This window comes from Aquarana catesbeiana, linkage group LG03 (assembly GCF_042186555.1).
Source record: "Aquarana catesbeiana isolate 2022-GZ linkage group LG03, ASM4218655v1, whole genome shotgun sequence".
NCBI classification, from domain to species: domain Eukaryota; kingdom Metazoa; phylum Chordata; class Amphibia; order Anura; family Ranidae; genus Aquarana; species Aquarana catesbeiana.
The window spans coordinates 20,529,871-20,818,228 of record NC_133326.1 but is presented as its reverse complement, the minus strand read 5'-3'; the positions used below and the strand labels follow the sequence as shown (position 1 = coordinate 20,818,228).

At 44.3% G+C, this 288,358-nt stretch overlaps 3 protein-coding genes across 10 annotated transcripts in view; 2 read left to right on the top strand and 1 right to left on the bottom strand.

Moving 5' to 3' along the window:
* Window positions 1-47,135, top strand: part of CERS3 (ceramide synthase 3) — a 237,151-nt gene extending 190,016 nt beyond the window's left edge. For all 5 annotated transcript variants that reach the window (XM_073618371.1, XM_073618374.1, XM_073618372.1 and 2 more), the window contains 7 exons: window positions 6,935-6,992; window positions 7,462-7,512; window positions 17,013-17,105; window positions 19,941-20,069; window positions 24,951-25,057; window positions 28,315-28,468; window positions 42,689-47,135. In XM_073618371.1, the coding sequence (XP_073474472.1) occupies window positions 6,935-6,992; window positions 7,462-7,512; window positions 17,013-17,105; window positions 19,941-20,069; window positions 24,951-25,057; window positions 28,315-28,468; window positions 42,689-42,805 (709 nt within the window). In that variant the 3' untranslated portion in view covers window positions 42,806-47,135. The remainder of the gene's footprint in view (window positions 1-6,934; window positions 6,993-7,461; window positions 7,513-17,012; window positions 17,106-19,940; window positions 20,070-24,950; window positions 25,058-28,314; window positions 28,469-42,688) is intronic.
* A 20,678-nt stretch (window positions 47,136-67,813) lies between these two features.
* LINS1 (lines homolog 1) lies at window positions 67,814-127,654 on the bottom strand. Its single transcript, XM_073618368.1, has 8 exons — window positions 127,493-127,654; window positions 106,502-106,666; window positions 105,290-105,480; window positions 102,139-102,228; window positions 98,699-98,840; window positions 95,963-96,541; window positions 78,156-78,339; window positions 67,814-74,683 (listed from the first exon to the last, which is right to left on the bottom strand). Exons 2-8 carry the CDS (start codon window positions 106,632-106,634, stop codon window positions 73,852-73,854), a joined length of 2,151 nt encoding a protein of 716 aa, XP_073474469.1. The 5' UTR covers window positions 106,635-106,666; window positions 127,493-127,654; the 3' UTR covers window positions 67,814-73,851.
* Window positions 127,655-127,821: 167 nt separating this feature from the next.
* ASB7 (ankyrin repeat and SOCS box containing 7) lies at window positions 127,822-206,119 on the top strand. 4 transcript variants are annotated; one of them, XM_073618366.1, is made up of 7 exons: window positions 127,822-128,168; window positions 148,829-148,873; window positions 155,000-155,101; window positions 155,228-155,256; window positions 160,595-160,853; window positions 171,012-171,617; window positions 204,748-206,119. In XM_073618366.1, the coding sequence occupies exons 5-7, from the start codon at window positions 160,643-160,645 to the stop codon at window positions 204,885-204,887; spliced, it is 957 nt and encodes a 318-aa protein (XP_073474467.1). In that variant the 5' UTR covers window positions 127,822-128,168; window positions 148,829-148,873; window positions 155,000-155,101; window positions 155,228-155,256; window positions 160,595-160,642; the 3' UTR covers window positions 204,888-206,119. The 4 variants fall into 4 exon arrangements, with proteins under 4 accessions (XP_073474467.1, XP_073474468.1, XP_073474466.1 ...); XM_073618367.1 differs by having other exon boundaries at window positions 155,228-155,329; XM_073618365.1 differs by lacking the exon at window positions 155,228-155,256 and having other exon boundaries at window positions 127,822-127,960.
* Window positions 206,120-288,358: the final 82,239 nt, after the last annotated feature.

Here is a 288,358-nt window from a genome sequence, read left to right as displayed (position 1 = left end):
TGATCACATGTGATAACCAAAGAAGTTGTATTTCTTGCAAATATTGGGTCTCCTGGGGCAGTTGCTTACCTTTTTTTATTTTATGTTATTAAAGAGGAACTGCAGTCTGCTCACTTCATTTGTAATAAAAACACCTCTGCCATTCTGAAGCTTCCCTCCGGCCACTTTGCATATTATTTTATATATACTGCGATTCTGTACTTGCCAAATATGCTGCAGGAATCTCCCTCCACTGAGTCTGGCTGCAGCCATTTTAACTGTGGGCAGCTGAAGCTGCTGCCTGTTCACTTCCTGGATTAACACACAGAGGCACACCTCCAGCTCTGCAGCTCTCATTGGCCCTCTTATGACTCACTCCTCCTGGCAAACTCTCATAAGAGTGAGAGAGAGCTGTGCATTATGTCATAAGCCTAGGCTTTTTATCAGACAAGAAACAGGAAGTGGGCTGTATAAGGTATTTACTGGCAGAAAAAAAAAATGTTTTACTATCCAAAGTTAAAACAACAACAAGGGCAAAAGATTTAATAGATGGAAATATGAAAATAATGACTGAAGGTCCACTTTAAAGTGATATTGAATACTTAAAGTGATTGTTACATGGTTACATAGTAGGTGAGGTTGAAAAAAGACACAAGTCCAACCTGTGCATTGCACTGCAGGAGGCAGCACTGATAGGTGGCAACCTATTGTAAAGGTTAATTTTTTTTTTTCTTAAATAACAAACATGTCATACTTACCTGCTCTGTGCAAGGGTTTTGCACAGAGCGGCCTCCGATCCCCCTTTTCTGGGGTCCCCCGGCGGCGCTCCTGGCTCCTCCTCTTCGAGTGCCCCCGCGGAGAGCCGCTTTCCATGGGGCACACTCCCGAGTCCTGCAGCTGTGTCCATTGATGCAGACAGCAGGACTCGGCCCCGGTTCCCGCTTCACTGGGAATGATTGACAGCAGCAGGAGCCAATGGCTCCTGCTGTTTTCAATCTGTCCAATGAGGACCCGAGACAGCGGCTAGAGCTGCTGGGCTCATTCTCGTCACTGGAACAATCTGGTTCAGGTAAGAAGGGGGGGGGGGGTCTGGGGGTGGCAGCTGCAGCTCAGAAGGTGTTTTACCTTCATGCATAAAGCAATACATGCAACTGCTTTAAAGTATAACTAAGGGCAAAACTTTTTTCTTCGTTTCCGATAAAGTGGAGGGGGATTAAAACGCTTGTCTGGATTTTATTGCTGTCTGTGCCCCCGTTTGCTTTATATCGGGAGGTACCAAACTGCTTTATATCGGGAGGTACCATATTGCTTTATAGCGGGAGGTACCATACTGCTTTATATCGGGAGGTACTGCTTTATATCGGGAGGTACCATACTGCTTTATATCTGGAGGTACCATACTGCTTTATATCGGGAGGTTCCATACTGCTTTATATCGGAGGGTACCATACTGCTTTATATCGGGAGGTTCCATACGGCTTTATATCGGGAGGTACCATACTGCTTTATATCAGGAGGTTCCATACTGCTTTATATCGGGAGGTGCCATACTGCTTTATACCGGGAGGTACCATACTGCTTTATATTGGAGGGTACCATACTGCTTTATATCGGAGGGTACCATACTGCTTTATATCGGGAGGTACCATACTGCTTTATATCGGGAGGTACCATACTGCTTTATATCGGGAGGTACCATACTGCTTCATATCGGGAGGTACCATACTGCTTTATATCGGGAGGTACCATACTGCTTTATATCGGGAGGTACCATACTGCTTTATACCGGGAGGTACCATACTGCTTTATACTGGGAGGTACCATACTGCTTTATATCAAGGGGGACCATACTGCTTTATATCGGGAGGTACCATACTGCTTTATATCGGGAGGTACCATACTGCTTTATATCGGAGGGTACCATACTGCTTTATATCGGGAGGTACCATACTGCTTTATATCGGGAGGTACCATACTGCTTTATATCGGGAGGTACCATACTGCTTTATATCGGGAGGTACCATACTGCTTTATATCGGGAGGTACCATATTGCTTTATAGCGGGAGGTACCATACTGCTTTATAGCGGGAGGTACTGCTTTATATCGGGAGGTTCCATACTGCTTTATATCGGAGGGTACCATACTGCTTTATATCGGAGGGTACCATACTGCTTTATATCTGGAGGAACCATACTGCTTTATATCGGGAGGTACCATACTGCTTTATATCAGGAGGTTCCATACTGCTTTATATCGGGAGGTGCCATACTGCTTTATACCGGGAGGTACCATACTGCTTTATATCGGAGGGTACCATACTGCTTTATATCGGGAGGTACCATACTGCTTTATATCGGGAGGTACCATACTGCTTTATATCGGGAGGTACCATACTGCTTTATACCGGGAGGTACCATACTGCTTTATACCGGGAGGTACCATACTGCTTTATACCGGGAGGTACCATACTGCTTTATATCAAGGGGTACCATACTGCTTTATATCGGGAGGTACCATACTGCTTTATATCGGGAGGTACCATACTGCTTTATATCGGGAGGTACCATACTGCTTTATATCGGGAGGTACCACACTGCTTTATATCGGGAGGTACCACACTGCTTTATATCGGGAGGTACCACACTGCTTTATATCGGGAGGTACCACACTGCTTTATATCTGGAGGTACCATACTGCTTTATACCGGGAAGTGCCATACTGCTTTATACCGAGAGGTGCCATACTGCTTTATATCGGGAGGTGCCATACTGCTTTATATCGGGAGGTGCCATACTGCTTTATATCGGGAGGTGCCATACTGCTTTATATCGGGAGGTGCCATACTGCTTTATATCGGGAGGTGCCATACTGCTTTATATCGGGGGTGCCATACTGCTTTATACCGGGAGGTGCCATACTGCTTTATACCGGGAGGTGCCATACTGCTTTATACCGGGAGGTGCCATACTGCTTTATACCGGGAGGTGCCATACTGCTTTATACCGGGAGGTGCCATACTGCTTTATACCGGGAGGTGCCATACTGCTTTATATCAGAGGGTACCATAAGGCTAAAACAGGAAACTTTTCCCCTTCATTCCAAAAGAGGACAAAGCGGCAGTAGTTGGAACTATCATTAACTCCCGACTCGACTACACAAACTCCCTCTACACCGGACTACCTAAACACCAGATTGCACGCCTTCAACTCATCCAAAACACCGCAGCAAGACTGATAACAGGAAAAAAACCCTGGGAATCCATTTCCCCATCCCTGAGGAGCCTACATTGGCTAACCATAAAGGATCGGATCACATTCAAGACCCTCTGCCTCACCCACAAATGCCTACATGGAAACGTGCCTCAATACCTATGCGAGAAAATAAAACGCTACGTACCTAATCGCAGTCTTCAATCAACCTACCAAAACCTCCCCCACGTTCCCGAATCCTGCTACAAATCAAAGGGAGAACGAAGATTCGCATTCCAAGGACCACGGCTATGGAACACTCTACCGACCAACATCCGTATGGAAGAAAACCATCAGGCCTTCAGGAAAAAACTCGAAACCTACCTCTTGATGGACCAAGTGCCTTGAGGCAATTCAGTTCATTCATTCATTCATTCATTTACTGTGGCACTTTTATTTGTGAAGTAGCCAAAATATAAACTGCCGTCTGGCCGTTCCATAGATCCGCAGCCTGCGGAGGGGTCTCAAAGGGAAGTTTTCCATTACGCTAACTGACTTTAAGGGCCTCAGATTTAATGTAGTGTAATTAGAGACAGCATGAGCCCTCTGGGGGCTGTAATTACCGATCACCAGGAGAGCAATCCAATGTAATTTCTCCATGCAATGCTACACTTGCCAAGAGCCACTTTAATCTCCTTCCATAGACAATGGGCACATGGGGGTGAAGCCCCCCCCCCCATCCCCCCCCCCCCCCAAATCTGCTTGTGTAAGGTTTAATCATGAAATAATTATATAGGTGGAATGAGAACTCAGCAATGGAAGACATTAAGGACGATGTTGCTGAGTGATCTGTATTACAGGAGACTGCTGCATAAATGATCCAAGATTATTACTGATTGGAATGGAGCGTGTAATGATCCTTCAACAATCTGTGGTTTTTCATTCTATATCTTTTGAAATACTAGACGAGATTGCATATGATTGACAACTTAATTTCCTCCGCTTTTCATACACAGCCTCCTGCCCTCTTTGATATTGGAAGAATTTTCGGGATGCAATATATCTAATTTTTTTCTTTTCAGGACTTTGCCAAGTACACAAGACTGTATTGTACATTGAGACTCACATTATCCTTCTATACAGCCTAAAGCAAGTATCTGAGCACCACAAACTGAGAACGCTATTTCATTCATTTTTAATATTCAAAGCAAACTCCCCCACCCATCCATATCTTCATGCTTTATTTTGCTGAGAAACTTCTTTGAAAAACACCCCCCCCCCCCCCCCCCCCTAGCATTTTTAGCTGCAGCCATCTTGAGTAAGGGCAGATGATTCTGTTTCAATAGTATTTATTAAGATACTTGATGTGATTGTAGCCGTATAGATCACCAAGAAGATACAAGAAGATAACATGCAAAGATTCCGGGGGCTAGCTTTGGCAGTTGTAACAAGGGGGTTACTTTTCAAAAGAAGGCAAAGAACACGAGATAAAAAAAAAAAAAACCTCCTTAGAGCGGATATACCGGCAAGGTCCAGAGGCCGTCATGGCCAGAGGTTCCCAACAATAACGGGCCTCCCCTGGGCCCTGCAATATCCATATAATGGTATAGTATACATCCTATATAAGTTCAAATAAGGAGGGGCCAAGTAGAAACCTAGGGGTGGTTGGGTAGGAGGGTGGCGCAAACAGAAAAGAGGTCACACACCCAGCAGATGGAGATGTAAAGAAAAGCCAGGATATACTAGGGGGTAAAGGGGGTAAAGAGGTTAGAGGCCAAGAGATGGGGAAGGGGAGGAAATAAGGCCTCAGGAGCATTGAGGCCACCCGTCTTAAAGTGGTTGTAAACCCTTACCAGTTTCTTAAATCTGGTTGTTGCCCTTCCATTTAACCCCGCTTTTCTTTTCCCCACCTGTTTGGGATACTTTTTTTATTGTAAACCCTTACCAACCAGTTTTCCCTACAGGTAAGCTTATAATGAGGTTTACCTGTAGGTACTGGAAATATCTCCTAAACCTGCATGGTTTAGGAGATATTTACCATATACACTTGCGCTGACGTCATTGGTGCAAGCACACTTTAGAAAGGGCACAATCGTGCCGTTTCTATAGGGCCTGTGCCGTGACCGTCGGCTCCCACGCGCATGCGCGGGAGTGACGTCGCGTAACCCCGGCCAGTCACAGAGCCGGAGTCCGTGGCCCCCGGAAGGAAGAGGGGTGAAGATGGATGCTTCCACCAGCGGGGACATCGCGGGCTTCGTTTGCGGGTAAGTGCAACATAATGGGCTAGTAGCCCATTATGCTTTTACTTTGCAGGGGAATAAAGAGGAAGTAAAACCCATCAGGGTTTACTTGCTTTTTAAGCCGCTGGCTGGAGGGGGAGTCGGGAAGGCATATGACAGCCACGGTTCCCAGATCTTGAGGAACTTCGCATGGGAGTTGTTGCAAAGGGCGGTTGATTAATGTAGCAGTTACTCACTGGAATCCATTTGCCCTTAGCTCAGGCATGCAGGCAGGAGGGTGTGCTTAGCTTAGAAAGCCCCTCCTCTCCTCCTTCAGATGAAAGAAAAAAAAAAAGCCCCTGTGAAGACTCCTGGGATGTATGATATCATTTTGGCCTAGGTCAGAAAGCAGGAAGCAACTGAAGAAATGTGTAACAAAAAAAATTTAAATAAATAAATAAAGTTTCAAACAAGTAAATGCAACAGGCTTGGTTCACATTAGCATGTCTCCGAAATCGCAGGATTTCCAGTGTGACTTTGGAGCGTGACTGATGCGACCTTATGGTGCAATTTTGATCCGACTTTATGTTCTGTGGATCAAAGTGGCATCAAAAATTGCACCAAAGTAGTGCAGGAACCTTTTCAAAGTCTTTAAAGTCAAACTTTGAAGTCGCACCAATTTTACCATTGAAAAGAATGGGGTCTTGTCATGCGACTTTGATGAAAGTCACATAAGTGTGAATGGAGCCTAATGCTAGCGGCGTAAGGTTTTAAATATTTCTTGTGGGGTTTTTTTCAATGACAATGGGCCCTGGAGCCACGGTCGCTGTCTGACATTTCAGCATGTTCTGGTAATTATGATGTCATGCTGACCTGGACATTTTATAAATGGGCAACTCCTATCATCATATTGATTAGTGGTTCCAAATTATTAGTAATTACTGCAGTAGGGAACAGACACAAAAGATACACTCCGCATCTTTCCGAATAACTGTTCTGCTTTATTATGACGCAGTTGAATGTTTTTATACACAGGATTACGTAGGTATCACATTAATATTACAATTGTACGTTTATGGTAACAAGGGGCGTAACATAGGCAGGCTAATTCTAATCAGGGCTCGAAAGAATGTAAACACATACTGAAAACATTATTAGTGCCGTGTGCACAGTGAGGGCAGTGTACAATACATACAAAATACAATACAGTTATATACAGAACTTACAAATTTCCTTCACAATACTAACCCACACGCAGTGACCACGTCACCCACCACGTGCCCACTGGAAGATTCACCGTCTTGCATAACGTGTATTTTCCCTTGTGTTTGTCTCGCTTGTATGGAGCGTGATTTCATTTTACTGTAATTTTTTTCTGAAAAATGTTAAAGAATTGAAATAATAAAAATAAAAAATTTAAATTCATGTTGACTGAGAGAGTTTATATCCGCCCCAATACAAGAGGTTGGCTAAATCTGGAAGCTCAAGTATAATGGCAGCAATAGAGATTTCCCTCTGAACTCACACAGATCTGTTCTCTTTGCAGCTGGAGGTTCGGCTTCTACCTGTGCGCTTTGATTGGAGGAGTCGCCGTCCTGTATGATGTAAGTCACATGTTGTGTCTCTCATGTTTGCTGTCCCAGACAGTACTTCATTGGTGGAAGATAAAACCTGTATATGATATGTATGGGAACTTGGTAGAAACTGTCCCACTTAGGCCGGCCATAGAAGGTTCGAGTCTTGGCTGGTTCTGCAGGAACCGGCCGAGATTTGGACCGGTAATGGGCAGGCTATTTGTACCCAAGTTAATTCATCAATCAGTTTGGGTACAACAAGCCTGCCAGAGTCTCCTGCGATTATCACTAGTGGCTGCTGTAGCCCCGCTAGCAATATTCTGACAACTGGAACGGCTTCCCCTGCCCCCCCGCTGTCAGGAGAAGACAGTGGCAAAGAGCAATAGGATCTGGGACCCAAACAATTTTGGATTGCCCCTGGCCATAACTATACCTGTATTGAGAGATATAATCTGGACACTGTGCTAAACCGCTTATTTCCATTCTCTTTCTTTTACAGAAACCCTGGTTTTATGACGTGTGGGAAGTGTGGGTAGGCTACCCGAAACAGGTAAGACACCGAAACACTGACACCGTGTCTAGAAGTAAAGCGATGTGCCTGGCAAAGATACCGAACACATTGCATCAAAAGTCTAAAGTTAACCAATAAAGTTATTAAACTTTAGGAGGCTGCGCTTATTGCACCGCGGCTGGTGTGCGCTGGGGGAAACACGGTGCTGATATGCCAATCTCGGCACATCACGCTGTTTACTTTTTTTTTTTTCTCAGAACTTTATTGAGATGTCACAAGTGACATTTCAATAGAGTTTTATTCACTGTAGCGGCGTAGTATAGTGGTGATTTGCATCACAACATGCTGCATGAAAAAAAAAAAAAAAGGGACTGCATGTAGTACACGGCATTGCTGTGGTGGGAACTGACAGCATAGGAAACAAAGGCATTTTGTGCTGTCTGTGCCGGCCATTCTCAACTAAGGTTCCTTCAGAGGCTGCTAGGGGTTCCTTGGGCTGTGGCTGATTGACCTCCTCCTTGATTGTATGTGTACAAAGTTTATATAATGAGAAAACAACACAGGGTAGGCTGTACAGTAACTGATCGTTGTGATAGCCAATCAAAGTGTTCAACTGATCGGTCCTCCCGGTTCCCGATCATTATTACAGGGCCCAGAGCTGTCTGTGACAGATCAGTCTCTGTACTGGGAGTGCAATGTGCAGCGCACTTTCAGCACAAACACAGAAGTGCATATATGCGGCCCCACGGATAAAGACGCCCTTCAGTGAGGCCGTATGTATGCATACACTCAACAGAAAGGCGTAAAAGCAACCTGACAAGTAAAAAACAAGTTTGTAATTTAAATTTGCCTTTGTATAACACCTTGTTAACCCTTAGTTTACCCTAATCATCCCTAATTAACTCCTTACTATTTTTTCCTGATGTTTTTATTTGTTAATTTTTATTTTATTTTATTAATCATTACTATTTAAACATGATTACGTGAATCTTGGTTGCGCTGCCCATATCATAACATATACAGTAGATATCTATCACAAGATTCAATCAACAATACAAAAGATATACAGGAAATAACATATTGAAGTGCTACATAAAAAAAAACAAAAAACAAGACAGCGGTGTAATTTAATTTAGACCTTTCACACTGGGGCCGCCCGTGCGTTAGCGGTAAAGCGTTGCTTGTTTTAGGGGCGCTATACCGCTGTTTAAGCGTCACTTTTTGGCCGCTAGCAGGGCGCTTTTAACCACAAAAAAGCGCTTCCGAAGCGCTGCCGATTCATTGCAATGGGCAGGGGCGTTTCAGGAGCGATGTATACAGCGCACCCAAACCACCCCAAATATGCTGCTTGCAGGACTTTTCCGAACATCCCGCAAGTGCACCGCCCCAATGTGAAAGCACTCAGGCTTTCACATTCGGACGGCATGGGAGGCAGTGATCAGGCGCTTTACAGGCGCTATTTCTAGTGCTAAAACGCCTGAAAATTACCTCCAGTGTGAAAGGGGTCTTAAGTGACTAACCCCCATTCACTCCGACCGTACGCAAATATGCCGCCCCCTACTGGACTAGGCTTTTTTTCAGTGGGGCTGCAAATGTGTGTACTTCCCTTTTTGTGCTTGGAGCTGGCCGAGAGACCCCCCGGGCCCAGTTCTAAAGATCGTGACCTGGAACATCTGATTTCTGGTCACCTGATCGCTGTACTAGCCTCTGATTGGCCCGCCCCCGTGTTTTCTATCTCTGTGAATGGACGAGTCAGATGCATTGTATCATTCTCTGTCCTTGCAGAGATAGAAAAAAAAAATAATCAAAAATTAAAAAAAAAAATACCTAGATCAACATTTGATCTAGGTCAGCCCCAGGGTTAGTGTTTGAGTCAAGGTCAGGGACAAAAGTTAGGTCGTTATTTTTTTTGGACAGGATTTTTTTTTTTTTTTTTATTTAATTAGTGTCAGTGTGTTTTAGGCAGGATAAAAAAAGAGCAAAGTGTGCTCTTATTGTTTCTAGGCTGTACTACGGGTACAAAAAACTATTAACATACACATATGTGGGATCGCTGCGATCGGCAGAATTTATTTTGGGTCGTTCTTTGGTGGTAGGTTATGGTAGTAGAAAGAAATATACAGTTACATTTTTTTTTAAAGTATTTTTTACTATTTTGGGCCAGTTTTCCTTAGATAATAATAATAAAAAAAAAAAAATCAGGAGATATCCATTACCATTTACCACCAAATGAAAGCCCAATGTGTCCTGAAAAATAAAACGCGGTATAATCCACCTGGATACACAAAGTAGTTGTGATGATATGTACAGGTTTAATAACACATGTTAAAGTTGCAAAATTGGGCTTAGGCCAATAAGATTTGTTTTACTTAGCCCCTTAGTACCTTAGGCACGAAGGGGTTAAACATGTAAAGTCCCAATATTGCAGTCCACATAATATTCGTGTCTATCACTGTGACTTCTTAATAGTGTTTCAATTTCACCCAAAAGAATGTGCTCTACCACCGTCCATCTGCTCACCTCAAGAAGAGACCATTAAAACACATCGGTCATAAGTGCTTAAAAATCCAGCCTTGGATTAAAGGGTGATGGGCCTCGGCATGATGTGTGTATATCCCTTTAAGAGGCTGAGGGACATCCACTTGGATAGTCCAATTAAATCTCAAAAGGAGAAAAAGGTTAAATGTGCAAAAAATGTCATTTTTGGTGAGATAGTCCCAAGGGGAAATCACGTCTAAAGAGATGCAGACCCTGCCACTTCCCTCATCTTCTCCTCCATGGGTGAAAGGGTGATGGTCCTCGGCACAGTGTGTGTATATCCCTTGAAGAGGTCCAGAGACATCCACTGGAATAGCCCAATAGAATTTCAAACGGAGAAAAGGTTCAAATATAGTGTAACTTTTATTAAAATGAGGTAAAATACAAGAAAAATGCACCCGCAAATCAAGAGAGTCAAAACAATTCTAACAGAGAATAGTGTTCTGCCGCAACTTCTGGTCTCCATCTCAACCTGGAAGTGACGTCACCCAGCGCTGCGAAAGTAGCGGCAGAACGCTATTCTCTGAAGAGATGTTAGAGTCCTTTTGACTCTCTTTATTTGTGGGTGGATTTTTCTTGTATTTTAACTTATTTTAATAAAAATTACTAGACTATATTTGGACCTTTTCTCCTTTTGAAATTTTATTGGGCTAAGTGGATGTCTCTGGACCTCTTAAAGGGATATACACACACTATGCCGAGGACCATCACCCTTTCATCGATGGAGGATTTTGAGCGCTAGATGTTTTTTTTACTTTCTGTTACCTTTTTTTGGCTAAGGATTGGTAAAAAAAAAAAATTTGCAAGACAATACTTCTACTACTACTACTACTACTACTACTACTACTACTACTACTACTACTAAAAGAAAGCCTTGTGTTTGTCCTTAAACTGTTACTAAACCCACAACAGTAAAATCTGTCTGTATATGCAGAAAAGCATGCTTGATATACCCACTGTGGATTTTAAGGGGTTAAAGGATATGTAATACTTACCTTACAAACATATCATACTTGCACAGAGTGGCCCAGATCCTCCTCTTCTGTGGTCCCTCAGCAGAGCTCCTGGCTCCTCCTCTTCTTGAGTGCCCCGTTAGAGAGCCGCTCTCCCTCAGGGCACTCGTGCGAGCGTGCACCCGTGTCCTGCTGCGTCCATTGATAGACAGCAGGACTCGGCCCCGCCCCGGCTCCTGCGTCATTGGATTTGATTGACAGCAGCTGGAGCCAATGGATGCACTGCTATCAATCTTTCCAATCAGGACCCGAGACACATGCTGGAGCTGGTGTGCTCATCCCCGTCGCTGGAAAGACCGGTCTCAGGTAAGTAAAAGGGGGGCTCTGGAGGGCAGCTGCTGTTTACAACCCCTTTAATCCTCTGTATTGTGTAAAAAGGCTTTTTGATCCTGTATGGACAGATCCTCCCCCTCCTGCAGGGTCACTCTGGGCAAGGCCAGATAACACACAGAGTGGTCCCCCCCCCTGCACATGCTCAGTTTGGTCTCTTGCTGGAGAGAATGATTCCTTGTTGAGCTGAGCTTTTCCAGTCACATGACATAGACATCACACATAGTTACATAGTTAGTCAGTTAGTTAGTCCTATACCCACAGTTGATCCAGAGGAAGGCAAAAAAAACAGCAAAGCATGATCCAATTTACTCCAGCAGGGAAAAAAATTCCTTCCTGATCCCCCCGAGAGGCAATCGGATTTTCCCTGGATCAACTTTACCTATAAATATTAGTATCCGGTTATATTCTGTACATTTAGGAAAGAATCCAGGCCTTTTTTTAAAGCAATCTACTGAGCTGGCCAGAACCACCTCTGGAGGGAGTCTATTCCATATTTTCACAACTCTTACTGTGAAGAAACCTTTCCGTATTTGGAGATTAAATCTTTTTTCCTCTAGACATAAAGAGTGCCCCCTTGTCCTCTGTGATGACCTTAAAGTGAATAACTCAACACCAAGTTCACTATATTGACCCCTTATGTATTTATACATGTTGATCATATCTCCCCCTAATCTCCTTTTCTCAAGAGAGAATAAATTCAGTTCCTCTAATCCCTCCTCATAGCTGAGCTTCTCCATGCCTCTTATCAGTTTGGTTGCCCTTCTCTGCACTTTCTCCAGTTCCCTGATATCCTTTTTGAGAACTGGAGCCCAAAACTGAACTGCAAATTCCAGATGAGGTCTTACTAATGATTTGTACAGGGGGGCAAAATGATATCTCTCTCTCTGGAGTCCATACCTCTCCTAATACAAGAAAGGACTTTGCTCGCTTTGGAAACTGCAGCTTGGCATTGCATGTTATTATTGAGCTTATGATCTACAGAAACCCCCCCCCCCCCAGATCCTTCTCCACCATTGATTCCCCCAGATCCTTCTCCACCATTGATTCCCCCAGATCCTTCTCCACCATTGATTCCCCCAGTTGTACTCCTCCTAGTATGTATGATGCATATTCTCAGCCCCCAAGTGGATAACTTTACATTTATCAACATTAAACCTCATTTACCACTTAGTTGTCCAATTAGACAGTGCATTGAGGTCGGCTTGTAAGTTGGAGACGTCCTGTAAGGACGTTATTCCACTGCATAGCTTGGTGTCATCTACAAAGACAGAAATGGTACTTTTAATCCCAGACCCAATATCGATTATAAAGGTATTAAAAAGTAAGGGTCCCAACACTGAACCTTGGGGTACACCACTGATGACCTTAGACCATTCAGAGTAAGAATCCTTAACCATAACTCTCTGAGTTCGTTTTTTTTAGCCAGTTTTCTATCCATTTACAAATTGATCTTTCCAAGCCTGTAGACTTTACCTTACACATGAGCCGTGTGTGGGGAACTGTATCGAACGCTTTTGCAAAATCCAAGCATGCCACGTCCACAGCAACCCCTCTGTCCAAGGTTTTACTTACCTCATAAAAAGAAATCAGATTTGTTTGACAACTTCTGTCTTTCATGAATCCATGCGGTCTGTTGCTTAAAATATTTTTTTCCAGCAAGAACTCATCTATGTGGTCTTTTATTAAACTCTCCAGTATCTTCCCGACTATAGAAGTTAAACTAACAGGTCTTTAATTACTTGGCAAAGACTTTAATCCCTTTGTAAATATGGGCGCCAATCCAGTGGTACTTGTCCAGTCATTGAGTCCCTAAATATTAGAAACAATGGCTTTGAAATGACAGAGGTCAATTATTTTAGGATCCATGGGTGGATGCCATTGGTCCAGGTGCTTTATCCACCTTTATTCTGTCTAAATATTTCTGGACCATATCCCTTTTGAGCCATTGTGTGTCAATACCACCCCCATTATGGACATGAGCTCCCCCATGCTCTTTTGTATACACATAGCTGAAGAAATTATTTAATACATTTGCCTTCTCTTTATCCCCAGTCACCCACTCTAGATTATTTTGTAAAGGGCCTACATGCTCAGAACTGACCTTTTTTACTATTAATATATTTTAAGAATTTTTGGGGGTTTGTCCTACTATTTTTTGCAGTCTGTCGTTTGTTTTGAATTTTTGCATCCTTGATTTCCTTTTTACATATTCTGTTATGTTCTTTGTAGCATTTAAACGATGATAGTGTTCCTTCATTTTTATATTTTTTTAAAAGTTCTTTTCTTATTATTTATAGCCATCTTAACTTTGGCCGTGAGCCACATAGGTTTTATTTTTAGCCTTTTACACTTATTGCCCATGGGAATATACTTTGCAGTGAGTTTGCGTGTAGTCAGTTTTTGAAAAATTCCCATTTCTGTTCTGTGTCCATTGTGGGTGTGTATACAGATCCTAAATGACAGCCCAATCCCTCCCTCCCTCCCTCCTTCCCTCCCTCCTTCCCTCCCTCCCTCCCTCCTTCCCTCCCTCCCTCCCTCCCTCCTTCCCTCCCTCCCTCCTTCCTTCCCTCCCACCCTCCTCCATGCCCAGTAACTAAAAAAGAACACAGTGGATGGGATGTCACATCTTGATTGATGGATGATCCGCCTCCCATAACAGCATGAGGAGACAGGCTGTAGTGGAAATCTCCTCCTACCTGAACACTCAGGACTCGGGCGGACCCTGCAGTTTATCAAGTGACCATGGTATACAGATCAACCAAAAAGGTATATAGTGGCAGCAATTTAATGTAAAAGGAAAATTTATAAGCTGTGGGCACTGCGGGGGGCGGGGGGGGGCTCATGAACTATTTTAGTAGCACTTTAAAAAAACAATATATGTATTACTTAAAAGGGAATTATGGGTTAAGGGGTTATTGCACATTTATACTTACCTAGGTGGATCGGTCCATTGCTGCATCTGTCCCCCACCGGCTCTAACACTGAGGACCGAGTAATTTAATACCGCAGATCGCTCGGTTCTCGCAGCTTTCCGAGCAGAGAGCTGCTGACGGTCGCTGCTCTCTGCTCTGCCCTCTCCTCGCTCACTTTCGTCATTTCCTGCTTGTGTGATTGGTTTACTGAGTTTCCTAGAAGTCTGCACTAAGATGCAAGTCAGATTTTCTTCCTGTGCAAAAATGTCATTTTTGGTGAGATGCTCCCAATGGGAAATGAAGTCTAAAGAGATGCAGACCATGCCACTTTCCTCATTAGAACCCTGCAAGTGCAGCAGCTGATTTATAATTCTAAAATTGCTCCCATTCACGTTCATTTTGTACACAGACACAGAGAAACAAACAGCTATTTCTTCGGAGCAAAAACAGGTAGGAATCTGCAACAAAGTTTGTTCAACTCCTTGCAGTGTGGATCACCCAGATCGGAATTTTTTTCCCCCAACAAAAGTGGAGTTACTCTTTAAGTAATGATGACTTTTTTACAGAACAAACAGGTCAGAGAAGAAAATCAAAATATTACTCTGTTTTATATACAGATATATATATATATATATATATATATATATCTGTTACTCTATTACCCTTAAAGGATGTACAGGTGTGAGAAGTGAAGTGGTTAAATTGAATGTCTGGCCAAAATATTTTCTTTCTTTCTTTTGAATAAAGTAGGGATAGGTTGGACCTCCTGTCACATTCTCCTACCCCCCACCATCTCCCCCCGGGCTCTGATAGAGTGATTTATCCTCGTTTCCTGTCCTCCATGTGTTTTACCAGACAGGAAGTGGGCTAAACTCTTAGACTGCAACATGGAAATAAAAATGCTTTTCTTTAGTAGAGTTTGGGAAAGGCTAGGACCCCTGTCAGACTTTTATTTTTGTCTATGTCCCTGTTGTAGATTTACCCTTGCTTCCCTGACTGGTGAAACAGCAGGACAGGAAGTGAAGATAAATCATTCTAATGGAGTCCAGATAACTAAAAAAAAGCCCAGCCAGAGTTGTATTCCTTCCTACTTTATCCAAAACTATTAGCTTGACATACACTTTACCTTTGTTGTCTTTTTTTAATATTTTTTATTTAAAGCGGAGTTCCACCCATTTAAAAGTCAGCAGCTACAAAAAGTGTAGCTACTGATTTTTAATAATCATACACTCACCTGTCCCACGGTCCAGCGATGCGGGCACCCAAAGACTCGCTCCTCTCTGCGGGGCCGGCATTGAAACTGTAACTTCACAGCCGGACGCGCACTGCGCATGTGCAAGCCACTCTGCGCGTTGTGAATGGCCAGGCAATGTGACCTGTGACGTGTTCCAGAAGATTGCAGGGAGGGAGGAGGGAGAGGTGAACTTCCTTCCGGCACCAGGGGAGGAAGTGGGAGCTGAGTGCCTGTCAAAACTGGGTACCAGCTCCCCCCCCCCCCCCCCCCCCAAAAAAAAATGACATGCCAAATGTGGCATGTCAGGAGGTCACCAGCACTTAAAGAGGAAGTTCCATTTTTGGGTGGAACTCCACCTTAAAGTGGTTGTAAAGGAAATAAAAAAAAAAAAAAAAAAAACACAAACCTGTCAATACTTACCTTCTCAGTGCAATAGAATTGCACAGAGTGGGCCCAATCCTCCTCTTCTCGGGTCCCCCACCAGTGCTCCTGACTCCTCCTCTCTTGCTGGTTTCGGGCTCACTCCCGAGCAGCGCTGCTGCATTTTTTTGACACAGACCGCATGATTCGGCTACTCCCTCGTCACTGGAGTTGATTGACAGAAGCAGGAGCCACTGGCTTCTGCTGCTATTGACCTGCCCAGGGAGGAGGGACAAAGCCAGGAGAGCCGCAGCTAGATCGCGATGGGGTTCAGGTAAGTATAAGAGGGGTGAGGAGGCGAGTCTGTGATGCAGAAGGTTTTTATTTTTAACCTTAAAGTGGTAATAAACCCACAACAATAAAATCAGTCTGTATATGCAGTGCAGCATGCTTGTTATACTCACTGTGGGGTTAATCCTCTGCATTATGTAAAAAGGCTGTTTGATCTTGTCTTCTCTGATCCTCCCCCTCTTACACAGTCCCCAAAACCATCTCCCGATAGTACAGAGCCTTGGAGGCACTCTGCACATGCTCAGTTTGGTGTGTATTGCTAGAATTTTTAATTCCTTGGTAGAGTGTATGTAATCAGCACAGGGCCAATCGGCACTGTCCAGACAGAGGGTCAGGGGTCCTGCATTTTCATAGGACAATCAGAGGAGAATAAAAACTCCTCCCACAAGCTTTAACCAAACACTGATAGAAGTCACAAGACTGCTATATACTGCCGATGATATTTAGCAGTTTATATTTACTAAAACAATTGCATTTCCATGTTCTGTGTACTGTGGGAGACCAGATATAGTGAATGCAGAGTCCTGGGTTTAGTAACACTTTAATGCATAGAATGCATTAAGGTTAAAAAAAAAAACCTTGAGGCTTTAGAACCACTGTAAGTTTGTATTCTCCGATTTTTTTTTTTCTTTTCTTCAGTACAGACACTTTCTTCTTTGGTATGTCCCAGTTTGCTAAAATATAGGGTGGTTCAACCTTATGTGCAATTTGGCTTCCCCAGTGTATGCGTAACATGTTTGCTTAGATGATTTTGGTTGACACGTATTATTTACCTTTTGTCTTTTGCTTTTTTGGCAGGAAGTGCTATCATCCCAGTACTGGTACTATGTGTTAGAGCTGAGCTTTTATTGGTCCCTGCTGTTCAGCGTCGCCTTTGATGTCAGAAGAAAGGTGAGACAATGTTTCCATACTAAATAAGGTTCTCCTGTTTAAAATGTTTCTGTGGCTTTAGTATTGCACTAAACAGTCATCCGATCAGCAAATACCGTTCCAGCATATAGCATAGTAAATGTTTCCATCCTCCTATCCAGCAGCTTGTTGAGTGAAGACAGACAGGGAATCAGAATGCGACCAGAGACTCCGAATGTAAATCCTGCAATGCTCCTTGTACACACAGAAAGCTGGAGGAAATTGGAAGCTTTTCTTTTTTTGACCTTGCTTAAAATTCAGACTGGCTGATGCCAGAAGAAATGTATAATAAAAAAAAAAAAAACATCAAAATGTCTTCTTCTATCGTGTATGTGTATATATGTGTGTATATATATATATATATATATATATATATATATGTATGTATGTGTGTGTGTGTGTGTGTGTGTGTGTGTGTGTGTATATAGTGTGTGTGTGTGTGTGTATATGTATATATGTATATATGTATATATATATATATATATATATATATATATATATATATATATATATATATATATATATATATATATATATATATATATATATATATATATATATATATATATAAATAAATAAATAAAGATGCCTCACTATCTTAATACTGTGAACAATACATATGTAATATTGGGTGTATAAAGTGACAATAGTGAAATAAAGTGCTATAGTGCATAAAGATAATACACTAATAATAAATCTCGTGAATCAAAGCAAAATCATTAGATCATAAAGTCCATTTCAAATATAATAAAATCATATCATGATAATCCAAATATAATAAAATCATATCATGATAATCCAAACATAAAATGAATAAAGTGACAAATGGTGAAGTAAAGTGCTATAGTGTGTGAGTATAATACACTGGCAATGAATATCATTAATCAGTGTAACATGATTAAACCATAAAGTCCATTTCAAACAATTGATTCTCGATCCCCCTGAGGAAGATACGTCATATCCCTGTATAATACACTGACAATGAATCTCATGAATCAGTGCATTTCAAACATAATTGATTCTTGTTATGATCCAAACGTGATTACGTGTCCACACATTGGTGCCCCCCATGTGAATCCGCTCACCTGAGAGCGTGTGACCTCACAATTAAGTTCAGTCAAACACTCATGTGAACCACCTCTGGGTTCTGTCTGTGAATGCTGTGAGATCCTGGGCTGCCCAATAGCACTGTCTCCACATACATATAAGATGTATAAAAAGGCTGGATAGTGTGATACCATTTAATATATAACATTTAATTTAAACAGAAGCCCCTCTCCAGGGTACTCACACGATACAGGTGCTTTAGTGCACCACTCTACAGAAAGCGGAAAAACACCGAGATATGTCCCTCCGCCTTGAGACAGACCAGCTGTCTCCTGCACTGTCCTGTCCCCCTCCCCAACGTGTGTCGATACAGGGATATTTTTATTTTATTTTTATTATTTATTTCAGGCACTTATATAGCGCCGTCAATTTATGCAGCGCTTTACATATACATTGTACATTCACATCAGTCTCTACCCTCAAGGAGCTTACAATCTAAGGTCCCTAACTCTCATTCATACATACTAGGGACAATTTAGACAGGATTCAATTAACTTACCAGCATGTCTTTGGAGTGTGGGAGGAAACCGGAGTACCCGGAGGAAACCCACGCAGGCACAGGGAGAACATGCAAACTCCAGGCAGGTAGTGTCGTGGTCGGGATTCTAACCAGCGACCCTTCTTACTGCTAGGTGAAAGTGCTAACCACTACACCACTGTGTCGCCCAGGATATGACGTATCTTCCTCAGGGGGATCAAGAATCAATTGTTTGAAATGGACTTTATGGTTTAATCATGTTGCATTGATTAATGATATTCATTGTCAGTGTATTATACTCACGCACTATAGCACTTTACTTCACCATTTGTCACTTTAGTTATTCATTTTGTGTTTGTATTATTATTAGTTTTTCAGAACGGCTCTGAACCGTTCCGAGTGTCACCGGTGCCCCCGGTTTGACCTCTGGCCAAATGCAGTACTGCACACCCCATTAGCTTGAATTCTGCTCGTTATGCGAGACAACACTGTAATTGCCTAATAGGGGAGCCACCAGCTTAATTAATGAAAGTTCCCAGTCCTATAACGCTCAAAAAATTAGAACCTGTCAATTTTCTGTTGAAGTGATTTGCCTTCCTATGTGGGCTCCTGGACAGGTAGTGAAGAGCGCCCCTAGTGGTGACACAGACAGATATAAGATCATTCTTATGTAGAGCAGGAAAGAGTTGAAAAAATCTCCCCCCCCCCCCACCCAAGTCTGTGAGATTCTCCCTCGCCTCTGTGACAAGTAATAAAAGTACAAACAAATGGCAATTGTCCCTACCTATAACTGGCCTTTACAGCAAGGAGAACATGGAAGGGCAACGTCTGTCAAACAAAGATTCCCAGCTCACTTGCCAGCCTGCAACAAACCGAATCAACCCCCCCAGTGCACCGGGGTGCTGTGATGTCGCCGCTCCAGCTTACGCATCTATTTGCAAATGTGTGCAAAACTAAACCCCTTGTTTTTGATGTGAACTGTTAGACGGGGTCGATTTGATTTTGTTGCAGGCTGGCTGGTAAGTGAGCTAGGAATATTTGTTTGTTGTTTTTTTTTTTTTACAAGTAATAAAAGCCTGACAGAGGTTCTAACATTTCCCCACATAAACACATTTGTTTTCTGGTGCTCCTGTCTTTAAATGGAGACACAACCCAAATTAGAATGCAAAACTTTGTAAAAACTGTTTATTTTAAAATATACCTACAAGCTTAGAGTTATTTTGTTATTGCAGGACTTCAATGTACAAGTTGTTCATCACTGTGCAACCATCTTTTTGCTGAACTTTTCCTGGAGTGTCAAGTATATCCGAGTGGGAACGCTGACTATGTTGGTGCATGATGTCTCTGACGTCTTGCTGGAGGTACAGTACAGAATGGCACTTAATGAGCAATTAAAGGCTTTTTTTTTTTCACGTAACAAACCTGTTATACTTACCTGCTCTGTGCAGTGGTCTTGCACGAGGCAGCCCCCGATCCTCCTCTTCTTGGGCCCCTTGCTGGCGCTCTTTGCCCCTCCCTCCTGCTGAGTGTCCCTATAGCAGGGGTCTCAAACTGGCAGCCCTCCAGCTGTTGCGAAACTACAAGTCCCATCATGCCTCTGCCTCTGGGAGTCATGTTTGTAACTGTCAGCCTTGCAATGCCTCATGGGACTTGTAGTTTTGCAACAGCTGGAGGGCCGTCAGTTTGAGACCCCTGCCCTATAGCAAGCAGCTTGCAAAGGGGGCACCCAATCAGGCTTGCTCACAAGCCACGGCTCTGCATGTTCATTTACACACACAGCCCGCGGCTCGGCCCCACCCCCTCTCTCCTCACTGGCTCCCTCAGTGGACTTAAATAAAAGTATTTTACAATCAGTATAAATAAGGCACGTGAGAAGCCTTAAACCTTTGGGATTTCCAAATGCAGTCGAAAAAGGGGGGGGGGGGGGGGTGTTAACAAAGCACACACCAACAAGCCCATGAAAACAACAGAAAACTGGGGACTGCCTGCAGCTCCCTACATCCAAAGCTGGCATCAGATGAGGCAGAGATGTCCACCTGGTAGAACTTGGAGAATGTGGAAACAGAAGACCAAGTGGTAGCCTTGCATATCTGAGAAACAGTTGCTTGATTCCGTAAAAGCCCAAGAAAGACTCAGGTCTAGTAGACTGCACCTCGACAGAGTAAAACCTGATCCTTAGGACTAGGGTTGCACCGATACTAGTATCAGTATCGGTGCCAATACCGAGCATTTGCACGAGTACTTGTAAATGCTCCGATGCCTAATCCGATACATGGGCAGTCAGGAATGACCGGTGAGGTGATTGGGACGTTACAAGCACCGATCTCCCTGTATAGATTTCAGTAAAGCAGCTGACAATTGCTTTGCCTCCTCTCTGTCCCGCGGCTTTCAGCTGCTTTATTCTATAATTATAGAATGGCTTTAATCTATACAGGGAGATCGGTGCTTGTAACGGCCCCCACCGCCACACCGATCACTCCCCACTGTCCCCTGTGTCCTCCTCCGTGCTCCTAAGGTCCCCCACCATGTCCTCCTCTGCTCCCCCTCCGTGTCCTTCTCTGTTCCTTCTCCACTCCCCCTCCGTCTCCTCCCCCCGCTCCCCCTCTGTCTCCTCCCCCCACTCCCCCTCCTCCCTCCGCTCCCCCTCTGTCTCCTCCCTCCGCTCCCCCTCCGTCTCCTCCCTCCGCTCCCCCTCCGTCTCCTCCCTCCGCTCCCCCTCCGTGTCCTCCCCCGCTCCCCCTCCGTGTCCTCCCCCGCTCCCCCCTCCGAGTCCTCCCCCGCTCCCCCTCCGAGTCCTCCTCCGCTCGCCCTCCGTGTCCTCCTCCGCTCGCCCTCCGAGTCCTCCCCCGCTCGCTCTCCGTGTCCTCCCCCGCTCGCCCTCCGTGTCCTCCCCCGCTTCAGTTTATAAATGGAGAGGAGCCTCTGTCTCCTCTCCATTCATCTTCAGTGCAGCTGAGGCTACAGAGAAAGGGAGTGGGGAATATCTGTCCTCTTTGTCCTCCGTCCCTTTCTCTGTCTCAAAGGGGAGATGTCAGGGGTCTATTTAGACCCCTGACATCTTACCAAAACCCCCCTAACAGGGTTGATTAAAAAAAAAAAAAAAAAAAAGGAAAAATTGTAATAAATATTTAAAAGTAAAATTGTAAAAATAATTAAAAAAAAAAAACACTGACCCTGTCAACACCCCCCCTTTCCCCCAAACAAAGAAAGCATTGTAAAAAAAACAAAAAATATATAAATTGTAAAAAAAAGTTCTGATTCGGCTACAGAAAGAAGAGGCTGATGATAGACCTTGTGGGAAGTAGCCTTCCTAGCTTTTAGCATCGTGGAAAGCACAGATGAAGAGATGCCCCCCTGTTCTTCATAACCTGGGCTCTAGTAACCATGCTGTTATCCACTTGCTGACAGCAATACGTATATATACAACGTGGTTTGCAAGTGGTTTATCGGGGTTATGGCTGAATAGATTTTTTTTTCATGTTTTTCAAAAAAAATGGGGTATTTATTGTGGGGCTTTTTTTTTTTAAAATCATTAAAATGTATTTTTTCCCCAAAAAAATGCATTTAAAAAAAACGCTGCGCGAAGACCGTGTGACATAATTTGTGCCTTTTTATTCCACAGGGTCTCTGCTAAAAATATATATAATGTTTTGGGGTTATAAGTAATTTTCTAGCAAAAAATACTGATTTAAACTTGTAAACAAAAAGTGCCAGAAAAAGCCTGGTCTACAAGAAGTTAAAGGGGTTGTAAACCTTTGTATGCATCCTATCTCTGAGACCAGTGTACTAATGTTACAAATTTCTGTAAAATTCTTTTACATAATGCCAGCATTAAAGGAGTTCTAAAAATCTCAAGGTTTTTCATCCTAAGGCATCCTACACATTAGGGTGAAAAGCCTTCTGTGTTGCAGCACCCCCCCCCCCCAGAGCCCCCCTTTTTTTTACCTGAACCCATTCGTCATTCATTCCAGCGACATCCACGAGCCCAGCGGCTGCAGCCGCTGTCTCTGTGCTCATTGGATAGATAGCAGCAGGAGCCATTGGCTCCCGCTGCTGTCAATCAAATCCAGTGACATGGAAGCAGGGGCGGGGCCGAGTCTTGCTGTCTGTGTCAATGGATGCACCAGTGGGACTCGGGAGCACGCCCGCATGGGTGCCCCCATGGAAAGCGACTCTCTGTGGGGGTTCCCAATGAAGAGAAGCACCGCTGGGGCACCCCAGAAGAGGAGGATCAGGGCTGCTCTGTGTAAAACCCTTGCACAGAGCAGGTAAGTATAACATGTTTGTTATTTTTATTTTTTAAAAATTGAGGCTTTACAGTGACTTTAAGGCACTGAGTGGGAAAGGAAAAATTTGCTTTTACACGGTGCCCTGCTAATGACAGCCTCAGATGGATACAATTAAGGTAGGAATCTCCAAAACTACATACATTTGCTAAAGTGAGTGCTCAGAGGACTTAGAGAAGAACTCCATCTTTGCACACACTTTACATAGTTCGCTTGGGCCAAGCTGGCCCAAACAAACTATGTCCCTCACTAACCTGTGAGGCCTTTGGATGTGCGGTAAAAAACTGTACAGTATGTAGCTTCGGCCACATACAGTATACCGCACTGTGTTCCGGGTGCGAGCCGAGACTTCCTGCCTCATACACGGAACACGGAAGAGTCTACCGCAGCGGCGCTCAGCCGCTCAAAGCAAGCTATGCATTCCATCAATGAATACAACGCTTCTTGTGATTGGCTGAGTCAGATAGTCGTGCTGATAATGTCATAACCTGTCAGCCAATCAGGGGAAGCTTTGTAGTCATTGAGAGAATACATTGCCTGCTCTGAGTGGCTGAGCACTGCTGCAGTAGACCTTTCTGTGTTCCAGGTATGAGACAGTAATGCCCCGTACACACGGTCGGATTTTCCGACGGAAAATGTGTGATAGGACCTTGTTGTCGGAAAGTCCGACCGTGTGTGGGCTCAATCACACATTTTCCATCGGATTTTCCGACACACAAAGTTTGAGAGCAGGATATAAAATTTTCCGACAACAAAATCCGTTGTCGAAAATTCCGATCGTGTATACACAAATCCGACGCACAAAGTGCCACGCATGCTCAGAATAAATAAAGAGATGAAAGCTATTGGCTACTGCCCCGTTTATAGTCCCGACGTACGTGTTTTACGTCACCGCGTTCAGAATGATCGGATTTTCCTACAACTTTGTTCGACAGTGTGTATGCAAGACAAGTTTGAGCCAACATCCGTCGGAAAAAATCCATGGATTTTGTTGTCGGAATGTCCGATCAATGTCCGACCGTGTGTACGGGGCATTAGTCTCGTCTCGCACCCGGAACACAGTGCGGTGTACTGTATGTAGTTTCAGCTACATACAGTTTATGCCGCACATCCAGCAGCCTCACAGGTTAGTGAAGGACATAGTTCGTTTGGGCCAAGCTGAAGTGTGTGGAAAAATGGAGTTCTTCTTTAAAGTGAAACTAAAGCATCAATTTAAAAAATTTGCAAGCGGGCAGGCTCTTTACTGCAGAAGAGGCATGCAATGTCTCTTGTGCAATAAAAATAACCTACCCGCCAGCACGCCGTCATCTTTGGAATGTACACTGAGCTGCGCAAGCACAGCTTGGTATACATTTCGGCACTGCGGCTGTGTGCCGGGATGACTGCTCTTCTGCACATGCGCAGGGGCGATGTCATCCTGCGCTGGCCAATAAAGACAGCCGCAGCCTGGCACCCAGAGGAAGAAAGATGCCAGCTCCAGAGAGGGACATTGGACCTTTGAAGCAGAGGTAAGTGTTGCAGACTTTAGTTTTGCTTTAAGTGAGTCCGGTGCAAAGTGCCTCAGCTTTGGACCAATAATTCCATAAGGAATCCGCAGGAATAATGACCTGACCTGGAGCACTGCCGACTGCAGGACTGCAACACCGAGAACACGAATCTAGCCACTTGCCACCAAACCATGTACATGTACGTCGATTGACTTCAAGTGGTTATACCGGTATGATACCTGTAGCAACCGGCATCGTCCCGGTATTGGTTTTTTTCAGCTGGCGGTTGATTTTCTTGTAAAAGCCATCCTATCGGCTAATTAGCTGCTGGATGGCCTTTACAAGTAGCAGGAGTTTGTGTCTTTTGTACCTGCATGAAGTTTCGTTCTATTGCCTTTCCGTGAGCACTGACAAATTGTTTCTGTATCAGTAATACACTTCATGTGTGAATTTCCTTTTTTTTTTCTAGGCTGCGAAAATGTGCAGTTATGCTCAGTGGAAGAAGTCGTGCAATGTGCTGTTCGGCGTATTCGCCCTGGTGTTCGCGGTCAGCCGACTCGTTGTCTTCCCTTTTTGGTAAGTTGGGCAAAAAAAAATACACAACTTTTTTTTTTTTTTTTCCTTTTTAGCCATTAATGTAAATGATTCAAAAGCTTTAAAGCTAAACTCCAGGAAATCAGCACTTTGTGCAATGTGCTGAATTATTAGGGGTTAAAAGAGAACTTTTGGATTTAGAAAAAAAAAAAAAAATGATACTCATCTATAGGTGGATGCAGCATTGGTCTGATGCTGCATCTGTCCCCCACTGGCTCTACACTGAGAACTGAGCAATCAAAGACTGGTGATCGCTCAGCTCTCAGCATTCTGTGAGAAGAGAGCCAGGGACTGTCAGTTTCTGGCTCTCCGCTCTATTCCCCCCACATGCGTTCACTGAGAGGCTGAGCCATCTTCTGGTCCAGAGTTCTCAGTGCTCTCTGTTTTCACTGAGAGTGGTTGGCCTGTGGGTTGTCCTGTGTTGATGTGTGCCTTTTTGCTGCTAGTTACTGATTGACAGACTTATAGCAGCATTTTGCGAAAGAATCACTAGCTTCAGTTGCTGCCTATTATTTAGTATAGCTGCCAAAATCACAGTAATGAATATAAAATTCTTATACTTATGTTGGCTGCTACAGATCACCAAAGAAAAGGGTGATATTCATTACTGGCACATACTACTGAATCAGGTATGTGACATGGCGGTTCACAGCCTAACCACATTACATGGGCTCTACACACAAAAGAGTAGACATTAACAGTAATAAAGGACATTCCTCAACTAGTACAGGAGTCCTTGTTGGCAGAACATTTTCCTCCAAGACTACAGGTGCACTTTAACCACTTGCCCACCACGCTATAGCCAAAAGACGGCTACAAGAGCGGTCGTCACAGTTCTGGGAGGGTGTCTATTGATGTCCTCCCAAAACCCCGCCCCCCTGTGCACCCCTGGGGTGCGCATCGGGTGCACTGTGTGATTACTGTGTCTTTTGGACACAGCTGATCACAGATCAAGGTAAAGGACCAATCACAGTGGTCCTTTACCATGTGATCAGCTGTGTCCAATCACAGCTGATCCCATGTAAACAAATACCAGTTATCGGCATTTCCTTTCCTCAGCGCTGTCACAGTGGGAGGAAAGGAAAGGCAATAACCGACTATCCTGAGGCAGCACACATTTACACCATCAGTGCAGCATATCAGTGTCCATCAGTAAAGCAGAAAAATGACTTATTTGCAAAACATAACTTTTTATTAAAGCGGAGTTCTGCCAAAATTGTTTTCCTTTTAAAGTCAGCAACTACAAATACTGCAGCTGCTGACTTTTAAAGTATGGACACTTACCTGTCTAGGGCGCCCGTGATGTCCTCACCCGAAGCCGATCTGTCCCTCGGCTCTCGGGAGGAGGCACCGCCATCTTTGGTAAGGGAATCAGGAAGTGAAGCCTTGTGGCTTCACAGCCTGGTTATCTACTGCGCATGCGCAAGTCGTGCTGCGCATCCTCAATGGTCCCTGCTGTCTTCTGGGACCTGTGTGTCTCCCAGAAGGGGGTGGGGGGGGTGGGGGGACTGATCAGCGGAAGTTCCACTTTTGGGTGGAACTCCGCTTTGATTACATTTTTTTTAATATATTGCTTTATAACAATTTTTTCTAAATTTTCAGCCTTTTTTCGTTTATCAGCACATACAAATCCCAGTGGTGATTATATACCACCAAAAGAAAGCCCTATCTGTCTCAAAAAAATGCTAAAAATTTCATTTGGGTACAGTGTTGCATGACCGCGCAGGTGTCATTCAAAGTGTGACCACGCCGAAATCTGAAAATCGGCTTGGGCAGGAAGGGGGTGAAAGTGCCCGGTAGGCAAGTGGTTAAACACAATAGTTTGTGTCTGACACACTTAACATGGTACCAGCTGAGAACACATTCTCAATGAAGGGCAGAGATACTTTTGAGTAGATAGCTTTTATTAGTCTAGATATTTTTTCCTTTGTTTATATGGGACATTTTGAATTAAAACTAATTGGTCACTTGGCCAATTTAAGCAAAGTGACAGGTTCTTGTAGCAGGCCACGTTCTCTCCATTGACCCACTGATGATCCCTGTTCAACTGTTGGAGCCCGTCGCTTACTTCTTAGGCCTCTTTCAGACGAACGATCCGTTCAGGTCCGCCTGTCAGCTTTTTAGGCGGACCTGAATGGACCCTCCATAGACCTTTATGGAGCGTCGGATGTCAGCGGTGACATGTCCGCTGACATCTGACCCGCTCCGATCCGAAAAAGTGTAACGGAGGAAAAACCTACTTTTCCATCCGTTATCGGATCGGGTGACGACGGACTCTACGGTCCGTCGTCATCCGATCCCCCATAGGGGAGAGCGGCACTGTGACGACGGACCTGTCATCTGCCTGTTCAGCGGGGATCGGCGGAGCGATCCCCGCTGAGCAAGCGGATGTTCAAGGGGCGGATCATCTCGGATCCGTCCCGTGTGAAGGAGCCCTTATACTTCCAGGTATAAGGGAATGTGGTGACCTCACCTTACTCCCAGGTTGCAGTCATTAAGCAAGAGCAGCCAATTGCCAGGCCCAAACACAGTCATGTATGGAGGGGTGGAAGGTCATTAACTCTGTGTGAGGTCCAACATGGAGCTTACACTGGAATTACACCCAGTGTTCTGACTGCTAGTGACTGGGGAGCATGGTCAAGATGACTATCTGTGTGGTGGGGGAGCCCTAAATGGGTAAAGTGTGAGCTTCCTTTTAAAGTATTCCTAAAGGATACCTTTTTTTGTTTTGCTTAAAATAGAATGGGGGTAATACTTGTGCAACCATATTGCACAGAAAGGTCCCTTAATTCCTCCTCTAGCAGTCCACGCCAGCATCGTCCACTCTTTCGGGTGCCTCCTTAGCAAGCCAGATGCTAAGGAGGCACCCCTGCGTGTGCTCTCCCGAGCGGGGCTGCGTGCATCAATAGATGCACACAGCACTGGTAAGCCATGCCTACACTCCCTCCTCACAGAAAATTTTACTGACCCAGTGGCTCCTACTGCCCCCAGTGTCTCCTGTGAAAGTAAGAAGTGTGAGGAGCGGTGCTGCAGTGGAGGCAGCGCTGGAGTGGTGACGGGGCTCAGTTAAGTGTTTAGGGCTGGCGGAGGGGCTAAGACAGGTAGCGGGGCGTTTGTTGCCTTAATGCAGAGAATGCATTAGGGTTAAAAAAAAAAAAAAAAAAATGAAGCAGTGATATTGTAATGTCCTCCATTGTTTTAGCAGCTGTTTAATAATTGACGGTCTCCTTATTTTGCAGGATTATTTATGCCACAACGGTCTATCCTTTGTATTACTGCCCACGATTTTTCCTCTACTACTTCTTCAACATGGTCATGTTTGTGCTGCAGTTCCTTCATATATACTGGGCATATCTCATCTTCAAGATGGTGCAAAAGATGCTTTCTGGAAATGTAAGTTTTTTTTACAACAGTCATTTTTAGTTGAGATAAGATGTAGTGAAGTACATAAAATAGAAGTCTGCAACAAGCTAGATAAAGCGCCTCATTGAGCATTGTAACGGAAAACTGTAGCAACCATGAGTTTCCTAGTCAGTTGCTTGAATAGCATAGCAAGCGGCTATTAAATAGGTTTTAAATTATGAAATAGATGTGCAATGCGTGAAATGAATTATTCAACCAAGAACCTTTCAACACAAACCCACCTCCACCATTTACGTTTTAAGAGTCCATAAACCCTCACGATTTTGTCAGAGTAACATCAGTTAGTTGCAAAACTCTTAATGTGCTATTGCCATGTCAAGGACTAGGCCCTGATACACCAGCTGTTACGACAGTTCCAGGGTTGACCTTTGGAGATTTAGGACCCAGCCAAAATTCTGTCGGCTTTTCACCGTCTGTTGCCAATTGGCCTTGAGGCCATCCTCTGATGATATTCCAGAATGGGAATTCCCATTTTTCCAGGAAAAGCTTTGGACCCTTTGGTCCAGGGTGCAGGAATGGCATTCTTCGGAGTGGCCCTCTGTGCTGGGTTTGATGGTCAATGTCCTAAAGCTCAGGGTGATTCGACTTCAGGACTGGACCCTCTTAGTCTGGTCCAGGTCCAATCCAAAAAAATGATAATGAAATTCAGCGCTGACTAATAAATGGACTTATCACAATAAATGCAAGCAGGCACTAAGGTCAATTCAAAGAAATACCTCAAAAGCATAAAACATATAAAAAGTGCTGCGCAAATAAAAGTCCTTAAATAAAATAAATGTATAAAAATGGAGTGACAAAATCAGAAGACAAAGACCACCAGTGACAATTAAGCTGAGATCAATATCTGGATGGTGACAAATCCCTCCACCGGGCATGGATGGCCCCTCACCTCAGACATTCGACCTGAAACAGGTCACACCGCTTATAACCATAGATGGATCAATCTGTGTGGTTGTTGGTTCCTCCTTTACTTCACAGCACACGGTACAACAGCGGATGTTACATAAAAAACAAAGGGCAGACCATAGTGCACTCCGTGGCTACTTTATTAAATATATAAGGAAGGCAAATAAAACAGACACTTACAAAGACCGGCACTCCGATCCGAGTGCCGGCTGATAGGCGTGTGATCGTGTCTGCGACTGACCGCGGGTGACGTCATACGCTCCTTCCCCCGTTCCAGGTCCAATCCAACAATGGCACGGTGGCAGAGAACATAAGGCAGAACCAGGGGGTCAGGCAACTCTTCGAGAAGTGGAGCTCATTATGAATTGGACAAAATTTCACATTCCAGCCAAGGTCTGCAATGCATATTCCAGGAGTGGAAAATTGGTGAGTGGGCTTCTTATGCCACCAACAGCCCCAGAGAAGTGTTCTACTTACTCAGTCTTCAGTGGTAGTGCCATAAAACTACTGGCATTCAGACTCGCCAACAAACTGGACAAAGTCGTGTCCAGTTCCAGGGATCTGTTAGGAGTGGTTGCTGTTGTCATTCTATGGAATCACTCCAGGCTGATTTTTGCTTTCCACCCCCCCCCCCCCCCCCTCCCAACTCCTACCTTATCTGCATACCAGTGAATTCTCATTGCACCGAACTGGCCCAGGAGGGCATGAAACTTGGACATAGTCAGACTTCTAGCAGACTCTCTGTGAGTCCTATTGGATCTCCTTGACCTTCATTCTCAATGACCTGTGTGCTGTCCTGCTTCATGGTTGCTGGCTTTTACAGCTTGGCTGTTGAAGCCCAGATCTTGAGGGATTAGGGGTCTTTTGGACTTTGTGATTCCAACCATGCTAAAGGCCAGAAAGTCTTCATCCTATAGGGTTTACCACTGCAAATGGAAATAATACTTTGCTTGGTGCGAAAAAGGGAAGTTTCATCCCAGGAAATACTTCATGGCACGGGTTTTATCCTTCTGTCAGGATTGGATAAGTCCTTGACCCTGAGGACTTTTAAAGGTGAGGTTTGTGCCTTGACAATGCTCCTTCAGAGACTACTAGCTTCCAATTCCCTGGTTGTAACTTTTGTACAAGGGGTGACTCGCATTGTACCACCTGTACGCTCTCCCTTGACTCCTTAGTATCTATACCTGGTGTTGTCAGGCAAGCTTTTTTTGAGCTTTTGAGCTTTTCTGTAAGGTTGCCTTGCTTGTGGCAATCACTACAATTAGGAGAGTGTTTGAACTTGCAGCCTTATCCTGTAAGACCCCTTTCACACTGAGGCGCTTTATAGGGGTTTTGGCGCTAAAAATAGCACCTGAAAAGCGCCTCTCATGTCTCCCCAGTGTGAAAGCCTGAGTGCTTTCACACTGGGGCGGTGCGCTTGCGGGACGTTATGAAAAGTCCTGCAAGCAGCATCTTTGGGGCGGTGGAGGAGCGGTGTATAGGTGTATCCACCGGCCCAAAGATGCTGCCCATTGAAATGAATGAGCAGCACTGCCGAAGCACAGGCGCTTTTAACCCTTTCTTCAGCCGCTAGCGGGAGTTAAACACCCCCCCCCCCCCCCCCGCGCGCGCGACGAAAAGTGCTGCTATAACTACGCTAAAACTAGTGGCGCTTTACCGCTAATGCCGGTCGCTTTCAGTGTGAAAGTAGCCAAAGGAACAGTTTCTTCTTCACAAGGTTGTTTTGATACCTTGGACCTCCTAGAACTCTCTGCCTAAGGTGGTCCCGGGACTTCATTTAAACATTTAAACCAAGAAATAGGGGGTTATTTACGAAAGGCAAATCCACTTTGCACTGCAAGTGCACTTGAAAGTGCAGTCGCTCTGAATCTAAGGGGTAGATCTGAAATGAGTGGAAGCTCTGCTGATTTTATCATCCAATCATGTGCAAGCTAAAATGCTGTTTTTTATTTTCCTTGCATGTCCCCCTCAGATCTACAGCGACTTTACTTCCAAGTGCACTTGCAGTGCAAAGTGGATTTTCCTTTAGTAAATAACCCCCATAGTGTAGCTTTCCTTTTGTCTGACTCCTAAGCATCCTAAGGAGATTACTCTCCACTGCCTGAATGTAGTTTGGGGTGTGCGAGTCTACCTCACAGCCACTGTCTGGATTTGTCAAATCTGACACTCTGTGAAACCTGAGAGTTCCCGGACGGGACAAGCTGCCTCTCGATCTTCAATTGCTAGGTGTATTCGGCAGATCATTACTCAGGCATACGCCCTGAAGGGGAAGGTTCCCCCTTTTCCCTGTGAAGACTCGCTCCACCAGAAGTGTAATGTACACTCTTGTGTAATGTACGATTAAAACTTTCTTTTTAAAATCCTTTTCTTGGAGTAGAACACAGGTCCCTCCCCTTTTGTTTTGCTCTGATGTTGCTTGCTGGAAAGACTAAAGCCTGGTACATACTATCATTTTTTTTTTTTCTGAACGAAAAAAAAAGAAAAACTAAAGAGCTCAGGAGGAGATCCTGTACTAACAATCTGATGTTAATATAGCAATCTCCACACTGAGCTATTGTGTTCTCACAGGGGGACAGCCCCCCCTGCCAGAACACACTGGTGAGCGCTCTCAGCCATTGGCTGAGAGCAGCGATCAGATGCCAATCAGCAGACATTTTTCGGTCATACCCCTTCAACAGAAGCCAGACGTTCATCTGGCTTCCGTCAGGCCGGCTGTCATAATCATGAGCTGAATGTCGGCCGTTTCTATTGAACCGGCTGATGCCACCCAATATTTGGCCCGTGTGACAAAGTCATTTACTCTTTGTAATAAATTTGTAATTCCCACTCTTTGAGGAATCCGGTTTTTACATAGTTCCAGGTTAGGCGCCACAATACACGACCAGTACATCCTTTAGTACCCTGTTTCCCCAAAAATAAGAAGTAGCGTAATTGTCGGTGATGGCTGCAATATAAGCCCTACCCCCCAAATAAGCCCTAGTAAAAGTCCTTGAAGGTCTTATTTTCAGGGTAGGGCTTATTTTCAGGGAAACGGGGGTAGGGCTTATATAGCAGCCATCACCGACAATCATGCTAGGTCTTATTTTCGGGAAAACAGGGTAGTTCTCTAATGCCGTGTACACACGGGCGGACTTTTCGGCATCAAAGGTCCGACGGACTTTCGAACGAACGGACTTGCCTACACACGATCACACCAAAGTCCGACGGATTCGTACGTGATGACATACGACCGGACTAAAATTAGGAAGTGGATAGCCAGTAGCCAATAGCTGCCCTAGCGTCTGTTTTCGCCCGTCGGACTAGCATACAGACGAGCGGATTTTTCGACCGGACTCGAATCTGTCGAAAAGATTTGAAACATGTTCCAAATCTAAAGTCCGTCTGATTTTCGACCGAAAAAGTCCGCTGCAAGCCCACACGCGGTCGAATTGTCTGCCGGACTCGGTCCGTCGGACAAGTTTGGTCGAAAAGTCCGGCCGTGTGTACACGGCGTTAGATGTTGGCCAGTTGACAGATAATTTAGCATTTACGATGCAGCTAATTTCACATTTTATGCTACTCCAATGAACTGGAGTTTTGTTTCCAGCTTCGCATTATTCGCTCAATTACAAAAACATTACATTTTCCATTTCTTTTTTTTCAGCACTTATTGTATGCATTTAACACGGGAGGAAAAAAGGAGAAAAGACACACAATATAGTTACAAATACCCTTTAAATGAGCAAGTCAGAAGATACGCAATACCATCTAATCCATTTCAAATCAATTTATGTTAACACCATTCCTTTTCAACAGTGTGACATTTCACTCTGTGTATGATAAAAGACATTTTACACTAATTGCAGGCACTGAAATGGTATATTTAGCCGCTTGCCTTCCCCTCCCTGTTGGGGCCAATTTTCAGCGCCGATGGAAGAAAAGCCCCCCTGCATGTTCAGGCATCCACAGGCTTATCCTGTTGCTCTTTGTGTGTGTGCCAAGTGAGGATTTACAAGCAGAGTTTTGCAGTAAGCCACAAAAGCTCACACAAGCCAGGGGCAGTGCCTGCAGGAAACTTACAAGCGCAACAGACAGGAACAAAGGAATGTTCTGCACTAAGCAGAATGCTTTATGGAAATGTGCTGCTCATGTGCAGAAGCCAAATATTAGAAAACAACGTTATTTGTGCTGTGAAATACACGTCAGCTCTCAAGCTATAACCTATAATAAGGATCGCCCCTAAACTAGGTAAAAAGTAGATTTGATGGCGCTGATGTGCTAACACATTGTTATGTTTTTCTGGGATTCAACTTGTGTACACTCTCTAAAGTGGGGGCTGGCCCCTTCTGCAGATACAGTTATGTAAAACCTTAATTACTTGCTTACCGGGCACTTAAACCCCCTTCCTGCCCAGACCAATTTTCAGCTTTCAGCGCTGTCACACTTTGAATGACAATTGCGCGGTCATGCTACACTGTATGCTTTTCATTTTTTTCACACAAATAGAGCTTTCTTTTGGTGGTATTTAATTACTGATGGGGTATTTATTTTTTGCAAAACAAACAAAAAAACACTGAAAATTTTGAGAATTTTTTTTTGCAAACAGGTAATTTTTCTCCTTCATTGATGTTCGCTGATGAGGCGGCACTGATAGGCGGCACTGATAGGCGGCACTGGTGGGCACTGATAGGCGGCACTGGAGGGCACTGATAGGCGGCACTGATAGAAGGGCACTGATAGAAGGGCACTGATAGAAGGGCACTGATAGAAGGGCACTGATAGGTGGCACTGATAGGCGGCACTGATAGGCGGCACTGGAGGGCACCGATAGGCGGCACTGATGAGGCAACACTGGTGGTCGCCCAAGAATGCTGCACTGATGGGCACTGATAGGTGGCACTGATAGGTGACACTAAAAGGCAGCACTGATGATGAGGCACTGGCTTTTTTTTGGCTGACAGCTGATCACGTGGTAAAGGGCAGGGATCAACCCCTTACTCTGATGTTTGATCAGCCGAGTCTCATTGACTCGCTGATCACAGAGCGGGCCACGTGCCCCGCAGGGGGTGCGCAAGCAGCTCATACACGGGAGGACATACATGGGCACCCTCCCGGCAATTTAGGCAAAAGACAGCTACAGTGTGGGTGGCAACAGGTTAAAAATGAGTGTCTGTACTATTTTTACAATCCAGTAATAAGCTGTCTCACTCTGCTCTGCACATGCTCAGTTGCTCTCCAGAGGCCGATCTGCTGAGAGCGGAATTAAACCCTCCTATCCTTAAGGCTCTTTTCACACTGGGGCGGTTTGCAGGCGCTATTGCGCTAAAAATAGCGCCTGCAAACCGACCTGAAACTGCCCATGCTGTTTCTGCAGTGTGAAAGCCCCGAGGGCTTTCACACTGGAGCGGTGCGCTGGCAGGAGAGAAAAAAAACTCCAAAGGATCTTTGGAGCGGTGAAGGAGCAGTGTATTCACCGCTCCTGCCCATTGAAATCAATGGGGCAGCGCGGCTAGACCGCCGCCATAGCAGCGCTTTGCAAGCGGTTTTAACCCTTTTTCGGCCGCTAGCGGGGGGTTAAAACTGCCCCGCTAGCGGCCGAATACCGCCGCTAAAACGACAGTAAAGCGGCGCTAAAAATAGCGCCGTTTTACCGCCGACGCCCATACCGCCCCAGTGTGAAAGGGGCCTTACAGCCAAGGAAGCTGCTTCTGTTTGAACTGCAACTGTCATGGTGCTGCACATGTGATCAGTTATGACTCCAGCAATTTCATGGTTTGACAGTTTGGTTGAGGACACAAGTAAATCAAACTGTTTTTTTTTTTTTAAACCGGTTAATCGATAGGTTTCGTCTCGCTTTATGATTTACTGCTGGGGCTCTGGGATTCAGCAAAACGGCAGCCTCCAGCAAGAAGAAACAGGAACAATGCTGGAGGCAATTTACTGCACACACTGGTTTGGCAGCATAATTATTAATGTAGACTGTATGTTCCTTACTAAAGAACATTTTTTTTATGAAGTTGTTGTTATGGGTAAAGCTCTGCTTTAACCACTTTCCTACCGTCCACTTTCACCCCCTTCTTGCCCGGGCCAGTTTTCACCTTTCAGCGCTGTCGCACTTTGAATGACAATTGCGCGGTTATGCAACACTGCACCTATATGACATTTTTAAAAATTTCTTCACACAAATAGAGCTTTCTTTTGGTGTTATTTAATCACCACTGGGTTTTTTATTTTTTGTTAAATAAACAAAAAAAATACCGAAAATTTTGAAAAAAATAAACCGTTTTTCATAGTTTGTTTATAACATTTTGCAAACAGTTAATGTTTCTCCTTTACTGACGAGGCGGCATTGATAGGCTGCACTGGTGGGCACTGATGAGGTGGCACTGGTCGGTGACACTGATGAGGAGGCACTGATGGGCACGGATTGGCAGCACTAGTGGGCACTGTTAGGGCTGCACCGATAATCAGGACACTGATAATCAGTGCAGATGTCCCTTTCACACAAGCTGGTTATCGGCTCTCTTCTCCTCTCCTCATTCTGTCAGCGTGAGGAAGGGAATGCCGATAACCAGCTTGTGTTTTCATTGCCAAATGACAACTACAGCGCGGCCAGCTAGTCCTGGGAGGGTGTCACACGAAGACCTCCCGTGATCGCGCCTGCTGCTTCGCGCTCTGTGAACGCCGTGTCCTTAGGACACAGCTGATCACAGATCGGGGTAAAGGGGAAAACACAGTGGCCTTTTACCACGTGATCAGGGCTGGAACCGTTTCTCTTCTCCACCTAGACAAAAGAAGCTATTAACCCTTGCAGTGTGGGCACAGCCCTACTGCAAGGGATCATTTTTAATTTGCTGGAGTTGAGATTTAAATCTCCCAAATCGAATTCAGAGGAGTAGAAGGCACCTAAAAGTTTTTGTGCATATTGTTACTTACCTTGTAGAGCTCCTCAGGAGCCCTGAGGCATGGAGAGCTCCCCTATACAAATAGTGTCTTCAGTTTCTGATTCTTCACTCTCACCTCCTCTACTATTGGTTTACCCCTATAATGGACTGTCTGAATGACCAGTAATGAGGTAGGAGGAGCAGGGCCCAGAGAATCTTCACTCCCCACTTTAATGTTTTTATTGCTCCTCTTACCATCACAGCCAAGTTTTTCTTAACCACTTGACCTCCCAGAAGGTTTACCCCCCCTTCATGACCAGGCCATTTATTTGCGATGCGGCACTGCGTTACTTTAACTGACAACTGCGCGGTCGTGCAACGCTGTACCCAAATAAAATGTATGTCATTTTCCCCACAAATAGAGCTTTTTTTTGGTGGTATTTGATCACCTCTGTACAGGCAGTCCCCGAGTTATGAACGACTCCTACTTACAAACGGCCTCAAATGCCGGCCACTTGTGCTCCACGCTGGTCCTGGATACCTCCGGACACATCCCATACTGTAGTACTACATGTACTGGATGGCCAGAAGAGCCCCAGATGACATAACAAGCGCCCGGAACAGCCCACATCCATGCACAGGCGGACGTTACACTTACAAATGCAGTGTTGCCACTTACGAACAACTTCGACTTACGAACAAACCTACAGGCCCTATTGTGTTCGTAACTCGGGGACTTGCTGTATTTACTTTTGCCGCTATAAACAAGAAAAAGACCAACAATTTTTTCTGCTATAAAACATATCCAATAAAAAATTTTAAAAACAAATTTCTTCATCAATAGGCCAATATGGATTGCACTACATATTTTTGGTAAAAAAAATACAAAACAATAAGCGTATATTGATTGGTTTGCGCAAAAAGTTATATCGTCTACAAACTATGGGATATATACTGGATTTTTTTTTTTATACTAGTTATGGCAGCGATCAGCGACTTATAGCGGGACTGAAATATTGCAGCGGACAATCGGACACTGACACTTTGTGGGAACCAGTGACACTAATACAGTAATCAGTGCTAAAAATATTCACGGTCACTGTACTAATGATGCTGGCTGGGAAGGGGTAAATAGGGCAATCAAAGGGTTAAATGCGTGCCTAACCAGTGTTTATGTGTACTTTGTGTGGTGTTTATAGAGGGATGTGATGGATTTTCTTTCCCCGCTGTACAGGGAAAGGAAATCTATCACATACCTGCTGTCAGGATGGAGCTCTGCCGTGTTTCCATAGGCAGAGAGCTCTGTTCATCCTCTCTTTCTGACGATCGGCGTGTGCTGGAGGATATCCATTGGCCGGCAACCGATGGGAATAATCACAGCAGAAGTGGCACGCCCCCTAGGCAGAAGTGCGAAATCACGTATATATACGCGATTCTGCACAGGACAGCCACCCTGTAGCAGTAAATCTGTTATAGAGCGCTCGTTAAGTCTCTTAAGTTAAGATCTTCAATCCCCACTTTCATGTTTTTATTGCCCCTCTTACCATCACAGCCAAGATGTTCTTAAAAACATCTAGTACAGGTGTCTCCTGCCACCTGTACTCGCCTTGTTCCACGGATCCGCTTCTGTCTCCTGCCATCTGTACTCGGCTTGTTCCACGGATCCGCTTCTGTCTCCTGCCATCTGTACTCGGCTTGTTCCACGGATCCGCTTCTGTCTCCTGCCATCTGTATTTGGCTTGTTCCACGGATCCGCTTCTGTCTCCTGCCATCTGTACTCGGGCCTGTTCCCCTGATCCGCTTCTGTCTCCCGCCATATGTACTTGGCTTGTTCACCGGATCCGCTTCTGTCTCCTGCCACCTGTACTCGGCTTGTTCCACGGATCCGGTTCCGTCTCCTGCCACCTGTACTCCGATTGTTCCCTGGACCTGCTTCTATCTCACTCCATCTGTACTCGGCTTGTTCCCCAGGCCCGGCTTCTGTCTCCTGTCATCTGTACTCAGGCTTGTTCTCCTGATCCGCTTCTGTCCCCTGTACTCTGTACTTGGCTTGTTCCCCGGATCCGCTTCTGTCTCCCGCCATCTGTACTCGGCTTGTTCCCCGGAATCCGCTTCTGTCTCCTGCCATCTGTACTCGGATTGTTCCCCGGCCCCGCTTCTGTCTCCTGCCATCTGTACTCAGGCTTGTTCTCCTGATCCGCTTCTGTCTCCTGTACTCTGTACTTGGCTTGTTCCCTGGATCTGCTTCTGTCACCTGCCATCTGCACTAGGCTTGTTCCCCGGAATCCGCTTCTGTCTCCCGCCATCTGTAATCGGCTTGTTACCCAGACCCGTTTCTGTCTCCAGCCATCTGTACTCGGATTGTTCCCCAGATCCGCTTCTGTCTCCTGCCATCTGTACTCGGATTGTTCCCAGGATCTGCTTCTGTCTCCCGCCATCTGTACTCTGCTTGTTACCCAGACCCGTTTCTGTCTCCTGCCATCTGTACTCGGATTGTTCCCCAGATCCGCTTCTGTCTCCCGCCATCTGTAATCGGCTTGTTACCCAGACCCGTTTCTGTCTCCTGCCATCTGTACTCGGATTGTTCCCTAGATCCGCTTCTGTCTCCTGCCATCTGTACTTGGCTTGTTCCCAGGATCTGCTTCTGTCTCCTGCCATCTGTACTCTGCATACGTGAGTGGTCTCTGCATCATCATTTGGGCGTACCTGGGGGACGCGGCTTGGTTCCAGCTTGCTGCCAGTCCATCCCCTCAATCAGGGGCCCTGGTGAAGAAGCAGGCTGAGGCTTAGATTTCATGCCCTGGAAAACCCTGAGTTGGCATCCTACAATGGCTCACCACTACAGAAACCTGACAGTCGTTTTCAGGTTCTTTGAGCCGGCTCCCTGATGATGTGTGGTGGCAGTGCATAAACAGTGCAGTAGAGATTGACCTAAAGCCTCCTAAGATGCGTGAGATCAGTATCTAAGGGGGGTGCAGGAAGGAGTTGATGTCATCCTTGCCTAGGCAAGAAACCTGGAAGTGTGGGGACAGGACCCATGTTAAAGTAACAAACACACACAAACACCCACAAAGTAATATCGCATTCTGTAAGGTGGGTGGGAGAGGGAGGCAGGAGGAAAATAATAGAGAGACCTAGATGGCAGTGAAGATCTGCTTCAAGAGCTGAAGTCTTCATTAGATGCCTGCTATACATATTTGCCTTTGCAGTGAAGTGATATATGATGCCTCTGATATTTTTGCAGAATTCTATTTTGCATGTTTAGTCTGATTGTATTTCATACACAAATCTGAAGATTCGGTATATCAGGCAGTACAGCCATCAATCATGCAAATGACTCCTGAAATAAGATCTGTTAGCTGCATATTCCAAACAGACTGGTAGACTTGCACGAATACAGAGGAGCAAAGCTCATAGAGGTAACAAGCAAATATGGTTGCCCCATATCTATATACCACCGATCTGCCATAACATTATTACCACCCACCATAACCCATTGACTCCACTTGACCTCTGAAGGTATGCTGTGGTATCTGGCACCAAGCCGTCATTGGCAGATCCTTTGTTTTGTTCCTCAACCATTCTTAAGTTTATCAGACCAGGCCACCTTCTTCCATTGCTCCGTTGTCCAGTTCTGATGCTCACATGCCCATTGTAGGTGCTTTTGGCTGTGGACACGTGTCAGACCTGGTACCCTGACCAGTTTGTGGCTACACAGCCCCATACACAGCAAACTGCGAGGCTCTGTGTGTTTTGAAACCTTTCTATCAGAACCAGCATTAACTTTTTCAGCAATTTGATCTACAGTAGCTCTTCTATTGGATCGAGACAGGCCGTGAACACAAGAGTCTTTGCCGCCCGTGACCCGGTCGCCGGTTGGCCATTTTTTCCTTCCTTGTACCACTTTTGGTCGGTCCAGACCACTGCAGACCGGGAACATCCCACAAGAGCTGCAGTTTTGGAGTTGCTTTGACCCAGTTGTCTAGCCATTACTGAAGAATATTATTAATATCTAATATTCTTGTATCTCAGAGGCATTTCCGGATAAATAGCATTGATAGTCAAACTGACTTAAAACAAAGTGTGAGTTTATTGTCACACAATTGGCATCATAAATACAATGTAAAAAATATAATAGTTCAGTTCAGTGTGGGTAAAAATATATGAAATAGAATAAAAAGTTATAAAGCTGTAACAAGCTTATGAAAGCATGTGTGCTTCATGGCTGCTGTCTGTCTCCATGCTGTCTTGTGTGTCGTTCCAAGAAAAAGCAGGAAATGACGTTCTTAGTCTTCTGGCAGAATTGACAGCTGTCCCAACTTGTCAAAGTGTCTTGTAAACATGTCAGTATCATCTATCCTAGTGACTGTGAGTGTGTGTCTGTGTGTCTGACTGTGTGACCTTCAATATGGAAGCATTGGCTTTATATGTTACATGTGAACGTCATAACCTCACACCAACTTAGAACCTTGTATGGCACATATTCATTTCTGCTAACTTCAGCAATATGCTATCCAAGAAAAGATTCTAACTCAGAATCATATATGGCATAGGATTGACAAGCCCACATGTAGCACTCCATACTTGAAGTAATATGCTGATCATGTAATGTCATATAACCAAACATCTATATAATATGAACACATTTTACCAACTTTACATTAAGTAACTATATACTAGTACTTATTAATATGACTGGAACTACAAACTAACTTAACAGTATATAATCCACAATGTATATTCCTTTAGCTATGTGGACACGTGTCTATTTTTGTCTTCTCATGACATTCTATACCAAGATACCTTAAATGTCATACTCAAATTGGCTACACCAGAAAAATCCAGCAAAGCTCAGCTTTAGATGAAGAATCATGTCAAATCAATTGATCAAGGTCATTCACACATACTCTATTTATTATGATTAATCATAAAACCAAATATGTTTTGCAAGCTTGCCATGAATATAATATAACACCTATAAGTGCAGAATTATGAATTTGGAATAATATTCTAACAATTACAATTTGGCCATTGTCATAGTCGCTCAAATCATTACGCTTGCCCATTTTTTCTGCTTTTAACACATTCACTTCAGGGACAACGCGTTAACATACGGAGCTGCAGCTTGGCTCGGTGGCCCTCATAGTAAGCTGCTTGCTGTGGGGGCACTTAACAGGAGGGAGGGGCCAGGAGCAGCGAAGAGGGACCCGAGAAGAGGAGGATCTGGGCTGCTCTGTGCAAAACCACTGCAACAGAGCAGGTAAGTATAACAGGTTTGTTTTCTTGTTTTTTAAAACAAGACTTTACAATCACTTTAAACAGTGTGTCACCAAAACTGAAATTCCTATTGCAGAGGATGTCTAATATACGTCTAATTGTATCAGGAAAATCAGTGAGCCAATCGCATAAGCAGGAAATGGCATTTCTGGGGGCTTTCCGTACATCAACTCTGTACGGAACATCTCCAGGTTGCCATATTGCAAAGGCAAGTGGTTAACAGACATTTAATGCTTGCAGTTCGGGGGAAGGGGACTTTGGTGTTGTTCCCTCTAGTTGAGCTTTAACCCCCTTCTGCTCTGCCTGTAGCAAAATGCCGGGCAGTGGTTCCGTTACTCCGACTGGACATCATTCAGGATAACAGCTGGCGCGTGCCGATCGGTGATGCGGCGTGTCAGTCTGACACAATGCAACACCGATCTCGGTAAAGAGTCTGACAGGGACTCTTTACCATGTGATCAGCTGTGTCCAATCAGAGCTGATCACTGTGCAAACAGGAAGAGCCGTGTATCAGCTTTTCCTCACTCGCCTGACTACCTGACAGACGCGAGTAGAGGAGAGCCGATCGGCTGCTCTGCTGACGGGGGGGCTGTGCTGATTATCAGTGCAGCCCCCCCCCCCCGATGATGACCACCAGGTATGCCACCTATGGTCATCAGGGATGCCAATCTGTGCCCAAAAATGATGCAAATCAGTGCCCATCCGTAATGCCTGCCAGTGCCTCCTTTACAGTGATGCCCATCAGTTTCACCCATCAGTGCTGCATATTAGTGCCCATCATCAGTGCTGCCTTATCAGTGCCCATCAGTGAAGGGGAAAACTTACTTATTTACAAATTTTTATAACAAACAAAGAAAAACTTTTTTGTTTTCAAAAATTTTGGTCTTTTTATTTGTTTAGCAAAAAATAAAAACCCCAAAGGCGAAATCAAATGCCACCAAAAGAAAGCTCTATTTGTGGGAACAAAATGATAAAAATTCTGTTTGGGTACAGTGTTGCATGACTGCGAAATTGTCATTAACAAAGCGACGGCGCTGAAATTTGCATATTTGGAAGGGGAAGGAAAGTGCCCGGTATTGAAGGGGTTAACTTATATATCCAGTTGGTGTTTGAATAGCTAACCAAGTGTCTGTTCTTTCCGTAGATGTCTGGCGACGATCGCAGCGATAACGAAGAAGATGACAGCGAGGAGAACGAGGACCAGCCATTGTCCAACGGGGACGGCAAGAAGCCCATAGTAAATGGCCAACACGATCGTTAATTGCCAACGTCGCTGTGCGCAGACGTGCAGAGAAAGGGTTAAAATGAGAACTTGATTATCTGCATTCGGTTTTTCCAGACAGACACTAAAGCAGGGAAAGAGGGGGCGGGGGGGGGGGGGGGGGGGGCTTGCAGCTGGAGAAGCACATTCATCAGGAGGTGTATGGTCCTGATGGGACCAACTGCGTTCCAGAGGCGACACAGCCAAAGTTCCAGTCCCAACCATAAACTAACACAAGAAAAAAAAAAAAAAAATAGAATGAAGACCTTGTTCTGTGTGCATGAAGCAGCAAATAAGAAAAAAAAAACAAAAAAAAAATCTTTTGTCCTGCTACAGAGAAAGAAGAACAAATTACGGCCTCCTCTGGAAGTACAAAGGACACTTAAAGAGTGTGTGAGAGGGATGATAGCCGAGTTCCTTACTGCTTTCCAGGCTGTTCTGATTACATCTGGTGACAACCAAAGAAGTTTTTGGGGTTTGGCTCAGAACAAGGTTGTCCCAAAATGCACCAGGGACACGGCGACCGCCACCGCCCCCCCATAACGAGTCACAGTGTTTTCTTCCCCGCCTGAAGGGGTTAACTTCCGCAGCGTTCCAAAAAAAAAAAAAACGAAGAAACAAACTCCGCCTCCTCCTTGGCTTTATTTATACCACATCCAGGAACACAAGAGGAGCTCTGTATAGAATACACACAAGATTAGCTGTGTGCCTGCTGTGACTTCATCCTGGAGGTGTGTGGGTGGGGAGGAGGGGGGGGGGGGGTTAGCCGCATGACTTTCTGCCAAACTTGCTTCAGAGATGACCACAGAAAGAGCGGGCTGCGGAGCTCGCCATTAACACACATCACACCCCCCGAGCCTGCTTTTAAAATGAAAAAGCAGCCATTGCATTTTGGAACATGCTTCTTACAAAACACGAAAAACTTCCGTAAGCCAAGTGTGCACACTCATAGGGGGTTGGTTTACTAAAGGCAAATAGGCCTGTTCACTTTGCAGGGGAACGTGGTAAAAATCCACGTTTGAAGAAATTCCCCCAATCACGTAATATTAATATTTTTTTTGCTTGCACGTGATTTGATGATCTTCAAGTCAGCACAGCTTCCCAGTATTCCCTAACTAATAGTAAATGACCAAAAAATTGTCTTTTATTTTATATGCAGATGGGTGTTCTGTGCAAAGTGAATTTTCACCATTTTCACTTTCACATAATACCCTCACAAATTGCAGACTCCTCCTTTGCCTTTAGTAAATCAACCCCTTAGTGTCTCACAGGGACTATGCAAAGAATACCCAATCTCATGCAAGCAAGAAATAATAAAATGGTATTTTTTGCTTGCATATGATTACATAATTTAAGTCAGTTGACCACTTTGCAAGCGCATTTTCCCTTCGCTTAGTGAATGTGGGGAAGCTGTGCTGACTCCCATCATCCATTCATATATGCAAGCAAAAAATGTGTTGTTTTTTTTTTCTTTTTCTTCTTTGTATGTAGTTGGGTGTTCTTTGCAAAGTGAATTTTCACCATTGTAACTAAGCTAAAGGATGATGCCCTTACTAAGTGCAGACTTCTTTGCCTTTAGTAAATCAGCCTCATTGTGTTTCAAAGAGACTTTGCAAAAAAAAAACAATCTCGTGCAAGCAAAAAAAAAAAAAATAGCATTTTTGCTGGCATATGATTGGATGATGGTAGTCAGCTGATCACTTCACTTTTTGCTTGCACATGATTGGATGATGAAAGTCAGGTGATCATTTTGCAAGCGCATTTTCCTTTAGCTTTGTGAATGTGGGGAAGCTGTGCTGACTTCCATCATCCATTCAAATGCAAGCAAAAATGTTGGGTTTTTGTTTTATTTTTTTTTTCTTCTTTGTATGCAGTTGGGTGTTCTGCGTTCTTTGCAAAGTGTATTTTCACCATTTTCACTAAGCTAAAGGGACGATGCCCTTGCAAAGTGCAGACTCCCTTGCCTTTAGTAAATGAACCCTTTAGTGTCTCACAGGGATTTTTCCATCGTGAATGTGGGGAAGCTGTGCTGACTTCCATCATCCATTCACATCCAAGCAAAATTATATATTTTTTTCCCTCTTTGTATGTAGTTAGGTGTTCTTTGCAAAGTGAATTTTCACCACTTTCACAAAGCTAAAGAACAATGCCCTTTGCAAATTGAAGAGCTCATTTAATGCCTTTAGTAAATCATCCCCCATTGATTTTCATTGCTGTTGTGCTGGTGTAGGAATCTGGCACAGGCACTGGATTCGGAGTCCAGGCCCATGTAACCTCCGCCTTCAATGGAAACCTGTCATGAGAGTAACAAAGTGCTGACTTCTGAAAATGCTAATGTTACTGGCAGTCATACTGACCTTTGTACTCAGATAAGGAGGTCTGGCTTGCAAATCTGCATATTTGCTTGAGAGTGGTTACTCGAAAAGCAAAAAAAAAGTAATTGGGATGACATAAGACCTCGTCGTTCACACAGGGGTACCAATGCGTACGCTGGTGCAAAGGACAGGCTTTGCCCACCCGGGATGCACATGTGTTCCATGCATCCCCGTGCAGGCAGTCTCATTCATCTCTTTTGGGATTCAGCAGGCGGCACGGGCACAGCCACTGTTCCCAGTTTGAAAGCTGTGCGAGTGCACAGCCCCGGGCACAGTCAGTGTGCGTTTGGAGCCCTACACTGCTGTCAGATTGGGAGCAGCCATGTGGGTGCGCAGCCCGGAGCGCAGACAATGTGTGTTTAGGACCGTGCATGTGAACTGCTGTCAGATTGGGAGCGGCCGTGTGGTGGTGGGTGCACAGCCTGGAGCGCAGACAGTGTGCGTTTGGGGCCATGCACGGCTGTCAGATTGGGAGCAGCGGCTGTGTCCATGCAACCGCTGAATCCCAATAGACATGAATGGGACTGCCTGCACGGAAAACCGCCTGTGCATCCCCATGTGGGCAAGCACAGCCCTTGCGTGGGTGTAAGCTGTAGTACGCCCCCATGTGAACAAGGCCTAAAAAGCAACCCATGACTGGTGCACAGCCCCGAGTGCTGACAGTGTGCGTTTGGGGCCGTGCACGGCTGTCAGATTGGGAGCAGCGGCTGTGTCAGTGCAGCCAATGCGTCCCAATATACATGAATGGGACTGCCTGCGTGGAAAACACCTGTGTATCCCCATGCAGGCAAGCACGTCCCTCGCACAGGGTGTAGGCTGCAGTACGCCCCATGTGAACGAGGCCTAAAAGGCAACACATGACTGGTGCACAGCCCCGAGCACCGACACCATGTGTGTTTGGGGCCGTGCATGGCTGTCAAATTGGGAGCAGCAGCTGTGTCCATGCAGCCACTGAATCCCAATAGACGTGAATGGGACTGCCTGCACGGAAAACACCTGTGCATCCCCATGCGGGCAAGCACGTCCCTCGCGCGGGTGAACGAGGCCTAAAAGGCAAACCCAGGACAGGCCTAGTTTCATAAGGCAAAGGGCAGTGTGCACATTGTAGTGGGCAGTCATTAGTTATGGGTCAGGTCACTGTACATCACTTCTCTCTGCACCGCCTGTTCCACAGACCCCCCTTGTTGGTGCCGAGAGACACCCCCGAAATGTCTAATGGGAAAAGACGGCATTGTAAACACGGCTTTATCGCGTACATATAACCTAGATGTATTTTCATTTTGAGTTCATTTCTAATACCCCTGAAATCAGTTTCTATATTTTTTTTTTTTTTTTTTTTTTTTTTACTTTTGCTAAATGCTGCAACCTAAACCAGCATAATCCAAGCCTGTGCCTTCCCCTTCCGCTGAACCTCCAGATCTTCATTTCATTCAGTGCTGCCTTAATGTACATCGGGCTGCTGGTCAATGCGAATAGACCCGCAGCCTTTGTATAGGTCATTGGGCCTGCTAAGTGCTCTATGAGGCCGGCTTCATATATGTCCGGCTGCGGTTCGCAGCCCAGGGTTGCGGTGCGTTGCTGTTCACTGGTTCAGGTGCGAATCCGTTACAAATTTTTTTTTTTTTTTTTTTTGCCTGAATTCGCACCTGAATCAGATCCAAACACGCAAAGGGCCCTTTTGGAATGCGGAGCGCCGCCGCTGCCCCCAGACCTGTGAGACCCGGCTCCATTGAGAGCCGGTCACACTTGCATGTCATGCGAATTGGATGCGGAGGGAAAACCTGCATTTCATTCGCACATATGTGAACCCGGCCTTCAAGTTTTGTTAACCTGTTTGGCTTAAGAGCCAAGAGACTTTATTTTTTTTTCTATTAATACTTAATAGAGTGGCAATTTGGGTTTATCCCCCCCAAAAAAAAAACAAATTAAAAAAAAAAAAAAAAAAAAAAAAACAACATATAAAGACCAAAGCTTTGTGGATTGGAATAAAAAAAAAAAAAATAACATTTCAGTTCAGTATTGTCTGCTGCAGACTGATTAGGAGATAGCTGTTTTATGTCAGTGCTAAATAGTCTTTTACACACTAATTTTCTATTTGTAATTCTGTCCACTTGTAAATAAAAACGCCAATTGTGTTGAAGCCGCATACAGTACTGGTTTTTTTTTTTTTTTTTTTTTTTATAATCTATTTCTTATTAATGTTTTAATATAAAGTGTCTTACTGTGAAGTATGAGCCACATGTATGAAATGGTCTTCCTTCTGTCAGTTTATACAGTCATGGCCAAAAATATTGGCACCCCTCCATTTCTGTTAGACATGTGCACTGCCAAAAAAATTTGTTCCTTTTCGTTTTTGTTTCATTCGTTTTTTTTTTTTTTTTTTGTTTGTTTTTCTTTTCTGGTCATTCGTTATGATCGAAATTCGTAAATTTGTAAATTTTGTAAATTCGATAACCCAAAAATTCGTAAATTCCAAAATCCGTAAATTTGAAAATTTATAGTCGGAAATGTGAAAATTCATAAATTTGGAAATTCGAAAATCCTAAATCCGTAGATTAAAAATAACTAACTAATAATAACTATTAGATTATAGGTATTGGAATTTCCTTTCAAATTTGGCTGTTAGTGCCAGTAAAGAGTAAAGAATATGAATTTATCCGAAGTTACGTATTACCCGAAAATAACGAATGTCACGTCTAAACAAATGGAACGGAACAAATTAATATTAATAAAAAGGTTTTATTTTTTGTTATTTATTATTAATTCATTACGTTCCATTCATTTAGATACGGCATTCTTTATTTCTGAAAATTTTTAACTTTGGATAAATTCCTATTCGTTACGGTCACTAACAGCCAACTTTGAAAGGAAATTCCAATACCTATAATTTAATAGTTAAGTTATTAGTTATTTTCGAATTTCCGGATTTTCACATTTCAGGTTTTCCAATTTTGAATTTCCGGATTTTCCAATTTTCGATTTGGTAAATTCGAAAGTTTGAAATCTGTAAATTCATAAATTTGGAATTTATGAATTGTCAGGTCACCTGAGACCAGGTGACAGATGCACTCCGTAGGAGTTGGAATTGCACCGCTAAGGTAGTGGACCCTAGGACTAAGTTCTGCGGATAGTACCCAGGGAGGTTCAGGAAGCAGGTCTACTGGATCACTAACACAGATCCCACTGGGAGCTAGAGCATAGATTCCCCAGGGTGCGGAGTCTAAGAGGCAGCAGGTGTTCACCAGAGCCTCTAGTGGTGAGGATGGACTGCGCTGCAGTCTGGCTCCAGGTTGCGGCCCCCAGGTTCTCACAGCTCACGCTCACGGTAGACTACAGAAGAAGGAAGCAGCAGGCTGGAACAAGGATAGTAAAGGGATAAGGCAGAGGTCAGGGCGACTAGCAGACAGGAACAACAGAGTACATGCCAAAGGTTCAGGGTCACAGGCAAGCAGGGGTAGTCGAGAACATACCATGGTCGATAACAGAGACAAACGAAGAGCACATGGCAAGCAGGAAGCCAAACACACAATGAATACACAATGGTTGATCAGCACCGCTGGCTTGCAGTGCACAGGTTAATATACGGTTCCCTGATAGGGCCTGGGGTCGAGCCATGCTTAGAGGAGAGGTTATAAAAACCAGCAGGTGAGAATGGCTGGCCTCTTAGTCTGAACACATGAGATGAGGTAAGCTGACAGATTATTGCATAACCCTGACACGAATATTCAGGAATTATTCGGCACTGTAGCTAATCTCCTTGGACGTGGATGAAAAAGAGAAAAATTGATCAAAGATTGCTATGAAGGATTGTTCGAATGGTGGATAAAGATTGCGATGAAGGATTGTTCGAATGGTGGATAAAGATTGCGATGAAGGATTGTTCGAATGGTGGATAAAGATTGCGATGAAGGATTGTTCGAATGGTGGATAAAGATTGCGATGAAGGATTGTTCGAATGGTAGATAAAGAACCTCGATCAGCTTCCAGACAAATTCAAGCTGACCTTCAGGCACAGGGTACAACTGTGTCAGCTCACACTATACGGCGCCATCTGAATGAACAGGGACACTGTGGTAGAATGACCAAAGAGGACCCCACTGCTGACACACAAACATAAAAAAGCCAGATTGGAGTTTGCCAAAATTCTTTTAGAAGAATGTGCCGTGGACAGACGTAACAAAATTACAGTTTTTTTTGGTAAAGCCCCTTTTCGGAAAAAGAAATTAGGCCTTTAAAGGAGAATTATGGGAATGCAAAAATAGGTAGTTCGTGCTACCCTCATACCTGCATTGCATTCCTTTCTTTCCCCAGTCCTTTAGTTTTTGCAGAATAGTCTTTTGAAGATCCTAGAATCAGCCTCTAACGGTTCTTTCTCAGTTCAAAAGTTTCCAGGGGGTGGAAACATCTCCACAATCCAGCCCCTCCTTCACTCCGTCCCTCTTGAGGACATGTGGGTGTGTTTGGTGAAGAGGTGCACACCCAGGCTGCTATCTAGAACGAGCACGTTCTTCACATGCCTCTGTCCCCATGGCAGCGTGTCCCCAGCTAAAACCCGGAAGCAGAGACAGTGTGATACAAACAGTGAAGTCTCCTCACCTTTCTCTGGCTGTTATCTGCAAGCTCTACAACACCCCCCCCCCCCCCCCAGGCTTTGATGTTCCTTCCTGTGTCCTCCAAATTCCCTCCCCCCTCTCCCCTCACTCATTCAAAGTCTGTATCGGCGTCTCCTCCAGCCGATGGGGGGAGGGGGGGAGTTACTTGTAAAATAATCTCTCTACACATAGCACTGTGTTATATCAGAAGAGGAGACATGGTGAGGAGCATAGTGACCTGTGCCCTGTTATCTGAAATGTACACAGTGCTATGTGTATAGAGCATACCTGTGTACAGTATATAGGAGAGGAGACTGACAACTCCCCCACTTCTAAAGTGACCCCCGATATGTCCCCAGAGTCTCCTTTATTGTACATACAAATCATCCCTCTGTCACTGTACTCCTATACAACACATGATGACTCTGTGCAGCATGTGATGATACTTTATGACATGCAATGGCACTGTATGGCATGTGATGGCACTGTACAAACATACAAAGAAAAAGAGAGCGCACAGCTACCCTAGTGTATTACCGTTTTAATGGTTAAAAATTAACATATAAAAGTAGAGGTGTTGCACTCACAGACGTAGGACATAAATCGCATTTACAGCTGAATAGATGCCTCTTTTCCTGGTCTGTGTCACTGGGTGGAATTCCAAGAGCGAGTGGTGGTGGTGAGGGAATTTATCTACAGATGGTAGAAAGGCAACTGAAACTTAACCACTCGTTACATCCAAGGTATGCAGAATACCATCTCTGAAAGCACAACACATCGAAGCAGATGGGCTGCAGCAGCAGAAGACCACACTGGGTACCACTCCTGTCAGCTAAGAACAGGAAACTGAGGCTACAATTGGCACCAAAATTGTACAATAGAAGATTGGAAAAATGTTGCCTGGTCTGATGAGTCTCGATTTCAGCTGCGACATTCAGATGGTGGGGTCAGAATTTGGTGTAAACAACATGAAAGCATGGATCCATCCTGCCTTGTATCACCGGTTCAGGCTGGTGGTGTAATGGTGGGGGGGGATATTTTCTTGGCACACTTTGGGCCCCTTAGTACCAATTGAGCATCATTGCAACCCCACGGACTACCTGAGTATTGTTGCTGACCATGCCCATCCCTTTATGACTACAGTGTCCCCATCTTCTGATGGCTCCTTCCAGCAGGATAATGCACCATGTCACAAAGCTCCAATCATCTCACCACTGGACAATGAGGTCCCTGTACTCCAATGTCCTCCACACTCACCACATCTCATCCAATAGAGCACCTTTGGGATGTGGTGGAAAGGGAGATTCACATGGATGTGCAGCCGACAAATCTGCAGCAACTGTTATCATGTCACTATGGAGCAAAATCTCTGAGGAACGTTTCCAACACCTTGTTGTATCTATGCCCCCCCCCCAATTTGCTACAGTAAGCTTAATTTATTGCCTGGTATCTAGGAGGCAGCGGTGATTTGTAGTTTTGATTTTTTTTTTTAGTTTTTTGCTTCCCATGGGGTTTTTTGGATTGTTTTGTTCTGGTTACCCACCCTTGGAGAGTCACTGCTTTAGGGCGTCACTACAGTCCAGATTCTTGCCAGTCTGTCATTCAATGAAAACTGGATTTTTTTAATTTTTCCATTCACTTTCTCTTAGTTTATTGAAGGATGCGACTCTCACCCCTTTGGTTTTTGTTTATTTACTGCTTTGTATGTAACTGAGCTACCTGCAGATGGGTTTGTACCTAGCCCTAGGCGGGGTTTTGTTGTTTTGTTTTGTTTTTTATTTTGTTTTTTTATTTTGTTTTTTGTTTTTGTTTTTTTTTTTTTTTCTGTCTACAAAAAAAAAAATGAAAAAAACCGAATCACTGAGTTGAAAAAAGGATCCACCCATCTCCTAAAAAATGACATGTAAACTCAATCAGTGAATGTAGCTGATCACCACCTCAATGGCACACAAAGCCATTTGACTTTCAACTGTGATCAGCTAAGATCATTTTGATTAGCGCAGCAATAAAAGAGCTTTCCTGGAGCATTTCAGTCACTGGTAGTGCAAATGAAGCAAACAATGAACTATGGGTGGCAATGAACTGTCACTGGGATCAAGTTGTGGACAGGCACAAGTCAGACAATAGATACAGAAAGAATGTCAAAGGCTTTATCAATTCCTAGAAGCAGAGTGAAGACTAATATTAAGAAGTGGAAGGTATTTGGTACAACACAGACCCTCCCTGGATCAGGACGTTGCTCCAAACTGGATGAAAGAGCCAGGAGGACACTGGTCAGAGAGGCCACCAAGAGGCCTACAGAAACTCTGAAGCAGTTGCAGGAATTTATGACAAATTGTTGTCACATGGTGTCCATGTGACAACATTATCACAAATTCTCCACCAATGTGGCTTGTATGGGAAAGAAGAAAGCCAATCCACAAGAAAGGCCACATGGAGTCACCACTGAGCTTTGCCAAAACGCACCTTGAAGATTCTGAGGCCACACGGAAAAAAGGTGTTCTAGTCAGATAAGACTAAAATTGAATTACAGTGCCTTGAAAAAGTATTCATACCCCTTGAAATTTTCTACAGTTTTTCATGTTACAACCAAAAAACCTAAATGTATTTTTGATTTTGATTTTATGTGATAGACCAACACAAAGTGGCACATAATTGTGAAGTGGAAGGAAAATGATAAATGGTTTTCAACATTTTTTTTTACAAATAAACATCTGAAAAGTGTAGCGTGCATTTGTATTCGGCCCCCTTTACTCTGGTACCCCTAACTAAAATCTAGTGGAACCAATTGCCTTCAGAAGTCACTTAATTAGTAAATAGAGTCCACCTGTGTGCAGGGCCGTCTTTAATATTGACTGGACACTTGGTAAACATTCCCCCCCCCCCCCCCCCCATTCTGAGACGTGCAAAAAAATAGCAGGTAGACTTCAAATCAGTTTACTGCAGCAGATCACGCACGCAGCGATTGCAATTGGTTGCCAGAGTTTACAGACTATCATTACCGCTCACTGACTGGTTGCTAGAGGTTACAACACATCATTTCTACTTGCCGATTGGTTGCTAGAGGTTACTGCACATTCTTACTGCTCACTGATTGCTAGAGATTACAGCACAGCATTACCGCTCACTAATTGGTTGCTAGAGGTTCCAGCACATCATTACCACTTATTGAGCAGTGGAGCAATCCAAAATAATTGAGCAATTAAAGCGGCACATTAATACACATACTACAGGAGAGGGTCAGGGACTGCAGACATACTACAGGAGAGGGTCAGAGACTGCGGACATAATGGAGGAGATGACCAGAGACTGCGGACATAATGGAGGAGATGACCAGAGACTGCGGACATAATGCAGGAGATAACCAGAGACTGTGGACATAATTCAGGAGATAACCAGAGACTGCGGACATGTTGCAAGAGATGACCAGAGGGCTTTCAAGCAATGCACAGCTTTACAGTTGAATAACACAGCTCAGAGTTTAGGATAGCAGTCCGGCATTCTCTTGGGGGTAAGAATATACCTGGCCAGCCGGGCTCACCATACACTTTCAGAGGTCCCGGGGGCTCCCACTCCGATTCCTGCTCTCACTACAGCCACTCTCTCCCGAGCATGCAGGCTGCATGGGGCGGGGTCAGAGTGTAAGTTGAGCTCCCTGCCCCCTCTCTGCTGGCTGGCTATGAAATACAGAGCTGCCTCCCGTGTCCTCTGTGCGACTTGTGTTCTGCAATGCCATCATCGGGGCCCCAATTCACGGGCAGCATGGTGTCAATCGGCAGCTGCTTTGGGGCCCCCCCCCCCCAACAAAGATTGGGCCTGGGGCAGTTTACCTGTTTTGCCCCGCGTTAAAGACGGCCTTGCCTGTGTGTAATTTAATCTCAGTATAAATACAGCTGTTCTGTGAAGCCCTCAGAGGTTTGTTAGAGAACCTTAGTGAACAAACAGCATCATGAAGGCCAAGAAACACACCAGAAAGGTCGGAGATAAAGTTGTGGAGAAGTTTAAAGCAGGGTCAGGTTATAAAAAAAATATCCCAAGCTTTGAACATCTCACGGAGCTCTGTTCAATCCATCATCTGACAATGGAAAGAGTATGGCACAACTGCAAACCTACCAAGACATGGCCGTCCACCTAAACTGACAGGCCGGGCAAGGAGAACATTAATCAGAGAAGCAGCCAAGAGGCCCATGGTAACTCTGGAGGAGCTGCAGAGATCCACAGCTCAGGTGGGAGAATCTGTCCACAGGACAACTATTAGTCGTGTTCTCCACAAATCTGACCTTTATGGAAGAGTGACAAGAAGAAAGTCATTGTTGAGAGAAAGCCATAAGAAGTCCTGTTTGCAGTTTGTGAGAAGCCATGTGGGGGACACAGCAAACATGTGGAAGAAGGTGCTCTGGTCAGATGAGACCAAAATTTAACTTTTTGGCCTAAAAGCAAAATGCTATGTGTGGCAGAAAACGAACACTGAAATACAAGGTGGGATTGGGACTTTATATCAAAGCATATTCATGTGTTAGAATGGCCCAGTCAAAGTCCAGACCTAAATCAATTGAGAATCTGTGGCAAGACTTGAAAATTGCTGTTCACAGACGCTCTCCATCCAATCTGACAGAGCTTGAGATATTTTGCAAAGAAGAATGGGCAAAAATGTCCCTCTCTAGATGTGCAAAGCTGGTAGAGACATCCCCAAAAAGACTTGCAGCTGTAATTGCAGTGAAAGGCGGTTCTACAAAGTATTGACTCCGGGGGGCGCCATACAAATGTACCCCGCACTTTTCACATATTTATTTGTAAAAAAATGTTGAAAACCATTTATCATTTTTCCTTCCACTTCACAATTATGTGACACTTTGTGTTGGTCTATCACATAAAATCCCAATAAAATACATTTACGTTTTTGGTTGTAACATGACCAAGTGTGGAAAATTTCAAGGGGTATGAATACTTTCTCAAGGCACTGTATTTGCCCTCAACACCAAACACCACCATTCCTACAGTAAAGCATGGAGGTGGTAATATTCTGTTATGGGGGTTTCTTTGCCACAGGAACTTGTCAGGATTGAAGGAAAAATGGATGGGGCAAAATACCAAATTTTTGCGGAAAATCTGCTGCCCTCTGCCAGAAAGTTGTCAATAGGAAGAAGGTTCCAACATGACAATGACCCAAAGCACACAGTGATTGATGGGAGAAAAAGGCGAATGTCTTTGCATGGCATAGTCAGAGCCCAGACTTAAACCCCATTGAAAATCTGTGGAATGACTTGAGGAATGGAGTCCACAAACGCTCACCTTCAAATATAACTGAACTTGAGCATTTCTGCAAAGGAGAGTGGGCAAACATTGCAAAGTCTAGACCAGCCATTTTCAACCAGGGTGTGCCCAGGGGTGCCTTGAGGGTCCTTAAGGGGTGCCTTGGCAAAACGGCTAAAAATTGCCCAAAAATGTATAAAAGCCAGCAGGTGGATCAAGCCTGCCTTTTAGTTACAAAAAAGCCACAGGTTTTTATTGTGCCCCATTTCAACCTTCCAGGAGAGGAAACGGAGGGAGAGGAGAAACACTGGAATACTAGTCGGTACCAGTGTGCAAAAGTGTATTTACTTTGTAATAATAAATCACCACTAATGTTGGGTGTCCTATGTGTGTGGATGTTGCTGCATTATGTAAAACTATCAGAATGGTTTTTTACATTTTAGAATGGGGTGCCTTGAGATGGTCCATAATTGTAAAGGTGCCTTGACTGAAAAAAAAGGTCGAGAAACGCTGATCTAGATGTGCAAAGTTACTATAGAAAAATCCCAAAAGACTAAAGGATGTAATTAAAAGCAAAAGGCGGTTCAACAAAATACTGACACAAGGGGGGGAGATCCTTTTTCAGTGAATTTGTTTTATTTTTTTCTGACATGTTGGTGTTTTTTACTTGGATGTTATAAGCTGAACTGAGTAAAACAAAAAAAAAAAAACAAAACTGCGTCTGTCTTCATTTCAGGCTGCAAAGCAACAAAATGTTTTTATTTTATCCACTTGAACTCCGGAAGATTTACCCCCATTCATCACCAGGCCATTTTTTGTTGCGTTACTTTAACTGACAATTGCGTGGTCGTGTGATGCTGTACCCAAATAAAATTTGTCATTCTCTCTCTCTCTCCCCCCCCCCCGCCCCCACAACTAGAGCTTTATTTTGGTGGTATTTGATCACATATGCATTTTTTATTTTTTGCACTATAAACAAAAAAAAAAAAAAAAAAACTAACATTTTTGAAAAAAATATTTTTTACTTTCTGCTATAAAACATATCCAATAAAAAAAAATCAAACATTTCCTTATCAATTTAGGCCAATTCGTATTCTGCTACATATTTTTGGTAAAAAAAAAAAATAATAATAATATCCTAATAAGCGTATATGGATTGGTTTGCACAAAAGCTACAGCGTCTACAAACTACGGGACATATTTATGGAATTTTTATTCTTTTATACTAGTAATGACGATCAGCGACTTATAGCAGGACTGCGATATTGCGGAGTACAAATCAGACACTAACTGACATTTTGCAGGAAACAGGGACATTAATACAGTGATCAGAGCTAAAAATATGCACTGTCACTGTACTAGTGACACTGGTATGGGAAGGGGGTTAAACCTCTAGGGCGATCAAAGGGTTAACTGTGCGCCTGACCTGTGCTTTACTGTACTGTGTGCGCTGTTTTCACTAAGGGAAAAGATGGATTTTAGTCCCTACTTTGCAGGAACACAGAATCCATCCTTTGCCCCCAGTCAGAATGGATATCCGCCTTGTTTCTATAGGCAGATCCCCGTTCTGTGTAGTTTACAGACAATTGGTTTCTGCTGTGAATTATAATAGCAGAAGTGGCCCGAGCGCCCCCTGCAGGCAGGAGTGCAGGATTACTTCTATATAGGTGATTCTGCACAGAGCACAGAACAAGTTGCTGCCCACCCCGCCGTGGTGCGGCTCTCATTCTGAGACGTCATATGACGACGTCCCAGAACAGCCGCTCTCGCGACCCCAATCTCTGTAAAGAGCCGCATCCCTATAACCATGCGATTGGCTGCGTCCAATCACAGCCGGTCACATATAAACATGGAGATCCCGGTAAACTGCGGTCCTCGTCTCAAACTGACAGAGTGTGAGGGGAGGAGAGCCGATCAGCGGCATTTCCTCACAGGAGACATCTACACATGTAATCAGGGCACTGATCATCAGTGCCCTGATTACAATAGCGACACCAGTGCCACAAATCAGTGCCAGCGATGAGTGCCCATCAGTGTCGGCAATCAGTGCCCACCACGGCCCACAAGTGCCACCAATCAGTGCCCATTAGTGATGCCAGTCCGTGCTGGCTATCAGTCCCGCCTATCAGTGCTGCCCATCAATGCCCATCAGTACCGCCTATCCGTGCCACCTGTTAGTGCCCACCAGTGCCACCTAACAGTGCCCATAAGTGCGGCATATCAGTGCCACCTAATCGGTGCCCATAAGTGTCATCTCATCAGTGCCCACCAGTTCAGCCTATCAGTGCCGCCTCATCAGCGCACATCAGTGAAGGAGAAAAATTACTTAATTACAAAATTTACTGACAGAAACTAAAAGTTTAAAAAAAAAAGTCCACATTTTTTGGCCTTTTTTTTTTTTTTTTTTGTAGAAAATAAAAAACCCAGCAGTGATTGAATACCACCAAAAGAAAGCTCTATTTATGTGAAGAAAATGATAAAAATGTAATTTGGGTACAGTGTTGTATGACCGCGCAATTGTCATTCAAAATGCGACAGCGCTGAAAGCTGAAAAATGGCCTGGGCATGAAGGGGGTATAAGTGCCCAGTAGGCGAGTGGTTAAGGAATAGGGGACATTAACGCTGTGCTGATCAGATGGGTGAAATATGTGACACTTTAGCGTCTTTCTTATCGGAGACCTTAGTGAAGGCCACTTCAGGTTTCCTGAAACTTGGAAAATCCCTGTGAACTGGTCAGCTAAACGTTTTGCATTTCTTTAAAATTGGTCTCCCAAATCTTTTCACATGCCAGTGCTGCTGGAAATGAAGATGTTTTTTTTTTTGTTTTTTTTCTTCAAGGGACTGGCAGGCCAGGAATTTCAAGATACTGCATTGAAATTCGCCTGAAAGTATTTGTACTGGAATTTTTTTTTTTAGAATACCATGGGGCGGATGTAGTAATAGCAAATAGACTGTGCACTCTGCAAGTGCAGTTGCACAAATTTTCCTTAAAAAATACCCAATCAGGTGCAAAAAAAAAAAAAAAAAAAAAAAATTAATAATAATAATAATAAAAAAGAAATAATAATAATAAAAATAAAAACAAAAAACACCATTTTTGTTCATACATGATTGGATTATGGAAATCAGCAGAGCTTCTTCTCATTTACCAAGTGAAAAATGTAATAAACTGCGCACCTTATTTCTTTAACGAAACATATATGGATAAAGTGCAGTTAAAGCGCAGTTCCACCCATTTAAAAGTTAGCAGCTACAAAAAGTGTAATAATCGGACACTCCGATTGGCCACCATTGGCTCCCGCTGCTGTCAATCAAATCCAGTGACACGGGAGCCAGGGGGGCGGGGCCGAGTCCTGTAGGAAGAATGATCAAACATTCCCATAGACACACTCCTAAACCTTGTGGACGGCCTTCCCAGAAGAGTTGAAGCCCTTATAGCTGCAAAGGGCGGGGCCAACTCAATATTGAACACTACGGACTAAAGCCCCATACACACTATTAGATTTTCTGCAGGATTTTTGTCTTCTGATTTACCAAAACCATGTAGTGCAAGGGCCTGCCTGATTGCATACAATTTGAAACTCTTAAGGTGTGACCTCATATTATATGGTTTTGGTAAATCTGAAGAAAATCTAATAGTGTGTATGGGGGCTTTAGACAGGGATGTGATTAAAATACTTTTGACAATATAGTGTATCTACACCCCAGCCTAAGGCAACTGGATACCAAAAAAAATAATAAGAACCCAACCGTCATTTAAGAGGGCCAGGAGAGTGGCAGGGAACACCAGGTGCCATGGAGCTCCTCTTCGATTAGGTCCCGAGATCCTAATGCGCATATTAAAAAAAAAAAAAAAAAATTATAAAAGACAAAAATGCACTCACTAGCTAAAAGGGGATCAAGGCTTGTCATAGACCTCCATAGGATCACTGTGAGGCTGCAGAGCTCAGCAGGCATGTGGCTCGTTGAAGCAAAATTCTTGATGGAAGTACAGCTGTTAGGCTTCAGGCTGCACCATAAGCAACAGCAGCTTCCAGAAGTAGCAAGATGGCTGCGGCATCAAGCAGCACCTCTCTCGGCTGGGTAATGATGACAGGAAGTGGGGTGGGCGTGGCTACATGTTTCGGGGCAGACAGGAGTACCCCTTTATCAAGCATCACAGTGATCCTATAGAGGTCCTAATGGGTTTATGACAAGCCTCAATCCACTTTTAACTAGGGAGTGTATTTTTATTGTTTTTTATACCTTTGTAATAAAATCGCTACACCTAGATGGAGGCGCCCTCTTGTGTTTGCTTTTTTTTTCTATGGCAACTGGATAACCATTTTGTTTCAGGTGCTTGAAATTCAGATCCTAAACTCTTATTAAAAAGAAAGTGCCAAAAAATATATCGTTAATAGAGGATATACAGTTATGCTCATAAGTTTACATACCCTGGCAGAATTTATGATTTTGTCGCCATTTTTCAGAGAATATGAATGATAAACACAAATATTTTTCACTCATGGTTAGCGTTTGGCTGAAACCATTTATTATTAATCAACTGTGTTTACTTTTTTTTTTAAAGCATATAGACAACAGAAACTACCCAAATGACCCTGATCAAAAGGTTACATACCCTGGCGATTTTGGCCTGATAACATGCACACAAGTTGACACAAAGGGGGTTGAATGGCTATTAAAGGGAACCACCCTCACCTGTGATCTGTTAGCTTGTAATGTGTGTGTGTATAAAAGGTCAATGAGTTTCTGGACTCCTGACAGACCCCTGTATCTTTCATCCAGTGCTGCACTGAGGTTTCTGGATTCTGAGTCATGGGGAAAGCAAAAGAATTGTCAAAAGGATCTGTGGGAAAAGGTAGTTGAACTGTATAAAACAGGAAAGGAATATAAAAATGTATCTAAGGAATTGAGAATGCCAATCAGCAGTGTTCAAACACTAATTAAGAAGTGGAAAATGAGGGGTTCTGTTGAAACCAAACCATGGTCAGGTAGACCAACTAAAATTTCAGCCACAACTGCCAGGAAAAAAAAAAAAACAACACCTGTTGGGGATGCAAAGAAAAACCCACAAATAACTTCAGGTGAAATACAGGACTCTCTGAAAACATGTGGTGTGGCTGTTGCAAGATGCACAAATAAGGAGGCACTTGAAGAAAGATGGGCTGCATGGTGGAGTCGCCAGAAGAAAGCTATTACTACGCAAATGCCACAAAGTATCCTGCTTACAATACACCAAACAGCACAGAGACAAGACTCAAACCTTCTGGCACAAAGTAATATGGAGGGACGAGACCAAAATTGAGCTTTTTGGCCACAACCATTAACGCTACATTTGGAGAGGAGTCAACAAGGCCTATGATGAAAGGTACACCATTCCTACTGTGAAACACGGAGGTGGATCGCTGATGTTTTGGGGATATGTGAGCTACAAAAAGCACAGGAAATTTGGTCAAAATTGTTGGCAAGATGAATGCAATACATTATCAAAAAATACTGGAGGAACATTTGCATTCATCAGCCAGGAAGCTGCGCATGGGACGTACTTGAACATTCCAACATGACAATGATCCAAAACACAAGGCCAAATCCACCTGTCATTGGCTACAGCAGAATAAAGTGAAAGTTCTGGAGTGGCCATCTCAGTCTCCTGACCTCAATATCATTGAAGCCACTCTGGGGAGATCTCAAACGTGCCGTTCATACAAGACAGCCTAAGGATTTACTGGAAGTGGAGGCTTTTTGCCAAGAAGAATGGGCAGCTTTACCATCTGAGAAGATAAAGAGCCTCATCCACAAAAGACTTCAAGCTGTCATTGATGTTAAAGGGGGCAATACATGGTATTAAGAACTGGGGTATGTAAACTTTTGATCAGGTTCATTTGGGTAGTGTCTGTTGTGATTCAGGATTTAATCAGTTCAGATCCACGCTATAGCTCGATCCCGTCCCCTTACCACGTGATCAGCTGTCAGCCAATGACAGCTGATCATGTGATGTCAACAGAGCCGGTAATCGGCTATTTTTTCTCCTCGCACTGACAGCGAGAGAAAAAAAAAAAAAAAAAAAAAAAAGCCGATCACCGGCGGCTGTGAGAGGGACATCAGGGCAAGCTGCTGCCAGATCATCAGTGCCCACCTGTGCCCCCCTGCCTGTGCCACCTAGCAATAGGCAACAGTGCTGCCTACCAGTGCCCACCAGCGCCACCCATCAGTGCCCACAATCAGTGCCTCAACAGTGCTGCACATCAGTGCCACCCATCAGTGCCACCTCATCTGTCCCCACCAGTGCCGCCCCATCAGCGCATATCAATGAAGGAGAAAAACTACCTGTTTGCAAAATTTTATAACAAACTATGAAACTTAAAAAAAAAAAAAAAAAAGTTTCATAGTTTGTTATAAAATTTTGCAAACAGGTAGTTTTTCTCCTTCATTGATATGCGCTGATGGGGCGGCACTGGTGGGGACAGATGAGGTGGCACTGATGGGTGGCACTGATGTGCAGCACTGTTGAGGCACTGATTGTGGGCACTGATGGGTGGCGCTGGTGGGCACTGGTAGGCAGCACTGTTGCCTATTGCTAGGTGGCACAGGCAGGGGGGCACAGGTGGGCACTGATGATCTGGCAGCAGCTTGCCCTGATGTCCCTCTCACAGCCGCCGGTGATCGGCTTTTTTTTTTTTTTTTTTTTTAATTTTCCATTTTTTTTGTTTTTTTTAGCAAAAAATAAAAACCCAAGTGGTGATGAAATACCACCAAAAGAAAGCTCTATTTGTGGGGGAAAAAAAAAAATGATAAAAATTTCATTTGGGTACAGTGTTGTATGATTGCGCAATTGTCATTCAAAGTGCGTCAGCGCTGAAAACTGGTCTGGGCAGGAAGGGGAGGGGGGGTTTAAGTGCCCAGTAAGCAAGAGGTTAAAAAGAGTAAACACAGTTGATTGATAATAAATGGCTTCAGCCAAACACTAACCATGAGTGAAAGAAATGTTTTTGTGTTATTATTCATATTCTCTGAAAAATGGACAAGAAATCATAAATTCTGCCAGGGTATGTAAACTTATGACCACAACTGTATATCACCTATACTTGAGCTACTAGAAATCACAGCAATAGTAATGGATCCCATTATAGGTTTCAAATACACTATATTGTCAAAAGTATTGGGACACCTGCCTTTACACACACATGAACTTTAATGGCATCCCAGTCTTAGTCCGTAGGGTCCAATATTGAGCTGGCCCACCCTTTGCAACTATAACAGCTTCAACTCTTCTGGGAAGGCCGTGCACAAGGTTTAGGAGTGTGTCTATGGGAATGTTTGACCATTCTTCCAGAAGCGCATTTGTGAGGTCAGGCACCGATGTTGGACGAGAAGGCCTGGAACGCAGTCTCCACTCCAATTCTTCCCAAAGCTGTTCTATTGGGTTGAGGTCAGGACTCTGCAGGGTCCATAAGGACCTCAACCCCATAGAACACCTTTGGGATGAATTAGAGCGGAGACTGTGAGCCAGGCCTCCTCATCCAACATCAGTGCCTGACCTCACAAATGCGCTTCTGGAAGAATGGTCAAACATTCCCATAGACACACTCCTAAACCTTGTGGACAGCCTTTCCAGAAGAGTTGAAGCTGTTATAGCTGCAAAGGGTGGGCCAACTCAATATTGGACCCTACGGACTAAGACTGGGATGCCATTAAAGTTAATCTGCAGGCGTCCCAATACATTTGACAATAGAGTGCATGTTTCTAGGTTTGGTGGCCCATTGGGAACAACTTTTATCCAAATAAAGCTAGCACCAGGTACCTTGTGAAGAGCACCTGCTGTTAAGGACACAGTTTAGAAGTCAGAAACAAACGGCACTGTAATGCTGTCCGCAGGAGGATTTGGACACTGCCAAACACAAAAAAAATCCATTAGTCAGTCAGGTATACCCCCTCCCCTTCTGATCATGCTTCAGTTTTGCACAAAAGCAAGAAGACATTGATCACAAACCTAATTGGGGACCTGTGCCCCTTAATGAACCCCAAGAACTGGGTTTTTTGGCAAGTACAAAAATCTTGTTTTCTTTGTCATTCATTAAAGCGGAAGTAAACCCATCCATAAAATGGTTTAATTTCCGGCACGTGCCAGAAACATAACACTCCCATTGGCTGTGCTCTCAACCAAACTGTTGAACCATCCAATGGCTGGTGTCATAACAGATCACATGTGCAGCATCATGGCAGTGGTAGATTATACAGAGGCAAAGGTGGCAGCATCCTTGGCTGAAAACAATAGGGGGGTTACTTACACTTGAAGGGACAGCAAGTCAAAGACAACTGGGATGTCCACAAGCAGTCCAAACTATGCAACGGGCAACAGCAACAAATCATTAAGAAGCCCACATAAGTGTAAAAACTGGGGGAAGCCTGGAGCTCAGAGAGCTGCCCAATGACTTTATATCATATGACTTCATATCCACAGCTTGCATTAGCTGAGGCCAAAACATCCTGCTGGGAAAAAGCGTTGAAAACGTATGTACAGAAGACCAGGTGGTGGCCATACAAGAAACATGCCTTATGCCGAAAAGTCCAAGAAGCACTTAAAGTGGTTGCAAACCCTTTCGTATTCCAAGTGAAGTGACTGGCCTCAGGTGATAGTCAGAGATTAAACAAATCCTCCTACATAGGTTGTACCTGTTTATCCATCACCATCTTTCCCCTACATTTATTCAAAGCGCAGAATTTACACAAGATCTCTCAGCTCTGAAAAGCAGGGGGTGGGGAACTGAAGTTACACCAGTGAGGAGAGCTCTGAGAGCTGATTGAAGGGAAGGGGCACACCCTCCTTCACAACAGTTGAGGCTCTTCTCAATCAGCAGAAGTTCCCTGCCCTGTCACCATTTTTCTCTTGGTGTCAGGAAAACTTGTCAGAAGTGACTCGTGCTGATAGCAGAGGAAGGAAGCAGCAGACAGAAATTACACTTAGTGCTATTGATTGAGACAAGCACACGCTAGAGGGATATGCTTTGTTCAGATTTCACTTCAGCCCCGGAAGATTTGGCTGCTCAATGACCGGGCCATTTTTTGCGATACAGCACTGCGTCGCTTTAACTGACAATTGCGCGGTCGTGCGACGATGTACCCAAACAAAAATTGACATCCTTTTTTCCCCCCACAATTAGAACTTTCTTTGGGTGGTATTTGATCACCTTTGCGGTTTTAATTTTTTGCGCTATAAACAAAAGCAACAATTTTGGGAAAAAAAAAAAAACCAAAAAAAAAAAAAAAAAACCCCACAATCTTTTACTTTTTGTTATAATAAATATCCCAAATTAAAGAAAACATTTCTTTTTCCCCAGTTTAGGCAGATATGTATTCTACATACTTTTGGTAAAAAAAAAAAATTGCAATAAGCGTATATTGGTTTGCGCAAAAGTTATAGTGTCTACAAACTAGGTGATAGATTTATGGCATTATTATTTATTTAGTTTTTTTACTAGTAATGGCGGTGATCTGTGATTTTTTTATGGGGACTGCGATATTGCGGCGGACAAATTGGACACTTGACACATTTTTGAGACCATTGACAATTATACAGCGATCAGTGCTATAAAAATGCACAGATTACTGTGTAAATGTCACTGGCAGGGAAGGGGTTAACACTAGGGGGCGATCAAGGGGTTAACTGTGTTCCCTAGTGTGTGTTCTAACTGTAGGGGGGATGGGACTGACTAGGGGAGGAGAGAGATCGGTGTTCATATGCAGTATGAACACACGACCTGTCTTCTCTCCCCTGAGTGAACCAGGATTTGTGTGTTTACATACACAGATCCCGGTTCTCGCTCCATCACGAGCGATCGCGGGTGCCCGGCGGTCATCGCGCCCACCAGGTACTCACATCGGCTCCGGGCACACGCACCTCCTACAGCATCTTAAAGGGCCGATGTACAGTTACGGCGGTTCGCCCAGGGGTGCCAACTTGCCACAGTACAGCTGCAGCGGCTGGTCCGGAACTGGTTAAGAGACCTAGTAGAGTATGCCTTGACAAGAAAAAAAAAAAAAAAAAAAGTTGAATTCTGTAGGTCTGAGGCCCCAAGAGATGGTGGCGCAAGAAATTGGTTACCCTGTATGGGGGACCATCGAGAAGAACAAAAGAGAATTAGTCTTTCTAATTGAAGGAGTGGCTGTAAAATAGACATGCACAGCACAAACCACATCCAAACAACTAGCCACTGTAAGGCAGGGTGGTATACCGATCCCTGGTACAGAAGATCTGGTCGATCTGAAGAACCCACTGGGTGTCCACCAAAACTCTGATGTTTGTTTGAGTACTACATTCATCTGGGCAATTTGGTACTACGAGAAATCGCCGGCATGCCCTCCATTTTAATCCAGCTAAATCAAAGGGTTTTGGGGGAGCTTAGATCAGGTCCTGCTAGCCACTAGTGGGCATCTGTGTCTGGAGATAAAAACTATGGCAGTTTGTTGGCTGAACTTAGAAGCCAGGATTTGCACATCCAGTGTCCCCCCCACCTGTGACAGAAGCCCTGAAAACACTTCCAGGTGAAGGCACCATTCTTCCAGGTTTAGATGTTGCAAACTGAGGAAGTCAGCTTGCCAATTGTGCAGGGCCATGATGTGAACGGTGGACAAAAAGGTCCCATGAGCATCTTCTTCATTTTAAGCAAATGGTGGAAAAAGCTGGAATATGGGAGGTACTGCCCAAGACAAAATGTATTCAGCTTATCTTTCCACCACAAGACTTGGATGGCCTGGTAGTCAATATGTCCAGCATTGAAGGGCTCAGTACGCTTATTGGCAGATGAGCAGCAATAGGATTTCCAGCACTCCTTCACAGCCTCTCAGGCCGGTGTCCATGGTGAGATTCTTCCAGGATAGCAGAAGGAAAAAGGGAAGGATTTCTCCGACTCCGTTCCTGAGCCACCAGACTAGCGATAACTTGGCTTTGGGTATCAGACACATTGGTTGGTTGAGATTGCACCTTCTTGTCCCACACTACCAAACTGTTTAACAATTTAACAACCTGGAGTGGAATTCAGCAAATGGGACTGCCTTGCAAGAGGCGAATATCAAGAACTCTCATGCAAAAGCAGATTGAAACTCAAATGTGAAAGTTTGGAGTTTGTGTTGAAGAAAAACTCTGGACTGAGCAGTATCAAGGATTAAATCTAGATAACTCCAAGTTATGAGTTGATTCCAGCGCTGATTTTTTGGGAAATATTTGTGAAGCAAATAGACATTCTAAGGCTTTTATATCCAATACAGGGCGAATGGAATGCCCCGATTTGGTTTGGGAACAATGAACAGTTTGAATAAAAATCTTGAAACATTTCTACTTTCAGAGCAATGGTTAAGACTCCCTGACTCAAGAAAGCTTGGAGAGTAGCATAGAGTTCTGCTAACCTGTGCAGACACAGTAAGGTTGGAAAAACAGAACCCCTACATATCACCTTTTTCACCCATACATTTGAGATTCTTTCTAACCAGGTGTTCACAGATTGAGGCCAGGAGGTGCATATCAAACAGATGCCCTCCACTTTGGAGAAGGGGGGGCCTTAATTGTGAGGATTTGTTTGAAGGTTTGGAAGCCTGGGACTTGCTGTGGAACCGAGTCCCAGGTCTAGATCTGGCTTTGGAATGGGAGGCTTGGGAGAAACAAATGGAACTCTGTTTATAATGAGAGGCTGGAAAATGATTACCAGGTTGAGGCTTACTGGAGGTAAAAAAAAAAAAAAAAAAAAAAAAAAAGAAGGGTACTCTTACTGCCAGTGACAGCTTTACCAAAAGGTATCTAAGGGAGACCCAAAGTGATGTCCTGTCAAAAAGTATAGGCAGTAAGTTTTTTGCACTGGTGTTCAGAAGACCCACATTTTATCAACATGTCAACGGACAGGAGATTCATACGGACAATATCCACACAATAGTGTCATGCGTCAGGCATAAGCAGAGAGCAACTAATCCAGCGATCGGTCTCCGCTCCCTGAGGAGAGGAACTGCAAGCCACCCAGGGCTGTTCAATAGCTGAGAAAGCCTGCAGAAGTTCTCCATTTGCTTTTGGGATCTAACATGTTGCACTGTAATTAAAGTGAAACTTCACTCCGATGTGAAAGGGGAACTCTTATGGAAGGGGGGCTGTGATGTGATGGAGGAGCTTCTGGTGTAATGAGGGGGACTTTATTAATTTACAGGATCACAGTCCGTTCTGCAGTCCTGTAACCCGTTGTCAGCAGACTGAAGTCACATAGTCGGTCTGCAGGCTGGGACTGAGAGCCTGAGCCAGCTGCTGCTCCCACCCCCTCCACAGCCCAGCGCTCCAGTGATATGGGGCCGTACTGGGGGGTCAGAGCAGAGAGGCGGTTCAGGCTGGGGCAAGATCGCAACAATATGGTTGGGATCCATCCAAGAGCCTGGATCATCACCTGGCTCAGCCTCTCAGCGAGCTGCTAAGAGCCTGAGCCAGCTGTTCCCGCCCCCTCCACAGCTCAGCGCTCACGCAGGGGCAGAGCAGAGAGCCAGTGACCGAGAACTAAGCGATCAGCGGTCTTTGATCGCTCGGTTCTCAGCCTTAGAGATGGTGGGGGACAGATGTAGCATCAGACCGATGCTGCATCCACCTACGAAAGTATGATTCTTGGAACAAACAAACAAAACACTCTTTTAAAAAAACTGCTTTTTTGGCCCAAGGAGAATTGTAAAATATACATTGTGGCCCTTATACTGAAAAGATTGTTGACCCCTGTTGTAGAACATCACTATTCATGATCTGTAGTCAAAGGCTGAAAAAAATGCACAAATACATTACTCAGAACTGCTTGGTGCTTCTTTAGTAATAGTTTCTTTATTTTCTTTCACATATTGACATGTTTCATTATAATAAATACCCAACATGCATTTGTCATGTTGAAGAAAACATGGAGGCCATCATGCCGAACCTTTTCCCTAAAAAAAACGTTGGTGGCCTGGCTGCTACGGCAGTCCGAGGGCTTTAGTATTTCAAAGTCACTGACCAGGAACAAGTATGGAGACAAGAAGTTGTGACTTCATTTTCTGCATACTAACTCTGGGTCTGGGGCTCAAAAAGAAACAAAGCTAGAGAGTGACAGGCAATTTCCTATGGGGTTAAGCATCGGCAGCCCCCATATTTCACATCATATTTTCCATCAGGACAGGTTCCCTTTAAAATAAGAATACAGAGAGAGGTCAAATACATGCACATAATCCAAGATGGTGTTGTCGGTCTTTCTGGACCTGCCATGGTAAAGGGTTTGTAGTCACGTCAGGCCATGAGAACTTCGCAGCACCAAGTCTCCATTTCTCAGGGTAACTCTTTCAATTTTCATTAGTCCCAACAGACTCGTGGCTCAGAACATCAATGGAGCAGTACATCAGATAAATATATTTATATAAAAATAGTGTTTAGCACCCATGGAGTAATTACATTTACCACATTACATATTGATGTCATAAAACACTCCTAGGAGGCTGATCCCATTTAGATCTGAATAAAGTGAACTGTTGATGACTGGGGGGGGGGGGGGGGGTCACCATGAAAGGCAGTGGCACCTGATATCAATCGGACTCCAATGTAAAATACAAGCCACGGCCCCTGAGGTTCAAATGTACCCCTAAACCTATCATCCCCAACCACGCTGACTCCCTCTGCAGCCAACACGCAAACCCTATTACTTGCTGTGCCCCCCCCCCCCCCCCCAAATCCTTATTATACCTCCTTCACACCCAACTTCCTCCCACTCCTATAACACCACCCGTATTGCACAATATATGCTCCCCTTTTCGAGAGGAAACGAATTAGCTCCACAATTACTATGTATCACAATCCAGGACAATCCTTGGCGCTGTAGTACATCCATCCAAAAGAGTGTGGCTTACATGTTTCAAGGGTTCTGCCCTCTTTAGCGAGCTCTGGAGGAAGAGGGCACAGCCCTTGAAACATGTAAGCCATGCTCTTTTGGATGGACGTGCTACAGCACCAAGGATTGGACTCGATGGCAATATATGCGTACGTTGGAATTTGGTTTATTAATAAAAGGTTTTATGCACCGCCTTCTTTCTTTGCTCTTGTTCCAGTTTGGTTTGCCCCAATCTGAAGTGGCATTTTGGCTCCATGAGGCGATTCTTCATATTCAGTTCCACAATAGAGAAGAGGAGCTTATTTTGGGCAAAATTTTGGACTCCTAGCATTGAGTGTTCTTCCATCTGTAGCGTTGACCTGAACATTACCTATGTTTCTAACAGTGGCGGCCCATCCATAAGGGGCGCAGGAACACAGCCCCCCTAATTTAGATGCAGGATGCCAGACGCATGGATTCCAATAGGGTTTTGTTTTTGTATGAAGCACATGATTAGAGCCTGAGGCTCCAATTGGCTTAAAAAAAGGGTGGGCTCAGGGCGCAGTACACTGCGCCCCAAGCACACCCAGTTGTGTAACAACAACAAATTAATATTCGCTATGGTCTTCCTGATTTTCTTCCTGGCCAATCAGGAAGCGGACCAGGGAGTCTCAGGACCCACTTCTGCTTGGCCGAGAGGAGAAGCCCGTCTGTTCTGCCAGGAGGAGAAGCCCCGGCTCCCCTTGGCTGGAGCAAGGAGCAGCAGCCTTACCCCCTTCTCATCTCCAAAGGTAAGGCTGCCTTCCTACCAGTCACCCGCGGGGGGGGGGGGTTGGCAGCAGTGCGAGTGAGAGGGGTAGGTTTGTTTGCTGACCCCCCATTTTTAAAATATTGAGCACCAGCCGCCACTGTATACCGACTAGCCTTAAAATTCTCCCTCATCCCTCCTAACACCTAAGCTGACTAACCTGTGTAAGAAAGATGTATATACTTACCCAATTTCAGCCCGCTCCCATCTGGTCATGTGATCCCTTGTGTCAGCCAGCAGTGGCTGCAGGGGAGAGAAGAGAGCAATCAATGATGGCTGGTATGCCTGGGAGCATTGACATCACCCACAGGACCACAGCTCCCATGGACCACCCATTGTCAGCACCCCCTCCCATACCCTGCGGCCACCGCTGACTGATTCAGGGAAGCCAGATCACATGACTGGACCAAAGCAGCCAGAAAATAAGTACAAGCAAGTCATTTGCATATAGTTAGGTGGGCCTCATGGGCCTTGAAGAAACTCTGCCACAAACTCTTCAAAACCTGTTCTCACCATTCATGCTGAATGCATGTGGTTCATTCCTACTACAAAAATACAGTAACTATTGCATTGTGATATCACAGGTTAAACTCCGCTATAAAGGAGCAGCCATTGCTCCAATGGGACCAGCAAACCAAACTTCCTACACCTGTAGGATCTCCATGTCTCTGTGCTTAACATATGACAGAACTTGTACAGTACATTTAAGAACACTGACACAGCAAAAATATATAACCTTGTATGTTCTGAAAACCTTACAGTAGTCAAAAATATTTTAATCAAAATCCCCATATCTAGTGCAAAATAAATTCTTAAAGTGGAACTGAACTCACAATTTGCTATTGTTAATTGTGCCTAAGCTTTACATTTGTTTTACAGGCAGTCCCCGAGTTACGAACGATTCCTATTTACGGCCTCCGAGCACCTCCGGACACATCCCATACTGCAGTACTGAACGTACTGCATGGCCAGAAGAGCCCCAGATAACATAACAAGCGCCCGGAACATCTCACATCCATGTACAGGCGGAAGTTACTCTTACAAATGCAGTGTTCTGACTTACAAATTCCACTTATGAACAAACCTACAGTCCTTATTGTGTTCGTAAGTCGGGGACTGTCTGTATTTGGAATTCCTCCTTAAAAATAGCAGTGCACTTTGTTTTGTGCATCTGGATCTCTCTGTGCCTATATGCTCATAGATGTACACTATATTACCAAAAGTTTTGCGACGCCTGCCTTTACACACACAAATTGGCATCCCAGTCTTAGTCCGTAGGGTTCAAGTTCCACCCCAAACTCACACATCCATGTCTTTAGAACACCCAAAGGTGTTCCATCAGGTTGAGGTCAGTCCAGTAAAGTTCCTCCACCCCAAACTCGCTCATCCATGTCTTTATGGACCTTGCTTTGTGCACTGGTCCAAATCATTTGGTGGAGGGGGGATTATGGTGTGGGGTCGTTTCTCAGGGGTTGGGTTGGCCCCTTAGTTCCAGTGAAAATAACTCTTAAGGCATCAGCATACCAAGATATTTTGCACAAGTTTCATGCGCCCAACTTTGTGGGAACAGTTTGGGGATGGCTCCTTCCTGTTCCAACAGTACTGCACCAGTGCACAAAGCAAGGTCCATAAAACACATGGACGAGCGAGTTTGGGGTGGAGGAACTTGACTGGCCTGCACAGAGTCCTGACCTCAACCTGATAGAACACCTTTGGGATGAATTAGAGCGAAGACCGCGAGCCAGACCTTCTTGTCCAACATCAGTGCCTGACCTCACAAATGTGCTTCAGGAAGAATGGTCAAACATTCCCATAGACACACTCCTAAACCTTGTGGCCAGCCTTCCCAGAAGAGCTGAAGCTGTTATAGCTGCAAATGGTAGGCCAACTCAATATTGAACCCTACGGACTAAGACTGGGATGCCAATAAAGTTCATGTGCGTGTAAAGGCATGCGTCCCAAACTTCCAATACTTTTGGTACTATAGTGTAAATCTGCAGTATAAGACTAAAGCACCGCTGCCTCAGAGTGCTAATATCAAGACGTCTGGAATGAGGCGAGAATGTCACTACTGTGCTGATCACAGTTCTCCTTGCTGGAGGCTCTGACATGAGGAAGCAAAGCCCTGCCTGTACAAAGATGGCCACCTCTACACAGACACTGTGCAGAACAAGGCATGGTATGTCATTAATATGGGGGGGGGGGAAATCAGCTGCAGGGAGACCACAGTCCACAGTGACAAGTCCTTTGCCCTCCATCTTCCATTTTCTGGGCACATAATCAAGAGTTCAGTTCTTCTTTAAGCAGACAATAATTATTCTCAGGGATTTAGCACCATCAGGTTAAGATTTTGTAACAAGTTTTAGACTTGGTCCAGTGACTTAGAACAAGCGTTCATGATCTACTGCAAATATACTCAATGTAAACTGAGCAAGTCATATTTACATCTAATAGTACAATTTAAAGCTTAACTCCAGGTTTTAGTGAAGCTTAAATAGTTCATTCCAAATGAACCTTTTACTTCACCAACAGATGTGGCGGCTGTGTGCACTGTATAAACTCCATGTAGATCCAGCTACATACAATATACAGTATACAGAGCTGTGTTGTGGCAGGTGGAGGATGAGAACTTCCCAAAACAAAATCAAGTCGGGCTGAGCGCTGTTAGCCATTCACATGGGGCTTTGTATTCTATGAATACAAAGCTTCCTCTGACTTGCTGAGGGGGTAGGAAGGGAGGGAGTGCCCAATATCCAATGAATTGCACAGAGGGTATCATTTGTAAACGTTTAATGAAAGTTCCAAAAATGGTCAAGCCAACGTGTTTCAGGGGAAGAGACCACCCCTTCCTCAGGGCTGCTGCTGTTTGTGAATGGTGAGCTGAGAAAATCCCATACGGGTGTATCTAATATCAGAATTGCTCAATGAATGCTGCGTTTTCAGCGGCAGCATTGAGAACACAGCGATCAGTCTCTTCCCCCGAAACGCATTGGTTTTACCAACCTTGGAACTTCCATTAAACGTTTACAAATTATATCCTCTGTGCATTTCATTGGATATTGGGCTCTCTCCTTTCCTACCCCCTCTAGTACATGCGGAAGCGACCTTTAAGGCGATACCCAAAAGGCAGCAGCACAGGCCTTCAAATAAGGGCTCACCGCCATTTTCTTCAAGCTGTAGTGGGGCAGAAAGCATCGGAAGAGAACTCTTCCATCACCAAACAATCGATTTACGGTCAACTGAGTCAGTCCAGCGCAATCTCCAACCCCTACAGAAGGTACCTCCAATTGGCCGAGGCAGAGAGGATGATATCACGATCTCTGCCTCAGCCAGAGGAAGCTTTGTATTCATTCCAAGAATACAAAGCTCCCTGTGAATGGCTAACAGAACTCAGCCCAAATCAAATTTTATTGCAGGAGTCGGACGGGAAGTCTCCTTCCCACTGCCAGGACACAGCGCTGTATACTGTATGTAGCTGATGCCACAAAACAGCTTAGAGAGCGCACATAGCCGCTACATCCATTAGTGAAGGAAGTAATTTGATTAGAACCACTTTGAACCAGTTGGTCTAGAGGCTGAAGTTTAACTTTAACGCATTCTCTGCATGGAGTTCTTCTGGGTGCAGCTCTCAGCCCCCCACCCTTCTACTGACCTGGGCCTGATCTCGATCCAGAGCTGTGCGTTAATGGACACACAGAGCAAGGCTTGGGTGCGAGCCCACACGAGTGCCCCCATAGCATGGTGGGCAAGCCAGGAACGCTCGTGGGGGACCTAAGGAGGATCAGGGTTGATCTGTGCAAAACCATTACACACAGAGCAGGTAAGTATGACCTTTTTTTTTTTTTTAACAAATGAGGTTACAATCACTTTATACTTAGTTTGTTTAGTGAGTTGTGTAATAAAGTCTAACTATTAACTTTCAAAGAATTAAAGAGCCGGCAATCGCAGAGGTGAGATCTGATATAGCCACAGCTGTGTACATGGCCATTTTTTTCCCTTTATATTCTCACTTGCTTTGGCCAATAAACAGTTTAAATCGGGCACTTACTAGGTTATAGCACCATAATTTTCATATCCGATGACATCTATAACAATAAACAGTGTTACAGAAGTCATCCATGACAGTGATCAAGTTTATAGAATAACCCAGTTATATTTTGGTGGTGGGTTATTCTGGCAGAATGTGCGTTGCCCCGTATTCTGCGCTTAGACTACTGACATGCGAAAGCAGCCTTAGCAATGCAGAAGGATTATATGGAAAGAGCTTCTTTCCGTGCATCCTATGAATGGCTTCTTGAAGGTCTTCCAAGCACTGGACTGCCCTCTGCTGGGTGCCCTGGCCATGACACGTGTTGCCTCCAGCTTGTGCACTAGGTTGTGAAGGATTGGATATTGAACTGTGGGCTTTCAGCTCCAAATTTTTCATGTGTTTATCTATATCTGTGCTGTCAGCCCCTGCAGAGTGTGCAATGACAGGACCCTGCTTACTGTCTGCAGATTCTGATTCGGAATCTGAGCTGTCATAGTCTACAAGGCGTTGCAGGGCACCCAGAGAGGAATTTACACATCCAGATGAGGAGGGAGGTGTTGAATGCTTGGTATGGCCGACTAGTGAAGAGGCAGGCCTGCCAATGTCCATAGGAGTGAGTGAAAGATTAGGAAAACGAATGCAGTCGCTCTGAATTGGTGTTGCTTTCACCGATTGCTCTTGCTGTGGATGGAAAGAGACACTGGACGGGGGGAAATTTCTAGACTTATCGAATAAACAACATGTGAGACAGAACCGAGGCCAGTCGGAGTTCAGCAGCTTCAGGTACCTGACCAAGTATTCCAGGAAGCAGGTCTCCGAGGAGATCAGAAAATCCAGCAGCACCGATGAATCGAACGAAATATTGCCGAGTAGGAAGAGGAAAATGCAGTGAGGGTCGCTGCCGGACTGGTGCGAGGATCCGCTCCATATCGAATTCTCCGACTCACAGCTCGTAGATTGAGAGCAAAGGCTGAAACAGGAGACCAAATAATATATGAAAAGCAAGGTCTTCTTCTCCACTTTAAAATAGAGAACAGTAAAACTAGAGAGCAGTGAGGGCCGGTTCACACTAGAGGCGGTGCAAATTCAAAGCGAATTCGTAAGCCTGTGTGCAGAGTATGTTAAATTAACCACTTCAGCCCCGGAAGGATTTACCCACTTCATGACCAGGCCATATTTTGCAATACGGCACTGCGTCGCTTTAACTGACAATTGCATGGTCTGGCGACGCTGTACCCAAACAATTGATGTCCTTCCCTCCCCCACAAATAGAGATTTGTGGTGGTATTTGATCACTTCTGCGGTTTTTATTTTTTGCGCTATAAACAAAAAAAAAAAAAAAAATAATAATTTTTTTAAAACTCTTTATGCATCGTTTAGGCCGATATGTATTCTACATATTTTTGGTGAAAAAACAAAACAAAAACAAAACCTCGCAATAAGCATATATTGGTTTGCGCAAAAGTTATGGCATCTACAAAATAGGGGATAGATTTATGGCATTTTACATTTTTTTTCTTGTACTAGTAATGGCAGCAATCAGCGGGCAATTGTGGCAGACAGATCGGTCACCTAACTGACATTTTTGAAAGTTAGGAATCAGTGACCTTAGTGATCAGTGCTAAAAATATACACCATTATTGTACCAACGACACTGGCAGGAAAGGGGTTAACATCAGGGGCGATCAAAGGGTTAAACGTGTTCCCTGCAGGTGTTTTCTAATTGTATGGGGGACTGTGTGACCAGGGAAACACACAGATACATCTTCCTGCTTAGCAGAAAGACAGGATCTGTGTGATCTCTGTCAGAACGAGGATCTGCCTTGTTTACACAGGCAGATCCCAGTTCTGTCACTGCCGGGATCGATCGGGGAAGGTCGGGGGGACATCGCGTGTGCCCACAAAAGCGTGTACCGGAGCAGACGTACACCTACGGCAATTTGCGGGATCGCACCACCTTGCTGCAGTGCAATGATGGCGGCTGGTCGGCAAGCGGTTAACGACACTCCACAATCAGTTTGCAGAATCGGATCGCATGGGTGTGAACCACCACGAGATCCGATTCTGGTGCCGACAAAAAAAAAAAAAAAATTATCCTGCACAAGTTTGGTCTGAATGCGAAGCAAATTCAGTCAGTTTGTAAGGCTGAATTCGCATCGCACAGACATCGCATGTGATCTGCAATGCGGTGCGAATCACATGCAATGTCTGCCATCGGTATTGTTGGATTTTTTTTCACCTTAATGCATAGGATGCATTAAGGTGAAAACACGTGAACCTTTACAAGCTTTGACAACAAAACTTGGAAACCGATTGCAAAATCTGGTGCAGATCTGCAGAGAAACCACTCTCCAGTTTTAGTAAATCAACCTCACTTAGTGTTTAGCCTCGGTGCATGGGGGGCGACGGCATTCAGGTGCAAACAGAGGGTTCGGGTGCACTGTCCATCTCCGGCAGCCTTCCAAACTGTATGAGAAAATGACAGATACTGCGACTGGATGGTGCACCTAGCGGTACTCACATTTAAAGCAGTATGCAACCAGGGATGAAAGCCCGGAAAACAAGCAATCTGCGTTCTGGACATTTGTCCCTGGGCGAGTACTGCCTTAAATGTTAGTAGCACTCAGCGCACCGTCCAGCAACAGCAGCTTTCGGTTTTACAGGCTGCTAACAGGAGGGGCTGGATAGTGGGCCTGTGCCCTCCACCTGCATCTAAATGCCATAGCCTCATGCCCCGGGGCGAAAAAAAAACAGTGTGCATGGGGTCTTAAAGTACTACGATTAAATGGAAAACTGAAGCTTAAAAAGAGTCATGGGATTTTTATTTCTCAGCGCCCCCCCCACCCCCCAAGAATCATACTTGCCTAGGTGGATGCAGCATCTGTCCCCCACCAGGGGAGAACTGAGCTATTAAACACAGGGCACTTCATGCAGCCCTTGCACTCTGGGCTTTTTTTCAGCTAGACCAGTGGTCTCCAAACTGCAGCCCTTTGCTTGCCTTTGTCCAGCCCTTAGGGCACTACTCCATCCACTGACAAAAACAATGGGGCAATAATTTCTGCACTGACACCACCAATGGGGCACCATTCCTCCCACTGGCACCAATTCCTCTAATACCAAAAGATGGGACATGGTTTCCTCCCACTGGCCATAGTCTGGCCCCCCTCAAGTCTGAAGCACAGTAAACTGACCCTTTGTTTAGAAAGTTTGGAGACCCCTGAGCTAGACCATGGCGGAATTTTGTTCCGCCACCTCCAGCTCTCGCCCTCCGCTCCTCACTGGCACTTGTAAACACAGAAGCCTTCTGAGGCTTTTGAAAGATGAGGGCTGTGGAGGAAGATATGTGCGGAGGTGGGGGATGGGGGAGAGATCAGAGCCGAGGAGTGGTGGAAGTTAGATGTGGACAGCTTGTAAAAAAGAGCTGAACCCTGCATAACACACCCTGAACCCTGCACACAGAGCACCCCTCAATGCTGCACCTAGCACACTCCTGAACCCTGCACTCTACACAGCGCACTCCTGAACCCCGCACCCTGTATGCGGAGTACCCCCGAAATCTGCACTTTGTACATGGTACACAGTGCACCCCTGAACTCTGCATGTAGTGCACTCCTGAAATCTGCAAGCCGCGTACTCCTGAACTCTGCAGTTTGTACATGGCACACTCCTGAACCCTGCACTCTGTGCATAGCGAACTACTGAACTCTGCATACACAGTCTTACAGATACAACCAGCCCTTTCAGATGCCTTTCACATTGGGGAGCTTTTCAGGCATTTTAGCGCAAAAATATAGCACCTGAAAAGCGCCTCTCATGCCTTCCCAGTGTGAAAACCCGGAAAAAAAAAAAAAAAAAAAAAGGAGGGTCCTGCAAGCAGCATCTTTGGGGCAGTGCAGAAGCAGTGTAGACACAGCTCCCAAAACATCCTGCCCATGGAAATGAATAGGCAGTGCTGCCGAAGTGCTTGCAAAGCTCTTTGGCAGCACTGCAACAAGGGCGCCTTTAACCCCTTTCCTTGGCCGCTAGCGGGGGCTAAAAATGCCTCGCCAGCGGCCTAACAGCAATAAAAGGTGCTGCTAAAACTAGCGCCAATTTACTGCCAACGCCGGCAACCCCCCCCGGGGTGAAAGGGGCCTCAGGGCAACCATAATGCAGATACGGTCCACAATGAAATTTAGTTAAACACCCCTGTTTTTTTTTAGGCTTTCCCAGATGGGCGCAGGAACACAGAGAAACATCACTGGTGCCAAAGCAAGCACGCCAGAAGCCTGGGCCTTTGGTAAGTATCTTACCTTTCATTGCTTTATTTATTTATTTTTTTAAACGTTTAGATAGCATTTTTACATCAGAAGTGGGGGTTAAAAAAAAAAAAAAATAGGGGTTGCATCAATTTTAGAGCAAGGTCCGCCATTGTATTCTGTGGTCATATTCAATACACTTACCTAGAATTGTGCTGGTACATCTTGAGTAAACACTTGGCAACCTCCAACATGTCATCATCCTGCTCTATGAAGGTGAGAGACACCCACTCACAAGGGTGCAACGGCTCCTTCCACTCAATATGGTGCTTTAGGAATTTCAGGAGGTGAGCCATCAGAAGGTCCAGAGCCAGAACCTCGGTCTGCCCTGAAATACAGAACACAAGTCTGATCAGCCTCTGGTCATCACAGCAGACGAGACTGCCCTCTCCTGGTACCTGAAGTGTTTGCACACTGGGCATAGCTGCCCCATTAAGGTTTACCCGATTTTGCAATGACTCACTGAATAATTCTGATATCTGAGATATAAGTGTTTTTGAAATTCAACAAGTAACACATTCCAGACATGTCACGATGTACAGCAACAGTAAATTTTTTTTTTTTTTTTTAAAAATCAGCTCTGGCGAGGATACTCCGTCTAGGCCGGGGTGAGGTCATCAGGCTGTTGTGCACAAGAGGAAGCATTTCTTAAAGTGTAAGCTACCCCTAAAATTATTTTTCCCTTCTAGGTATGTATAACTAGCCTAGTGTGTGCAACAAATTGTTATTTTTTTCACTTAACTTCATTGCTGTCAAAAGGTGCTAACACCAACCCCCCCCCCATCTGATAGCTTTGGGCACTGACAGGGGCGCTCTATGGAGAGATCAGGGCTCCATTAGACCCCCAATGTCTCCCCTGCCCTCCAAAGTAGCTAAACAAGCACAAATTGTGCTTGATTAGCTGCTACACTTGCTCAATTACAGCTCTGAAATATTTGTTGCTTCTGGCTTCAATAGTCACAGAGAAGATCGGGGAATTGCTGTTTCTCCATCTACTATGTGCGAAGACATCCGGGCTGTTTGTGGTCCTGAGCTCCCCAGGGGAATGGGAGAGCCTCTGAACCACCATGGGTGGTGGCAGGATGGGGGGGGGTTCACAGCCGTTCTTGGTACCGTAAAAGTGATCAGGCAGCTGAAAAAAAAAAAAAAAAAAAAAAAAAAACTATAGCAAGACCATGGCTGAAGAGCCATTAGCTTGGTATAGCCACTTACTGACAGGCTGTATATACAGGTACACAGGGGCGGACTGACCATTCGGGCACTGCCCGAGGGCCCCATCAGGGTTGCCAGCCTCAATAAAACCAGGGACAGTATGTAAAAATCTGTGTTTTTTGTAAAAATCCCAAGATTATAGCTGCCCCGCCTCTCTAGTACCTTTTCAGTGTGTATATATAGAGTGTGTGGCCCCATAATCTATTGCCTGGGGGCCCAATAATCTTCTCCTATTGCCCGGGGCCCCCATGAGTTGTCAGTCCGCCCCTGCAGGTACATTACATATAACCGTCAGCAATTGATTAAAGTGGTTCTAAAAGGCAGAATGCAGCTCCCCCAGCCCCCTCGGGGCTGGGCGTCTACTGAGCCACATTCATTGTGTCATTGGACACACAGTGTGGTTTGGGAGCACCGATGAGTGCCCCCATTGCAAGTGGCTTGCTATGTGGGGCAGAGGAAAGGGGTCAGGAGTGCTGAAAGGGGACCCGAGAGGAGGCAGCAAGTGTGACATGTTTGTTATTGTAACAACTTCAATACCGGCCACTTTCACCCCCTTCCTGCCTAGACCAATTTTTAGCACTGTCGAAGAAGAAAGAAGAAAGAAGAAAGAAGAAGAAAGAAGAAAGAAGAAGAAAGAAGAAAGAAGAAGAAAGAAGAAAGAAGAAGAAAGAAGAAAGAAGAAGAAAGAAGAAAGAAGAAGAAAGAAGAAGAAAGAAGAAAGAAGAAGGAAGAAGAAGAAGATTTTTTTTTTTTAAAAAGGCTTCTTTGTTTGTTACAAAACTTTGTAAAAAGCCAAGTTTTCTTCTTCACTGATGGGCACTTATATGCAGCACTGATGGGGGCAGATAGATGGCACTGGCAGGCATCACTGATGGGCAGAGAGTGCCATCCCTAATAGTCACTGATTGGCATCCCTGGTGGTCTCCAGTGAACATCCTTGATGGGTCTGCACTGATAATCAATGCGCCGATTATAAGTGCAGACCCCCCCACCCCGTCTGGAGAACCGCTGATCAGCTCTCCTCTACTCGCGACTGGCAGGCACGAGCAGAAGAAAAGCCAAGTAAAAAAAAAAAATTGCACTTCCCGGTTACCATGTGATGAGCTGTGGCACAGCACATCATAGGCTCTTTACCTAGATCGGAGATGCGTTATGTCAGACTGACATCACCGATCACCGCGCTACGTGCCCCCGCGGGAGCGCACTAGTGGCTTATCCTGGTGGATGTTATATGACGCCCAGTCAGGGTAACTTAACCACTTTGTGCACGTCATTTTGCTATATGGTGGGCAGGAAGTGGTTAATTTAAACATTTAGAAATCACTTTAACCACTTACTGACCGCATCATGGCAGATTTACTGCTACAGGGCATTATCGGTCCGTTGCCAGTCGAGAGCATCTCCAGCTCAGTGCCTGCTACAGTGTGTTTGGGCAGTGCTGGCAGGGGAGCGGGTCTGGTGGAGGCGGTGCCTGAGCATGTGTTGACTGATGTCATGATGCAAGGGAGCCGAGCAGAGTGGCTGGAGCCTCGTGTGCGGGGTCCGCGGGACGGGAGCAAGGCAGCCGTGAGTGGGACTGTCAGTGCTGTTTGGACTGAAGGGACCACCTGGCATGGAGAGAGACTGTCACTGTGACTCAGCAGGGGGCGTGTCAGTGATCTTTGCCGCTGCACCCTGCAGTCAGTGTCACTGTGAGAGTCAATTTCATGTATGTCGGGGCCGCCCATTCAAAAGTCCTGTCCCTGAGCTACTTACTATATTCAAAATAATAAATTTATATGTTTTTTTGCCTTAATATCTTCTTTACATAATAATGCTAATTGAATTTTGTACTGGTTTGTAGCCTAGGTACTGAATATTGCACTAAAAACTTTTGTAACTTTTGGAAATTTCAGTAAAAACGTAGTGGTGCCAGTAAATTTCAATATGGTAGGTTGGCAAAAAATGCTAATGTCTCACTCACCCACATACATAGCTAGCCCATAACTGTAGCCCAAAACAATGAAAATAGTACAAAATGCCCACCAAACCTGTGTCAGTGGGATCAACAGGTGAAAAGACTGGTGCAAGACAGCCGCAAAGAGTAAAACGCATCTGAGGAGTTCTCTACAGGTGGAGAACAAGCCATCTATTACCCATTACATTCACATTCATGCAACAGGGAGTCTGTGTCTGTGTGTAGACGGCCACCATTTTGTTGTAGCCCATAATTGTAACACAACTTGCGAACCTTGAATAATATTGGTGAAATTGTGGACAAAATTTCCAATCTGACCGATCGTTGTTTTTCGGTCTGCTGGTGTCCTGGTATTACCTTTGTATATCAGAATTCCTATACCGACCCATTTAATTTCTAAGCAATCATGGTCTTTACTTTTACTTTGCATTATTTCAAAGCCAATTCCAGTATGACAGGAGGAATTTTGAACTTGGAAACAGCAATACAAACAAAGGACAAGAACTGAGGAGAAGATTTCACTTCTCTCGCGTTTACTTTTATTGATAACGTTCATAACACTTGGGAGGCTTTTAAGCTCCCATCATCCAAATGAACCTCTTCATACCTGATGTTCATCCAGCTTACTGCACTATACAAGTGTGCAAAGGTTCATCTAAGGACCAGGGGGAAGAAAATTACACAGGAAACCTGTTTATCTTGGCCCTTAACCATTTCAGCTCCGGAAGGACCAGGCCATTTTTTTGCGATACGGCACTGCATTACTTTTACTGATAATTGCGCGGACGTGCGACGTTGTACCCAAATAAAATGTATGTCCTTTTTTCCCCACAAATAGAGCTTTCTTTTGGTGGCATTTGATCACCTCTGCGGTTTTTACCATATATACTCGAGTATAAGCCGAGTTTTTCAGCATTTTTTTTGTGCTGAAAATGCCCCCCTCTGCTTATACTCGAGTCAAGCACTTTTCTGCAGCAGAGAATTACATTTTCCGAACTGACTTTGGGGCCCCGTATCTCTGGGCCACTTGGTGCTAGGAACCCCAGCTTTGGATATGTTCTAGTGCTAGTTCCACTGGGTTTGCACACGAAATTTGGGGTTCTTAGCACCAAGTGGCCCAGAGATAGGGGGCCCCAAAGTCGGTCAACTGTGTCCATCTGCAGCAATCTCATTTCAGGATCCTTTGGGTCCAGAGACCCCAAATTTTGGCTGCAGCTAGGGGGCATCTAGGAACCCTTAACTACCGAGTTTGAAGTTCAGGGGACCTATGGCTGCAAATGGGCATTGTTGACCCTCTTTTCCACTTACAGTAGCTGCGCATTTCTCACCCTAGGCTTATACTCGAGTCAATAAGTTTTCCCAGTTTTTTTTGGTAAAATTAGGTGCCTCGGCTTATACTAGAGTATATATGGTAATTTTTTGCGCAAAAAAAAAAAATAAAAAAAAAAAAAATTTAAAATAAAAAATAATAGAATCAATTTAGGCCAATTTGTATTCTTCTACATACTTTTGGTAAAAATATAAATAAATAAAAATCCCACTTGATTGTAAACGCTATAACTTTTGCGCAAACCAAACTATGGGATAGATTTATGGACTTAACCGGTTCCCGACTGGTGCACGCCGATGTACATCGGCAGAATGGCACGGCTGGGCAAATGGGCGTACCTGTACGTCCATTTGAATTCGCCGCCGTGCCATTGCGTGTGCGCCGGCCGGGAGCTCCGTGAGTCGGGTTGCGGGTCCCGCGGACTCGATTGCCGCGGGGATACCCGCGATCGCCTCATGGAGAGGACGAACGGGGAGATGCTGATGTAAACAGCATCTCCCCAGTCTGCCTAGTGACAAGTGTCACTAATCAGAGTAATGAGTAATCGCCGCTATTACTAGTAAAAAAAAAAAAAATAATTTTATAAAATATATATATATATATATATATATATATATATATATATATATATATATATATATATATATATATATATATATATATATATATATATATATAATAAAAATGCCATAAAACTATCCCCTATTTAGTAAACGCTAAAACTTTTGCGCAAACCAATCAATAAACACTTATTGCGATTTTTTTTTTTTTTTTACCAAAAATATGTAGAAGAATACGATCGGCCTAAACTGAGGAAAAAAATGTTTTATATATTTTTGGGGGATATTATAGCAAAATGTAAAAAATAATGCGTTTTTTTCAAAATTGATGCTCTTATTTTGTTTATAGCGCAAAAAATAAAAAAAATTGCAGAGGCGATGAAATACCACCAAAAGAAAGCTCTATTTGTGGGAAAAAAAGGACGTCAATTTTGTTTGGGAGCCACATCGCACAACCGCGCAATTGTCAGTTAAAGCGACGCAGTGCCGAATCGCAAAAAACGCTCTGGTCAGGAAGGGGGTAAAATCTTCCGGGGCTTAATTTGTTTTATTGTTTTCACTAGTAATGGCGGCGATATGCGATTTAAAAATCAGGACTGCGACATTGCGGTGGATAAATCTGATACTAAGTGACACTTTTTGGGGACCAGTGACACCAATACAGTGATCAGTGCTACAAAAAACAAACACCCAACTGTCACTGTATAAATGACACTGGTAGGGAAGGGGTTAACATCAGGGGCGATCAAAGGTTAAGTGTACTCCTAGGGAGTGCTTACTAACTGTGTGGGGAATTCTATGACTTGGGGTAAAAAAAAAAAAAAAAAAAATACCCCACAGATCTTTGCTATTGCTTAGCAGAAGCACAAAATCTCAATTGTCCTCCCTCACAGAAAGGCAGTCTGCCTTGTTTACATAGGCAGACCACCGTTCTGCCCCTCCTGTGATTTATCGCGGGTGGCCGGCAGCCATCGCGGCCACCGGACCTGCTGATTGGCTCCTGCTGTGTCTAAATCACAGCGGGAGTTGTTCTCCAGCAGCGCTGCATACCTGGTGCACAAAATCAATAACAGGTACGCGAATTCACGCAGTCGGGCCGCAGTATACATGTGGTATGTGGTCCGGAAGTGGTTAAAGCCCAACTACTTAATGTACATGTAAATAGTGTTTGTTTGGGCCAAGCTGGCTCAACCCATTTTCCTGAGCCAATAAGTGAACGTGGTGGGCACACTGTATAAACTGTATGTAGCTAAGGCCACATAGAGTGTACAGGGCTGTGATCCTGGCAGTGGGATGAGAACTTCCCGTCCAGTTCCCGGAACAAAATGGAGTTGGACGGAGCCCTGCTCAGTCATTCACAGGAAGCTTTGTATTCCATCAAAGAATGCAAAGCTCCCTCTGATTGACTGAGGTGGAGATAGTAACGTCATCCACCCACCTCAGCCAAACAGAGGGAGCTTTCCATTAAATTTACAGAATACAAAGCTTCCAGTGAATGGCTGAGCAGTGCTCAGTCCAACTAATTTCTTTCTCGAACATCACGGGACACAGAGCCACAGTAATTACTGATGGGTTATATAGGTATCACTGGTGATTGGACACTGGCACACCCTATCAGGAAGTTCAACCCCCTATATAATCCCTCCCCCTTGCAGGGATACCTCAGTTTTTACGCCAGTGTCTTAGGTGATGGACGTGTAAAGATGTCCTGTGCTGAGCTCCAAAGGGAATATCCTAAGATCCTATACTGGGGCAAGCCAGGCGAACCGGATCCATTCAAAGTGTCTTTTCATGGCCGAATTGAATGGTACCCGGGCCTCGTGTCCGAAGAAACGAGGTTTTACCCGTAATGTTTCTCTTTTTAGAGAGCTGGACCCCGCAGATCAGAAAATGGCTTTAAACTTCCTAATTTCTGGCGAGGTGCTTTACGGTCCCAGAACTGTTGGATCCCCCTACTGATGGGGGCCCCAGTCTCTGACAGTTTTTTCAAACGGAGCCCACCGTGAGAGGTGAAGATTGGGTCTGTGTAAACAGCACCCTGCGGCTGGATAAGGTAAGAGGAGATTCCACAGAATTTTTGAGTTCTAGTGGCTTTTCTCCTTTAAGGTAAATGCATGCTATGCCTATTGTGACCACCGGGGGCTGCCAAGAGCACAAACCTACACATGCTGACTGTCTCAGGTGTTCAGTGCTAATTATTCCCAGCATCTCAAAGCAGGCTGCAAGCAGGTAAGGTGGAAAGGGGGGGGGATTTCTCATGTTTGAATGTTCCCCCCAGGCTAGAGAGGGGCCATAGGGGTCTAGAAAGTGGTTATACCACCCGGGCTCTGTGGCCTAATGGCCACCATCTCTGAAGATAGCCGTTCAGGCAGATCTTGTTACCAGTCTCCCTCCCTCCCCCCCCATCCCCAGCCTTTCTCCACAAGCATGACAGGAGAGTCGGCAGTGCGGGAAGCGCTCGTTTTTTTCAAAACTCGAGGGGGGGGGGGGGGGCGGTAGAGGAGGGGGCGGGATGTCAGCACAGAGTGTTTAGACTCCCACTCAGGCCAGCTGCAGCCTATTAGAGGCACTCTGTACAGGTGCACTCAGCCTTCTGAGAGACACAGAGCTGACGGTCGCATGTAAGGTGGGACACAGGCATTCTCCTAGGCAGCATTTACTGAAGTAACACCAGACTGAGCATTGGGTAGCAAGGCTTTTAGCCAGACTACATCGCTCAGCGGGCAGTGTTCATTTGTATACCTCACACCTTGTTGCTTTGCACTATGGGTAGAAGAGGTTCAAGCACCCCAGGAACCAGAGACACTAGGGGATCTCGTTCAGGTTCTGAGGGCCCCCTGTCGGCAGCACCCTCCCCCCTAAAGATGGGCCAGGGACGGCTAGCCAGGGAGAGCCATCGGGGTCAGGGGCTACACCTGCTTCTGGCACTTCAGCCCCTGTATATATTACACAAGAGGTTTTTTCCTCAACTATTAATGGTCTAGAGGAAAGATTAATGGCCGTGATTACGTCTTCACTCAGTGGAAGAAAACGCACTAGGCTTTCCTCTGTTCCCCAAGACCCTCAGACAGAGGAGCTCTGGGATAAAGGAGATGAATCCCTTTCAGAGGATCGGGATGGGATGGATGATTCCTCTTCGGAGGATTCAGGTGGAGAGGGATCCTCTGCGACTTCCCAAGAGGAGAAAGTCTTAGTGCAGATCCTCACTGGATTGGTCCGCTCCACATTTAAGTTGCCCATACCTGAAACTGCTAAAGAATCCTCTTCTGCTTTGGGGTCACTGAAACCTTTCCGAGCAGCACATGCTTTTCCTGTTCATACTTTACTTGAAAAGCTTATTTATTCTGAGTGGGATCACCCAGACAAACGTTTTTTTCCGCCGAGAAAGTTTTCAACACTTTATCCGATGGAAGAAAAGTTTATTAAAATGTGGGGAATTCCGGCTATTGATGCCGCCATTTCCTCAATAAATAATAGCCTGACTTGTCCTGTAGACAATGCTCAGATGCTCAGGGATCCTGTAGATAAAAGGATGGAATCCCTATTGAAGGATGTTTTCTCCTTAGCAGGATCAGTGGCCCAACCTGCAATAGCAGCGATTGGAGTCTGTCAATACTTAAGAGACCATGTTAAGCAGGTCATCAAAGTATTACCTGAACAGCAGGCCCAGGGGTTTGCTAACCTTCCAGCGGCCTTATGCTTTGTGGTTGACGCCATTAGAGATTCTATCGTGCAAACCTCCCGTCTTTCACTGGGGTTGGTGCATATACGTAGAATCCTATGGTTGAAAAATTGGTCAGCCGAAGCACCATGTAAGAAGCTACTGGCTGGGTTTCCATTTCGTGGTGCAAGGTTGTTTGGAGAGGACTTGGATAACTATATCAAGAGAATCTCTTGTGGGAAAAGCACTCTTACCTGTCAAGAAGAAGAGTAAGCGTCCCTCTTTCAAACGGACTCTTTCCCCAGCGCCGGGGGCTTCAGCCTCCAGGCAGTCTCGACGGCCGCCTCCATCGGGGTCCAGAGACAAGAGTCAACCCCAGGGACAAAAGAAGTCCTGGGGAAAGAAGCCTACTAGGCAAAACACTAAGACCTCTGCATGAGGGGGCGCCCCCGCTCACTCGAGTGGGGGGAAGACTGCAACAGTTCTCAGAGCTCTGGCACGAGGACTTCCAGGACAGATGGGTAGTCTCCACGGTAACCTTAGGGTACAAGCTGGAGTTTCAGGAATTCCCTTCTCCTCGGTTCCTCAGATCAAATGTTCCCAGAGACCCAGAGAAGAAGCAGTCGCCCCTTCTAGCGTTAGAGCGACTTTTGTCGCAGGAGGTCATTATGATAGTTCCCGCAAAGGACCAGGGATTGGGCTTCTATTCCAACCTTTTTACGGTCCAAAAGCCAAATGGGGATGTCAGGCCCATTTTGGACTTAAGGGATCTGAACCGATTCCTAAGGATTCAATCCTTCCGCATGGAATCAATTCGAACAGTAGTTCCCACCCTGCAGGGAGGAGAATTTCTGGCATCAATAGACATCAGAGATGCATATCTGCATGTGCCCATTTTTCCTGCTCATCAGAAGTTTCTGCGCTTCGAGGTAGGAGGGCGCCATTTCCAGTTTGTGGCTCTGCCTTTCGGGATAGCCACTGCACCTCGAGTGTTCACAAAGATCTTGGCTCCTCCTCTGGCCAGATTAAGGGCTCAGGGTATAGCTGTCATAGCATACCTAGACGACCTGCTCTTGATAGACCGGTCGGTAGCCTCTTTGAATGGAAACTTGAGGACCACGGTCAGGTATCTAGAACACCTGGGTTGGATCTTTAACCTAGAAAAGTCTTTCCTAAAACCAGTAAGAAGACTGGAGTATTTAGGTCTGATTATAGATACAAGCCAGGAGAAAATATTTCTACCCCAGGCAAAGATCACTGCTTTGAGAGAGCTGATTCTGACAGTAAGGACCAAGAAGGGTCCCTCAGTCCGCCTTTGTATGAGGCTACTAGGGAAGATGGTGTCTTCATTCGAAGCAGTTCCCTATGCTCAGTTTCACTCAAGAATGCTGCAACACAGTATTCTGTCGACCTGGAACAAGAAGGTTCAGGCATTAGACTTTCCGATGCACCTGTCGCATGCGGTGCATCAGAGCCTCAATTGGTGGCTCATACCCGAAAACCTGCAGAAGGGGAAATCCTTTCTACCGGTTACCTGGACGGTGGTAACAACAGATGCCAGTCTGTCAGGTTGGGGAGCAGTTCTGGAACAGGCTGCGGTCCAAGGGGTATGGTCCAAGACAGAGAGGACCTTACCCATCAACATTCTGGAGATCCGGGCGATACATCTAGCTCTAAAAGCCTGGACTATCAGGCTACAGGGATGTCCGGTCAGGATCCAGTCCGACAATGCCACAGCAGTGGCTTATGTCAATCATCAGGGAGGCACCCGGAGCCGAGCTGCTCAAAAAGAGGTGAACCAGATCTTAGTCTGGGCAGAGATGCATGTGCCATGCATATAGGCAGTTTTCATCCCGGGAATAGAGAATTGGCAGGCGGACTATCTAAGTCGCCAGCAGTTACTTCCAGGGGAATGGTCTCTGCATCCCGACGTCTTTTGGGCCATATGCCAAAGATGGGGGGTTCCAGATGTAGATCTCTTTGCATCCCGATTCAACAAAAAGATAGACAGATTTGTGGCAAGGACAAAAGATCCTCTTGCATGCGGGACGGATGCGTTGGTGATTCCGTGGCATCGGTTCTCACTGATTTACGCATTCCCGCCTATTCTGCTACTACCACGACTCCTTCGCAGGATCAGGCAGGAAAGGAAGTCGGTACTTCTGGTGGCCCCCGCTTGGCCCAGAAGGACTTGGTATGCAGAAATAGTAAGGATGACGGTAGGTTCCCCGTGGACACTACCGGAACGCCCAGACCTGTTATCTCAAGGTCCAGTGTTCCATCCTGCCTTACAAACGCTAAATTTGACGGTTTGGCTATTGAGACCCACGTTCTGAAGAGTCGTGGGCTCTCAGGTCCTGTCATATCTACCTTGATTAATGCAAGGAAGCCAGCTTCCAGGATGATTTATCATAGAGTCTGGAAGGCTTATATAACCTGGTGTGAATCCAGAGGTTGGCATCCCAGGAAATATGTCATAGGTAGAATCCTTGATTTTCTACAGATGGGATTAGAGATGAAGCTGGCCTTGAGTACCATCAAGGGCCAGGTTTCTGCTTTATCAGTATTATTTCAGCGGCCACTTGCTTCGCATTCTTTGGTACGAAACTTTATGCAGGGGGTGATGCGTCTTAATCCTCCGGTTAAAGCGCCCCTAAACCCCTGGGACTTGAATTTGGTCCTGGCTGTGTTACAGAAACAGCCTTTTGAACCAATAAGTCAGATTCCTTTGGTCTTGTTGACAAGGAAATTAATTTTTCTGGTGGCCATCTCTTCTGCTAGAAGAGTATCAGAATTAGCAGCTCTTTCCTGTAAGGAGCCTTATTTGATTATACACAAGGATAGAGTGGTACTACGCCCTCATCTTAGTTTTTTCCAGATCCCTGTTCTCCGGAAGAGAGATCTCTACATTCGTTGGATGTAGTAAGAGCAGTTAAGGCCTATCTAGGGGCAACTACTCAGATCCGCAAGACGGATGTTTTGTTTGTGCTGCCAGAGGGTCCCAATAGAGGACAGGCAGCGTCAAAAGCTACCATTTCTAAATGGATTCGACAATTGATCATTCAAGCTTACGGTCTGAAACAGAAGATTCCTCCGTTTCAGATCAGGGCACATTCCACAAGGGCTATTGGTGCTTCTTGGGCAGTGCATCACCGGGCCTCTATGGCTCAAATCTGCAAGGCCGCAACCTGGTCTTCAGTCCATACATTCACCAGATTCTATCAGGTGGATGTGAGAAGGCATGAGGATATCGCCTTTGGGCGTAGTGTGCTGCAGGCAGCGGTACAGGGTCCTCAGGTCTGATTGCACCCTACTTGGTCGTGGTTCCCCCCCCCTCAGGTAGCATTGCTCTGGGACATCCCATCAGTAATTACTGTGGCTCTGTGTCCCGTGATGTTCGAGAAAGAAAATAGGATTTTTTTAAAACAGCTTACCTGTAAAATCCTTTTCTTTCGAAGGACATCACGGGACACAGAGGTCCCGCCCCTCTTCTAATACACTATATTGCTTGGCTACAAAACTGAGGTATCCCTGCAAGGGGGAGGGATTATATAGGGGGTTGAACTTCCTGATAGGGTGTGCCAGTGTCCAATCACCAGTGATACCTATATAACCCATCAGTAATTACTGTGGCTCTGTGTCCCGTGATGTCCTTCGAAAGAAAAGGATTTTACAGGTAAGCTGTTTTAAAAAATCCTATTTTTGTTCTGGAAACAGGACAGGAAGTTCTCATCCCATTGCCATGTAGCGGAGGCTACATACATTACCATGCGCCAGGCAAGCCCACCTGTTAATGCAGTAAGCAGTTTGTTTGGGCCAGCTTGGCAAAAACCACCATTTAAAAAAAAAAAAAAAAAAAAAGGGCCATAAAATGTGGCGTTAAAGCCCAACGAGGACAATGGCTTAGACAATTACTTTATATAAACTAGGCATATAACAAACATGCTACCTACACAAAAAAAAAAAAAAAAAAAAAAAAAAAAACACACACCATACACACGTACCATCTAAAAACCACAAACAGCATTCAGGGTTATACAGCAGTGACCAAAAATCTTGGCACCTCTGCATTTGTCAGATAATGCACCACTTCACCCAGAAAATTGTTACAATTACAAATGTCTAAGAAATATTTATTTTTGTTTGTATTGGTGTGACACAAAAACGTGGAGAGACAAAAAGCCAAATCAAAAAGACACATTCCTCACAAAATTATTGGCACCTTCTCAATCCTAAAAAAAAAATTTGTAATGAAACTCACCTGTATCAATTAACAGGTGCTGACAATATAGAAATCACACTGGCAACCAGTTAAAAATGGTACAAAATTGACTCAACCTTTCTGTTGTGAGTTTTTCGTGCCACACAGAGCATGGAGAAAAGAAAGGAGCAGCAACAAACTGAGGGAGTAGAGAACAAAAATTGTGGAAAATCATGGACAATCTGAAGGTTAAAAAAGTCCATCTCCAGATATCTTCATGTTCCTGTGCTCACCATTGCCAAGAAGTTTACAGCCCATGGCACTGTATCTATAATCTCCCTTGGACGTGGATGAAAGAGAAAAAAAAAAAGACTAAAGATTGCAACAAAGTATTGTTTTGAATAGTGGATAAAGAACCTCGGTCAACTTCCAGACAAATTCAAGCTGACGGTACAACTGTCAGCTCGCACTATATGTTGCCATCTGAATGAAAAGGGGACGCTATGGCTGGAGACCCAGGAGGACCCCACTGCTGACAAACAAAAAGGCCAAATTAGAGTTTTCCAAAACTTAACTGAGGAAGTCAAAATCCTTTTGGGAGAATGTGCTGTGGACAGACTAAACTAAATGACAGATATTTGGTAAAGCCCATCATTCTACTGTTTTCAGAAAAAGAAATGAGGTATTTAAAGAATACGTTCCCTACAGTCACACATGGTGGAGGTTCACTGATGTTTTGGAGTTGCTTTTCTGCTTCAGGCACTGGGATGTCTTGACCCGATTCATGCCATAATGAACTCTGAAGACTACCAAAGAATTCTGGGGTGCAATGTAGGGCCCAATGTCAGAAAACTGGGTTTTCAGAAGAAGAAATTAGGTCTTTAAAGAATACAGATCTTACAATCACATGGTGGAGGTTCACTGATGTTTTGGGGGTTGCTTTGCTGCTTCAGGCACAGGATGGCAATATGAAATCTTAAGGCTACCAAAGAATTCTGGGGTGCAATGTAGGGCCCAATGTCAGAAAGTTGGGTCTCCGTCAGAGCTCATGGGTCTTACAGCAGGACAACAACCCAAAGCATGCATCAAAAAGCACCCAGAAATAGTTTAAGACGAAAGCGTTGGAGAGTACTAAACTGGCCAGCAATGAGTCTAGATCTAAATTTCATTGAGCACCTGTGGGTGGGGGGGGGGGGATCTCAATAGAGGAGTTGGGAAAAGGAACCCTTCCAATCAGATAACTGGAGCAGTTGGCAAAAGAAGAAAAAGAGCGGTCCACAATTCCAGTAGAGATGTACAAGAAACTCATTAATGGTTACAGGAAGACATTGATTTCAGCTTTGTCCACAATATTTTGTGCTACCAAATATTACTACATTTTGAAGATGCTAATCATTTTGTCCAGTCCATTTTTGGAGTTTTGCGTGGAATGTGTTAGATTTGGCTTTTTGTGTCCTACCAATGCAAACAAAAGAAATAAACATTTGTATTTGCAACAATTTTCTGGGCGAAGTGGTGCAGTATCTGACAAAAACGCAGGCAGGGGTGCCAAAATTTTTGGCCATGACTGAACCTAAAGACATGAAAATTCATTATGAGAAATTTTTTATATGGATAGAATTACGAAAAAGATATATTTTTTATCCAGAAAACAAAACCAAAAAAAAAAAAAAAAAATGGCCCACGCTACCTTGGCGTCAATTTGACTCCTAGTTATTCATTCCTTTTTACCACCAATTACTATCCCTTGCTATGATCACTTATGTCCCTTAAGTTCCCTGCAATCCTGAAGGTTCCCCTCTTTGTCCTGGATAAGCCGCATCTACGCGGTCAAGATGACCATCATTCCCAAAGTCCTTTATTATTTTCCACCCTTTACAGAGACTGCGAGGAGGCCTAGGGGTACCCAATTTAGCCAAGCACTGTCAGGCTGCCCAGACCTCCAGATTAACCCTGCTCCATGCTACCCGATATCCAGTTGTGGGGGCTCTTCGAACTCCAACAGCGCCCCTATTCCCCTTTCGGCTCCACTGTGGTTACCTCACAAGCTACGCCCCCCTCGCTCAGCCCGCTTATGTGTCATAGCCTTAAACTTTGGGACACTGTTCGCTACTCGTGTAACCTCATCTTCCCCTTTCTACAACTCCTCCCTATTTTTAAATAACCCCTTGTTCCTACCAGGCCATAATCAACTGAGCTCATACTCTTGGTGGTCTAACCATGGTTTCACAGAGGGTCAACATTTTCTCTCATCCCGTATTCTTCCCTCCTGGTCTTCCTTCCAGGACACCCATGAGGCGCCCTCGTCGGAATTCTATCGCTACGCTCAACTAAGCCACTGGGTCTCTTCACTGAGACGCAACTCCGTTTATCCTTTCCAAAAAACATTTTTCGCACGCCTTTGCCTGCATTCCCCTGGTGCCACAGGAGCAATCTTGAAAATCTACTCTTCTCTAAACGCTATAGACTTGCCGGGGGCCGCTTCTTATAAGTTGTGGTGGGAACAGGACTTAGACCTCTAGCGAATCCGGAGGACTGGAACAAGACTTGGTCCTCTGTGGCTAAATGCTCCCTCAACACGGCTACATTAGAAGCTGCATACAAAGTCCTTCTACAGTGGTACTGGGTCCCGGCCCGGCTAGCGAGCATGAACCCATCCTATAATGACTGGTGCTTTAGAGGATGTGGCCAATGGGGCAATATTGTACACATTTGGTGGGCCTGTCCTCATCTCATAGGGTTTTGGTCCAGGGCATTTGGACTCCTCATTTCATCTACCCATACGTAGAGATGCTAAATCTGCCTTGTTACACAGCCCGACTCAGGGCTTGTTTTCTTACCAACAGAAATTGGCAACTACCTTGTTTATTGCGTGCGGCCAAACAGGTTATAGCCAGAGCTTGGAAGTAGGCCCGCCGTCCCCTTTGCTATGGTGAAGAGAACTCTAAATGATCTCATGATCAGTGATAAAATGTTGAGCATTTTAAATGACTCTCACTCTAAATTACTTAAAGTATGGTCACCTTGGTGGACCCATGCTCTTCCCTACTTTGCACCCGAGCAGTCTGGGCCTCTCCTGAGAAAAGTTTTGTCACTGTTCCCTCCGGCAGAACCCCCCTCCCCCCCTTTACTTTCTCTTTTCTGGTCTGTACTTCCTTGTCTCTTCTCTCGCTCCTTCTTTTGCAATGGAGACCATACCTATGGCCGCCCTTGGCCTCTTGTTCTAGGGTGGCCCTGGATCCTCGGATTTGTACCACACCTCTTATTGGCTAGTGACCACCGTTGCTATATTTCAAACCCTTTTTTCTTAGTACCTCTCTAATGAAAGATCACCCTGACTTGTGAAAGGGGTATTCATTGGACCAGTATACGCATTTTCCTCTGCTGTGATCCAGTGCACCTGCATCTTGGGGCTCTAGCTAGTCGGCCCTTATGCTCTGGTGCTTTATACGAACCTATGGGGTGCCCCAAAAGGTCGCCCACTTGACAGCCAATACCTATTAAAGTTATTTGATTGTTATGCTCACTGAACTACACCCCAGCGTGGGTGAACGTTTGTCAAGATATTATACTTATTTCAATAAAAATTATTGTACCAGAAAATGGTTCATGGAGATCACAGCACCAATAAAATTCCTTTTGCTGCACAATAGCTAGTAAATTAGAACTATTACGCTTAAGGGCGGTTTCACATTTGCACGAAAACTGCGGGTTAGCTACGCTTTTACATAGACTTCCCAGGAGGTCCTGTGGTTTTGGTGCGGTTTCAGAAAGGGCACCAAAACTCCTGCATGCTTCTCCAGCTTTTTGAAACCGCACCAAAGCTGCAGGACCTCCTGAGAAGTGCATGGGAAAGCCCAGGTAACTCGTAGGAACAACGCAGGTTATCTGCACTTTGCCCAAATTGCAGGGGGACCAGCCCAGGGGCAGTGTGAAGCCAACCTTTAGGTGAACTCCAGGTATGATTTGTATTGTATAGTTACATTGGTCCAGCTTGGCACAACTTAAAGTGGAGTTCCACCCACTTTTACAACTCTTCAGCATCCCTCACTAAACTGTGCACTGTAAACGAATTGGATATTTTTACATTTTTTTCTCAGCACCTACTGTATATCTGCTGTATTCATTTTTCACTTCCTCCTCCCTGGCCGTGGCTCATCGCATCATTTCCTGTTTGCAATGCCTTCTGGGAAGGGGCGGCAACTTCCTCTCTCACTGCTGTTGCTATGGAAACCTGACCTGAAACCTATTACACTGCTTGTGCTGCACTGAGCATGTGCGAGATCTGCAAGGATGAGATGCAGGAAGAAATACGGTCTGGCTTCAGATGCCCACACTTAAGATGGCCACGGCCTGCTGTAAGTTTATAAAATAAACTACTGGTATAAGCTAACAAAACAGACCTTAGTTTACAGACCAACTTTACTAGAATACATTAAGCTTGTGTATTATTGGGGTATTTTTATTTAAAAAGTATAATTTCGGCCAGGACACCACTTAAAGAATGTATATCTTATACCTGAGGACCATTTGGGAAGCTAACAATCTCTGTAGTAGTTGGCACTACTAAAGTGATCACTGTAGTCTTCTGGGTCCTGTGCCAAGTGGCTGCCCCCATTCACAGAACACCTTGTAATTTTTTTGCAATGAATACAAGGTGTTCCCTAATTGGATGAAGGGGAGAGGAGGAGCTGTGATGTCACAATCTCCACCTCACCCAATCAGAGTATGCCTTGTATTCACTGAAACAAATACAAGGTGTTCTGTGAATGGCAGCAGTGTGCAGTGGGGCAGCCACTCAGCACAGGATGCGAAAGGTCGCAGCAATCACCGTAGCAGCGCCAACTACTACAGTGATTGTCAGCTTCCCCGGCGACCCCTCGGGTGCGAGATGTACATACTTACATTAGTCCCAGATAATATGCAATTAAGACCATATCTGCAGTTCAGATTTAACATCAAATGTCCTATACTACACTAAAATAACTATATGGCAGTACATGGATGATTTTTGTGGTTGATTGCATTACCTGATTCTCCATTATGGACCTGGATTTCCAGGGCTCTAAGAACAGACAGACAGGTGGCTCCCAGGATGACTAGGTCAGGACCACGCTCTGATCCATCATTAACACCTCCAAAGCTGCTTGATCTGTCACTAACAGGGACCTGCAGGAGCCAACCCTCCTGCACAGCACCCAGCAGTGTCCCAGCCAGGGCAGCCATGTCCTCGTCCAACATCGCATCTTGCTGGTTTGACAGAATGCGGTGAGAAGGCAGGAAATCCTCCCCAGCTTTACAGAGCAGGCATCTTTTTAGCACCAGTATAACCTGTTTCTTCATAAAGTATGGAACAGGAGAGGAAATGATGTTCAAAGTCTGAGGCAGGAAGGCCGACAGAACTTGTTTGCAAAGGGAGACATTTAATTTCAGTTGTGTTCTTAAGGCAACCAAGGTTTCTATAAAATCCAGCAGACGGGAGAGGTGGCCGCTGGGCTCTTCAACTAGTGCAAGTGGCTGGCACAGGGGGTTTGACAGGAAAGTGATGACGGTAGAAAAGTGTCGTTCAAAGACATTCTCAAGAGGAACCAAGATCATCAGTAGACGGTCTGGAAAACATAAGAGTACGTATTACTATTCCGGTCAATTTTTGACCATTCATAGAATCACCAGATTTAGCATCTTATGTACCCTTTATTCATTTACATAGTTCACATTTAATACATTGTCATGTGGACATACATGTTCAGTATGGGTTATAAGTCATAGTTACATTTATGTGAGTGAGGTGGATGTATGTTTTTAGGTGTGTGTAGATGGGTGTTAGTGCCATTTTAAAAGTTCTAAGTTTTTATTTGATCTATGCAATAAAATGTTTATTCTACTTAGCCCAGTGATTTGATTCTTTTTCCATAGAACACACCCATTTCATTTTTTTTTTCCTTTAAGGAGGTGGTTGTGCCAAATCTGTTTAGTGAATTCAGTTTTTCAATATTGCTCTCACTGGAGAGCTCCCACCTCTTTTGAATTATTATTCATTTTTAGACGTTGGCTCCTGTTGTGTACATATATGATGTTACGAATTAGGATGATGTGGAGGGTCAAAAGTTTGTGTTTAGGCATCTAGTGGTGCCTATAAAATTATAAAGCTCAACACTTCCAATCAAGAGATGGTCTACTCACCGTCACCTCCACACCCTTCTATTGGGCAGAAAAGCCACCCCAAAATAGAAAGATACTCTCATTGCAAAAGGAGCCAGCAAGGTGGGCAATTGTTAATGCCAAAGGTGAGTGGGTCTTACGCCCAAAGTGAAGGCCTCTAATAAAGAAAAAAAAAATATATATATATATATATATATATATATATATATATATATATATATATATATATATATATATATATATATATATATATATATATATATATATATATATATATATATATATATATATATATATATATATATATATATATATATATATATATATATATATATATATAATCTGATGGGACACAGAAGGTGATATCTAGTGGTGCTGGGTTCACTTTAAGCTTGGGTTCACACTGAAGGCATTCAGCTGAACTCCCACGATTTCAAACCCGCATTTCAGAGACATCTGTGCGGGTTCATGCACAGGATGTCTATTGAAATTGCCAAAAGTATTGCAGGAACTTTTGGGAATCGGTGCGGCACTGCAAAGTCAGCATTGCACCGATTCGGACGGTGCCGTTGTGAGAAATAGGTAGGAGTTTGACATGTCAAAATGGCCCGATGTGAACGTGGGCTAAAAAGGAGGTCATCTTTAAAAAAAAATAAATAAATACACATTTTTTTTTATTTTTTTTATTCCCCCCCTGCAAAAAGAACCACCAACAACAACAACACACTTTTTATTTATTTTTTTACTTGTAGTCTGGAAAGCATTGCACCTGCAATTATCAGATCGCAGATGCCATGCAGGACTCCTGCTGACGTCAGTGTATCTGTTTGCTCCTACCTTGCATGGGCAGGCAGATACACCGACAGGAAGAGAATGAACTACCAGAGCGCTTAATAGGCGCCATGATAGTTCATTGAAACTGCAAGCAGATAGCCGCAAAGGCTGCTGTTACTTGTAGTTCGCCATTCACAGAACTCTAAATTAATGATGCGGTCAGGCAGGCATGGCCCAACATGGCAGTTTCTTTTTCTTAACTAGTGACAGCAAGCGGGGGGACAAGATCCCCCACTTGCTGTCACTACAGGCAGCGGCTGCAGGGGGGTAAACATATTACATGTTCCACCTTCAGAACGGATGTAACATGTTCCCAAAGGTGAACTTATCCTTTAAAAGTAAACAGGCAAGGGAGAAAATTACCAGGCTAGGAAGGTTTTTACATATATATAAAAAAAAAAAAAAAAGTGGACAGAATGCTTTTGATACCAGTAATGGAAAAACAAAAATTTTCGGTGTATGTATAGCCACAACTTTTTTGTTGATCGAGTATGATAAAGGAGACTGAAATAAGGAAATTCCCATCTCAGAGAGACATCACCTCATTTTCTGTCTAGGTGACAACGGTCACTAGGACAAATAGTGATGTGAATCTCCCCAGCAATAACATGGCAGAGGGTCTAAACACTTCCCCCAATCTACCAAGCACAAAAAAGAAAAAAAAAAAAAAAAAAAAAAAAGAAGGGGGGGGGGGGCAGATAAGGGAAGGACAGGTTTGCATTTACATAAATCACTGATATTAGCAAACATCTACATGTAATTCCTCTTACCTGCCTTCTGTAGCTTTTCATCTGTCAGGAATCCTTTACAAACATATACCAGAGATGTCAGGCATGGGATGAATGTTTGTGATCCAGGATCCTGGCAAAGAGTATACAGACAGAACTGCAGCCAGTGGGCATTTACCTCATTCTAGAAAGATGTACACAAAAAAAAAAAAAACATGTGCTTAACATTTACAATGCTTACAGTGGTTAAGTCTAAAAAGGTCATTTCACCTTAAAAGCATTCTCTGCAAGGGAAAAAAACCCTCATGTTTTGCTTCTCCCCGCCCCACCAGTCCCCCCTAAATATTACTACCTACCTGAGCCTGATCTCGATCCGCCGTTGTACCAGAGAGCAGCGGAGATGCTGCTCACTCTTTTCACTGGCTCAGAGACAACAGCAGGAGCCATTTGCTCTTCCTGCTGTCAGAGCCCGTTAGGAGAGAGTGAAGGTGGGGGGGGGGGGGGGGGGTGGCTATAGAAACAAGCAGCATTGCCTGGGGATTGAGCCCACAGGTGTGCCACAACGGGAAGTGGCTTCAGGTGGTAACACACCAAGACTAGGAGGAGCCAGGAGCACTGACGGGGGACCCCAGAAGAGGAGGATCGGTGCTGCTCTGTGCAAAACCATTACACAGAGCAGGCAAGAACATCATGTTTGTTATTTAACCACTTGCTTACCGATACCCCCTTCGTGACCAGGCCGATTTTCAGCTTTCAGTGCTGTCGCACTTTGGAGCGGCGATCATGCAACATTAACCATATGACATTTTTATAATTTTTTGGGGGACAAATAGAGCTCTCTTTTGGTGGTATTTAATCACCACTGAGTTTTTTGTTTTTTTGTTTCGCAAAAAATAAATAAAATAAAAAAAATTATTATATGGAAATTTTTTTTTTTTTTTTTTTTTTAGTTCGTTATAAAATTTTGCAAACATTACATTTTTCTCCTTCACTGATGCGCGCTGATGAGGTGGCACCAATGGGCACTGATGGGGCTGCACTGATAATCAAGGCACTGATGGTCAGTGCCCTCATTATCTGTGTACATGTTCCCTGTCAGGATTGCTGGGTATCGGCTCTCCTCACGCTGTGACAGCGCATGAGGAAAGGACTGCCGATAACCAGCAATTCTGTTTACATTGTGATCAGCCCTTTTCCACTATCTGTGATCCTTTGGACACAGCGATCACAGAGTGTGCCAGATGCACGCAAGGGGCATGGTACCAGGGGGACATCCATGGACGCCCCTCCGGAAAGAGCAGAGCTGTAATGGTCCTTCGGCTATAGCATGGTTAAAATATAAATAAATTGGCGCTTACGATTGCTTTATTTATTTCAGGTACTTATATAGCGCCGTCAATTTACGCAGAGCTTTTACATATACTGTATATTGTACATTCACATCAGTCCCCAATCTTAAAAAGGAGCTTACAATCTAAGGTCCCTAACACACATTCATACAGTGGGGACGGAAAGTATTCAGACCCCCTTACATTTTTCACTCTTTGTTATATTGCAGCCATTTGCTAAAATCATTTAAGTTCATTTTTTTCCTCATTAAATGTACACACAGCACCCCATATTGGCAGAAAAACACAGAATTGTTGACATTTTTGCAGATTAAAAAAAGAAAAAAACTGAAATATCACATGGTCCTAAGTATTCAGACCCTTTGCTCAGTATTTAGTAGAAGCCCCCTTTTGATCTAAAGCCGCCATGAGTCTTTTTGGGAAAGATGCAACAAGTTTTTCACACCTGGATTTGGGGATCCTCTGCCATTCCTCCTTGCAGATCCTCTCCAGTTCTGTCAGGTTGGATGGTAAACGTTGGTGGACGGCCATTTTTAGGTCTCTCTAGAGATGCTCCATTGGGTTTAAGTCAGGCCTCTGGCTGGGCCATTCAAGAACAGTCACGGAGTTGTTGTGAAGCCACTCCTTCGTTATTTTAGCTGTGTGTTTAGGGTCATTGTCTTGTTGGAAGGTAAACCTTCGGCCCAGTCTGAGGTACTGAGCACTCTGGAGAAGGTTTTCGTCCAGGATATCCCTGTACTTGGCTGCATTCATCTTTCCCTTAATTGCAACCAGTCATCCTGTCCCTGCAGCTGAAAAACACCCCCACAGCATGATGCTGCCACCACCATGCTTCACTGTTGGGACTGTATTGGACAGGTGATGAGCAGTGCCTGGTTTTCTCCACACATACCGCTTAGAATTAAGGCCAAAAAGTTCTATCTTGGTCTCAGACCAGAGAATCTTATTTCTCACCATCTTGGAGTCCTTCAGGTGTTTTTTTAGCAAACTCCACGCAGGCTTTCATGTGTCTTGCACTGAGGAGAGGCTTCCGTCGGGCCACTCTGCCATAAAGCCCCGACTGGTGGAGGGCTGCAGTGATGGTTGACTTTATACAACTTTCTCCCATCTCCCGACTGCATCTCTGGAGCTCAGCCACAGTGATCTTTGGGTTCTTCTTTACCTCTCTCACCAAGGCTCTTCTCCCCCGATAGCTCAGTTTGGCCGGACGGCCAGCTCTAGGAAGGGTTCTGGTCATCCCAAACGTCTTCCATTTAAGGATTATGGAAACCACTGTGTTCTTAGGAACCTTCAGTGCAGTAGAAATTGTTTTGCAACCTTGGCCAGATCTGTGCCTTGCCACAATTCTGTCTGAGCTCTTCAGGCAGTTCCTTTGACCTCATGATTCTCATTTGCTCTGACATGCACTGTGAGCTGTAAGGTCTTATATAGACAGGTGTGTGGCTTTCCTAATAAAGTCCAATCAGTATAATCAAACACGGCTGGACTCAAATGAAGGTGTAGAACCATCTCAAGGATGATCAGAAGAAATGGACAGCACCTGAGTTAAATATATGAGTGTCACAGCAAAGGGTCTGAATACTTAGGACCATGTGATATTTCAGTTTTTCTTTTTTAATAAATCTGCAAAAATGTCAACAATTCTGTGTTTTTCTGTCAATATGGGGTGCTGTGTGTACATTAATGAGGGAAAAAAAATGAACTTAAATGATTTTAGCAAATGGCTGCAATATAACAAAGAGTGAAAAATTTAAGGGGGTCGGAATACTTTCCGTCCCCACTGTACATACACATACTAGGGACAATTTAGACAGGATCCAATTAACCTAGCAGCATGTCTTTGAAGTATGGGAGGAAACCGGAGTACCCAGAGGAAACCCATGCAGGCACAGGGAGAACATGGAAACTCCAGGCAGGTGGTGTTGTGGTTGGGATTCGAACCAGCGACCATTCTTACTACTAAAAGTGCTACCCACTACACCATGGGCATAGTTTTAAACCTCGGAAATGAGAAATAAATGCTTCATACTACTAAAGATGAGAGAATATATGATCAAATACAGACAAAAGGATAAATATAAAAAAACATCACTGTACAGGTAAAGAGTACATGTCAGAGAGCAGATTAGATACCTGATATTTTAGTTGATATAGCACCAAAAAAGAGAGGCACTTGGAGGAGATATGTGACAGCACCTTATCAGAAGTATTTGATAGTTTGACCTTTAAAGAAAATTAATATCATTAAACACAAAATACTGTAATATAATTAGCTCATATGTAAAACAGGCAAAAAAATAAATAAATAAAAAAAAACTGGTCAGGAGGACCACAAAACAATTCATGGATACATCCCCCTTGTAGATGCCAAAACAAACATTTTATTTTTTCTATTCAACTTTCACTCTGTCCCTTTGCACGGTGTTAATTTGGACTTCAAAATTTCAATTTAGTTTTAATCCTAGTCTTTACTAAAATGCAATTTTAGTCATCTGAATTGGTTTTAGTCATATTTTAGTCAACTAAAATCTAATGGGTTCAGGAAAATTGTAATGGATTATTTAAAAATTTTTCTAGACTTTCCAAACTCATATACTCCTGGAGCAAAAATCTATTAGTTTTTATTTATGGTATGAGGGATTGAAAACCAAGTTTCATAAACAAAAATATTGCTTTTTGACAAACAGCAGTGCAACTTTAACCACTTCCGGACCGCCTTCTGCACATTTACTGCAACAAGGCGGCCCGGCTGCTCAAAACGACGTAGCTGTACGTCACTTCGTGCAGTAGTGCCTGGGGACGCGTGGGCTGATTGGACAGAGGGGGAGCCAATCCACGGGTCCGGTGGACGTGATGTCTGCTGACCACCTGCAATCGTTCCCCAGAGAGGCAGAACAGCGATCTGCCTATGTAAACAAGGCAGAGCGCCGTTCTGACAAGGGGGGACACAGATCTTCTGTTCCTGCTAAGCAGGAACACGGATCTCTGTCTTCACCCAGACCATCCCCCACACAGTTAGCAAGCACCCCCTAGGGCAGTGATGGTGAACCTTGGCACCCCAGATGTTTTAGAACTACATTTCCCATAATGCTCACCTACACTGCAGAGTGCATGAGCATCATGGGAAATTTAGTCCCAACACATCTGGGGTGCCAAGGTTCACCATCACTGCCCTAGGGACACACACCTAACCCTTTGATTGCCCCTGGTGTTAACCCCTTACCTGACAGTGTCATCAGTACAGCAACAGTGCATATTTTTAGCACTGATCACTGTATTAGTGTCACTTGCCCCCGAAAAAGTTTCAGTTAGGTGTTCTGTCCACTGCAATGTCGCAGTCCTGGGAAAAAAAACAAAAAAAAAAAAAAACAAAACTTTCCCACCACAAAAAGGACATCAAGTTTTGTTTGGGTACAACATCACAAGACCGCATAATTGTCAGTTAAAATAACAGTGCCTGGTCATGAAGGGGGGGGGGGGGAGAGAGAGAGAGAATGTAAATCTTCCAGGGCTGAAGTGGTTAAAAATACAAAAAAAAATAAGTAATGCCATTGAACATATTACCAACATTAAATATTATGAAAAAAAAAAAAATTATATATATATATATATATATATATATATATATATATATATATATATATATATATAGCGCCATTTTTCTTCATTTTTGCTCTTTCAGCAGCTTAGTAACTAAGTAATGTGTGGAAAAAAGGGTGAAAATACTGCGCTAAACCCAAATAAACCGTGAATGAAAAAGCTGCTAACACACAAACAAACCAAGTCTAATCAGAAGTGCAAACAAAAAGAAGTGTAGCGCTAAAAATTAATAGATGAGTGAAAACATAAATAAAATACAAAAACCTGTATGTATCCAGAACGTCTCAATCACGAGAGCGGGATGGGTGCAAAAAATAGGTAAACAATAAATGTATTATACAACTAAATGGACTCTAAAAAGTTGTGAGGTAATGATAAAGAAAGGCAAAAATAAGTCCACAAGTGAAGTGTAAAGTGTCCAATAGTGGGGAGACTTGCCCCTGTGAATGACTTGTTAGACGAAACGCGTCGGACCAGCACCTCCCGCTTCCCACATTGCCATTTTATACTTTTTGTGATCACCTTTTTAATATGGCATTTTACCTTCAATAAACCTATCTTGGTTGACCTACGCCATGTGGAGTCCCTTTTTCTTTTGTTTCCTCATGCTGGAACACGGATAACCACCTTCACTTTTGGACTGGTTTGGCGGCCGTTAAGCTTTGGAAACCTTTGTTTCAACCATTACCCAACCTCGTGCAAAATTGGAGTTTGCGGCCTATAGGAGACCATCCAGTTTGGCATCACCACTGGGGATCTAGTATCCCAAAGCCTTAGACGCACTGCCGTATGGCAAGTTGGTCCAACTGATCCGGTAAGAGTACCCATTCTACTATCTGAAGGTCTTCCCCTGTTTATTAGTGCATTTTTCACTTCGGTTGAAGTATGAGGAGAAAGTCTCCCCAGTATTGGACACTTTACACTTCACTTGTGGACTTTTTTCGCCCTTCTTTATCATTACCTAACAACTTTTTAGAGTCCATTTAGTTGTAGAATACATTATCTACCTAATTTTTGCACCCATCCCGCTCTCGTGATTGAGACATTCTGGATGCATACAGGTTTTTGTATATTTATAGGTTTTCACTCAATTTTTGTTTGCGCTAGTAACTAAGCAAGTTTAAAATTTGAATGTGCCATCATTATAGGCTCTGGATGGAATTGCGTTGCCGATTTAGAAAATGACCAGCAAAGTAGTGTTCAATTTAGTTCTAGTCTTGACTAAAATGCCATTTTAGCTTTAGTCGTATTTTAGCTGACTAAACTAGTGTTAATTTAGTAGGCGAAAATATTTTACCCAACGTCCTCGCATTTATTAAGGCTCCCGGGTCTTAATCTGTCAATAAATCTGTACAACTGGCACTGTGTTCAACAAGAAAACATGTTATTACCCAATGAAGTGTTTGGAAGTTGCTGTCTTTCTGCTAATGTTACCATCTTTAACGGCTGACCACCTAACTGTAAATGTGCGTTATTAGTTGGACGTTAAATACCGGGGTTATGGCTGCAACTAGATGCTATAGCTCAAGTATCTTTTTTTTCCCCCTTAGGCTTTCTAAAAAAAGGGATCTCCATTTTTAGTAAATCAACCCTATGGTGTGGAAGCTGAGATCTCCAGGGCTGTAAAGGTAGAAAACGCTTGTCGGTTATACTGTAATAAAGTGAGGTTACGGCCATTGCTTACTATTATTGCCTCTATTCCAGCTTGTTGCAGCAGATCCAGTAAACGGGCATACTGACATCTGATGTGACGTTTAGTGCACAGATTGTCTGTCTTGATGATTAAAATCTGAATAAGTGAAAGCTTCAGCAAGGTCACATCCCGGGGAACCCAAGGAACGGGTGCATTTTCCTCACACACTACAAGTTCAGACCCTGAAAAAATAAATACGTCAATTAAAATTTATATTATATAATATTTACACACATACAGTATCTCACTCACTTTTGTTGCCAGCGGTTTAGACATTAATGGCTGTGTGTGAGATACTGACTCACAGTATCTCACAAAATAGACTTTTGTGAATATATATATACACACACACACACACACACACACACACACACACACACACACTAATATATATATACACACACACACACTAATATATATATACACACACATATACACTATATATCTCTTGTCATGGTGTCAGGAGTACAGGTTGAGGGGCACCAGGATGGCTATTCCGAGTGGGGGGAAAAAAAAAAAAAAAAGTTTTGCAGTTTGAGGAATGGTAACTCTTGGATTTGGGTCTGGGGGCTTTCGAGAGTCTTGGAAGGGAAGAAGCCTCTAACCCCGTGTTCATATATATTTTACAGGAGGCCAGCAGCCTGGCTGTCTGTGATTCAGTGTGCCTTTTCCCCTGGACACTCCCATTGGCTGCTGTGGGGGAAATTTCTCAGGATGGAGATTTGGGAAGGGGGTGACACCAGGAGCGGCCACGGACTGACCATTCGGTGGCAGTGCAGCAAAGCGGAAGCAGGAGGCAGCGGTGGCTGCAGCTTCTAATCCTGGAAGTAGCTCACTTGGCAGAACATGTTGGAGTCACGGGCTGTGATCCTCGCTACATACAGCTGGTAAAAAAAAGAGCCGGCGGGCTGCGGGAAACCAGTGGGTTTTTTTTGGGGGGGGGGGGGGGGGGGGGGGAAGATACGAGAACCTCATGGTGTAGCATAAGCAGAAGGTCTCCTTTAAACCCCCCCCTTCTCACCCCACCTCTAAGGTGGAGCTCTAGTAGGAAGAGGTGGGGCCTAAAGAGGAAGTGGGTGGGACAAATTTATATTGTGGGGGAGAGCGATTTTAGTCTTGCCTAGGGTAGCACAAAACCAAAATACAGCACTGCATACACACAAACAAAAGCATTACACACTATACCATTTAACCCAGAATTACCTGAGTCTTTGGCTGGTTCACCCGGGAGGCATGGTGCCAACAGTGCTGCATAAGTATGTAGATCTTCATGTAGGGGGGCAGCTTGCAGCAGCTTCTCGTGCAGCTCCCTCAGGTTTGGGATCATATCCTCCATCTCCAACAAACGCTTCACCCACAGAACGTGACCTGAAAAATCATTGGTAAGACAATCTTTTTCAAACAAAAAGAAAGTTACAGTATATTGTACTGATCTGACTTACACTTTAAAGGCTCTATGTTTGTTGTGTGGCTGTTTAAAAGTCCAACCCTGGCCATTTTTTTTTTCTCTCTACAGACTAGACAGGTTAGATCTTCTGTAAAGGTTATTATCACTCCCTCTCTAGTCTATTACCATCCCAGTGACAACAGCTCCCTTATTTGTTGTCCCGTTGTCATAGGGACAGGAAGCGAGGTGAAATCTCCTGAACGGGGTCATGGATAGAAATAAAAAAAAAAAAAAAAAAAAAAAAAAAAAAAAAAACACACTTTTCTTCCCCATGTTCTGAGCCCTGCAGGTTAGTAGAATTCTGACACTTCCGGGAGTGTCAGATCGCTGTCTAATGCTGCTGGCTCTGCTTGAAGCATGGAAAGTATTTATTGGGCTCTACTGGTAAAAAGGCTTTTCATTAAAAAGCAAGGTTCAGTGACAGGCTCTCTTTAACCACCTGCTGACTGCCGCACTTATAAAAAACGTCCTGTCAGCAAGTGCTTGTTATAAGATAATGGCTGCAGCCACGATCTTGGAACCATTGTTTACATCAAGCAATCAGTTGTCTTGTACAAAGTGATCCGTGAGGTTCTATAGCCACCCAATCACTTTTACGGTACAGAGAAGGGCTCCCCCCTCCCCAGTAAACAGCCAGGATTCCTTTACACAGAGGGGGATGGAGGAACATCTTGGATCCCTCGGTCACTGTGATGAATACAGTCGAGAGTGATGTTGATTTAGTCACTTCCATTTTCAGAGCGGTCATCCCCTGGCTGTGAAAGCAAGGGAAGCAGCTGGTCAAGCGTTATCTGTGCTTGATCAGCTGCTTTGGGGTGGCAGGGGAGACATTGGACCCCCTGATTTTTACGTAGACAGTACTCCTCACTGGCCAAAGCCATCACAAAAAGGGGCTTGTTGGCAAACGTATGAAAGCAATAAAATGTAAAAATTTGAGGCACGGAAGATGTCACTTATGACAGAAACGCGTAGGGTGGAGCTGAGTGCAGACTAGGAAAAAAAAAAAAAAAAAAAAAATGTTCATTAGGGAACGTGTTTGCGCTATGCCCTCATATGAATACTGCTGGAATGGTGATGTGTGGACCATCTCTATAAGGATCCCAGCCATCTTGGGATTGTGCCAAGGGAAGTGTGGTGACCCCAACACAGTTTGAATAGGCTCCTTGTGACCTTTTGGTCATTGCCGGCTGGTAAGCTTGTATTTCTACCATTGTGGTGGCGGTTTCTTAAGCACGGATTTCTGAACATTTCCATGGCAGAGAACCAGCTTTAACATGAACTTCAAACAAGAGGACTTTTTTTCGCACAGTCTTTTTTTTTTTAGTGTTAAGTTTTATATGCAATTTAGTTCACATGTGTATAGTCACATGCGGGTAAGTATATAGTGTTTTAGCGCAGCTCAGCGTATTGAATATTATTTACTAAACGTCTGAAGTTTTCCCTAATGAACATCTGAATGATTCAGAGGAGAACTGGGTGAAAGTGTTGTGATCAGATGAGACCAAAATTAAGATCTTTGGCATCAACTCAACTTGCCGTGTTTGGAGGAGAGGGAGGAATGCTGCCTATGACCCAAAGAACACCATCCCTACCGTCTAGCATGGAGGTGGTATCCATTTACTCCACACAACCTCATCCTTTATATTTTATCAGTTAAGTATTATATTGCCCTTGTGCATTAAAATTATTTTGAGTGCATTTTTTTCCCTGAGAATTTGCGTTTGATAAATGGCTGTGCAATATGTGTTTTTTGGGTGTGGGTGTAAGTAAATTTCCTAGCAAAAGGAATTCCTAAATGTTTGTGAAAAATTTCACAATTGCCCCGGACAGCAAGTGTTTACATTGGAAGCATTCTAGTTGCAAGCACTCATTCATCTAACAAATGCGATCCAGTACTCGGCAAGAATGCCAAGGTCAGAAGATTCACTCAGTTAACCTTAAACTGAGGTCTGTGCATATCATTGCTAAACAAGAGAACACCTCTATACAGGGTCAGTAGGGGCATGGTAGATCTGATTGTGCTTCCTGAATCCTGTGAAGTTTATTTTGTATTTAGAGAAGACAGCAGTTTGGCTCAGAGCAACCTATCCGTTAAATACATTCATTCTCCGTTCTGTGCCCGACAGCTGGAATCTGGATCCTATGAGTCTATAAGTAACATTGACACTTCCAGTTTTTATATATCAAGATCTTTTTTTTTTTTTTTTTTTATATACACAAAAAGTATACACTATATAAAATCATACATACATACATACATAGCCTTGCAAAAGTATTCACCCCCCCCCCCTGGCTTTTTACCTATTTTGTTACATTACAGCCTTTAGTTCAATGTTTTTTTAATCTGAATTATATGTGATGGATCAGAACACAATAGTCTAAGTTGGTGAAGCAAAATTTGAAAAATATATACATAACTATTTTTCAGAAATAAAAAAACATAATTGGCATGTTATGAAGCCCATAAAAAGCTCCGGTGCAACCAATTACCTTTAGAAGTCACATAATTAGTGAATGATGTCCACCTGTGTGCAATCTAAGTGTCACATAATCTGTCATTACATATACACACCTTTTTGAAAGGTCCCAGAGGCTGCAACACCTAAGCAAGAGGCACCACTAACCAAACACTGCCGTGAAGACCAAGGAACTCTCCAAACAAGTAAGGGACAATGTTGTTGAGAAGTACAAGTCAGGGTTAGGTTATAAAAAAAATATCCAAATCATTGATGATCCCTAGGAGCACCATCAAATCTATCATAACCAAATGGAAAGAACACAGAACAGCAAACCTGCCAAGAGACGGCCGCACATCAAAACTCACGGACCGGGCAAGGAGGGCATTAATCAGAGAGGCAGCACAGAGACCTAAGGTAACCCTGGAGGAGCTGCAGAGTTCCACAGCAGAGACTGGAGTATCTGTACATAGGACGACAATAAGCCGTACGCTCCATAGAGTTGGGCTTTATGGCAAAGTGGCCAGAAGAAAGCCATTACTTTCAGCAAAAAACAAAATGGCACGTTTTGAGTTTGCGAAAAGGCATGTGGGAGACTCCCAAAATGTATGGAGGAAGGTGCTCTGGTCTGATGAGACTAAAAATGACCAGTTACACTTACCGGTAACGGTGTTTCTGGGAAGTCTTCCAGGACGGCACCCTGAGAGATGACTGGTCCTCCTGACAGGAAACACAATCAAGATAGAGGTTAAAAACCCCGCCCCTCCCTGAACTCCTCAGTTGTGCCAAAGTATTGAACCACAATAGTGCATGCAAGTGAAACAACAACACCCCAAATGTACCAATATATAATGATACAAACCGGGTGGGAAGTAGGCCTGCCATCCTGGAAGACTTCCCAGAAACACTGTTACCGGTAAGTGTAACTGGTCATTTTCTCAAGTCGTCTTCCAGGACGGCACCCTGAGAGAGGAGCAAGTAGCTCAGGCCTACCTTAGGGCGGGACAACAGCCTGCAGGACCTTTCTGCCGAAGGCCAGGTCCTGGGGTGACAGAAGTTCCACTCTGTAATGTTTCAGGAACGTGTTCTGACTTGACCAAGTTGCTGCTTTACAAATTTGATCTACCGATGCGCCGGCTCTTTCTGCCCAAGAGGTTGCCAGAGACCTTGTAGAGTGAGCCTTAAGATTAGTTGGAGCCGTCTGACCTGAATGCTCGTAAGCTATGGCAATAGCCTGTCTAATCCATCTAGCAATAGTGGTTCTAGAGGCCTGTTCGCCTCTTTGAGCGCCAGAAAAACTGACTAACAGATGCTGAGATTTCCTGAACTCTTTAACCTATTCTAGGTAAAGCAACAGACATCTGACATCTAACGTATGGAAGGCCCTTTCCTTCTCGTTCTGTGGATTGAGACAGAAGGAGGGTAAAATAATCTCGTGACCTATGGAAGCGTGAAGCCACCTTAGGAAGGTACAAAGGGCCTTTCTGAGAATAATTCTGTCTTCTAACAGACAGAAAAAGGGCGCCTTCTTAGAAAGAGCATGCAAATCGCCCACCCTTCTGGCTGTGGTAACCGCCAGAAGTAAGGCGGTTTTAAAAGAAATCAATCAATCTAACTGAAGATTGAGCCAGTGGCTCAAAAGGTGCCCTGGTCAGGGCTTCCAAGACAAAAGATAAATCCCACGGTGGAAATTCCTTAATTTGCACCGGGGAAAGTCTCTCTCTAGCCGACAGGAATCTCTTAAAGGATCTAGAGCTAATTTAATATCCAGAAAACTAGACAAAGCTGCCACCTGAACCCTCAGAGTCTTGGTAGCTAAGCCTCGGTCTACTCCCTCCTGTAGGAAGTCTAAGATTACCGGAATCTCTTTCTGGGGAACCCCTCTCGCTTCACACCAACGGGAGAAGACACCCCAGACCCTAGCATAAATGCGCCTCGTTACAGGCTTTCTACTCAGCAACAGGGTGTCAATCACTCTCTCTGAACATCCCTTGTTGTGCAGGCTCTCTCTCTCTCTCTCTCAACAGCCAGGCTGTTAATCTGAAGAAACTGGGGTTCGGGTGGTAAAGAGGGCCTTGAAGCAGAAGATCCTGACGCTCTGGAAGCTGAACCGGAGGAGAAACCGCCCAGTTCCACAACGTGGGAAACCAGGACCTCTTGGGCCACCAGGGAGCAATCAAGATCAAATTGCCCCTGGTCCGACTCAGTCTTTGAAGGATTCTTGGAATCAGGGCTAAGGGAGGAAAGGCATAAGCTAGACTAAAATCCCATTCCTGAGCTAATGCGTCCACCCCCTCGGACCCCTGTTCTCTGCAGAGGGAAAAGTATCTTTTGACTCTTCCGTTTTCCCTGCGGGCAAAGAGATCTATCTCCGGTGTGCCTAGCTGTTGACAGACCAGGGAGAAAACCTCGGGATTCAGTTCCCATTCCCCCTGTTGTACTGTCTGACGACTGAGGAAATCCGCTTTTACATTGAAAACTCCCCTTATGTGCACCGCAGAGATGGAGGGTATCCTTTGTTCCGCCCATTCCAGAATCTCCTGGGCCAATCTCATTAGAGAAAGCGACCGTGTACCCCCCTGACGGTTCAGGAAAGCCACTGTGGTAGAATTGTCAGAGAGGATCTGAACCCCTCTCCCCCTGATCCTGCTCTCGAAGGCTATTAGAGCCTCCGACAGCTAGCAATTCCCTAAAATTGGATGACGCAGTTCTTTGTAGTCTGTCCCACACACCCTGAGCTTGGAGTTCTTCTAGATGGGCCCCCCCATCCCCACGAGCTCGCATCGGTTGTTAATCTGACAGGCTGGAGCTGGGACCAAAGATGACCTGCCCCCAACCTTTGAGGGTTGAGCCACCAAAGTAAGGACTTTCTTACCTCTTGAGGGATGGCAACCGGAATATCCAGGGATTCCTTCTTTCCATCCCATGAGGATAGCAGGAAGTTCTGCAGGGGTCTTGAGTGGAGCTGGGCCCAAGGTACTGCCGGAATGCATGAAGTCATGAGACCTAGAATCCTCATGATCACTCTTCTGGGCACTACCTCCTGACGCCGGATTGAAGACACTGAAGAAATCAGTGCTTCTATTTTCTCCTGTGGGAGGATCAGCTTCCGCCCTACCGAGTCCACCCACAGGCCCTAGTAGAGCTTGGTCTGAGAAGGAGTCAGGGAGGACTTCTCAACCATCACAGGGACTCCAAGGTGGATATTACCTTGTGGAGATCCAGGAGAAGGGACTCCCTGGAAAGGTTGTAGACCAACAGGTTGTCTAAATACGGCATCAGAGAGATCCCCTGAAGGTGCAGGTAGGAGATGACCTCTGCAAAGATCTTTGTAAATACCCTTGGGCTGGCCCCCAGCCCGAAGGGTAGGGCCTGGAACTGCCAGTGCTGGGTACCCTGATCTGTGCAAATAGCAAAGCGAAGGAATGCCTGGTGTTCCGGTAGGATGGGAATATGCAGATATGCATCCTTCAGGTCTATGGTGGCCATGAAAACTTCCCTCAACAAAAGTTTTCTGACCATGTACACTGATTCCATGCGAAACCTCTTGTATCGCAGGAAAGTGTTTAATCTCTTTAGATTCAGGATTAACCGGAATTTCCCGGACGGTTTGGGAACTACAAAGATGTGGGAATAAAAACCCCTTCCTTGCTGATCCGCCGGAACTGGGAGAATGACTCTTTGATTCGCCAACTGCCCGATATTTTCCATGAGGCCTATGGCCTTTGGCTTTTCTCTGGGCAGAAAGGTCAGTAGAAACGACTGCGGAGGCCTGGAAGCAAACTCTAGCCTGTAGCCCTCTCTTATCCACTGAAGGACCAGAGGGCTCCGGGCTACCCGCTCCCACTGTGGGATAAATTGTGCCAGCCTCCCTCCCACCTTGGTGCTGGCGTCACTTGGGATCCTTGTCTGCGACCTTTGGGCCGGAGAAAAAGGAGAGCTCCTTTCTGTTTGGCTTTTCCAACACCCCATTTCTTTCCTTCCTTACGATCCTTAAACCGGTTGTTGACCTGGGGGCCTCGAAAAAAAATCTTTTGACCTTTTTAGGCTTTACCGGAAATTTCTTTCCTTTCTCCGTAGATCTGGAGAGGGTTTGGTCCAACCCTGTACCAAAACAGGAGACCCCTCAAAAGGTAGGCCGCATTACCTAGTTTTAGAGGTGTGGTCCCCATCCCAGGTCTCAACCATATGGCTCTTCTGGCTGAATTAAGAAGAGCTGCCTTTTTTGCCGAAGTCCGCACGGACTCCACTGCAGCATCCGCAAGAAAGGCTACCGCCTTACCAATTACCTCCAGGGAATCCAAAAGATCTTTGGACTTGGAAGTACTTGTCACATGATCTGTCAGTTTATTAAGCCACATTTTAGCATTTCTAGCTATACATGCTGAAGCTAAAGCTGGACTTAATGTCGCTGCATTGGCCTCCCAGGCTCTGCGTAAAAGGGTTTCGGACCTGCGGTCCATTTGGTCCCGAATGTTACCTGAGTCTTCAAAAGACAGGTCAGATTGTTTAGACACCTGAGCCAGAGATGCGTCCAGTTTGGGAAGTTTAAAAAACTTCTCCTGCTCCTCTTCCTTAAACGGACACCTGCGTTTCCAGGTCTTAAACTTCTGAAGTTTATTTTCTGGCTCTTTCCATTCTCTTAAAACAATGTCTTTCAGAGACTGGTGGATAGGAAACACCCTGGACTGAGCTTTAGACAACCCCTGATAAAACCTATCCAGAAATCTGTGCCTCTGGCTCCTGGATCTCCTCAGAAGCATAAATAGCCCCTAGGAGGCCCTCCATATCATCTGTAGAGAAGATATGTCGGCCTGGTCTGGAGAGTGTCCCTCTTCCTCCTGGCTATCCTCTGCGTCTTCCCCTTCTTCAAGGAGACTACGACAGGGGTCTTCCACTTCCTCCGCCTCCTCCTCCGAATCCTGAGAAGATAGCGGTTTCTGCGGAGCGGTGCTCACCTGTCTAACATTAGAAAAAGCACTCTTGCGAGGATGAGCCTTCTCTGCTATCCTGCCTAGTATTGAGGCTAGCCTGAAAAGGCTTTAAGTGTGGACAGCATTTCAGATTGCACTGAGAGAAAATCTCTCATAACTTCTGAAGTCTCCTTCCCTGACAACTTGTGAATGCACTTATAACAAAACGGCTTGGTGTGTTCTGCTGCTAATTTGTCATTGCAGTACCCACACCTTTTGGATCGGGAAGGATTTTTGGGTCTCGGTCTACTAGCAACACTCTGGGTTTCTGTGTCTGCAAAAACAAGAAGCCCGTTTAGCTAGTAATAAAAATGAACTGACCCAGAGATCCCTTGTGAGGGTAAGGCTAGGGGGCCACCCCCTCCCTTATCTCCTCCAGCCTGGTAGACTCACCCCCAGTGGCCTCCAAAACGGCTGTAGACTCCTCTTGCTCCATTGCAGCAAGCGAGTAGTGGACGCCTGCTCCTTGCCCAGCGATACTGCCTCTGCTGCCCGGAACTACCCCCTTTTTAAAAGCTGGTACCTGTAGTCCATGTGCAGGCTGCTGTCTCCTCATGGCGTTCCGAACGCCGCCGCCATCTTGCCGAGGTCTGCGGGACCAGCGCGCTCTAGCATCCGGAGCGCCGTGACGTCATTTCCTCCCAGGAATGATCCACCGCAAAATGGCGCGGAAACACACAGCCGCCGTCGCCGAGGCGGCCAGGAGACCCAGCACACCCCTGCATACAGCGCAGGAGAAAGACAGATCTGTGGCAAAATCACCTGATACAGTCAGGTAAGGAGAGGGGGGGGAGCAGGAACATGGTCCCTGGAGTTCTGGAGACTCAGTGCCTAGGGTCCTCCAGTTCTCATGGGGAGCTCTTCACTTGCCCCCCCTAAGAAATAGGGGAAACGAACCCCCCGGGAAGGGCAAGCCCTACCAGACTGAGAGGCTTTCCAAAAACCTGCAGTCTGGCGCCCAGGGGGAGACTTCCAGCCCACGGCCTTAGGTCTATTAGAAAAAAACAAACTGTTTGGCTGTGGGGAAACACAATCAAAAACTGAGGAATGCAGGGAGGGGCGGGGTTTTTAACCTCTATCTTGATTGTGTTTCCTGTCAGGAGGACCAGTCATCTCTCAGGGTGCCGACCTGGAAGACGACTTGAGAAATTACATTTTTTGGCCATCAAAGAAAACGCTATGTCTGACGCAAACCCAACACATCACCCAAAGAACATCATCCCCACTGTGAAACATGGTGGTGGCAGCATCATGCTGTGGGGATGTTTTTCAGCAGTCGGGACTGGGAAACTGGTCAGAGTTGAGGGAAAGATGGATGGTGCTAAATACAGGGATATTCCTGAGCAAAACCTGTAGCACTCTGTGTGTGATTTGAGGCTAGGACGGAGGTTCACCTTCCAGCAGGACAATGACCCCAAACACACTGCTAAACAACACTTGAGTGGTTTAAGGGGAAACATGGAAATGTGTTGGAATGGCCTAGTCAAAGCCCAGACCTCAATCCAATAGAAAATCTGTGATCAGACTTAAAGATTGCTGTTCACAAGCGCAAACCATCCAACTTGAAGGAGCTGGAGCAGTTTTGCAAGGGGGAATGGGCAAAAATCCCAGTGGTAAGATGTGGCAAGATCATAGAGACTTATCCAAAGTGACTTGGAGCTGTGATAGCCGCAAAAGTTGGCTCTACAAAGTACTGACTTTAGGGGGGTGAATAGTTATGCACATTGACTTTTTCTGTTATTTTGTCCTATTTGTTGTTTGCTTCACAGTAAAAAAGAAGAAAAAAAAAAAATCTTCAAAGTTGTGGGCATGTTCTGTAAATTAAATGATGCAAATCCTCAAACAATCCATGTTAATTCCAGGCTGTGAGGCAACAAAACACGAAAAATGCCAAGGGGGTGAATACTTTTGCAAGACACTGTGTGTGGGGTGTGGATAGAGATAGAAATATATATAATCATACATAATTTTACTAAAAGTATTGGGACACCTGCCTTTACACACACACGAACTTTAATGGCATCCCAGTCTTAGTCCGTAGGGTTCAATATTGGGTTGGCCCTCCCTTTGCAGCTATAACAGCTTCAACTCTTCTGGGAAGGCTGTCCACAAGGTTTAGGAGTGTGTCTATGGGAATGTTTGACCATTCTTCCCGAATGTGCATTTGTGAGGTCAGGCACTGATGTTGGACGAGAAGGCCTGGTTCACAGTCTCCGCTTGAATTCATCCCAAAGGTGTTCTATCGGGTTGAGGTCAGGACTCTGTGCAGGCCAGTCAAGTTCCTCCAACCCAAACTCCATGTCTTTTTGGACCTTGCCTTGTGCACTGGTGCAAGAGTTGAAGCTGTTTAAGAGAGTTGAAGGGTGGGCCAACTCACTATTGAACCCTACGGACTAAGACTGGGATGCCACTAAAGTTCATGTGGGTGTAATGGCAGGCGTCCCAATACTTATGGTAATATATGGTTTTTCCACTAACAAAGCTTTTTTTTCAGCGAAAAAAAAAAAAAAAAAAAAAAAAACCCACACACACCTCTTATGTAGCCCTGATGTGTATCTTTACAGATGCATGATACAAGTTTACACAGGAGGTGCTGGTATGCGAAGAAGAAAAAAAATTAAAAATAAATATCGGTAAACAACTCTAGCTCTGCTGCGGGTAAGCAGTAGAGCTAAAGATTTTTTTTTTTTTGTTTGTTTTTAGATGTTAACCATTTGCCTACCGAACACTTTTACCCCCTTCCTGCCCAGGCTAAATTTCAGCTTTCAGCGCTGTCACTTTGAATGACAATTGCGCGGTCATACAACATTTTGAGACAGATGGAACTTTCTTTGGGTGGCATTTAATCACCACTGGTGTTTTTATTATATTTAATTTTTTTTTTTTTTTAATTTAGCAAAAAAAAAAAAAAAAAAAAAAAAAAAACAAAAAAAAAAAAAAAAAAAAAAAAAAAACACTTGTTTGCTAAAATTTCTTTCTTCACTGATGGGTGGTTCATCTAGCTATCCCCACTCACCTTGTCTAGCTTCCCCACCCTCATCTTGTGAACGCCGTCATCCCCCCCCACCTTCTCCTCCAACCTCACTTTTTGCACTTTCCCTCCCCCACCCCACTCTGGTTATAATGAGTGCAAAGTTTTTTTTTTTTTTAAGCTCGCCATAAAACACCTTGCCTTCTTTATTTCTTCACCAGTCTAGAGTTCCACGTACATGAGCTTTGCATCCTTATGTACACGGCATACCACCCGAACCCTTGTTTAACCACTTGACCTCCGGAAGACTTAACCCCCCCTCCCTGACCAGACCATTTTTTTGCGATACGGCACTGCGTTATTTCAACTGACAATTGTACGGCCGTGCAACGCTGTACCCAAATACAATTTATGTCCTTTTTGGTGATATTTGATCACCTCTGCATTTTATTTTTTGCGTTATAAAACAAAACAAAAATTATTATATTTGTACTTTCTGCTATAAAATAAGCAATAAATATAAATACATTCAGTCCAATATGTATTCTGCTACATATTTCTGGTAAAAAAAAAAAAAAATCAATAAGTGTATACTGATTTGCGCAAAAAAATTATAGTGTCTGCAAACTAAAAAATATAATATATACACACACACACTTTTATTTTATTTTTATGCTAGTAATGGCAGCGATCGGAGACTTCTAGCAGGACTGCAACATTGAGATTTGTTTGCGCAAAAGTTATAGCGTCTACAGACTATGCAATATTTTTATTTATTATACTAGTAACGACGGCAACTTCGATATTGCGGTGGAAGATCGGACACAGACACTTTTTGGGGACCAGTGACACTAATATAGTGATCAGTGCTAAAAAATATGCACTGTCACTGTACTGACACTGGCTGGGAAGGGGTTAAACTCAAAGGCGATCAAAGGGTTAAATGTGTGCCTAGTCTGTTTTTGTACAGTGTGTGGGAAGTTCTTTTACTAAGAGAAGACATGGATCCATACCAGGGTGGATTTGAATCACACATTTTTTAAAGAGCAATTGTCATCTGTCAATCAGCGGCTCCTCCTCTGACCCGCTGTTGGCTCCTCCTCTGACCCGCTGTTGGCTCACCGACAGTCCCATTCACTTTAATGGGATGGCTGGTGATACCTCAGTGACACAACAAGGTGAGGGACGTGGCGGCAGCAGATGAGTGGATGTCCGCTAACAGGCGCTACCATGATGGATCTGAAATGACAGGTGCTCTTTAAATGTAAGGAATTATTCTTGCTGGTAGTTAGAATCTTTAATATTTGCAAACAAAATGAAGGTTTCCTATTTAGAATAATAAGCTGTCAAGTTAGTAAAACCGCGATATCCGAAGCGATTCAATCATACAGTTTGTAGTGTACATAGATTTGCAAAACAATGGGATAAAGGAATATTCCTGAAGGTTTATCTCATGGTTACTGTGAAATTGTGTGAATGCATCAATGCAGAGCATGTTATCTCAGCTTGCATTCAATGAGTTTACCAGAAATGGAAATACTGCAAAATATACAGCCTCATGCTACAAAACTAAAGCTCCATTTCATGCTGAATAAACTAAATTATTAAGATATCTTAAATAGAAAACTATAGTAGGATTTTTACTCCAAAAGCATTTTATGAAAATAAAATTTGAAAAAAAAAAAAAAAAAAAATTGTAATTTATATCCACACCTTTCCTACCGACAGAACGACGATCTGCCTTGTTTACACAGAATACACTGAGAAGGGGGAAAGCAGACATCTTGTTACACCCACCGGAGTTTTGCATTTTACACTTATTTTTAAACAGTAAAGCGATTTTATATAGTGGAATACAGTACTTAGAACTCCGTTTGAATGTTTAGATGTTTACATTTTAAAAGCAGTGATCTTCTGTCAGATTAGCAAACCTGTGAGAGGAGCAGGCTTGCCGCTGCTTTTAAAATTCATAATCCAACCAGTCAGACGGCGCTCTAACTACTGTATTTCACTATATAAACTCACTGTACTGTTAAAAATAAGTGTAAAATGCAAAACTCCAGTGGGTGTAACAAGATGTCCGCTTTCCCCCTTCTCAGTGTATTCTTACTCTGGAGGAGTGCAGGGTGTAGCAAGATGGCGGCGACGGAACGTCACTTGCGTTACACATTCTGACGGGTCGCCGAATCTGATGAAACATTAAATATCCTGACAGGTGTTATGACGCTCCCTTTAGTTCTACTTTATGAAAAACCCAGAGAGTTTTACATTATCAACCATATGAACAATTCAGTAATAAAATGACTAATAATGAATGAAGAGAAAACCAGCCTAATATCAGAGAAGCAGCTAAATGGTATTATTGTTATTATTATTATTAGTTTATATAGCGCCAATAGTTTGCACATAGCTTTACAACATGAGGGCAGACAGTACAGTTACAATACAGAATGTAGCAAAGTAACAAAAAATTTCCTGGTGCCTGTAAACAGCACCATCTTGTGGCCAACAATTAAAATTGCATTTACAGTGAAAATAGCCCTATGAGCAGCCACTTCCATACCAAGCCAAATTTTGGCACTCCTCTCCTACATGTAAAAATCTTTTTTTTTTTGGCTAGAAATTTGCTCAGAACTCCCAAACATTATATATGTATTTTTTTTTTTTTTTAGCAGAGACCCTAGGGAATAAAATGGCGGTTGTTGCGACATTTTATGTCAAACGGTATTTGCGCAGCAAATTTTCAAATGTGTGGTTTGAACGCCGTCTACCTATGTGGGCGCGACGTATGTATGCGGTTGCTTCTGCGTGCGACCAGGTAGGGATGGGGGCGTTTAGAATTTTTTTTTTTTCCCTTTTTTTTTTATTGATTTTTACACTTTCCCTTAAAATTTTTTTTTTTTTTTTAATCACTTTTATTCCTATTACAAGGAATGTAAACATCCCTTCTAATAGGAATTGGCCATTCCAGGTCCTCTTTATGTAGAGATTTTGAGTCAATAAGACCCCACATCTCTCCTTTAGGCTGGAAAGACCGAGATCAAATAAAATAAAAAAAAAAAAAAAGACGATCTCGACCTTCCCAACTGAACACCCGGCAGTGTTTAAAACTGCTGGGGCCAGACGTGACGGTCATAGAGACTGCTGGGGACCCTCTGGTCCACGCTTTTTTCTATGGTGAACTTCCGCCACCGTCAGATTCCTTCTCCGGCTCGCTGATCACGCGGCAAATATTCATTCGCTATTCTAACACACCTGGGTAGGCTCCGAGCGCAATGCTCTGCGTCAGGAGCCCACCCTATTTTGAAGCCTATTAGAGCCTCTTGCACTAATCAGGTGCTTAAACAATAAAAAAATAAATAAATCAAACATTGTTGTAATTCATGCTCCCGGCATCCTGAAAGGGATCAGACACATGAATAGGGGGAGGCATGTGCCCTTAATGGACGGGCAGCCCCTGGTGGCAACCCTAGATGTCCACCGGAACCTGCCAATCGTTCCCAAACAGAGTCAGAGTGGCGATCTGCCCATGTAAAAACAAGGCAGATCGCCGTTCTGTTAGTAGAGAAGACAGGGATCCTGTGTTTTCTGCCAAGCAGGAACACGGATCTCTGCCTTACCACAGTTAAAGCATCTCCCTCGGCACACATTTGACCCTTTAATCACACCCTGTTAACCCCTTCCGTGCCAGGGTCATTAGTTAGTACATATATACACACACAAAAAAAAAAAAAAAAAAAAAACGCAGAGGTGATCAAATACCACCAAAAGAGAGCTCAGTTTTCTGATTACACTGATCAGCTGTAATTGGACACAGCTGATCACATGGTAAAGGGCCGCTGTGATTGGCCTTTTACCACAACCTGTAACCGGCTGTGTCCGAAGGACACAACGATCATGGGGCGCGCTGGATGCACACGAGAGGCCTCAACAGAGTAACAGAGCAGCGCGGTAGCTGTCTATTGGCTATGGTACTGTTAGAATGGTTAAGTTAGTGGTTAAAGAGATATTAAAGGTTTTGTTTTTTTAAACAAATACGTTATACTTGCCTGCTCTGTAAAGTGGTTTTGCACAGAGCAGCCTGGATCATCTTCTTGGATCCCTCTTCAGAGCTCCTGGCCCCTCCCTCCTGCCCCCACAGCAAGCAGCTTGCCATGGGGGCACCCGAGCCAAGCCGCTGCTCCGTGTGGCCAATTAGACACAGAGTCGCAGTTAGGTCCCATCTCTTTCTACTCACTGGCTCACTGACCGACAGCAGCGGGAGTCAATAACGCCCTGCTGCTGTCTCAGCCAATGAGGAGGGAGAGTCCCGGGTAGCCAAGTCTCTCGTACAACATTGCTGGATCGAGAAGGGCTCAGGTAAGTATTGGGGGGGGGGGGGGGGGGGATGGGGCCTGCTGGACACAGACATTTTTTTTTTTTTTTTAATCTTAATTCTTATACCCTGTACACACGATAGGATTTTCCGATGGAAAATGTGTGATAGGACCTTGTTGTTGGAAATTCCGACCGTGTGTGGGCTCCATCACACATTTTCCATAGGAATTTCCGACACACAAAGTTTGAGTGATTGCTATAAAATTTTCCGACAACAAAATCCGTTGTCGGAAATTCCGATCGTGTGTACACAAATCCGACACACAAAGTGCCACGCATGCTCAGAATAAATAAAGAGATGAAAGCTATTGGCCACTGCCCCGTTTATAGCCCCGACATACGTGTTTTACGTCACCACGTTCAGGACGATCGGATTTTCTGACAACTTTGTGTGACTGTGTGTATGCAAGACAAGTTTGAGCCAACATCCGTCGGGAAAAAATCCATGGATTTTGTTGTCGGAATGTCCGACCGTGTGTACAGGGCATTAGAATGCAATAAGATAAAAAAAAAAAAAAAAAAAACTTCTGACTTTAGAACCACTTTAAGGGAATTCACTAGGACCCCCCAGGTCACCAGAACTAGTGTCCCCATTGGAAGATTTCTCGTCTATTACTTTTCTGGGGACAACCCAAAATGTGAGTTTTTTTTTCCCTTTTCCCTGCTGCTCCTGGACTGCTGGCAGTGTGGGGGGGCGGGGTTCTGCCCCTAAACAGCTATGTGTGCATGGACGCATAGGCTAACATGCAGAGGGGGTTTAGAGGCAGGAGGGGAAAAAAAAAAAAAGCCAGACGCCCCTAGGAGCATGAGGCCCAAAGCATTGCCATTTCACAGGCACACTTTTTTTAGGTTTGACATGTTGGGTATCCGTTTACCCGCCACAACCTCACCCTTTATATTTTTACCAAACAAAATGGCCAATATATTGCATTTGTGTGCCCTAAAAATTACCTTCAAAGTGGTTGTAAACATCAGAGATAAAATATGAACAAAGTCACTTCTGACACCAAGAGAAAAATGGTGACGGGGGACCTCCAGCTGATTGACAGTTTCAGCTGTTCCTGGGTGAAGAGGCATATTGGGTATCTATTTACTTGGTGCAACCTCGTCTTTTATAATTTTACAAAAAATTAAAAAAATAAAAATTGGATATCATATTGCATTTGTGTGCCCTAAAATTTACTTTAATGTGCATTTTACTGAAATTTAGCGTTTCCAAAACCGCTGCGATAATATCATGTGACGTAGAGAATTAGAACTACAGCCATTTTATTTTCCACAGTGTCTGCTTTCGGGTAATGCATCATGTTTGGGGGTTTTAAACTAATCTTCAGGCCTAAAAAAATTTTTTAAATCGGCTTTGGCAGCAAAAAGGTTAGAGATGTTTAAATTCCTTGTAATAGGAATACAATTATTTTAGATCTCCCTCAGATTCCTCCTGTTTTGTATTGTAACTTTACTGTTTGCCCCATTGTTGCTATGCAAACTTTTGGCACTAAATAAATCCTGTATAAGTTTTTTTTTTTTTTTTTTTTTTTAAAAAAGGGGGGACAGTGTGAAAAACAAAAAAACAAAAAAAAATGTTTAAAATGTTGAAGCGCCCCCATGCCTTTGTGCTTACGTTGTGCACACATATGTAAAATGCTGTTCACACCACGCGAACGTTATAGCAAGAGCTAGCCCAAGTTAAGTTAAAAAAAAAGGCAAGTTAAAAAAAAAAAAAAATTTGAGCTCAAGACCTCTTCTGTAACTCTGAACAGGTAACCTGTAAATATTTTGAAGGCATCACCTTTGAAGATTTTAATGTAGTTTGTCCCCATTCCACAAGCATGCGCAATTTCAAAGCGTGACAGGTTAAAGTGATTGTAAAGTCTCGATTTAAAAAAAAACAAAAAACAAAAAACCCACATACATGTGTACTTACCTCCTCTATGTAATGGTATTGCACAGAGCAGCCCTGATCCTCCTCTTCTCGGGTCCCTCTTTGCTGCTCCTGGCCCCTCCCTCCTTGAGTGCCCCCTCAGCCAACAGCTTGCTACAGGGGGCACCCAAGCCGAGTCAAAGCTCTGTGTATCCATTCAGACACTAAGCCCCGACCTGGCCCCGCCCCCTCTACCCTGATTGGCTGACTGACAGCTGCGAGAGCCAATGGCACCGCTGCTCTGTCTCAGCCAATCAGGAGGAGTGTTCTGGTTGGCTGAGGGGAATCGAGGACATCGCTGGAGAGAGATGGGGCTCAAGTAGGTAACTAGGGGGGCTGCTACACACAGATTTTTTTCTTCATCTTAATACATAGAATGCATTTAGATAAAAAAAAAAACAAAAAAAAAAAACCTTCTGCCTTTACAACTCTTTTAAGAGGACAGTGAAAATAAATTGAAGTGACACCACCCCTCCGTGCTCGCGCGCAGAAGCAAACGCATACTTAATTTGCGCACGCATATGTAAAAAGCCGTTCACACCACGCGAAACGTTATAGCAAAAGCAATAATTCTCGTGCAAGACCTCTTCTGTACCTCTGAACAGGTAACCTGTAAATATTTTTAAAGCGTCGCCTATGGAGATTTTACCGTAGTTTGTCCCCATTCCACGAGCGTGCGCAATTTTAAAGCGCGACATGTTAAAGTGATTGTAAAGTCTTGTTTAAAAAAAAAAAAAAAAAAAAAACGAACAAAAATGAAACCCCACATGTTATATTTACCTCCTCTGCAGTTGGTTTTGCACAGAGCAGCCCGGATCCTCCTCTTCTCAGGTCGCTCTTCGGTGCTCCTGGCCCCTCCCTCCTGTGGAGTGCCCCCACAGTAAGCAGCTTGCTATGGGGGCCCCCTGAGCCGAGTCACAGCTCCCCATGTCCATTCAGGCAAAAAGCCCTGACCCAGCCCCCTTCTTCTGATTGGCTAGCTGATTGACAGCCGCAGGAGCCAATGGCGCTGCTGCTGTGTCACAACCAATCAGGAGGGAGAGTCCCGGACGGCTAAGATACTCGTGGACATCGCTGGAGAGACATGGGGCTCAGGTAAGCGTTAGGGAGGCTGCTACACAGAGAAGGTTTTTTTTTTTTTTTTTTTTTTTTTTTTTATCTTAAAGTGGATGTAAACCCGATTCATGAAATTTGAGCTGGGCACATATATATCTGCAGCGTTTTCTTATATCTCTTCAAAGCACTACGTCCCATGGCTTTCTCCTACTCCGTTCTTCTGTTATCAGCCTGATAACTTCTGACATGTTCTCGGAGACGGCAGCCTGAAGTGTGTCGGGGGGGGGGGGGTGTTGCTATAAACAGATCAGCAGTCAGCTTTCCGCCTAACGCCCGGTACACACGATCAGAAAATCATACGGAAAATACCGCTTTCGGAGCGATCGTACGATAATCTGATCGTTAGTACAGCGCTTTCGAGAGCCAATCAGGACAGTTCATCCGATATTATTTGATCGGACATGCATGACATTTTTTTTTTTCTGGGCGATGCCAGATCATACGATTTTCATTCAAATCAGTACAGATGACGTTTGAAAAATCACTTCTGAATTTTACGAGTCGTACGGGAATTTGTGACTTTAGTAAACTCTTCAGATTCGATCTGAGATTTGCATGAAAAATAAATAAAAAATAATATTTTGTCCAATAATCTCGTGTGTACCGGGCTTAAGAGTAGAGCTCTGCACATTCCGTCCTTCCTTTGCCTATGAGGAGGGGGGGGGGGGCGCCTTTCCTCCAATCAGCTGTCTTGGCTGTATGCCAATAATCCACTCCCAGTGCTGACCAGGAAGAGAGAAACTCTGAAACAAAGATCACTTTCTACAGAAAATATAAAGCTGAAGACAGCAGATACACAGGTAAAAAACTTATGTAGGGAGATTTGTTTCATCTCCGTATATCATCTGAGGCTGTTCACTTCACTGGGTATAGGAGAGGGTTTACATCCACTTTAATGCATATACTGCAAAAAAAAAAAAAAAATGCTGCCTTATTTACTTAAATAACATCTTTCATATTTTACAAAACTAAAAACAGGGTGTATATTGTTTTTTTTCCCCCAAAAAAATTTTTTGAAAAACTGCTGTGCAAATACCATGTGGCATACAAAATTGCAACAATCGCCATTTTATTCCCTAGGGCAGGGATATGCAATTAGCGGACCTCCAGCTGTTGCGAAACTACAATTCCCATCATGCCTCTGCCTCTGGGTGTCATGCTTGTGGCTATCAGAGTCTTGCTATGCCTCATGGGACTTGTAGTTCTGCAACAGCTGGAGGTCCGCTAATTGCCTATCCCTGTCCTAGGGTCTCTGTCAGGTGTTATAAGTAATTTTCTAGCAAAAAATAAATAAAATACTGGATTTAAAATTTGTGAAAAAAATAAATAAAAAATAAAAAGTGCCAGAAAAGGCCTGGTCCAATTTTCAGGCCTAATTTTTTTTTTTTTTTTTTTTAAATGTGTGTAAAAAAAAAAAAAAAAAAAAAAAAAACCCAAACAAAAACAAAAAACACACACACAGGGAAACCGTTAAAGCAGCAACTTTAAGGGCAACTTTAAGGGAAAAAAAAAAAAAAAGGTTGCGGAATCTTGTCACCGTTTCCCGAGTGTGTGCGCAATTTTGAGTCTTGGCACGTTTGGTATCTATTTGCTCGGTGCAGCCTCAGCTCTTATATTTTACCAGAAACCTGGGCGAGATATTGTGTGGCTGCCCTAAAACTGTTCTTTACTGAGAATTTGCGTTTGATGAAAAATAATAATTTTTTTAAAAAACACAAATGGGGGTGTATTTTGTGTTTTTTTTTTTTTTTGTCAAAAATTCATGATCAAAAAAAAAAAAAAAAAAAAAAAAAAGTTTAAACAACTGTTGCCCAAATACATAAAAAAAAAACAACAATAACTATATATATATATATATATATATATATATATATATATATATATGCGCAACGACCGCCATTTTATTCCCTAGGGTGTCTGATATCGAGATTTTTTTTAAGTACCATAGTCTGTCGCCATTCCACAAGCGTGCAAAATTTGAAAGCGTGACATGTTGGGTATCCATCAACTTGGCATAACATCTGTCACATTTTACCAAAAATTGGGTTAAAAATGGTGTTTTGCTCCCCCTCCCCCATGAAAGTGTATTTCCCCCCCCCCCCCAAAAAAAAAAAATAGTTTGAAACACTGCTGCGCAAATACCGCGTGACATAAAAAAAGTTGCAACAATCGCCACTTAATTCCCTATGGTATCTTTTTTTTTTTTTCCCAGCAAAAAAAATACTGGATTTAAATTTGTGAACAAAAAGTGCCAGAAAAGGCCTGCTCTAATCTTCAGAAATAATATTATTATTATTTTTTTTTTTTTTTAAAACGTGCAAAAACATGAAACTCTGGCAGGGAAACGATTAAAGAAAACGCCTCTAGGAAATAAAGGGTGCAGAATCGCCTCCCCCCCCCCCCCCCCCGAGTGTGTGCAATTTTGAGCCTTGGCATGTTTGGTATCTAGTTGCTCGGTGCAGCCTCATCTCTCATATTTTACCAGAAAAACTGGGCGATATGTTGCGTGTGAGCGCCCTAAAGCTGGGTTCTTTACTGAGCATTTGCGCCAATTCTGTGCGTCAGGAAAAAAAATCAAAAATAAAAATTTGGAACAACCGCCATTTTATTCTCCGGGGTCTCTGCGTTCAGGAAGTAGATGTTTTAGGAGTTTGAACTAAGGGTCAGGCCTAAAAAAAGGTGCAAAAAAAACAAACAAACACGTCTCCCGCAGTGAAAGGGTTAAAGGGCCCCGTGTACAGACTGAGCAGAATCTCCTTGAAATGAGGCCCCGGGTCAGACTTCACTTGCTGCATGCTTGCTCTTGTAGGGTAATCCCAGTCTTTTTTTTTTTCCTGTCACGACCTTGTGTCTTGGCCTCAGTCTGAGCCCTGCTGTACCCTCAGGATAACAGACACAGCAATTACAAAGCATGCATATACACATCCCCCCACCTCAGACGGCGCTCCCGCATCCTATCAGCTCCTCGGGCAATCTCCTTCTCATCTTCCAACCGCTTGACAAGAAAAGACAAGAGAGGAGGGGGTGCTAAAAAGACAGCGCACACGGCACTTCCGGCAACACAGCGCCTGCGCGACGCTCTGGCAGCGCATCGCCTAGCAACCGGGGGGGAGTGTGGAAACTTTGCGTGGAGGGAGGAGCTCCGGGGAAGCCGCCTCCGCCAATCAGCGCGCCGAACGTCCCGCGCCGCGCAGGCGCGCTGCCGACCCTCTGTTGTACTTTGCAGCCTTCGGGGCTTCGCTTTGCGGCGCCGCTCTCTGATTGGTCGCGGCTGAGAGAGAAGGGGTGGGGGGGTTGGTGGGAGTTTTGTCTGCCTGTTTCCCGTGATCGCGGAGGGTTATGGGGCAGGCCCCGGGAAGTACGGAGCGGTGTGAGGCGCTGGGCGGTGGTGTGTCTCGGGGGTGAGTGTGTCTCTGTCATAGTAACCTCCCCCCTTCCTCCACGGCGGCTCACCACCTGCCAGGCCGGTACCCGCTCCCTGCACCCACTACTCCGCAAAACAATGGCAGCCAGTGTTCAATAAACAGCCGTGACTGGGGAGGCCATGATCCCTCCATCGTCCCTATACCCCCTCCCCTCCCCCACACAGCTGTGTTCTGTCTATGGAAGGTGTGTATGGGCCTCAGGCCTGCTCTGCACTCTAATCTACACCTACATCTATATCACTCTATAGGGGCACCCCCTACACACCTCATCACTGGGCTTTGTTTACACCAAGCTGGATTGTGCTGCACAGGGAAGCTTTGTTTACATTGGGCTGTGCCCCTGCCATGCCCTATATAGATTGGCTTTGTTTACACAGGGCTGAGCTGTGCCCCACAAATTGGCTTTGTTTACACCAAGCTTAATGGTGCCCCGCAGCTTGGCCTTGTTTACAGGAAGCTTAATTGTGCTGCACACATTGGCTTTGTTTACACAGGGCTGAGCTGTGTCCCACAGAGATCGGCTATTGTTTACGTTGGGCCGTGCCATGGCAGCCTAATTGTGCCCCAACTAGGCTTTGTTTACACAGGGCTGAGCGGTGCCCCACAGCTTGGCTTTGTTTACACGAAGCTGAATTGTGCCCCACAACTTGGCTTTGTTTACATGAAGCCGAGCGGTGTCCCACAGCTTGGCTTTGTTTACACGAAGCTGAATTGTGCCCCACAGCTTGGCTTTGTTTACATGAAGCCGAGCGGTGTCCCACAGCTTGGCTTTGTTTACACGAAGCTGAATTGTGCCCCACAGCTTGGCTTTGTTTACATGAAGCTGATCGGTGTCCCACAGCTTGGCCTTGTTTACACGAAGCTTAATTGTGCTGCACAAGTTGGCTTTGTTTACACAGGGCTGCATTGTGCCCACAGAGATCGGCTTTGTTTACATTGGGCTGTGCCTTGCCAGCCAAATTGTGCCCCAGCTAGGCTTTGTTTATACAGGGCTGAGCGGTGTCCCACAGCTTGGCTTTGTTTACATGAAGCTGAGCGGTATCCAACAGCTTGGCTTTGTTTACACGAAGCTGAATTGTGCCCCACAGCTTGGCTTTGTTTACATGAAGCTGAGCGGTGTCCCACAGCTTGGCTTTGTTTACATGAAACTGAGCAGTGCCCCACAGCTTGGCTTTGTTTACACAAAGCTTAATTGTGCTGCACAAATTGGCTTTGTTTACACAAGGCTGCATTGTGCCCACAGAGATCGGCTTTGTTTACATTGGGCTGTGCCTTGCCAGCCTAATTGTGCCCCAACTAGGCTTTGTTTATTGAGGGCTGAGCGGTGTCATACAGCTTGGCTTTGTTTACATGAAGCTTAATTGTGCCCCACAGATTGGCTTTGTTTACATGAAGCTGAGCAATGTCCCACAGCTTGGCTTTGTTTACACAAAGCTTAATTGTGCTGCACAAATTGGCTTTGTTTACACAGGGCTGCATTGTGCCCACAGAGATCCGCTTTGTTTACATTGAGCTGTGCCTTGCCAGCCTAATTCTGCCCAAACAAGGCTGAGCGGTGTCCCACAGCTTGGCTTTGTTTACCCGAAGCTTAATTGTGCCCCACAGCTTGGCTTTGTTTACATGAAGCTGAGCGGTGTCCCATAGCTTGGCCTTGTTTACACAAAGCTTAATTGTGCTGCACAAATTGGCTTTGTTTACACAGGGCTGCATTGTGCCACAGAGATCCGCTTTGTTTACATTAGGCTGTGCCTTGCCAGCCTAATTGTGCCCCAACTAGGCTTTGTTTATACAGGGCTGTCCCACAGCTTGGCTTTGTTTACATGAAGCTGAATTGTGCCCCACAGCTTGGCATTGTTTACACAAAGCTTAATTGTGCTGCACAAATTGGCTTTACACTGGGCTGCATTGTGCCCAGTTGGCTTTGTTTACATTGGTCTGTGCCTTGCCATGCCCTATAGATTGGCTTTGCTTAAACAGGGCTGTTCTGTGTCCCATAGATTGGCTTTGTTTACACGGGACTGCATTGTGGCCCGCAGCTTGTCTTTGTTTACATGAAGCTTAATTGTGCTGCACAAATTGGTTTTGTTTACACAGGGATGCATTGTGCCATAGAGATTGGCTTTGTTTACATTGGGCTATGGCTTGCCATGCCCTTTAGCAGTGATGGTGAACCTTGGAACCCCAGATATTTTGGAACTACATGTCCCATGATGCTCCACTACACTGCAGAGTGGTTGAGCATCATGGGAAATGTAGTTCTAAAACATCTAGGATGCCAAGATTCTCCACCACTGCCCTATAGATTGGCTTTGCTTAAACAGGGCCGTGCTGTGTCCCACAGATTGACTTTGTTTACACAGGACTGCATTGTGCCCCACAGCTTGGCTTTGTTTACATGAAGCTTAGTTGTGCTGCACAATTAGGTTTTGTTTACACAAAGCTTACTTGTGCCGCACAGCATGGCTTTGTTTACATGAAGCTTCATTGTGCTGCACAGCTTGGCTTTGTTTACACAGGGCTGAATTGTGTTCCACAGATCGGCTTTTGTTACATAGAGCTGACATGTGCCACACAGGTTGGCTTTGTTTATATCGAGTTGTGGTGAGCCCTATAGATTGGATTTGTTTACGTGGGGCTGCATTGTGCCTGCAGATTGACCGTGTTTAAACGGGGCTGTGTCCCAGGGATTGGCTTTGTTTACATGGGGCTGTTCAGGGTTCCACACATTGGCTTTGTTTACATGGGGCTGTTCAATGGTTCCACAAATTGGCTTTACATGGGGCTGCACTGAGTTCCGCTGATTGGCTTTGTTTACATGCAACTGTTCCGAGTTCCACAGATTGGCTTTGTTTACACAGAGCTGTGTTGTGCTGCACAGATTGGCTTCCTTACACAGGGTTGCACCGTGCCCCACACATGAACTTTGTTTACATGGGGCTGCACTGTGTCCTACAGACTGGCTTTGTTTACACGGGACTGCCTCGTGCCACATTGGTTTTGTTTACACGGGGCTGCAATGAATTCCACAGATTGGTTTTCTCTACATGAAGCAGTTCTGTGTCCCAACAGAGTGACCTTGTTTACACCGGGCTGCATTGTGCCCCACAGATGAGCTTTGTTTGCTCAGAGCTGTATTGTGCCCTGCAGATTGGCTTTGTTTACACGGGGCTTCGCTGAGTTCCACAGGTTGGCCTTTTGCTTACTTGGGGCTGTATTCTGCTGTACAGGTTACCTTTATTTACACAGGGCTGCATCGTGCTCCACAGATGGGCTTTGTTTACATGGGGCTGCATTATGCTGCACAGATTGGCTTTGTTTACACAAGGATGCCCTGAGTCCCACAGATTAGCTTTGTTTAGATGAGGCTGCATTGTGTCCCACAGATTGGCTTTGTTTACACAGGGCTGCATTATACCCCAATCTGTGGAGCACAATGCAGCCACCCCGTGTAAACAAAACGAATCTGCGCAGCAGAATCCAGCCCCATGTAAACAGATTGGCTTTGTTTACACAGGGCCGCATTGTGCCCCACAGAATGGCCCTGTTAACACGGGGCTGTACTGAGCCATTTTGCTGGGCCAGATCTGCCAGCAGTGCCCCGCCCCCCATTTTTTTACACTTGAGCAATTTTAGGGTGCTGTACGGGAAGGAACGCACGTTTGTGGCCCCCATAGACTTTTCTTATGGGAAACACCTGAAAAAAAACAACAACAAAAAAACAAACACATTTCCTATTGAAGTCCATGGGGGCCCGAGATGCTCCGTTCTGCTTTAGAGGTAGTTTGGGTTTGTTGAACTTCCAGGCACCGGAGTCCTTCTCTGTGAACGGCTCACCGTGGGAATTTGGCTTGTTGAGCGTTTTGGATCTTCAAGCTGAAGAGAACGCTCAGATGGGGGAGGAATGTGTATTTTGAAGTCTTGTAAAAAGCGTTTTCTGTAGATATCTGCAAACTCCTGGTGAGGAGGAGGAGGTGAGGAGGAGGTGAGGAGGAGGAGAGCAGTTGTTTGGGAGCAAAAACGCTTATCACACGTATGCAGGTCTTCCCATTTAGGGCCTGCAACAAACGATTATTTTCATAATCGATTAGTTGGCCGGTTATTGTTTCGATTAATCGGACAATATGGGAACGTGTCCCATAGCAAACCATGTTGAATGAACTGCAGTGCGTTTCTGCAAAAAGCACCAAAAAACACATTAGGTGTGAACCAAGTGTAAGACATTTAGTAGCAGCAGCATGTTTTTTTTTTGTATCACATGTCATCCCGCGGTTAAAAAAAGAAAAAAAAAAAAAACTAAAATTAGCCCTTTATAGCACAAAAAGAGCAGATAATCACTACTATAAGGGGTTCATTTATACTGTGAAACAGTAAAAGTAATAATATATTTGTTATATGATATATATATATATATATATATAACACATCCAGAAGTAGGATATATGGGCATTTTAACCACTTCAGCCCCAGTAGAATCTACCCCCTTCCTGACCAGTGCGTTTTTTTTTTTTTTTTGCGACTCAGCACTGCTTCGCTTTAACTGACAATTGCGCGGTCGTGCGACGTGGCTCCCAAACAAAATTGACGTCCCGTCCCCCCCCCCCCCCCCCACAAATAGAGCTTTCTTTTGGTGGTATTTGATCACCTGTGCGGTTTTTATTTTTTGCGCCATAAACAAAAAAAAAGGCAACGATTTTGAAAAAAACGCATTATTTTTAACTTTTTGCTATAATAAATATCACCAAAAAATATATTAAAAAAAAACTTTTTTTTTCCTCACTTTAGGCCGATACGTATTCTTCTACATATTTTTTGGTAAAAGCGTTTATTGATTGGTTTGCGCAAAAGTTATAGCGTTTACAAAATAGGGGATAGTTTTATGGCATTTTTATTATTAATTTTTTTTTTTTTTTACTAGTAATGGCGGCGATCAGCCATTTTTATCGTGACTGCGACATTATGGCGGACACATCAGAAATTTTTGACACATTTTTGGGACCATATACACTGATTCCTGTGTAAATGACACTGGCGGTGAAGGGGTCAACCACTAGGTGGGCAGTGTAGGGGTTAAGTATGTCCTGGGGAGTGTTTCTAACTGTGGGGGGGGGGCGTGGCTACGTGTGACACGTCACTGATCTCTGCTCCGATTACAGGGAACAGAGATCAGTGACACTGTCACTAGGCAGAACGGGGAGATGCTTGTTTACATTAGCATCTCCCAGTTCGTCCTCTCCGTGAGGCGATCGCGGGTATCCCCGCGGTGATCAAGTCTGCGGGACCCGCGACCCGACTCACGGAGCTCCCGGCCGGCGCGCACGCAATGGCACGGCGGCAAATTCAAAGGGACGTACGGGTACGCCCATTTGCCCAGCCGTGCCATTCTGCCGACGTACATCGGGAACGGGTTAACTAGGGGTCAGACATGAAGGGTGGAAGGGAGATGTAAATCTTTTATATTAAAGTAGTACTAAAGGCTGAGACTTTTTTTTTTTTTTTTTTTTATGGATATGATCATTTTAAATATAATGCAAAATACTGGTAAAAGTTGACTTTAAATGTAATTGTAATGCCTTCTATTACTTCCAGTCTATCAGCCTTCACCTTCTCTGGGTTCAGATGCTGATCTTCTCTGCACGCAGTCTTGAGGGCCGGTTCACAGCGCTGCGAATTCTATTTGCAAATTTGAGCTATTGCGATCGTTCAAATTCGCAAGTCATTCAAATAACATAGTTTTCCATTAGTGCCGTTCACATCAATGCGTTGCGAATCTTAAGCTGCGTACAAAAAGGGTCCTGTGCGAGTTTGATCCCGTGTGCGATGCAAATTCAATGCAATATTTGCCGTTGAATCGCAGTAGATTCGCCAGAACACATAAAAAATTCGCAACGAAAATTCGCAATGCAATCGGATCAAATTTGCGCAAAATTCACACCGCAGCAGTGTGAACCGGCCCTTAAAGTGATTTTTTTTTTTTTTTTTTTGTAAACAAACATGTTACCTGCTCTGTGCAATGGGTTTGCACAGAGCAGCCCTGATTTTCCTTTTCTGGGGTCCTCCTCCTGCCTTCAGAGTTCCCCAATAGCAAGCTGCAAATTATAGTATAGAGCGCCCCCTATAGCAAGGTTAAAACAAAAACGTCTGCCTTTAGAACCACTCACTTCCTGTCCAGGACTACATGTCCCATGAGGCATTGCTCCTCACACCATTTGCTGTATGGACGGTGTACTGAGCTGTATGTGTGCTGCACTGTATTTCCTGATATGTAAACAAATCATGCATTCTGTATGCAGGCCAACTAATTGGCTGGCCGATTAATCGATTATGAAAATAGTTAGCTATTTTCATAGTCGATTAGTTGTTGATTTATCGATTCGTTGTTTCGGCCCTATTCCTATTAAAGCCTATGGAGCAAAAACGGTCATGTACCTTTTTTTTTTTTTTGAGCGTAGAAATGTGAACGGCCTGAATTGAAAAGGATGGGATTCTAACTGCTGAGTGTTGGTGCGTTTCGGCACAAAAATGCTGAGGTGTGCCGGGGGGGGGGGGGGGGGGGGGGCTGAAAGAACGAATGAAAAATATATCCCTTTAATGTGCTGGTTTACTTTTCACCGCGTTTTTCACCTGCTTGTTGTTATAAGGTAGTCTCAGGTCTTTCACAATAAAGGTCATCTAGACCAGTCATTCCCAACCAGAGTCCCTCAAGCTGTGGCCAATCCACCTCCCTGTCTGTTGGTACATATTAATATCATTTTAATGTGCAGGTTTGCTTTTCACCAGCTTCATATTTAAAGGTAGTCTCGGGAACTTTGGCAAAAAAGTCCATTTACAGCCGCCATTCCCAACCAGGGTTCTTCCTGGGGTTCCTTGAACTGGGGCTGGCTGACCTCCCATGTGATGGTTCATGCATAGTTTATATGGTTTTAATGTGCTGGGTTGATTTTCACCAGCTTGATATTTTAAGGCAGTATCAGGCTTTTGACAGCAAAGTCCTTCTAGAACAACAATTCCTAACCAGGGTTCCTCTGGTGCAGTGGTTTCCAAACTGCAGCCCTTTGCTTGCCTTTATCAGGCCCTTGGGACACTATTCCTTCCAGTGACACCAATGATGGGGCACTAATCTTCTCATGACACCAACAATGCAGTACTATTCCTCCCACTGACACAGACGATGGGGCATTATTGCTCCCAGTGACACCAATGATGAAGCACTGTTCCTTTCACTGACACCAACAGTCAGACACTATTCCTCCCAATGACACCAATGATGGGGCACTATTCTTCTCATGACACCAACAATTGGGTACTATTCCTCCCACTGATACAGACAATGGGACACTATTCCTTCCACTGACACCAATGATGGGGCACTATTCCTCCTACTGACACCAACAACAGGGCACTATTCCCCCCTCCACTGATACCGACGATGGGGCACCATTGCTCCCGCTGACATCGACTATGGGGCACCATTGCTCCCGCTGACATCGACGATGGGGCACCATTGCTCCCGCTGACATCGACGATGGGGCACCATTGCTCCCGCTGACACCGACGATGGGGCACCATTGCTCCCGCTGACACCGACGATGGGGCACCATTCCTCCCGCTGACACCGACGATGGGGCACCATTACTCCCGCTGACACCGACGATGGGGCACCATTGCTCCCGCTGACACCGATGATGGGGCACCATTTTACTCCCTACTGATCACAGGCGCTATGTAATTTTTTTACTCCCACTGACATCGGGGCATTTTTTACTTCCACTGGTCACAGTCCGGCCCCCTGAAGGACAGTAAAGTGGCCCTTTGTTTAGAAATTTTGGAGACCCCTGCGGTTCCTTGAGCTGGGGGCCAGCTAGCCTCCCATGTGATGGTTCATTCATAATTGATATGCTTTTAATGTGCTGGATTGCTTTTCACCAGCTTGATATTCTATGGCAGTATCAGGCCCTTAGCAGCAAAGTCCTTCCAGAACAGCCATTCCCAACCAGGGTTCCTTGGCATTCCTTGAGCTGGTTGACCTCCAGTCTGATGGTGCACCCATAGCTACCATTTTAATGTGCCAGTTTACTTTTCCCCAGCTTAATTTTGTAAGGTAGTATCAGACATTTGGCAATAAAATCCATTTAGAGCCGTCGTTCTCTGGAGGAACCAGGGTTCCTCCAGAGGTTGCTAGGGGCTCCTCAAGCTGGGGCCAATTGATGGTGCATGTATAATTAATATGTTTTTACCTAATGCAATATCTAGCTGTTGAAAAGTAAGGTATTAACATGTCTTTGGCAATAAAGTCCATCTAGAGAAGCTGTTTTCAACCCGGGGTTCCCTCAGAGGTTGGCTGTGGCCATCTGACTTCTCCCATCTGATGGTGGAGGTCATCAAACAGCATGACACCATTATCTTTTAGTTGCACATTCTTCCTACTGACTACCAATGTAAGGGGCATATTCCAAAAAATTGGTAAGGGTTCCTCCGAGACCTGAAAATTCTTTTAGGGGTAAAAACGTTGAAGGCTGATCAAGACTCAATCAACTCCTATTTGAGAAGGCTAAGGTCTGTTTTAAAGCCTAACATTTTCCAGCCCTACCTCCCACCCCCTACCCTGCCGGGTATTATGTTTTTCTTGAATGGTGAAGCCGGTTTATACTCACCTGAGTCCTCCCATCCAAGTCCCAGGCTTTCCGCCTGTGGGGACCGCTAAGTTCAGCGCAGCACATTTACAATCGCCGTCTACTCCCCTTGGTCTGACCTTGGTAGTCTTTTGGATCCTGAGAGAACCCCCTCCGCTGGCCAACCAATGGGAATTGTCCACAACCTGCAGCCAGTGATGTGGACACCCGGAAGAAGGATCTTTCCAGGAAGTAAACGGAGAGAAGGACCCTACGCTGGATGATCACATGACTAGTGAAAATGGGGATTTGGAAAGCTTTTTTTTTTTTTTTTTTCTCGATTTGGCAATCAGATAGAGAGGGGTTAATTTTATCCTGGAATTTCACTCTGCAGCTTTCATTAATATAATATCTAGTGATCAGCTCATTAACCACTTCAGCCCCGGAAGGATTTACCCCCTTCCTGACCAGAGCACTTTTTGTTATTCGGCACTGCGTTGCTTTAACTGACAATTGCGCACGCAAGTGCGACGCTGTACCCAAACACAATTGACGTCCTTTTTTCCCCACAAATAGAGCTTTCTTTTGGTGGTATTTGATCACCTCTGCGGTTTTCATTTTTTGTGCTAAAAAAAGAGCGACAATTTTGAAAAAAAAAAAACGCAATATTTTTTACTTTTTTGCTAAATATAATAAAAATATAATAAATAAATACCCCCCAAAAATATATAAAAAAATTTTTTTTTTCCTCAGTTTAGGCCAATATGTATTCTTCTACATATTTTTGGTAAAAGAAAATCGCAATAAGCGTATATTGATTGGTTTGCGCAAAAGTTATAGCGTCTACAAAATAGGGGATAGTTTTATGGCATTTTATTATTATTTTTTTTATTAGTAATGGAGGCGATCTGCGTTTTTTATCATGACATGGCGAACAGATCGGACACTTTTGACACTATTTTGGGACCATTGTCATTTATACAGCGATCAGAGCTATAAAAATGCACTGATTCCTGTGTAAATGACACTGGCAGGGAAGGGGTTAACCACTAGGGGGCGATCAAGGGGTTAAGTGTGTTCTAGGGAGTGATTCTAACTGTGGGGGTGGGGGGGGGTGGGCTACTATCCACATGACAGCGATCACTTCTCCTGATGACAGGGAGCAGTGATCTCTGTCATATCACAAGGCAGAATGGGGAAATGCCTTGTTTACATCTCCCCGTTCTACCTCTCCATGACACAATCGCGGGCACTCGGCAGACATCAAGTCCGCGAAAGACCCGTGGTCATGGAGCACGCGGCGGGCACGCACGTGTCTACAATGCCGCTTCTTAAAGGGGACGTACCTGTACGCCCTCTTACCCACCCGTGCCATTCTGCCGACGTATATGGTCTAGCGGCGGTCGGGAAGGGGTTAATGTCACCCTGTCACATTCGTTGATATGCATCTCTTGCAAAAGACTACAAAGGGTTTCAGAGCAGTGTGAACAGCAAGCTTTGACTAAGACTCGGTTCACACTGCCACGGCCTGCGGTGCGACTTTGCCAGGCAACTTGAGTACTAATTTGATAGAAGTATAGAATAAAACCGTATAGAAGTCGCCTTGAAGTAGCACAGGAACCTTTTCTAAAGTTGGAGCGACTTTAGTAGTGCTTATTAACTGCTTCCCGACCAGCCGCTGACCCTATACTGTGGCAAGGTGGCTCGTTCCCACAAATCGCCGTAGCTGTTTGTCAGCGAGTGAACTCGCTTTTATAGGTGCGCTCCCATTGTCCAGCGGGGGGGAGCCAATCAGCGGGTCCGGCGGACTCGATGTCCGCCGGCCACCCGCGATCGCTCCCCGCAGTGACAGAACGGGGATCTGCTTGCGTAAACGCGGCAAATCTCCGTTCTGACAGGGGAGTTCACACAGATCCGGTCTTTCTGTTATGCAGGAAGACAGATCTGTGTGTTTCCCCAGCCACACCGTCCCCCATACAGTTAGAACACACAGTGAGGGAACACGTTTAAACATTTGATCGCCCCTGATGTTAACCCCTTCCCTTTCAGTGTCAGTACAATAACAGTGCATATTTTTAGCACTGATCACTGTATTAATGTCACTGGTTCCCAAAAAAGTGTCAAAAATGTCAGTTAGGTGTCCGATCTGTCTACCGCAATGTCGCAGTCCTGCTAATAATCACTGATCACCGCCATTACTGGTAAAAAAATAATAAAAATGCCATAAATCTTTCCCCTATTTTGTAGACGCGATAACTTTTGCACAAACCAATCAATATGCGCTTATTGCGATTTTTATTTTTTACCAGAAATATGTAGCAGAATATATATCGGCCTAAACTGATGAAGAAATGTGTTTTTATTCATTTATTTATTTTTTTATAGCAGAAAGTAAAAAAATGTATTTTTTCAAAACTGGCACACTTTTTTGTTCATAGCGCAAAAAAAAAAAAAGAAAGAAAAAAGAAAGCTCTATTTGTGGGGAAATAGCAACATCAATTTTGTTTGGGTACAGCGGTGCACAACCGCGCAATTGTCAGTTAAACTAACGCAGTGCCGAATCGCAAAAAATGGCCTGGTCAGGAAGTGGGTAGATCCTTCCGGGGCTGAAGGGGTTAAGACAGCACTCATTGACTAACATTGAATTTGACATGCCATGCGACTTGGGGGTCTCACAAGTCGGGTCCCAAGTCGCAGGCAGTGTGAGCCGAGCCTTAGCCTTAGCAGGACTTTCAGCAAGCTTTGTTGAACCTTTCAAAGGACCATTCAGCTCCAGTTTGTAAATGTTGAACACAGATCCTAATGGGAGTGCTGATTGCCACTTCAGGCAAGCTGCTTGCAGGCTACAGCAGGCTTTCAACAAGCTTCAAGAAGTGCTGAAGCCTGCTAGTTTGTTTACAGTGGTAAATTACCACACTAAACAAACTAGCAGGCTTCAGCACTTCTGGAAGCTTGTTGAAAGCCTGCTGAAGCCTGCAAGCAGCTTGCCTGAAGTGGCAATCAGCACTCCTATTAGAATCTGTGTTCAACATTTACAAACGGGAGTTGAGAGCTTCAGCAAAGCTTGCTGAAAGTTCTGCAGATGCTTTGTAAAAGCTTGCTGTTCACACCGCTCTGAAGCCCACTTGAAACCGGCCTTAAACCCTTTGTAGTCTTTAGCAAGTGACGCATGGTCCACACATTTAACAGGGTGACATTGCCGTTGGTAGCCAAGTGTGAAAAAGACCTTACGGACACATTGTGCCGGCGCGGTCCAATGCTGTCGCTCAGAAACTAGAGCGATGATGTGCAGCTAATGGTGGAGTGAGCCCATGTGCACAGGACGTGGCTAGAGGAGATCAGGAGTGCAAAGATGCAAAAAAAAATGAATAAAAGTCAAAAAGAATCTTAGAATAAAACCGACAACCAGGGGCGGACTGACCATTGAGCCACTCGGGCACTGCCCAAGGGCCCTGGGTCACTAGGGGTCCCCATCATTCTGTTGTAGATATCAGTATGGGATATTCATTGGCTGCTATGAGCACCAGGAACTCTCCTTCCTTGTAGAATCTTCCGACCATGAAGCCTGGCTTTCTTTTGGTGGTATTTGATCACCTTTGCGGTTTTTATTCTTTGTTAAAAAAATGTAAAGTGACCGAATTTAAAAAAAAAAAAAAAATTTCTTTTTCTTTTTATATTTTGTTATAAAATTTTAAAACAGGTGATTTTTTTGTCTTCATTGATGTATGCTGACAAGGCGGCACTGATGGGTGGCAGTGATGGGTGGCAATAATGGGCACTGATGGGTTACACTGATTGGCACCACTGGTAGGCATTGATAGGTGGCACTTGTGGGCATTGATAGGTGGCACTCGTGGGCATTGATAGGTGGCACTCGTGGGCATTGATAGGTGGCAATGGTGGGCACTGTCAGGTGGCAATGGCAGGTGGCACAGATGAGGCATTATTGCCTCTTCCTCTTCGGGACCGATGTCCCTTGCAGATGAGCCGGTGATCGTGAGGAGAAAAAAAAAACGATCACCGAGCTTTTGTTTTGATCATGTGATCAGCTGTCATTGGCTGACAGCTGATCACATGGTAAGGGAGTGGCCCCTTACTCAGATCGGTGATCACCCGAATCTCAGTGACTCGGTGATCACAGCGCGCTCCACGTGCGCCCTGTAGGGCGCGTGCACAGGGGAGGCCTTCATATGACGGCCTCCCGGAAATTCAGGTCCGCACTGTGGCCGTCATTCGGCTATAGCGCGGATGTCAAGAGGTTAAAGGGGTTGTAAAGTCAGAAGGTTTTTTTTTATCTCAAAGCGAATTTCCACCCATAAAATTAAGTTTGCATTATTCAGCAGCATTAAACCTAATAAACAACATTTGGAAAAAACTTTTTTTTTTTTTTTACTCACGTTTTGATGTCTGTTGCTAAGGGGTGCCTTGGAATCTGCCTCCTCCTCTCCCTGGCGTCATTTCCCAGGAGTCAGTGGGCTTCGTTGCCTTCACAACGGTGGGGCGAGCACTTCCAACGCCGACGCCCTCCGTTGTGATGGCAACGTCAGAAGTGTACGGCACTGCGAGCCGTACATACAGCGCATGCGCGAGAACGGGCAGTGCATGCTGGTCGCTCAGCTGCACCAGAGCCCGGAAGATAGTGCTTGTGGCCTTCACATGCCCACAAGCAAGATGGTAATTGCCAAGAACAAGGAATCAAACAGATCTTGCTCAATAAATCATCAATCGAGCAGCGAATAAAAAGACAAACGTGAGTGCTAGTAATAAATGTGAAGATATTCATCCCCAAAAAAAAAAATTTTTTCACAGTTGGAACTCCTCCTTTAATACATTCTATGCATTGAGATAAAAAAGCCTTCTGTGTACAGCAGCCCCCCCCCCAATACTTACCTAAGATCCCTCTATGTCCAGCGATGTCCACAAGTGTCTCAGTCATCTGAGATTTGGCTGAGACACAGCAGCGGCGCCATTGGCTGCTACTGCTGTCAATCAGAGTCAGCTATCCAATCAGGGAAGAGAGTGGGCGGGGCTCCATGTCTGAAAGGGACACAGGGAGCTGTGACTCAGCTCGGGTGCCCCCCATAGCAAGATGTTTGGGGGGGGCACTGAACAGGAGGGAGGGGCCAGGATCACAGAAGAGGGACCCGAGAAGAGGAGGATCGGGGCTGCTCTGTGCCAATCTACTGCAACAGAGCAGGTAAGTATATAATGTTTGTTATTTTTATAGAAAAAAAAAAAAGCGAGCCTTTACAAATACTTTAAACCGGAGCTATACTCACCTCGGCTCCAGCGATGCGCCGTCCCCAAGCACCCCTGCTCGGCTGCTGACATCTTCAGACAGCCAGCTTCCGGGCCTCGATTGCTGGCCGATGTCATTGGCCATGTGGGGATGATGTCAGTCAGATTTGGCATTGCCTAATGTGTACAGTGAGCTGCTTGGTAACTGTGTAAAACTTTAATGTAAAAATATCCATACCTGGAATTCGTCTTTAACCTCTTCAGCCCCGGAACAATTTACCCCCTTCCTGACCAGAGCACTTTTTGCGATTCGGCACTGCGTCGCTTTAACTGACAATTGCGCGGTCGTGTGACGTTGCTCCCAAACAAAATTAACATCCTTTTTTTCCCACAAATAGAGCTTTCTTTTGGTGGCAATTGATCACCTCTGCGGTTTTTATTTTTTGCGCTATAAACAAAAAAAATAGCGACAATTTTGGAAAAAATGCAATATTTTTAACTTTTTGCTATAATAAATATCCCCAAAAACTTTTTTTTTTCCTTTGTTTAGGCCGATACGTATTCTTCTACATATTTTTGGTAAAAAAAATCGCAATAAGCGTTTGATTGGTTTGCGCAAAAGTTATAGCGTCTACAAAAAAGGGGATAGTTTTATGGCATTTTTATTGATTTTTTTTTTTTTTACTAGTAATGGCGGCGATCAGCGATTTTTATCATGACTGCAACATTATGGCGGACACATCGGACAATTTTGACACATTTTTGGGACCGTTGGCATTCATACAGCGATCAATGCTAAAAAAAATGCATTGATTACTGTAAAAATGACACTGGCAGGGAAGGGGTTAACCCCTAGGTGGCAATGTAGGGGTTAAGTGTGTCCTAGGGAGTGTTTCTAACTGTGGGGGGGAGGGGCTGTGTGTTGCATTACACTGATCTCCGCTCCCGATGACAGGAAGCAGAGATCAGTGACACTGTCACTAGGCAGAACGGGGAGATGCTTGTTTACATTAGCATCTCCCCGTCCTTCCTCTCCGTGAGACGATCACGAGTATCCCCGCGGACATCGGGTCTGCGGGACCCGCGATCGCACGCCCACTAGCCCTTACAGGGCTGTACGTTGCCCGTACAGGGCAACGTACAGGTACGTTAATCTGCCTGTATGTGGCCTTCTGCCGTTGTATATCTGTGTGAGGCGGTCAGGAAGCGGTTAACGTGATGAAAGGTGAACATGCACATTGTAACAATAATTGGCCCAAAAAAAAAGTCATGTCATTTGGTAAATATCCCTTTTATATAAACAATGCAGCCATTTTTTTTCTAAATAAAATCAAATCTATCCATTGAGGTGGTCTGGAGAATGCTGAAGGTGATAAATTAAACTGTAAACCTGGTCATTGGCCTACAGCTACAATTGTAGCAGATTCAGGAATTAATGCAGCCATTCATTTCATTGCAGTTTGCTTTTGATGCATTGTTTTGGTTTGTATCTCTGCATATTCATTATTTTGATATGTTGCACATTGCTATACAGTTTCCTGTGTTTTCCTGTGTTTGTTTCAGTCCTGCAAGTGGGAGGAAAATCAGGATGATTTGCTCCTTCTGCCTTGGAGTGCCCCCCCCCCCCCACACATGCAAGCTGCTTGTTTGGGGGGTAGAGCTGCACAATTCTGGCCAAAATGAGAATCACGATTTTTTTTTTTTTTTGCTTGGAATAAAAAGATCACGATTCTCGCGGCGTAAAATCTTTCACATTATACAAGAAAAATTGGGCTAACTTTACTGGTTAGTTTTTTTTTTTTAATTCGTTAAAATGTAAAATTGTAATTTTTTCCCAAAATACAGTGTGACATAAAATATTGCAACAACCACCATTTTATTCTCTAGTGTCACTACTAAAATATATATAATATATGGGGGTTTTAAAATTAATTTTCTAGCAAAAAAAAAAAGATTTCAACGTGAAACCAACAGATGTCAGAAAAAGGTTTAGTGTTCAAGTGGTTAAACTTCCCTCATTTAGAGCCCTTTCAAACTGAAAGCGCCCGGGCGTCGGCGGTAAAGCGGCGCTATTTTTAGCACCACTTTACTGTCGCTTCAGCGGTGCTCTTCGGCCGCTAGCGGGGCGGTTTTAACCCCTGCTAGTGTTCGAAAAAGGCTTAAAACCGCCCGCAAATCACCGCTGCAGCGGCAGTTTGCCAGCGGTACGGCGGCGCTGCCCATTGATTTCAGTGGGCAGGAGCTGTGTGTTCACCACTCCTATATCGCTGCAAAGAAGCTGCTTGCAGGACTTTTTGTGACGTCCTGCCAGCACAGCGTCCCGCCAGCACAGCGCCCCAGTGTGGAAGCACTCGGGCTTTCACACTGGGTTTGCCGCTGAGGCTTTTTTTCAGGCGTTTTACAGGCACTATTTTTAGCGCTAAAGCGCCTGAAAAACGCCTCCAGTGTGAAAGGGGTCTTACACACCAAAGTGCATTCCTTTGATCTAAAGCACAAATCGTTACAATGTTTATACTCAAGTTCCACTGCAAAAGAATGTTCTGATTCTTGGCAGACTGCCCGGTTTTGGCTTCATCAGAGCAGAGAGAATTCTCTGCATAGAAAGAATCGGGAAATACTTTGTCAAGATCGCAAGGGGGAAAAAAAATTGCAATAACGATTCTTAACGATTAATCGTGCAGCTCTATTTGTGTGTGTGTGGGGGGGGGGGTTTCTGGTTCAGGCTCGCTCCTGAGCCCCTCGCTCTCTCATCACTAGATTTGATTGACAGCAACAGGAGCCAATTGTAAACAGTGTGGCTTGGGCCCGCTCCATCGTCCCTAGATTTTGATTGACAGCAGCATAAGCCAATGGCCCAGTGTGGCTAGGCCCTGTCCCCGGCTCCCTTGTCTCTAGATTTGATTGATTGACAGCAGCAGGAGCCAAAGGCAAACACAGTGTGGCTCGGCCCTTGCGGGATTTGATTGACAGGAGCAAAGGGCAAACTGTTTGGCCTGGCCCTGCTCCCTTGTCACTAGATTTGATTGAGAGAAGCAGGAGCCAATGGCAAACACAGTGCGGCTCGGCCTTGCCTCCGGCACCCTCATCACTAGATTTGATTGACAGCAGAAGCCGATTGCAAACACAGTTCAGCTTGGCCCTGCCTCCTCATCATGGGATTTGTTTGACAGCAATGGGAGCCAATGGCAAACAGTGTTGTCCGGCCCCACCCCCCACACCTTCGTCACTAGATTTGATTGACAGCAATGGGAGCCAATTGCAAGCACAGTGGGGCTCGGCCCCGCACCCCACTCCCTCGTCACTAGATTTTATTGACAGCAGGAGCCAACTGTAAACATAGTGCAGCTCGGCCCCGGCACCCCGACCCCTCGTCATGGGATTTGAGTGACAGCAGCACGAGCCAATGGCTGCTCTTACTGAGCCCACTGAGGAGGGAGAGAGAGCAGTGCTGCTGCTCTTGGGCACAGTGCTGGACTGAGATCGGGCGTCCGGTAAGTATATAAAGGGGGGGGGGGGCAGGGGGGAGCTGCACCTAAAAGGGGGGTAATGCTTTAAAGTGGTTGTAAATAAGGATGAGCTCCGGCGTGTTCGCACACTCCACATGCCGAGCCCGCCAGAAAGTCGGCACGTCGCTGCGCTAATCACAGGCAGTGAGACATTTCCCGATCTCTGCAGCTGCACATCGGGAAAATGTCTCACTGCCTGTGATTAGCGCAGCGCCGTGCCGACTTCCTGGCGGGCTCGGCATGTGGAGTGTGCGAACACGCCGGAGCTCATCCTTAGTGCATTTTATGCATTAAGATAAAAAGCCTTCTGTGTGCAGCCGACCCCCCTTATACTTACCTGAGCCCCATCTCAATCAAGCGATGTTGCACGAGAGACTCGACTGTCCGGGATTCTCCCTCCTCATTGGCTGAGACAGCAGCGAAGCGCCATTGGCTCCCGCTGCTGTCAAAGTCAGTGAACCAATGAGGAGAAAGAGGGGGAATGGACACACGGAGCTGCGGCTCGGCTTGGGTGCCCCAATAGCAAACTGCCTGCTGTGGGGGCACTCAACGGGAGCAGCGAAGAGGGACCCGAGAAGAGGAGGATGGGGGCTGCTCTGTGCAAATCCACTGCAACAGAGCATTTAGGTCTGACATGTTTGTTATTTTGTAAACATAAAACCACAAGACTTCAGTATCGCTTTAAAGTGATTGTATACTAAAGCTTCCTTTTTTTTTTTCTTTTTTTTAAATAACAAACATATTATACTTCCCTCCACTGTGCATTTTGTTTTGCACAGAGTGGCCCAGATACTCCCCTTCTGGGGTCCCCCGCCGGCGCTGTAGCTCCTCCCCGCATTGTATAACCCCCTAGGAGAAGCGATCTCCCGGGGGGGTTACCTTGCGGGTGCGCTCCCGAGTCCAGCATTTGCATCCATAGACGCAGAATGTAGGCCTCGGCCCCGCCCCCCCGCGTCAATGGATTTGATTGACAGCAGCGGGAGCCAATGGCTGCGCTGCAATCAATCTATCCAATCTAGAGCCGAAACAACGGGCAGAGAGGTTGAGCGCGTCTAGCGGCGTGGGAATTACGGGGTTCAGGTGAGTAAAACGGGGGGGCTGGGGGGCCGGTCAGTGACAGAAGTTTTATCACTTTAATGCATAGGATGCATTGAGGTGAAAAAACACAAGGGTTTACAACCCCTTTAAGGCAACAAAAAAAAAAAATAGCTTTAGAGTCTGTTCACACAGGGGCGACTTGTCAGGCGACCTAGCCGCCTGACAAGTCGCCTCCCATTCTGTACAATGGAACCGTTCTAATAGGAGCGACGCAAATCGCTCCGACTTAGAAAAAGGTTCCTGTACTACTTTGGGGGCGACTTGCATAGACTTCTATACAGAAGTCGTTTTGCAAGTCGCCGCGGAAGTCGTTTGCAGGTCGCCTCGCTGAGGCGACCTGCAAGTCGTGCCGCCCCTATGTGAACCGGGGCTTAGCCTTTTACAACCACTTTAACTGATGTGTCACTTAATAATAGAGTTAAAGTCATATTATTAACCAATTGTTTACTGGGTACTTATACCCTATTCCTGCCCAGGCCAATTTTCAGCTTTCAGCCCTGTCACACTTTGAATGACAATTGTGCAGTCATGCGACACTGTACTCGTATGAAATTTTTATCATTTTTTTTTTTGGACAAATAGAGCTTTCTTTTGGTGGTATTTTATCCACTGGGGTTTTTTATTTTTCAGTTTTGCTAAACAAATGAAAAAAGACTGCAAATTTTGAAAAAAAAAATGTTTTCTTAGTTTCTGTTATAAAATTTTGCAAATAAGTCATGTTTCTCCTTGTACGCTGATGAGGCGGCACTGATGGGCAGCATTCATGGGCACTGATGGGGCTGCACTGATAATCAGGGCACTATCTATGCCCTGTGTGCATGTCCCCTGTCAGGATTGCCAGTTACTGCTGATAACTGGCTTAGTTTCTGTTATAAAATTTTGCAAATAAGTAATTTTTCTTCTTCACTGATATGCACTGATAGGCGGCACTGATGATCAGTACCCTAATTATCAGTGTGAACGATGTCCGGACAGACACAGCAAGGGAGGAAAGGAATGCCGACCACCGACAAGTCTGTTTACATGTGATCAGCTGTGATTGGACACAGCTAAACACGTGGTAAAGTCCCGCTATGATTGGCCCTTTACCACGATCTGTGATTGGCTGTGTCCAAAGAACACATTGATCACAGGGCGTGCGAGAGGCGTGGTTCCGGGAGGATGTCCATGGACGCCCGCCCGGAACAACAGAGCCACGCTGTAGCCGTCTTTCGGCTATATCGCGGTAAGGAAGTGGTTAAGTTATATTTTATATTCCTTAAATAAAAAAAGATGGCATACTTTTATGTGTATTGGTATTGCACAGAATGGTCCCTTACCTCCCCTTCTAGAGTCCCCCACCAGCTCCCTGCTCCTTCTGTCAAGTGTCCCCTCGGCAAGCCATGTGTTAAGGGGGCACTGGGAGGGTGCGCCCCCAAGCTGGGTTGTGTGTGTATATAGACACACACAGCACTGCTCGGCCACACCCCCTGTTACCTTCTCACAGGATTTGACTGACTGCAGCAGGAGCCAATGTACTTTTTTTGTTATATATAGTTTTTTATATAGTGGCAAAGGGATAAGAACAAGTGTCAGTGTCTGTGCCCCTGTTAGGGAGATTCACCCTTTTTTATTTGTCATCTTTATTGTTATCACTGAGGCCGGGTTCACACTGTAACCCGCTGCGGATCGCACAGGAGCGCTGTGTGTCCCTGTTCCCCGTTTCAGGGACGAATCAGGAGCCAAAGACGCATAGCGTTTCTGTGCAGTGCGCTCCGCAGCCGCAACAGAGATATGTGAACCGGCCCCGTAGGCAGCCAGTCACATTCTCCTGCTATGCAAATTGGATGCAGGGAAACCCTAATTCACATAGGTGTGAACCCGGCCTAAAAGTGAAGGTAGAAAAAAAAAAATACCAAATTTTGGGTTGTCCCCAGAACAGTAATAGAGGGGAAATCTTCCAATGAGGACACTAGTTCAGAAATCCCCTCACTTTTGAGGGATTTCCTCTCACTTCCTGTTTTAGCCACGGGACAGGAAGTGAAGGCAAATCTCCCCAATGGGACACAGCTGGCAAATATAAACCTGACATGGGTTCTAACCCTCCCTTACTCTATCCAAATTTGGAAAAAAAAAAATGTTTTGCCTTTTAGCTCTACATTTTTAATTTGTCAAATTTAAATGATCTGCTTCACGGCAACTGATTCTGACTGTACTGGAAGAGAACACTGGAGGATGGAAGTTTTGCATATGTATTTTTTGGGGCAATATAGGCAGTTTTTTTTTTTTTTTTTTTTCTTTTTTTTATAAATATCACTTTTACAGTTTTTGCTCAGAGTTGATCATGCTGATTTTGTGGGATTTTTGTGTGGCCGTTATTTCACATTGTATTTCTCTTTTGCATTATGTAATAGGTCTGCCATTCTTGAACTTGTAGAAGTGAAAGGAAAAGACCAGAGGTAAGACATTCATTTTTAACTTGTGGTAAAAAAAAAATAAAATAAAAAAACATTTTGCAAGTCAAAATGATGCCTTGCAGTGGAGCTGGAACTGCACTGCAAGGGTTAACTGCTTGTTTATGTCTAGGAAACAGTCAGATTTTCAGGCGAACCTGATCGGACCCTCCGTTCAGCCCTATGGACCGGCGGGTGTAAACGGACTTTTACACCCGCCTACCTCCAAACCGATCTGCTCCATTAATCCTTTTGCTGCCGGGTCCGTACGTCGTACGCTGCAGCCACCGGGATTGTGTGTGAAACTGTCAGTAGAGATGGGAGATGAAATCCCACGTGCCCGATCCCGCCAGGAAGCCGACACTGCACACCGCTAATCGCAGGCAGTGAGATATTTCCCCATCTGTGCAGCTGCGGACCAGGAAATATCTTACTGCCTCTGATTAGCGCTGTACAGTGTCGGCTTCCTGGCGGGATCGGGCATGTGTGGCCCATCTCTACTGACAGGCAGACTGCCGCCTGCTTGCTCACACACACCCCAGGTACCAGTGCCAGCCCCCCGTGCACGCACCCCGCCATGCTTTTCAAGCTCCGCTTGCCCATTTGGGGGCCCGGGAGTGACATGTCAGGTGCCAGCGGCGGGGGGCATGAAGAGCGGACACATGCTCTCCTCACCTTCTTGCTGTGACATGGAAAGGGACATCCGTGACGTCACTTCAGGGTCAGCAACTAGGTGTCCCCGGCTAGCTATCCTGGGAAGTAATGTTTTGCAATGCGATCTGCTTTGCAAAACCAGTGGAATCCAAAGGAGACATGCAGCATTTTTTAGATCCATAAAGAGAACCTGTCACTAAAAAGTATCATAAGTACCTGAAATAAATAAATAAATAAATAAATCACATAGGGGACAAAAAAAATGTGATTAAAAAAAAAAAAAAAAAAAAAAGTTGGGTAAAATGTTTTTTTAAGTTGCACCCAAGCACATTAAATCCCTCCCCCCCCAATTACGCACGTAAATGCACACGTCAGAGTGAGAGCAATAATTCTAGCACAAGACCACCTCCGTAACCTGATATAGAAAATTTAGGGTACTGAAGTTTATCGCTATTGCACGGGCGCACACAAATTTGAGGTTTGGCATTGTGTTGGGTAACTACCCAGTTTCCCCGAAAATAAGACCTAGCGTGATTGTCGGTGATGGCTGCAATATAAGCCCTACCCCCCAAATAAGCCCTAGTTAAAGTCCTTGTAGGTCTTATTTTCACGGCAGGGCTTATTTTTGGGGAAACAGGTTAGGGCTTATTTGGGGGGTAGGGCTTATATTGCAGCCATCACCGACAATCACGCTAGGTCTTATTTTCGGGGAAACAGGGTATTTACTTGCTGCAACCTCATCCTTTATATTTTACCGCATTTCTCTGCAGATCACATGCGATGTCTGTGTGATGCAAATTCAGCCGTACAAACTGGCTGAAATCGCACCACAGTGCATTTGCACCGAAATGACGCAGGACCCTTCTTTTGGTCCGCACTGGAATCGGATCGCGATTTCACAGTTCGCACTGCAATTTGGGAACCGATCTGGGGGTGTCACTAACTTTACTTTGACATCTGCAGCTGTTCCCAGATCTCAATGTGAACCACCAGCGATTCAGGTGCGTTGTGGGAACCCACACAATCGCAGGGTTTCCCCCGCATCGCACAAGTGTGAACCTGGACTTAGTGCCCGGTTCACACTAGTGCGATGCGAGAACCTTGCGAATCCAGTGCGGGTTCCCGCATTGCACCTGAATCACTGGCGGTTCACACTGAGCTCTGTGAACCGCTGTGGGGTGTCAATATAAAGCAAACGACACCCCCAGATTGGTCAGCAGATCGCAGTGCGAACTGTGAAATGGCGTAGGAATCGGATCGCATAAGTGTGAACACCCATGCGATCCGATTCCAGTGCGAACCAAAAAAAAAAAGGGTCCTGCACCATTTTGGTTGCTAATGTGATTTCAGCCATACAGTTTGTATGGCTGAAATCGCATCGCACAGACATCGCATGTGATCTGAACAGCAATGCGGTGCGAATCACATGTGATGTCTATCATCGCACCAGTGTGAACCGGGCCTCAATCTCCTTCCTTGTCACCCCTCCAACAGCAGAAAGTGATTTACTTTAGTGATTTAGTGTTCAGCCCTTTCTTATCAGGGTTTACATTCCATTCTGTTGTGTCTCCTTCATCTGAGGAGTGTAGCAGGCCAGCTTTTGTGTTCCCCCAATACAGCTGACTTATCAGCATACTGTTCTTCACATGCAAAATCTGCACCTCTTCCCAGAAATAATGTCCTGCTGACCACAGACAGGCACATTTCCATCTACTGTTCAGAAGCAGCCACCACACCATAGATGTGGTGGCTGCATTAGTTTTTTTTTTTTTCTTAGGAATTTGTCAGTAAGTGATATTTTTCACCTCAATTTAACCACTTGCCGACAGTATACTGTATCTGCATCTCCTGTGCACTGCCGGGTGTGGGGCGCGCAGTGCTGAAAAGTCATGAAGGGTGGTAAATCCTTCTGGAGGTCAAGTTAACCAGATGCTGACCGGCCCACATACATTTACTGCGTCTGGACGGCCACTCTGGGGAGAATCGTGTACCCGTATATACTTGTGCACTTCCATGTCTGGGGCGCGCAAGCGTAACGCCGGCGACACGCTCCCGCTGTGATTGGACACAGCAGGTCCAGGAAAGACCCTGCGTCCCCTGGGACCCGTCGATCGCTCCCAAAGGAGACAGAACAGTGGTCTGCCGATGTAAACAAGGCAGATCGCCGTTCTGTGACAGGAGAAGACAGAAATCTTGTGTTTCTGCTAGGGCTGGGAGATTTTCTGAAAAAAAACTCGATTCACAATTCGAATCGAGTTTATTTTATTTTTTTTTTTTTTTCACCGCGCCAGTCCTGAGGAGATGCGGGCAGGAGTTTTTAGGCGAGGCCGCGGCTTCGGCCTAGTCTGCGGCATCCGGCCTCACGGACTAGGCCAAAGCCGCCGCCTCGCCTAAAAACTCCTGCCCGCATCTCCTCAGGTGAAAAAAAAAAAATCTAAAAAAATCGATTTGCTTAAATTTTGAATCAATTTGACCTCTCAACTCGATTCAAGATTTAAATCGTTTTTTTCCTTAGCCCTAGTTTCTGCTAAGCAGGAACAGGGATCTCTGTCTTCCCACAGTAGAAGCACCTCCCCCTCAGTAATCACTCCATAGGAACACATTTAACCCTTTGATCGCCCCTGATGTTAACCCCTTCCCTGACAGTGTCATTAGTACAGTGACAGCGCATATTTTTAGCACTGATGACTGTATTGGTGTCACTTAGTGTCCAGTTTGTCTGCTGCAATATCGCAGTCAGATTTATACCTACTAAATGATTAATTTTATGCTATGTTGAGATTGCGTAAACTGTTGGCGCTCTATAAATCCTGTTTATTGATAATAATTGTATGATTTCTCTGTAAATGTATTCCATTATTTTTATTATTTTTGAACTTTTCTGGATGGGTCAACAGCTTTTTTTAATTTTTTTTATTTAACGTGAGAATTGTTATTTATTTGTATTTTATTATTATTACATTTTAAGGCTTTTTACTATAAGTCACTGATCGCTGCCATTACTAGTAAAAAAATAAAATAAAATAAAGATTCCATAAATCTATCCCATAATTTGTATAACTTTTGCACAAACCAATCAATATACGCTTATTGGGATTTTTTGTTACCAAAAATATGTAGCAGAATACATATTGGCCTAAATTAATGAAGAAATTAGATTTTTTTAAAATTTATTTTATTGGATTTGTTTAAGGGCCCTTTCACACTGGGGTGGTTTGCAGGAGCTATTGCGCTAATAATAGCGCCTGCAAACCGACCCGAAACAGCCGCTGCTGACTCTCCAGTGTGAAAGCCCCGAGGGAGCGGTGTGTATACCGCTACTTTACCACTCGTGCCCATTGAAATCAATGGGACAGCGCGGCTATACCGCCGGCAAAGCGCCTCTGCAGAGGCGCTTTGCGGTGGTTTTTAACCCTTTCTCGGCCACTAGCGGGGGGGGTAACCCCCCCCTCTAGCGGCCAAATACCGACGGTAAAGCGCCGCTTACAAAGCGGCGTTTTACCACCAACGCCGCCCCAGTGTGAAAGGGCCCTTATAGCAGAAAGTAAAAAAATATATATATATATTTTTTTTCAAAATTGTCGGTCTCTTTTTTTTTGTTTATAGCGCAAAAAATAAAAACCGCAGAGGTGATCAAATACCACCACAAGAAAGCTCTATTTGTGGGAAAAAAAAGGACATAAATTTTATCTGGGTACAACGTCGCAAGACTACACAATTGTCAGTTAAAGTAACACAGTATCGCAAAAAATGGCCTGGTCAGGAAGGGGGGGGGTAAATGTTTCGCAGGTCAAGTGATTAAACAAGGCTTTGGGTGGTACGCCCATGTACATAAGGATGCAAAGAACATGTACATGGAACTCTAAAAAGGACATCCATTTTTTTTGGATACAGCGTCGCACGACTGCGCAATTGTCAGTTAAAGTAACGCAGTGCCGTATTGCAAAAAATGGCCTGGTCATGAAGGGGAATAAATCTTCCGGAGCTGAAGTGGTTAACAGGCCAAGCCATCCAGACAAAGTAGCAGTTAGAGGTTTGGGACAAACCATTTACCACTGACAGGGGTGCTTAGAATGGTCAGCGTTTTATGTAAAACCTTTTTCCCGAATGAAAAAAAAAAAAACTGTTACTGTAACTCCTTATAAAGTGTTTGCTGTAGTTTGGCTTTAATTCGTTAGTCAAGTCCATCTACGTTTTTTAGTCCATCTGCATGGTTAATTTTTTTGTTTTTTTGTTCAGCTAGCGGGGCTGAATGAAAAAAACTGAACCTAATCCCCCATCCACACATTTGAGATGGACGAGCGAATCCTCCTTGTTAGTCTACTGGATTCTGACAGCCAGGAGACTCCTACCCCCCTCTGTCAGAATACAAAGATCAGCGCTGCAGCCCTATTGACTGCAGTGCTGATCAAGCAAATTTTTTCTGATAGGGTGGTTAAACAGAATTGGATCGGTAGATCGACTTGATTTTAAATGCAGTGGCCACTCATGGTTTGAAATTTGACTAGTCGGTGCTGAACAGGCAAAATTTCAATTGTCCCCTCTCCCCCCCTATTCTGTGGCTCGACCGGGCTCTCCTGTCCCACTGGGAGGCCCGAGCGGAGAGCCGGTTGGCCCGGAGGCCCAAACAAAACCGGAATCATTTTCGATCGGGTCTCGGATCTAGTAACCCGGATGCGATGTCATGACATCACTTCTGGTTTACAGAAGACTTAAAGGCGCCAAATTTTTCAAAATGACAGCATTCAAAACAGCCAAACTTAGCGTTTTAAATACTTGTAGACCTCGGATCCCTCCATAAAGAGTCACTGTCTATTACTGTCACAAGGGATGTTTACATTCCTTCTGACAGCAATAAAAGTGATCAGAAAAAAACAAATGTAAGGGACAGTGTAAAAAATAAAAATAAATTTAAAGTGCCCCATCCCTCTGTGTTTGTGCGCATACGTAAGTCACGCCCGCAAATGTAAACGGTGTTCAAACCACACATGTGAGGTATCGCCGCGATCGGTAGAGTGAGAGCAATAATTCTAGCCCTAGACCTCCTCTGTAACTCTAAACTGGTAACCTGTAGAAATTTTTAAAGCGTCTCCTATGGAGATTTTTAAGTACCGTTGTTTGTCGCCATTCCACGAGTGTGCGCAATTTTAAATCGTGACATGTTATGTATTTATTTACTCGGCGTAATATCTTCTTTCACATTATACAAAACAACGGGCTTACTTTACTGTTTAGTTTTTTTTTTTTTTTGTTTTTTTTTAAATTCATAAAAGAGTATTTCTTCTAAAAAAATTGCATTTGAAAGACCACTGCGCAAATACAGTGTGACATAAAATATTGCAACGACTGCCATTTTATTCTCTAGGGTCTCTGCTTAAAAAAAAATATATATATAGCGGCCTTTATGAAGGTAGCCTTATACTGGCTGGCAGTGTGTTATTCGAAAATGTAATTTGTCATGTATTTCTTTCTTACAAGGTGAAGATTTTTCTTTCCTGTTGCAATGAAGTGTGCCAGCGAATCAAGCCATATGAGAAGCAATCACAGCATCTCAAAGTCGGTGTGACAAAGTCGTGAGAGGTATTTACTTATGTTTTTGTGAATTACAGCAAGTCTGTTCCCTTTTTTTCCCCTTTCTCCCTATAGTATGGAGCACCTATTCACTTAAACATAATCTCTTTTATTATTTTGTTTTACTCCATCAAGCATCATATCAAAAGCAAGCAAGTTCACAGGTAAAGCTTTTGTTATGGATATTTCTGGTTGAGACACTGAAAACGAAACTAAGCACACAATTGCAGAGAACAGGTAAAAACAGAAAGAGAGCGGGCAGCGGATTCTGTCAAATCATCCGTTCTAAAGTTTATTTGTAACATCTTATTTTATACAGAAGCTAATAAAGTGGGTGATGTGAGATGTTATGAAAGCAGCAAATAGAATAATTTCACATTTCATATGTCAGCAGCTCTCTGGAAAAGTTGCAGAATCAAAACCTTGAGAAGAGAAGGGGAGAGTCTCTTGTGCTTAAATGAACAATACAGTAAAGCTCTATTCACACTTGTGTGATTTGTCATGCGACTTTTGGACATCAAAGTTGCAGGACAAGTCGCACCCCATTCTTTTTCAGTGGCACCCGTTCAAATTGGTACGACTTAAAGTGGTTGTAAATTCGCAAATCGTGGAATCCCCTCTGTTACAGAAAGATATGCTATGCAGTGTCTGTGTTTTTTAAAAGTTATGCAACATAATAACTTATTTCAGAGTACCGCGTTGCGTTCACGTGACCTCCCGCCGCTCTCCTTCCCTGATCTGAGGACCACGGTGGGAGGGGCTGAGATTCCCCAATGACGTCAGCCGGGAGGAGAGTGGTGGGAGGTCACATAAGCGCACAGCTGCGCTCTGAAATAAGGTATTTTGCCGTATAATTTTTAAAACCCAGATACTGCGCAGTATAATTTTCTGTAACGGAGGGGCCTCCAGGATTTGGGATTCCTGATTATACAGCCATAGCGGCGGAGAGGAGATGGCTGACACACAGACTCCTGAGCTGACAGAGAGGGAGGGAGAGACTGCGGGATGACAGAGGCACGTTAACTGACCACGGTATCGTGAATCAGCAGCCATGACTACCGTGGTCTGCACACTAAAGGGGACACAGGAACTGGCAGGATCAACCAGGTATTTTACAGCATAGAGAGGGACAAATAACACGGCACAAGCACTATGCTGTATATCCTGCTGTAAAGGAACAGAATCTTTTTTTTTTTTTTTTTTTTTTTTTAGGGTTACAACCACTTTAACGTCACAGCGACTTTGAAAAGTGGCCTGCACTACTTTGGCGTGACTTTTGATGCGACTTTGATCCATAGAATGTATAGTCGGATCTTAATCGAACCAATGGTTGCATCAAAGTCGCACTGGAAAATCGGGCAACTTTGGAGACATGCTAATGTGAATGGAGCCTAAAAGTCTTTGTCACGTTTAACATGTCAGGAAAATCACATTAGACAGAGTCATAAGTTTTAATGTGTGCGCATTAGCAGTATATAAAGGCAGTGGGAATAAAGTACACAAAACGTGTCCATTCGTTACATATTATAACACATTTATCCTCCCTTGAATGATACTGCCTGTGAACTGGGGTCTAAAGCTGGCCGTAGTCTAATTGAAATTCGGCCGGTTCAGCAGGAACAGGCTTAATTTCGATCCGTACATAGGCAGCCTGGTAGTAGTGAAATCAATTCATCGATAGCCTGTCAGATTTTTTGTGCGATCACCGCCAGCTTCTATACCTGTCGGCAGTGTTGTGTTCATTGAACATAATCATTGTGTTCTGATGGCTGGGAAACCTCCTGCTGTCAGAACACAATAGCACAACAGGAGGGATTGCTTAAGATGTATGGCTTGTTTAAACAGGAAGTAAACCCTGATGGGTTTTACTTCCTCTTTTGTTTCCTGCAAAGTAAATGCATAATGGGCTAGTAGAGCTGCACGATTCTGGCCAAAATGAGAATGACAATTTTTTTGCTTTAGAATAAAAAAAGATCACGATTCTAAAATCTTTCACATTATACAAAAACAATTTGGGTTAACTTTACTAGTTAGTTTTTGGGGGTTTTTTTAATTCATTAAAGTAATTTTTTCAAAAAAAAATTGAATTTGAAATACCACTGAGCAAATACAGTGTGACATAAAATATTGCAACAACCACCATTTTATTCTCTAGGGTCTCTACTAAGAAAATATATATATATATATATATATATAATGTTTGGGGGTTCTAAGTAATTTTCTAGCAAAAAAAAAAATGATTTTAACTTGAAATCAACAAATGTCAGAAAAAGGTTTAGCCCTAAGCCCCGGTTCACACAGGGGCGACTTGTCAGCCGCCTGATAAGTCGCGTCCCGTTCTGTACTACGGAACCGTTCTAATAGGAGCGACTCAAGTTGCTCCAACTTAGAAAAAGGTTCCTGTACTACTTTTGGGGCGACTTCAGGCGACTTGCATTGACTTCTATACAGAAGTCGTTTTGCAAGTCGCCGCTGAAGTCGTGTGCAGGTCGCCTCTGTGAGTCGGCCTGCAAGTCGTGTTGCCCCTGTGTGAACCGGCGGTAAGTCTATTCCATTGACAAATTGTTACAATGTTTATACTTAAGTTGAACTGCTAAAGAATATTGTGATTCTTCCAGTTTTTCTCCTCTTCCTTTCTTTTGACCTGCTGTGGCTTCAGAAGAGCAGAGAGAATTCTTTGCATAGCAAGAATCGTGAAACACTTTTTTCAAGATCGAAACGGGAAAAAATCGTGATAACGATTCTTGACGATTAATCGTGCAGCTCTGTGGGCTAGTATGCATCGCATACTAGCCCATTACATGCCACTCACCTGCAAACGAAGCCCGCCCTGTCCCCAATGTCTCCGCTGGTGGCTGCGTCCATCTTCACCCGTCTTCCTTCTGGGGCTGTGGACTCCGGCTCTGTGACTGGTCGGAGTCGCGTGACGTCACTCCCGCGAGCCGACGGTCACGGCACGCTGCTGAAGAAACGACACGCGAGTGCCGGCCACTGCCCGCTGGCACCTGTTGATCGGCAAAGAGGATGACAGGACAGAACCTTAACCGGGCCTTTCTTCAGTGTGCATGTGCATATGGCAAATATCTCCTAAATTGTGCAGGATTACGAGATATTTCCAGTACCTACAGGCAGACCTTATTATAGGCTTACCTGTAGGGAAAAGTGCTATGTAAGGGTTTACAACCACTTTAAGGCCCCTTTCACACGGGACGGATCCGTGTTGATCCGCCCCGTGTTTATCCGCTGCTCAGCGGGGATCGCTCCGTTTTCCCCAGCTGAGCAGGCAGATGACAGGGCGGGATCCGCACACTGTGCAGGGACCGCCCTGTCAGATCTCCGCTCTTCCCTATGGGGGATCGGAGGAACACGGACCGTCTGTCCGTGTTCATCCGATCCGCTCTGCAGACGGATAGAAAAATAGGATTTTCTTCCGTCCGCAGAATCGGACGAGAGCGGAGCCGGACAACATCGGGTGTTAGCGGATGTACATCCGCTGACACCCGCTATCCCATAGGGATGCATGTATGTCCGTATTTCATCTGAAAACGGATGGATGAAATACGGACATACTGTCCGCATGTGTGAAAGGGGCCTAAGTATTTAGAGAGCCAATGAAGTGTTTTTTTGTTTTTTTACTTCATAGGGGTTATAAGGCTTCATTCACAAGGGCATATATTGATTTGCACACCTGTGCTAAGGGGCTGTCTTTACCTGCGCTGGATGCAGACAGTCTGTTCAAATCAATGACAGGAGGCTGGCTGCACAGACCAGTACAGATCTCCAGGCACACCCTGGAGTGTACATTTATGCGGGTCCAACGCACAGGTCAGAATGCAATGTGTCTGCGTCCGTATCTGTGCATGGGACCCGCGCGGATGTACTCTCTGGGATGTGAGTGGAGATCCGTGCAGCTGGCTGCTTGCCATTAATTTTAACAGGCTATCTGCACGGAGCACAGGTGCATCCTGCACGGGTGAAGAAGGCCCCTTTGCTCAGGTGTACAGATTGGTAAATGAGGCCTAAAAAAAAATAAAAGATAAATAGGGTAAAGAGTAGAGAGTTATGCAATGCATCTGCTCAGTCATTGTATGGAGTCTAGGAAGTTTGATGCGTCTGTATAAATTAGTATTGGGAAGTCGTGTTCTTAGGCCGTGTTTATTACAGAACACGGTGCTGGAAACCCACGTTCTGTGTTTCCCGCACCGCCAGTGGCATCTCCAGCTTTCATATTTATATTTTAACTTTTTTTTTTTTAACAAGAAATATTTAAAATTTTTTAATTGGGGGGGGGCACATGGTGGGGCACAGCATAATGTTGGGGGGGTCATGGCCCCCTCTGGCCCCCCCCTAGTGACACCATTGCGCACCGCTTTCAATATGCACTGTAGTTGTGATCTGCAGCGGGTGGAGAGGATCTTCACCCTGTAAAACAAAATGTAAGAGTGCTAATACTGTAGCTGCTGACTTTTTTAAAAAAAACGCACCCACCTGTCCCAGGATCCAGTAATTTCACCCAACCTGGCTCTTTGCCAGGTCTAGGCACTGGCATCTCAACTGTAGGCAGTCGACTGTGACTCCTTGTGGCTTCACAGCTGGCAGCCCACTGCGCATGCTCGAGCCACCCTTCGCTCCGTGAATGGTCCCACTGTCTCCTGGGACCTGCGTCTTGTCTCAAGAGGCTGCGGAGGAATTAGGGGGGGGGTGAACTCCTGGTCGGATTGCAGCTGCGATCCAACCGGAAGTGGGAGAGGGTACCTGTCAAAATAAGGTACCCCCAAAAAAAAGACATTCTAAATATGGAAGGGGGGGGCGAACTTTCCCATAGTACAGAATACTGTGCGATCCGGTTGCAGTGCGTTTCCAAAAGTAGTGCATGTACTGCTTTTGGTGCAGTGCAATTGGAGCCTATTCAAAAAGAATGGGCTCCAATTGCACTGCACTGAACTGCATGTGAATTGCACAGGAACACGCAGCATGTTCCTATGCGATTCCTAGTGTGAACCGGCCCTTATAATGCGTTACTTGAATCAGAAAAGGGCTGGCGACTCGGATGCTCTTGAATAAAAGTCCTTTATTAGGTTACATGGGTACAGGCTACGCTGACGCGTTTCGGCTAAGAAGCCTTCATCAAAGCGTATAATGAGCTAGGTGCAATAGATATTCTCGTGCGTTAACAAAGTCAGTCCAGGCCAACCATGATCTTCATAATTCATCAGCTGGCTTCTTTAAAACAGGGTTAAATCTTTCATATGCATGTTATAATTGATTTTGGACACCTACTGTTTCATGGAGGGAGGGGGTTGGTTAAATTCCACAGTGTAGGGATAAAGTCATCAGCAACATTCAACAAGAAAGCTTTATAAAAATCACTGTTGATATTGGTGACATCAGGTGATCGTGAACTCTTAAATACCAATAATTCTGGGAATCTAAACAGCTTTTTTTTAAAAATTCACTTTTTTTTTTCTTTTGACGTTGACATCCGTATGTTTCTAATAACAGGCGACTTGCGGCCCCATGACTCTATAGTTAAGAAGAGCAGAGGGGAGGATGTTACATCACCACTGCCGGAGGAATCCTGAGCTACAGGAGGAGCTGCGGATACAGGCAGCTGTGGCTGCGGGAGACGTCCACACCGTGCGCACTATGCTGGAACAGGGCTACTCGCCCAATGGTCGGGATGCCAATGGATGGACTCTGCTTCACTTCTCAGCAGCACGTGGAAAAGAAAGATGCGTGAGAGTATTCCTAGAGCATGGAGGTAAGATACAAATACAAACAAATACTGCACAAGAGGTAAAGTGCAGACACTAAAATCTAAGCGGCAGCAAGCGCGTGTTTCGGATACCATACACAACAGAATCTAATTGTAAAAATCTCGTTGCGCTACTTGTGCATATCAACATAAACATCAATACAACGCATCAATGTGAAATTTATAACTCCATGTGCAAAGACACTAAACAAAAATTAAATGTGTATATATAGACAGTCCATGCACTAGTGAATAAGTCTGTGTCTTTAAATGACGCCATTTGTGACAAAACGTATAGGGCGGGACCGGAAGTCGTGATGTCACCATGCATGCTCGAACACGAGGAGAATTCTGGGTATTGTTTTTTGCGGAATACTGATTTCACGGTTTTCATTTTTAAGTACTTTTAACCTTTTTAACCACATAGCGACCGGCGCACGCCGATGTACGTCGGCAGAATGGCATGGACAGGCAAATAGGCGAGCTCCGTGCGTCCAACCGCAGGTCCCGCCGACTCGATGTCCACGGGGATACCCGTGATCATCTCACGGAGAGGAAGAACAGGGAGATGCTAATGTAAACAAGCATCTCCCCGTTCTGCCTAGTGACACTGTCACTGATCATAGCTCCCTGTGATCGGAACTATGATCAGTGATGTGTCACACACAGCCCCCCCCCCCCCCCACAGTTAGAAACACTCCCTAGGACGCACTTAACCCTTCCCTAGCCCCCTAGTGGTTAACTCCTTCACTGCCAGTGTAATTTTTACAGTAATCAGTGCACTTTTATTGCAGTGATCGCTGTAAAAATGACAATGGTCCCAAAAATTTGTCCGATGTGTCCGCCATAATGTCGCAGTCATGCTAAAAATCGCAGATCGCCGCCATTACTAATAAAAAAAAAATATTTTTAGAAATGCCATAAATCTAACCCCTATTTTGTAGACGCTATAACTTTTGCGCAAACCAATCAATAAACGCTTATTACAATTTTTTTTACCAAAAATATGTAGAAGAATACATATCGGCCTAAACTGAGGAAAACAATGTTTTTTTATATATTTTTTTGGGGATATTTATTATAGCAAAAAGTAAAAAATAATGCGTTTTTTTTCAAAATTGTCGCTCTATTTTTGTTTATAGCGCAAAAAATAAAAAGCGCAGAGGTGATCAAATCCCACCAAAGAAAGCTCTATTTATGGGGAAAAAAGGACATCAATTTTGTTTGGGAGCAACGTCGCACGACCACACTATTGCCAGTTAAAGCGACGCAGTGCCGAATCGCAAAAAGTGCTCTGGTCTTTGGCCAGCGAAATGGTCCGGGGCTGAAGTGGTTAATAAACGCCGTATAAGGGATTTTACACTATGTGAGCTTTGTATTTTACACATGAAAAAAAAACACCCATTGCATGCCCCAAAATTAAATATGCACGCTTCCTAGAGAACGTGTGACTCTCAAAGAATGAGAGGTCAGCACACGATTGTATGTATCTGCCCAACTGTCAGCAGTCAGCCGTGTATTTAAATCTGTCACCTCACCAGCTATTATGCACCATTCAAGGCCAGTACTCCTAGTAAGTCTAAAAAACAAAACTCCTTTATACAGCATTTATTAAAAAGGTTAAAAGCACTTACAAATGTATATGCTGGAATCAGCATCCAGCAAACAACAATACCCAGAGTTCTCCCCTCGATCGCACATGCGTGGTGACGTTTTGGTCCCGCCCTGCACGTTTCGTCGCAAATTACATCATTTAAAGACACAAAACACTCACTGGTGCATGGACTGTCTATATGTAGATAGATAGATAGATAGATATATATATATATATATATATATATATATATATATATAATATAATCTCACAAAAGTGAGTAGACCCCTCACATTTTTGTAAATATTTTTTCTATCTTTTCATGTGACAACACTGAAGAAATGACACTTGTCTACAATGTAAAGTAGTGAGTGTACAGCTTGTATAACAGTGTAAATTTGCTGTCCCCTCAAAATAACTCAACACACAGCCATTAATGTCTAAACCGCTGGCAACAAAAGTGAGTACACCCCTAAGTGAAAATGTCCAAATTGGGCTCAAAGTGTCAATATTTTGTGTGGCCACCATTATTTTCCAGCACTGCCTTAACCCTCTTGGGCATGGAGATCACCAGAGCTTCACAGGTTGGCACTGGAGTCCTCTTCCCCTCCTCCATGACGACATCACAGAGCTGGTGGATGTTGGAGACCTTGCGCTCCTCCACCTTCCGTTTGAAGATGCCCCACAGATGCTCTTTGTTTTTTCTCTTAACCGCCTATCAACCGCCTCACTTAGGAGTATGGCGGCAAACTGGCTCTTCTGCACTGGATCACGTACTAGTTACGTGATCCAGCAATTCCGGGTAGGGGCTGAGCACGTGCGCAGCCCACGCTCTGACTACAATTAATCACAGCACAAGCTGATCAGCGGGTCCCAACCAATGGATGACAGCCGGCACTTGCTGATCGGCGAAGAGGATGACAGGACAGGGTTCTGTGAGTGTAGAAAATACAGAACTGTCTTTTTGTTTTCCTGCAAAGCACATCTCTTAGTAAAAGCAGCACACAGTGAATGCACCAAGGACTGTTAGTCAGACATTTAACCCTTTGATTATTATTTGAGTATTAGTGTGACTGGTTCCCACAAAGCGTCAGTTAGTGTCAGACTCTCCGCCACAATATCGCAGTTCCGCTATAAGTCGCTGAAAAAAAACCCCATAAATATATCCCATAGTTTGCAGACGCTATAACTTTTGCGTAAACCAATCAATATACACTTATTGTAATTTTTTTTTTTTACCAAAAAGGTAGCAGAATACATATTGGCCTAAATTTATAAAGACTTTTTTTTTTGTTTTTTAGTGGATATGTTTTGAAGCAGAAAGTTAAATTTTTTAAATTTTTTTTCAAGGCAGTCTTTTTTTTTTTGTTTATAGTGCAAAAAAAAAAAAATGCAGAGGTGATTTAATATCACCAAAAGAAAGCTCTATTTGTGGGAAATAAACAACATAAATTTTATCTGGGTACGACCGCGCAATTGTCAGTTAAAATAATGCAGTGCCGTATCACAAAAAAAGGCCTGGTCATGAAGGGGGGGTAAACCTCCCGGAGGTCAAGTGGTAAAAGGGACATTAAACATGGAGATCAGCTTTGAGGACCAGTTCACACCACATGCAGTCCAGTGCGTTTTTTTTTCTGCATCAAAAACGCATGGAAAGTAGGTTATATGGTTTCCAATGCCATAGTTCACATCAGTGCGATCAGTTCCAGGGCTGTCCAGTTCCAGAAAAAAAAAGTAGAACATTTTTTCTGCACTGGACTGTACTGGAATGCAGTAAAATGCATCAAAAACGCACTGAACCTAGTATAGTGAAAAATGAAGAAAAAAGCACCTGAAATGCATCTGGAAAAACATCAAAAATGCACCGTAACGCACCAAAAACACACATGCAGAGACGCATCCGGAACTAATTTAGAGTGCGTTTTTTTGTGGTGTGAACCAGCCCTGAGGCCCCTTTCAAACTGAGCCGGTTTTCAGGCGTTTTAGCGCTAGAAATGGCGCCAGAAAGCGCCTGAAAACTGCCTCCCATTCTGTGCAATGAGTGCTTTCACACTCGGGCGGTCCGCTTGCGGGACGTTAGGAAAAGTCCTGCAAGCAGCATCTTTGAGGCGCCTGCCCATTGAAATGAATGGGCAGCCCCTCCAAAGCACCTTAAAAGTGTTTTAAAAGCGCCGCAAAGCAGGACTTTTATCCCTTTTTTTTTTTTTTTTTTTTTTTTGAGGTCACGTTACCACGTGACTTTAAAAAAATCCGCCCCGCTGGGACCCGAGAATCACCGCAAGAACGACCGGCTCTTTAGTGCTGTTTTAGCGGCTCTTCAGTAAGGGTGGGGTCTAATATTCTTCTACTTGATTATATATTTTTTGCAGCCCTCTACTGGTCAGCGTTTGTCCATAGTGGTGCATGACTCTGTAGTTCCACTAGATGGCGGTGGATTCCATACGTTTTTTGTTCAGCAGTGTGGAGAAGTGACTTGCTGGGTGTCCAACTTTTACTGCATATGACTTCCCCTTCCAGATAGCGTGGCTAGTTTTCATTATAAGGCTTTAAAAAGATGCCCTTCATTTAGTCGTGAAATGAAACATATATGCGTGACCTCAGTGATCCAGCATTTAAAATGTCACAGGTACATTCTGCTTATAAGCCATTGTACCACCCCTTTAATGGGATCCATGTTTTGTTGGAGAACTTGTTAAGTGAACATTAAAGTAGATCCATATGTTCAGGAAAGTTACTGTCAGAATGATGTCACCAAATTGATGTCCCCACGTCTCTTGTGTTTGTTGCCAAATAACATGTTTTTCTGTCATGTGGGTTCTAATGTGATGTCCTCATACACATTTATTTCCATCAGTAATCACTAACATCACAATCTCACAGCACTTGCCCACATGTTATGGTGCCCACATTGGACAGCTAGGTCAGCGAGGGTGTCAAAGAACAGCAAGTATCTAGGATGTTTGTAGTGCGGTATGAATATGGATGCTTTATTCTTTTTTTTAAATATTTTTTTTTAATTTGTATTCTAGTATTAAAGAAGGACTTAAAGAGGAAGTAGACCCCCGATGGGTTTTACTTCCTTTTTTTGTTCCCAGCGAAGTAAAAGCATAATGTGCTAGTATGCATCGCATACTAGCACATTATGTGCCACTTACCTGCAAATGAAGCCCGCTAGAGGCCGCATCCATGTCCACCCCTCTTCCTTCCGGGGCTGCACACTCCGGCTCTGTGACTGAGTCGTGTGACGTCTCTCCTGCACATGCGCACGGGAGCTGCCAGTCACGGCACTCGCTAGTGAAGAAACGGCACGGAGGGCCGTTTCTTCACAGTGCATGCTCCGATGACATCATCAGTGCAGTACAAAGTCAATATCTCTTACACAGCACACGTGTGTGTGCTTTATAAATAACGTACCATTCTATACCTGATTTCAGAGCGCCGCTCACGTGACCGGCCGCCTCTCTCCCCCTCTCCTCCTCCCCTCCCGACTGACGTCAACAGGGGATTCTCGGCCCCTCCCGTTCTAGCTGTCAGATCGGGAGAGGGGAGAACTGGCCAGTTACGTGAGCGCCGAGCGGCGCTCTGAAATCAGGTATAGAATGGCACTTTATTGTAAGTTTTTGGAAGAACAACCATCTCTGGAGCTCTGTCAGAGTGATAATCGGGTTCTTGGTCACTTCCCTGACTAAGGCCCTTCTCCCCTGATCGCTCAGTTTGGCCGGGCGGCTCACTCTAGGAAGAGTCCTGGTGGTTCCAAACTTCTCCCATTTATGATGATGGAGGCCACTGTGCTCATTAGGGACCTTCAATGCTGCAGAATTTTTTCTGTACCCTTCACCAGATCTGTGCTTCCATACAATCCTGTCTTGGAGGTCTACAGACAATTCCTTGGACTTCAGGTGTGTGCTTTTCCAAATCACGTCCAATCAACTGAATTTACCACAGGTGGACACCAATCAAGTTGAAGAAACATCTCAATGGATGATCAGTGGAACCAGAAGGCACCTGAGCTTAATTTTGAGTGTCATGGCAAAGGCTGTGATACTTATGTACATGGGATTTTTTTTGTTTTTTATTTTTAATACATTTGCAAAGATTTCAAACAAACTTCTTTCACATTGTCATTATGGGGTATTGTTCATAGAATTTTGAGGAAAATAATGAATTTAATAAATTTTGGAATAAGGCCGTAACATAACAAAATGTGGAAAAAGTGAAGTGCTGTGAATACTTTCCAGATGCATTGTATATTACTATACATTTACATGATATCCACCATTTCAACTGTATTCAGATTTTAACATCTTTTGATTCCTTTCTTCCTGTCCCTCTGTGTTCATTATAATAAGCTGCGGGGACAAGTTCCTTCAAACTGAACACAGTGTACCAGGAGGCCCTTAAATAATGTATGTTGTGTTGCTTGGAAGGGTGACAAAGCCACAGTGGAGCATGTTACCTAAACTCCTTACACCATTCACGCCAGACCACAGGAAATCCACTGATCGGCAGATGTTCTTACACATGCTTTTTCTTAGTGAGGACATGAAGGCAAAGAAAAGAGGGCATGGAGGCAAGAGAGGACACGTCTGGGCTGGAAGTCCCGTGTTAAAATGTGCAATGTAATATATATTTGATTGCACTTTGAGGCTTGCTGAGAACAGTAATATGATACAGGAAGTGAAGGGAAGTCTTACCAACAGGGGCCACAGAGAGCAATAAAAACCTGACAGGGGGAGCTTCCTTTTCCCAACGCTATACAAAACTAAAAGTGTGTTTTTTGCTATGGTACATTTGCCTTGCAGCACTGGGGTCCTCAGTTCAGATCCTGTCTAGGACAACTATATGCGTGGAGTTTGCTTGTTCTCCTGTGCTCTCATGTGTTTCCTCTGGGTACCCTGGATTCCTTACTAGGGGCCGACCGATTATCGGCGCGGCTGATTATTTTCACTTTTTTTTGAAGTATAGATAACAAACTTACCGATATTACTGATATTGCTTCAAGTGGTTGTACTGGGGTGATGCATGCAGCTCCATTATTTAGAGCGAACTGTCGGCTTTCTTGTAATAATAACCGGTGCGCCTAAGCAGCCCGGCCGGCCCTTATCACAAGTGGCAGGAGGGGACGTCGCCACCTTTCGCCGCTCAGCCCGGTTCTCCCGTCCCACCGGGAGGCCTGAGCGACCAGCCGGCACGTCCGCTGGCTGGCCAGAGACCCGAACAAAACCGATTGCTTTGCTCGGGTCTCGGCTCTAGTAACCCGGAAGCGAAGTGTCATCACATCGCTTCCGGATTACTCTCAACCTAAAAGCGCCAGTTTTAAAAAATAGAAAGTATATTGGCGTTTTTAATATTTTAAGTGCAGTGGAGGGGTTTGGGGTCTTATAGACCCACAGATCCCTCCATAAAGAGTAACTGTCACGCCTATTACTGTCGCAAGGGATGTTTACATTCCTTATGACAGCAATAAAAGTGATAAAAACAAATTTTTAAAAAAAAAACGGCTGTGTAAAAATTTAATCTACAGAAAATCGGCACCTTATATCGGCTATCGTCCTTAAAGGGTTTGTAAAGGTTCAGGTTTTAAAAAAAACAAACATGTCAAACTTGCCTCCCCTGTGCAGTTGGTTTTGCACAGAGTGGCCCCGATCCTCCTCTTCCGGGGTCCGTCAGCGGCGCTGATGGCCCCTCCTCTTCTCGAGTGTCCCGTCGGAGAAGCGCTCTCCTTTGGGACACCCGTGTGGGCACGCTCTTGTGTCCTGCTTCTGCGTCTATTGACACAGATAGCAGGACTCGGTCCTGTCCCCCTGCGCCCACATCATTGGATTTGATTGACAGCAGCGGGAGCCAATGGCTGCGCTGCTATCAATCTACCCAATCAGGACCCGAGGCACCGGCCGAAGCTGGTGTGCTCGTTCCCATCGTGGAAAACACAGGCTTCAGGTAAGTATAGTGGGGGCTGGGGGGGGGGGGGCTGCTGAGTGACAGAAGGTCTTTCTCTATCGAATGCGTTAAAGTAAAAAACCTTGAGGGTTAACAACCCCTTTAAAGGCAGCCGAAAAATCAGTATCGGCCCTGAAAAAATGATATTGGTCGACCCCTATTCCTTACACACTCCAAAGACGTGCTGGTAGGTTATTTGGCTCCTGTCTAAAAATTGGCACTAGTATGATATTCTACTGAGCGCAACCAAGTTGGCTGTCTCACCTACTATGTGGCCCAACACCAGTTTGAAAAGTCCCCAGGGCGGAAAGCACTATAGAAATATAAAGAAGGACTCATGCTTACTGGACGTTATAAAAACACAAGTAGTGTGTCTTTTTCCGCGTTTAGTGTTAGCAGCAAGAAAACACAAGCTAAGGGATCCAAAAAAGCTCAAAAACCCTGGTTCGGCGGGTTTTACCGCGTTTACTGGTGTTATGGTGTTTTTACTGCTCCAAAACTCCTCTCAAAACCCACCAGTTCTGGGGTTTATTTTCCAGCCAAACAATGCCTCAGCCAAAAAATGCTGATAACAGCCTATGTGTGGATGGACACACAGGATAACACGCTGGGGAGTTTACTAGCCTTAAAAAAACCCGCCAGAAGCCAAAAACAGCAGCTGTAAAAACGTCCAGTGTGCATGGGGCCCTATACTGCTAGCATTAGTAAATATATAGGAAAGTATATAATATTTGCTTGTTTTAAACCTTGTTTTCACATTTCTTCAGCTACTTCCTGCCTTCCATGCCTAGGAAAATTATTTTGTACATCCCAGGAGTCTTCAAGAGGGGAGGAGGGTTTTCTCAGCTAAGCACACCCTCCTACCTGCATGCCTGAGCTCCCGTTTTTGGGTTGTGGTGCTCAGGTGCACTGTAGTTCCGCTTTAATGAAAATTATTTAAAAGTATCCTTAAAATGGTAGTAAATTGTGCAAAAAAAAATGGTTCCACTGCAGGCCTATGTCATAATGTGCTAGTATGCACCACACACTAGCAAATTATGACAGACTTTCCTAAAAAAACGGATCCCTCCAGGGGCACACTGTCACTGCTGACAAGGATTCCAACTTTACCCGGTCTACCTTCCAGGTTCGCGAGCTATGGCCGTTTGATTGGCCAAGCTGCAATAACGTCACTCCCGCACATGGACGTCACGGTCACTGACTGCACAGTTCACTCAATAGACTGCATACCATCCATTGAGAGCGCAGTGCGCATGCGGCTTCTACGCGTGTAGATATATTCTATACGGTGCACGTTTAGGAGAATTTCAGTGTACCTACAATTAAGCCTCAAAGGGGTTGTAAAGGTACGTGTTTTTTCACCTTAAAAAAAAAGGTGAAAAAACACCTGTCAGGGACCGGCCTCCCAGCCCCCCCCCCCCGTTTTACTTACCTGAAACCCTTGCACTTGACCCACGGGGATGCGCTCTCTCTCTGCCGGGGTTCTCAGCCTCTATGGATGCCAATTGCTGGACTCGGGAGCGCCCGCAAGGTAACCCCCCAGGAGAGCTCTTCTCCTAGGGGGTTACCTGATGTGGGGAGGAGCCGCGAGAGCCGCCAGGGGGACCCCATAAGAAAGGGTTAGGGGCCACTCTGTGCAAAACAATCTGCACATTGGAGGTAAGTATGACATGTTTGTTATTTAAACAAAAAAAAAAAAAGAACCTTTAGTGTCACATTAATTATAAAACAATGAACACCTGACAGAAGCTCTAAACCCTTCCCTGCCATAACAACAAAAAAATAAAATTGGTTTGGATTCCCTGAGAAGTATCTGAGGTCCCCATTGCTGACCTTCTTTTGAAAATGCTAGTTGTCTGGCAATCCCTGGCTCACTGATCCAGGAACAAGCATAAAATCGCTGAAGTCCTAACTCCCAGCCTGCATACTTTGCCTTGACTTCAAGTCATGGCAAAGAACCACTGACGACCACTTACCTGTTTCAAAGGAGAAGTAGGGCCAAAGCTCTTTTGGCCCTACTTCTCCTGTAGGTTACCAGAGGTCAGAACCAAACTCTGCTGTCCGCTGATGTAACTTAGTTGGTCCAGACTCTGGAGAAATCCCGACTTTAATGCCAGGATCCACGTAGATTCCTGACCAGCAACTGGCTCGGCCTCTCAGTGTGTCGCTGAGAGCTTGAGCCAGCTGATCACACCTCTTCTACAGCCTGGTGCTCCAATGTAAAACATGCAGAGCAGCCACAGGCAGCAGGCTGTGCAGGTCAGTGACAGGTTGCCATACACCGCAGCTGTATGTCCAGGGCTGGGACAAGGGGTGGCTGCCCTGGGCGCAATGGTTATTTGCAGGGATGGGGGCGCCCTGTGCCCGTTTCTGTTACAAGGCTGACAGGAGTAGTGACAGTGATATCACTGTTAACCCTAAGCGGGGGTGGGGGTGCAGTTTGGCATATTTGCCCTGGGCACAGGATGACCTTGTCCGGGCACTGGCTACATCCAAGCATTTGCATGCATAAAGGGGTGATAGAACAGTTCTCAGTGCAGTTTTAAATTAAACAAATATTTGCGGAGTGTGTACTAAAGGATATTATCTGTAATAACTTTTTTCTTTGTTGTCTTTTTTTTCCTACTCAGCGGATCCTACAGTAAAGGACTTGATAGGGGGCTTTACAGCGTTACATTATGCTGCCATGCATGGACGGGCTCGGATTGCACGTCTAATGTTGGAATCGGAATATCGCAGTGACATCATTAATGCCAAGAGCAATGATGGTTGGACACCGCTGCACGTGGCTGCCCACTACGGAAGAGATTCTTTTGTCAGGTTACTGTTGGAGTTTAAAGCTGAGGTTGATCCCCTCAGCGACAAGGGCACCACTCCCCTGCAGCTCGCCATCATCCGAGAAAGATCCAGCTGCGTCAAAATTCTCCTGGACCACAACGCCAACATTGATATTCAAAACGGGTTTCTGCTACGCTATGCTGTGATCAAAAGTAACCATTCGTATTGTCGCATGTTTTTGCAAAGGGGGGCTGATACGAACTTGGGGAGGCTAGAAGACGGGCAGACACCTCTTCACCTTTCGGCTCTGCGGGATGATGTCCTTTGTGCTCGTATGTTGTACAATTATGGGGCCGACACAAACACTAGGAACTATGAAGGGCAGACCCCTCTAGCTGTATCACTAAGTATCTCTGGAACTAGCCGACCTTGCCTGGATTTCCTACAAGAAGTACGAAGTAAGTAACTACATCTTATCATAATAGTCTTTTGCGCTTTTACACTTTATACTAAATCTATGACTTGTTCCAGTATTATCAGTTGGCCTCATTACTATTATATTTCCAAAATGTGCCATTAACTGCAAAACACGGGGCCCTCCGCTATGAAGATTGCAGCAAAAGCTTGCATGATTGATCTCTGTGTTTATAAAAGTGTAGCGCTAATGATATAGATATATATATCTATAGATAGATATATATATATATAGATATATATATAGATATATATCTATATATATATCTATATATATATATATATAGATATTTATATCTATAGATATCTATATATATATCTATAGATATATATATTTATATATATATAATTCACAAATGCATATCAGAATATGAGTCTGGATGCGAATTGTGCCTTAAACAATAATGTAACACTTCTGAGGTTCAGAGTGAATATAACAATATATGTGGTGAAAACCATATATCAAATTGCAGCAATGCAACTGTGCCGTATCGTTATAAAAAATGTGAAATGCAAATGTTATAAATATGTACGTGAGTGATATTTAAGAAATAAATGTGTAAGACAGAATGCAACCAAAGTCGCACAAAGTCGCACACATCAAAAAAAGAAAAGCATGTGCTCTAAATGAACATATAAATGCATAGGTGTGATCCACCAGAACAATGTGGGAATCAAATATATAAACAATCGTGAAATACACAAACTCACATAAACCCTAAGGCCCCTTTCACACTGGGGCGGTAGGGGGCGTCGGCGGTAAAACAGCGCTATTTTTAGCGCTGTTTTACCACGGTATTCGGCCGCTAGCGGTGTGGTTTTAACCCCCCGCTGGCGGCCGAAAAAGGGTTAAAACCCCTCGTATAGCGCGGGTATTGCCGCGGTATAGCCACGCTGTCCCATTGATTTCAATGGGCAGGAGCGGTTTAGGAGCGGTGAATACACCGCTCCTACACCGCTCCAAAGATGCGGCTTGCAGGAGATTTTTTTCTTCTCCTGCCAGCGCACCGCTTCAGTGTGAAAGCCCTCGGGCTTTCACACTGAACAAACAGCGGAGGCTGTTTAGGGGCGGTTTGCAGGCGCTATTTTTAGCGCAATAACGCCTGCAAACCGCCCCAGTGTGAAAGGGGCCTAAAGGTTAGTGAAAAGTGTATAAATGAAAAAATAAAAAATAAAAAAACGCTGTGTATCCACAGCCTATATATATGCGAACATAAAAGATCACTTGGTAGCATATAAATAGAGACCTAAATGACATTAGTGATAGTTTAAACAAAGAGTGCCTATAATTTCAAAAATATCAAAGATAGTGATACAAAATTGAAATGTATCATATAAAATCCATATTAGTATGGTGCCTTCATATTTGTAACATAAAGTGAGGAAAGTTGAGGTACTCTTACCAGTGGTGGTGGACTCACAGGCCGTTAGCGGTGAGTCAAACGAGCATATACCGACATGCGGTGAGTGTACCTCGGATCCAAAACAAGGAAATATTCCAACTTGAAGGGAAACGTGGAACTGTACTCACCGAGGAGGATACACTAAGCCTGAGTGCCCAACTCTCCTGTTTGCCGTTTTTAACCAGAGGTATTAAGAGCCTTAATCTACAGTCCTCTCAATAGTTGAAGGTTTTCAAAATATACCGTAAAAAAAGTAAAGCCTCCACATAGTGTGAATCCAACAAACGTCTTCCAACCAATCTTCCAACATCCAAAAAAAACGGTTATTTATAGTAAAAAAGGTTCACTTGAACAGGTAAAAAAAAGCGCAGTTTAAAAGAGTGGCTAAGTTAGCATAACGACACTACGCGTTTCGTCCTCATAGACTTCTGCTGGGGTATGTATGTCACGTACTCCAGCAGAAGTCTATGAGGATGAAATACACCCCTCCCGCATTGCCCTGCCCATTGAAATCAATGGGCAGCGCTGCCGAAGCACCTGCAAAGCGCTTCGGCAGTGGTGCTTTTAACCCCTCCTGCGCCGCTTAAACAGCGGTATAGCATCACTTTACCGCTGGCGCCCGCACCACCCCAGTGTGAAAGTAGCCTAAAGGTGTTTGCATTGGAGTGCGACTGTCCATATCTTAATTTTTTTATTAACTATGTATGCAGAGCCAGCACCCTTGATCTTTTGCGCAAGGATGTAATTATGACTTCACCACCTGGAGCGGTACAAATCTTTTTTTCTTCATGTGCCACTTTGTGTTGGTCTATCACATAAAATCCCAATAAAATACATTTACGTTTTTGGTTGTAACATGACAAAATGTGGAAAATTTCAAGGGGTATGAATACTTTCAAGGCACTGTATATAGCGTCATCAATTTACGCAGCACTTTACATATATATTATACATTCACCTCAGTCCCTACCCTCAGGCAGTTTACAATCTATTTCATACATTTCAAAATTCATACATCAAACATCAATATAAATATATTAAAAAAATTCCCACAATTCATCTTGTGCAAATAAAAAAAAAATCACAATTAAACTTGTGCAAATGAATAAAAGGCCACAAACGATCGCATGCGAATAAAAAATAAAAATAAAAGTCCCACAGTTGTTCTTATAAATAAAAAGTGATTTATAGAAGTTAATTGAGTGAACGCCCACAATATGTAAGAACGTCCACCCAAATCTCTTGAAATAGGTGTCAGCTTAGGTTCAAAGCCTCCACCAAATTGTAGCAAAATGCAGGCACTGCAGATTCAAAAAAACGAGACAATATACATTTGTATAACCCTGTTTTAAATATCTGCAAATACATTGTAGTAAAATTACTGTAGTTTTGTTCCTGCTGGGAACTGCTGAAGTTCTCAAAGTACAAAGGAGGTTCCCCAACAAAATAGTTTGTTGTCAAATTAGATGACGGTAGGGAGTTTTGTGGCTCCCAGCATCCATGCATCTGAAGGATATGTTTATATTGTGTTAATGCTTAATATTGTATACCGTATATACTCGAGTATAGGTCGATCCGAGTATAAGTTGAGGCCCTAATTTACCACAAAAAAATGGGAAAAACTTATTGACCCGAGTATAAGACGAGGGTGAGAAATGCAGCAGCTACTGTAAGTGGAAAAAGAGGATCAACAATGCCCATCTGCAGCTGTATACCTCCCTGTATCCTGTTCATGTGTCCCTGTCCCTGTGTCCTGTGCATGTGTCCTGTGCATGTGTGCATGTGTCCTGTGTATGTGTGCATCCTACCTGTGTCCTGTGCATGCCTCCATGTGCCACTCTGCACCGATCAGCATGTCATAATACAATTCAGCCATTCTACTCTTCAAAAGCCACACCTCCTCCCCGTCCGTGATAGGCAGAACACTCCATTTCTCAGCAGTCAGCCTATCACGGACATTCTCTCATCCTCATACCACGGACGAGGATGAGAGAATGTCCGTGATAGGCTGCACACTGACTGCTGGGAAATGGAGTTTTCTGCCTATCACAGACAAGGAGGAGGCGCGGCTTTTGAACAGTGAATGGCCGCGGAATGGTATGTATCACACGCTGGCCGCCGTCTGTCTACATGACACGCCACACACTGATCATGTAGACAGACGGCAGTGACTCGATTAAGTCGTGGGGGGCACTTTCAGCCCCAAAAAAAGGGCTGAAAATCTCGACTTATACTCGAGTATATATGGTACTTGGTGATGCCCAGAATCACCCAATGGCAGTAGAGATTCTGTAGGTTTTTTTTTTTTTTTATCCTTACACCTACTCATAGCAGCATTAAAGGGTCCTTTCACACGGGGCGGATCCGTGATGATCCGCCCCGTGAACATCCGCTTGCTCAGCGTGGATTGCTCCGTGGATCCCTGCTGCGCAGGCAGATGACAGGTCCGTCGCTGCACACTGTGCAGCGACGGACCTGTCAGAGCGCCGCTCTCCCCTATGGGGGATCGGATGATGACGGACCGTAGAGTCCGTCGTCACTCGATCCGATCTGAAAACGGATGGAAAAGTAGGTTTTTCCTCCGTTACACTTTTTCGGATCGGAGCGGGTCGGATGTCGGCGGACATGTCACCGCATCCGACGCTCCATAGAGGTCTGTGGAGGGTCCGTTCAGGTCCGCCTAAAAAACTGACAGGCGGACCTGAACGGATCGTTCATGTGAAAGAGGCCAAAATGTACCTCAAAAGTACTAGCCTATTTAGAAGGCAGCTAACAATGGCAGTCCCTATCCTTCTATCCTTTTATCCTTTTATCCTTCTATCCTTCTCAGCATGTACTTTACGCAGAGGTTACTGTCAGTGGAAACTGCTTGTCAGTTCCGTCAGTTGATCTAGATTTGTCGGCAGCTGAAGCTGTATGCAAATTTCAACTCTTCCTGGAAGTCTTCACCCTGACCCAATATTTTGAACCTACCTTACAGTCAAATCTGAAACAACCAAGCTAAACAGCCATAATGGAGACCGTTGTACTAGTTTCTCCATATGTGGAAGAAGGTTAACAAAAAGATATAGAGGTTATTTTCATGCTGGGCTTTAACAAAAACCAATGTAAAGAAAAAAATGTGTGCAGCCATCCTTAATGTGTAACCTGTTCCTAACTCTGAAGATGACGCTAAGAATAAACCCTTCACTGACCTCCATCCTAACACTTAATGTCAGCCCTCCAAAATTTCCACTCGCCTGCTCGCATTAGGCGAGTGGAAATAAGCTGAGGGTGAGTGTGGAGCAAGGGATAGACTGGCCGCTCTGATGCCCTGTAAAAAAAAAGGCCGCCCCGCTTCTGCCAGAAGCGATCAGCTGAGAAATTGTCAGGAGGAGAGCCGGGCCGGATCACACAGAGAGAGAAGAGGATGTGACACAGCTTGGATCTAAAATGCTGGCTGCTGTCAAACGAAGTCCCGTCTCTTGGACCAGCTCCTATGCTAGACAGCACACTGGTCCAATGCCGGGAAATTGAATCAGTGTGCTGTCTATCATAGGAGCCGGTCCACTAGGCAGGACAGCGGCCAGCGTTTCAGATCCAAGCTGTGTCTGCCCGCTGCTGCCTCGAGGGAAGAGAGAGAGAGAGGGGCTGAGAAGCAGCCGTGATATAAGGTAGTGGCTGTAGTGTATACAATAATAAGTCAGTACTAGTACATATATTGTGATTTGTGATGGGAGGTTTTAGTGCCCCATCATTGGTGTTCCGGGGGCTGAGTGGAATAATGCCCAATCATTGGTTTTCCTGGGGGGGGGGGAGATAGTGTTCCATTGGTGTTGTTGGGAGGGGGGGTAGTGCCCCATTGGTGTTCCTTGGAGGTGAGGAGAATAGTGCCAAATTGGTGATGCTGAGGGGGGGGGGGGGGGGGGTAGTGCCTCATTGGTGTTCCTTGAAGGTAGGGAGAATAGTGCCCCATTGGTGTTCCTTGGAGGGGGAGCGGGGGACTAGTGCCCCATCATTGGTGTTCCTGAGAGGAATAGTGCCCCATCATTGGTGTTCCTGAGAGGAATAGTGCCCCATCATTGGTGTTCCCTGGAGGAATAGTGCCCCATCATTGGTGTTCCCGGGAGGAATAGTGCCCCATCATTGGTGTTCCCGGGAGGAATAGTGCCCCATCATTGGTGTTCCCGAGAGGAATAGTGCCCCATCATTGGTGTTCCCGAGAGGAATAGCGCCCCATCCTTGGTGTTCCCGAGAGGAATAGTGCCCCATCATTGGTGTTCCCGAGAGGAATAGCGCCCCATCCTTGGTGTTCCCGAGAGGAATAGCGCCCCATCCTTGGTGTTCCCGAGAGGAATAGTGCCCCATCATTGGTGTTCCTGAGAGGAATAGCGCCCCATCATTGGTGTTCCTGAGAGGAATAGTGCCCCATCATTGGTGTTCCTGAGAGCAATAGTGCCCCATCATTGGTGTTCCCGGGAGGAATAGTGCCCCATCATTGGTGTTCCCGAGAGGAATAGCGCCCCATCATTGGTGTTCCCGGGAGGAATAGTGCCCCATAATTTTCATTATTACTTTAAATAAACGAAAAATTTGCATATTACTTTTTTTTTTTTTAATGATTTTATCCGATTAATCGAAACAATAATCCGGCCAACTAATCGATTATGAAAATAATCGTTAGTTGCAGCCCTAGTTGATTATTCAACTTTTGTTGAATGAGCCTGTTGGAAAATTGTTGGTTCTAACAGCATCTGCATCCAGACACAGTATGGGTATTCTGACAACCAGCCCTGGCTGTCTTAAAGCGGAGGTCCTCCCTAAAAAAAAAAAAAAAACACGCTCCTTAAAATACATAAAAAAACATTCGGAAAAAAAAAATATTTTTTTACTTGCCAGAAATGGCTGTTGCTAGGCAGATCGTCCTAATCTGCCACTTCCTCCTCCGCAGTTCTTGTCCTCCCTCGCTTTGTCTCCTGGGAGATGGGGCGTGACGTCTTCTGGGACATGTGTGTTGGTCCCAGTAGACAGGCGTCCATTCACAAAGCGCAGCGCGACTCGCGCATGCGCAGTAGGAAACGGGCAGTGAAGCCGCAGGGCTCCACTGCCTGTTTCCCTTCGTTAGGATGACGGCGCCGGCACCCGATCCGGTGGACGGATCGGCCTGGGGGGGGGGGGGCGCCTCGCTGGACAGGTAAGTGCCCTTATTAAAAGTCAGCAGCTACAGCGTTTGTAGTTGCTGACTTTAAAAAAAAAAAAAATGGTCGGACCTCCGTGTTAAAGCGATAGCCCAGCATGGGGATTTATCCATCTGTGCTATTAGCGTGGATGGAGGAATCTATTAGATTTTTTTTTACGTTTATCTGTACGTGTATCCCAGCTTTATACCTGCTCTGTAGGACTTGTGCTAATACCGTATATACTCGAGTATAAGTCGTTCCGAAGTCGAGGTCCTAATTTACCACAAAAAAATGGGAAAAACTTAGTGACCCGAGTATAAGCCGAGGGTGAGAAATGCACAGCTACTGTAAGTGGAAAAGAGGGTCAACAATGCCCATTTGCAGCCTCACTGTGCCCATTTGCAGCCATAGGTCCCCCGAACTTCAAACTCGGTAGTTAAGGGTTCCTAGATGCCCCCTAGCTGCAGCCAAAATTTGGGGTCTCTGAACCCAAAGGGTCCCGAAATGACATTGCTGCAGATGGACACAGTTGACTGAATTTGGGGCCCCGTATCTTGGGGCCACTTAGTGCTAAGAACCCCAAATTTGGTGTGCAAACCCAGTGGAACTATATATCCAAAGCTGGGGTTTCTAGCACCAAGTGGCCCCGAGATACAGGGCCCCAAACATCGGTTCAGAAAATGTCAAGCACTTTTCTGTAGCAGAGAATGACATTTTCCGAACCGGCTTTGGGGCCCCGTATCTTGGGGCCACTTGGTGCTAGGAACTCCATCTTTGGACATGTTGTGGTACCAGTTCCACTGGGTTTGCACACCAAATTTGGGGTTCCTAGCACTAAGTGGCCCTGAGATAGGGACCCCCTAAGTCGGTTCAGAAAATGTCAAGCACTTTTCTGCAGCAGAGAATGACATTTTCCGAACTGATTTTGGGGCCCCGTATCTCTGGGTCACTTAGTGCTAGGAACTCCATCTTTGGATATGTTATGAAACCAGTTCCACTGGGTTTGCACACCAAATTTGGGGTTCCTAGCACCAAGTGGACCTGAGACAGGGGGCCCCAAAGTCAGTTCGGAAAATAAATTTTTTTGCTGCAGAAAAGTGCTTGACTCGAGTATAAGTCGAGGGGGGGCACTTTCAGCACAAAAAAATGTGCTGAAAAACTCGACTTATACTCGAGTATATACGGTAATGGTTTTTTTTCCCCATAGCTACTAGTGATGTGCTATTCAGATGGTGGCCCTTTTTCTTCGCTTTGCTTTGATGCCTTGATGCAGATTGCAGGTCACTAAGCAGCAATCATTGTATTACTAGGAGACCGAACATACATGTCTCACTGGCAGGAGGGGGATTAAGTTCTTCGGCTTGGGAGTTTCTGGAGGGTTATGCAAGCCATTAAATGAAGAACGTCACTTAGCTTGCAGCACGCCAGCGCCGTTCAAAGGACTGTGCCTTTTTAGCATTACATCTTCATAACTTTGATTTAACGAGGGAATATAAATCTTCCCCTAAGTGTTGGCAAGACACTGGATGTCTCGGTGATGAAGATGGAGTACTGACCAGCGAGATGAGATTCCTTTGAAGAACAGAGAGTCAGGTTCAAAAAAAAAAAAAAAAAGCTGCTTTATATAGAGGCCACAAAAATGATAAACAGCTTAGATAAGATCACAGTGCTGGGAATAACATAGGATAATAAGCCTGGGGTAATTTGTTCTATATAAAAAGGAACGGGCCATTATGAATACATTCCTATGCACTCAGCTGTTTTCTATAGGACCAACAAAAAAATCATTTAACCCTTTTATTGTAGCTTAGCCCATGTCTGTGATCTTACAAGGTTGTCGTTCCGTCTCCAATATGAAAAACGTGAAAAAAAAGGAAAATGAACCACTTAAAGCGGAGTTCCACCCAAAAATGGAACTTCCACTTTTCCAGGTCCCGTCCCCCCCCCACCCCCCACCCCCCCGGTGTCACATTTGGCACCTTTCAGTGGGGGGAGGGGGAAGCATATACCTATCTAATACAGGTATTTTGCTCCCACTTCTGGGCATGGATACCCGAGCCACCCGCGGGTATCTACGCCGAACACAGCGGGGACCAGTGGGATAGCGCAGCGCAAGTCACGCATGCGCAGTAGGGAACCGGGAAGTGAAGCTATTAAAGAAATACAAATGTGTCTGCGCTAGAATTCAAATATCTAATAAGTGATTACAGTGAGTGTTAAGTAGGTAAAGTAATACAAAAAATTAAAAAATTAAAAAAATTTTTTAAATAAAAATTAAAAATTGCACTTAAGCTGATCAATAACAAATCAGAAATATCTCTTGGTGATTCAACCTTATAATACTAAAAGTGCGAAGTGCAATCTAAAATCCACAATATAAGTGCCAAATCAGGAGTGAAATTTTCATAAAAGTCCTTATAGTACAAAGGTGCACATCCAAAGAAATATAAATATAAAGTGCTCAAAAATAGTGTCCATAATCGTGAAGCTCATCCATCTTGTTCCTTCAAAAGTGTACCATAAAGCATGCCTTAGTGTCTTTCCGTGATCCCCCAAAAGCATATGCGCTCACCTTACAGTGTGTGACACAGTAATTAAACTCTGTCAAACACGCTTTGGAGCAACTCCTGTGCTCAAAGGAATCAACTTTGTAGACCTCCAATGCTCCCAGTCATGATATTATATGCAAGAAAAAAGGAAACTCCATAGCGCAATATTGTAAGATAATGAAGGATCTGTTATTGTGAACAGAAACTCTCCCCTCATAGGGGTACTCACATGCAGTGGGTGCGTAGGTGCACCATCCCATACAAGCATAGACAGAAACAGGCCGTCCGTAAGGTATAGCGTGCGGTGCGGTGTATGCCACAATCTCTCTCTCTCTGCTGACAGCTCCGTCCAGGCCCCTCCCCTGGACGGAGCTGTCAGTGAAGCTGCAGGGCTTCACACTTCCTGGTTCCTTCACCGAAGATGGCGGCGGCAGCACCCGACAGCTGAGGGATAGATCGGCTTCGGGTGCCGACATCGCGGGTGCCCTGGACAGGTAAGTGTCCTTATTTTAAAAGTCTTCAGCTGCAGTATTTGTAGCTGCTGACTTTAAAAAAAATATATAAAAAAAATATAAGGACGCTTCCTGTCCCGGGATCCAGCGATGTCGGCACCCCAGATCGATTCTTCAATTGGCTTCTTCACTAAGGGAAACCGGCCTTGTGGCTTCACAGTCGGTTTTCTACTGCGCATGCATGAGTCGCACTTTGCTTTTTGAAGGGTCCTGCCATCTTCTGGGACCTGTGTGTGTCCCAGAAGGCAGCGAGGGAGGGGGGGCGGAGAAGGAGGAGCCGGACATACTCATAGATCGCCGCAGCGATCTTACTTGGCAGTGGGAGCGGGTACCTGTCAGAACTAGGTACTCTCTCCCCCCAAAAAGTACCAAATGTTGGGGGGGGGCGAACAAGTGGAGCTTTCTTTTTTTGGGTGGACCTTTGCTTTAAGCTGTGGAAGGTTTTACTCCCTTCATGACTAGGGCATTTTTTGCTTTTCGGCACTGCATTACTTGCAGCACTGGTTATGCAGCACTGTACCCAAATAAAATTTATATCATTTTTTTTTTTCACACAAATAGAGCACTCTTTTGGCTGTATTTGATCACCATTGGGTTTTTATTTTTTATTATATAAACGAAAAAATAACAAAAATTTTGAAAAAAAAAACAAGATTTTCTACTTTTTGCTATAAAACATATCCAATAAAAAAAAAATCGAATTTCTTTATAAATTTAGGCTAAAATGTATTCTGCTTTGGTAAAAAAAAAAATCCCAATAAGTGTATATTGACTGGTTTGTGTGAAAAGGGCGATTTGCAGTACAAGTGAGATCAATATGACTTGTCCTTTAAGGTAGCTTAGGTTGGGGACTAAGCTTCTGCTTTATATATCTCTTCAATTCTGGATGACGGTACAAATTTTTATATAAAAAAAAAAATCTTCTATTATTACTACTGTTGTAGAGGCCACATCAATATTTTCATGGTTTGTGTGAAAGTTATACAAACTATGGTAAATATATATTGGAATTTTTACCTTTTTTTTTTTTATACTAGTAATTGTGGTGACCAGTGACTTATAGTGGGACTGCGTTAGTGCAGCGGACAATCTGACACGAACTGACATGGGGGGGGGGGGGGGGACTGACAGTGACATCTCCAGTGACACTAATACAGTGATCAGTTTGGGTTGCCACTTTTTCTTCAAGCCAAACCCAAACACTTTAGCGGTGCACAGCAAAAAAAAATATTTTAATATACAATATAGGATTTTAATAGACCTGGGACACCTTTGGAAACTCCAAAAGAGAATAGTAATGCGGCACACATAGTGCTCTCTCACCCTCCTGTCAGGCCCTGTTCTGAGCCACATTCCTGTCTGAATAATGTGTCCGGGTTTCAGGAGGGCTGAAATCTGGACACATGATTCAAACCCCGGACTGTCCAGGTGAATCCTGGACAGGTGGCAACCCTATGATCAGTATATATAGTATGAGACTATACACTGTCACTGTACTAATGAGACTGGCTGGGAAGGGGTTAACATCTAGAGGCAATCAAAGGGTTAACTGTGTGCCTAACAATGTCTAATGTGTGATGCTTATACTCAGAGATGCGGTTGTTTTTTCTCCCTGCTTTGCAGGGGAAAAAAACAGCCAAATCGCTGCTCAGTGTACAGAGCCCTGTGTTGTTAGTAAACACAGGTCTCTGTACTGTCATTCGCTAAGCTGATCAGCAGGTCCCGGCTATAAATCATTGGCTGGGACCTGCTGACCGACTTGTGCTGTACCGAATCACAGCACAGATGGGCGGTGCCACCTACCCGGAAATTCTGTATCACGTACATGTACGTGACCCAGCGCAGAGCCACCGCATTTTGGCGGTCTGCAAGTGGTCAAAGAAGGATTCCAGTGATGGATATTTTACATAGTTACATTGGTCCAGTTCTCCATTAGCTTCCGGGGTGCCATGCTGAGTGGCTGCCCTGCTGCATTGTTACCATAGATGGGCAGCCACTTAACGGGGCGCCATTTAGAGAATGCTTCGCATTTTCTAAATAAATGCAAAGCCTTCTCTGATTGGACGACATGGGAAGTTGACGTCACGCTCCCCACCTCATCCAGTCAAAGAATGCTTTGAATTCATTGAGAAAATGCAACGCATTCTCTGAATGGTGCTCATACCCAGCAGCCAACCCCCTGTATTCACAATGCACACTATCTGCATGGAGTTTGCATTATCTCCCTAGGCTTGTATGGGTGCCCTCTGGGTAAACTGGTTTCCTCCCACATTTGCAGAAGCACTGGGGGCCTTTGATTTGAATCCCATTCAGGACCCTAGTGCTGCCGGAATGTGGGAGGAAATGTGGTCTGCATGACCTCCTTAATCCTGCATGGATTTCCTTCCACATTCACAGCAATGGGGTCCTTGGTTCGACTCCCAGTCTGCACACTGTCTGCATGGAGTTTGCATGGATGTGCTCTGGATACTCTGGTTTTCTCCCACACTCCAGCAGCATTGGGGTCTTTGACACCATCTATATAGAGTTTGCATGATTCCTAGGCTTGCGTAAGCTTCCTTTTTGGTTACTTGGGTTTCCTTCCACAATACAATAGCATTGAGGTCCTTGGTTCAAATCCTGGTCAGGATGCTATTTGCATGGAGTTTGCACGATCTGAATAGGTTTACATGAGTTTCCTGTGGCTACTCTGATTTCCACCCACACTCCAAAGACATGCTTATGGATTATTTGGCTCCTGTCTAAAATTGGCCCTACTATGGTATTGTAGGGAGTGGGTCCAAGATGGATGCCTCACCTCCTACAGCACTTTGAGTCCCCAGGGAGAAAAGCACTACAGAAATATTATACATTAATCATAAAATGAATGTCAGTAAATTCTTGATCTATCACTGGGTCAGCACACAGCTTAGCCTCCGTTCAAATAATGATATTGGCATGGGTGGTGACCAGGCACTGTATGCAATATGTTTGCAGTATGGGTCAGATTTTAAAAGAGTAGTGTGGGAGATGAAAAAACAAATTCATACTCACCTAGATAGCTGCAGCATGCATTCAGCTCTACGCTGAGAACTGACCGATCAAACATCGCTGATCGCTTAGTTCTCGGGTCAGCACTGAGCACAAAGCAGTGACTGTCAGTCATCGCTCAGTGCTCTGCCATTTGGGCGCTTACTGGAGCACCGGGCTGTGGGGGGGGGGGGGGGAGCATCTGGCTCAGGCTCTCTGTGGTGCGTTGTAAAGCTAACCTAGCTGTTGGTCTAGGCATCTGGGAGGATCCCGACATTATTGTCTGACTCCCTGCAGAGCCTGAACTGACTCCGTGATGCCGGCCAACAGCAGACTTTAGCCGCTGTTGGCTGGAAACTGGTCACAGGAGTGCAGAACTAAGTGCACTTCTGTGACCCATAGGAGAAGTATGACCAGAAGAGCTTTGGCCCTACTTCTTCTTTAAACCCCTTGACACCGACCGCACGCAAATATATGGCCCCACTGGACTGGGCTTTTTTTCAGTTGTGCCGCATATTTGCGTATCTCTGCATGTGCTGGGAGCGCGCCTGCATGGAGCTGCACAGAGACTGAGGTCTTAGCGGGAGCCCCAGGCCTCATACTAAGAATTGGGACCTGGATCTCCTGATTCCGGGTCACCTGATTGCTGCGATAGCCTCTGATTGGCTATCAAAGTTATCAGTTACTGTGAAGCCAAGCCCCGTGTTTTCCTTCTCTGTGAATGGAGGAGAAAGATACTTAGTATCTCTCTTTTTGCTTGCAGAGGGGAAAAAAAAGTGTGTGTAAAAATGTAATAATAATAAAAAAATTACAAAAAATACCTACAGTTGTGTGAAATTTTGCCCTCTTTCTGATTTTTATTTTTTTTGCATATTTGTCACACTTAAATGACTCGATCATCAAACAAATTTTATTATTACACAAAGATAACCCGAGTAAATATAAAATGCCGTTTTTAAATGATGGTTTCATTTATTAACCACTTCAATACCGGGCACTTTCGCACCTTCCTGCCCAGGCCAATTTTCAGCTTTCAGCGCTGTCATTTTTTAAATGACAATTGCGCGGTCATGCTACACTGTACTCAAACTAAATTTTTCTCATTTTATTCCCACAAATAGAGCTTTCTTTTGGTGGTTTTTATTTTTTGCTAAACGAATAAAAAAAGACAGAATTTTTTTTTTTTGTTATAAAATAAGAAAGTTGTAAGAATAGTTGACAACTATTTTCATAATCGATTAGTTGTTTCGGCCCTATGTACATTACTTTGTTTCTAACCTGTTCTTGAATTTTTTTAGATTGTGGCATGATGTGTGGCTTTTTGTGATCTGTTAGCGTGCTTCACTTTGTCAGACAGCTTCTATTTATGTGATTTCTTGATTCAACAGGTCTGGCAGTAATCAGGCCTGGGTGCGGCAAGTGAAATTTAACTCGGCTTTCCAAAAAATTGTGGTTAATCACAGTTCATTCATGATTCAGCATGGGAGGGGGTAATTACTTTTTCACATAGGGCCAGGCAGGTTTGAACAGCTTTTTTACCTTAATGAAATAATAATTTAAAAACTACATCTTTGATTTACTCGGGTTATCTTTGTGTAATATTAACATTTTTTTTGATGATCTAAATCATTTAAGTGTGAGAAATATGCAAAAAAAAAATCAGGAAGGGAGCAAATCCTTTTTAACACAACTGTAGATCAAGGTTTGATCTAGGTCAGCGCCAGGGTTAGTGTTTGGGTCAAGGTCAGGGAAAGTATTTATTTTATTTTTTCTAACAGCATTTTTTTTTCTTTTTTAATTAGTGTCAGTGTGTTTTAGGCAGGATATAAAAAAGGAAAATGTGCATTATTGTTTCTGGGCCGTACTACAGGTACATACAACAACTAACATACACGTACGTGGTATCGCTGCAATCGTCAGGAGCAAGAGAATATAATTTGGGTTGTTCTTTGGTGGAAGGTTATGGTAGTAACAAAAAATATACAGCTAAATTTAAAAAAAACCTTTTTTTTTTGTACTATTTTGGGCCAGTTTTCCTTTAATAATAAAAAAATAAATAAATAAGGAGATATCTATTACCATTTACCACCAAAAAATATGTGGTATAATCCACCTGGATGCACAAAGTAGTTGTGATGATATGTACGGCTTTACTAATACATGTCAAAGTTGCAAGATTGTACTTAGGCTTTTAGTAGGGTTGTCCCGATACCACTTTTTTAGGACCGAGTACAAGTACCGATACTTTTTTTCAAGTACTCGCCGATTACCGATACTTTTTTTTTTAATGTCATGTGACAGTGTTTTTTTGTTTTTTTTAACAGTGCTTTCTTTTTTTTTTTGGGGGGGGGGGGGGTGAACGGTGTATGTGTGTGTGTGTGGTTTTTTTTTTTATTTACAATTTTTATTTTTTACAATAATATTTTTTTTTTTCTTTATTGCAATATGTGTTTTTTTTGTTTTTGTTTTTTTTTTAATCAGCCCTGTTGGGGGGCTTTGGTGAGATATCAGGGGTCTTAACAGACCTCTGATATCTCCCCCTTGAGACAAAGAAAGAGACCGAGGATAGAGATTCCCCAGTCCCTTTCTCTGCAGCCTCAGCTGCACTGAGAATGAATGGAGAGAAGACAGCGGCTCCTCTCCATTCATAAACTGACACATCGTAATCACAGGAGATTACAATGTTTCAGTTATGTGAATGGACAGAGTCAGCTGACTCTATCCATACACAAAGGAAGGAGGAGGAGGACAGCACAACGGAGGGGAGAGCGGAGGGGGACAGAGAAGGAGAGGAGGACAGCACAACGGAGGGGACAGTGGAGAGGAACGGAGGGGGACAACGGAGAGGCACAGCAGAACGGAGGGGACAGCGGAGGGGGACAGAGAAGGAAAGAGGAACGGCGGAACGGAGGGGGACAGAGGAACGGAGGGGGACAGAGGAACGGAGGGGGCATGGAGGAGGATGCAGTGACAGCAGTGACCGATCACCGCTGTATGTCACTAAAGCCGCTGAAAGCCGCTGGTGGAGAATCTTGTAACTCCCCCACACACCGATCACAGCTGTCTTCTAGGTATCGGGGGAAGCCTCGGGAGCATTTGCCTGAGTACAAGTACTTGGGCAAATGCTCGGTATCGGTGCCGTAGCTTTTACATTTGTTTTACCCTTAGGTGCGAAGGGGTTAATGCATGATACACATTTATTGAATATTACACGCAAAAAGTCCAGGCTCCTGACTGTATTCTGTGTAGAATAGCTAAAGTTAGATATTCCCTAACTTTCACAGCTGGATCCTAAACTCCAGTCAGAACATTTTCCTCACCTTATGAATTACGCATCTATTACAGAAATACAGTATCTCACAAAAGTGAGTACACCCCTCACATTTTTGTAAATATTTTATTCTATCTTTTCATGTGACAACACTGAAGAAATGACACTTTGCTACAATGTAAAGTAGTGAGTGTACAGCTTGTATAACAGTGTAAATTTGCTGTCCCCTCAAAATAACTCAACACACAGCCATTAATGTCTAAACCGCTGGCAACAAAAGTGAGTACACCCCATAAGTGAAAATGTCCAAATTGGGCCCACTTAGCCATTTTCCTTCCCCGGTGTCATGTGACTGGTTAGTGTTACAAGGTCTCAGGTGTGAACGGGGAGCAGGTGTGTTAAATTTGGTGTTATCGCTCTCACTCTCTCATACTGGTCACTGGAAGTTCAACATGGCACCTCATGGCAAAGAACTCTCTGATGATCTGAAAAAAAGAATTGTTGCTCTACATAAAGATGGCCTAGGCTATAAGAAGATTGTCAAGACCCTGAAACTGAGCTGCAGCACGGTGGCCAAGACCATACAGCGGTTTAACAGGACAGGTTCCACTCAGAACAGGCCTCGCCATGGTCCACCAAAGAAGTTGAGTGCACGTGCTCAGCGTCCTATCCAGGGGTTGTTCTTGGGAAATATACGTATGAGTGCTGCCAGCATTGCTGCAGAGGTTGAAGGGGGGGGTCAGCCTGTCAGTGCTCAGACCATACGCTGCACACTGCATCAAATTGGTCTGCGTGGCCGTCGTCCCAGAAGGAAGCCTCTTCTAAAGATGATGCACAAGAAAGCCCGCAGTTTGCTGAAGACAAGCAGACTAAGGACATGGATTACCGGAACCATGTCCTGTGGTCTGATGAGACCAAGATAAACTTATTTGGTTCAGATGGTGTCAGGCGTGTGTGGTGGCAACCAGGTGAGGAGTACAAAGACAAGTGTATCTTGCCTACAGTCAAGCATGGTGGTTGGAGTGTCATGGTCTGGGGCTGCATGAGTGCTGCCAGCACTGGGGAGCTACAGGTCATTGAGGGAACCATGAATGCCAACATGTACTGTGACATACTGAAGCAGAGCATGATCCCCTCCCTTCAGAGACTGGGCCGCAGGGCAGTCTTCCAACATGATAACGACCCCAAACACACCTCCAAGACGATCACTGCCTTGCTAAAGAAGTTGAGGGTAAAGGTGATGGACTGACCAAGCATGTCTCCAGACCTAAACCCTATTGAGCATCTGTGGGGCATCCTCAAATGGAAGGTGGAGGAGCGCAAGGTCTCTAACATCCACCAGCTCTGTGATGTCATCATGTAGGAGTGGAAGAGGACTCCAGTGGCAACCTGTGAAGCTCTGGTGACCTCCATACCCAAGAGGGTTAAGGCAGTGCTGGAAAATAATGGTGGTCACACAAAATATTGACACTTTGGGCCCAATTTGGACATTTTCACTGAGGGGTGTACTCACTTTTGTTGCCAGCGGTTTAGACATTAATGGCTGTGTGTTGAGTTATTTTGAGGGGACAGCAAATTTACACTGTTATACAAGCTGTACACTCACTACTTTACATTGTAGCAAAGTGTCATTTCTTTAGTGTTGTCACATGAAAAGATAGAATAAAATATTTACAAAAATGTGAGGGGTGTACTTACTTTTGTGAGATACTGTATATGCACATCACCTTGTAGCAAGTCTGCTGTGTGGTACATGCGTCCAGTTGTCCATTGCTACCATTACAGTCCTCAGAAATGATTGGTTGCATATTGGTTTGCACTTGTTTTTTATTATGTATAAGGAGGTGGGCTATTTGGAACACTGTCAAGATAATGCTCTCCAACATTTTTTTTTCTTCTCATGTGTATCACGCAAGGTATGGAGAACCCTATTACTGCCAGTGGTATTAAATGTCATCAATATGTGTATTTCTCTCAACATGGGAGGTGGGGATCAGATGTTCATACCAGCAGGAATTGACTGTTTGTGTTTTAACTAGCATTTGGCAAAAATATGGCCTTCAGACATACCACAGAGTTATCTAATATGAAAATTGAAGCTAAAAAAGGAACAGGCATTTCAGAACAGGTTCAAATCTGTCTTGCGGTTATAACAAAGAAACTCAAGTCCATCGGGCTGACACTTTCCTGCATCAAACCTCAATCCGAATGATACAGCATTTCCTTTCTAGGACAGTCCCTCTCCCTCCCCGGACGGTGCCGCTTCAAAAAACGGTGATAGAGCAGAGAGGTGTAGACTAGAGGTCGACCGATATATCGGCCGGCCGATATATCGGCCGATATTTGGTGTTTTTTACTTAATCGGCATCGGCCGATTGTGCTGATAAAAAAGCCGATATAGCTTCAGCGCGACTTGCAAAAGACTTCTAATAGAAGTCAGTGTCAGTGTAAGTTGCCTGTGTGAAGCGACTTCTCCCCCTCTCTGGGCAGCCTGCCAAATCTGATAAAAAGAACCTGAAGGATACAATGTTTACACTTCTGAATGAACTAAATTCCGTGTGTAGAAGTTCTCAGTTTAACCATTTAAAGACTAAATCTTTTCTGACATTTGTTGCTTACAAGTAAAAATCCAGTATTTTCTGCTAGAAAATCACTTGGAACCCCCAAACATTATATATATTTTTTTTAGCAGAGACCCTAGGGAATAAAATAGCGGTTGTTGCAATATTTTATGTCACACGGTATTTGCGCAGCGGTCTTTCAAATGTAATTAAAAAAAAAAAAATACACTAATAAATTTAAAAAAAAAAACTAAGCAGTAAAGTTAGCCCATTTTTTTTCATCCAGAAGTTTTGATTACCTGTTTTTGTGTATTTAATATTTAAGAGAGGTTTTTTTTATATTTTTTTTATCTAAATTCTACATACAAGTGAACTGATTGGAGGTTTGTTTTGTTTAATAAATGTTTAAATGTAAAAAAATTTCTGTATCACTGAAGGTTGCTTTCACACTGGAGCGGGCATGCATTGACGGTAAAAGACTGCTAGTTTTAGCGGCTCTTTACCGTCATTTTAGCGGCGCTATTTGGCTGCTAGCAGGTCGCTTATAACCCAGCTAGTGGCCGAGGAAGGGGTTAAATGCACCCCTGAAGCACTGCTGCCGAAACGCTTTGCAGGCGATTCGACAGCGGTGCGCATTCATTTCAATGGGCAGGAGTGGTGGTATACACCGCTCCAAAGATGCTGCTTGCAGGACTTTTTTTAATATCCTGCCAGCACATCGCCTCAGTGTGAAAGCACTCAGGATATCACACTGAGACTGCAGGGGAGCCGTTTGACAGGCACTTTACAGGTGCTATTTTTAGCACCAAAAGCGCCTGAAAAACGCCCCATTGTGAAAGGGGTCTAACTGTTAGATTTTATGAGATGAAGGTAAAAAAAAAAAAAAAATCGGCCTAATATATCGGCCCAAAAAAATCGGCATCACATATCGGCCATCGGCCACCGCGATTTGTAAATATCGGCATCGGCATCGGCCAGAGAAAAACCCATATCGGTCGACCTCTAGTGTAGACATCTCCAGAGTCTTCGGAGTTTATCCATTCGCATACAGACCACACATACAATATACTTTCGGCTGTACACAGTGTATGTTTACTTTAACCCATTCCTTACCGGGCACTTTCACCCCCTTCCTGCCCAGGACAATTTTCAGCTTTCAGCGCTGTCACACTTGACCGTGTAATATGACAATTGCGCGGTCATGTAATGCTGTACCCAAACTAAATTTTTACCATTTTGCTCACACAAATAGAGCTTTCTTTTGGTGGTATTTAATCTCCACTGGATTTTAGATTTTTTTGCTAAATGAACAAAAGAACAAAAAGGCAGAAAATTTTGAAAAACAAATGTGTTTTTCTTCGTTCCTCTTACAGTGGAACCTCGGATTGCGAGTAATGCGGTTAACGAGCTTTTCGCAATACGAGCACTGTATTTTTAATGATCGTAACTCGGTTTGCGAGTGTTGTCTCGCAAAACAAGCACGATTCAGGCCAAAGCGGTGTGCAGTACCGCTTTTGGCCTGAGGTGGGGAGGGGGCGCCGAGCAGAGCCGATCGGAAATGCACGGAAAGGCCGTGCTGTCCTCGGCAAATCTCGGGTAGGAAGTCTTTCCGAGGTTTGCCGAGGTCAGCCGAAGTGTCCTCGGGCCTTTTCGGCCCTTTCCGAGGCTCTCCGGTGCCCCCCCCCCCCCCCCTTGCTGCCTCTGGCCGCATGCAGTATTGCATCCCATTGAAGTTAATGCGGAACAAATTATTTTCGTTTCCATTGACTTCAATGGGAAAACTCGCTTTGATATGCGAGTACTTTGGATTACGAGCATTCTCCTGGAACGGATTATGCTCGTAATCCGAGGTTCCACTGTATTAAAGTTTGCAAATAAATAATTGTTCTTAATGAATTTACGACAAAATGTATTCCGCTACATTTCTTTGGTGAAAATAACCCAAATCAGTGTATTTTATTTAGTCTGCAGGAAAGTTACAGAGCCCACAAACTATGGTATATACAACAAGAAAAAACAAAATATTGTTGACTTTAAAGGTGCTGAAACCTCCTCCTGGAATAATAGATCTTACAACGTGATACTTTGCATGCAGCCGCTGACGTCAGCGGCACGTGCGCTGTGAAGGCCCGGCTGAAAATCCATCACTTCCCCCCTGTCAGGACAGAGCTCTGCCTCGTTTACATAGGCAGAGGTCCATCCACCCATCTATTGGCTGGCACCCGCTGATCGGCTTCTACTGTGAACATTCACAGCAGAAGCGGTGCACGATCTAGACCCGGCGGAGGAGCCAGAGAGCTGGGGAGGACACAGGGGGACCCAGAGGAGGGCACGGGGGGACCCAGCGGAGGAGCCAAAAAGCCGGGGAGGAGACCGGGGGACCCCGGAGGAGGACACGGATCGGGACCTGGAGGAGGACACGGGGAGCACAGAGGGGGACCCGGAGCAGGACACAGAGACCCTGGGAGCACAGAGGACAAGTACTTATGCAAATGCTCGGTATCCGTGCAACCCTACTTTAAACCTTCAAAAAAGCCTCACAGAAGCATCAAAAAAGCATGTTGAAGTGGTAGGCGCTTTCCTCAGGCGTTTGCCTTGGGTGGCATTTTGCAGAGGGGCGGCGCCATCCCCAGGCAGAAGTGCAGAGGTGGCTCTTTAACCACTTCCCGTCCTTTCGGTGGTTTTACCGGAATGATGCATGCAGCTGCAGGCCTCACCTCGGTATCGTTTTTTAGAGTCGGCCATCGTCTCTTGTAATCGCAATTAATAATTAAAAAAAAAAAAATGTAAAGTGCCCCCATCCTCCCATGCAAAGGCAAACGCACATGTCAGTCCCACACGCACACAAACCGCGATCGTCCCACACATGTGAGGTATCACCACGAACGTCAGATCATGAGCAGTAATTCTATATGTAGCACTTAGACAAATTATATACCGTGGCTGGGGTGGGACAAATTTAGATGGGATGGGGGGGCATTTTAGCTTTACCTAGGGCAGCACAAAACCAAAACACACCACTGTATACAGTACACAGGGTTTGGGTACTGCATGTAAATAAACATTTCTGTTGGGGTCCTTCTTATGGGAAGCTCAAAGTGATCGTAGAAAGTCCCACAAGCCAACACCCTTAGTGATATATCTTGTATTCTATGGACATTCTCATCCATCACTAATGTAGTTATTACTGGCCTGTACAGTTCTACAGTTATATATGAATTAGAGCCCAGGAGTTAATCTTTTACATATTACGTTACATACTCCATCACAATCTAGGAGCAGCACATGACATGAACAGATACCACATCTGTGCGGGGCCCCCGATTGCCGCCATGTGACGAGGATTGAAAGGACCCACATGGTTAGCAAACACTGCCAGATGTCCTGCGTTATTATGGCTGCATAGTGAATGGGACTGCCCTTGTGGGGCTATGAGGCCCCTGTGACTATAAGGTGTTTTACATATTTATTTTCACGGGGGGCTTACATCCCGGCAGGAAACCCCAACCACACAGCTTTACAGGCATGTTCAGTGCCAGAAAAGCAACGCTCCTCCGCAGAGGGCACCTGCCATATACTATGGGATCCGATTCTGCTGATCAGTCTGCATATTTCTAAGGCTGAGAAACAGCAGGGGTTGAGCTCATACTTGTTGTTGCTGAAAACCAGTCATACATTCTTGTAATGTTCATGGTTGGGTAGTCATGGAAAGATATGCAATCTGCCTGAAAGTCAATCTGTTGCTGTTTTGCATTGTATTAGTCCCAGACACACACACACGGTGTGATTCTACTTCCTCTCTCGTTTTATTACAGTGCTAGAATGTTGGGTATTGGCAGGATTGCTGAGCAGATATAAACCAGGACAATATTTGCTATGCTTGAGTAAAACAGGTCGATGCACGCTTTTTTTTTTTTTTTTAATTGTATGGTTTTATCAAAGCATTTATTGATAACCTAGCTCAACAATCTCCAATTTACCTATTGCTAACCTTTATCCAGCCCTTGAGGCAGTATTCCACTCACCCACACAAGACACTATTCCTTCCACTGACCCCAAAGATGAGGCACTATTCCTTCCACTGACCCCAAAGATGAGGCACCATTCCTTCCACTGACCCCAAAGATGAGGCACCATTCCTTCCACTGACCCCAAAGATGAGGCACCATTCCTTCCACTGACCCCAAAGATGAGGCACTATTCCTTCCACTGACCCCAAAGATGAGGCACCAATCCTTCCATTGACCCCAAAGATGAGGCACCAATCCTTCCATTGACCCCAAAGTTGAGGCACCAATCCTTCCACTGACCCCAAAGATGAGGCACCATTCCTTCCATTGACCCCAAAGATGAGGCACTATTCCTTTCACTGACCCCAAAGATGAGGCACCATTCCTTCCATTGACCCCAAAGATGAGGCACCAATCCTTCCACTGACCCCAAAGATGAGGCACTATTCCTTCCACTGACCCCAAAGATGAGGCACTATTCCTTCCACTGACCCCAAAGATGAGGCACTATTCCTTCCACTGACCCCAAAGATGAAGCACTATTCCTTCCACTGACCCCAAAGATGAGGCACCAATCCTTCCACTGACCCCAAAGATGAGGCACTATTCCTTCCACTGACCCCAAAGATGAAGCACTATTCCTTCCACTGACCCCAAAGATGAGGCACCATTCATAGTTACATAGTAGGTGAGGTTGAAAAAAGACACAAGTCCATCAAGTCCAACCTATGTGTGTGATTATGTGTCAGTATTTCATTACATATCCCTGTATGTTGCGGTCATTCAGGTGCTTATCTAATAGTTTCTTGAAGCTATCAATGCTCCCCGCTGAGACCACCGCCTGTGGAAGGGAATTCCACATCCTTGCCGCTCTTACAGTAAAGAACCCTCTACGTAGTTTAAGGTTAAACCTCTTTTCTTATTGTAATGAGTGGCCACGAGTCTTATTAAACTCTCTTCTGCGAAAAAGTTTTATCCCTATTATGGGGTCACCAGTACAGTATTTGTAAATTGAAATCATATCCCCTCTCAAGCGTCTCTTCTCCAGAGAGAATAAGTTCAGAACTCGCAACCTTTCCTCATAACTAAGATCCTCCAGACCCTTTATTAGCTTTGTTGCCCTTCTTTGTACTCGCTCCATTTCCAGTACATCCCTCCTGAGGACTGGTGCCCAGAACTGGACAGCATACTCCAGGTGCGGCCGGACCAGAGTCTTGTAGAGTGGGAGAATTATCGTTTTATCTCTGGAGTTGATCCCCCTTTTAATGCATGCCAATATTCTGTTTGCTTTATTAGCAGCAGCTTGGCATTGCATGCCATTGCTGAGCCTATCATCTACTAGGACCCCCAGGTCCTTTTCCATCCTAGATTCCCCCAGAGGTTCTCCCCCCAGTGTATAGATTGCATTCATATTTTTGCCACCCAAATGCATTATTTTACATTTTTCTACATTGAACCTCATTTGCCATGTAGTCGCCCACCCCAATAATTTGTTCATTCCTTCCACTGACCCCAAAGATGAAGCACCATTCCTTCCACTGACCCCAAAGATGAGGTACCAATCCTTCCACTGACCCCAAAGATGAGGCACCATTCCTTCCACTGACCCCAAAGATGAGGCACCATTCCTTCCACTGACCCCAAAGCTGAGGCACCAATCCTTCCACTGACCCCAAAGATGAGGCACCATTCCTTCTACTGACCCCAAAGATGAGGCACCATTCCTTCCACTGACAACAACATGGTGGCATAATTGCTCCCACTGACACCAAAGATGGAGCACTATTCCTTTCACTGACACCAATGATGGGGTGCTATTCCTTCCACTGACTCCAACAATGGGGCACTATTCCTTCCACTGACATGTCAAATCGCATGCCAAATCGGCGGCAATTGCCGGCAATGACACCGTCTAAATCAGTGCGATGCCGCATTTGTGATTGCCAAAAGTAGCTTCTGTACTACTTTTGGCGTCTTCGGGTGCGATTTCTTATTGACATCTTTGCAGAAAACCACACAGATGTCTCTGAACTCGCCCCCGAAGTCGTGACTGACATGCGGGAATGAAACCGTGCGAGCCTGGCTGAACTCGCACAATTTCATTCCCGCTGTAAACCTGGGCGAAGGGGCCAGTTCACACAAGATGCAGTCCAGTGCGTTTTTTCTTTTCATCAAAAATGCGTGGACAGTAGGCTATATGGGTTCCAATAACATAGTTCACACCAGTGCAGTCAAAAAAAATTAGAACATGGTGCATTTTTCTGCATTGAACTGTATTGGAATGCAAAACTCATCAAAAAACGCAACGCATCTAAATGCATCAAAAACGCACGGGGAACATATTACAGCAACAGAAAAAAAAAACGGGAAACCTTGGGATAAAAAAACAAAAACAAGGGGAAAGATTCACTGGAACGCTTCAGAAATGTGCATGCAGAAACGCATCCAGAGTGAGTTTTTGTGGTGTGAACAGTAAGCAAAAACGCATCCAGAACGCATTTTTGTTGAGCCTTCGTCTAAAATTGATACGACTTTCTTATATGTCCCATCCAGTGATTTTGTAGGATTTTGCACATTCTTTAGCCACATCACTTCTTTTTTTTTTTTCCATCTCGTATTTCCCAATAGTGAGTCAGCATGTACCCCAACCCAGAGAGTTACCAGCGACCTTTCCTTCTATTACTGGCTTTTTCGTATGTTCTTTCATTCATATGCATCCAAGAATGACTAAGTGCTCCTGACACGGCTTCTAAGGAACCTCACACAGTTCTGAGCTCTGGATTTTTAGACATTAGAGGATTAACAACGAAGGCTTAAGACAGGCAGAAGCCATTGTTCCTGGAAAATACACACAAGGTTTTTCACCAACTAATCGTAGGAGATGTACAGTCTGGTCTGAGCAGGATGGACAACTCTCAGATAACTGTGCTTACAGTTTTAGAAAGCAGAAACCCTGATGATGATTATCTGTTATTCTAAAAATGATCACTTCTACAATATAAAACCTCTGAAAAGAAAAATGAACAAAGCATATCCTTCTATAGTGTGCACTAGCCTCAATCCAAAGCACCTTGGTGTGATTTCTGTCTACTCTCTCCTCCCTCTGCTACCCTGTTTCCCCGAAAATAAGACCTAGCGTGATTGTCGGTGATGGCTGCAATATAAGCCCTACCCCCCAAATAAGCCCTACCCTGTTTCTCCGAAAATAAGCCCTACCCTGAAAATAAGACCTACAAGGACTTTAACTAGGGCTTATTTGAGGGGTAGGGCTTATATTGCAGCCAGCACCGACAGTCACGCTAGGTCTTATTTTAAGGGAAACAGGGTATCTGACACTCTAGGCCTGAGGTGTCAAACGGTGGCCCTCCAGCTGTTGCAGGAACGACAAGTCCCATGAGGCATTGGAAGGCTGACAGTTACAAGCATATGACTCCCAAAGGCAGAGGCATGATGGGACTTGTAGTTCCGCAACAGCTGGAGGGCCGCCAGTTTGACACCCCTGGTCTATGCTGACCAGACAATCCCAGGAAGACAGCCTGCTCTCTCCCCTTCTTCAGCACACAGCAGGTGATTGACAGCCTCAGCTGTTCCATAGTTACATAGTAGGTGAGGTTGAAAAAAAGACACAAGTCCAACCCATGTGTGTGATTATGTGTCAGTATTACATTGTATATCCCTGTATGTTGCAGTCGTTCAGGTGCTTATCTAATAGTTTCTTGAAACTATCGATGCTCCCCGCTGAGACCACCGCCTGTGGAAGGGAATTCCACATCCTTGCCGCTCTTACAGTAAAGAACCCTTTACGTAGTTTAAGGTTAAGCCTCTTTTCTTCTAATTTTAATGAGTGGCCACGAGTCTTGTTAAACTCCCTTCCGCGAAAAAGTTTTATCCCTATTGTGGGGTCACCAGTACGGTATTTATGAATTGAAATCATATCCCCTCTCAAGCATCTCTTCTCCAGATAGAATAAGTTCAGTGCTCACAACCTTTCCTCATAACTAATATCCTCCAGACCCTTTATTAGCTTTGTTGCCCTGCTTTGTACTCGCTCCATTTCCAGTACATCCTTCCTGAGGACTGGTGCTCAGAACTGGACAGCATAATCCAGGTGCGGCCGGACCAGAGTCTTGTAGAGCAGGAGAATTATTGCTTTATATTGTTTCCTTATGAGACGGTGTATATGGGGGGGGGGGTGTCCATGCCCTCTACTAATGACTTGGATTACACTCGGCTCCCTGCTCTATGCAGTGCAGTGTGTGACTATCAGATCCTCACCCCCTGCCTTCTGAAGCTCAGAATTGCTGTGTAAATCCTGGATTCCGAATGTTCAAAGTGCACAGTTTACACAGCATTTCTGAGCTTCAGAAGGCAGGGGGCAGGGATCTCATGTCATCCACATTGCACAGCAAGAAGCTGAGCGCAATCTGAGACCTGAGTGGAGAGAATGGACACACCCCCTGTACACAATAGGGTTACTATAGTGTAGGTAAATGACACATTCATTTATAGCACCACATCCCCTGAATAAATAACATAAATATGTATGTGTTATAGTTTGGTCCTGCTGTTCCTCCTGTGGTCACACAAAATTACACTGTCTGACAGCGTGCAGATAAGCTTGATTTTGGTAAACAATAAGGCCCCTTTCACACGATCGGACCGTTCGCCTATGGAGCGACGGATGTCAGCGGAGACATGTCCGCTGACATCCGACCTGGTCCGATCCGCTGAAAGCAGACGGATGGCCCTACGTCCGGATCCGTTGCTGGCGGATCGGATCGGGTGAGATCTGATGAAAACGGACATGCTGTCCGTTTCCATCCCATCCCTCCATAGGCAGCAGCGGCGCCTGACAAGCCCCTCCCCGCTCAGTGAGTAGAGAGGGACCTGTCATCCGCCGGCTCAGCGGAGATCAATGGAGAGATCTCCTGATGAGCCGGCGGACCGAGGCAGACTCCGTGGAAGCTGATCCGCCTCATGAGAATGAGGCCTAAGTGTGAAGGGTAAGCATGAAATGGCCTAAAATAGTAAATAAATAAATATGTGAATGCACTATATGTTGTGTTTTATGATCACTATACTACTATGTGACATATCTAATTTTCTGATATACAGTGGAACCTTGGTTTACGAGTAGCGCGGTTAACGAGCATTTTGAAAGACGAGCAAATTTTTTTTTTTTTTTTTTTAATTCTGACTCAGTTTGCGAGTGTTGTCTCGCAAAACTAGCCGGATTCAAGCTAATGGGGTGTGCAGTACCACATTTGGCCAGAGGTGCGGGGGCGCCGGAGACACTCGGAATAGTTCGGAGCTGTTCGGAAATACTCGGAATCGCTCAGAAATACTCCCTTCCTGAGTGTTTCCGAGCCTTTCCGAGTTCAGCCGAGCTTTCCCCGAGTATTTCTGAGGCTCTCTGGTGCCCCCCCCCCACCTCTGGCCACATGCGGTATTGCATGTAATAGAAGTCAATGCGGAACGAATTATTTTCATTTCCATTGACTTCTGTGGGCAAACTTGCTTTGATATGCGAGTGCTTTGGATTACAAGCATTCTCCTGGAACGGATTATGCTCGTAATCCGAGGTTCCACTGTAGCTTCTAGATCAGTGTTTCTCAATTACAGTCCTCAAGGCGCCCCACCAAGTCATGTTTCCAGGATTTCCCTCAGATGAAACGGCTGTGGTAATTACTAAGGCAGTGAAACTGGAGTTGAGAAACACTGTTCTAGAGCGGTCATCAAAATCCTCTGAAGAAGCCCCAGTGGGCGAAACATGTTTGGAGTCCATATTGTCATACCACTGCACAAGTGAATACACCAACGACCATGTAACAAATATGTATATATTTTTAATATTAATGGTTTTTAACATTGTAAATCAATAAATGATGAAGTTTTAATCAGTGACTTTTTCATGTATCCTGTGATTGAGGGCCTCAGCTGTGCATGTTTCCCTAAAAGACTGTGTACAGAGGGTTCGAGCAAAGAGTTTGCTTAGTAGAATTTTTAAAGGGTGCTGAAATTTACACACTTAAATTTCAGTACCCTTTAAAAGTCACGTATATAAACATAATTGTTTATTGATTTACAATGTTAAAACCACTCATATTAAAAATATATACACATTTGTTACTTGGTCGTTGGTGTATTCATTGGTGCAGTGGTATGACAATATGGACGCCTAACATGTTTCGTCCACTGGGGCTTCTTCAGGGGTTTTTGATGACCACTAGTTGATCTAGAAGCTATATCAGAAAATGAGATATGTCACATAGTATGGTACACTTAAATGTCGGCACCCTTTAAAAACACCATTGGAGTTCCACCCAAAAAAGGAACTTCCGCTTTAAGGGAAGGTGACCCCCCTAACATGCCACATTTGGCATGTCCTTGTTCTTTTTAGAGGGTTGCAGCTCTCACTTCCTCCCGGGACACCGCGGCGCCAGAAGTAGATTCACCTCTCCCCTCCTCCCTCTCGGCAATCATCTGGGACACGTCACAGGTCCCAGATAATTCCCCTGCCAGTCGCAGCGTGGCTCGCGCATGCACAGTGCATGCCTGGCTGTGAAGCCACAGCCGGGCTCCCACAGTGACAATGCCGGCGCCGCAGAGAGGAGGGGGAGACGAGCGGGGCTTCGTTCCCCCGCATCGCTGGACCCTGAGACAGGTAAGTGTCCGATTATTAAAAGTCAGCAGCTGCAGTATTTGTAGCTGCTGACTTTTAATTTTTTTTTTTTTCGTCGGAACTCCGCTTTAGCCATTCTTTCTGCTCATTCCCTCTGTACACAGTCTTTTAGGGAACAGAGCACAGCTGAGGCTCTCAATTACAAGCTGTGCTCTGCAGCTCCCCTTCCTATCACCCTGGATTCCTTTGAGTCCACATAGCCTGTCAGAGGTAACTCATGCAGGTAGCATAGGAAGACAGCACACATAAATCACACTAACTGCTTTGGATTGAAGCAAGTAGACACTATAGAAGGATATGCTTTGTTCATTTTTCATTATAGAGCTTTACAACCACTTTAAGTCACACATTTTGGAGGGGAGAGGGGGCCAAATTAAAGGAAAAAGTCCAGATTAGCTTTTTTTTGGTTTGCAGCTTGCCTTGAAGTAGGGTTGTACCGATACTGTTATATGCTAAGCATTTACACTAGTATCAGTACTCATGCAATTGCTCTGATACGTGAAACTGATATTTTCAGGATCGATTCTTTCAGCTGTCAGCAGGATTCCCCCACTGACTACTGAAATGTAAAAACAAACAAAAATGGCAATTATCAGTTGCTAAGGAGTGGGGACCGCCGCATCCCTAACAACCGATGACTCATTCAGCAGTCAGTGTGGTTCCCCTGTTGACAGCTGAAGTCTAAGCCGAGTCGCGGCAATTGGAGCTGTCAGAAAAAAAAAGCAGCCTGGCAATGTTTAGCAACAACATTGCTCAGCCGCTGAAACAGAGAGATAAAAAGAAACATTGAATCTTTTAGCATCTTTCTGTTTCTCCATCTACAGATCAAAGGGAGGAACTTCGATCTGCAGATGAAGTCAGTTTAAAGCAACCTGTCAAGTAAAAAAAAAAAAAAAAAAAAATGTTCCCGTTTTTTATTAAATGTTTTAACCCCTTATTAACCCTTAATTTTTTCTTAGCCTTAAGTAACTCTTTATTCTCCTACAATTCATTTTTTTTTCACTTCTATTTTATAAACTATTAATAATTAAATCTTTTTTTTGTTTGCGTTGTTCGTTAATATTTTTACACTTTTAACCACTTCAGCCCCGGAAGATTTTACCCCCTTCCTGACCAGAGCGTTTTTTGCGATTCGGCACTGCGTCGCTTTAACTGACAATTGCGCGGTCGTGCGACGTGACTCCCAAACAAAATTGACGTCCTTTTTTTCCCACAAATAGAGCTTTCTTTTGGTGGTATTTGATCACCTCTGCGATTTTTATTTTTTGCGCTATAAACAAAATAAGAGCGACGATTTTGAAAAAAACGCATTATTTTTTACATTTTGCTATAATAAATATCCCCCAAAAATATATAAAAAAACATTTTTTTTCCTCAGTTTAGGCCGATCGTATTCTTCTACATATTTTTGGTAAAAAAAAAAATTGCAATAAGCGTTTAATAATTGGTTTGCGCAAACGTTATAGCGTTTACTAAATAGGGGATAGTTTTATGGCATTTTTATTAATAATTTTTTTTTTTACTAGTAATGGCGGCGATCAGCGATTTTTATTGTGACTGCGACGTTATGGCGGACATGTCGGACATTTTTGACACATTTTTGGGACCATTGTCATTTATACAGCGATCAGTGCAATTAAAAATGCACTGATTACTGTGTAAATGGCAGTGAAGGGGTTAACCACTAGGGGGCGGGGAGGGGTTAAGTGTGTCCTAGGGAGTGATTACTAACTGTAGGGGGATGGGCTGTATGGGTGACGTCACTGATCTCTGCTCCGATGACAGGGAGCAGAGATCGAGTGACACTTGTCACTAGGCAGAACGGGGAGATGCTGTTTACAACGGCATCTCCCTGTTCGTCCTCTCCGTGAGGCGATCGCGGGTATTCCCGCGGCGATCGAGTCCGCGGGACCCGCGACCCGAACTCACGGAGCTCCCAGCTGGCGCCGCCGGCGGCGCGCACGCAATGGCACGGCGGGCAATTCAAATGGACGTACAGGTACACCCATTTGCCCAGCCGTGCCATTCTGCCGACGTACATCGGCGTGCGCCGGTCGGGAACCGGTTAACATATAGTTACACGTTTCACATTAAAGAAAAAGCCCAACATTTAGAAAAAAAAATAAATGTATTTCATTTGTAAATAACTTTTCAATGCTTTGTACCATTGCTGACAGCTGAAGTGTAAACAAAAAAATTGCAGTAGGTACCCGCAATTGGTATCGGTGAGTACTAAATGAAAAGTATCGGTACTCGTAAAAAAAAAAAAAGGCTCATATGGTGATATTTCTCCCCTTTAAACCTGTCCCTATTATTTTTAATTTTTTACAACTTATGGTCTGCAACCAGAATTTGTGGGGCTTCCAGGCATGGTTTTGGGGGCATTGCCAGAGATCTCTATTGACGCCATCTCCTGCAGTGACAATTTTTGATCTGCTTGAACCATGGGTTGAACATTGCACAATTTATCTGATTTGACTTTGACAAGTATTTGAACATATATTCCTCTTTTAAAGTGGTTGTACACCCTGTAAAACCACTTTTACCTACAGGTAAGCCTATATTAAGGCTTACCTGTAGGTTCTTGAAATATCTCCTAAACCTCCACGGTTTAGGAGATATTTACAAAAAAAGCCGAGTGCCGATGACTACGGCGCATGCACACTTTAGAAAGGGCACATCGTGCCGTTTCTAATAGCGGTCATGCCATGACTGGCAGCTCCTACGCGACTCCTGCCAGTCACAGAGCCGGAGTTCACGGCCCCGGAAGGAAGAGGGGTGAAGATGGACGCTCGCTGCTCGTGGGGACAAGGGAGACATCGCAGGCTTTTGTTTCAGGTAAGTGACACATAATGAGCTACTATGTGATGCATAGTAGCCCATTATGCTTTACCTTTGCAGGGAAATAAAGAGGAAGTAAAACCCAACAGGTTTACTTCCTCTTTAAGTACCCCTGACGAAAGGATTGAACCTGAAACATGTCGGGTCCTGAAGAATGCTTTCAGACAATGGAGAGTAACATACATACTCAATGAATTTTGTAAATTTGCTATGACTCTATCAATTGTTCTTGCTTCGTTTTTATACGATCATCACATGTGTGATTGATCCTTTTATACGTATCAATAAAATTTGTGTTTTTTACTCAATTTTGGTGGTGTGTTGCCGTTAAAATCCCAACTAGGGGGTATTTCCTTTTGTCTCTACTCTGAACATTGAGTACCCGTTCACTCTGGTGCAACTTGAAGTAGGCGGCACAGTGGTGTAGTGGGTAGCACTTTCACCTAGCAGCTAAAAGGGTCGCTGGTTCGAATCCCAACCACTACACCTCCTGCCTGGAGTTTGCATGTTCTCCCTGTGCCTGCGTGGGTTTCCTCCCACACTCTAAAGACATGCTGGTAGGTTAATTGGCTTCTGTCCAAAATTGGCCCCAGTATATGAATGTGAGTTGGGGACCTTGGATTGTGGGCTCCTTGAGGGTGCAATGTATGTGTGGAGCGCTGCGTAAATTGACGGTGCTATATGGGTACCTTTGAATAAAAATAATAAAATAATAGATGAACATCTTAATGAGATACAATGTACAGGGTTAGGGACAATTGTAGACACGCAGCCACACTCACTCAGGTTGAACTGGATGGACTGGTGTCTTTATTCAACCTTACTAACTATGTCGCACCCTATTGTCAGCAATGGAATTGTTCAAACCGGTTCAACGCCGACTTTGCGGTGCCGCACCGCATTTGAAATAGAAGTTCCTGCACTATTTTTGGCGATTTTTAGCTGCAACTTGCTTAGACATCATGCGATTTCAAGTGAAGTTGCGCGATTTCAAAGCTGCATTCATTGTGAACAGGGGGCTAAAGTGTTTTTTTTTTTTGTTTTTTTTATGATGTAATAAATGTATGTGTTGGAGATTTTATTCTAATATTTGGTTTTATTGTTTCCCTGTGCGCAGGACAGCCCCGATTTCTTCAAGATTTGTGTCGGATTAAAATTCGCCACTGTATAGGACTGCAGAACCTCAAGCTACTGGATGAGCTCCCCATTGCCAGGGTCATGAAGGACTACTTAAAACACAAATACGATGACATCTGAGTTGGGGTGGGGGGGTGTGTCCACCGCAGCAGAGACTTGTTGCGTCATTTCAGATGTGATTATTCCAAAACTGGGGTAGGCTGTTGTCTTGCACAAGTATATCCTATGCAATTTCTGATGTGGGTTGGAGTCAGAAGGCAGGTATACAATTTTATATATTTTTTTGTTTAATATTATTTTCCTTTTTTTTTTTTTTTTTTTTTTTTTTTTATATGGCGTGATAGAAAGTCTTAACCTCTTGAGGTCCACACTTTCACTTGAAAAAAAAAGAAAAGAAAACACTTAACACTTTATGAAACTTTCTTTGTTCTCATACCTGACCCAGAGCAAACGTGGCCACTTATCTTCAAACAATGAGGTCCACCTGGAATTCAAATGGTCCTGTTGCCTGCCTGCGCTAATGGCAGCCGCTGTATGGAATGAGCCTGGAAGGGCGTCAGCTTATCGGTTTGCTAGGAGCGTGCCTCCACGTCGTTACTGGTTCTTAGTGATTTGCTGGGCTGCGTTTGTTCATGTTTCAGCCTACAAAAAATGGCAGCCGGTGTTGTATGTAGATTGCAGGGAACGCGTTACAAACCAAATTTGTGTATGATTTTTTTTTTGCTGTAAGGCATGCACTGGTAATACGCAGGCTAATCAATTGTTAGCCAATATAAGAAAGTTTTTGTGTACCTCTTTAACATATTTTTATGTCCGAAAAAGCACTGCTGAAGGACAAACCAAACTTTAGGTTAAACCTTGCTGTGGTTCTTTTTTTTTTTTTTTTTTTTTTTTTTTTTTTGAGACCTCAAAGTCATTTGTGTAAATGGTAATCAGCCAGTTGGCTGAAATAGTTCTTTCAGATCATTTTTCTTTACAAAATAAGCAGTTAAAAAAAAAAATGTACTTTATCTTGCATGCTTTCCGTTGTGGAGAGCATGCAGACTGCACTTACTTCCTTTTTAGGTGTCATGCACACTAGGCCCCCCCAGTGCATGAGGCTCTGCAGCTGGAGAACACAGGCGCACCATCTAGACCCCAGAGCTGGCAGCCTTTTAAACTGTTTTGGTAGTGGACAGGGCTGGGTGGTGCACTTGGAGGTACTTTAGTTTAGGGGCCGTATGCGCCCAGAGACGAATGTCTGGGAATGCAGACTGCGTGCATTTTGGGCATTGGTCCCGGATGTATACTCCCCTAAGTATATGTAGAAAAAATGATCCGCACTCCGGTTGTTGCTCTTAAAATTTCTTCAATTTATTGAATAGCCACAGCGAACAAACCCTGATTAAGCCAGTTGACGCGTTTCAGCCTATAAGGCCTTAGTCATATGACTAAGGCCTTATAGGCTGAAACGCGTCAACTGACTTAATCTGCGTTTGTGCACTGTGGCTTTTCAATAAAATGAAGAAATTTTAAGAACAACAACCGGGGTGCAGATCATTTTTTCTACATTACTCTACTCAGCCAGCGACTGTGGATCGAGCATCTGGGAGCTCTGCTATCTGTGTGGTATATGGGTAGTAGCACTGGCTTTTCTGTTTATCCCCTAAGTATATACCTTCAGGGCTTTTTTTCACTCAAAGAACAGGAGCAGGTACTCCCCACTTTCAAGTCACCCTTGTCTCTGCCCCTACCCAGCTTCAAGCATCGTCCCTTGGTTCCACTCCCCACCTCTCAGTACCTTCTCACTTTTAGAGAATACAGAATATCAATTTGTGGTGTAATTTGTAAAGTAATTTGTATGGAATTTTATTAATGTTAACAAGAAAAGTAAAATAGATTCCCTGCAGCCAGCAACAATATATCCCTTCCACCAATTTACCCCTTCCAACAAAATACCCCCCCAGGCAACAATAGATCCACCCCACAACAATAGACCCCCTCCAGCAACAGTAAATCTTCATGCTGCCAGCATCAATAGACCCCGCTCTCAAGAGTAGATTCCTCCCAACAACAGTTAACCCCCCCCCAGCAACAACAGATCCCCCAGCAGCAGCGCTACCCTGTTTCCCCGAAAATAAGACCTAGCGTGATTGTCGGTGATGGCTGCAATATAAGCCCTACCCCCCAAATAAGCCCTAGTTAAAGTCCTTGTAAGTCTTATTTTCAGGGTAGGGCTTATTTGGGGGGTAGGGCTTATATTGCAGCCAGCACCAACAATCACGCTAGGTCTTATTTTCGGGGAAACAGGGTAGAACCTCCCCAGCAAAAATAGACCCTCACCACAACAGATCCTCCCCTTCCAGCAACAATAGATCCTTCCGCAGCCAGCAACAAAAGATCTTCCAGCCAGGGCTGCTGTTAGAAACCACAGGGCCCCATTAAGATAACCTGATACGGGGGGCCCCATGCAGACAATCTGGCATGGGGTCCCATACAGCCAATGCTTCAATTATGAATGAACACAGTGAGTGATCGGTAACGATAACTCATTGTGTTCATTTCAGGAGAGGAAGGGGCTGGTAAATATGACCTATTTACTGGATCCTTCAATTTTGAAGGATTACTGGGACAAATCCTTTGTATGGCTCTCTCAATTACTGCAGCAGCTGAAAAACGTAAGGAGGGAGAGGGGAAGGAATCAGCTTTCAGCTGCAGCAGAGAGAGCCATACAGGGGATTGGGTCCAGTAACTGCCCCCCCTGCCACACCAATCAGTCTCCCTGCCCACATCTGATTCACCCTGCTGCCTGGGCGCCCCTGCTGGCATGAGCCCTGTATAGGAGGACTGGTGGTACCCCCTTATCTATGGCCCTGCTTCCAGCACACCCCAGAACCCCTTGCCATTACATATATACAGTGCTGGAGGTGCTGGAACTGCATTCCCCCACATTCCCACCAAAAGCCCTGCATACCACCCAGGTGCACCATGAGCTCTGTCCACTGCAAAATTGTCAGACTCTCATAGTCTAGAAGATGAGCCTGTGCCCTCCAACGAGCCCCAAAGCCCCATTCACAGCCTGGGAGGCGTGTCTCATGGCCATTTCCACCAATCAGATAAAGTGGAATTCAATTTGCCCACTCGTTGCTCAGTTTGAATCACTGGAAGATGAACCTCAGGGGCCGGAATATGGGGTCGACCCGCCTACAGAACTTAGTCCTGTAGAAAGAACTGCCCACTAGAAGACAAAAAGTGTGAATAGCAGCAAATCATATAAACTCTCCAATAAAAACTATTCTTTATGTGAAACTTTATGTGAAAAGATTATAATCACAAAATAGATCCCTTTGGGTGTATTCTGCCATTATTCCTTTTTTTTTTTTTTAAATATATATAATGGTAGAGTAATGGTTAAAGAGCTAGACCCGAAAAATGACAAAGACTGAACTTACTCTGGAAGGAATCTGTCTCTTCTCGACTCTCAGCAGTTATAGTTCAGACAGATATCAGGTCTTGTGTTGGACTAAAGGTCCTCCTCCTATTTGTGGCCAGCATTACTATTGTGCGCTGTATTGGATACAGCCAATACCCCCCCCCCCCCAATCTTATTTCTAGGATTGACTATTCAGGAGACATTCAATATCCATGAGAAAAAAATAATAGCTAATTTTGTAAACTTTTCTATATGGATCAGTCAGCAAAGTTAATCCATTCATGGAACCAAGCAACTTGGTTACATCAAAAAAAATTTCCCCTGTGCTATGATATGTATCACTTTTTTAGGCAGCATTATGTTTGCAGTTTAAACATAGTTTTATCCCCCCCTCCTCCCCTTCCCTTTGCTCCGTGACTTTGTTTTCTCTTATGTGTATGGTGCTATGGTGTCTTATTTATATACATAAATAATAAAAGTTACATTTTGAGAAATTACATGCTGTGTATCATTTCGGTAATGGGAAAGATGATGTTTGGTTATTGAACACCTTTTGAAGTTAAAGGAGAAGTTTGGAGTTTAAAAACAAAAAAAAATATACAGTACATGCTCCATGCTGCAGCTGTCCCCCACTGTCTCTAAGCCCAAGAGCTAAGCGATCACATGACAACTTATCACTCAGTTCTAGGTCTTCCTGGAGCAGAGCGCGGTGCCCTTTCAGTGCTTTGTAGAGAGGGGGCGGGAGCAACTGGCTCAGGCTCTCAGCAGTACAGTGAGGCTAAGCCAGCTGCCAATCAGACATGCGGGTGCCCCTTCAGTGCTCTCTAGAGAGGAGGGCGGGAGCAACTGGCTTAGGATCTCAGTAGCACAGTGAGAGACTGAGCCAGCTGCCAATCAGACATGCGGGTGCCCCTTCAGCGCTCTCTGGAAAGGGGGGCGGGAGCAACTGGCTTAGGCTCTTAGTAGCACAGTGAGACTGAGCCAGCTGCCAATCAGACATGCGGGTGCCCCTTCAGCGCTCTCTGGAGAGGGGGACGGGAGCAACTGGCTTAGGCTCTTAGTAGCACAGTGAGACTGAGCCAGCTGCCAATCAGACATGCGGGTGCCCTCCAGTGCTCTCTGGAGAGGGGGCAGGGGCAACTGGCTTAGGCTCTCAGTAGCACAGTGAGAGACTGAGCCAGCTGCCAATTAGATATCCGGGTGCCCCTGCAATGCTCTCTGGTGAGGGGGATGGGAGCAAATGGCTTAGGCTCTCAGTAGCACAGTGATAGACTGAGCCAGCTGCCAATCAAACATCCGGTGCCCCTTCAGTGCTCTCTGGAGAGGGGGGCAGGAGCAACTGGCTTAGGCTCTCAGTAGCACAGTGAGACTGAGCCAGCTGCCAATCAGACATGCGGGTGCCCCTCCAGTGCTCTCTAGGGAAGGGGGCAGGAGCAACTGGATTAGGCGCTCAGCAGCACAGTGAGCGGCTGAGCCAGCTGCCAAGCAGACATTCCGGTGGATCCTGACAATATGGTCAGGATCCTTCAGGAGCCTGGAACGGCTCTCTGACATCAGCAGGCTTTAGCTCAGCTCAGAACAACATTTTCTGTCCACATGATGCCGGAGGTGTCTTCCGAGTGTAATAAAAAGCTGTGCGTCTGTCCAGACAATGGTCAATCAGCAGCTGGTCAGCATTTGCTTAATACCTATGACCAGCATTGCGTGTAGATCAGGGGTGTCCATCCTTTTGACCTTCCTGGGCCACATTAGAAGAAGAGGAATGGTCTTGGGCACACATACAATACACCAACAATAAGGAGAGCAAAAAAAGTCAGGCAGATCACAAGTTATCTATTGTTTTGTAACATTTATTATAAAAAGTAAGAGGGTGACATAAAACGAGTGCGTTTTTAATAAACTAACGCATCAATATCTTGTTGGATGGACGTAGTGGCAATTCTCAATGATTTCTCAAGGTGCTCATCAGATATTTTTGTCCCTTATTTTGCCCTTCGTGTTCTTCATCCTTAAAGTGTTACTAAACCCAAAAAAGTCTGTATATGCAGTAAAGAATGCTTGTTATACTCACTGTGGAACCTAGTAGAAACAAAGAAAAAGAAAGGGACTTTAAATGAAGCTTATTGCTGCAAAAATGAGTGTATGAAGTCAATATATGATAAAACCTTTTTTGTATCAAAAGCAATTCCGTAGTCTAGAAATGCATGATAATGTTTTCAAAACACACAAAACCATATATAAAAGCTGACATTTTGGTAAAAGTATACCATGAACACATACACTGTATACAACGATGATACATAATTATAGATATTCATAACTGAGTACATGCTGTATAAAAGCCAAACTGTCTTGGCATCACATGAATGGAAAAACTCTACGCGTTTCGTGAGTCACGTTCACTCATCAGGAGTATGGATACAAAAATTCATTCACTGTAAGTACAGAAAAATCATATATAAATATAAAAACCCTTCATAAAAAATGAGGGAGGGAAAACTTTCTAAACGATAAAAAAGTTCCTTTAGGGAGTGTTTGAACATACTAATACTTACAGATCAGCCCAAGAACTAAACTGGCTCATGTGAAGATGAAGGCAGTGGGAGAGGGGGTCCCCATCACATGCCCGGCCCGGAGCTGAGGCAGGAAACCCAAAACCAAGTCAGGGGGTCAGCTCAGGGGTTAATCCTCTGCCTTGGCTGTTTGATCCTGTCTCTTCTAATCCTCACCTTTTTCCAGTGTCCCCAATTCATCTCCGGACAGTACAGAGGGTAGGGGACAAGCTGCACATGCTCAGTTTGGTGTGTATTCCTAGAGAATTTTTTTTTCCTTGGGAAAGTGCATGTGATCAGCACAAGGCCAATCATCACTGTCAAGACAACGGATTAGGGGTCCTGCATCCTCATAGGACAGCTAGAGCAGAATGAAAACTACAAGCTTTAACCAGACACTGATAGAAGTCACAAGACTGCTATATACTGCTGATGAGAAAAGGTATTTAGCAGTTTATATTTACTAAAATAATTGTATTTCCATGTTCTGTGTACTGTGTGAGACCAGATATAGTGAATGCAGAGTCCTGGGTTTAGTAACACTTTAAATTTAGTTGATCACAAATATAGGTGCAGCCCAAAACTGATGCCATGAATAAGGCGTGATTGTGAAGAGTGGGACATTTTTCTTTGGGGGAGATAAAATGTATAAAAGTCCACTAAATGAGACACTGACAGTTTTTTCTTTGGCCGCATATGTGTTCGCTAAGTGTAAGCGCATTTTTTATAACAAATTCCAAAAAATTGAACATTTTTAGGTAATTTTACGATTTGTGTTGGGCCGCATTCAAAGTTGACTGGGGCCGCAGGTTGGACACCCCTGGCGTAGACATTAATCTGCCAAAAGGCACATATGCAGTGAAAGCTTCTGATATCCTGAGGGTTCAAGACTTCACATCCTACCCAACGGACTTTTATTTGAACGCCACTTTTCTTTTATTAAATCATGCTTACGTTCCATCTTGTGGAAAATTCAGGTATGTATGCTATTATCTAATGCTTATTGGTACCTGTTCAGTGTTTTACATACAAAATTTCAAATTGGACTTCTGACACTGCTATACACCCTTAGGCCTCATGCACACTGGACTATTTACAGCTGCTGTTTTTGGCTTCAGACGTTTTTTTCTACAGTCAATAAACTCTCCATCATGTTATCTTATGTGTCCATACACACAAAGGCTGTTGTCAACAGTCTTCTTTGGCTGGGACGTTTCATGGCTGTAAAAAAACAAAACGTAGTGGGTTCTGAGAGGCGTTTTTCAGCTGTAAAAAACGCTCTAATGTCAAAAAACGCAGATAAACGCTCAAAAACACGACTCGCCAGCATTTTTTTAACGTTTTTGATCTATTAAATTTTTCTTTAAAAATGCCAAAAGACGCTATCGCTGAAAAACGCAAAAAAAGCTATTGTGAAAAACTCACTGCAAAGCTACTGCTGTTTTTATAACGTTATTAAAATGTCCATTGTTCTTTGCAGGACCTCTCAAGCTCCATCAGGTTGGATGGGGAGCGTCGGTGCATAGCCATTTTCAGATCTCTCCAGAGATGTTCAATCGGGTTCAAGTCTGGGCTCTGGCTGGGCCACTCAAGGACATTCACAGAGTTGTCCCGTAGCCACTCCTTTGTTATCTTGGCTGTGTGCTTAGGGTCGTTGTTCTGTTGGAAGAAGAGCCTCGCCCCAGTCTGAGGTCCAGAGCGCTCTGGAGCAGGTTTTCATCAAGGATGCATTGCTGCATTTATCTCTCCCTCGATCCTGACTAGTCTCCCAGTTCTTGCCACTGAAAAACATCCCCACAGCATTATGCTGCCACCACCATGCTTCACTATAGGGATGGTATTAACTAAGTGATGAGCGTTGCCTGGTTTCCTCCAGACATTCAGGCCAAAGAGTTTAATCTTTGTTTCATCAGACCAGAGAATTTTGTGTCTCATGGTCTGAGTCCTTCAGGTGCCTTTTGGCAAACTCCAGATGGACTGTCATGTGCCTTTTACTGAGGAGTGGCTTCCGTCTGGCCACTCTACCATACAGGCCTGATTGGTGGAGTGCTGCAGAGATGGTTGTTTTTCTGGAAGATTCTCCTCCCTCAACAGAAAAATGCCGGAGCTCTGTCAGCGTAACCATCGGGTTCTTGGTCACCTCCCTGACTAAGGCCCTTCTCCACGATTGCTCAGTTTGGCCGGTGGCCCGCTCTAGGAAGAGTCCTGGTGGTTTCAAACTTCTTCCATTTATGGATGATGGAGGCCACTGTGCTCATTGGAATCTTCAATGCTACAGAAATTTTTCTGTACCCTTCCCTTGATCTGTGCCTCCATACAATCCTGTCTCGGAGGTCTACAGACAATTGCTTGGACTTTATGGCTTGGTTTGTGTTCTGACTGTTAACTGTGGGACCTTATATAGACAGGTGTGCGCCTTTCCAAATCATGTCCAATCAACTGAATTTACAACAGGTGGACTCCAATCAAGTTGTAGAAACATCTCAAGGATGATCAGTGAAAACAGGAGGCCCCTGAGCTCAATTTTAAGTGTCATGGCAAAGGCTGTGAATACTTATATACATGGGATTTTTTTGTTTTTTATTTTTAATAAGTTTGCAAAAATTTCAAACAAGCTTCTTTCCCGTTGTCATTGTGGGGTATTGTTTGTAGAATTTTGAGGAAAATAATGAATTTAATCCGTTTTGGAATAAGGCTGTAACATAACACAATGTGAATACTTTTCAGATGCACTGTATGTGTACAATCAAAGCCCAGGACTCTCTGTGGGTAAACAACACAGAGCTCTGTACAGAGGGAGCGATCTGTCAGTTTCTCATCCCTGCAAACCAGGGATGAGAAACTGAGAGATCTGCTGATAAAAGCAGCACACTGTACACACATTACACATAGTTAGGCACATATTTAACTCCTTTCTAGCCAGTGTCATTAGAACAGTGATAGTATATATTATCACTGATCACTGTATTAATGTCACTGGTGATGTCAGTGGCAGTTAGTCAGTTCCCCCAGCGTCAGTTAATGTCAGATTGCCCGCTGCACTGTCCCATTATAAGCTGTTGATCACCGCCATTAGTAGTATTAAAAAAAAAATCCTATATATATATATATATATATATATATATATATATATATATATATATATATATATATACAGTTGTGCTCATAAGTTTACATACCCTGGCAGAGTTTATGATTTCTTGGCCATTTTTCAGAGAATATGAATGATAACACAAAAACTTTTCTTTCACTCATGGTTAGTGTTTGGCTGAAGCCATTTATTATCAATCAACTGTGTTTACTCTTTTTAAATCATAATAACAGAAACTACTCAAATGACCCTGATAAATAGTTTACATAACCAAGTTCTTAATACCGTGTATTGCCCCATTTAACATCAATGACAGCTTGAAGTCTTATGTGGTATTTGTGGATGAGGCTCTTTATCTTCTCAGATGGTAAAGATGCCCATTCCTCTTGGCAAAAAAGCCTCCAGTTCCTGTAAATTCTTGGGCTGTCTTGTATGAACTGCACATCTGAGATCTCCCCAGAGTGGCTCAATGATATTGAGTCTGGAGACTGAGATGGCCACTCCAGAACCTTCACTTTATTCTGCTGTAGCCAATGACAGGTCTACTTGGCCTTGTGTTTTGGATCATTGTAATGTTGGAATGTCCAAGTACGTCCCATGCGCAGCTTCCTGGCTGATGAATGCAAATGTTCCTCCAGTATTTTTTGATAACATACTGCATTCATCTTCCCATCAATTTTGATCAAATTTACTGTGCCTTTGTAGCTCACACATCCCCGAAACATCAGCGATCCACCTCCGTGTTTCACAGTAGAAATGGTTTTACCTTTCATCATAGGCCTTGTTGACTCCTCTCAAAATGTAGCGTTTATGGTTGTGGTCAAATAGCTCAATTTTGGTCTCATCACTCCAAATGACTTTGTGCCAGAAGGTTTGAGGCTTGTCTCTATGCTGTTTGGCGTATTGTAAGCGGGATACTTTTGCGTAGTAATTGCTGTCTTCTGGTGACTGGACCATGCAGCCCATCTTTCTTCAAGTGCCTCCTTATTGTGCATCTTGAAAACAGCCACACCACATGTTTTCAGAGAGTCCTGTATTTCACCTGAAGTTATTAGTTTGTTTTTCTTTGCATCCCGAACAATTTTCCTGGCAGTTGTGGCTGAAATTTTAGTTGGTCTACCTGACCGTGGTTTGGTTTCAACAGAACTCCTCTTTTTCCACTTCTTGATTAGAGTTTGAACACTGCTGATTGGCATTCTCAATTGCTTGGATATCTTTTTATATCCCTTTCATGTTTTATGCAGTTCAACTACCTTTTCCCGCAGACCCTTTGACAATTCTTTTGCTTTCCCCATGACTCAGAATCCAGAAACCTCAGTGCAGCACTGGATGAAAGATGCAACGGTCTGTCAGGAGTCTAGAAACTCATTGACCTTTTATACACACACACTGATTACAAACAAACAAATCACAGGTGAGATGGTTACCTTTTAATAGCCATTCAAACCCCTTTGTGTCAACTTGTGTGCATGTTATCAGGCCAAAATCACCAGGATATGTAAACTTTTGATCAGGGTCATTTGGGTAGTTTCTGTTGCCATTATGATTTAAAAAGAGTAAAGACAGTTGATTGATAATAAATGGCTTCAGCCAAACACTAACCATGAGTGAAAAACTTTTTTGTGTTATCATTCATATTCTCTGGAAAATGGCCAAGAAATCATAAATTCTGCCGGGGTATGTAAACTTATGAGCACAACTGTGTGTGTGTGTGTATATATATATATATATATATATATATATATATATATATATCATAGTTTGTAGGTGCTATAAATTTCACGCAAACCAATCAATATACACTTATTGGGATTTTTTTTTTTATGAAATAATTTTTTATTGGATATGTTCTATTGCAGTATGTTAAAGATATATATATATATATATATATATATATATATAGATATATATATATATATATAGATAGATAGAGATATATATATATATATAGATACATAAATATCTATATCTATATATATATATAGAGATATCTATATATATAGAGATATATATATATATATATATATATATATATATATATATATATATATATATATATATATAAATATCTATATCTATCTATCTATCTCTCTATAGATATCTATCTATAGATATTTATATATATTTTCATTTATATTACAAAAAAATGTAAAACCCAGTGGTTAGCAAATACCACCAAAAGAAAGCTCTAATTGTGTTAAAACATTTATATTTTTTTGGGTACAGCTTTGCATGACCGTGCAATTGTCAGTTAAAGTAGCGCAGTGCCACATAGCAAAAAATGGCTTGGTCATAAAGGGGGTAAAACCTTCTGGAGCTTAAGTAGTTAAGAAATGATCTGCTACTTAGACCATTGCTTACAAGACTTGGCCCTCCGGTCAATTAAACTCGGATTGTAGCTGTCAAGTAGCATGCTGTGGAAAACAAATAGGCCAGCAGAACTAAAGCCTTCTGTGGACAGTTTGTTGTCTTAGGTCCACATTCTTTAAATATCATCGGGCTTTAGCAGCTCTTTAGGACCTATTAAATCAAGTGGAAGTCTGCAGTCACTGCTGTGTGTCTGCTGCTCCCTTGGCTTATAGCAATCAGCCAAGTGTGGCATCTTGCGTTTCCACTGTATATCTCTCCTTGGATGGTCATGCTCAGGTCATGCTCCAGTCAGTGGTCACACCACCCATTTTGTTCGTGTTCATGTAGTGTGTCTAATCAGCTTAAGAACCTGTCACTCTAACACCTCTGCTGATTGCTGCGCTGTGCTCTGTGGTCAGGAACGAAACCACCGCTGCTTCCATAAGCCCCTTGATCCTCTCCTAATTAAAATTCATACTATAGGATGATAATGTTTCACTATGACCACATTCTGCAACCAATGTACCCTTCACTGCTCAAAGGAGCAGTCATACATACAGAGCTTTGAGCATGTATAGCTTGACTCTTGGTCTTTTTTTGTCTACCTTGTAATTTATTGGACTGTAATGATTTTGATTGCTTTTTATAAAGCTCCTGTAAAGCTATCCATGGCAAAGGTTGTCCATCCAGTCCCCCTGATGGTTATACTCTTGGCCCACAGCTTTAAAAGAAAAACCTCTTAAACTCTGTGATTTTGGTTTTTCACAATATTTCCTGTTCCACATGCCTCTCCCCCTGACTTCTCTGTCAAGAGCAATGGCACAACCATCAACCCGTCTCCACATGCCAGGGTGCTAGGTGTTATTCTCGACTTGTAACTCTCCTTTCGGCCCCACATCCAATCACTGTCCAAAGCTTGCTGCCTCAACCTCCGCAACATCTCCAAAATACGTCTCTTCCTAACCAATGAAACCACAAAGCTCCTAGTCCACTCCCTGGTTATCTCTCACCTCGACTACTGCAATTCCCCCCTCATTGGCTTACTTTTAAATAGGTTATCCCCCCTTCAGTCTATCATGAGTGCTGCTGCCAGACTCATCCACCTTACCAACTGCTCAGTGTCTGCTACCAATCCCTCTATTGGCTGACCCTCACCCAACAAAATCAATTTGAAATATTACAGAGAAATTGACAGGGGGTGGGTGGCGCTACCTTGTGAGGGTACCTTGATTTGCAATATAATGAGCCTCAAAAGGGATCAGGAAAGATGTAATAGTAACTATACCCCCTACTTATGTAATCCCTCTTTAAGTGATGGGTCTAGATATCCAGCGTTAACTGAATATACTGTGCTAACAGGTCTTAGTCATGCCTATATGCAGGTGTACACCGTGTGATTAAATCAACAAAAAAAATTTTTATATTAATTGACAACAAGTCAACAGTGGTAGACCAAACCTCATATAAATAAATAAAACTAAAATAAACCACAGTACAAGATTATATCAATCCCCATGTGTGCCAATATGCTTATAAGCATAAAAGTGAATATAAATAGTCCCAGCTTTAAACATACAGTGCAGAGTTCCACATTAGGTAATATAAGGCTGGTGAAAATGGGTGATCAACTTTATAAAGAATGGGTAAAAAATAGATCAAAAAATGATGAAAAAATAGTGTAAAATTAATAACAAAATCCAATAGCAACAAGTGAAAAAGCGTCTGTAATAGGTGACTTTCGTGGACACAGCTGATCAGATCCAGTGACTTGCGGTGCTCCCCCTCAAAGATCCCCACTCACCAGCTCCCTACACCCCTGCAGGGGTAGTAGGCATGTAGTATTATTAGACTGCAATCAGATGTGTATGGGTCCTCAGGGTACACCGCTCCAGCTGTAAGGTATCCTTCAGTACGTCCTCATAGGGAAGAAACAGGGCTCCATAGTGTGATACTTTTAAGGTATTTTATTTATCACAATATACAAGAGAACCAAATAAATAAAAAGTTTAAAAACCAAGACAGTCACACAGCTTGTGAGCTATTTCGTATGGAGAGTGCAGGGCATCTAGGATCGTCAGCTGCGCGGCGTGCGCCTCAGCTGCGTTCCACACTCTCCTACTTCCGCGTGTGACGTCAGTGCGTAGCTCCGCCTTACGCGTTTCGTCATCGACGTTATCAAAGGCGCCTTTGATAACGTCGATGACGAAACGCGTAAGGAGGAGCTACGCACTGACGTCACACGCGGAAGTAGGAGAGTGTGGAACGCAGCTGAGGCGCACGCCGCGCAGCTGACGATCCTAGATGCCCTGCACTCTCCATACGAAATAGCTCACAAGCTGTGTGACTGTCTTGGTTTTTAAACTTTTTATTTATTTGGTTCTCTTGTATATTGTGATAAATAAAATACCTTAAAAGTATCACACTATGGAGCCCTGTTTCTTCCCTATGAGGACGTACTGAAGGATACCTTACAGCTGGAGCGGTGTACCCTGAGGACCCATACACATCTGATTGCAGTCTAATAATACTACATGCCTACTACCCCTGCAGGGGTGTAGGGAGCTGGTGAGTGGGGATCTTTGAGGGGGAGCACCGCAAGTCACTGGATCTGATCAGCTGTGTCCACGAAAGTCACCTATTACAGACGCTTTTTCACTTGTTGCTATTGGATTTTGTTATTAATTTTACACTATTTTTTCATCATTTTTTGATCTATTTTTTACCCATTCTTTATAAAGTTGATCACCCATTTTCACCAGCCTTATATTACCTAATGTGGAACTCTGCACTATATGTTTAAAGCTGGGACTATTTATATTCACTTTTATGCTTATAAGCATATTGGCACACATGGGGATTGATATAATCTTGTACTGTGGTTTATTTTAGTTTTATTTATTTATATGAGGTTTGGTCTACCACTGTTGACTTGTTGTCAATTAATATAAAAATTTTTTTTGTTGATTTAATCACACGGTGTACACCTGCATATAGGCATGACTAAGACCTGTTAGCACAGTATATTCAGTTAACGCTGGATATCTAGACCCATCACTTAAAGAGGGATTACATAAGTAGGGGGTATAGTTACTATTACATCTTTCCTGATCCCTTTTGAGGCTCATTATATTGCAAATCAAGGTACCCTCACAAGGTAGCGCCACCCACCCCCTGTCAATTTCTCTGTATTATTAACTCACCCCTTCGGTGGTAAGTGTTAGGGGAGGCTGCAAGCCTTCAGGTCCGTGAGCGCGGAAACCCTTTTCTTAGTTTAATTTGAAATATTAACCTACACCTGCCCACACTGCCAAAAGTACCAATAGCTGGTTTAATGATCATGGTATCACTGTGCTTGATTGGCCAGCAAACTCGCCTGACCTAAACCCCATAGAGAATCTGTGGGGTATTATCAAGAAAGAAGATGAGAGACACCAGACCCAACAATGCAGATGAGCTGAAGGCCGCTATCAAAGCAACCTGGGCTTCCATAACACTTTGGCAGTGCCACAGGCTGATCGCCTCCATGCCACGCCACATTGATGCAGTATTTCATGAAAAAGGAGCCCTGATCACCAAGTATTGAGTGCTTACTATATTGTACATGGATATACTTTTCAGTAAGCCAGCATTTCTGTATTAACTACTTGAGGAGCAGCCGCCGCAGTTATACTGCGGCAGGTTGGCTCCCCTGGGCGAGCCATCATAGCTGTACGTTGGACGCTTTAAGAGCAGTAGGGAACGTGTGCCCGCAGCGCGACGACGGAGCCGATGCGCGTGCCCGGTGGTCGCGATGTCCGCCCTGCACCCTGCGATCGCTCCAGAGAGAGACAGAACGGATGTTTGACAATGTAAACAGACAGATCTCCGTTCTGTCAAGGGTGAGGAGACTGATCTGTTGTTCCTACTGGTTAGAAACAGCGATCGGTCTCCTCCCCCAGGCAGTCCCATCCCCCCCACAGTTAGAATCACTCCCTAGGACACACATTGAACCCTTTGATCGCCCCCTAATGTTAACCCATTCCCTGCCAATGACATTTATACACCAATCGTGGCTATTTTTAGCTCTGATCGCTGTATAAACGTCAATGGTCCCAAAAAAGTGTCAAAAGTGACCGATCGGCCTGCCGCATTATCGCAGTCCTGATAAAAGTCGCTGATCACCGCCATTATTAGTAGAAAAAAAAAATATTAAAAATGCCATAAATCTATCCCCTATTTTGTAGACGCTATAACTTTTGCGCATACCAATCAATGTACACTTATTGCGATTTTTTTTTTTTTACCAAAAATATGTAAAAGAATACATATTGGCCTAAACTGAGGAAGAAATGTGTTTTTTTTTTTTTTTTAAATTGGGTTATTTATTATAGCAAAAAGTAAAACATTTTTTTTTTTCAAAATTGTCGCTCCTTTTTTGTTTATAGCGCAAAAAAATAAAAACCGCAGAGGTGATCAAATGCCACCAAAAGAAAGCTCTATTTGTGTGTAAAAAAGGACGTCAATTTTGTTTGGGTACAGCATCGCACGACCGCGCAATTGTCAGTTAAAGCAACGCAGTGCCGTATCGCAAAAAATGGCCTGGTCATTAAGGGGCCAAATCTTCCGGGGATTAAGTGGTTAAAAATCCTTTTTTTTTTATTTTTTTTTTTTTTTATTGGTTTTCAGGAATATTCAAATTTTCTAAAATACTGAATTTTGGGTTTTCGCTAGCTGTAAGCCATAATCATCAAAATAAAAGAAAGAAATCCCTGAAATATATAACACTGTGTGTAACGCATCTATATGAAATATGAGTTTCACTTTTTAATTTGAAATACTGAAGTACTGAAATAAATTAACTTTTTGATGATATTTTATTATGAGATGCACCTATATATGACATGTGACAAATAGCATGACATAGTGCCCAAGACAGTCCAGTGAAGGTCCCACTTCAAGGAAAACACCAGTGAAAATCACTTTTTTAAAAAGTAAGGAAAATTGTGTGCTCTTCAAAAATCTCTCCAAAAGGCTCTTCATATGTGAACACCCAGTGCTACATCCACCTTGAAATGAAACAAGGAATGTGATTGGACAATAGCTCTGCTTTTGCGCCTGTTTCAAAAACCCAGTGATCCGAGTCTGGATGATCATCTTTTATTTTTTACCCATGAAATTGTTTACTTGTAGGAGACTAGTGTGGCTGCTGCTTCTGCACAGAAGAACACTGAGCTCCTCGGATCAAATCCATGTGGTTGTGGTTTTGCTTCTAAAATCTAGCCATCGCAAACAATGCAACTCTATGCATCATTTTTTTACAGTAACAAATTAAAAAAACTCTCTTAGCTGGTGCTAATTTGAAAATTAAAGTGGTGTTCCGGCTGAAATTATACTTTTTAAATAAAAATACCCCTATAATACACAAGCTTAATGCATTCTAGTAAAGTTAGTCTGTAAACTAAGGTCTGTTTTGTTAGTTTATAGCAGTAGTTTGTTATTTTATAAACTTACAGCAGGCCGTGGCCATCTTACGTGTGGGCATCTGAAGCCAGACTGTATTTCTTCCTGGATCTCATTCTTGCAGATCTCACACATGCTCAGTGCAGCACAAGCAGTGTAATAGGTTTCAGGTCAGGTTTCCATAGCAACGGCAGTGTCAGAGGAAGTTGCCGCCCCTTCCCAGAAGGCATTGCAAACAGGAAATGATGAGATGGGCCGCGGCCAGGGAGGAGGAAGTGAAAAATGAATACAGCAGATATACAGTAAGTGCTGAGAAAAAAAATTAAAAAATATCCAATTTGTTTACAGTGCAAAGTTTAGTGAGGGATGCTGAAGAGTTGTAAAAGTGGGTGGAACTCCACTTTAAAGACTTTAAAGTGCTTGCGCTCATTTACAGTTGTGGGGAGAGCAGTCCCTGTTTATTGCAGTGAAAAGCTGATGCTGTTCAATGGAGTTAGGCTTGCATGGTTTTTTCATTAAAAGCAGTGCATTTATCTGGCTTCATACTGCAAATAGTCAATATGACCAGCCCGTTGGAGATTTTCTAACAGTGTACTGAGTGAGAATGCACTGCATATATATATATATATATATATAAAAACAGCTGGTAAAATAAGTATTGAACACGTCATTTTCACCACATGTTGGTAACAACCCTTGCAATCCATACATTCTAAGACACCAAAACAAATAAGTTCAGAGATTAAGTTATGTGTAATAAAATGGAATGACACAGAGAAGAAGTATTGAACACATGCAGAAAGTGAGGTGCAAAAAGGCATGGAAAGCCAAGACACCAGATAAAATCTATCAGTAATTAGAAAGCAATCCTGCCCCTTGTCGGTGCAAATTAATATCAGCTGGTACAGTCTCAACTGATGGCCTATAAAAAGGTGTCTCATTGCCAAGGTGTCACACAAGTAACATCTCATGATGGGTAAAAGCAAAGAGCTCTCTCAAGACCTTTGCAACCTTTTTGTTGCAAAACATACTGATGGCATTGGTTACAGAAGGATTTCTAAACTTCTGAATGGTCCAGTGAGCACTGTTGGGGCCATAATCCGGAAGTACGACCAGGTGCTCCTCACAAGAGTTCTGACAGAGGAGTGAAAAGAATTATCAGAAGAGTTGTCCAAGAGCCAAGGACCACTTGTGGAGAGCTTCAGAAAGACCTGGAATTGGCAGGTACAATTGTTTCAAAGAAAACAATAAGTAATGCACTCACCCGCCATGGCCTGTATGCACGCTCACCTCGCAAGACTCCATTGCTGAAGAAAAAGCATGTTGAAAATCGCTTAAAGTTTGCTGCACATTTAGACAAGCCTGTGAAATACTGTGAGAATATAATCTGGTCAGATGAGACCAAAATTGAACTCTTTGGATGTCATAATACACACTGTTTGGAGGTCAAATGGCACATCACCCCAAAACCCCCCCCCATACCAACAGTGAAGTTTGGAGGTGGGAAGATCATGATGTGAGGATGTTTTTCAGCATACAGTGCTGGCAAACTTCATATCATTGAACGAAGGATGAATGGAAAGACATTCTTAATAAAAATCTGCTGCCATCTACCAGGGTGGACATTTCAGCAAGACGATGATCCCAAACACAAAGCCAAAGAAACTCTCAACTGGTTTCAAAGAAAGAAAATAAAGCTGCTGGAATGGCCCGGCCAATCACCTGACTTGAATCCAACAGAAAATCTATGGAAAGAACCAGGGTCGTTGCTAGGTCTACAAAAGATCTGGGGCTAGAGCCCACAGCAGCGTAGTAAAGAAAGTTATACGCTTGGGTGGGCATACACATGTGTATACAGTAATATACATGTGTGTGTGTATATATATATACCCAGAGATCCCCCCACTTACATCAGGGTCCCCAGAGAGCCCCCCTTACATCAGGGTCCTCAGAGAGCCTCCCCTTGCATCAGGGTCCCTAGAGAGCCCCCCCTTACATCAGGGTCCCTAGAGAGCCCCCCCTTACATCAGGGTCCCCAGAGAGCCTCCCCCTTGCATCAGGGTCCCCAGAGAGCCTCCCCTTGCATCAGTGGTCCCCAGAGAGCCTCCCCCTTGCATCAGGGTCCCCAGAGAGCCTCCCCTTGCATCAGGGTCCGCAGAGGGCCCCCCCTTGCATCAGGGTCCCCAGAGGGCCCCCCCCTTGCATCAGGGTCCCCAGAGAGCCCCCCTCTTACATTAGGGTCTCCAGAGAGCCTCCCCCTTGCATCATGGTCCCCAGAGAGCCTCCCCCTTGCATCAGGGTCCCCAGAGGGCCTCCCCCTTGCATCAGGGTCCCCAGAGAGCCCCCCTCTTACATTAGGGTCTCCAGAGAGCCTCCCCCTTGCATCAGGGTCCCAAGAAGGCCTCCTCCTTGCATCAGTGGTCCCCAGAGAGCCTCCCCCTTGCATCAGGGTCCCCAGAGAGCCTCCCCTCCCCTTGGGAACCCCTGCAGAGACTCGGGGCTATGGGCCCCAGATTCGGGGCTATAGCCCCAAAAGCCAGCCCCTAGCGACGCCACTGGAAAGAACTAAAGATCAGAGTTCATTGAAGAGGCCCATGGAACCTTCAAGATTTGAAGACTGTGTGGAAGAACGGGTCAAAATCACACCTGAGCAACGCATGCGACTAGTTTCTCCATACAGGAGGCATCTTGAAGCTGTCATTAACAACAAGGGATTTTGTACCAAGTATTATATAAATTTCAGTTAGCGTGGTCAATACTTTTTCCCAGTGTCATTCCATTTTATAACACATAACTTAATTTCTGAACTTATTTGTTTTGGTGTCTTTGTATGTATGGATTGCATGGGTTATTACCGACATGTGGGGAAATTCCATGTCAATAGCACCTTTAGAAATACATTTACCTAGAAAAATGGTGACATGTTCAATACTTATTTTACCAGCTGTGTGTGTATGTATGTATGTATGTATGTATGTATATATATATATATATATATATATATATATATATATATATATATATACACACATACGCAGTTAGGTCCATATATATTTGGACAGGCACAAAACATATTCAAGCTATAGTTATATAATGGATATGAGCTGAAAGTGCACTCTCAGGTTTAATTTGAGGGTATGTACATCTAAATCGGAGGAAGGGTTTAGGAATTACAGCTCTTAAGAACAGTCACCCCCCCCCCCCTTTTTCAAGGGACTAAAAGTAATTGGACAATCGAAAGCTGTTTCATGGCCAGGTGTGGGCTACTCCTTTGTTATTTCTTCATCAATTAGGCCTCTTTCACACGGGGCGGATCAGTGATGATCCGCCCCGTGAACATCCACTGGCTCAGCGGGGATCGCTCCGCCGATCCCCGCTGAGCAGGAAGATGACAGGTCCGTCGCTGCACGCTGTGCAGCGACTGACCTGTCAGAGCGCCGCTCTCCCCTATGGGGGATCGGGTGATGACGGACCGTAGTGTCCGTCGTCACCCGATCCGAAAACGGATGGAAAAGTAGGTTTTTCCTCCGTTACACTTTTCGGATCGGAGCGGGGTCGGATGTCAGCGGACGTGTCACCGCTGACATCCGACGCTCCATAGTTATGAATGTATGTCCGTTTTTCATCCGAAAACGGAAGGATGAAAAACGGACATACGGATCGTCCGTGTGAAAGAGCCCTTAAGCAGGTTTGGAGTTGATTCTAAAGCCTCGTACACACGGTACAATTGTTGGACAACCAAGCGTCTGATTTTTGTCAAAAGGGCGTGTGCCAGGATCTTAACAAAATCAAACTAAAAACTCTGCGCTCAGGACAAAACAAAAAAGGTATGCAGCCTTCCCTGATAGACCACCTTAAGGGCTATTAAATAGTGAGGTATATATATTTTGGGGTATCTGGCGCTCCCTAAGCTGGGGGGGGGGGGGATAAGCTCTCTATATTACCCAGGACAGTGTACACAGCACATATTACAAAGCTACCATAAACAAAAAGTGGTATCCCACTACTAATGACCCCCTATAATGTGTGACTTCATAAATTAAAGCAATTGTTGCTGTATAAATATGTGCCAAAAAAATAATACAAATTATTAAAAAATTTGTATGTTGGATATTATACCAAAAACCAGATATACGTCAATAATGAGAAAGAAAATAGGATAAGTGATGAAGTGAAGCAAAAATCGTGAATAATATATGGTATGCATCAATAAGATACACTAATCATATAACAAAATATATGCATCAAAAGCAAGTCCAAATAAAAATATCCCAAAAAGACAAATCCAAAAAACCCCAAAAAATTATCCCAGAAATAAAAGTACATATATATAAAAAATGTCCCAGAAGAAATGGTGCTGAAAGAGAAAAATGGTGAAGCTCCAAAATGGCAAAAGTGTTCAATAGATGTAATGACTCTTGTGTTCAGTCAAATCGGGTGACTCTTGTGCTCCCCCCTATGGGTCCCCACTCAGCAGCTCCTCATACCCCTGCAGGGGTGGTAGGCATGTATGGTTATACGTGGATGGTCCCCTTGGTGATTCTGCCGGTAACGTGTACTTGCACCTGCTATAACAAATAAAGACGTCTGGACCAGCCACTGTTCAGCATATCCTCCGTCACCATATCCAGGGAAATGTTAATCCAGCAGCTCTTCAGGGCTGAGTCCTCGGTCGGGTCCCCTCACCTCGCTCCAGGGCCGGGCCGGGGGAGGTCGGCGGGTGTCAGACAGAAGAAGAAGCTCCGCCGGAGACACTGAGCACCGAATGACCATGTGATCTTTCAGTTTTTCTTTTTTAATAAATCTGCAAATATGTCAACAATTCTGTGTTTTTCTGTCAATATGGGGTGCTGTGTGTACATTAATGAGGGAAAAAATGAACTTAAATTATTTTAGCAAATGGCTGCAATATAACAAAGAGTGAAAAATTTAAGGGGGTCTGAATACTTTCTGTCCCCACTGTATATATATCTATATATATCTATATATACACAGTGGGTATAGAAAAGAATTAACCCCCTTTAACAGGCTCAGTTTTTGTTTTATCCAGCTGTATTTACTTATAACATCCAAGTGAAAGATATAACACCAACATGTCAGAAAAAAAGAAAAAACAATCACTGAGTTGGAAAACGGATCACCCCCCTCCTAAAAATGACTTGTAAACACAATCAGGTGTAGCTAATCACCTTCTCAATGGCAATTAAATGAAATAACCATAAGTGCTATGTTCGGGGAGGGGTCAACAAAGCCTATAGCGACAAGAATACCATCCCCACTGTGAAACATGGTGGTGGCTCACTGATGTTTTAGGGGGTGTGAGCCCTAAAAGCATGGGGAATCTTGTGACAATTGATGGCAAGATGAATGCAGCATGTTATCAGAAAATACTGGTAAACAATTTGCATTTTTCTGCAGGAAAGCTTCACATGGGACGCTCTTGGACTTTCCTGCAATGCAATGACCCTAAGCACAAGGCCAAGTTGACCCTCCAGTGGTTACAGCAGAAAAAAGTGAAGGTTCTGGAGTGGCCATCACAGTCTCCTTTATATAACTGAGTCATTCTAGGGATATCTCAAACGTAAGGTTCATGCAAGATGACCAACGACTTTGCATGACCTGGAGGCATTTTGCCAAGACGAATGGGCAGCTCTACCACCTGCAAGAATTTGAGGGCCTCATAGACAACTATTACAAAAAAAGGCACACTGTCATTGATGCTAAAGGGTGGCAATATACAGTATTAAGAAATAAGGGGGTGCAGACTTTTAAACAGGGGTCATTTCATTTGGTTATTTGTTGCCATGTTTTGTGGTATGATTGTGCCATTCTGTTATCACTTACAGTTGAATATGAATCCCATAGGAAACAACAGATATGGATTTTGCCTGCTCACTCATTTTTAAAAATAGTACATACTGTATATTACCAATTCTCCAAGGGTATGCAAACTTTTTAGCCCATCTGCACTCCCAAACTGATGCCACTTAACATTTAATAGATATGCAGGAGTCATGCATGTGCTGAGCTCTGCCCCTTCTTACCACCCAGTTGTATTTTCTTACCCGAGAAGGAGAAATTACTTTTATTAAATCACTCCTTTTTGCTCCCTCCCTTGCTCCTTTCGCTTTATCCTCCAGTCGATGACCAAGTCCTTGTGTCTATCCTCACCTAGTAAAATACGATGTCCTCCTGTCCATGATCATCTTCGGTTCTGTTTTTCTTACCTATTCTCCCAGTGGTTCATGATCAGAACCATAGATTCTTCCTCCAATCCATAATAATTGCTCAGATCTTTTCCTTTCCCCTATTCCTAATCAGGTCCTGGTCTGACTCCTCTCCCTTTACCCTGACCATCATCATCTACTTTCTCTTTTCTATCCGTCACTCTACCTGGTACTCTGGCTCTTCTCTTATTTCTCAGCTTCAAGTCCCAATTTTTTGGGGCTTACCATTCCCCCATCCCCTGTCATGAAATGCTGCCACTATGCTTTCTCAAGCCCCTTTTGTCCGAATCCAGTTTCCTTTTAAGCTCCCCTGCCACCCCCTAGAACACATTTAGCCACATTCTGCGTTCTCTTTCCTTCTTGATGGTGCGGGATCCTCTCCCTCTTTTTCTCTTCTCTCTATGGTCTATAATCAGCTCTCACACTGCCTCCAATTCTCCCAGCTTTATGATCAGCTTATACCTCCAATGATCTCACACCATCTTGTGAAAGAATCTGACCAATAAAGTGATGTCCAGATAAAATATTTTCTCATTTGCCAGTAATGAAGCCATTCAGCTTAAATTAAAGTGGTTGTAAAGGCTCAAGGTTTTTTTTTACCTTCATGCATTCTGTGCATGAAGGTAAACAACCTTCTCTGTGAAGCAGCCCCCCTAATACTTACCTGAGCCCCATCACCATCCAGTGATGTGCACAACAGCCTCAGCCCTACGGAGAATCTCCTTCCTCATTGGCTAAGACAATGGCTCATGCTGCTGTCAATCACAGCCAGTGAGCCAATGAGAAGAGATAGGGGTGGGGCTGAGCCACGGCTCTGTGTCTGAATGGCCTCCTCCCAGCCACGTACTACTCCCAAGGATTCTGGGGGTGGAAAACCATCTCTTAAGGTTTGACGTACTGTACGTCTTCCACTGCTTCAATGCCTCCAAAACTGGCAGAATCCTCCTTCTCCCCCTATCCCTCCTCCCTCTCCTCTTGTGTGTTCTGTGGCATAGGAAGAATGGTGTCTGCATAAAGTGGGCCTTGAGAGGAAAGGAAGTCCTCCTCTTCCTCCCTCTGCTCTGCCTCGAGTGCCCTGTCAATAATGCCACACTGAGTCTGCTCCAGCAGGAAGTCAAGAGGGATCACGTCACTGAACCTTTATCAGCAGCCATTGGCGTGTGAAAAAAAACCTGAGCTGGCCTGAGCCTGTCGTCGTGTCATACTCACACAGGTACACATTGACGGCCCTTTGCTGCACGTGCAGCCACTGTAGCATTGCCATTGTTGAGTTCCACCTGGTGGGCATGTCACAAATCAGGCGGTTTAGGGACAGGTGGAATTCCCGCTGAATTTCAGCCAACTGAGCACTGGCTGTGTATGACCACCTAAATTGGCTACAGACTCTTCTGGCCTGCTTTAGCACATCTATCAACCCTGTGTACCTATTTAAGAAACGCTGCACCAGCAAATTGAGGACATGTGCCAGGCATGGCACATGTGTCAACTTTCCCTGTCTAAGGGCGGATACGAGGTTTGTGCCATTATCGCACACCACCATTCCTGGGCAATTCAGCAGTGGAGGGCATGGAGGAGGAAGAGGGGGGTATTGCTGACAAAACTCGAATCATCACCACTAGCTGTATGGAGACATGGCGGCACAACAAGCTACAGCACTGAGCCCTGTCCTGCATCCTTCCGAGTTGCAAGCAGAGTTGCCCAGTGTGCTGTGAACTAAATATTTCGTCCCTGACCATGCTTGCTGGACCACGTGTCAGCAGTAACGTGGACTTTGTGGTTGACTGCCTTGCCCAACGATGCCACAACATTGCCTTCCAGGTGATGGTACAGAGCTGGCATGGCCTTACGTGAAAATAAATAGTGACTGGAAACCTGCTATTGTGGTACAGCACATTCTGCAAATTCACGGAAGGGGCAGAACCCACCAGACAGAAAGGCTGAAGTTGTAAAGCCAGCAGCTTTGACAAGCTTACATTTAGACGCTGGGCAGGTGGGTGGCAGTGACTGTATTTTTTTTCCCGCTTCAGCAGATGGGGCAGAGAAATTTGCCGGCTATATCCTACAGCTTGTGGTGTGCTACTGGCAGATGTGCTGCAAGGACCTGGGACACCCTGCGCTATACTATCATCCCTGTCAATGGAGGCTGCTGAGAGTTCATGAGGTATAGTGGGGGTAGACTGAGGTGAGTAAGGAGGAGGAACATAATTGCGTTCCTTTTGTGTGGATTTCAGGTGCTCTTGCCAATGGGCTGAGTGGTTTGAGGTTAAATCCCTTGTCAAGCATGTGGTACCCAAGTGGCTGGTGTTTTTGCCACGCTTGATGTGCTTGAGACAAAGTTTGCAAATTGCAACAGTGCGATCGGCTGCACATGTGCTAAAAAAGGCCCAGACAGCTGAGCTGTGGCAGGTGGTCTGGGAGAGAACAACTCCACAATGTGATGGAATAGGGTGGCTGCTCTCTACTCTTTCATGATGGCTGCCTCATTGGGGCTATGCCTCACCCTCACATTCCTCCTCTGCTCTATCTGGCACCCAAGTCGCTTCAGTGATCTCATCATCATCATCTCCTCCATCCTCATTATCACCGGAGACAACGTGGCAATGCGCTGCGGCTGGGGAAATATGACTGCCAATCTGTGTACCAGTGTTCTCCCCTCTCTGTAGGCTCATGTTACTACCTTCCTCAACCTCAGAACCAACATCTGAATCAAGTAATGGCTGTGCATCGTCAAGGAGCAAGTGGCTGAAGCTGTGTTCAAATAACTCAGCTGACACCTCCATGCCTGATGCTGGAGCTATGGCAGGAATAGCTGTGGACAAGGAGGCAGATTTAGCCACTCTTGCAGCTGCAGTGGACTGCACACTAGTCTTTGCTTGGGTGACGGAGGATGAGGATGGTTTAGTAAGCCAGTCCACCACCTCCTCTGTATGCTGTGGCTGGATAGCACGGGCAACATCAGTAAACACCTTTGCCTGTGGACACATACGCTGCTGGCCCCCTTACATAGTCATGGGAACGTCTGCCTCTCCTTGTTGACCTCCCAAACAGGATGGGGGGGGCTTCTTAACAAAAAATGTAATATAGATGTGGAAATGTGTACGTGGGTGCACTTTAATCAGTGGAACGTGGTGTTTGGTGAACTATAACCTGAGTACTCACTTCACAGACACACTCCACTGACACACTAAAATATACTGCAGTAAAACTGCACTGATGCACTGCAATATACTGCATTAAACGGCAAGTAATGCACTGAAATATACTCCGTTAAACGTGCACTAACTCACTGAAATATACTGCGTTAAAAAGGAGAAGTATACAAAACAATTCTTTGTTAAACCCACAAGTGCCTTTTTTACCACTACTATTACTTTATACTAGCTTTTGAAATTTACAAATGCAGCAATTTAGGAATTGGAAGAAAGGTTTAGCCCGGGAAACACTTTTTGAAAGATAAAAAGTGCATTTTGTATACAACTATATAGATCAGACCAAAATGAGGGACAAATGAGGAGGAAAGAGGGACAGAGGGACTTTGTTCCAAACCAGGGACAGTTGGGAGTTATGCAGGCACCCCAATACTTTTTTATAATATAGTGTATGATTCTGCTTGCTGCATTTGGTGGATATGTAGATAATTGTTGCATATGCAGATAACTGGATCAATGTGTCCAGACCTCTGGATAAAGTTCACATCATGCACTATTTCCCTGTTCCCTGTGTGAGGTACTGCTAGTCCTAATAGCCACCACGTCCCAATAACTCTCAATGCATGTTGTTACATTGTTCAGTACATGATATTTCCAGAACGTAATTGACTTTATTAATCACAGCTGCCCCATTTCCTTTTTTGTGTTTCTCAATACTGAATATTGGTATCGAATGGGAAAACATCATCTGCCAGTATCTGTAAAGCATTATTCTTCTGGAATAGAACTGAGATCTGTTAAACGGAATTGATCTGAGCCAATGCATGAAAATGCCTTGGTACCTAAAAAAGGCAAACCTCGTTTACAAAAAGATATTGATGAGATAGAACGAGTCCAGACACGGTCAACAAAATTGGTGAAAGGTCTGAGGGAAAAAAAAACATATCAGGAGAGGCTTTCGGGCAAGGGAATTATGTACAGCCTGGCAGAATGAAAGGAAAAGGTGAAACATGGCTGCAACCTAACCATTTGAAGACCAGGACTTTTTTGGCACTTTTTGTTTACATGTAACAATCAGTATTTTTTTTTCTAGAAAATTACTATATATAACATTTATAATATAATAACATTATATATTTACAGTGGAACCTTGGATTACAAGCATAATCCATTCAGGAGAATGGTTGTAATCCAAAGCACTCGCATATCAAAGTGAGTTTCCCCATAGAAGTCAATGGAAATTAAGATAATTTGTTCCGCGTTGACTTTTATTGCATGCAATACCGCATATGGTTAGAGGTGGGGGTCGCTGGAGAGCCTCGGAAATACTCGGGGACAGCCTGGCTGAACTCCGAAACCCCCTGGGAATGGAGTATTTCCGAGTGTTTATGAGTATTTCCCAGTCATTCAGAGTATTTCCGAACGGCTCCGAACCGTTCCGAGTGTCACCGGCGCCACCGCACCTCTGGCCAAATGCGGTACTGCACACCACATTAGCTTGAATTCTGCTCGTTTTGCGAGACAACACTCGCAGACCGAGTCAGAATTTAAAAAAAAAGTTGCTTGTCTTTCAAAACGCTCATTAACCAAGGTTCCACTGTATACTGTATTTAGTTTACTGCTGCAAAGACTTAGAACATTATTTATTTTTTATGGCTGCGGAAATTAATGATTAATTCCTCGATTAATCGTTAATTTTTTTGAAAGATCAAAATTTTTTTGATTGGTAGGCTGCCTGCCCTGGGGCCGCTTTGGGCCAAGCTGTGGCTGCAGCGCAGCGCTCCGCTCCCTCCTCCTCCACGATATGTCATACACAGTCTGCGGAAATCTCCCGCTGTGTGTCTCGGAGCTGAGTTTGAAAACTTTGGCCGCGCTGTGAGAAAAGTCCCACCCTCCTACTAGATCAGCTCGTGTGATAGACGCAGTGTTCTGTCTATCACACGAGCTGATCTAGGAGGAGGGCGGGACTTTTCTCACAGCGCGGCCAGAGTTTTCACAGGCACTGACTACAGTGAGGCTGCGATTATGGGCACGGTGAGACTGCATTATGGGCACGGTGAGGCTGCCATTATAGGAACAGCGAGGCTGCGATTATGGGCATGGTGAGACAGCATTTTGGGCACGGTGAGACCTCATTATGGGCACGGTGAGACAGCATTATGGGCACGGTGAGACCGCATCATGGGCACAGTGAGACAGCATTATGGGCATGGTGAGGCTGCGATCATGGGCACGGTGAGGCTGTGATTATGGGCACGGTGAGGCTGCGATTATGGGCACGGTGAGACTGCATTATTGGAACGGTGAGGCTGCGATTATGGGCACGGTAAGTCTGAGAATATGGGCACAGTGAGACTGCATTATGGGCACGGTAAGGCTGTGATTATGGGCACGGTGAGGCTACGATTATGGGCACGGTGAGGCTGAGTTTATGACGTGTGATGTCCTAGCCATGCCCCGCTATGTCTGGCTGTTGCCACAACAACGGTGCTAAATCAGCTAAAAGTAGTTGGATCTATATGTGCGTTATAATTAATGGAAATTTGTCGATTAATCGATTAAAAAAAAAATCAATTAATCAAACACGAAAATTTTAATCAGTAACAGCCCTATTATTTTTACTTTAGCATTTATTCTATCTACCTTTTTTTTAAAAAGCTTTGCTTGTTGAAGTAATAACATTTTACAAAGTACCAGTGTGACATTAGTAAAACCAGGTACAATGAATGTACAATTTTCGATATATTAGTTCCGTGTTGTTGTTTTGTGTACACATACAGCCAAAACAGACAATAATTCAAAAAGCAATTATACCATATTCCTAATACAAGTGATTTTGACTAAGATGGGTCATATTGGATTGAGGTTAAGTGTAGACTAGCACTACATATCCCAAATTTTCTGAAAATGTAGTTGGCAATTCCTGTAATCATATATGGCTTTCTCATAATTTGCTCAGAAGGAAGAATTTGGTTCACCAATGATATCCGCTGGGCTATAGTGGGCTAAGATGGAGTCATCTACTTATGCAATCTCCCTTTAAAACTCTTGATTCATAATTAAAGTGGTAGTAAGCTAAACTTTTATACTTTCCTCCATTGTAATCATTAATAAGCAATGTACATGGTGTTTCTTCTAGAATTTTTTTTAACCTGTGCCGTTCTGCGTAAAAAGAGCGATCTTCAATCCAGTGATGTCACCACCGCCGTGCCCACGTCATTCACTCAGCTCCATTCACACTTGTACAACTCCAACGTTGCCCAGACTTTGGAGTGCAACTTTGGTGCAACTCTGATGCAACTTTGAGGCAACTTTGGATAGGTGCAACTTGGATACGACTTTGGCTTTAACCAGAGATAATGTGGAAATAAGAAGGGGTTTTGGGACTTTAAATGAGGCACAATTAAGTGGCTCCATCCCGGTAAATGAAGCGCTTGGGTAGTGGAGGTAAAGCAAACCATATTTGGAGATGCATTATGAAATGTTTATTGATTATACACAATGGCAAACAATACAAAAGTATTCATTTCATATACAGTAAAAAGTTTTAATAACCTATATGTATAGGAGATGTACACATAGCATGAAAAAATATACACATATAGTAGCACATGATCTAGTATAGATAAAAAGAAGTAATAGAGCAATAAAGCATAATTGCTAGCAACAACATGCCTGGTGGGGACACGTGCACCCACATGGTGAATGTACATTTATTGGGTATGAAAACAACTACTATAGTTGGAAGGAGTAAAAAATATAAATGACCAAGGTTCCATGTAGGATGTAGCTGGGGCATCAAAAAGTATTAAAGCTCGACGCGTTTCGTGGGTATTCCCCCACTCATCAGGAGCTGATGGAGTGAAATTTCCTATAAAATATATATATAAAAAAAATATATATATTTTGAATATTCAGTGCATGTTCAGGAGATATTCAGTGTACCTACAGGTAAGCCTTATTATAGGCTTACCTGTAGGTACAACTAAAAAAAAAAAAGGTTTATTTCCACTTTAATCACCCCATGTGACTTTCTACGTCACTAGGGGTGTAAACTTGGGAGCCGATCATGGGCCATTGTAATTCCGGAATGACTTCGGGCATTACAGACAGAATGGGAGGAAGTAAACTCCAGCATAGATGCGGAAGACAACAGTTAAAATGGTGTCGGCTTTGTCTTGGAAGCTGTAAAAAAAAAAAAAAACAAGCTGAAAAAAGTAAGAAAACACGGAGGGGAGTAAATCATAGGGTGGAATGAGTGATAAAGCTATTTTGTAATGGCTATACTGCTTTTCACAGGTTTTGTGAATAAGTTTACTACCACTTTAAGAAAAGTGCGCAATACAGACTTTGTCAGGAACTGAATCACCTGCTGGTGGCACTGTGGTTCCCTGGGTGGAAAGTTGTAGTTCCAGTGTCCACCAGCAGATGTCTCCCAGCAGCCAGCAGATCTTAGCAATTAGCTTGATGTTGCTGGCTGCTGGGAGGGTACTTAATAAATAAGTTCACCTTTGGGAATATGTTACATGTTCCACACATTTTTTAAGGTGGAACATGTAACATGTAACATGTTCCTGCCCCAAAGTTCTGTGAATGAATGTCTACAAGTATCATCAGCCTGACGGCTTGTAGTTCTCAATGAGCATTCTCGTAGTCTATCGAGCTTCCTTGACTAAAGTAACTGCCTGCCCGTATCAGAGGTACGAACAGACAGCTACTTTGAATGTCTGCAGGAGCCTGACATTGTACATCACAGGCTCCTAAGAAGAAAAAATAGTAAATGCACATTTTTTTTACCTGCAAATTTTTACCTGCACCTCTCATCAGTGTTTTTTGATTTGCTTGCTCTGCTAAGTCAGATGCTGTTTGCCATTTATTCTGCTCCTGCCCTTGTTCTAGCCCTGCATTCTGTGCCTTGTGCCCTGCTGGCTTACATCTGCTCCTGGTTCCCCCTTCCTTGCATCTTTGGTATTCCCTGTCACCCTCATCTTGTATATACACTCCCCGGCCACTTCATTGGGTACACCTTGCTAGTACCGGGTGGGAGCCCCTTTTTGCCTTCAGAACTGCCTTCGTTCTTCATGGCATAGATTCAACAAGGCGTTGGAAACATTCCTCAGAGATTTTGCTCCAAAGTGACATGATAGCATCACACAGTTGCTGCAGATTTGTCGGCTGCACATCCATGATGCAAATCTCCCTTTCCACCACATCCCAAAGGTGCTCTATTGGATGAGATGTGGTGAGTGTGGAGGCCATTGGAGTACAGGGACCTCATTGTCCAGTGGTGAGATGATTGGAGATTTGTGACATGGTGCATTATCCTGCTGGAAGGAGCCATCAGAAGATGGGGACACTGTAGTCATAAAGGGATGGACATGGTCAGCAACAATACTCAGGTAGGCCGTGGGGTTTAAATGATGCTCAATTGGTACTAAGGGGTCCAAAGTGTGCCAAGAAAATATCCCCCCACCACCATTACACCCCCCACCACCAGCCTGAACCGGTGATACAAGGCAGGATGGATCCATGCTTTCATGTTGTTTACACCAAATTCTGACCCGATTATCTGAATGTTGCAGCTGAAATTGAGACCGGGCAATGTTTTTCCGATCTTCTATTGTCCAATTTTGGTGATCCTGTGAGAATCATAGCTTCAGTTTCCTGTTCTTACCTGACAGGAGTGGCAACCGGTGTGGTCTTCTGCTGCTCTAGCCCATCTGCTTCAAGGTTCGATGTGTTGTGCATTCAGAGATGGTATTCTGCATACCTTGGGTGTAACGAGAGGTTATTTGAGTTACTGTCGCCTTTCTATTATCTGGGCCCAGTCTGCCCATTCTCCTCTGACCTCTGACATCAACAAGGCATTTCCCCCGTACCCCCCCCCCCCCCAACTGCGGCTCACTGGATAAATAAATAAATAAATAAATAAATATTTTCTCTTTTTCAGGCCATTCTCTGTAAACCCGAGAGATGGTTGTGTGTGAAAATCCCAGCAGTTTTTAAAATACTCAGACCAGGCTTTTTCTATGTCAGTAAATATATACCCCAGGCATTTCTAGCAGTCAGCATAATATGGACACCTTGGTTAAGCACAGGGGACTGTTGTCTACATCAGTGGACTCCAACAAAAACTGTGAGTCATTTTTAAGCTTGGAGCTCTTTGATGTTGGCCACAGTGTCCTATCGGCAATTTTGCCTTTAAAACACCTGTAACACTTTGTAATTCTATAAGTGTGCCTGTATTATAACAAACGTCCAATATTTTTACTACCGATAACTTTCAGAGGGTTGTTTTTATCATTTTTTTTTTTTTTGTTTTTAAACTCTCTTTATTGTTATCCATCACATCTCAACAAATACAGTTCAGTACAAATTCGTTAGTGACAGACTTTCTTATTTCAACATTAGCCGTAGTCAGCAAGTTTATATTTAACAAGAATAAAATAAAATAAAGTATAAGGAGGAGGGGGAGGATAGTCTAGGGCTGTGTTAAAATTTCCTGTTGAGACCGTGAGGACTGATCTCGTGGTTGGTACCAGTATATGCTACATTGAGGTTTACAGGTCCCCGGGGGCGGCGACCAGCAGTAGCCCCCGCCCGCCGAAGACCCTCCAACCTGAGCAAAAATGATCCCCTGGACCAGGGAGAGGTAAGCCGCGGACCGCCCGGGTCCCACCACTGGGCCCGTCTACCGGAGGAGGGGGGCACGGGGCCTCCACCTGTCCTCCCCCGGCGTGCCCTCGGGACCGCGGGCCCGTCCCCGCCCACTCGGTCCCCCCGGCCAGGAGAGCAGCCCTTCCTCAATTTTAACCGGTAGGTTATGTTGGGAGACTATATTCTTATACAATCAACAAGCAGTACCGTATATAATATCACTTGATAGGGTAAGAGAGGTAGGGGTAAGAAGAGGAAAGATTAGAAAGTGGGGGGGGAGGAGTATTAGGGAAGGTGGGTGGGGTAAGGAGGGGTAAATAGGGTCAAACCTTATTCGCTCGTGCTTCTCCGATCGCCAACTCCGGACCATCCGCCCCCAGGCAGCCCCTTGGTTCGGGCAAAGGCATCTGAGTCCATGTGCGGTCTACCTTTCGGTCCTAAGGAGAAACCGTGGTGGGAGCTGTTCAGGGTGGGCTCAGTGGCCCAATGTGGGATCCGCCAATTTTAGTAGGGAAATGTCCAGGCTAGAGGGTACATAGGAAGTATCATGGAAGTGTTCTTGCCATATTGACCATATGGCTGTGTGCTTAACTGTAGTGTTTTTGCCCACTGCTACCCATTCCTCTGCTTCCCTTATTGCATTTACCCTGCATATCCATTCCTCTTTGCTCGGAATCTGCTCTTTCTTCCAGAAGATAGGCAGTAGGCGCTTAGCTGCGTTGAGCAAATGGGGTAGTGCGCTTTTTTTGTAGCGACTAACTGGTATAGGGGGGACATGCAGGAGGAAATGTTCCGGGTAAAAGGGGATCTCTATCCCGAGGATATCTTTGATCTGGTCCTTAATCATCAGCCAATAAGTCGTTATTCGTGGGCACTCCCACCACAAATGCAGGAGGGTACCTCGGCCTCCGCATCCCCGCCAACACCGATCTGAGCTAGCAGGGTAAATCCGCGCCAGGTCAGATGGGACTCTGTACCAACGTGTTAGTAATTTGTAATTTGTCTCTTGCATTTTAGAGTCCAGCGAGCTGGAGTGTGTGAATTGGTACATACATGTTAGTTGGGACTCGGAGAACCCCTTCCCAAGGTCTGTCTCCCATGCTCTTATATAGGTAGGTTTAGAGGCCGAGGCCGAGGACCCCAGTAATTGATAAAGTTCAGAAATCATGTGCGGGACCGGTTCTTCCAGTATGAACAGTCCCTCAAAAGGTGAGAGTGTTGTGATGTCTCTAATAGTGTTGCCGTGTACTGCAAAAAAGTGGTGCAGTTGTCTGTACTTCCAGAAATTTAGATGTGGGCTACCTGATCTATTTCCCAGAGACTCAAAGGGCAGAAGCTTCCCACCTCTCAGTAGCTTGCCACAGCTGGCATTCTTGTCATCTACCCAGGCCTCAAAGAAACCTGCGCGTTCCCCCGGTGCAAACCAGAGGAATCCACCCAATGGGGCCAACGGGGACACAGGGGGGGCTAAATTCAACCTTCTGTTTACTCTGTCCCATGTGTCAAGCGTAGATATCGTTAATGGGGACGTAGAATCTGATAGTCCCCTGTGTTCCCGTGAGAGCCACAGGGCGTAGGACAAGTTTCTGCCCGCCATATATTTTTCCATAGTCACCCAAAGTTTGGAATGTCCATGGAAGTGCCAATTTAGAGTCCTCTGTAGGGCAATAGCCTGGCAGTATCGTTGTAAGTCCGGGACCCCCAGCCCTCCGTATCTTTTCGAACGTCTCAGCACCTTCATAGCAATTCGTGGCCTCTTTGAATTCCAAATGAAGGTGGTGATCAAGTTGGATACTTGCTTAAAAAAGGTTTTGGGGAGGCGTATGGGAAGCATCTGCATGTAAAACAGGATTCTGGGGAGTACGTTCATTTTTATTATATTTGTCCTGCCTATCCATGTGAATGCTGTTTTTGTCCAGTGTGTTAAGTCTTGTTTGATTTCTGTCAAAAGTCTGGGGAAGTTTGTGGGATATAGGGTGTCAAAGCTGTCTGTCAGTTGTATGCCTAGGTAGCGTAGAGAAGAATTAGTCCACGTGAAAGGGAATGCTGCTTTTAGGCTGTTTGTCATGGAGGAAGATAGGTTGACAGGTAGAATTTCCGATTTATTGTAGTTGATTTTAAAATTAGAAAGAGTACCAAAGTTTTTGAGTTCCCGCATCAGGACCGGCAACGAGATCAGGGGATTGGTTAGGTGGAACAGTACGTCATCTGCATAGGCTGAGAGTTTGTGCTCCACAGTACCCACCGTCAGCCCTGTGATATCTGTATTTGTTCTCACTCTACGAAGCAGGGGTTCTAAGGCCAGGGCGAAGAGGAGGGGGGAGAGCGGGCACCCCTGTCTCGTGCCGTTCCCGATCGGGAACTTGGATGAGAGAATCCCATTAACCTTAACCTGTGCACAAGGTTCCGAGTAAAGGGCCAGTATCCAAGCTAGCATATTTGGGCCCAACCCCATTGAGGTTAAGACCTCTCTGAGATAAGACCAATCTATGCGATCGAACGCCTTTTCGGCGTCGGTGGAGAGTATTAGGTAAGGGGGGGGTACATCTTTAGTTTTAGCCCAATGTATAAGTTGAATCGCACGAATTGAGTTGTCTCGAGCTTCGCGTCCTACAATAAAACCCGTCTGGTCTAAGTGAACTATAAGGGGGATAAGGTGTTTCAGTCGGTTTGCAAGGATTTTCGCTAGGATTTTGACGTCCGTATTTAGTAAGGAAATGGGGCGGTAACTCTGTGGGACAGTTGGGTCTTTACCTTCCTTCGGTATAACCGAGATGTGTGCTAAGAGAGCTTCAGATGGGATTTTGCATCCCTTTACTAGGGAGTTGAAATATTTACACATGTGGTTCATCAGGAGCGGGGAGAATTTGGCATAATATGCTATAGTGAATCCATCAGGACCTGGGCTTTTCCCGTTGGGTAGAGATTTAATGGTGGACTCAAGTTCCGTGGTGGTGATGGGGGATTCTAGGTCTGTTAGTTGGTCTTCAGTCAGGGGGGGCAGTCCGTTGGTGGAAAGATAGTCTCGAATTTTGGTCAGTCTGTTCTCTTTGGCTTCAAGGGTAGTTTTTGCATCTAGGTTGTAGAGTTCGGCGTAATAGTCGCGGAACCCTTCTGCTATCTTGGAGGAGTGGAATGTCATATCACCCGTGGGGGATCGAAGTTTGTGTACTTGCGTTTGGGCCCGTTTTGCTCGAAGCGCTCTTGCTAGCATGCGTCCGCATTTGTTACCGTGTTCGTAGTATCGGTGGGATAAGTGTCGCAATTGTTTACGTGCTTGTCGTTCTAACAACCGTGAAAATATGTCTCTGAGTTCCGTTAGTTCTCGTAGGTCATCTGAGGAACCTCCCGCCTTGTGTTTAAGTTCCGCCTGCTGAAGTGCATTCAGAACTCTATTATAGTCAGCTTGCCTTTCTTTCTTTAATCTTGACCCCTGTGCGATAAGTTCGCCTCGTACAACGGCCTTGTGACATTCCCATCTTGTACCTTCGTTCAGATCTCCTTGATTATTTTCTCGGAAGTAATTTTTTATCGTGTCTGAGACCTGGGCTTCCACTACGGGGTCATCTAATAAGTATTCATTAAGGCGCCAGTTCCAGGTTTTCCGGGAGCCTGATGGAATGATAAAAGAGGCCTGGACCGGGGCATGGTCTGAAATGGTTATGTTTCCTATGGAAGAGCTTTGAAGAAGCTCTAAGGTCGGCCGGTCGAAGTAGACCAGGTCTATACGTGTGTAAACGTTATGTACCGCTGAATAATAACTGTAATCCCTCTCTGTGGGGTGAAGGGCCCTCCAGCAGTCAACTAGGCCCATCGTCTGAAGGGATACTCGAAAGTGCCGAAGGAATGCGTGTGAATGGGAGGGCTTGCTGTGTGAAGTGTCCAGGGATGGGTCTGGGCTCACGTTAAAGTCGCCTCCTAAAACTAGGGATCCCTCTCTGAACACCTCTAATTTCTCTATGATTGAATCAAGGAAGGTCAATTGATTCGAATTAGGGGAATAGATATTGGCGAGGGTGAATTTAGTGCCTGCTATGGTCCCTTTCAGAAAGACATATCGTCCCAGGGGGTCAATCTTGATGTCTGAATATTGGAAGGGGCAATTTTTGTGGATAGCTATGGAAGTGCCTCTGGATTTGTTGACTGGGGAGGTACTATGGTACCACTGATTAAAGATATGTGTCGGTAATTTCGGTATGGCATGGTGTGTGAAGTGTGTTTCCTGTAGGAAAACTATTTGTGCCCTGGACTTTTTTAGTTCCCACCATAGCTTACTCCGTTTACAGGGTGAGCAGAGACCACGGACATCATAAGAGATTACCTTAACCGTTGTCATTGGAGAATGTTGGTGTAGGTCGGCTGCGGTCTCGGAGGCGGAGTCCGGAGCGGGCGACGGCAATCGAAAAGACCCTGTTAGGGAGGAGGAGAGCAAGAGAGAGACCAGGGAGGGAGAAGAGAATGGAGGAGGACGGTAAAAAAACAAAATTAGAAATACAATGAAAATTAAAATAAACTATAACGTCAGCATAACCATATGCAACATTTAAATGTAAAGAGAACCTAACAATGGTTCTATATAGGCACAGACTGGGCCCAACGTGCCCCCCTTCTTCAGGGGACACATTTTGTCCAGGTCCGGTATCCCAAATGGGATTAGAGCCCAAGCAAGGGCAGCCTACTGGGGGAGCGTGGGCCGCCATGGAGGGGAGAAGGGAGAGGGGGTCCACCCCGCCCCCACCTCTTAAGTGCTGAGTTGTGACCCTTAGATTGGGGGGGTTGTTGGAAATGGCTCAGTAGGGGGGCTAGAGGGGGGGAATTGTACTTGGGGGAGTCCCCGGGAGAGTAGTACTAGTAGCTAAAGGGGTCTGGAAAAGTCCTCCATCTGTGTCTTTTCATGAAGCGGGTGAGAGCCTTGACCAACTCCACGAAGGCAGATCATTGTCGGGACCAGGTCAGACCAGTCTCAGCAACAGTTAGACTGTGAAGGAAGTTCCAGATCTGTAAGTGATCTAATAAGAGGGGATGCCTCTAAAACAGGGGAGCAAGGATTCAGTCTCTCAGTGCAACGGGGCCGGCGGAGGCATCAGACTCTTGCTGGTGGCGACTGCGTCTTCGGCCCCGGCGTTGGGGCATCTGCGTCCAGGGCTGGGGGAGTTCAATGTTTGGAAGGTTCATCATCGCATGGTCTCCTCGCCAATCCGGAAAGTCAACTTTGCCAAGTCCCAGGGCTGAGAGAAAGTGAGGGAGATCGTCTCTGGTGCGCAGGGTGGCTGAACGGCCATCTTTAAATGCTTGTAAGTGAAAGGGAAAGCCCCAGCGGTATGTGAGGCCTGCTTCTTGGAGGGCCAGCAAGACAGGTTTTAGGGCTCGACGTTGCATCAGCGTGCGTCTGGAGATGTCCTGAAAGAAACAGAGGTGGGCGCCGTCGAAATCAAAATAAGGCCTGTTGCGCATTTTTTGCATTATTCGCTCTTTGAGAGTGTATTTATGCAACTTGCAGATTATATCTCGTGGGTTGTCAGCGTCTTGAGATGGTGGTCGCAGAGCTCGGTGGGCACGATCAATCTCAATGGGCTCAGTGTCCGGTAAGTCCAGGATCTCCCTGAATATGCCTTGCAGGGAGGGGACAATGTCCCTAGGGGCTGTTGCTTCTGGCATACCTCGAATACGGATGTTTGCCCTTCTGCTGCGATTTTCAAAATCGTCAAGTTGTGACAATAATAAGTCCAGCTTTTGATCCTGAGCTGCACATCTAAGTTGCAATGCTGACATAGTGGGGAGAGCCTCATCCAGCCTTTGTTCTATAGTTTCTACTCTGTTGCCCAGGTGTGTAGTGTCCTCTTTGAGTTGTGCTATATCTTCTGTGAACGCCTTTTCCACCCTGGCTGTGAATCTTTCCAAGTCCTCTCTAGTGGGGAGGGACCAAATATGTTTTTTAATGTCCCCCTCTTCTATAAGGTCGGCAATATCTGATCCCCCCGTCCTGGACACAGTGGATCCCGGGGACGCCGGGGGTACAGAGTCACTCACCGATCCGGGTGAAAGCTGTGGGGATAGCGCGGCTGGCGTGGTTAGCTTCTGTGCCGGCGCATGCTGTTTCCCTGTCTTATTGACCGGCGCCATCTTGGATTTCTCCGGGGCCTTGCCGCGGGTCCCGGAAAAATAGGAATCCAGCTGTCCCTGTTGGGTGTTTTCTGTCCCGGAGTGGTGGGCTGTGTTCCGCCGCCTTTGTGACATGTCCTGGGCCGTGTCAGGGCCCAGGATCGCGGGTATGCTGCTGGATAAGCTGCGGCGGGAGCGGAGCGCGGACCAGACACGTCCTCACAGCTCCATGGTCAGGACACGCCCCTTGTTTTTATCATTTGGATAGTCGGCTGTTTAGGGGTTGCACCAATACCGGTATTGGTACTGATACTAAGCATTTGCTTGAGTTCTCCGATACCTGAAACCGATACCTTTGCGGTGCGATTTGAACCCATACAAAATGAATGGGCTCAAATCGCACACTGCACATTAAGCAGTTAACAGTAGTAGGGTTGCACCGATACTGTTTTTTTTTTTTTGTCGGCGAGTGCGAATACCGATACTTGTGCTCAAGTACTCACCGATACCGATTACCGATACCTTTGTGGTGCGATTTGAGCCCATACAAAATGAATTAGCTTAAATCGCACTGCAAAGAATCGCGTGTGATTTGAACAGGAATGTGGTGCAATTCCTGTCCGAATCACATACGGTTTTGAGCACCGCTCCTGTGTGAATCCAGGCTTGTCATAGTGACTTCAGCCTGGGTTCACACAGGAGCAGTGCGGGAAACCCCATGCGATTTGGAAAGAAATCGCACCGCATTCCTGTTCAAATCGCATGCGATTCTTTGCAGTGCGATTTAAGCTAATTCATTTTGTATGGGCTCAAATCGCACCACAAAGGTATCGGTAATCGGTATCGGTGAGTACTTGAGCACAAGTATCGGTATTCGCACTCGCCGACAAAAAAAAAAAACAGTATCGGTGCAACCCTACTACTGTTAACTGCTTAATGTGTATAGTGCATAAGCTGGAGAATGCTAATCAATGGGCTGAGCAGCCCTAAGTGAATTTTGCCAGACTTAAAGGAGAAGTATGTGTTTGGAGTATTTTCCCTAATCATAATTACCTAGGCGGATGCTGCATCGGTCCCCCGGCGTCTCTGGACTGAGAATTGAGCGACCGAATACCGCCGATGGCTCGGTTCTCTGTTCGGTGCTCAGGCTGGACTTCTCCTTTAAGGAATTTGGCTAAATTGGCTATCAAGCTGTCTACTTTATAATATCGAGAGAGAGAGGGGCATCACACCTTTGCATTTTTAGTGCTTCTTGCATTTTGCAGATTTGCTCTACAGAACGTGTTCTATAGGAAACCATGTAAAATGGACTGTAGTGCAAATCTGCAAAATGCAAAAAGCACTAAAAATGCAAAGGTGTGAATCAGGCCTCAGAGAGTTTTTACATTCCACTATAATGCCTTAAGGCCTGGTTCACACCTATGCAATTTTAAGTGCATTTTCAGTTTTGCAGAAACACACTACAGTCCATTTAACATGGTTTCCTAGGGATGTAGTTCACATCTTTTTCAATTTTTGGAAAGGGCTAGGGATTTTTTTCTGTTTTTCAGACTTCAAAGGATCAAAAATGTGTATTGAAAAACGCAACATGCACCTGGAATAGGCAAACTGCAACCTGCATAGGCCTGAAGGAGTAAGCATCCATGTTTTGTTTTTGTGAATGACCAAGGTTTAGGGAGGCCTGGAAAGTTGTCCCATACACTAGCAGATAGAGTTTTCCTTCAGTGGGGCTTCAAAAACATCCATATAGCGAGGCGCACATGCAATGGCTGATGTACTGGTGTGCACACACTTTCACAATGCCCACTCTTATTCCATCCATGCCTGCTCATATCTTCTATTATTTTTCTTCATTTCTATCCATGCCTACTGTCCTCCTCTGTTCACCCATGTACATTTGCCTCCATGTCCATCCATGCCTGTTCATCTCTTTCATTATTGCCCTTCTTACATCCATGCCAACTGTTTCTCTCGTGAGCACTTTACTCAATTTTAATCAACACCCACTCTCTGCCACTCTGCTACCATCTCTTTCAAATACATCCATACCAATGCTCCTGTCTGGTCATTCTCCTTCTCTGCTTGCTTTCCCTCCCGCTGTGATAATTTCCTTTATCTCCATCCATACTACTCTACCTTCTGGTCTGTCTTATCTACCGCCATTCATAATACTCAACCCTCTGGTCTGTCCTATCTACCTCCATCTATACTACTCTACCTTCTGGTCTGTCTTATCTAGCTCCATCCATACTACTCTACCTTCTGGTCTGTCTTATCTACCTCCATTCATAATACTCAACCCTCTGGTCTGTCTTATCTACCTCCATCCATACTGCTCTACCTTCTGGTCTGTCTTATCTACCTCCATCCATACTACTCTACCTTCTGGTCTGTCTTATCTAGCTCCATCTATACTACTCTACTTTCTGGTCTGTCTTATCTACCTCCATTTATAATACTCAACCCTCTGGTCTGTCTTATCTACCTCCATCCATACTACTCTACCTTCTGGTCTGTCTTATCTACCTCCCTCCATACTACTCTACCTTCTGGTGTGTCTTATCTAGCTCTATCCATACTACTCTACCTTCTGATCTGTCTTATCTACCTCCATTCATAATACTCAACCCTCTGGTCTGTCCTATCTACCTCCATCCATACTACTCTACCTTCTGGTCTGTCTTATCTACCGCCATCCATACTGCTCTACCTTCTGGTCTGTCTTATCTACCTCTATCCATACTACTCTACCTTCTGGTCTGTCTTATCTACCTCCATCCATACTACTCTACCTTCTGGTCTGTCCTATCTAGCTCCATCCATACTACTCTACCTTCTGGTCGGTCTTATCTACCGCCATTCATAATACTCAATCCTCTGGTCTGTCTTATCTACCTCCATCCATACTACTCTATCTTCTGGTCTGTCTTATCTAGCTCCATCCATACTACTCTACCTTCTGGTCTGTCTTATCTACCTCCATTCATAATACTCAACCCTCTGGTCTGTCTTATCTACCTCCATCCATACTGCTCTACCTTCTGGTCTGTCTTATCTACCTCCATCCATACTACTCTACCTTCTGGTCTGTTTTATCTAGCTCCATCCATACTACTCTACCTTCTGGTCTGTCTTATCTACCTCCATTTATAATACTCAACCCTCTGGTCTGTCTTATGTACCTCCATCCATACTACTCTACCTTCTGGTCTGTCTTATCTAGCTCCATCCATACTGCTCTACCTTCTGGTCTGTCTTATCTACCTCCATCCATACTACTCTACCTTCTGGTCTGTTTTATCTAGCTCCATCCATACTACTCTACCTTCTGGTCTGTCTTATCTACCTCCATTTATAATACTCAACCCTCTGGTCTGTCTTATCTACCTCCCTCCATACTACTCTACCTTCTGGTCTGTCTTATCTAGCTCCATCCATACTACTCTACCTTCTGATCTGTCTTATCTACCTCCATTCATAATACTCAACCCTCTGGTCTGTCCTATCTACCTCCATCCATACTACTCTACCTTCTGGTCTGTCTTATCTACCGCCATCCATACTGCTCTACCTTCTGGCCTGTCTTATCTACCTCTATCCATACTACTCTACCTTCTGGTCTGTCTTATCTACCTCCATCCATACTACTCTACCTTCTGGTCTGCCCTATCTAGCTCCATCCATACTACTCTACCTTCTGGTCTGTCTTATCTACCTCCATTCATAATACTCAATCCTCTGGTCTGTCTTATCTACCTCCATCCATACTACTCTACCTTCTGGTCTGTCTTATCTACCTCCATCCATACTACTCTACCTTCTGGTCTGTCTTATCTAGCTCCATCCATACTACTCTACCTTCTGGTCGGTCTTATCTACCTCCATTCATAATACTCAACCCTCTGGTCTGTCTTATCTACCTCCATCCATACTACTCTACCTCCTGGTCTGTCTTATCTACCTCCATCCATACTACTCTACCTTCTTGTCTGTCTTATCTACCTCCATTCATGCTACTCTACCTTCTGGTCTGTCTTATCTACCTCCATCCATACCTGCTTACCCCTATGGTTAGCTTTCTCCACTTACATTCATGTCTGTGATTATTTCTCTCTGCCATCCATATCTATTCTTCTCACTAGTCATTCTTCACCACTTTCAGCCATGCACTCTTCCCTTCCTAAAGTAATCATTATTCTCTTCCATCCATTGCTGCTTTTTTTCTCTGGTCTGGTGACTTTTCCTCTCTCTGTAATATTTTTCTCCTCCCTGAGGAAGTCACGTGGGTGTGATGCAACGTGTAGGACGTAAACAGAGTCGAGGCATACCGGAAGTGATGCACTAGTACGAGCTCACTGCTCGTGGAGTATACACACATTTTTTTCTGTTGACTAATTAAGTACTAATGCTTTTTTTAAATATATTAAAACTTTCAAACGATACTACACTATGGGGAGTTTCTTTTATATTGCCAAATAACTCGACCCACACCGGGAGGGACCCCCAAGAGCACCATAGAGGAAACATCCACTACCAAAGAGATACATCATCCTGACAAACTACAGGAGGACCCCTAGAGGCAGGAGGAGACACATCAAGGAACAGGAAAAGATACCATTATATGCTGTTACCTTACAGCTGCAAGGTGAGAGGCCTATGAGCACATAGGTGTCACAACACTAGAAGGAAGAGACACCAGAATAACACATTTTCCATGGTGAAGGGATACTCTCATCTATAACAATTGTTCGCCATCTGCATTGAGCAAAAACTGACTTTTTACTTCTATGCGTTTGCTTTTAATTAGCCACCAATTGTAAATGCACTGATTATTTATTCAAGTCTGTGTTTTCACATTAATTGAGCACATCATATTATTCCGTTTGCACTTGAGTACCAGTATTATTTGTACGGATTAATTATGTTACCTATGTTCAATAATCGTTTTTGGAATTGTATATATAACTCAAATTTTCTTAGCATGCATACTGTTCCCAGAGAGATTATCCACATTAATGGCGCACCACGAACACTGTTTTGTTTTCATTTTTTTTCTACCACCCTCCATACCCATTCTGCTCTCTGGTCATTGTTTGTCTCTGCCTGCTCTTCTTCCCTATGTATCATTCTTCTTCACTTCCTTCCATGTACACTTTCCTTCCCATAGTTATCGTTATCCTCTTCTATCTACATGCTTTTCTCTATGGTTTTTGTCCTCCACTTCATAGTTACATAGTTAGTCTGGTTGAAAAAAGACACAAATCTTTCCAGTTCAACCAATAAAAGGGAAAAAAAATCATACAAACCCATATACATGTAGCAATAACTCACGGTGGAGCTGCTAGTTTAAAGCGGGCTGTTACCGTCACCTTTGTTACCTCAATTTCACCAGAACCGGGTCTAGAGTCTCGTTGAGCTTAATATCAGACAGTGTAGGCACCGGACACTTGAGTATCTTTTCCAATGCTTTAATAAAGAGTAACTGAAGGAAGTAGCAGGAAAGAGGTAGAAGGAGAGTTGCAGGGAAGTTCAAATACCTTTTCTTGATGTAGTATTAGGAATTGGAATCTTGTAGATGAATGTACTTTCCTTTTAGAGTTGAATCTTTGCCCGCCCGGATAGGTTTCTCTCACTAACCTAGCAGCCCTAACACATACCTGTCGGCCAGGAGGGCCAGCAGGTGGAACGAAAGACCCTAAAAACATGGCGTCTGTCCCATAAATACCCTCTCCCAGAATGCAACTCGGAGGACCACCTCCACCGAGTTATCTCCAGGACAGAGGAGCACTCATACGCTTTAACATGTTGCCTTTCCAACACCGACCCATGGTGACAACGACACCCACAGGCACAGTGTGAAACTACATGCAACTCAGCCAAGCCGGAACAGAGGCTAAATCTGACTATGTATGAAACAGATAACCCACTAAATTTACCTATAAGCGTTAGATTGAAAATCTACCAGCGCTACATACACAATCCTATACCCACAGTTGATCCAGAGGAAGGCAAAAAAACCCCAGCAAAGCATGATCCAATTTTCTCCAGCAGGGAAAAAATTCCTTCCTGATCCCCTGAAAGGCAATCGGATATTCCTTGGATCAACTGTACCTATAAATATTAGTATCCACTTATATTATGTGCACCTACAAAAGAATCCAGACCTTTTTTAAAGCAATCTACTCGGCTGGCCAGAACCACCACTGGAGGGAGTCTATTCCACATTTTACAGCTCTAGCTGTGAAGAAACCTTTCCATATTTGGAAATTAAATCTCTTTTCCTCTAGGCATAAAGAGTGCCCCCTTGTCCTCTGTAATGAACTTAAAGTGAATTACTCAACACCAAGTTCACACAGTGCAGTTGGGGATTTTGCAGTTGTGGTGGCAATGCTGCACATGCTCAGTTTTCAGTGAGTTTTATGCTGAGCATTTCCTCCCTATCGCATTTGGGCAGCCCATGTGACTATAGAGTCTCACATATCAGTGTATACACAGCGATAAATGACAGCCCACTCCCTCCCTCCTCCTCGATGCCCACTAACCAGCTAAACACAATGGGGGAGAGATTTTATATTTAGATTGATGGAGGCTTCACCTCTTTCCTATTCTAAGACACAGGCTGGAGGGGGGTGACACAACTTGTGACTGGCAGAAATCTGTCCACACCATGTTATTTCCACAAAATAATAGTTTTGATTTCAACTATATATTTGTATGCCAATTTAAAACAGTTTATTGATATTATTTATTTTTACTCTATATACTAAAGGCTGTTTTTTTTTTTTTTATTAATCTCTATGCGCCCCTCCCCTAATCTTCATGCAGGGCGCTGGACACATAGAGTTCTACAGGGTTTTTTTGTTTGTTTTTTTTTTTGTGAAGCACGTGATTAAAAGCCGAAGGCTCTAATTGGCTTCAAAAAGGGTGGGCTTGGGGTGCAGAGCACTGCTCCCTGAGCCCACACACTTGTGACAATAGCGAATCAACATTCGCTATTGTCTTCCTGCTTCTCCTCCTGGCCAATCATGACAGGAAGCGGGTCCTGAGACTGGATCGGCTGGGGGGAGAAGCGACCGGATTGGCCGGGAGGAGAAGCCACCTGGGACCTGGATGGGGTAAGTGCGGGGCTGGCAGGCTTTCAAGCGTTGCTGGTGAACGGGCAAGCGTGGCTGGCGAGCGGTGCTGACTGGGGGAGGGCTGGCAGGAGGCTGGGGTTTGTTTGCCGCCCCTCCCAACCCCCCCCCCCCAAAAAAAAATGGAGCATCAGCCGCCACTGGGTTGGACAGAGCAAGTCATATAAGATTTCCAAAAAACCCTTTACTTCAGCCTTTTGCCACTCCATCCAGTTTTATTTCTTTAACATGGTCTTTCTTCCAGTTATTTCTGTGGTGATGAAGAGTTCCAGTCTACCTCTTATAGTTCACAGTCTAACTTTCTGTTATTTTTCCCACAGTAACAATGGGCCTAATACACAAAACTCTCAGATAGAGGAACAGCTCTGGTTGCAAAATAGCAATCAATCACATTTTCTATAGGGCACTGTATGAAGGAGAACATCAGACTGCTGTAGGCAATATGAATTATTCCTTCAGACACTCATTCTTTATACAGACTTGTTAAAGATCCTTTATTTCTGAATACCTGGGAGCTAAAGATAACCCAACCTTGTCATAAATCTACTTGCCCAACATTGGTTTCTATACATTGGTCCTACCAGTGAGTCAACAACCAAAATGCAAATAACTACATAGTTGCCAATTGTTAAGTCAAAACTATTTACAAGGTTTGGCAACCATACCTCAGACTACTGTCTGTTCTTGTATGATATCATTCTTTTCTCACTACTGACTCATGCAAAATAAACTCCTGCTATGAAGCTCAGTGGAGTTTTCTTGGATTAATCACAATAAAAAATATTTTGTTGCATTGATTAACAAGCTTACACAGAATTCTGATTATTGATGATACTATTATTTGAAAGTTTTTTGAAAAATGTATGTTAAAAATGATATGTGTCTAATAGGTTATTATCATTCCAAATATCTAATATGATTAAAAGCTAAACAGGCTTAGAGATAGGATGTTGATATCTTTGGGTTTGCTTGTTTTTGTTTGTTTCTCTGATATCTGGATAGAGATACTGTATGACTCCACTGTTTGGTACCATAGTGGTTTCACTTGGTTGACCACGTCAATGTAGTTTCTCATACCAACTGTCCATGGGTTCACAGTGAAACCCTTGTCATCTTCCATCTATTATTGTCTCAGATTTCCATTATTTAGATTGACTATTTTGACAGTTCTATTTTGTACTACTCAACAATATCGTTTCTTGTTATTCTAAATCTTAATAAAAAAAGAGATTGACATAGAAAAGCTATTGAATCACCTTCAAGTCTGCAACTTTGGTGCGAAGTTGGCCAAAAAATATTCAACGTGGCAGATGGATTTTAATCCACATTTTGCAATCCAGTGCTGTTTTGGTTGCTTGAACCAGATGATCCGACCCATTACCAGACTATAGCATAGGATTAGGACAAACGTTTTCAGAGTTCATTCATTCATTGAAATATACTTTTCTATTTTACTATTCTTTAATTTTATTTTAAGTTTACTTTTAGTGGGTATGATGCTCTACCACGTTCTGCAGATCAGGCCAGACTTTCCTTTTTCCCGGCAGCGGACTAACCCTTCCTGAATATCTCTGGATTTTCTTGTCCATCTATAAGAGGTCATATCCTCCTGTTGGAGCATATACTGGTTTTCTACACATGCACAGCAACGGCCATTTTTGCCTCCCTATGCAAGCCATACATACCCAGTTCCGGCTTTTATAGGCACCTACAAATGTGATTGTGATTTTTTTTACAATATTTCTGTGTGTTTTAATAAAAGCAAATGGTTTTTACCTTATGAGATCCTCCCTGGTATTTTATTTACATGCATGACAGTACACCATCTGAGAAGGATCCATAGGAACAAGCCATTGGATATATAGGAGTAAATCCCCAAACACAAGCGCTACTGACTTTATAACTTTTTTGAAATGCGTTTTTTCTAGATATTTTTCTTGTTCTTCTGTCTCTCATTGTTAAAATAAACCGACCATTAATTCTATAGACCGATAGTTTCTTTGTCAGTGGGCAAACGTACAAAATCAGCAGGGGATCAAATATTTTTTTTTCCCTCACTGTACCTGAGTATTGTTGCTGACCATGTCCATCCCTTTATGACTACACTGTACCGATCTTCTGATGGCTCCTTCCAGCAGGCTAATGCACCATGTCACAAAGCTCAAATAATCTCACCACTGGACAATGAGGTCCCTGTACTCCAATGGCCTCCACACTCACCACATCTCATCCAATAGAGCACATTTGGGATGGGGTGGAACTGGATATTCGCATCATGGATGTGCAGCCATCAGATCTGCAGCAACTGCGCAATACTATTGTGTCAATATGGACCAAAACCTCTGAGGAATGTTTCCAACACCTTCTTGAATCTATGCCACAAATAATTAACCGCTTCCGGACCAGCCGCCGCAGTTATACTGTGGCAGCTTGGCTCCCCTGCGCGAAACCACGTAGCTGTACGTTGGCTCGCAGGGTCCGGATAGCAGGCGCGCGTGCGCGCGCTGCACAGCGGGGGTGCCGATGCTCGTGGCTGATGGTCGCGATGACCGCCGGCCACGAGCGATCGTGAGCAGGAGACACAAAACAGGGACGAGTGTGTGTAAACACACACTTATGTGGTCAGAGATTAGAATAGTGCCCCAGTTGAAGGCTTCTCAGTCGAAACGCGTAGGGCGTTCCAGCTTCCCACGTTGCCACCATTTTATTTACTAGTGATCACTTTTTATTCTCTAAAGGCTTTTTATTCATTAAAATCCTTAATTTTTTTGACCTACGCCATGTGGAGCCTTTTTCTTTTTTCCTCCATGACTTCACCCTCAACTGGTTTCTTTTGACCTTTTTGGTCCCTGAATTGGAGAGTGTGCGAGTGAGCGCTTAACTTCCACCTATGACAACCCTTCCTTATCGGTGATCGTGACCCAAGGGACAACACCCGGGCGATTCCATGGGAGGTCACCTCCACAAGCTCTAACAGACGTACTGCTATATGGCAGATATGTCCTACAAGATCTGGTAAGAGTACCTAACCTTAGATGTCTATGACGTGTTCCCTGTGGTTGCCTTACATCTAAGTCTCCAGTCAATGTCCTTTGTTCAAGCACCTCCTCTGTTGAGAAGACTCCTTTATTTTTATTCTATATTTATGGACTCTGGTTCCAGAGCATATCACATTGCATATTAGACATTTTTGTATATTTCACGTGTTTTTGTATTGTGTTGATTCACAATTATTTATAGGTTCTTTATGTCACAGATTTATATTTGTTCCATACATGATTTCAGTTTTTGTTTAGGGCTCTAGCGCTGCACTTGTTTTACATACATGTAAACAAACACTTCCCTGTTCTGTTCTGACAGGAGTGATAGATCGTGTGTTCCTATTAGCTAGGAACCACGATCTGTCACTTCCTGTAGTTAGTCCCTCCCCCTTCAGTTAGAATCACCTCCCAGGGAACACAGTTAACCCCTTCACCACCCCCTAGTGTTAACCCCTTCACTGCCAGTGACAGTTTTATGCCCCGTACACACGGTCGGATTTTCCGACGGAAAATGTGTGATAGGACCTTGTTGTCGGAAATTCCGACCGTGTGTGGGCTCCATCACACATTTTCCATCGGATTTTCCGACACACAAAGTTTGAGAGCAGGATATAAAATTTTCCGACAACAAAATCCGTTGTCGGAAATTCCGATTGTGTGTACACAAATCTGAAGCACAAAGTGCCACGCATGCTCAGAATAAATAAAGAGATGAAAGCTATTGGCCACTGCCCCATTTATAGTCCCGACGTACGTGTTTTACGTCACCGCGTTCAGAATGATCGGATTTTCCGACAACTTTGTGTGACTGTGTGTATGCAAGACAAGTTTGAGCCAACATCCGTCGGAAAAAATCCTAGGATTTTGTTGTCGGAATGTCCGATCAATGTCCGACCGCGTGTACGGGGCATAACAGTAATCAATGCATTTTTAATCGCACTGATCACTGTATTAATGCCAATGGTTCCAAAAATGTGTCAAAATTGTCCGATGTGTCCACCATAATGTCGCAGTCATGATAAAAATCACAGATCGCTACCATTACTAGTAAAAAAAAAAAAATAATAAAAATGCCATAAATCTATCCCTTATTTTTGCGCAAACCAATCAATATACACCTTTTGCAATTTTTTTTAACCAAAAATATGTAGAAGAGTACATATTGGCCTAAACTGAGAAAAAATTTGCTTTTTAAAAAAAAAATGGGGATATTTATTATAGCAAAAAGTACAAAATATTGTGTTTTTTTCAAAATTGTCGCTCTTTTTTTGTTTATAGCGTAAAAAATAAAAATCGCAGAGGCGATCAAATACCACCAAAAAAAAGCTCTATTTGGGGAAAAAAAGGACATCAATTTTGTTTGGGTACAATGTCGCACGGCAATTGTCAGTTAAAGTGACGCAGTGCCGAATCGCAAAAAACGCTCTGGTCAGGAAGGGGGTAAATTCTTCCGGGGATGGAAGGCAGTTCTGAAGGCAAAAGGGGGTCCAACCTGGTACCAGCAAGTGTACCTAATAAAATGTATACCATACCTGGCCCATGCCGCTGGAAGCTGGAAATTACTCTGGTGATCTCCACTTGCTTCTGAGTCCTGTGCTGAGCGGCCAGCCTTGTGCATTCTAAATATAGGAAGTCGAACACCTAGCACAGGCATCATTCAGAGTAGGGCTGCAACTAAGTGTGGTGTATAATTTAGTTAATATGTAAAGTTTTTTAAAACAAAGGCAATTTATTCTTAAATATCTCTATACAGTGGTAAATATAAATAACCAACTATATGGTTAGGGAGCAAAATCTCTAATCCACTCTGAGAATAACAGACAGAAGAGATATACTGTATATACTATTAAAGAGTGAATCTGGTAAATATCAGACTCAGAGATCAAATTTTTGTATTAAAAAAAACAAACAAAGTCTTCCTTCAAAAAAAAAATTAAATTTTAAGAACGTTCGTTTTCGATTTTCTAATTGTTAGTGGGGGTCAAATTGACGTTCATTTTCAACCACAGTGACGAGAAAATTTGGAAATAATAGAAAACTTCTTGATCAAAGGAATTTTCAGACATTGTATGTGGTTTTCGTTCAGCGATTACATTCATTTTAAACAGAAATGTTAAAAGCAAGTGAAAATTTCAAACAACATTCTTTCATTCAGCGAATGTATAAAGATTTTTCATCTGAATATTCTCGTCTGAAAATTGATCCGTGTGACCAGCATAAGGCTCGGTACACACCTACGCAGTTTGCTTGTGATCTGTTTCTGCAGTGCTTTTTGATTTTTGCACACGTGATTTTGCTGCAATTTGCGTTTTTGCATTTTTTTGGCCAATTTGTTGTTGGGCAGATTAAAAAAACACAAATTGCTGCAAAAACACATTACATGCTTTTCTGCAGCTTCTCCATTGAAGTATAATGAACCAAAAAAGCACAGTTTTGCGTTAAAAAAAGTCCCTGAACCTTTCCAAATACGCAGTGGCTGAAAAAAAGCATAGATGTGAATGTGTCCCATAGGAAACCATGTAAATGAACTGTAGTGCGTTTCTGCAAAAAACACCAAAAAACACACATAGATGTGAACCAGGCCTAAGACGTTTAGTAACATAATGGGGTTAAAAAAAATAAAATTAGACCTTTATAGTACAAAAAAAGCAAATAATCACTACTGTAAGGGGTTCATTTTTTTACTGTAGAACTGTGAGAGTAATATTTGCAGTAGCGATTATTTGCTCTTTTTGTACTATAAAGGGCTAATTTTAGTTTTTTTTTTTTACCCCATTATATTACTGGCCGATTAATCGATTATGAAAATAGTAATCGTTTAATTTCATAATCGATTAGTTGCCGATTAGTTGTTTCAGCCCTAATTCAGAGAATGCTTTGTATTTTCTGAATGAATGCAAAGCGTTCTCTTATTGGACATGATGGAAAGGCGGTGTGGTGACATCACTAGGAGCATTGTCTATTTCAGTGATTTCCAGCTTCCTGGGGCATCAGTCAGGAATGGTATATACATAGTTTTATTGGTCCAAGCTGGATCAATGTTGCTATACAAAAATATACCATGCCTGGAATTCTTCTTTAAACGTTTCAGTCATGTCCTCTCTTTCCCTTTTTTCCTCCAGACTGTATTTACTAAGTCCCTAAAATCTCTCCGGACATGTTTTATCCCTCAGACCCTTTACCATTTTTGCTGCCCATCTCTGGACTCGTTCTGCCTTACCAATATCATTTTGTAAGTGAGGTCTCCAGAACTGGACACAGCATTCTAAATAAGGTCTAACGAATGGTCTTTATAAGGGGAATCTAGACCTCCTTCCTCCTGTTTGTGACCCATATAGTGGAAACGAAAGATCTACAGTATATATAGGAATCATAACCTCCTTCCTCCTGCTGGTGATTCCTGTAGTGATAACTAAAGATCTGTATAGAGGAATCAGGACCTCCTTCCTTCTGCTGGTGATCCCTCTACTGATAACTAAAGATCTATATAGAGGAATCAGGACCTCCTTCCTCCTGCTGGTGACCCTTCTAGTCATGTAAAGATCTACATAGAGGAATCAGGACCTCCTTCCTCCTGCAAGTGATCCCTCTACTGATAACTAAAGATCTATTTAGAGAAATCAGGACCTCCTTCCTCCTGCTGGTGACCCCTCTAGTGATATGAAGATCTATATAGAGAAATCAGGACCTCCTTCCTTCTGCTTCTCCTTCCTTCTGCTGGTAATCCCTCTAGTGATATAAAGATCTATATAGAGGAATTAGGACCTCCTTCCTTCTCCTGGTGATCCCTCTGCTGATAACTAAAGATCTATATAGAGGAATCAGGACCTCCTTCCTTCTGCTGGTGATCCCTCTACTGATAACTAAAGATCTATATAGAGGAATCATGGCCTCCTTCCTCCTGCAAGTGATCCCTCTAGTCATGTAAAGATCTACATAGAGTAATCAGGACCTCCTTCCTCCTGCAAGTGATCCCTCTAGTGATAACTAAAGATCTATATAGAGAAATCAGGACCTCCTTCCTCCTGCTGGTGACCCCTCTAGTGATATGAAGATCTATATAGAGAAATCAGGACCTCCTTCCTTCTGCTTCTCCTTCCTTCTGCTGGTGATCCCTCTAGTGATATGAAGATCTATATAGAGAAATCAGGACCTCCTTCCTTCTGCTTCTCCTTCTCCTTCCTTCTGCTGGTGATCCCTCTAGTGATATAAAGATCTATATAGAGGAATCAGGACCTCCTTCCTCCTCCTGGTGATCCCTCTGCTGATAACTAAAGATCTATATAGAGGAATCAGGACCTCCTTCCTTCTGCTGGTGATCCATCTACTGATAACTAAAGATCTATATAGAGGAATCATGGCCTCCTTCCTCCTGCAAGTGATCCCTCTAGTCATGTAATGATCTACATAGAGGAATCAGGACCTCCTTCCTCCTGCAAGTGATCCCTCTACTGATAACTAACGGTCTATATAGAGAAATCAGGACCTCCTTCCTCCTGCTGGTGACCCCTCTAGTGATATGAAGATCTATATAGAGAAATCAGGACCTCCTTCCTTCTGCTTCTCCTTCCTTCTGCTGGTAATCCCTCTAGTGATATAAAGATCTATATAGAGGAATTCGGACCTCCTTCCTTCTCCTGGTGATCCCTCTGCTGATAACTAAAGATCTATATAGAGGAATCAGGACCTCCTTCCTTCTGCTGGTGATCCCTCTACTGATAACTAAAGATCTATATAGAGGAATCATGGCCTCCTTCCTCCTGCAAGTGATCCCTCTAGTCATGTAAAGATCTACATAGAGTAATCAGGACCTCCTTCCTCCTGCAAGTGATCCCTCTACTGATAACTAAAGATCTATATAGAGAAATCAGGACCTCCTTCCTCCTGCTGGTGACCCCTCTAGTGATATGAAGATCTATATAGAGAAATCAGGACCTCCTTCCTTCTGCTTCTCCTTCCTTCTGCTGGTGATCCCTCTAGTGATATGAAGATCTATATAGAGAAATCAGGACCTCCTTCCTTCTGCTTCTCCTTCTCCTTCCTTCTGCTGGTGATCCCTCTAGTGATATAAAGATCTATATAGAGGAATCAGGACCTCCTTCCTCCTCCTGGTGATCCCTCTGCTGATAACTAAAGATCTATATAGAGGAATCAGGACCTCCTTCCTTCTGCTGGTGATCCATCTACTGATAACTAAAGATCTATATAGAGGAATCATGGCCTCCTTCCTCCTGCAAGTGATCCCTCTAGTCATGTAAAGATCTACATAGAGGAATCAGGACCTCCTTCCTCCTGCAAGTGATCCCTCTACTGATAACTCACGATCTATATAGAGAAATCAGGACCTCCTTCCTCCTGCTGGTGACCCCTCTAGTGATATGAAGATCTATATAGAGAAATCAGGACCTCCTTCCTTCTGCTTCTCCTTCCTTCTGCTGGTGATCCCTCTAGTGATATGAAGATCTATATAGAGAAATCAGGACCTCCTTCCTTCTGCTTCTCCTTCTCCTTCCTTCTGCTGGTGATCCCTCTAGTGATATAAAGATCTATATAGAGAAATCAGGACCTCCTTCCTCCTCCTGGTGATCCCTCTAGTGATAACTAAAGATCTATATAGAGGAATCAGGACCTCCTTCCTCCTCCTGGTGATCCCTCTGCTGATAACTAAAGATCTATATAGGGTAATCAGAACTTCCGTCCTCCTGCCGGTGACTCCTCTAGTAAAAACTGAATATTTCTATAGAGGAATCAGAATCTCCTTCCTTCTACTTTTGATCTGTTTGTGTCATTTATTTCTGAGAAGACTGAGCAGAAGAAATAGTTTCAATGGCTTTCTAAATTTAGATCTCCCGCAACATATGTGTTGTACCTAGTTTTTTTTTTTCGTGATCCCAAAGTCCCAAGGTTTTGGCTCCTTTCCTAATGGAGTTAGCCATTTTCAACCTCTCTCTGTGTATTGGCAGCACTATTAATGAGTTTGCCTTCCTTTTGTTTGTTTTTATACAATTCTTTATCAACTACACTCTCCGTTTCTTTGTATCTCCTATATGCTGATTTTTTCTCCTTTTTTATCCTACCGACCTCTGTAGGGAGCCGTATTGTTTTTTTTCTTGTTGACTCTTACTAATCGTTATTATTATCATAAAACATTAACAGTAAAAATATATGATATAATGTACACATATAGGGATCTGAACCACCCTGGCTTCCTACAGCTAAAAAGAATTTATGAATACACGGATCTTGTCTGCTAGATGGGAATTCGTCTCTACCATCTGTCATGCACCCTGCTGTCAACAATTAGAATTTCGGATGTTCGTAAAAATGTTCACTTTTTCCATTAAGTCCATTACTCAGGCTCTAAAATAATAATTTACAAAGGGAAATTGAGTGAAAACATCTTTTCTTTACTGGAAATAAAGCTTTGGGACAACTGAACAAATAGCCTGTATTCGCAAGAACTATCCGGGAAGTGACAAATGCTGCCTGAATGGACAAACATGCTAGCCTTGCAAAATAAGAATAATATTGAAGAATAAACACTTAACTGAAAGTCTCTGAGATTTTCCACTTTCAGACGGGGGATTAGAAAGCGCATCCATGCCCCCCACCCTCGATCCTATATCCAGCAGTAAACCTCGCCAGTCTGATTTACTGGGCAACTCCTGAGCTACTGCCACTTTGGCTTCTTGTATACTAATTTGACCTTCAGCTGCACGAAAACGCAAAACGTGGCAAAATCATTCCGCGATTTTACAGCGATTTTGCTCATTTTGCGGCCCGTGGTCAAAACGTTCCTATCCAGGAGAGGGAGGTTAGGGGAGGTTGAATTCTTTATGTTCGTTTGAGCACCAACAACAGTCCGCTATAGAAGCGGGAGGCGTTTATAAGACCATATAGGACCATAAATTAAATTATTGTTCACTGGGGACCAGAAAAAGAAAACAAGCCCTGTATAAGGGGAATACTAAAGCACAATTAGACCTATATTATGAGTCTATTACCTAGGGTGAGCCTTGAATTCACATAGGGATGGAGCACTGCTTTAAAGAGGAAGATTGAGGGTGGCATTTATCTCTGTATAACATCATTCTCTGGATGTCCGCTGTTGCATAGCTTTGGACTGACAGCGCTGGGATTCGTGGATTTACTTTAATTAACCACTTGTTGACCGCCCTATAGCAGTTTTACTCCTACAGGGCGGCAGCTGTGCGCCGCTATATATATATATATATATATATATATATATATATATATATATAGATAGATATACAGTATCTCACAAAAGTGAGTACACACCTCACATTTTTGTAAATATTTTATTCTATCTTTTCATGTGACAACACTGAAGAAATGACACTTTGCTACAATGTAAAGTAGTGAGTGTACAGCTTGTATAACAGTGTAAATTTGCTGTCCCCTCAAAATAACTCAACACACAGCCATTAATGTCTAAGCTGATGACAACAAAAGTGAGTACACCCCTAAGTAGAAATGTCCAAATTGGGCCCAAAGTGTCAATATTTTGTGTGGCCACCATTATTTCCCAGCACTGCCTTAACCCTCTTGGGCATGGAGGTCATAGTTACATAGTTACATAGTAGGTGAGGTTGAAAAAAGACACAAGTCCATCAAGTCCAACCTATGTGTGTGATTATGTGTCAGTATTACATTACATATCCCTGTATATTGCGGTCATTCAGGTGATTATCTAATAGTTTCTTGAAGCTATCAATGCTCCCCGCTGAGACCACCGCCTGTGGAAGGGAATTCCACATCCTTGCCTCTCTTACAGTAAAGAACCCTCTACGTAGTTTAAGGTTAAACCTCTTTTCTTCTAATTGTAATGAGTGGCCACGAGTCTTATTAAACTCTCTTCTGCGAAAAAGTTTTATCCCTATTGTGGGGTCACCAGTACAGTATTTGTAAATTGAAATCATATCCCCTCTCAAGCGTCTCTTCTCCAGAGAGAATAAGTTCAGTGCTCGCAACCTTTCCTCATAACTAAGATCCTCCAGGCCCTTTATTAGCTTTGTTGCCCTTCTTTGTACTCGCTCCATTTCCAGTACGTCCCTCCTGAGGACTGGTGCCCAGAACTGGACAGCATACTCCAGGTGCGGGCGGACCAGAGTCTTGTAGAGCGGGAGAATTATCGTTTTATCTCTGCAGTTGATCCCCCTTTTAATGCATGCCAATATTCTGTTTGCTTTATTAGCAGCAGCTTGGCATTGCATGCCATTGCTGAGCCTATCATCCACTAGGACCCCCAGGTCCTTTTCCATCCTAGATTCCCCCAGAGGTTCTCCCCCCAGTGTATAGATTGCATTCATATTTTTGCCACCCAAATGCATTATTTTACATTTTTCTACATTGAACCTCATTTGCCATGTAGTCGCCCACCCCATTAATTTGTTCAGGTCTTTTTGCAAGATTTCCACATCCTGCGGAGAAGTTATTGCCCTGCTTAGCTTAGTATCGTCTGCAAATACAGAGATTGAACTGTTTATCCCATCCTCCAGGTCGTTTATGAACAAATTAAATAGGATTGGTCCCAGCACAGAACCCTGGGGAACCCCACTACCCACCCCTGACCATTCTGAGTACTCCCCATTTATCACCACCCTCTGAACACGCCCTTGTAGCCAGTTTTCAATCCATGTACTCACCCTATGGTCCATGCCAACGCACCTTATTTTGTACAGTAAACGTTTATGGGGAACTGTGTCAAATGCTTTTGCAAAATCCAGATACACCACGTCTACGGGCCTTCCTTTATCTAGATGGCAACTCACCTCCTCATAGAAGGTTAATAGATTGGTTTGGCAAGAACGATTCTTCATGAATCCATGCTGATTACTGCTAATGATATCATTCTTATTACTAAAATCTTGTATATAGTCCCTTATCATCCCCTCCAAGAGTTTACATACTATTGATGTTAGGCTAACTGGTCTGTAATTCCCAGGGATGTTTTTTGGGCCCTTTTTAAATATTGGTGCTACATTGGCTTTTCTCCAATCAGCTGGTACCATTCCAGTCAATAGACTGTCTGTAAAAATTAGGAACAACGGTCTGGCAATCACCTGACTGAGTTCCCTAAGTACCCTCGGATGCAAGCCATCTGGTCCCGGTGATTTATTAATGTTAAGTTTCTCAAGTCTAATTTTAATTCCGTCCTCTGTTAACCATGTAGGTGCTTCCTGTGTTGTGTCATGAGGATAAACACTGCAGTTTTGGTTACTGAAGCCCCCCGATTCACTCGTGAAGACTGAGGAGAAGAATAAATTCAATACCTTTGCCATCTCCCCATCCTTTGTAACCAGATGTCCTTCCTCATTCTTTATGGGGCCAATATGGTCTGTCCTCCCTTTTTTACTGTTTACATACTTAAAGAATTTCTTGGGATTTTTTTTGCTCTCCTCCGCTATGTGTCTTTCATGTTCTATCTTAGCCAACCTAATTGCACCCTTACATTTCTTATTGCATTCTTTATAAATTCTGAATGCTGTGGATGATCCCTCAACCTTGTATTTTTTGAAGGCCTTCTCCTTTGCTTTTATATGCATTTTTACATTGGAGTTAAGCCATCCAGGATGTTTGTTCGCTCTTTTAAATTTATTACCCAATGGGAAACATTGGCTAATGCCCTTATTTAATATGCTCTTAAAGCAAACCCATCTCTCCTCTGTATTCTTTGTTCCTAATATTTTATCCCAATTTATGCCTTTTAGCAAGGTTTGTAGTTTAGGGAAGTTGGCTCTTTTGAAATTCAGTGTCTTTGTGTTCCCTTCATGTCTCCTATTTGTGTGATTTATACTGAAACTAATTGACCTGTGATCGCTGTTACCTAAATTGCCCCGTATTTCCACATCTGTTATCAGGTCTGTATTGTTGGTAATCAGTAGATCTAGTAATGTTTTATTTCTAGTTGGTGCGTCTACCATCTGACCCATAAAATTGTCCTGCAAGACACTAAGGAACTGGCGAGCCTTAAATGAATGCGCGGTTCCCTCCGCCCAGTCTATGTCTGGATAATTAAAATCCCCCATTATGAAAACACTTCCCATCCTTGCTGCTAATCCAATTTGTGATCAGAGATCCGTCTCCACTTCCTCCCTCAGGTTAGGGGGCCTATAGCATACTCCCAGTATTATTTTCCCCTTAGCTTCATCCCTTTGGAGCTCTACCCATAAAGATTCCACCTCCTCCCTAGCCCCCTCAGTGATGTCATCTCTCACATTCACTTGTACATTATTCTTGATATATAGGCATACCCCTCCCCCTTTTTTACCCTCTCTGTCCTTTCGGTATAGGGTATACCTGACTGGTTACACCAATGTCACTCAATGGAGCGTACTTATTGGGATGCCAGATCACCAGATGCCAGATGCCAGATCACCAGAGCTTCACAGGTTGTCACTGGAGTCCTCTTCCCCTCCTCCATGACGACATCACGGAGCTGGTGGATGTTAGAGGTTGCCAATGGAGTCATAAAATATATAAAGCTACATTAGAAAATACATAAATTGAATGTTAAACCAGAGTTCCACCCAAGAGGATTGTGGCTGCACTGTGCAATTTTGAAAAAAAGCAATATTTTTTACTTTTTGCTATAATAAATATCCCCAAAAATATATATATATATAAAAATTCTTCCACAGTTAAGGGCAATATGTATTCTTCTACATATTTTTGGTTAAAAAAATCGCAATAAGCGTATATTGATTGGTTTGCGCAAAAGTTATAGTGTCTACAAAATAGGGGATAGATTTATGGCCTTTTTATGATACATTTTTTTTTTTACTACCGGTAGTAATGGCGGCTGCGATTTTTATCGGGACTGCGACATTATTATGGCAGACACATCGGACACTTTTGACGCATTTTTGGGACCATCAGCGTTTATACAGCGATCAGTGCTATAAAAATGCACTGATTACTGTAAAAATATCACTGGCAGGGAAGAGGTTAACACTAGGGGGCGATCAAGGGGTTAATTGTGTTCCCTAGTGTGTTTTCTAACTGAAGGGGGGAGAGGACTGTATGAACAGACGATCAGTCTCTTCTCCCCTCAGAGAACCGGAAACTGTGTGTTTACACAGACAGATCCCGGTTGTCGGTGTGTCACCAGCGATCGCAGGAGCCTGGCAGTGATCGTGACCGCCGGGCACTCGCATCGGCTCCGGGGGCGAGCAGCGTGCGCACCCCCTAGTGGCCACAGGGAAAAGCGACGTAACATAACGCCGTTTCTCCCAGCCGTGCCATTCTGCTGCAGTGAAACTGAAGCGGCTGGTCGGCAAGTGGTTAAATAGTACAATATGTTGCTGTGTGCCAACATCTGTCAGATTTTTTACTACTCATCTATCAACTGGCCCCCTGGGGTTACTGTTTGATGCTATCTATTCACAATGTTCATTCCTGTATTTCTCCCTTTGTGGACCCAATCCTTATTAACAACAGATGGTACTTTGCATAAGATGGCTTTTGTGTTGCTCAATAAAATATTTAAATTTGAAACTACATACAGTACCTTGAAAAAGTATTCACACCCCTTGAAATTTTCCACATTTTGTCATTTTACAACCAAAAATGTAAATGTATTTTATTGGGATTTTGTGTGATAGACCAACACAAAGTGGCACATAATTGTGAAGTGGAAGGAAAATGATAAATGGTTTTCAACATTTTTTACAAATAAATATGTGAAAAGTGTGGGGGGCATTTGTATTCAGCCCCCCGGAGTCAATACTTTGTAGAACCACCTTTCTCTGCAATTACAGCTGCAAGTCTTTTTGGGGATGTCTCTACCAGCTTTGCACATCTAGAGAGGGACATTTTTGATCATTCTTCTTTGCAAAATAGCTCAAGCTCTGTCAGATTGGATGGAGAGCGTCTGAGAAAAGCAATTTTCAAGTCTTGCCACAGATTTTCAGTTGGATTTAGGTCTCGACTTTGACTGGACCATTCTAACACATGAATATGCTTTGATCTAAACCATTCCATTGTAGCTCTGGCTTTATGTTTAGGGTGGTTGTTCTGCTGGAAAATGAACCTCCACCCCAGTCTCAAGTCTTTTGCAGAATCTAACAGGTTTTCTTCTAAGGTTGGTAACAAACAAACCTATAACTGGCCTTCACAGCAAGGAGCACATGGAAGGGCAAACGCATGAAAGACAAAAACAGAACATTCCACAGCTCAACTCACCAACCAGTCTGCCAACTGACCAAATGAACCTGTCCAACAGTCTGTGTTAAAAACAGGGGTTTAGTTAGCATGCATTTGCACACGCATGCGTAAGCTGCAAGGCCTCTTTACGGCACCCTGTGTATTGCTTGCAGGCCTAACGCTGCTGAGATCTAAGATTGCCCTGTATTTTGCTCCATCCATCTTCCCATCAACTCTGACCAGTTTTCCTGTCCCTGCTGAAGAAAAGCATTACCACAACATGATGCTGCCACCGCCATGTTTCACGGTGGGGATGGTGTGTTCAGGGTGATGTGCAGTGTTAGTTTTCTGTCACATATAACGTTTTGCTTTTAGGCCAAAAAGTTCAATTTTGGTCTCATCTGACCAGAGCACCTTCTTCCACATGTTTGCTGTGTCCCCCACATGGCTTCTCGCAAACTACAAACAGGACTTCTTGCCTTCAACAATGACTTTCTTCTTGCCACTCTTCCATAAAGGCCAGATTTGTGGAGAGCACGACTAATAGTTGTCCTGTGGACAGATTCTCCCACCTGAGCTGTGGATCTCTGCAGCTCATCCAGAGTTACCATGGACCTCTCGGCTCTTCTCTGATGAATGCCCGGCCTGTCAGTTTAGGTGGACGGCCATGTCTTGGTAGGTTTGCAGTTGTGCCATACTCTTTCCATTTTCAGATGATGGATTGAACAGAGCTCCGTGAGATGTTCAAAGCTTGGGATATTTTTTGTTATAACCTAACACTAATTTAAACTTCTCCACAACTTTATCTCTGAATTGTCTGGTGTGTTCCTTGGCCTTCGTGATGCTGTTTGTTCACTAAGGTTCTCTAACAAACCTCTGAGGGCTTCACAGAACAGCTGTATTTATACTGAGATTAAGTTACACACAGGTGGACTTTATTTACTAATTAGGTGACTTCTGAAAGCATTCGGTTCCACTAGATTTTAGTTAGGGGTATCAGAGTAAAAGGGGGCTGAATACAAATGCACGCCACACTTTTCACTTATTTATTTGTAAAACATTTTGAAAACCATTTATCATTTTCCTTCCACTTCACAATTATGTGCCACTTTGTGTTGGTCTATCGCATAAAATCCCAATAAAATACATTTACGTTTTTGGTTGTAACATGACAAAATGTGGAAAATTTCAAGGGGTGTGAATACTTTTTCAAGGCACTGTATCCCACAATGCCTGTGCCTCTCAGTCTAGTGCTCTGCAGGTGAGAGCTAAATAGTAATTAGAACTGACTGAAAATCGGGGCGTGACCGGATGAGGGTGTGGATGGAGTGTGGAGTGTGAGCGAGCAGCGTGTTGAGAGTCTCCTCACCTCACCGTTTACCTGCTATTGCCGGAACGTCGGAACGTATGGCCGGCTGCTACCACTAGGCAGTCTGGTACCTGGGGCTCGGAGTGATCGTTGCGAGGCGGGCGAGTGAGGAGGTGTCCCTTGACGGAGAAGCCGGCGCCTGTAACCTGAACAAGCCAATCACATGGAGGCACCCGCGCTGGAGCCGCGGTAGCTACTGCGCCTGCGTGTCCGGGGACTAGTGGAGCGGCTTACAGTGCGCCGCTACGGAGCGGTGAGAGAGGAGGACAGGTGACTGTGGAGCTGGAGATCTCCGGGAACCTGCGCCAAATTGACTGCAATACATGTGGAGGTTAGTTGGGGGCTGGACGCTGAGCCCTGGGAACCCGGAGACCGGAGCAGGTGAGCGGGACTTGGAAATAGGGCTTAGACCCTATCAATTTACTACAGTTTATAACACTTGGCTAAGGGACAGTTGTGTGTGACCCTGTGACCCTGTACCATAACAGGGGGACTGAGGAGTGTACGGGCACCCGCGGTACATTTGGTTAGTGTACTAAATATCCAAGCTGTTTAATACGAATACCGGCTGACTGGAGACTGCAGGGCTGTTGATAGATCTTTTGCATTAAAGGGACAGTGCTTGCCTGTGTAATCCCAGCCAGCTCTTTTCTTATTTCTGGGCTCCCCTCTTATTTTATTCGTTTTCCCCTGGTGGCATTGGGTATCTGACTATACAAAGTTAATAATGGCAATGTCAAGGAGGAGAGGGGAGGAGCCAGCCAATATGGAGAATTTGGGGCCCCAGTCATTGCGGTCAGCAAAGGAGAAGGGGAACCAGGCGGCAGCAGCAGCAGCAAAACTGGAGAGGTTTGCACATACCCCTAAACAGACTCCCACCAAAAACGGGCAAGTATCGCAAGTTAAAACCTCCGGGGATAGGAAAAGTCAGGGACAGGTATCATCAACTCCAGCTGGAGCAGGGCACAAGAACCCGAATGTTAATAAAGGCACAGGGGCAGTGGAAAAGGGTCACTTACCATTACCAACTACCGTCCCCGTCACAGAGGCAGAACCTACCTTGAGGGAAGTATTACAAGCGATTAATTCCTGTAAAACATCAGTGGAGGGGTTAAGCTGCCAAATTAAAGAGGTTAAAGATGAACTGTTACTAATAAAGCAGGAGCTGCAAAAGGCAGTAGACAGGATAACTGGCTTAGAGGGAAGAGTAAGCCAAATAGAGGATGATGTTTTTCCCCTACAGCAAGATGTTAAATCCATGAAGGAGCAACTGGGTAGAATTAATGAGAAAATGGATGAAATGGAAAACCGCCTGAGAAGGGACAATATAAGAATAGTGGGTCTCCCAGAGAGATGTGAGGGGCATAGCCCTATTACCTTTCTGGAAGGATGGCTTACAGAAATATTCGGAAGAGATGTATTTTCTTCACAGTTTGCGATTGAGAGAGCCCATCGGGTCCCTTTCAGGGCCCCGCTCCCTGGAGGGCGTCCCAGGTCTTTATTAATGAAATTTCTGAACCACTGTGACAAGATAATTCTACTACGTAGAGCCAGAGAGAAGGGGCCTATCTTCTATAGTGGAGCAAAAGTTTCATTTTTCTCGGACTTTTCACCGGAGCTGCAGAGACGCAGGGAGGGTTTTGTGGAGATCAAACGCACCTTACAAAAATTTGAAGTCAAGTATGCTTTATTGTATCCAGCTAAGTTACGGGTAGAGGCAATTGGGGAGGTTCTCTTCTTCGATTCCCCGGCAGGAGTAATACGCTGGTATGAAGAAAACAAACAAAGACTGAAACCTAGAGAACGGAGCCCAGAGAGTTAGGGTACCCGATAAGAAGACTCGGACTGTGGGAAGGAATATGGACTTGGTATAGAGGGGAAGAGGGATGGTGTATGGTAAAGTGGGAATGGGGGAGGAGGAGGATATTACACTTAAAATTTGGCACATGTGGATACTACTGGTAGGGGGAGGGGGGGGGGGTAGGGAATGTTAGGAAGGGGTATTTTGCAAGGAATATATGAGGTGGTCACGAATAAAGCCCCAGGGGCAAACCTGGTAAGGTGGGGGAGGAGGGGGGGGGGGAGGGATGGGGGGGGGCTGGTGGCAGGGAGGGAGAGGATGGGTGGGTGGTGGAGAGGAAGGGGGGTTGCAAATTTACGTCAGAGAGAAACTAAAATGCACTCAGCACTTGGAGGGGGGTAGTTAGGGAGTTAGAAGGGGAGGAGGGGGGATGTAGGATTAATCACATGTGTGGTAAATACGATAAGAACACTAAGAACACTATGAATAGGAATATGGAAAATAAAGGGGGACACTTAGAATGTTCACTAGAAAGGAAAATAATAGTAAGGAAGCCCTATGGGCCTTAAAGTACAGAGGGTAACTAAAGGAACTCTTTTTTTCTTTTCTCTTTTTGTATTAATAGAGGGGTTTCGTTTTAGCTGCCCTATGGGGTTTGGAGTTATAATGGGTAAGGAGGTTCTATTCTCTGGCACAAGGCAATATACCAAGTTTAAGGTGCCCATTGTCTTTGGTTTTAGTATATCTGGTTTTCTAGGTGCCAATTCCTGCCTGATGCTCGTTTGATGCAGTCCAAGGTTCTTAAAATAGGCTCCTGGAATATACGGGGGATGGGGAACCCAAATAAGAGGTCTGCCATTTTCTCGCTGCTGGAGACAAGGGGGGTGGCTTTGGTCTGCCTACAGGAGACCCACTTGACAAAAGACACGATGAAATGTCTCCCAAGTAGGAGGTTTCAGGCCCAATACCACTCGGTTTACTCCTCCTACTCCAGGGGGGTGAGTATAATGGTGACAAGAAGTATGATGTTCTCCTGTAGGCAGGCCAGGGTAGATAGTATGGGTCGTTATCATAGGTGTGCGCAGCCTACTGTATTAGGGTGTGCACCCCAAAGCTAAAACACATGCGCGTGTGTGTATAAATATATATATATAGCAGTAGGGAAATGGACAGTGTAGGTAGAGCAATGGACGATGTCAGTAGGGCAGAGATTGGTGTCAGTATTTTTATTATTACTTTTTTACAATTGTATTTTTTTAAATTATTTTTGACAATAATTATTATTGTTTTTTACAATTTTTTTTTAGGAGCCCCATTGGGGGGATTTTGGTGAAATAACCGGGGTCTAAACAGACCCTGATATCTCAGTTTTGAGACAGAGAAAAGGACTGAGGGCAGAGATTCCCCAGTCCCTTTCTCTGCAGCCAAGCAGCAGGGGAAATCTGCGCAGCACGGGGTGATTAGGGTGTGCCCGGGCACACCTGGCACACCCTGTGCGCACGCCTATGGTCGTTATGTTTTTTTACACTGCTCAATTGAAAATAGAATGTATGTTATATCTAATATTTATATCCCCCCACCTTTTAAACTGGAAGTGCTGTACCGCCTAATGGAGTTTATGTTGGATAAAACAGACACCCCGGTAATAGTTGTAGGGGATTTTAATGAGGTGATGAATAGAGATTTGGATAGATTTCCACCGAGAGTCCAAACAAATAGTGTAGCAGAGGGCCGGTTGGGCCAATTCCTAGAAGAGGCAGGCCTGTTGGATGTATGGAGGGCCCGGAATCCTGGAGTAAGGCAATATTCCTGCTTCTCTGCCTCCCACTCCACCTTCTCCAGGATAGATATGACCCTGGGGAACGTGGAAGCGGTACCAATAATAAAGGATGTAGTATACTTCCCGAGAGGGGTTTCGGACCACTCCCTGATGGTGACCTCAGTGGGTATAGGGGGCAGGGAGGCTAGAGGGTTTTGGAAGTTAAGCCCATATTGGTTGGAGTTAATGGGGGAACCAGAGAGGATAATAACAAAGCTAGAAGATTTTATAAAATTCAATGAAGGTTCAACTACAGCAGGTATACAATGGGAAACATGAAGGCATTCCTTAGGGGTATTCTGATCCAGAGGGTGGCAGGGGTCAAGAAGAGGGCAAGGGAGTGGGAGGAAGGGATTAGGAGGGAGTTGGAGATGGCAGAGAAGCAATTTTTAGAGGGTCCTACACCAGAGAAGCAGAAGCTGTGGGAGGATAAACAGGAGACCTATAGAACAGCAGTCCTGAAGAGGGGTGAAAATAAGCAACTTTTTCAGAAACAACGGACCTTTGGGGAGGGAGAAAGTGTGGGACGTATGTTGGCTTACTTAGTGAAAACCAATTCCTCCTCCTCGACGATTCCTGCAATTAGGACCCCAAATGGCGAGATATCCTCTCAGAGTTTAGAAATTACGGACACATTTGAGAAGTATTATGAAAACCTGTATAGGTCGCAGGGGATTGCTGGAGAGGAGGACATGGATAAATGTTTTAAGGATATACGGGTTCCCACGGTTGCTGAAGAGGATAGAGTGGGTATAGATGCACCAATCACATTAGCTGAATTACAACAAGCCGTAAATGGAATGGCAAACCAAAAATCTCCGGGGCCGGATGGTCTTCCGGTGGAGACTTATAAGCAATACGGGAAGATCCTCCTGCCAGAACTATTGAAAACACTGAACTGGGCTTTACAGGGAGGGAGCTTGCCTGTCTCTATGACCGAAACAAATATTATCTTGCTCCATAAAGAAGGGGGTGACCCGTTGGAACCGTCGGCATACAGGCCAATATCCCTGCTGTGTGCGGACGCCAAGATCCTGGCGAGGGTGTTGGCTGCCAGGCTCAACAAAATTATGTATAAACTTATACACGGGGATCAAACGGGATTTATTTCCCACAGGACCACGAGCATGAATATCAGGAGGGTATATCTGAATCTCCAGACCCCGACAGAGAACATGGAGTCAAGAGCAGTAGTGTCCCTGGACATAACTAAGGCCTTTGACAGTCTGGAGTGGGCCTATCTCTGGCGGGTTCTGGAGGAGTTTGGCCTAGGTCCTGTTTTTATAAAGTGGATAAAAATACTGTATAGGGGCCCAAGTGCAAGGGTTAAGGTTAATAAAGAATTCTCAGGGAAAATATGTTTAGAGAGGGGGACAAGACAGGGGTGCCCTCTGTCCCCCCTGCTTTTTGCCCTCGCCATGGAGCCATTAGCAATTCATATCAGGTCCAGCTCAAAGATTGAGGGGATATGGGAAACTCTCTTAGGCAGGTAATGGATACAATGGAGAGGTTTGGTAATGTGTCAGGACTAGTGGTGAATTGGAGGAAGTCTGCACTTTTGCCAATAGACACCCTTAATAGTCCTGTCTTGTCGGGAATCTCACACTTAAAAGTAGTCTCAACAATCCGTTATTTGGGTATAAATATGACAAAAGATCCCAATCAGTATATTGCAGATAACCTAGCTCCACTACTGGGTAAATTTAAGTGTAAAATAGATATCTGGAGCCGGCTGCCCCTGTCTGTAGCAGGGAGGGGCAACCTAATTAAGATGGTTTGGCTGCCTCAACTGCTGTATTTGTTACACAATTCACCAGTGTGGGTGAATAAAAGGTGGTTTAAAAAAATTGACATGCTATTTAGGGAGCTGTTATGGAGGAGGGGGAAGGCTAGGATCAGCCTTCAGAACCTACAATTGCCAGTTAAAGAAGGAGGAATGGCCCTCCCGCACCCAAGGTGTTATTTTCTGGCAGCACAGTTGCAGCATATAGGGGGTGGAAGTGCTGACAGAGGTTTGTTAACCCTGGAGGCGCCCCATAAAACAGTGGTGGAGGCATTGGAGGCAGACTCATTGCCTGGTAGTGGTCCCACAACCAAGTTAATAATAAAAGTTTGGAAGGTAACAAAGACTTTAATGGGATATGTTGGGTTCACAGAATATGCCCCCCTCTGGTATAATAGGAACTTACAGGAGATAATGGGCATGGGGGAATTTAAGGAATGGGCGAGGTGGGGTATAAATAGACTATCCCAGTTGTACAAAGGGAACGTATTAAAAACCTTTGAGGATCTCCAAAAGGAAAATGGCATTCCGAGACAAACATTCTTTAGGTATTTACAAATGAGAGCGGCTTTGGAGGTACAATTTAGGGCAGGCCCCCCAGTGTGGACCGATGCTGCATTGCTTCAGAAAGTGGTTAAACCTGGGAAGATAAAGGGTTTTATTTCAGGAATATATGCGCAACTGTGCAAGGAAAGTATTGTAAGATCAGAGCATCTTGGCTGCAGGGAGGGCTGGGAGACGGATGTGGGAAAGTTAAAAGATACACAATGGAGGAAAATACTGGAGATAGGACAGGAGGTTTCAGTTTCACCCGCACAGAGATTTTCTCATTTAACGTTGCTACATAGAGCATACTACACCCCAAAAAAATTATTCCGTTTTGGTGTAAGATTGGATGCCAAATGTCCTAGGTGTGGGGAGGAGGGCGATTTGATACACATGGTATGGAGGTGCCCCAAGCTAGTCCGTTACTGGCTTGGGGTAGTAGATTCCATTGGCGGCAAGTGGGGGATATCTCTGGAGACAGATGCCAGATTTTGCATCTTTGGATATAGAGCGTGGGGCTCGGAGGAGGTAGCGGTTAAAACAGCAGTTTTGAGATGCCTTTACCAGGCCCGGAAGCTTATTATGCAAAGATGGCAAACAGCCCTTCCCCCGACAGTTGAGGAATTGGTTAAAATAGTAAATGATATAATATGGAAGGAGAGAGCCCTATATATTAGAAGAGGGAACCTTAAAAAATTTGAAAGGATGTGGAACCCTTGGTTAATAAGCATAGGGTGTCAGGAATAAAGGAATGGAGGTAGGATTTGGCTTAGGGAGGGAGGAGAGTAGGGAAAAGGAGGGAGGGTTAGGGGAAAACAGCTTTCTGTCGCCTTAATATACAGCATGAAGCTTAACCGATGGATAAGATAAGTAGATGTAACGGGAATAGGTAGGAACGGATGGGGGGTATATGGCACCTTCTCTAGTGAACTATGTCTACATGAAACCTAGGTTGTTTTAATATGTTGTATGTAAATTAAGAAATGTTAATAAAGATTATTTAAAAGAAAAAAAGAACTGACGCAGACACAAACAGGCAGATCAATTAAAAGAGAGATGCCCATGCTGGAAGAGATGGGTTTTCATCACATTAGCGCTCCCACATTTGGGATACAACACAGAGGAAATGGTGAGGCATGGATTGGACGCTGTGTGACCCGGAACAAGAAGTTGCCTCATTCTTTAGCAGATAGGGACAAGGAAGGTGAATGAATACATGGACATAGAGGGATTGATCAGTCATGGCACTACAAACTGCAGCCACAAAATGTGAGCCTATCATGACAAGGTGAGGCATCAGACTACACAGGGAATAGCGTACAATGCCTCTAAGCATGAATATCACCCAATCAGAGGGCAAGGCTTGTTCCTGTGCTAGACATCACTATTACATAAGAGGGAAGGTCAACCACCTCTTCCAGTTATACATACAATATTGCACATTGTATATTTCATCAATGTCTTGGTATTTCTCATTTTGTATGCAGAAATAATTCTTATGATTGTTTTCAATGTGAAATATTCTGCCTTTGCTGCCAGAATTCCGTTAATTATCGTGAATCACACATTGAAATAAAAAGGCAAGTGAACCTGTACTTCCATGAATCACACAGAATAATCTCTCTCTTCTGTCTGGATTTCACTTACTCCCCCGGTTTTGCGCCTCCTGGGTTTGCATCACATGGCGGTCTTATCTCACGCTGTTTGGGGAATTTTGGAGCCTTGTTTTGTTTTCTGTAATTAGGAAGAGTCAGCATTTTCCCTGAATCCCTAGTTTCTCTGTGGGAGTTCTTATCTGACAAGGTTGAATAGTGTCGTAGGTGGGGGGGGCTGCTTTATGAGCTAAGAATGGGGAGGTGGTGTCACCTGAAACAATCAGTCGGTTTCCATATTTCAAATGTGTACTGTACTGCAGACTGCTGTCTAGGACAATGGGATTTCTTATATCTCGGCGTTCTTTATACTTTGTGTAGCTGACAGTGGACTACAGTTGCCACCCCCCGTTATTCTCCATTTATTCCAATGTCCCTCTAGTGCCGGGCTTTGGTAACTGACATCATCTCTGTGAGCCAAGCTGAGAGGATTGTGGGACTTGTAGTCTTTTGATCAGCCATTCTGATGTTGTGATATTACCCCTGGACTACACATGCCAGAGGTCCCGGGGCAACACGAAAAACAAAAAAAGGGCCAGCAGATCAGCCCTGCGGTCTCTTCTTTCCGGGCCTCACCGAGTGAGCACCTCTCTGCTGCTTTGAGAAAGGGCTGCGGCCTACCACGCGGTGACCGAGGGACTCCAGCCCAGCTCTGGAGGCCCCCAACTGACGTTTCCAGCAGCTGGCGAGTCACCGCTGTTCGTCTCCCCGAAGGACACCTCATCCAGGGTCGCTCTTTAGGAGTCTTCTATCCGGCTCTGCAGTTGGTGAGAGGGCAGACACCCATCCCACAATCCTTACCTGCTTGAACACTGTGTATAGACACCTTGCCCATGGAAACACTTTACTGCGTTGCATAAGACACTGTACATAGACATCCATATCCCAAACTACTATAAGGAATATCGCTAGTCTGTTTAAGCTGTCCCGTTTGCCATCACCTCACTGTGCCATATCTTGGATAAAATTCAATGAGCTCCATCTGCCAGTGCAGACCATTGCAGGCGTGCGTCCTGGACATTGCTGTTGCTATCTGTTAAAGGGCCCTATCCTACTCCTATTCTATCTGGTCTCTCATTGGGTTATGAAGATTGAATAGGCCGGCCTAGGATCCCCCTTTAGTGTGGTATCATATTGCATTAACCAGTAAATGCTTACTACCCCTCCAGGTTATGCTCTAGTTGGTATTCCACTATATATATATATATATGTACAGTATATTGTGCCTTTGTACTGTTGAACTGTAACTAAGCTGTGTTTAGGGGATTTCTCACCTGAGTCTTGGCTGTTATCCAGAACTCAGTTGATCAATAACCCCTTTTTGTACATAAACCTTTATTCCAAGAAAACCTAAGATAATATCTATTTGACTTGTGTCGGAGTGTCATTTGAAGGTGGCTGCAAGAAGATGTCTGAACCCAGAGTGTCATGTGGGTTGGAGTGTTCACAGGGTCAGTGCGGTGCAGTTGAACAGGTGAATCAAAGCAGCCCTCACGGGGGCAGTGCTACACTTGCTTGAAGCACCTTATTACAGGTTGTGTGTAAGGTCTGTTTAGCTAGGACAAAAGTAGACCTTTTAGTGGTACTAAAGCTAAAATTTTTTTACCTTAATGCGGTGGTCTCCAAACTGTGGCCCGGGCGACGGACGTGGCCCTATGCTTGCTTTTATCTGACCCTTGGGGCATTATTCCCCCTACTGTCAGCAACAGTGGGGCACAGTTCCTGCCACTGACCACTGACACCGACAATGGGACACTATTTCTTCCACTGACACCAACCATAAAGTACTGTTCTTCCCATTGATACCAATGATGGGGCACTATTCCTCAAACTAATACCAATGATGGGGCATTATTACTCCCATTGATACCAATGATGGGGCACCATTCCTCCCACTGACACCAGTGATAGGACACTATTCCTCCCACTGACACCAGTGATGGGACACTATTCCTCCCACTGATGCCAATGACGGGGCATTATTACTCCCATTGATACCAATGATGGGGCACTATTCCTCCCACTGACGCCAGTGATGGGACACTATTCCTCCCTCTGACACCAGTGATGGGCCATTATTCCTCCCACTGATACCAATGATGGGGCACTATTCCTCCCACGAGTACCAATGATGGGACACTATTCCTCCCACTAATACCAATGATGGGGCATTATTCCTTCTACTAATACCAATGAGGGGGCACTATTCCTTCCATTGATACCAACGATGGGGCATTACCCCCCAATATCAAGGATTGGGCATTGTTTACTCCCACTGATGCCAGGAAATTTTCTTCTCCCACTGGCCACAGTCCACCCCCCCTAAAGTTTGAAGGACAGTAAACTGGCCCTTTGTTTAGAAAGTTTGGAGGCCCCTGACTTAATGCATCAAGGTAAAAGAGGTTTTACCACTTGCTATGCCTCTTCCCCCTCCGTAAACACTTACCCAAGTCTTATTTATTTATTAACATACCTATATACCACTGTCAATTTACATATACTGTACATTTACATCAGTCCCTGCCCTCATCAAGCTTACAAGCTAAGGTTCCTAACTCACATTCATACATACACATACCAGGGTCAATTTAGACAGGATCCAATTAACCCCCCAGCGTGTGGAGAACATGCAAACTCCTTGCAGATAGTGCCATGGTTGGGATTTGAACCAATGACCCTAAGCAGAAGTGCTAACCACTTAGCCACTGTACTTCTATCAATCCAGTGTTGTGCCTGGCTGCAGCTCTTCTCTCTTTACTCCCTGATCTTACAGGAGGCTCTGAGAGCATTGGGAGATGTAGGCCCGTGCTACTGTCAGTCAAATCCTGGGAGGAGGGTAGGGGGTGGCAGGGCTGATCTGGGCTGTTTGGGAGTGTACCTGCATGTGTGCACCATATAGCAGACAGCTTGCTCTAGTGCACATGCAGAAGAGGAGGAGTGGAGAGCGCTGGTGGGGGACCCCAGAAGTGGAGGTTCAGGACCACTCTGTGCAATACTATTGCACAGAGCAGGTAAGTACTGTATTACATGTTTACTATTTTAATTAAAAAAACAATTAGCATTTAGAACAGCTTTAAGGTACATCAGGGGTAGGCAACCTTTGAGAGGTGGAGAGCTACCTGAACAACATGAAAGAGTTCGAAGATCACTGGGGTTAAGCACTCTTTAAAAAAAAAAGAAATTGGCTCTCGAGGTCTAACTAAATAGTAAGGAAAATGTATAATACCAAAAAGGAACAATATAATAAGACAAATGTCACTGTAAAAATATAAACTTAGCCTAAGTTAAAAGTGGACAGTGTCAGACAGTAGAGCAGTGGATGGTGTCAGAAGAGCAGTAGATGGTGTCAGTAGAGCAGTGGACGGTGTCAGTAGAGCAGTGGATGGTGTCAGTAGAGCAGTGGATGGTGTCAGTAGGGCAGTGGAAATGTCAGTGTTGGAAGAGAACAACAGCAGAGCTGCTTTGATAAACTGATTATATATATATATATATATATATATATATATATATATATATATATATATATATATATATATATAGATATAGATATAGATATGCATTATACCTATCTATGCCAGCAGGTGGTGCTGTAGTATTATAGTGTATAGTTCATGTATTCTTTGATATGAGAGGAAGTACCCTCTGTATCTAAGAGTGCGCTTGTTTGTTGTTCATGTTTCTCCATGCTGTAAGACATGTAATATATTTCTCCATAAAAGTAAAGCCGTTTGCTGTATCCAAGAAGCTTCTTAAGCATGATTTCAAGACTCAGCTAATAGGTTATGGGTCTCAGGCACCCAGGCATTGGATAGGATATCCCAGGCACCCAGAGGTACTGGAAAGAATTCTACAGTGAATTAGTGAGTACTGTATAGAAGCTATTAAAAGATGGCAAGCGGTTCAGATGTGAAGTTTGCAATTGCAAAGCTAAACAATGCCAATTACCAGCTATAGAAGTTTAAATTAGAAATGATTCTAGGCAAGGATGACTTGTGGCAATTGCTGAATACAGATAGACCCACAAACGGAGGAATGGGATAGAAAAGATAGGCAGGCAAAAGCAATTTTAAGCTTACTAGTGGAAGATGACCAGCTTCTCCACACAATAACAAAGAAAACGGCCAAAGGTATGTGGACTTCATTACAAAAAGCTGCATGAGCGTTCAAGTCTAAACAGCAAGCTGTTTTTGCTAAGAAAGTTGTACAAGATGAGACTACAAGAAGGCCAGAAAATGTGTGACCACATAAATGCTATGCTAGAGATCATAGAGCAGATGCGTGCCATTGGAGAGGGCATCAAAAATAACCATATTGTTGCCGTTGAAGCCTTCTAGAGACATATACTGCTCTCATTAACGCTTTAGAAACGAGACCCGAGCAGGAGCTGACACTAGGATATGTCAAAGGGAAATTAATCGATGAATATGACAGAAAGAAAGAAAATATGCACCATCATGACAAAGCTCTTAAGATGTACAAAGGCATAAAGCACAACAAAGAAAGCAGAGCCTGTTTTCACTGTAAGCAGACCAGTCACTTAAAAAAGGACTAGTCTATCTGGAAAGCCGAGCAGCGAAAGCTACAGCTATCCACAAAAGAAAGAGTCAAAGCAGCCACAAAGGAAACTGCAGACACATCATGGAGTGGCAAGCCACGCGTCTGGTATATACACTCAGGTGAGACCTTCTTCACAAACATTGATTACAGACTACAGTGCAAAAGACAAAGTTTTCCTAGCTAACGGGAAAAGCATCACCTCAGAAAGTAAAGGCCAGGGCTTCCTGAACTGAATTACATCACAAGGAGGTCACCGCAGTATCTTTGTAAAGAAAGTGCTGTATGTTCTAGAACTAGGAGGCAACCTTCTATCAGTGAAATGTCTTGCAAACAATGGTCTCACAGATAAGTTCCAGGGTGATGAATGCACAATTCGCAATAATAAGAGAATCCTCGCAAAAGGAAAACGGGATGATCACCTATACAGGCTCATCACCACAGACCAGCAAGCCAATATAGTCTCTAATGACCTACACAGCAAATGTATTTACTTATGGCACAGGCGGCTAGAGCACAGAAGTCCAGAAGCTATACAGGACATTATAAACAGAGGCTTATCAGAAGATTTGATAATAGCGCCTTGCAAAGTGCTTATGAAATGCAAGTTCTGTATTGAAGCAAAAGCCACACATGCTCCCCTTCCACAGGCATCTCAAATGAAAAACTAACCACACCTTGCAGCTCATACATAGTGACGTATGTGGTCCAATGAAAACTCCCACATCAGGCGGGAACAGATATCTACTGACTTTCATTGATGATTGTTCCAGGTACACAACTACTTATTTGATGAAACACAAGAATTAAACATTCGAGAAACTTTAAAAGTTCGTTGCCATGTCTAGCAACAACTTCCAATGCAAGCCATGAATAATACGCACCAACAATGGGGGAGAATACAAAAACAAAGAAGTGGCCTCACACCTGAAAAGACAAGGAATAGTACACCAGAGAACCGCACCATACACTCCTTAACAAAACGTTGTAGCAGAAAGGAAAAATTGCACTCTTATGCCCTGTACAAACGATAGGATTTTCCGACAACAAAATCCTGGATTTATTTCCGACGGATGTTGGCTCAAACATGTCTTGCATACACACGGTCACACAAATGTTGTCGGAAATTCCGAACGTCAAGAACGCGGTGACGTACAACACGTACGACGAGCCGAGAAAAATGAAGTTCAATAGCCAGTGCGGCTCTTCTGCTTGATTCCGAGCATGCGTGGAATTTTGTGCGTCGGAATTGTGTACACACGATCGGAATTTCCGACAACGGATTTTGTTGGCGGAAAATTTGAGATCCAGGTCTCAAATTTTGTTTGTCGGAAATTTCGACGGAAAATGTCTGATGGAGCCTGCAGACGGTCAGAATTTCTGACAACAAGCTCCCATCAAACATTTGTTGTTGGAAAGTCCTATCGTATGTACAGGGCATTATAGAAATGGCCAGATGCATGTTTTCGGATGCCAACCTACCTCACAAGTACTGGGGAGAAGCAGTCATGACTGCAACCTACCTACAGAACAGACTACCCTCAAGTGCCAATAAAAGTACTCCATTCGAAATGTGGCATGGATCAAAGCCTAGCACAGGGCACATCAGAGTGTTTGGATGTAAAGCATATGCCTATATTCCAAGTGAAAAGCGATCCAAGCTGGAGAATAGAGCCATAGAGGGCATTCTAGTAGGCTACAGTGACCAAACTAATGCCGCGAACACACGGTCGGAATTTCCGACGGGAAATGTTCAATGTGAGCTTGTTGTCAGAAAGTCCGACTGTGTGTAGGCTCCATCAGACATTTGCTGTCACAATTTCCGCCAACAAATGTTTGAGAGCTTGTTCTCAAATTTTCCGACAAAAAAACTTTGTTGTCGGAAATTCCGAGCGTGTGTACACAAGTCCGAGGCACAAAAGTCCACGCATGCTCGGAATCAAGCAGAAGAGCCGCACTGGCCATTGAACTTAATTTTTCTCGGCTCGTCGCACATCTTGCACGTCGACGCGTTCTTGACGTTCGGAATTTCCGACAACATTTGTGTGACCGTGTGTATGCAAGACAACCTTGAGCCAACGTCCGTCGGGAAAAAAATCCACGGTTTTGTTGTCGGAATGTCCGATCGTGTGTACGCGGAATTTAGGTTACAGAATCCTACACCCAAAGACTGACAAAGTGACAATAAGCCTTCAGAAGAGCATCTACGGTCTTAAAGTGGAGGTCCACCCTGAAAAAAAAAAAATGCACCAAAAAATACCTAAAAAAATGGAGGAAAAGAAAAAAAAATTTTTTACTTACGTGAAATGGCTGTTGCTAGGCAGTCTTCCTAATCTGCCTCTTCCTACACCGCGGTGATCTTCAGTCTTCTGCTTCCCGCGTTGTCTTCTGGGGAATGGGGCGCGGTGTGTTATGGGAACTGTGTGTGTCCCACAACAAATCGCGTCCCATTCATAAAGCGCCGCTCGCGCATGTGCAGTAGGAAACTGGCAGTGAAGACGCAAGGCTCCACTGCCTGTTTCCCTTACCTAGGATGGCGGTGCTGGGACCCGAGAGCCGAGGGACGGGTTGGCCTCGGGCGGCCGACATCGCGGGCACCCAGGACAGGTAAGTACTTATTTAAAGTCAGCAGCTACAGTGTTTGTAGATGCTGACTTTTCAATTATTTTTTTTTATGAGTGAATCCCGCTTTAAGCAATCTGCAAGGATGTGGAATGAGAAAGTGAATGAAGTGCTTACCAGAGAGGGATTCTCAAGAAGTAAAGCAGACCCCTGTCTCTACTCCAAGAATCAAGAAAACAGATGGCTATACATCCTCATCTATGTTGATGACATTATAACTTGTTTTAAACAAGAAGGGGACTACAATCAGTTCACAAGCTGAAAGAAAATTTTGAAATCAAAGAGCTAGGGAACATTAGCTACTATCTGGGAATCCAAATAGAGAGAGAAGATGGTAGTTATCTTCTCAACCGATTTCAGAAAATCTCAGAAATCTTGGAACAATTCCATATGCAAGACGCAAAGGAAGTCAAAACTCCTATGGAACCAGGCTATCTACAGAGCAATGAAACAGAAAACTTGCTATCCAACAATGACATGTTTTATAGGGGGGAATTGGGGAGGAAATAACCAGGACTTCTCCAATTAAGTCCTACCTCACCATAAATCGTAGATATGTGCATTCGTTTTCGTCCGAATTTCAGGTATTTTCGTTATCGTTTAAACAAACGATAACGAAAGTGCAGAATCCGAAAAACGAAAGATCCGACATAAACAAATGCTTTATTTTCGTTTTCGTTGCTACAACAGTTCGATATAGATAGGAGATTCGACATGATGATGACAATAACAATCTGTGTCCATCAAACCTGTGGTTGAATGAGCCTAACCTTAACTCTATTAGTCCAAGATTATTCTACATAGAGAGAAAAGATTCGACATACAGAGAAAAGATTCGACGTAGGGGAGAAAAGATTCGACGTAGGGGAGAAAAGATTCGACGTAGGGGAGAAAAGATTCGACGTAGGGGAGAAAAGATTCGACATAGAGAGAAAAGATTTGACGTAGAGGAGAAAAGATAATTAAAAATAATGATGATGATGAATGTTATTGGCTGATTGTAACCAAACAGGAGGAGCAGTAAAATAGCTAGAACTAAGTACACACGTACTTTGGCTTATGGTGTCTGTTGAAAGTTCTAAGAAGATTCGACGGAGCAGGTAAACTATACGGCGTCGTACAGTTTAGCTGCTCCGTCGAATCTTCTTTGAACATTCGACAGACACCATAAGCCTTCGACCTTAATTTGGATTTTTGGACGAATGAAATTTTTTAACGAAAAACTGAATAAATAAAAACTAATTTCGGGAGTAACTAAATAAATGTATTTTTCGGACGAAAACAAAATTCCGAAACGAAATATTTCAGTGTGCACATGTCTAATAAATAGCAGCCTGGACTATTGCGGTACCTCATGAAAGTATACAATGTAAATAAAATATCAATTTAGTCAAAAATATACATTAAAAAATCTACAAATACAAAGAGTAGATTCACACAAGTATAGTTAAGACATATTACAATATAGTATTTGTTGAAATAACAACTTTAAATGCCCGCATAGGTAGATGAAGGCAGGTTTGGAATACTAAAGGACATGAGCCTCGACAGTTTCACGGTCAAGCCGCTTCCTCAGGAGGCTGCTATTTATGGTGAGGTAGGACTTAAGTGGAGAAGTCCTGGTTATTTCCTCCCCAATTCCCCCCCTATAAATAATTCTCGAAGGATGATGGTACCCACTAATGACACAATTTCCCTGGCTTAATGTTTTGGCATACACTTTATAATTCAACAATGACATGTATCGCAGAGCAATCGGTAACCTACTATTTGTTGCCACTGTGACAAGACCAGACATAGCCACAGCAGTGGGCATACTAAGTTTCAACTCGCTGTCAGCGTGACTGGAACGCAGTAAAAAGAGTGATACAATACCTCAAAGGAACCATTCAGATGAAGTTACGGTTACCAGCAACATCAGATCCAAAACTGGTCAGATATGTGGATGCTGTTTGGGCCGGGGACTGCACAGACCACAAATCCAAAAGTGGATTTATCTTCCAGTATGGGGAAGGAACCATAAGTTGGTCTAGTCGAAAGCAAAAAACTATCGCTCTATCTTCAACTGAAGCAGAGTACATTGCAGCAGCACACGCTTGTCAAGAAGCAATATGGATTTGTCAACTTTTTTGTGGACATTGGGATAGACATGTCAAAACCAATTCCCATTTTTGAAGACAACCAGGGATGTATAAAGCTTACGCAATCAGAAAGGGTCAATCCTAGGACCAAACACATTGACGTCAAGTATCACCTACTGAGGGACGATCAAGAGCAAGGTGTTATTGACATTCAATACTGCCCATCAGAGGAGATGACTGCTGATGCACTCACCAAGCCTTTATTAAAGGAATGTCATAGTTATATCCAGAAGAAGCTGAATATGGTTTGATAAAGCACATGCTGTTGAGGAGGGGTGTTGGAAGAGAACAACAGCAGAGCTGTTTTGATAATCTGACGATATATATATTTATCTATATGCATTGTACCTATTTATGCCAGCAGGTGGTGCTGTAGTATTATAGTGTCTAGTTCCTATGATATGAGAGGAAGTGCCCATTGTATCTAAGTGTGCACTTGTTTGTTGTTCATGTTTCTCCATGCTGTAAGACGTGTAATATATTTCTCTATAAAAGTAAAGCTGTCTGCTGTATCTAAGAAGCTTCCAAAGCATGATTTCAATACTTAGCTAATATTCAGGAGAGCAGAGGACGTGTCAGGAGGGCAGAGTTTGGTGTCAGTAGAGCAGTGGATGTGTCAGGAGGGTAGAGGTTGGAGTCAGTAGGGCAGTGTACAGCATCAGTAGTTTTTTATTTTTACTATTATTTTTTTTATTTACATTTTTACTATTTTTTTTTTTTTTTTTAATAATTTTTTACATTTTTTTAGCTCTGTTGGGGGGCTTTGGTGAGAAATCAGGGTCTAAACACAGTTCTCAATCTCCATATTTGTAGCCTCAGCTTCCCAGAATGAATGAACAGGAAGAGCTCTACACAGTCTCCCTGTTCATTCACAAGCTGAAGCATAGTAAATGAATACAGTAAGTGATTGGTACCAATCACTGTGTTCATCCAGAAAAGGAAGAGGCCAGTAAATTACATATAAACCAGCCCCTCCCCGTGCTCTCCATTCTGAAACGATTATCCCACAACAGCCGACAGGAGTGGAGAGGAGGGGAAGCTGGAAGCACTGCAAGGAGAAGGGGGGGACCAGGGGAGCACACAGGGGGGCCCGGGCAGCAGAAGGAAGGGGAACAGGAGGGGCAGCAGGGGGCGACATTTACTGGAACAGATTCCCTGTATTTTCCTCCTGCAGCAGCTGAAAGCCAGCGGGGGGGGGGGGGGGGGGGGAGAATCTGGCTTTCAGCTGCTGCAGGAGGAAATTACAGGGGATCGGTTCCTATAAATGCTGCTCCCGCTCCTGTTCAGGTTCCAGGGATTGGTAAGGAAGGGACGTGATCTACCCATCACCTGCCTACAACTGAAGGGTTGCTGACCCTAGATGGATCCCAACTTTACCCCCTTGGAACCAAATCCCTCTGTCCCTCTTTCAACCTCTGTGCCGTATGTGTGGAGTACCTGTAGTGTGTGTGGGGGGCTCTGTAATGGGGGGTAGGTAATTTTTGGTTATACACTGGCCTGTGTTAACCAATCCTGAGCCCTGTGTAATATGCACTCACTCCTGTACTCATTCCTGAACCTTGGTGTAATATTCAGTTCTGAATTACACCCACCATTTGCACATGGCGCGCGGCACGCTGCACGTGCTGCTTTACTTCTCTCCCTCTGGGGGAACAGGGATGGGAGCACCTGCACCTATTCTTTGAGGAAAAAAAAAAAATGACTGATACATAAAACCCAGAGAGAAAAGTAGAGGTGTAGCTCTCTACTGCTCTTGTAAAAGGTAGTAGTAGAAGCAAAATTCGGATTGGGTATTATATACAGCACCTGCGACTCATATATACCTCACCCCTTTATTGCAGTAAACTGAGAATCAGTAAATGAAGAGATCAGATGTTTTGTCGACTTGCAGAGTGATTTACAAACTATGTTCTATAGCAGGGGGATTTCAGAGGACTGCAGCTGCAGAACATGTTAGGCAACATCCGGATGCTGTAAGTGGACACTGAGCAGGCCTGATTCTAAATGGGTGGACGTGTTTGTGTACCAGCTGGTGGTCAGCAATCAGAATTTCCACTATGTATTTTGTAAAGTATTCTGTATCAGTGACAAACACCGTCCAGAAAACACGGTCCCTCTTCATACACTCATATATGAGCCAGGATAAAGGATCCTAAAACTAGAGTTATGCCATTTCCTTCAACAGGTAACCTGCAATGGCGGTGCCTATGGTTATAGCCGCGGTGCGCCCTTTGGGGGACAAAACAAATTGAGGTGGACTTGTAACAGGACAGTAGACTTAACAGGGGTTGACTTGCTGCAGCAGGAAATGTTAAAGCGGTATTAACCACTTCAGCCCCGGAAAGATTTACCCCCTTCACCCTTCCTGACCACAGCACTTTTTTGCGATTCGGCACTGTGTCGCTTTAACTGACAATTGCATGGTTGTGCGACGTTGCACCCAAACAAAATTGACGTCCTTTCTTCCCCACAAATAGAGCTTTCTTTCGGTGGTATTTGATCACCTCTGCGGTTTTTATTTTTTGCGCTATAAACAAAAAAAGAGCGACAATTTTGAAAAAAAAAAAGCAATATTTTTTACTTTAATATCCCCCCAAAAATATATATAAAAAAAATTTTTTTCTCAGTTTACGCCGATATGTATTCGTCTAAAAATCGCTATAAGCATACATTAATTGGTTTGCGCAAAAGTTATAGCGTCTACAAAATAGGGGATAGATTTATAGCATTTTTCTGCTATTTTTGATCACCTCAGCGGTTTTTATCTTTTGCTAAACAAATAAAAAAAGACCGAAAATTTTGAAAAAAATTAAAGTTTTGCTTTTGTTTCTGTTTTTAAATTTTGTAAATAAGTAAGTTTTCTCTTTCACTGACAGGCACTGATAAGGTGGCACCGATGAGGTGGCACCAATGAGCGGGCACTGACGGACACTGACGGTGGGCACTGATATGGGGCACTGATGGGTGGCACTGATATGCAGCACTGATGGGCATTGATAGGCGGCACTGATGGGCACTCATGGGTGGCACTGGTGGGCACTGATGGGCACTGATAGGCGACACTGATGGGCACTGAAAGGCTGCAAAGATGGGTTCTTATGGGTGGCAGTGATAGGCGGCACTGATAGGCAGCACTGATTGGCATTGATACGTGGCACTGATGGGCACTGATATGCGGCACTGATACGAGGCACTGATAGGCATCCCTGGTGGCACTGGCAGTGGTAGGCATTGTGAATGGGCACTGGCAGCTGCCTGGGCATTGATTGGCAGCTGCCTGGGCACAGATTAGTATTTCCCTGGGGGTCTAGGGGGGGCATACCTGGTGGTCCAGTGTGGATGGTCATCCTGGTGGTCCTGGGCAGCATGATGGTGGTCCTGGAGTGGACGGGATCTGAGGGAGGGGGGCTGTGCAGATAAACAATCAGCATAGACCCCCCTGTCAGGATAGCAGCCGATCGGCTCTCGTCTACTCGCGTCTGTCAGATGCGAGTGAGGAAATGCCGATCACCGGTTCTTCCTATTTACACCATGATCAGCCGTGATTGGACACAGCTGATCACGTGGTAAAGAGTCTCCGTCAGAGACTCTTTACCTAGATCGGAGTTGCGGTGTGTCAGACTGACACACCGCAACCACGACCGCCGCGATGCGCGCCCCCGTGGGCGCGCAGCAGCTTAATATCCTGAGGACGTCATATGTAAACAAGGCAGACTGTCATTCTGTGAGTAAAGAAGACATGGATCCTGTGTTCCTTTGAAGCAGGACCACCGATCCATGTCTTCAAATTGTAAAAGCACCTCCCCCACAGTGAGTAAGCACTCCCTAGGCACACATTTAACCCTTTGGTCACCCCTGATGTTAACCCCTTCCCTGCCAGTGTCATTAGTACAGTGACAGCGCATATTTTTAGTCGTTGCACGACCGCGCAATTGTCAGCTAAAGTGAAGCAGTGCCGTATCGCATAAAATGGCCTGGTCAGGGAAG

Excerpts from the sequence above, each read along its gene's own strand:
- LINS1 (XM_073618368.1), bottom strand. The coding sequence starts at position 106,634 with ATGGAGGATATGATCCCAAACCTGAGGGAGCTGCACGAGAAGCTGCTG. Across the intron at positions 102,229-105,289 it reads CTGGAATAGAGGCAATAATA|GTCAAACTATCAAATACTTC; the intron begins GTAAGCAATGGC and ends TTTTCTTTAAAG. Across the intron at positions 74,684-78,155 it reads ATGTACCAGCACAATTCTAG|CCTTTGCTCTCAATCTACGA; the intron begins GTAAGTGTATTG and ends CTCCTGTTTCAG.
- ASB7 (XM_073618365.1), top strand. The coding sequence starts at position 160,643 with ATGTTACATCACCACTGCCGGAGGAATCCTGAGCTACAGGAGGAGCTG. Across the intron at positions 160,854-171,011 it reads AGTATTCCTAGAGCATGGAG|CGGATCCTACAGTAAAGGAC; the intron begins GTAAGATACAAA and ends TTTCCTACTCAG. Across the intron at positions 171,618-204,747 it reads TTTCCTACAAGAAGTACGAA|GACAGCCCCGATTTCTTCAA; the intron begins GTAAGTAACTAC and ends CCCTGTGCGCAG.